This window comes from Moschus berezovskii, chromosome 4 (assembly GCF_049115385.1).
Source record: "Moschus berezovskii isolate FMDL1 chromosome 4, NW_MosBer_1.0, whole genome shotgun sequence".
NCBI classification, from domain to species: Eukaryota; Metazoa; Chordata; class Mammalia; order Artiodactyla; family Moschidae; genus Moschus; species Moschus berezovskii.
The window spans coordinates 61,537,242-61,825,599 of NC_142463.1; positions in this window are offsets into that span (position 1 = coordinate 61,537,242).

Sequence of the window (288,358 nt, forward strand, 5' to 3'; positions counted from 1 at the left end):
TTGAGTAACATTATTTTTAAAAAGATACTAATGCAGAGAACAAGGCAGTAAGTCAACCTAACCTGGAAACGTGTTTGTATGGAACTGAATTTTTATATATGCCAGTGAAATATCTGTTGTAAGTCTCTATTAGAGATGATTTCCATTCTTCAACTTTTCCATATATGCACAAAACAACTGACAAGTGTATTCATTATTTTTTTTTACAAATGCAGATACTTAATGAAAACTTAATAGTTAGACATTCATCAGCTGTGAACAACTAATAATGGATCACTGTCTTTAGTCTCTATATCATCTTTAAAAAAATTAAAGTCCATGGCAAAATTGAAGGGAAGGTACAGAGATTACCCGTATGCGCCCTTCCGTTATCTTTTATAGCCTTTCGCATTATCAACATCACTCTCCAGAGTGGCACGCTTGTTACTAGACGACCCTAGATGAACACATCATAATTACCCAGAGGCCATAGTTCACGTTATGGTTCACTCTTAGTGCTGCCATCTGATGGCTTTGGACAAACGTGTAACGACATGGGGTCATCTCTATGATAGCGCACAGAGTAGCTTCACTGTCCCCCAGATCCTCTGTGCTTCACCTGCTAACCCATCCCCTTTCCAACTCCTGGCAACCATTAATCTTTTTATGGCCTCTATCATTTTGCCTTTTTCAGAATGTTTAGTTAGAATCATACAGCTGATAGCCTTTTCAGATGGACTTCTTTCACTTAGTAATATCTTTAATGTTCCCTCATGTCTTTTCATGGCTTGATACCTCATTTATTTTTGGTGTTCAGTAATTTTCCATTTTCTGGATGGAGCACAATTTATTTATCTGTTCACCTACTGAAGGATATTTTTATTGTTTCCAAGCTTTGTCAATTAAAAATAAAGCTGCTACAAGCCTCTGTATGCAGGTTTTTGTGTGGACATAAGTTTTCAGCTCCCTTGGGTAAACACCAAGGGATGTGATTGCTGGATCATATGTTAAGAGTATATTTTAGTAAGAAATTGTTAAAATGTATTCCAAAGTGGCTGTACCCTCCATACCATCTGCATCCCTCACTGGAGATAGGTAGCAGCTCATCCTAAGCCACTGATATCAACCATGACTGGACTGTCAGCTGTAATCCAAAGTACCTTTCTCTCAACATTCTGTCTCCTTCCAATTAAGGGTGCTATGAATAGATGTTTTGCTTTTTTCTCATTACGTACAATTAAACAAATCTTCTTGTGCAAACGTTCTTAAAAATACTTGAATTCTATTTCAGAAGTTCTGTAAAATATCTCAGGGCTTCCCTGGAGATCTGGTGGTTAAGACTATGTGCTTCCACTGTCGGGGAAATAGGTTCAATCCCTACTCAGGGAACTAAGATCCTGTAGACCACATGGCAAACTATCTCAACTGTACCTTCCTTCTTCTTTAATTAAGAAGGCTTTTTATTAAGCTATACAAATTCAAAATAAATAAAACACTGTTTTATCCAATCGTATTCATATTGTTATACTATTGTTTTTTCCCTCATTACACACAAACTCTTAAACAATATCATGTGTTAATTAGGCTTTAGAAGTTAGTGTAAAAATCAAAGTAAAATTGTTAAACAACTGATTTACTAGGAAACTTCTAGAAAGTAGCTAATTTCAAAATTGGGGGCTTATAATTGCATTAAATGACAAATCTCAAATCCAGTTTTTAAACTATTTGATTTCAGGGTCAAGATACTTCGTATTTTTGCTAAGCTACTTTCCATGGTCAAGGTGTATCTAATAGCTATGTCAAAATAGAACACATCTGAAGACAAAGACAAAAATTAAACCCCAAACATGAAACAGAACAAAAAGAAAATATCTCTGAGAAATAAAAGCCTCCTTATAAGTCTAAAGTAAATGTAGAAAAAAGATTTCACAGAAATACTGCTTATGAAATAAAATCAGTTGCAAAAAATAAGGAGCAATTTGAAAGAACCATTTATGAGATTAATGGAAATATTTCTCTCACTTTATCCCTCATACCACTTTATCTCTAGGTGCCACATTCAGCATAATAAATGAGACTGAAGATCATTGCTGTTGTTTTTATTTTATTCTGGTCAATAGGGCTCAGTTCAGTTCAGTCTCTCAGTCGTGTCCGACTCTTTGCGACCTCATGAATCACAGCACGCCAGGCCTCCCTGTCCATCACCAACTCCCAGAGTTCACTCAAACTCATGTCCATCGAGTCCGTGATGCCATCCAGCTATCTCATTCTCTGTTATCCCTGTCTCCTCCACCCCCATCTTTCCCAGCACCAGAGTCTTTCCCAGTGAGTCAACTCGCCGCATGAGGTGGCCAAAGTATTGGAGTTTCAGCTTTAGCATCAGTCCTTCCAATGAACATCCAGGATTGATCTCCTTTAGAATGGACTGGTTGGATCCCCTTACAGTCCAAGGGACTCTCAAGAGTCTTCTCCAGCACCACAGTTCAAAAGCATCAATTGTTCGGCGATCAGCTTTCTTCACAGTCCAACTCTCACATCCATACGTGACCACGGGAAAAACCATAACCTTGACTAGACAGACCTTTGTTGGCAAAGTAATGTCTCTGCTTTTTAATATGCTATCTAGGTTGGTCATAACTTTCCTTCCAAGGAGTAAGCGTCTTTTAATTTCCTGGCTGCAATCAGCAACTACAGTGATTTTAGATAATCACGATGGCGTGATCACTCACCTGGAACCAGACATCTTGGAATGTGAAGTCAAGTGGGCCTTAGAGAGCATCACTATGAACAAAGCTAGTGGAGGTGATGGAATTCCAATTGAGCTATTTCAAATCCTGAAAGATGATGCTGTGAATGTGCTGCACTCAATATGCCAGCAAATTTGGAAAACTCAGCAGTGACCACAGGACTGGAAAAGGTCAGTCTTCATTCCAATCCCAAAGAAAGGCAATGCCAAAGAATGCTCAAACTATCACACAGTTGCACTCATCTCACACGCTAGTAAAGTCATGCTCAAAATTCTCCAAGCCAGGCTTCAGCAATATGTGAACCGTGAACTTCCAGATGTTCAAGCAGGTTTTAGAAAAGGCAGAGGCACCAGAGATCAAATTGCCAACATCCACTGGATCATGGAGAAAGCAAGAGAGTCAATAGGGCTAAAGGGAAATATAAAAAGCAGAAGACCCAAATGAAGTACAGGTGAATTAAGTATGGCTGCTGGTATAACTCATAGTTAATATAAATTGAATGGCCTCTTGGTGTAACAAAATTTTTCACCATAGAAATAGGCCCCAACTCACATTCATCATGTATTTGCAAGAATGAATCACTTCCAGAACCCATCCCATTAATAAGACAATTGACCTCTGGTACCCAATTCAGAATATCTACAGCAGGTTGGCAAGCAGGTTTCAACTGTGAAACAAAATCCTACTGATTAGCTATGGAGGCCCAGAGTGCTATATTAAGGATTCTGAGGTCACTTCTGTGATGGATGACAAAGAAGGCTGTCAACAGAAGTTAATGGCTGACCCAGGACTCTTCAGATATTAAAATTCGTAATAGCAAATAAATGACACTCATGTTACACCATCTCCTTCTCTGGTTACAGCAGGTGGCAGGTGTAATCTCTATGAGCAGGGAAGAAGATTATGTAACATGAGTATCTTTATCTACTATCCCAGAAAATTTTTGAAAAATATTTTCTGTTACTCAGAAATACAGAGGTTCTTTACTTATGAGTTGTCATGTTTATACTGTGTGAACTCCTTTATATACTGTCCCATGGAGATTCTGTCTCAATTTCACTAGGCAATGTGCTACCACTACTGGCATGGGAAAATATAATTTGTACCTAGAGTTAGGCTGAAAATCATTTTTCCATAGAAATAAGACTATACATGACAATTACATATAATTGTTCAGTAAACATCAAGAAAATACAATATAGTCATGACTAATATATACATATGTGTGCATGCTAAGTTTTTTCAAAATATATACATACTTATTATATATAATTGTTTAAATAAGCTTTATGACAGTTTCAGCCTTAACACTAAACTTGAACAAAATTCTCTCATGGGTAATACAGAAACACCATGGATTTTTTATGTCAAAGGACTTCTAACTTCCTAGAACATGGTAGCTTCCCAAGTATGCTGATATCCCACTTTCCCCCTTGGAATCTACATGTTTTCAAAATTTCAAAGGAAAACTTCAGGAAGATATCTGTGACAAACCAAATAAGATATAGGAATGTTTTATAGGCTGTAAAAATGCTATCAAATACAAGGCATCCCAATCTGTGTGTTACCTTTTCTTTCTCCTGCCTACCCATATTGCTTTCTTATCCTCGATTGTGTTTAAAGCCCGTACAAATAGTCCAGAGTGACTCCCCAAATGCTTGGCTTCCTGTTTGAAAGTTTCAAATAAGGCTTTTGGGTGTGCATCTTTTCTTCTGAGGACAGGCTCAGGGCAAGAGAGAAGGTGATTTAAGTGGACTGGTTGCCTGGGTGACACTTAGCTGGGTATTGCTTTTAGAGAGTCATACAGAGAAATAAAAAAAAAAAAACAGCAATAAAAATCATTTTAGCTTGGCTGCTGGATGCAGCGGAGGGGATTCTGATAAAGGAACTGTTGAGAAATGTCAGAGCTGCTTAGAAAATTAAAATTTTAATAAAAAGATACTATTTTAAAATGAGGGGATGAACTTATCCTAATCCATGTTTTATTCAAAGAATAACAGATAAAGTAAATGCATTTCAGAGTAAACCACAATTCTTTGTAGTTTGTAATTTGTAATCATCGCCCATAATTTCAGTTAGCAGGGCATGAGAGGGACAGTTACAAATACCAGAAAGGGTATATATGATGATACTTCAAGTCAAAGTGAGCACTGCTTACAGGAATATAGGAAGTAAGTGCTGCAAATCATAGGGAGAAAAGTATCTATTTTACTTGTTATTAAGAAATTGGAGTGATTTTCTTATCTAGATCAACAAACTAGACTCACAAGCTGGCTTATTTTTATAAATACAGTTTTACTGGAACACAGCCATGCTCACTCATTTACTATAATATCTTCTAAGGCCGCCTTTATATTACAAGAACAAGGTTGAGGAGTTATGATAAATCAAATAGCCTGAAAAGCCTATAGATATTTAGTATCTAGTCCTTTTAAAAAAGTTTACCAACTTCATTTGCACTGTAACTCTTAGAGGGATAATAATTAAGAATTGGAAGCTAGAAGGATAATTTAGTAATTCCATTCAGTTTTCACATGTATTACCATCATTTCATTCAATCAGCAAATAACTGCCAGAATTTCCCATGTGCTAGACATGATGGATGATGCAAAAGCACATTAGAGTAAGTGTCCTGCTCTAGCTTGGTATTATAGAGACCTGAGTCTGAAACCCAAAGTCATGAATTATGTGACTTCGGGAAGGTTACTCAAATTCTCCTTCAAGCTCAATTTTGTGATCTGTCAAATGGTAATAATCATGATCATCTTTTTCCCTTCCTCAGGTTAATATGGAGATAGTTGCAGTCATCAAAGGGTGTGGATACTATTTAACATCTGGATTTAGAATTTCTGACAAGTTTATCTACACAAACAATCTTTGCATGGTGGAGCCTAATGTACTGTAAGCATGCAAAATCTTTTAGTACTATTATTATTTATATGATTTTCCAATCAATTTCATCTTTTGTATTTTTATTTTCAAAATGTGTTTACTTTTATGACCTCAAAAAAAATTAATCATTTATGCAATAGGAACTAAGTTATATATTCAGAGTTCTGCCATGGGAGCTGTGATACAAAACATGTTGACTTTTTTCTGGGGCAGGGGAGAAAGTCACCATATTAACTGAATTAATCATTTGCTTCTGCACCATGTAGACTCAGACACAGATAAGACAAACTAACTTTTATAAAAAGCCCTGCAAACCAATCATTACAAACATTAACTGGGTCAATTTTGCCTGGAGGCAGGATTATTCTTTCCCACACTGCTTTTGTATTTCTCAGACTAACACAATTTTTTTTTTTGCAAGTGTCATATTAACAACATATTCAAATGTCTAAATATGCTTATAAGCTGCTTTGAAAAACATTAAAAATGAAAACAAGGTTCTAGGGCTTCAAGAGTAAGGAGCATGAATGAGGTTCATTAAATAAAACATAAGACACTAACTCTTGAGGCAAAAGGATTAACTCAACAGTAACATCATCAACTGCATTTCAGGAAAGAGGAGAAAACAGGAAATGGCAGGGACACTCCACAAATGAGTACTCAGTCTTTGGTTTAGACTCTTTGCTGGAAGATACTACTGTTACTTCTTTTACTTTGTTCCTTTCTCTGGAGCTTAAAAAAATCATGTTACCCAGGACTAGCTGTTTCTGTGACTCTTCATGCAATCTGATTGGCATATAACGATATTGCTATAGGTCTCCGGGTACTTCAGTTTCTACTGCCTGAAATATGCTCCCAAAATGAGAAAACATGAGCTTAACTTTTATAACGGCTGAAGAAGAATTTACAACCTTCAGAAACATAGCTCTATAATTGTTAATTAATTCAAAAACCGTTTTAAAAATTCCCTTTCCCCAACCTCCCTTCTTCCAACAAATAACATTTTCCCAAGGGAAGATTTTGTAAGAGCTTTTTAACAGAGAAAACTCTTAGGGGAGAAATGGAAAATTATAACCATGCCAATGCAACCTAGAAATCAGGCAAAATATATAGAAAGGAAAGGGACTTTCTTTCTCTAGATTTACACATTCACATTTTAACAGATGAAAGATGCCCTCACAGAGGTTTAGATGCCCTCTGACCTGTTTATTTACCTGCTTTCTTATCTTTATAACACATTGTCACTATGTTGCTTTTACATCATTACTGACTCTTCTGCATCATCTATTTGAAAGAAACTATGAGATCAGGGCCCCTTCTCTATTTAGCTCAGTACTTGATACACAGTAGACATTGAATAATATGTGCTGAATAAATAAATGAATAAGATGCTCTGTGACAGTGTTTATCTACCACCTCTGGTTGGCTTTCATCCCTAGTATCTATCAAGAAATAAACACATTTCCTATTAATACACCTGGAAATCAGTTTGAAAACTCTAGTGCACTAGACAAAAAATATATATATATCTAAGACACTAGACAAATATAAAACTTTTGATTATTGAATAGCTTTATTTAATGGTCAGAATAGTCCTTAGATATTATCTAAACCATAGCCCTTTATACATCAGTGGAGAAATTAATTTTTCTAGACTTAGCTTGAGTTGGTATGAAATGACATGTCTTCCAACTCCTAGCCTGGTGCTCATTTGACTTTACCCAAGTAAGCATCATCATTGCTGAGCAAAGAAAGGAATACTGACTGAGTACCTATGATGTTATCAACAACTTTGTTAGATGTTTGTGGTAAATAGTGTGGGTTGCTGAATAAACATTTCTTGTTTTTTATAGGACCTCCAATTTTTCAACACATATTATTCAATATCTATTGTGCATCTATCTATCTAAATAGAGAAGGGGGCCTGTTTCTTCAAACAAGTGATACAGAAGAGTCAGTAATGATGTAAAAACAACATAGTGACAATGTGTTATAAAGATAAGAATGCAGGTAAATATGATAAGAAATTTCACAGTCAATATTTACTCCAGAGTGGAATTCTGTTTAGTCCAAAGCCATTCATGCTTAATGGAACTCCCAACAACAGTAATTGGTCCAGGGGTGACTGTGTGATCTAATTTGGTGCATTCAGACTGAAGGGACAGACAGTGACGTACTTAGGCAACACAGTTCTCTTTCTCTCTCTTTCTTGTCATTGCTAGCACCCATTTGTGGACATGAAGGAATCCGTCCCTAGAATGAAATTACTGCTAAGAACAGTAGTGTCACTGTTTAGTGAAGGAGAGACAGCTTGTCTGCAAAGGGCCAGACAGTAGCTTAGCTGACTTGATGGTCCACAGTCTCTGTGAAAATTCTCAGCCACTGTACTGCAAAAGTCATCAAAGTGGTGTGTCTATGATTCAACAAAGTTTTATTTTCAGAAACAGCCATTGGCCTGTTTATATCATTGAGTCATTTTGACATAGTTAAGCCATAGATTATATAATTTCTGGAGCTCATCCTACATATTACTTTCCACTTATTTGAGATGATAAGTTTTCTCATTATTTAAATCAATTTTAGTAAAAAGATTTTTAAAAATAATATCATAACCAAGTCAAACTAGTTCATCACTTTATAAACATTATTTTATAATATTCACAAACCCTGTAATGTTGGTATTCTGAGATTCATTTTTAAGATGAAAAATAGAGCCAAAGTTTCAGAGTTACCTGCAAAACCTGGACTTGTACCCAAATATGCCTGATCTTCCACACTAAGATAACCCAGTTCTCTGTTATCTACTTCTCAGCACTTACAAATGAGAGAACAGTTATTGCTTCAGTCAAGTTCCAAAACCACTGAGAACATATCGCAGAAACTGATTTCAATCAAGGACCTGTGTGCTTAGACAAAATTTTTGGAAGGGCTGGAAGAACAGACTGCTTTTAAACTTTCAATTTTAAGGTCATGCCACCGTATATGAAACCTAAATGACAGGCAGCAGCTACTGCTCCTGATTCTAGTCACTGCAGTGACCACAGCCCTTCCCATTCAGAACACTGACAGCTAGAACCCAGAATGCTGAGTGGCACCACTAGGACCCCTCACAACTGTCAGAACTTATCTGCCAGCTGCAACACCTGCAAGAAAACGGCCCCTGCCTCACCCGTGGTTTCTGGATCTCATCTAAGAGTGTCTAAGGGACAGAACCTAGCTGCAAAGGAGTCTAGGAATTGCACTTTTTAACTTGCCAATTACTCACATATGAAGGTTAAACGGTGATTAAGTCAGATGTCTCCTCAGAAGGTTGAATGAGATTTCTCTTCAGAATGGCTTGTGAGTACAACTCCCACACCTGTGAGAGAATGAACACTTAAGATAGTTTAAAAAAAAAAAAATTTTTTTTTTGAAAGAACTATTTCCTCACCCAGTTCCATCATCTGAGCCACTGTAATGACTTCATAGTAATTTTTCACTGATGATTTTGAACTGTGGTGCTGGAGAAGACTCTTGAGAGTCCCTTGGACTGCAAGGAGATCCAACCAGTCCATTCTAAAGGAGATCAATCCTGGGTGTTCATTGGAAGGACTGATGCTAAAGCTGAAACTGCAATACTTTGGCCACCTCATGTGACGAGTTGACTCACTGGAAAAGACTCTGATGCTGGGAAGGATTGGGGGCAGGAGGAGAAGGGGACGACAGAGGATGAGATGGCTGGATGGCATCACCGACTCAATGGACATGAGTTTGAGTGAACTCCGGGAGTTGGTGATGGACAGGGAGGCCTGGCGTGCTGTGATTCATGGGGTCGCAAAGAGTCGGACACGACTGAGCGACTGAACTGAACTGAACTGAATGAATTCATTATTTGAATAAAAGTGGTTCATGTATATAAATCTTGCCCCTGGCAAAATAAATTATCAAAGCTCATGCCAATGGTAAAGATGGCAGGGCCATGATACTAACAGTCAAATTCCATAAATCCATAAAGGAAGCAGCTTTCTTTTAACCAAAATAATTTACATTTCCTGGATGAGAATTGGTGAGGTATTAATCTCCCAGATGAGACACTGTGGCTATGGTAAATAAATTAGGTAAGTGTTCGATTGGCCTAAATATATACATACACTCAATTATTTAAAGCATGGGGTACTTTATACAGAAACACATCCCAGCAAAGCTAAGGGGAAGAACAGAACTGCCAGGACAGAGAGCACTCAGGGAATTCATTCCAGAGATTTTTACTTAGTATAGTGCAGGTTTGGGAGTAAGTAATTCCACTACTCTCTATCCTCTCTACCTCAATTTCCACATCCCTGAAATTTAGGGGTAATAGCATAGGAAGATAATGAGAAAATGTGTGTGGAAATGATTTGTGCTTCTTGAAGAGCACTGTACTATGTATGCAGGAATATTGTTATTTATGATGAGATGGTGTCATAAGCATAAATTTGGGTACTTTGAATTATTGTCATAGAGGAAAACAGCAAATCTAGGTCAATGGAGACCTTTTTCTCAGACTGTCTCTACTATAAATAAAACACAAAAGAAACTTTTCTAACTTTCTTGGAAAAAATTGTCAACTTCTACAATTATTTCAATAAATAATCTTCCAGAAGGATACAATTCTAAGGTAGGTGCAGTATCATTTTAAAAAGGGGTTTGTAGGTCTCACTTTCTTACATTTCTAAGCTATCCTCTGAGAATAAGAGCTGTATATATGTTGTATTAAACAAGCCCCGAGACTGTGGACAGAATTCTTTCCTGGGTATCTTATTTTAATCTGATTGTACCAAACTTCCCATAAACTTAAAAAAACAAAACTCATCCATAAATTTCAAATCCAATGAGATTTCCACCATCCCTGGGAATTAGAGAACTGAACCGAGTTTTGTATAAAATCTGACAGCAAAATAAAAGTCTTAACTCAGAATCATATTGAATCATCTCATGGAAGCAACCTAGATGTCCATCTTCAGATAAATGGATAAGAAAGCTTTGGTACATATACACAATAGAGTATTTTTCAGCCATCAAAAAGAATGCATTTGAATCAGTTTTAATGAGGTGGATGAAATTGGAGCCTATTATACAGAGTGAAGTAAGCCAGAAAGAAAAACATCAATAGAGTATACTAACACATATATATGGAATTTAAAAAGATGGTAACCTTAACCCTGTATACGAGACTGCAAAAGAGACATAGGTATATAGAACAGTCTTTGGGACTCTGTGGGAGAGGGTGAAGGTGGGATGATTGGGAAGAATGGCATTGTAGCATGTATATTATCATATGTGACCAGTCCAGGTTCGACGCATGATACAGGATGCTTGGGGCTGGTGCATGGGGATGACCTGGAGGGAGGATATTGGGAAGAGGGAGGTGGGAGGGGGGTTCAAGAAAGGGAACACATGTACACCCGGGGCGGATTCGTGTCAGTGTATGGCAAAACCAACCAATATATTAATGTAAGGTAATCTGCCTCCAATAAAATAAATTTTAAAAAAAAATGAAAGTACTACATCTCTGCAACCTGGATGATGGACAAAATATAATTTTATTTAAACTTTAGTAAAAACACTTGAGCGTTATTATAAAGTAGCTATGTTTACTGTGTATGACCTGTTGATCTATGTAATGAAGCCATAACAGTAAATTATATTTTCAAAACATGCTATTTCTACATACTTGCTTTTATCAAATATAGCTCTAATAAACTCTTTCAAAACACAAACTCCAACTGATAAAATATAGCTAACATGAATTTTGGAAATCTACCTCTTTGATAATGTCAGGGGATAATGATTTCCTGCTGCTGCTGCTGCTGCTAAATCGCTTCAGTCTTGTCCGACCTTGTGCGACCCCATAGGTGGCAGCCCACCAGGCTCCGCAGTCCCTGGGATTCTCCAGGTAAGAACACTGGAGTGGGTTGCCATTTCCTTCTCCAATGCAGGAAAGTCAAAAGTGAAACTGAAGTCACTCAGTCGTGTCCGACTCTGCGACCCCATGGACTGCAGCCTACCAGGCTCCTCCATCCATGGGATTCTCCAGGCAAGAGTACTGGAGTGGGTTGCCATTGCCCTCTGAAAATGATTTGCTAGCAGATTTGATTTATAAAAGTGATGTGGATTCTGGATCAATGGGTTTTGAGACATTATAATATCAACTTTAAAGTGTCACTTTCCTTTCCAGGGTAGATTAAGTAAAACAACACATTTGCTCCATCTTGTAAAGAATCTAAGCATAGAAGGGGGAAGAATCTGGGCTGCTTCCTGATATATTTTCTTTTCAGAAATGCTTGTGTTCATAGTGGAAGAATGCATTCACCATAGTCTACCAGGCACCAGCTGAGATATTGCCAATATCACGCTAAAAACTTAAATATAAGAAAGTAGGGAATCAGAGTGGAGCAGAAACTCAAGTGTTACCTGCAGCAGAACACATGAGCCATCCTGCCTACCCTTCCCTGAAAATGTGGACTAGGCATCACCCCCTTGACAATGGACATAGATTGTTGAGTAACTGTTCTGTAGAAGGATCTCTACGTTTGGATGGTGTGGGCAAGGAGATAAAAAGTCATCTTAGATATAAATGGAAATGCTTAGAATCTAGTCAGAGAGCCACCACTTAAAATAGCAATCCCCCAAAGCATAACCAGTAAATGGCATTCTGGAAGGTGTCACTGGAAATGTGGTCTGGGTGTTGGTGGTGGCTCAGATGGTAAAGAATCTGCCTGCAATGCAGGACACCCGGGTTCAATCCCTGGGTTGGGAAGATCCCCTGGAGAAGGGCATGGTGACCCACTCCAGTATACTGGCCTGGAGAATCCCATGGACAGAAGGAAGCCTGGAGGGCTGCAGTCCATAGGGTTGCAAAATGTTGGATATAACTGAAGCAACTTAGAACCCATGCACACACATGAGTTCAGAGAAAAGAGATTTCTGGGTCTGAAGAGGTAGTGAAGACTTTGTGGAGAAGGCAAAACTTAGCTGGTCTTTGAAAAAACAGGCATCTACAAAGTGAACGAGGAAATCTGAGAGAGCGTGGTGGGAAGGGTACCAATAAATCTTAAACTGAGCAAAGAGTTCAGACAAATCCCCAGTGTTCTTCATAATGCTCGAGAGAATGCTTATCCATGATTTGCACATAAAATATTGAATTTGGAAAAGTCTTATATTGAATTCCCTCACCATTTGTTGAATGCAGCGTGGCACACTAATGTTGCAGAGAGGACATAAAGCAAACAAATAAACAAACTCTACACAAATACTCAGGAGAGAAAATGAACAACCTCACAGAATTTCCAAAAGAAAAAAAAACTATGTCTCTTGAAATGTATGCAAACATTTATTTGCTGAGCATGGCCAGATTACAAACAGGCAGAGTATAAGATTTGGGAAACAATGGAAAGGGGTACTTTCCTACCACCCACAGCACACAAACCAGCTCATCACCAGGCAAAATAATAAAACAACTTTACAGTTATGTATTTATTCTTTTGGCTTAAATATTATCTTCTCTTAAAAAGCAAATAACTCCAAGAAAAATTATGTAGTAAACCTTATAAGACATTTATGCTTTAAAGAGAATAAATTCAATATATCTCCCTAATGTTAGAAAATAATGAATATATTCTTAATTTGGATTATATACTTCTATGTTTAGTAAATAAATGTTGCTCATTGTATCTTTTAAGTCTTCTGTACTCCATTAGTTAGTGTCCAATATTAAAGAGCAATGCAAAGAACATGTGCCCACAAGAAAATACCTCAATATATAAATGCTAAAACCAACTTTTGAAACACCATCTATAGGTCTTTGCTCATATCTGACTCTCTCAAGGGACAGGCTTGAATATCATATTTAAAATTGCAACACTTTCTACTATACATACAATAACTTCTCACCCTCCTTATTCTGCTTTGCTTTTCCACAGCATTTAAACACATTCTACAATATTAAATGGCATCATTTTACATTATATGTATCATTTAATTGCCTGTTTTCTCCACTAGGATGTAAGCCCTACACACCCAGTGACCTCAGCTTGTCTTTGCTACTGATGTACCCGAGTACCTGGTCCATAATGGGTGTTTAATAGATACATATTGAAAAAATGTGTCTGTATATTATTATAATTCATGTAAATACAAAATCTCTACTTTGGTAGTACATAATATGCAAATGCTTAGAAAAAGGTCCATAAGTACCCTCACAGAATTGTTAATTGTTTAATTCTAGGAAAGGATTAAAACATTAAAGAGGCTGTTTAATCTGATAACCTTCTACATGTGATAATTTTTATAATCAAAAACATGTATTATGTAAGAAATCATAATGTCAAAAGTATATTTGAAATAATAAACAGCTCAGAACAAATAAAAGGTTTTGATAAAGAGTAATAGATGAGGATTCTCCTTACCATATATGAAAATATAAGGTTCCTAGGTAGAATGGTAGTGATAAAAGTATAGACCTACAAATCATGGAACCTGGAAGACATCTGATATAGATTACTTAGCATAAATGAGAAAATACTATGTAAGAAAGGCCTTTCAAATCAGGGAGGAATAGAAAAATGTGGAAATAATAATTGAGCTCTTGGGAGTAGGGGTAAAACAATGTGAATTTTGATCTTACATCAAAAAGGAAAATATAAATAGATTTATGAATATAGAAACATTGCACTAATCACCATAGAAAATATCATAAATAGAGTTAAAAGTTCAATACTACCTTGGAAAGAAATTTTGAGCAAATATAGAAAATATTGGATGGAGATCCTTATTAAACCAAGGTTTCATGAAACCAAAAGAAAATCACTAAAACTCTGGTAAGTGAGCAAATCTCTTAGACATCCAGTACTGAATCAGTCATAAGCCACTAGTTTGGTTTTCTGCCTTAATGGACAAATACAGCATTTACAGATAATTACTTTATACAGAGTGAGCCTAAGAGTAGTCTGAAATCTACAGTCTATTTGCCAAATTTTTAAAAAGGTTTTAAGATCATAGGAGTACAGGGCTGTGCATAAACCGAGACTTCCTACATTTATTTTTATTTCAGTTTAAACACAAATCAAGGATGCTGGTTCAATGACAGCCCTGTGCAAAATAATCTAGGACAAAAGGTTATTTAATTGCCCAGAACAGGGAAAATCTGTCTCTCCACCATTCCTGTCAATAATAATTAGCCCTTTCTGAAAAGAGTGTTGTAGATACACAGTCAAAATGATCCTTAAAGGGAGGATATAATTTGGCTTACAGAAATCCATTACCAACAAATAACCACTCATGGAGGAAAAATACAACAAGGCACCACACTTGGAAGTGATGATCACAGTAAATAGCACCCCAAGCGAAGACTTAGTCTGCTATAAGAAACTATCATGTTGTCAATTAAGTATTTTCTCAGTGATGACACTTTGAAATGGAGAAATACAAAATACGCTTTGAAATGAAATGAAAAGGAGTCACTCTCAGTACCTCTCTGTCCCCCTCCCCTGCACCCTAAATAAACCTACACAAGAGAAAATCCAACAGTCCTATAAAATTTATTTTCCTGGCTCAGTTTCATAAGAGACCAGGAAATAATATAGCATCAGTTTAGAAACCAGACAGGGCTTGGCCCACTGTGTCCCCATAGAGAATCAATCCAGGGGTCCCAACCCTGCTTGGTGGCCTTTAGGCTGCTTCAGAAATCGATCCCGGAAAATAAGAAAAGGGCAGCGCCACAAGACTCGGGAACACACACTTCAAATTGACAGATGATTCCTCCAGGGACGTTGCAACTTGAGTTCTAACTGTGGATTTGTGGACGAGGACTCTCCCGGCCAAGCACGCATGCTTTGGTGAGGTGATGCCATCTTTTTTTTTCCAGATTGATATTTTTGAGTACTTCGTGGGTTACTTACTAAGCTCAAGGTTTACATGAATTATCTAATTTTGCCTCCATATTAGCTCTTTGACATAGATGCTATTATAATTCCCTTTTACAGAAAGGAATAAAGATACTTAAAGTAAGTCAGTTGGCTAAGGTACTGATCTGGTAAGTGAAGTCAGTCATTTTTACTTTAAGTATTTAGAAAAAAGAATCTTTTCCTGGCATTTTTGTATCATTTGTCTGGATGGCCAAAGCAAAGTACCACAGACTGGGTGGCTTAAACAACAAAGATTTATTGCCTCATAGTTCTGGAGGCTGGAAGTGCAAGATCACGGTGTTGGCAGAGCTCATGTCTTCTGAGGCCTCTGTCCTTGGTTATAAATAGCCATATAAACCTTGTGTTTTCACATGCTCTCCCTTTCATGTTTCTCTGTCTCCTAAATTTCTCTTCTAAGAACACCAGTCATTCTGAATTAGAACCTATCCTAATGACTTCATATAATTAATTAACTCTTTCAAGGTTCTATGTCCAAATATACGCACATTCTGAGGTATTGAGTTAGGACTTTTAACATGAATGTTCGTGGGAGGATGCCCATAAGAATATTTATTACTGTAATTTTTATAGACTTGGCAGTTAATGTTTTAGAAAACAATGACCATAACCTGTAAGTCCAAATCTTTGCCTATTCCATGAAAAAAAAAATCTCATTTTGGCTGGAGAAAAACCTACCATACAATAGCTGACTGGTCTCACTTTGCATGTTCTTGACATTCAAGATAGTTAGGGTGACTCAAAAATCATGCAGTGGCTCTGAAATGTCAGCGTACATCAGAATCTCTGGAAGACTTGCTAAGTTCACCCATAGAAGAAGGTTTGGAAGTGGGTCTGAAATAAGTCTTGAGAATTTGCATTTCCGACAAGTTTCCAGGTGATGTGAATACTGCTGGCCTGAGGATCACCCTTGGAAAATCACTGTTCTAGTTCATTCCTAGTCCATGCTCTTAGAAGACTCTTCCTCACATACTTTTTAAAACCACTGACATGCCCATTTCCACTCTCAGCCCGTGATTTCTCTCCTTCATTGACAAAGGCAAAGCAATCAAAAGAGAACTTGCTTAGACTCCACCACTGCCTTTCCTCACCCATCACTGGCATTCATACTCAGTCTACCTTCCTGGCTGTTTTGAAAGACATATTTTCTGTGGTCTTTCTTGAGCCAATCTCCCCACCTCTGTACTAGACCCCAAGCCCTGTTGCATTCTCTAAGGCATGGGTACATATCTTTTTCCCATCTCTTTTACATTGTCAGCCTTTTCTCCTCACTAACTCATCCCCATCAGCATGTAAGCATTCTATTAATTCTCCCATCTTAAAAATCAAAATCTAAACCAAAAAACACACCATTTAGTGGACTTGGTCTTCATATTAGCTATTACACTGATTCTTCTAGTCTCTGTAACAGCACCTGGAAGGGGTGGTCTATACTCAGTCTATTCAATTTCCTCCTAATCTCTCATAAATCCACTATAACCAGGCCTTCACACCCACTCTTTCACCAAAACTGCTCTTGTGAAGGTCATAGATAACGACCAGGTTGGTAAATCTTATGACCCAACTGCAGGCCTCTCATATTTCATGCCATTTGACAAATATTCCTTATTCATACACTTCTTTTGGCTTCCTGGGTATCACATTTAACTTGTAATGGGCTAATTATTTTTATTTTAAATATATTAGCAATTAAAATTTCAAAAGTCCTCAGTTTTTTGATAATATGGTAAATATAAATAGCTATGATCCACATTTTAAAAAGTCTCTGGAGTGTTTCATAATTTTTTAAGACTGTAAAGAGTTCCTGATACAAAACATTTGAGAAGCACTTCAATCCTGATTGGGATTCCGAAGTCACTCAGTGGTAAAGAATCTGTCTGCCAATGCAGGAGACAGTAGATGTAGGTTCTATCCCTGGGTTGGGAAGATCTCCTGGAGGAAGAAACAGCAACCCACTCCAGTATTCTTGCCTGTAAAAGTCCATGTACAGAGGAGCCTGATGGGCTACGATCCATGGGTTTGCAAAGAGTTGGACACAACTGAGCACATACACACATACACACACACACACACACACACACACACACACACACACACACACACACTGAATGCCCCTGGTTTCTGAGATGTCCATAGTTCAGGGCCTTCCATGTCATTGTATCTCTAGTGTCTATGCAAAGTTTTGTAAAACGTGGGTTATATATTGTCACATGGTTGATGAAGATGTGATTCTCAGAAAGCACCGCCATTCCCCCCAAATACAAATATCTTTAATGTGGCTAAGCTTTAAATTTTTATCTTCATAGAGGAAGGGCAGACACAGATAAGGGACCAAGCTTTGAGGGCCTTAAACCCTCTATAATTTCCCCAGTTGCCAAGGGCAAGATCCCATCTGGTTCTTGAGAAGTGTTCCTTTGCCAGTGTAAACTGTTTAGGGACTTCATTATGGCTGTGCTTGCTCACCAAAGGCAAAAAACCAGCAACCTGCTGGAGGATTTAATGAAAGTGTGGGTAAATCAGAGTTTCAGTTGCCTTGTGAATGATTCCCTTGGCAGGCCTGATCTTTAAGCCTAAAGATCTGTTATTACAAATAGAAACTCTATAAATACTTATTGACTAATTTGATTGACTGAAGAAATTACAAAAATTATAAATCAAGAAGTGATACATGTCAAATTGTCACAGCTGTGCAAATATCCTGAAAGAGATCATTTGGGTTTGAGTGAAGTTTGTAAGCATATGCAATATTAGGAATGAATAACAGTATAAATTTTAGTCACAAAACCTTTTTAAAAACTATTACCACAATGGTAAAAACTTTGAAATTATGTCATTCACATTGACCGATATCCCATATCTCTTGAATTATTATAAACCAGGACTCAAAAAGCTGTGAAGTTCAGAAAGATGAATGATTCAAAAATGGTATTATTTCAATTACACACATAAAGACTCACGAGAACTATCGGCAAACTGAGAAATTTGATACTCTATCCCGACAAGACTCTATATGCCCTCTAGTTGGGGAAAATAAGAAACAAAATTACTGATAGGTAAATTATATTGAAATAATGCAAAAAAAAGAAGAAGGAAAAAGGAGGGAGGGAGGGAAGAAAGAAATAATTAGATATTAGAACGTGAATAAATGTGGGGGTTTTTTGTGTATTTTTCTTGAGTTTCAAAACACAGTTGAGCCACTGATTCATTTCTAGGAAGCCTCTTCACGGCTCTTACATCTCCTGCATTAGCAGGCAGATTCTTTACCACTAGTGCCACCTGGGAAGCCCAAAACATACAATGATTAAAGCTAAACAAGTGAAGAAAAATATATCATTCTAATACTAATCAAAAGAAAGAAGTAGCTAGATTAATTACAGACACAGTTTTTAAAGAATGTTATCAGGGATAAGGAAGGGCATTCAGTTCAGTTCAGTTCAGTCGTTCAGTCGTGTCCAACTCTTTGTGACCCCATGAATCACAGACACCAGGCCTTCCTGTCCATCACCAACTCCCAGAGTTCAATCAAACTCATGTCCATCGAGTCGGTGACACCATCCAGCCATCTCATTCTCTGTTGTCCCCTTCTCCTCCCGCCCCCAATCCCTCCCAGCATCATAGTCTTTTCCAGTGAGTCAACTCTTCGCATGAGGTGGCCAAAGTATTGGAGATTCAACTTTAGCATCAGTCCTTCCAATAAACACCCAGAACTGATCTCCTTTAGAATGGACTGGTTGGATCTCCTTGCAGTCCAAGGGACTCTCAAGAGTCTTCTCCAGCACCACAGTTCAAAAGCATCCATTCTTCGGCGCTCAGCTTTCTTCACAGTCCAACTCTCACATCCATACATGACCACTGGAAAAACCATAGCCTTGACTAGACGGACCTTTGTTGGCAAAGTAATGTCTCTGCTTTTTAATATGCTATGTAGGTTGGTCATAACTTTCCTTCCAAGTTTGTCTTTTAATTTCTTGGCTGCAATCAGCATCTGCAGTGATTTTGGAGCCAAAAAAATAAAGTCTGACACTGTTTCCACTGTTTCTCCATCTATTTCCCATGAAGTGATGGGACCAGATGCCGTGATCTTAGTTTTCTGAATGTTGAACTTCAAGCCAACTTTTTCACTCTCCTCTTTCACTTTCATCAAGAGGCCTTTGAGTTCCTCTTCACTTTCTGCCATAAGGGTGGTGTCATCTGCATATCTGAGGTTATTGATATTTCTCCCGGCAATCTTGATTCCAGTTTGTGCATTTGATGTGATAAAGACAAAAATATATAATAGTTCTTGACATATAAGCACCTAACAACAGAATGTCAAACTATATAAGGCAAAAATTGATAGAACTACAAGCAGAAATACATGAATGCATTGGCATAGTTGAAGAATTCAATATCCTTCTTTCAGAAATGGATAGATCCAGTAGACAGAAAATCAGTAAGAAAATATTTGAACTCAAAACCACCACCAATAAACTGGATATGATAAACACCATCAAATAACAGCAGAATATACATTTTCCTGAAATTAACGTGGAACATACACAAAAATATACCTAATTCTGAGCCATAAACACACTTTAACAAATATAAAAGAATAGAAATCATACAATGACTACTTTTATACCACAATAGAATTAAACTAGAAATCAATAACAGAAAGATAACTAGAAAATTCCAAAATATAGGAATATTAAACAATGTGCTCATGAACATAACACATAGGTCAAATAAGAAATATCAAGAAAAAAATTAAAATATTTTGTACTAAATGAAAATACAATTTATAATATCTAGGATCCAGTACTCTTGCCTAGAAAATCCCATGGATGGAGGAGCCTGGTAGGCTGCAGTCCGTGGGGTCGCTAAGGGTCGGACACGACTGAGCGACTTCACTTTCACTTTTCACTTTCACACATTGGAGAAGGAAATGGCAACCCACTCCAGTGTTCTTGCCTGGAGAATCCCAGGGACGGGGGAGCCTGGTGGGCTTCCATCTATGGGGTCACACAGAGTCGGACACGACTGAAGTGACTTAGCAGCAGCAGTAGCAGCAGCAGCAGGATACAGTGAAAGTGGTGCTTAGAGGAAAATTTATAGCATTGAATGTATATATTAGGAAAGGAGACATATTTAAAATCAATAATCTAAACTTCTGTGCAATAAAGAAGAAAAAATTAAATCCAAACTACATAGAAGAAAATAAATAATAGGAATTAGCACAAAAATCAATGAAACTGAAAACATGAAATAAAGGAAAACAACAAATCCTTCCCTTAGAGAAAGAAATGGCAATCCACTGGTTCTTTGAAAAGATTAATAAAACCAATAAGCCTCTATCTAGGTTAACTAAGAAAAAGAGGACACATATTACCAATATCAGAAAGGAAAGAGGGGATTGACAGATCCCCTTGACATTAAAAGCATAATAAAGGAAAACTATAAATATCAAAAGTTCTTCCCTCTAGCTCAAAGGATGAAAAGTTTGCCTGTAATGCTGGAGACTGGGGTTCAATCACTGGGTTGGGAAGATCCTCTGGAGAAGGTAATGACAATCTACTCCAGTATTCTTGCCTGGAGAATCCCCTGGACAGAGGAGACTGGTGGATTACAGTCCATGGGGTCACAAAGAGTCAGACATGACTAAGCAACTAACACTACTACTATGAAAAGCAAAATACCCACAGATTTGGTAACAGTTGGTCTACACACTGCAGACCTGCAAGCCTCAAGAAAGAAGAAAGAGCCTGGAGTCAGCGACAAAGAAATCAATGCTTTAAGAGATGGAGAATCCTACACTTGGAAAACAGGAGGATCCTGGAAAAACTCTGCACCATAGTTAGCAGATGACAGGCAGGACATGGGAGTAATCTTCTTCTACCAGAAGAAGAGGGAAATTACCAGTTATGGGGGGAATTAATATCAGGTTGGCTCATTGTTTACCAGAGAAACCAACTAGGAGCAGGCCCTTCACTGATCCTTTGATAAATTATCACAGTGGAGACATTCTGATATAACTATTAGAACAGTCACTAGGTGGATCCAGGGGCAAGTACATAGGCAATTACTGAGAGGGAAGTCAGTCTTGTGAACAGAGTGCAGGTGAAGCAGGGACTGGTTGAACAGGATATGCACAGAAACCAAGAGAACAGCCATCTTGGATGGCCTGATCATACAGTTCAGTTCAGTTCAGTCGCTCAGTCGTGTCCGACTCTCCGCGACCCCATGAATCACAGCACGCCAGGCCTCCCTGTCCATCACCAACTCCCGGAGTTCACTCAAACTCATGTCCACAGTCGGTGATGCCATCCAGCCATCTCATTCTCTGTTGTTCCCTTCTCCTCCCGCCCAAACCTTTCCCAGCATCAGAGTCTTTTCCAGTGAGTCAACTCGTCGCATGAGGTGGCCAAAGTATTGCAGTTTCAGTTTTAGCATCAGTCCTTCCAATGAACACCCAGGATTGATCTCCTTTAGAATGGACTGGTTGGATCTCCTTGCAGTACAAGGGACTCTCAAGAGTCTTCTCCAGCACCACAGTTCAAAAACATCAATTCTTCAGCGATCAGCAATGAAATGGACCTATTCTTTGAAAGACACAACTTACCAAAATCTTCTTCTCCACAGAAGAAGAAATAGGCCACTTAAATGAACTTATATCTATTAAAGAAATGGAATCCATGATGAATAGCCTTCCAAAACAGAAAGCACCAGGCCCAGATAGGTTTGCTGGTAAATTCTATGAAAAATTTAAGAAAGAAATTATATTAGGTGTCTACAATTTTTCTCAGAAGACTGAAACAGAGGAATTGTTCCCTAACTCATCCTATGAGGCCAACAGTACTACCTAATATCAAAACCAGACAAAGATATTACAAGAAAAGAAAACTACAGGCCAATATTTCTCATGAACACAGATACAGTGTTCTCACACCACAAGACAAGTTGTATGCAATCACTTTATTGTTTGAAGATGTCCCCAGAAAACACCATAAACACTCAGGAAAGGTGAGACGGGGAAAAAAAGAACCAGTTAGATATGCATTATAAAACAGTTTTTAAAATAGGCAGTCTCACTGGAGAATCCTGGAATACCATGAGAAACACTCCTCCCTATAAGCCAATGCCCAATCCCACCTGCTTCCAAGAGGTATCTTGCTGCCGGATGCTTTCACTCTCTAGTAATTTTAGCCTGTCCCACACATGAACAGATACAATGTCTTCAGCAGAGTTATGGGTGCTTCCGATAGAATGCATGTTACTGGATTGCTGAATGCCAATCATGGATAAATGTGCACTGATTCAGGACAATTTTAGTGCACATATCATGATCACTGACCTAGAGCCAGACATCTTGGAATGTGAAGTCAAGTGGGCCTTAGAAAGCATCACTACTAACAAAGCTAGTGGAGGTGATGGAATTCCAGTTGAGCTATTACAAGTCTTGAAAGATGATGCTGTGAAAGTGCTGCACTCAATATGCCAGCAGATTTGGAAAACTCAGCAGTGGCCACAGGACTGGAAGAGGTCATTCTTCATTCCAATCCGAAAGAAAGGCAATGCCAAAGAATGCTCAAACTACCGGACAATTGCCCTCATCTCACATGCTAGCAAAGTCATGCTCAAAATTCTCCAAGCCAGGCTTCAGCAATATGTAAACCGTGAACTCCCAGATGTTCAAGCAGGTTTTAGAAAAGGCAGAGGCACCAGAGACCAAATTGCCAACATCCGCTGGATCATGGAGAAAGCAAGAGAGTTTCAGAAAAACATCTATTTCTGCTTCATTGACTATGCCAAAGCCTTTGACTGTGTGGATCGCAATAAACTGTGGAACATTCTGAAAGAGATGGGAATCCCAGACCACCTGACCTGCCTCTTGAGAAACCTGTATGCAGGTCAGGAAGCAACAGTTAGAACTGGACATGGAACAACAGACTGGTTCCAAATAGGAAAAGGTGTATGTCAAGGTTGTATATTGTCACCTTGCTTATTTAACTTATATGCAGAGTACATCATGAGGAATGCTGGGCTGGAAGAAGCACAAGCTGGAATCAAGATTGCTGGGAGAAATATCAATAACCTCAGATATGCAGATGACACTACCCTTATGGCAGAAAGTGAAGAGGAACTCAAAAGCCTCTTGATGAAAGTGAAAGAGGAGAGTGAAAAGGTTGGTTTGAAGCTCAACATTCAGAAAACAAAGATCATGGCATCTGGTCCCATCACTTCATGGGAAATAGATGGAAAAACAGTGGAAACAGTGTCAGACTTTGTTTTTTTGGGCTCCAAAATCACTGCAGATGCTGATTGCAGCCATGAAATTAAAAGACGCTTGCTCCTTGGAAGGAAAGTTATGACCAACCTTGATAGTATATTAAAAAGCAGAGACATTACTTTGCCAACCAAGGTCCGTCTAGTCAAGGCAATGGTTTTTCCCGTGGTCATGTATGGTTGTGAGAGTTGGACTGTGAAGAAGGCTGATCGCCGAAGAATCGATGCTTTTGAACTGTGGTGTTGGAGAAGACTCTTGAGAGTCCCTTATACTGCAAGGAGATCCAACCAGTCCATTCTAAAGGAGATCAATCCTAGATGTTCATTGGAGGGACTGATGCTAAAGCTGAAACTGCAATACTTTGGCCACCTCATGCGACGAGTTGACTCACTGGAAAAGACTCTGATGCTGGGAAAGGTTGGGGGCGGGAGGAGAAGGGGACGACGGAGAATGAGATGGCTGGATGGCATCACCGACTCTGTGGACATGAGTTTGAGTGTACTCCGGGAGTTGGTGATGGACAGGGAGGCCTGGCGTGCTGTGATTCATGGGGTCGCGGAGAGTCGGACACGACTGAGCGGCTGAACTGAACTGAACTGATCACATGGTCTCACTTATACCTCTGTTGCTTTGCTTAATCTGTTGTTTGTGTGAAAACTGCCTCTTTTCATTGTTTTGATTATGGTTGTGGTTGCCAGTGAAATTCTAGTCAACGTTTAATCCCAAGGTCAATTGTCACTTACTCTAATTCTGTCCCTGGGGAAGAATTAATGATTCCTCCTCTGTACTTCCACCATACTTCCTTGGAGATCTCTACATCACCACGCAATACTATTATGTCTATTTCACAAACACAGAAGCAGTCAGAAAGATCATGCCCCAAATTATCTGACTTCTAAAAATTGAAGCCCAGTCTCCAATCTAATATTCTTAACCCAAAATCTTTACTTGGCTCAAAAAACCAAACAACCTTAAAATGAACTCAATTTCTATCTACTATATGAAGTAATTGAAGGCCAGCTGGCCCAAATAGATCCTCTGATATTCAGAAAATCAGTACTGCAGTGTGAAACAGATTTCTCTGAAGACAACCACTTTGTGAGAATTATTTCTACATGAATTGCTTCACAAAATCTGAGCACAGATACAAACATATTTCCAATCAATAGCTCAAGCATTGTCTTATAAAAATAAACCCAGTTTCTTCTTCTTGGTGTTCCACAGCCCTCCCTAGTTTGGTCACAATCATGGCAGTTTGCACAAACTAAAAAGATTTTACAGACTTTCAAACCCAAGCATACAGAAATCCAATGTCTCTAATAACCACCTTCCTTGCATCCTGATGCAGCACAGTGGATGATGAAGATTGGCCCCACACAGTTTACTCGTCAATGCTGATCTCCTGCTGTGATTGTTTCACTGGTCTAAATATCACCCAGCTGACTTTCAAAGAACTGTCCTGATCTTGTACCCTCAGGGCTACATTTCACCTTCCAATACTAACTGAAGCAATTAGTGCTCAATCCTTTCAGTCTCCTACCTACTCAACTCAAGGTGTTTGCTGACTGCAGAGCATCAGGAGAGGATGGTTCAGGTACCTGCCACATCATATGGGTCCTTTTCTGTTTTGCCTTCTCAACTCCACTCCCTGTATCATCACTCCAATATTAGAGTCTTTGTTCTTTCTGATCCTGTTGAAAGTGTGAGACACAACCCACAAATCCAATTGATCAAGGAATAGAGAATCCCATGTATTATAAAATTCAATTTTTTTTATTTTGAGACTCACTTTTACCACAGAGATGATGGAAAACTTAAGTTCAGTACAACTTGTAAGTTTCTGTCTCCTTTTGGGGGCTTAATTCTGAGTTAGAACCTGGTCTTCTGTTTCTAAAAATACCACTTTACTATAAAAGACTTAAGTATTTCTAGATAAAGAAAACATTTCAGTTCAGTTCAGTCGCTCAGTCGTGTCTGACTCTTTGCGACCCCCTCTTGTGCAAACAGGGAGAGATGATTTTGTGAGTGTTTGTTCTTATATTTTAACAAGCAGCATCTTATAGAACAAAAGGAAGGATCAGAAAAATGCTAGAAAACAAATCTGCTATTTAGACATAAGATCATAGTCATCCTTTTTATGAGACATTCTGAAGATGCTGTTCAAAGGCTGCTTAGGAGAAAAAAACAAAAATGCAACTGTTAGATCTCAGTTAAATAACTGTGTTTATTGCAATTTAAGCTAATAGTTATTCATTATTCAGTCAACTATTTGGTACAAACAAGTAAATATTCTCCCACATGTTAGTCCCTGGGGGCTTTCTTAATCCTATCTGGATTTACTTTCCCTGAATTTCTGAGTAATCAGAAGTTATAGGTTGGATACATCTTGTGCAAGGGACACCCACGGTGTAACTGCTTCATTTTTTCTTTTCATTTCAAAGGAAATGGTCCATCCAAAGTGAAAATTGTTGTGGTTTTTTTTGGTGGCAAAGTATATTTTCCTCTTTGTCGGTGTTGTTATTGTTGCTGTTGTTTTAATCAGATAGTTATTTCAAACAGAAGCAATCAAGTTTCTTTTTTCATTGCCACCTCCCTCCACCCTTCCCACTCAATCCATGCTGTTAAGAAAATACCCTTGTTAGTAGAGTGATTCATCTATCTTCCTTTGTGCATCTGAAGCAGCTGGAAAGATCATCATAAAGGAATCTTTTCAGATCGTCTGTATAAGTTAAATGTCGTTGGAAATATGGCAATGCCACAGGGTCACAGTTTTCTGAGGCCTAACATGTCTTCCAAAGGAAGAAAAGTAAATTTCTACGCCTCAGGGTGCAAAAGAAGACACAATTCTAAGGTCTACAGTCTGAAAATGGCTCATGTACCTCTGTCTGTCCCTAAAACTGGAAGCCATGGCCAGATTCTTTTCTTTTCATTCATACATCAGCTGGAGACAAGTACTTTACTTTCTCTATAGACAAACAGAAGATGTACTTCTCTCTGTTTAAGTAGAACATAAAATTCCCACTGTGAATGCTGTGACTCTGGGTTTTCAGATGGATAGCTTACATGTTTACATGCTTCCAATGGGTAAGATGATTTTGTTTACAGATTGAATTCCATTACTCCACTGAGAGCAAAACTCTGAGAGACTGGGATAAAAAAACGGTAAAATATGACTGCAGGAAGGCTGAACAAGACCTAAAGAAAGACTTGCTATCTGGAGAATTCAGAGTCAACAAAGAGTAGAGTGAAGGGAGCAAACAACCATCAGTTCAGTTCAGTTCAGTTCAGTTCAGATCAGTTCAGTTCACTCGCTCAGTCGTGTCCGACTCTCTGCGACCCCATGAACCACAGCACGCCAGGCCTCCCTGTCCATCACCAACTCCCGGAGTTCACTCAAACGCATGTCCACAGAGTTGGTGATGCCATCCAGCCATCTCATTCTCTGTCGTCCCCTTCTCCTCCTGCCCCCAACCTTTCCCAGCATAAGAGTCTTTTCCAGTGAGTCAACTCGTCGCATGAGGTGGCCAAAGTATTGGAGTTTCAGCTTTAGCATAAGTCCTTCCAATGAACACCCAGGATTGATCTCGTTTAGAATGGACTGGTTGGATCTCCTTGCAGTCCAAGGGACTCTCAAGAGTCTTCTCCAGCACCACAGTTCAAAAGCATCAATTCTTCGGCGCTCAGCTTTCTTCACAGTCCAACTCTCACATCCATACATGACCACGGGAAAAACCATAGCCTTGACTAGACGGACCTTTGTCGGCAAAGTAATGTCTCTGCTTTTCAATATACTATCTAGGTTTTTCATAACTTTCCTTCCAAGGAGTAAGCATCTTTTAATTTCATGGCTGCAGTCAGCATCCGCAGTGATTTTGGAGCCCAAAACTTATTCAAATCTGCACTAAAAATGTGTCCTCAAATGATATTCAGAGTGTCTCCTTTCTACACAAAGGATGTATAGATTGTAAATATTCATTGTTCCTGATGGTAGCTAAACAACTTACTGAAAAAACAGTAGGTTTTTCCAATGTATTATTGAAATTAAATGTTGCAGTCAGAAAAATTACAAAGAAAAAGATTATTTAATGTTTTCTTAAATATGACAAGTTTCCTGTTTTTAATCAAGGTTAATGCAGTCTAAGGGATAATTAGATCTGATTTTTAGATATTTCTTCATTGTCTTGCTTTAATCAAATGGAAAAAATAGCTCTAAGGAAAGGTCTCCAAAGAAGAGATATTATGCTTCTTTCTCAGCATTTCTAGTTTAGTTGAGCTGAGTCAGAAAAGAGATGATTATTGAGATATAGTCAAAATTAATATGGGTGATTTGAACTTGTCAAAAGTTGCAACCAGAGTTTTCTATTCATATGTTCTCCAGCTCACACATCCAGAGTTCATTATGAGAGTGTTGGCTAACTGGCCTAAAGTTTCTGAATTCACTTACCCTTGAGAAGTATAAACAATTTATCAATCAGAATAGATGCTGGTGGTAACCAATGTGTGTGTGTGTGTGTGTGAGAGAGAGAGAGAGAGAGAGAGAGAGCATGTGAGTATAAAGCAGAGAGGACAATAAGACATAAAAACAAATGGATCTGTCCACAATGCCCTAAAGTAGAAAAGGAAACTTCAGGGAGTTCAGAAGCAGTGTCGTATTCATGTACTCAGGCTTTTATCCTTCCACAGCAATATCTGAGTGTCCGTGATATGCCAGACACCAAGGATCAAGGGGCATTATGACAAACAAGTCAGTTAGGAAGCAGTCCAGTGGCAGAAGAGGAAAGACTTGATAGCAGTGCCCCGAGATCTGGCACCACTTCAAGCCCTTAACCTTTGTAATCTTATCATCTGTTACACAGTCATCCTTTCCTATCCTTCCAAATACCTAAACTACTTGAAAATTTTCACCAGTATGCCCATTCACACGGTTGCTCCCCAACCCCATTCCCGTTTCACCTTGATGACATAATGACCCCTTTCACTAACTCCACCTATCAAATGCCCACTGATCTTTCAGGACATAACACCAAAATGTCAGACTTTGGAAAGTTTTCCACCAACTCTTTAGGCAGAAGGGCCTTTCCTTCTTGAGAGTATGTTTCACCAGACATGGAGCATTGCTCTATTTGATGATCTGTGCTAGAGACATCTCTAAGGCAGGGATTATAATCTCCTTGTTTTAGTATCCTCCGCACATAGCACAGCTTCTGGAACAAATAGTATCAGGACTTCTGAGAATAAATCTGATAGCAAGAGCAAACTCCAAGCAAAAAAAAATGCCACCTTCCTTAACTCTGAGAATTTTAAAATGTGAAAATGCCTCAAATATTTGAAACCCCACTCAATTATTAACAAACAAGTACATACTTTGTGCCAACACAGACTAAGCACAGAATGGGTGTTGTTAGGTACAGCCAAGGTTATATGGTGTGTGCTTCTTGTGACTTTATTAAAAGGCTTTCCAGAAAATAAAGTAATCCTGTCTCCTAATTTTAAATATATTTCCCAGGAGACTTCAAGTTCCCTGGAATTTCTATTAATAATTCCATTTATCCCAGTAATATAATATGTGTCAAACATCACAATGTCTATGAGAGATTAATAAGTTTGTCTTGACACTCGAAGTGAAAAGACTGATGAAAATTTCTGGAAAGAGATTTTGATGTCAAATTAAGATTTCAAGGTAAGTTGATAAAGAGCAACTTCAGAATTGGCATGTTGCCCTTTGAAGTTCTTTTCAGGCACTGCCTCCCACGCACCATATGGTCTAGATTCACCTTGTGTCCTAACCCTTCAGTACCTGATTTCTGATTTGGGCTCCTATACACTCTCCTCACATGTACAAGGTCTGTGTTTCTTCCATTGCTCTAGACTTTTAAATATATTCTTCTTTCCCGTTTTTTCTCATACTTCTGCCAGTTGAGATTTGAGTCGTGTCTTCTTATAGATGTAATTTTATTCAAATTAGTTTTCCTCATACTACTTTAGGTAAATCACCAGCTTGGGACCCCCTGCCTTCAGGATTTATCTTTTGCTCAGTTGAAACCTGGAAATTTATGAAATGTGACATAAGGTGTCATCATAGTGTCCATAGCTTATTGAGGGCACTCAACAAATATATGCTAAAAACATTAATTATATATTCATTTCTTACATAGCTACTGTCACACTGAGCCAGAAACAATATGAAAATCAATGGAATGAGGTTTGAAGCCAAGATAAGCCACCCCCCCGATAAAAAAAAAAAAGCCAGAATAAAGTATAAAAGCAAACCAGTGGGACAAGAAAGGACAAAAGGAACAACAGTACTAAGAGGCATATTTGGGAGAAAACTAATGAAAATTAAATCTTAGGGCTCCTCATTTCCATAGGTGTTTCCAAGGCCATGTACCTAGTTTTGCATGTATAATTTTATACTCTATATCTTAAAAAAGGCACTAAATTTTAGGACTAAGCACTTATTCCTTGAAAGAAAAGTTATGACCAACCTAGACGGCATATTAAAAAGAGACATTACTTTGCAAACAAAGGTCCATCTAGTCAAAGCTATGGTTTTTCCAGTGGTCATGTATGGATGTGAGAGTTGGACTATAAAGAAAGTTGAGCACAGAAGTATTGATGCTTTTGAACTGTGGTGTTGGAGAAAACTTTCAAGAGTCCCTTGGACTGCAAGGAGATTCAACTAGTCCATCCTAAAGATCAGTCCTGAGTGTTGTAAGGACAGATGTTGAAATTGAAGCTCCAATACTTTGGGCACCTAATGTGAAGAACCAACTCATTTGAAAAGACCTTGATGCTGGGAAAGATTGAAGGTGGAAAGAGAAAGGGATGACAGAGGATGAGATGGTTACAGGGCATCACAAACTCAATGGACATGAGTTTGTCGGGAGTTGGTGATGGACAGGGAGTCCTGGAGTGCTGCAGTCCATGGGGTTGCAAAGAGTTGGACAAAACTAGGCGACTGAACTGAACTGCACTGAAAATTGAACACAAAAATAACAAAGAGACAACCAACAAAAGCCAAACCTGGTTATTTGAGAAAAAAAAAATATGAACTACAAAAACAGATACGCAGGTCACAAATAAGTTTATGAAAAGACAATCTGTTAATACATCATATGTCATCAGAGATATGCAAATTAAAACAATAGTGAAATGCTACTACATACCTATTCCTAAATCTAGAATACTGAAAATATCAAATACTGACAAACATGTGAAGCTACAGAACTCTCATGCATTGCTTGTAGGAATGTAAAATGATATGGTCACTTTTGAAGACAGTTTGAAGGTTCTAATAAAGCTCTGCTTAGTCTTCCCATATATTCCTAGTGATCGTGCTCCTTGATATTTACCCAAAGAAGTTAAAAACTTAGTAACCACCAAAACCTGCACACAAATATTTAAAGCAGTTCTGTGAGTACTGCCAAAATTTGGAGGCAATCAAGATGTCTTTCATTAGGCAAATGGATAAACTAGTACATCCAGTCAGTGTGAGATTATTCAGGACTAAAAGAAAATGAGCTACTGAGCATGAAAAGACACAGAGGAAACAGGTGGATATTGCTAAGGGAAAGAAGGCAATCTGAACTGTTTGATTCCAACTCTATGATATTTTAGAAAAGGCTAAGTTCTGAAGACAATAAAAGGTCAGTGGTTGCCAGGATCAGAGTTGGAAAACAGATGAATAGGTGGAGTACAGAGGATTTTTAGGGAGGTGAAAACACTTTGAGTGATAGTATAGTGATGGATACATGTCCTTGTAAATTTGTCCAATAATTTACACTGTCAAGTCTAAACTCCAATGAAAACTACAGAGTTCAGGCAATTATGATTTGTCAATGAAGGTTCATCAACTGTAACAAATATACCACCCTGGTGAGTGATGTTAATAATGGGGGAGGCTATGCATGTGTGAGGGCAGAGGATATATGAAGAAAATCTCTCTTACTCTCAATTTTGCTGTACACCTAAAACTGCTCTAAACATTGTTTTAACAAATCAGGAAAACTTGGTATTCAGTATTTAAATAGAAGAGGAAGATAGAGAAGACACATAAACTATGTTATGAACGAGAAAAGGAAGACTACAGTTTAGGAGATATTGGCCCTTTGCCCAGATACCCTACTGGCCACTGCTGTGAGCCTCACAATGGCCGTCTCCTTTGTGTTACATGAGCCATTGTTCTCAACGTAAAGTTGTGGGTGATTCAATAAACTATGTACCTTATCATAGGACTGAGGGAAGAAGAAGCAGTGAAGTTTGGGAATGAATGTTTGAGAATGAACTAGTATGGCAAATGGGAAGTTGAATTCACGAGGCCATAAAAAGTCCTGTATAAGAGCTCCAGACTGTGTCCAGACTCTGTCCTGTTATTTTGACACAAAGGTTATGGCTCTTTCTCCAGGAGTACTCCCTTACATACATTCCTGACTAATGGCCCCATTCCTGACTGTGTATCTGTTCTCCTTGCTGACACAAAGCCCAAACTGTGTCTTCTCACGACACTTACGATACTGTATTATCACTCTTTGTAGTTACCTCTTACCTCTGCCAGATAATCATTTCCATTAGAGACTATATCTTGTTCATCATTGTACTCTCAGCATTTATTACCTAGTATATAATAAGAATGAAGTAAATATCTGTCACATGATTGAAAAATCGGACCAAAAACTGGAGATAAGAATAGGCAAGACTTAGTTCCTTCAGCAAGAGTATTTCAGTGTGGCCAAGGAAATACATGAGGGTAGCAAGAGTGTCGCCAAATCCTTGCAGGGGCAATTCTGAATCTAAAGTTCCTTGCCGAGTGAAAGTCAACCAGAGGACGACAGAATGACAAAGCCAAGTGCACAATGGAAACTTGGCAGGTCTGAATCCATCCTTATAGGTCCAGCCACTTGGACCAAGGATTGTTTTAGAGAAATAGACATCCTTCTGCTTAGCTGAAAAGCGTAGTTCTATGAGTTTGCCATCTACAAGAGGATTCATGATGGTTTTGATCTAAGATTTATTTGGTAGAGGATGCCCTCTCCCTAGCTGGGAAATACACTTTGAAATACATACTTTTTTTCCTTTCCCCTAATGTTCTGGGCACAGAGACGTTTCATGATGAAATAGACTGATGGGTACAATAAATCCTGAGAAAGCAAGCAATAGCTTCTTTTCATTGCTTTCATGCCACCTATCTGAGACAGGCGTTGTATATAATTAGAGCATTCCTTTTGTATGAAAAACCCCCCTTTGTACATCATGTGTGAATCCAAATATTTTGAGCTATGCCCTAGTGTGAATACATAAAAAGCATAATTATAAAGGAATTTAATGTTCATGTAGCCAAGAATCATGGCACACGAACACTTATGTCATAAAAAAGAGTACATTGCAGTCTTGGTAATATGTAAAATAAACTAATTTTTCCTCATTTTCCTTGGGTGACTCCCAGTCTATAAGAAGCAGGCTTCATGGCCATTGACAATGTCATGTGCAAGGTTTATTTGATTGGGGCTGTGGCAATAATTATGCAATGAAAATTGATATTTGTATATCTGTGCAAGATGGATGTGAATGACACAGCCCACAATAGGGTTGTCTCAGTCAGGTGAGCTGTGCTTGGCTGATGTGTGAGAATGTTACATGAGTCCCTTCTCCTTAGAGTGGTAGATTCCAAGTCAAAGTTGAAGACTCCGTGGACCTGTTTACATAGGATTACCAGATGCTGAGGTTTGACTTCTCTGGTTGTTGAAAATAATAGGTTGGCTGATAATTTATTTGGATTTACTTTCTACCCCTCTACTCAATTGATCTGTTTGACTCAAATGTATAGGTTACACAGATGTCTTATAAACCTGCATATATTAATTTCAAAACAATGAACAACTTGAGCCTGTTTAGCCTAGGTTCAGAAATTAATAAGAGGGAGTAAATTTACCAATTTACCATCTAATTCAATACTTACTCCAATCTCCTTGTGCAGACAAATGTGAAGCTGGTGGAAAAGGTGGCTTCAAGAGTAATTATTTGGCTCAGACAGAAGGGACATCTAAGAAGTCAGAAGACCTATAGCCTCTCCTGGCTGTCCTGGAAGAGTACCTCCTGCTGCTGGCCATAAAGTATAGTGGATCTCTAAGAAAAGTAAGCCCCAGACACTTTTAAACTTTAAGTATCTGGATTAGAAAAGCTGTGATTTTGCATTTCTATTGCTGCCTTGTGCTACTATATGTTTGCACTACAAAGATAAAAATAACATGTCACAGAGTCTCTGTAAATTGAACTGCAAGGTGGCAGAGAGGTGGCTATTGGAACACAAGAAGAATAAATTATCTTAGTTTATTTATTAAAAATATGTATAGCCATGTGGAAAACTTACCTTTTTCTCCACACCAGTGGGCTTTTTCATCTCAGGTTCACTTGCTACATGAGAGAGGCACTTTCAACTTCGTTTTTTACAAAACTCAGCTCCTTCTCTCACATATTACCATTTTGAACATTTTTTGAAACAATAGACGGTGTTGGCTTCTAACAAGACAACAGCTTTTGGCTCCAAACTAGACATTTTTTTCCCTCAATTTAAAGTTCTTCTTGTTACTAGCGGCCTCCATTTCAAACATGCTCATTACCTTGACTATACTATGGAATGTAGTACATCACAATGCTGAGATTATCGTTCTTTGCCTTCAGAAAGCAAAATGCATCAACGATTTCATATTTTACAGGCTGCAGTGCACAAGGTGGTCCTGTCCCAGTGCCAAAGTAAAAGCCTTGTAAAGCATTTAAGAAGTTTATTCTTCCCAAGATATAAAAATATAACACACCCTAGCTTTCATTTGAGTTATGCACACTCAGTGAATGGAAGTTAGACCTCCCCCAAGTGAATAAATCTCTTTGAAAGGGGGATATTGGCTTGCCTAAACACATGCACTATACATAAAAATATAAAACATATATTTGTGGAGTTTAAGGCAGGTGAGAGGAATTGAGTGGTGGCCAAGATTCTGAATAAGAGGTGTACAATGTGTGAAGAACATATGGTAATGTGTGAAAATGTAAGCTTGTATTGGAAGACCTGATCTGTATGTTTATGATGTGCTCAGAAGGTAATTTATTTCTATTTCAATAGCTTTTTAATCCATATCAAGGGGTCCCTTGAGTCAAGGTCTTGCAAAAAGGAAACTCATTCTCATTGAGTGAGTTCTTTACTGAGTAAAGCTAATGGAAATTCTTTATGCTAGGTGGCTACACTGAGGGCCACTAATTAATGTGGCTAGTTTATAATTAGTATTACAAAACAATTATCAATATGTAAGAAGAACAAAGGTAAAAAGGAAAGATATAAGCATCTGAATGCAGAGTTCCAAAGAATAGCAAGGAGAAATAAGAAAGCCTTCCTCAGTGATCAATTCAAAGAAATAGAGGAAAATAACAGAATAGGAAAGACAAGAGATCTCTTCAAGAAAATTAGAGATTCCAAGGGAACATTTCATGCAAAGATGGGCTCGACAAAGGACAGAAATGGTATGGACCTAACAGAAGCAGAAGATATTAAGAAGAGGTGGCAAGAATACACAGAAGAACTGTACAAAAAAGATCTTCACGACCAAGATAGTCATGATAACGTGACCTAGAGCCAGACATCTTGGAATGTGAAGTCAAGTGGGCCTTAGAAAGCATCACTACGAACAAAGCTAGTGGAGCAGATGGAATTCCAGTTGAGCTATTTCAAATCTTGAAAGATGATGCTATGAAAGTGCTGCACTCAATATGCCAGCAAATTTGGAAAACTCAGCAGTGGCCACAAGACTGGAAAAGGTCAGTCTCCATTCCAATCCCAAAGAAAGGCAATGCCAAAGAATGCTCAAACTACCACACAATTGCACTCATCTCACACGCTAGTAAAGTCATGCTCAAAATTCGACAAGCCAGGCTTCAGCAGTATGTGAACTGTGAACTTCCAGATGTTCAAGCAGGTTTTAGAAAAGGCAGAGGCACCAGAGATCAAATTGCCAACATCCGCTGGATCATGGAGAAAGCAAGAGAGTTCCAGAAAAACATCTATTTCTGCTTCACTGACTATGTCAAAGCCTTTGACTGTGTGGATCACAATAGACTGTGGAAAATTCTGAAAGAGATGGGAATACCAGACCACCTGACCTGCCTCTTGAGAAACCTGTATGCAGGTCAGGAAGCAACAGTCAGAACTGGACATAGAACAACAGACTGGTTCCAATTAGGAAAAGGAGTACGTCAAGGCTGTATATTGTCACCCTGCTTATTTAACTTATATGCAGAGTACATCATGAGGAATGCTGGGCTGGAAGAAGCACAAGCTGGAATCAAGATTGCTGGGAGAAATATGAATAACCTCAGATATGCAGATGACACCACCCTTATGGCAGAAAGTGAAGAGGAACTAACAAGCCTCTTGATGAAAGTGAAAGAGGAGAGTGAAAATGTTGGCTTGAAGCTCAACATTCAGAAAACAAAGATCATGGCATCTGGTCCCATCACTTCATGGGAAATAGATGGAAAAACAGTGGAAACAGTGTCAGACTTTATTTTTTGGGGCTCCAAAATCACTGCGGATGCTGATTGCAGCCATGAAATTAAAAGACGCTTGCTCCTTGGAAGGAAAGTTATGACCAACCTAGATAGTACATTAAAAAGCAGAGACATTATTTTGCCAACCAAGGTCCGTCTAGTCAAGGCTATGGTTTTTCCTGTGGTCATGTATGGATAGGAGAGTTGGACTGTGAAGAAAGCTGATCGCCGAAGAATTGATGCTTTTGAACTGTGGTGTTGGGGAAGACTCTTGAGAGTCCCTTGGACTGCAAGGAGATCCAACCAGTTCATTCTAAAGGAGATCAATCCTGGGTGTTCATTGGAGGGACAGATGCAAAAGCTGAAACTGCAGTACTTTGGCCACCTCATGCTAAGAGTTGACTCACTGGAAAAGACTCTGATGCTGGGAAAGATTGGGGGTGCGAGAAGACGGGGATGACAGAGAATGAGATGCCTGGATGGCATCACCAACTCGATGGACATGAGTTTGAGTGAACTCCGGTAGTTGGTGATGGACAGGGAGGCCTGGCATGCTGTGACTCATGGGGTCGCAAAGAGTCGGACACGACTAAGCAACTGAACTGAACTTAACCTAACTGAAGATCAACAAGTTCACCTTTCAGGCCCAGTTTATGAATTTGTGCATAAAGATTAATTTACAACTCATTTCACACTATTGACCCCCTGTACACACATCTCATCCCACCTCCTCTGACCACACAGTCTCATGTATTGATACATTATGTCAAAACTCTGAGTATGGTCTCCTTAAAGAGAACCTCAGTTCATGCCTCTGAAAATCCATCAAGACAAGTTGTCTGCCATGTTGTATGGCTGGAAACATATCTGTTGCTGTAATCTACACAGTGAGTGCAGTAAGCTGGTGAAGTGCTGAATCATTCATGCTAAACCTGTCCCAAAGAAAGAAGAGAGGTGAAACTGAAGTAAGACCTAAAGAGAAGTGATTTGGACAAACCTATAAGAGTCCTCCAAACCAAAATTCATCCACGAAGATGCTCTTTTTGTTCTCATAATCAGAAAAGGATATTAATTCCACCTACTATAAAGAAGGCTTCCAGAAACATTCACAAAGTGTACAGGAGAGTCAGGTTCCCTGGACATAAATTTTTATGGCAACAAAAGGGAAAAGAAAAAGAAACAATATTATAAATTTATTTGCTGAAGTGAGACTTCCAGGGAATACATATAGTGAAAAGAGAAGCTCTAGGCAAGAACCCCAAGAAATATCAATACAGCATCAAACAAGACAGAAAAAGAGTTATACAAGGGAGAATAAGAAAAGCAATCCACAGGAAAATCAGGAGAATATATAGTTACAAAAGTCAGGGCAAGAGAGTTCTTTAAGAAGAGAGGGCCCAAATGACACTAAGAAATCAAGGAACCTAGGGACAAGGACAAGTTCAATTAGAAGGTCAAAATAACGATTAGAAGGTCAAATGAAAGAGACCTTGGGGAAAGTAGAGTTGTGGCCACAAGGAAGGAGGTGAAGACATAGAGACTATGAGTAGAAAGTTTAGCTCTGGATGGAAGTAAAGAGATATAGACAAGAGAAGAAAAGGTTTGAATATCTATTTGTCTATTTGCTGGAGAAAGATCTAGAAGAAGAAAGATCCCTTGAGCATGTTTTTTTTTTTTTTTTTTTTTTTTTTGGAACAAAGGAAAATTTATGCGTTGAACCTGGACTGGTCACTTATGATAATATACATGCTACAATTCCATTCTCCCCAATCATTCCACCTTCACCCTCTCCCACAGAGTCCCAAAGACTGTTCTAAATGCCTATGTCTCTTTTGCAGTCTCTTATACAGGGTTCAGGTTACCATTTTTCTAAATTCCATATATATGCGTTAATATACAGTATTGATGTTCTTCTTTCTGGCTTACTTCACTCTGCATAATTGGCTCCAATTTCATCCACCTCATTAAAACTGATTCAAATGCATTCTTTTTGATGGCTGAGAAATACTCCATTGTGTATATGTACCAAAGCTTTCCTATCCATTCATCTGCAGATGGACATCTAGGTTGCTTCCATGTCCTGGCTATTATAAACAGTGCTGCAATGAACATTGGAGTACATGTGTCTCTTTCAATTCTGGTTTCCTCGGTGTGTATGCCCAGGAGTGCGATCGCTGGATCATATGGCAGTTCTATTTCCAGTTTTCTGAGGAATCTCCACACTGTTCTCCATAGTGGCTGTACTAGTTTGCATTCCCACCAACAGTGTAAGAGGGTTCCCTTCTCTCCACACCCTCTCCAGCATTTATTGCATGTAGACTTTTGGATAGCAGCCATTCTGACTGGTGTGAAATGGTATCTCATTGTGGTTTTGATTTGCATTTCTCTGATGATGAGGGATGTTGAGCATTTTTTCATGTGTTTGTTAGCCATCTTTATGTCTTCTTTGGAGAAATGTCTGTTTAGTTCTTTGGCCCATTTTTTGATTGGGTCACTTAGTTTTCTGGAATTAAGCTGCAGGAGCTGCTTGTATAATTTGGAGATTAATCCTTTATCAGTTGCTTCATTTGCTATTATTTTCTCCCATTCTGAAGGCTGTCTTTGAGCATGTTTTAATGCTGATGCTTTCTAATCAAGTAGCAATTGGAGAGTATTAATATTAGAAAAGAATGAAAATAGGAGAAAAAGAATTGGATGTGTTCAAGTTAGTTTGGTGGAATAAAACTGAGAAAGTTCCTTTTTATAAGTTCTGTTTTCTGGGTGTGGTCGACAGCAGAGTCATTGCCCACAGTAAGGGAAAATGACAGGGTTAGAAGTCTGAGCAGAGTAGAAAAGTTTTGAAGTCACTGCTAAGAAGGGGAGAGAGATAATGGGAGAAAGTTCTGGACTGCTACCAGGTGTGAACATCCACAGAGCTTAGACAGAAAGAGTTAATGTTTTCAAATCTTCTAGGCTCATGTTTGGCAGACTGTGTGTCCAGTAAGGATGAGTTTTGTTGCCTCTTTTGTCATTTGAGATCCTTGGACAGAAGTTGTTACCATCAATAGCATTATACAAATTTTCAGACACAGTAGCCCAGCAACAATTTTTTACAATCTCTGTTGAATTACTCCCAGTGTAAGCTTAGAGGATGCCAGATTGAAGAAGAAAATGGTTTGCACAAAATTATTTTAAGAAGATAAATGGAAGAGAGGGTCTTCTGTGTTTACAGAAAACAATCACAATCATTTCCCAGCAATCTTATGGAATGTTAACAAATAGTCTGTTTCTGTTTCGAATTTGTATGACCTCAGCAGCCTTACTTCAGATTGTGTGTTCTCAGCCATCTGCCTCCTGCCTTTCTTCCATCACCAGAGAAAAGGGCTCAAAAATTCCTGGGTGAAAAAAATACTTACAAATCAAATTTGTTGGGGTAAACTTAATACAATGTAAGTATCCCCCAAAATAGTAATTGCTTTCTAACAGATGCTGGTTTTAATGGACAGTGTGTTAACTGCCAAAACTGTAAAGGAACATGAAAGAAACATGCCTAAGTGGCCTTTGGGCAACAATTATCTTGTTTTAGTCTACATCTTTAGTCTACATCTAAGCCCAAGAATGTTTTGTTATTAACTGTTACGTATGTTATTCTATTGCCTGGACTTGTTGTAGTCTCTCTTATCTCTTATGTACCTTTTTCTTGTCATCTGGCCCCACCATCGTTGCCAAAGGATGAGATGTTGTAGCAGAGGAGTTTGTAATAGCCATGGTGTATCTCTCTTAAGTTTAAGTAAAGTTACATGGTAAAAAAAAAAAAAAGTAACAGGAGAAGTGAAAGAGTTACATCATTGGATCTTCTGTTTTGCCTTTTGCTGAGTACCATGCAATATTTTGAGCCTGAACTATTAATAAGTTATTAATAATTTGATGAAGACTTTGATTTATACTTAGAGTAAGGTGAGATACCAAGGAGTAGAATAACAATGCTACTTCAGCATTAAGATAAATAGCTCAGAATGCAAGCATAGAGCAGTCAAGATACACTGAAGTAATCCAGGGGGGTGGGGTAGGGGAGAAATGGCCGGACCAGGATGATAGTGGTGAAAGTGATGAGAAATGGTCTGAGTCTGTATTTTGAAGGTATTTTTGAGGGATTAAATAAGGGTTTGAGGGAAAAAAAATAAGAACAAATATGAATGTGAAGTGATGAGCCTAAGAACCCAGAATTGGGAGTTGCACTTCATAGAAAAAAACAGTGACAGAACCACTTTTGCAAGAAAGATCAGGAGTCTGGTTTAGAGCATATTTAGTTGAGATTGTAATTAGACAATCAAATGGAAAAAGTTTAGTTGGCAGGAGGAGAGATAAGTCTGAAGTTCAAGGAAGAAGTCCTGGTTGAGAATATAAATATGAGAATTGTGAGGATATAAGCAAGCAGTACTTATAGCCATGAGAACAGATGAGTTTACAATGAAATGAGTACAACTAGAGAAGAGACTTCTGGCAACTGTACCCTGGGATTACAGTCTTTAAATATTGGGCTGATGAGAAGGAATTAACAATTGGAAAATGGAGGAGGAAAACTAAAAAGTTTACGAAGCTGAGAGAGAAAGTTGATGCAGGAGAAGGGAATTAGCTGCTGCTGCTAATGCTCATGCTGCCAATATGTCCAGTTAGGGGAAGGCGAGATTCATTAGTGGTTAAGCCACAGGGAGGTCCTAGGTATTCTTGAATACCTAGCAGTTCCAGTGAACAGTAGGGGTGATAGTGTGGTGTGGATCAAATTCAAGAAAGGACAGAGAGAAATGAATTCAAGACAATGACTATATATAATTCTTTTAGGTAATTTCTGTGAAGAAAAGAGAAAAATGGGTAATATCTAGAGTGGAATGTGATATCAAAAGAAGATATTTTTAAGGGTAGGAAATTTTAAAGCATTTTCTATAATCATAGGAACAATTTTAGTAATGAGAAAGAATCTACTATAAAAGTTGCATTGCCCATCTTAGGGAGATTAGAGCCTTTTGGTGAAGAGGAAATTCATGTGCCAATTGAAGTGAGGAATTATTTGAGCATATTCAGTTCAGTTTAGTCGCTCACTCGTGTCTGACTCTTTTTGACACCATGAATTGCAGCACGCCAGACCTCCCTGTCCATCACCAACACCTGGAGTTCACTCAAACACATGTGCCTTGAGTCAGTGATGCCAACCAATCATCTCATCCTCTGTTGTCCCTTTTGTCTCCCTCCTTCACTCTTGCCCAGCACCAGGGTCTTTTCAGATGAGTCACTTCTTCACATCAGGTGCCCAAAGTATTGGAGCTTCAGCTTCAACATCAGTCCTTCCAATGAATATTCAGGACTCATTTCCTTTAGGATTCACAGGTTTGATATTTTTGCAGTCCAAGTGACTCTCAAGAATCTTCCCCAACACCACAATTCGAAAGCATCAATTCTTCGGCACTCAGGTTTCTTTATGGTCCACTTTGCACATCCATACATGACTCCTGGAAAAACCATAGCTTTAACTAGATGGACTTTATTTGCAAAGTAATGTCTCTGCTTTTAAATCTGCTATCTAGGTTGGTCACAGCTTTTCTTCCAAGGAGCTAGTGTCATTTAATTTCATTGCTGCAATCACCATCTGCAGTGATTTTGGAGCCGAAGAAAATAAAGTTTGCTACTGTTTCCATTGTTTCCCCATCTATTTGCCATGAAGTGATGGGACCAGATGCCATGATCTTAGTTTACTGAATGTTGAGCTTTAAGCCAACTTTTTCACTCTCCTCTTTCACTTTCATCAAGAGTCTCTTTAGATCCTCTTCACTTTCTGCCATAAGGGTGGTATCATCTGCATATCTGAGGTTATTCATATTTCTCCCAACAATCTTGATTCCAGCTTGTGCTTCATCCAGTACATGATGTACTCTGCATATAAGTTAAGTAAGCAGGGTGACAATATGCAGCCTTGATGTACTCCTTTTCTTATTTGGAACCAGTCTGTTGTTCCATGGCCAGTTCTAAATGTTGCTTCTTGACCTACATACAGATTTCCTAGGAGGCAGGTCAGGTAGTCTGATATTCCCATGTCTTGAAGAATTTTCCACAGTTTATTGTGATCCACACAGTCAAAGGCTTTGGCATAGTCAATGAAAGCATAAGTAGATGATTTTCTGGAATCCTCTTGCTTTTTCAATGATCCAACCGTTGTTGGCAACTTGATCTCTGGGTTTTCTGCCTTTTCTAAATTCAACTTGAACAACTGGAAGTTCATTGTTCATATACTGTTGAAGCCTGGCTTGGAGAATTTTGAGCATTACTTTACTAGCATGTGAGATGAAAGCAATTATGTGGTAATTTGAGCATTGTTTGGCATTGCCTTTCTTTGGGATTTGGATGAAGACTGAAGTTTTCCAGTCCTGTGGCCACTGCTGAGTTTTCCAAATTTGCTGGCATATTGAGTGCAGCACTTTCACAGCATCATCTTTCAGGATTTGAAATTTCCAGCTCAACTGGAATTCCATCACTTCCACTAGCTTTGTTCGTAGTGATGCTTCCTAAGACCCACTTGACTTTCATTCCAGGATGTCTGGCTCTAGGTGAATGATAACACCATCATGGTTATCTGAGTCATGATGATTTTTCTTGTATAGTTCGTCTGTGTATTCGTGCCAAATCTTCTTCTTAATATCTTCTGCTTCTGTTAGGTCCATACCATTTCTATCCTTTATTGTGCCCTGAAGAATTGATGCTTTTGAACTGTGGTGCTGGAGAAGACTCTTGAGAGTCCCTTGGACTGCAAGGAAATCCAACCAGTCCATTCTAAAGGAGATTAATCCTGGGTGTTTATTGGAAGGACTGATGCTAAAGCTGAAACTCCAATACTTTGGCCACCTCATGCAACGAGTTGACTCACTGGAAAAGAGTCTGATGCTAAGAGGGATTGGGGGTAGGAGGAGACAGGGATGACAGAGAATGAGATGGCTGGATGGCATCACCGACTCGATGGACATGAGTTTGAGTGAACTCCAGGAGTTGGTGATGGACAGGGAGGCCTGGCGTGCTGTGGTTCATGGGGTTGCAAAGAGTTGGACACGACTAAGCGACTGAACTGAACTGAACTGAACTGAACTTGCATGAAATGCTCCCTTAGTATCTCTAATTTTCCTGAAGAGATCTCTAGTCTTTCCCATTCTATTGTTTTACTCAATTTCTTTGCATTGATCACTGAGGAAGGCTTTCTTATCTCTCCTTGCTATTCTTTGGAACTCTGCATTCAAATGGGTATATCTTTCTTTTTCTCCTTTGCCTCTAGTTTCTCTTCTTTTCTCCGCTATTTGTAAGGCCTTGTCAGACAACCATTTTGCCTTTTTGCATTTCTTTTTCTTGGGGATGGTCTTGATGACTGTCTCTTGTACAGTATCACAAACCTCTGTCTACAGTTCTTCAGGCACTCTGTCTATCAGATATAATCCCTTGAATCTATTTGTCACTTCCACTGTATAATCGTAAGGAATTTGAATTAGGTCATACCTGAATGGTCTAGTGGTTTTTGCCACTTTCTTCAATTTCAGTCTTAATTTGGCAAGAAAGAGTTCATGATCTGAGCCACAGTCAGCTCCCATTCTTGTTTTTGCTGACTGTATATAGCTTCTCCATCTTTGGCTGCAAAGAATACAATCTGATTTCAGTAAAGACTATCTGGTGATATCCATGTGTCTCTCCCATCAGGAAGCTTCCATAAGCCTCTTAACTTTCTCTATCAGAGAGCAGACAGGCTGACAACTACAAACACAGAAAACTAACCAATATGATCACATGGACCACAGCCTTGTCTATCTCAATGAAACTATGAGCCATGCCATGTAGGGCCTCCCAAGACGGCCAGGTCATGGTGAAGAATTCTGACAAAATGTGGTCCACTGGAGAAGGGAATGGCAAACTACTTCAGTATTCTTGCCTTGAGAACCTCATGAACAGAATGAAAAGGCAAAAAGATAGGACACTGAAAGATGAACTCACAGGTCGGTAGGTGCCCAATATGCTACTGGAGAACACTGGAGAAATAACTTCAGAAAGGATGAAGAGATGGAGCCAAAGCAAAAATAACACATAATTGTTGATGTGACTGTGGATGGAAGTAAAGTCCAATGCTGTAAAGAACAATATTGCACAGGAGCCTGGAATGTTAGGTCCATGAATCAAGGCAAATTGACAGTGGTCAAACAAGAGATTGTAAGATTGAGCATGAATATTTTAGGAATTAGCAAACTAAAATGGACTGGAATGGGTGAATTAATTCAGATGACCATTATATCTACTACTGTGGGCAAGAATCCCTTAGAAGAAATGGAGTAGCCATCATGTCCAACAAAAGAGTCTGAAGTACAGTACTTGGATGAAATCTCAAAAATGACAGAATCTCTGTTTGTTTCCAAGGCAAACCATGAAATATCATAGTAATCCAAGTCTTTGACCTAACCAGTAATGCTGAAGAAGCTGAAGTTCAACAGTTCTGTGAAGACTTACAAGACTTTCTAGAACTAACACCCCAAAAAGATGTCCTTTTCATTATAGGCGACTGGAATGCAAAAGTTGGAAGTCAAGAGAGACCTGGAGTAACAGGGAATTTGGCCTTGGAGTGCAGAATGAAGCAGGGCAAAGGCTAATAGAGTTTTGCCAAGAGAACGCACTGGTCATATCAAACACCCTCTTCCAACAACACAAGAGCAGACTACACATGGACATCACCAGATGTTCAATACCAAAATCAGATTGAGTGTATTAGAAACTCCATTTAACAAACTATTACTTTAAAATGGTAGAGTGAACTGTACCAGAATTTTTCTGAAAGCCACATTCTCAGGAGTATAATGGCCACAGGGTGTTGGCAGAAAATTTGAATACCTACAGGATTGTATGACTGATGGAAAGACACCAATAACATAGTTAAAGGGTATAAAGTTTCATGTACTATAACTTTTCTAAATGTTTTATGTAAACTAAACTGTGGAAAATTCTGAAAGAGATAGGAATACCAGACCACCTGACCTGCCTCTTGAGAAACCTGTATGCAGGTCAGGAAGCAACAGTTAGAACTGGACATGGAACAACAGACTGGTTCCAAATAGGAAAAGGAGTGCGTCAAGGCTGTATATTGTCACCTTGCTCATTTAACTTATATGCAGAGTACATCATGAGGAACGCTGGGCTGGAAGAAGCACAAGCTGGAATCAAGATTGCCGGGAGAAATATGAATAACCTCAGATAGGCAGATCACACTACCCTTATGGCATAAAGTGCAGAGGAACTCAAAAGCCTCTTGGTGAAAGTGAAAGAGGAGAGTGAAAAGGTTGGCTTGAAGCTCAACATTCAGAAAACAAAGATCATGGCATCTGGTCCCATCACTTCATGGGAAATAGTTGGGGAAACAATGGAAACAGTGACAAACTTTATTTTTTTGGGCTCCAGAATCACTGCAGATGCTGATTGCAGCCATGAAATTAAAAGACGCTTACTCCTTGGAAGGAAAATTATGAGCAACCTAGATAGCATATTAAAAAGCAGAGATATTACTTTGTCAACAGAAGTCTGTCTAGTCAAGGCTATGGTTCTTCCAGTGGTCATGTGTGAATGTGAGAGTTGGACTGTGAAGAAAGTTGAGCGCCGAAGAATTGATGCTTTTGAACTATGGTGCTGGAGAAGACTCTTGAGAGTCCCTTGGACTGCAAGGAGATCCAACCAGTCCATTCCAAAGGAGATCAATCCTGGGTGTTCATTGGAAGGACTGATGCTAAAGCTGAAACTCCAATACTTTGGCCACCTCATGCAACGAGTTGACTCACTGGAAAAGACTCTGATGCTGGGAGGGATTGGGGGCGGGAGGAGACAGGGACGACAGAGAATGAGATGGCTGGATGGCATCATCGACTAGATGGACATGAGTTTGAGTGAACTCCTGGTGTTGGTGATGAACAGGGAGGCCTGGCGTGCTGTGATTCATGGGGTCTCAAAGAGTCAGACACGACTGAGTAACTGAACTGAACTGAATCCTTTAAATCATTACCACAGCAACCTATGAAGATTGTTACTAATATCTGCATTTTAAATGTAATGTCCTTAAGGAATAATTAATTTCCGTGACTTGCTAGTTAATAAATAAGTCCCATATTCTGGACACAGTACAGAATAACCAGTGACCTATTCTGAAGCTTATAGAGATATTTATACAAAGCAAGAGACAAATAATTGGCCTTCTGATGGTAGTAAGGACTTTGCAGAAGGACTCCCTACATTCATGGAGTGTCTACCTACTCATGGTACATAGAAGAGCATAGAAGAGCATCTTCCAGAAGTGGGGAACATTTGGATCCATTTCAGCTCACTTTCTCCAAAAATTAAGTTTAATCAGTCTCCCAGCAAAGATATCACTCTCATCATTCACAGCAGCAGCACCTTACCGATATTTGTCTCCACTATTTTTATTTCCTCCTCTTTCATTGAACACATATCAAAGCTTCTTCCTTCAGTGGGAAGAACAACCATTTTTCTTGACCTTGTCATATTCTATTGCCAAACGCTATCCTTACTTTTACAGAAAAAAGTTTCAAAAACGGTCTCTTCTTTTACCATACCTCAACCTTAGATTTATTTTAACTCATTCTCTTTTTAAGCTCCTTCAGTCTGTCCCCTCAACACTGTACTGAAAAATATATTTTCACAATGTATTGGTGGCTTTTGAATCACCATCACCTTCTTGACACTCATTCATTTCTTGGCAGACTTTGGCATAGTCAAGAAAGAGAGGAGGCAAAAGTTATATGAACTTCATACATAACTGGGCAAAAATAGAAAATCATAATCCATATTTACGCTCCCTCTTCCAATATCTAGCATAGAGCTTTGTATATAAAAAGTAAATAATTGATGATTGAGTGAATCAAGAAATGATGTTAAATAAATGGCATGAGGCCCTGTTCAACTCCATTGAAGAGCTTTTGTGTTTCTTTTGGTATTCCCAGAGTTCATCGTAGAATGACTGCTTTATAAAGCATCAAAACTAGCATAATGACCTCCCACAATGTTGCATAAATTAGTGAAAATTTTCAGGTTAGTAGTATGCTTAATTTTTGTAGCCCAGACCTAAGAGGCTTAAGGTCAAATATAAACCATTCATCTGAAATGATTAGTAGTTTCTTTTTTTTTATGCTGAGCAATCAATAGAGAACATTCACTTTCATTTGCAAAAGCAAAATTACTTTGTCTTTCATGTTTTGAAACTAACAACAGTTAGTGTATATACACACACACACATTTGTTGCTCTTCTGTCGCGCAGTCATGTCCAACTCTTTGCGAGCCCATAAATTGTAGCACACCAGGCCTCCATGTCCATCACCATCTCCCAGAGTTTGCCCAAATTCATATTAACTGCATCAGTGATGCCATCCACCCATCTCATCTTCTGAGGCCCTCTTCTCCTTCTGCTCTCAGTCCTTCCCAGCATCAACGACTTTTCCAGTGAGTCAGTTGTTCACATCAAATGACCAAAATACTGGAGCTTCAGCTTCAGCATCAGTCCTTCCAGTGAATATTCAGGGTTCATTTCTCTTAAGATTGACTGGTTTGATCTCCTTGCTCTTCTAGGGACTTTCAGGAGCCTTCAGCAACACAGTTGGAAGGCATCAATTCTTTGGCATCCTTCCTTCTTTATGGTCCAGATCTCACAACCGTGTGTGACTACTGGGAAGACCTTTGTGGGCAGAGTAATGTCTCTGCTTTTCAACACACTGTCTAGGTTTGTCATCACTTTCCTGCCAAGAAACAATCATCTTCTGATTTCATGGCTGCAGTCACCATCCACAGTGATTTTGGAGCCCAAGAGGACAAAATCTATCACTACTTCCATTTTTTCCCCTTCTATTAGCCATGCAGTAATAGGGGCAGATGTTATGATCTTAGTTTTTTTAAAATATTTATTGTTAAGTCAGCTCTTTCACATTCCTCCTTCACCCTCATCCAAAGGTTCTTTAGTTCCTCTTTGCTTTCTGCCATTAGAGTGGTATCATCCGCATATCTGAGGTTGTTGGAAATAACAACACACAAACATGCACTAGTTTAAAGTAACAGCTAAATTTATTTTATGATTTCTATTTTCAAAGTGAATTCATGGAGTTAAGAATATGCCCAAGAGTTAAAAATGATTTGAAATAGCAGAGCACCTGAATATTCCTCTAAAAGTTTAGTAATCTTACCTTCTATTCCTGTTTATTAATTTCCTGTTAAAGAACATAATTGTGCGTGCATAGTAGAGTTATTGGATACCGGCATTGACTTTGCAATAAATTTTGTAAAAACAAATCCTAAAGATGCTAAAGCACTATTTCTAAAGGAATAATGGGTTATTTGCCTTTCCAGATTGAATACAGAAGGATCCCTTTTAATGGCCACTGAAGAGCTTTTGGGTGTTTTTGTTTGTTTGTTTTTATTTTTAGTTGTGTGCTTTTAACAGAGATCTTAAGAACTGGAATTCTTTCTAAAACATCATGTGGAACACTTGCCTTGCATCTTGTGGTCTGGGAGCAAGGGGAAGGTACCTCCGATCTGTTTTTCATTATTGCTTGACTGACTCATCCAGTCTCCTTTAAAGACAAAACAACAACAAAAACAACAAATACCAACAGAAGTCATGCAAGGGGAGAGAGGGGGGAAAAGTTTTCTGCGTTAATTTTAGAAACAACTGTCCAAGTGCTAAGCACTAGATAAGAGAAGCATAATTCTATTTCTTGTTCGTTGCTCTTCATCTTTTTAATTTGAACAAATTATAAAGTTATGTCATTAAAGGAGATAAATGTGCTTCTTAAGATATAACCTGGAGATCTTTTTTCATGAGAATGTTTACTTGACTAATTCACAAGATTGGTTGCAATTCCTTTCAAAGTGGAGACAAAATAATCTAGGTTTATAACAGTAAATGGAAATAAACTTTTAAATATAAAGGAAAGGAAGCAGCATAGTGTCTCCCAAACCATCACTAGATAGCTAAGCATAAAGAAACTGGGAATTCAAACATTTTGTGTTCAGAAAACAATGTTTAAGTAAGCTGAGGGAATATCCTCAAGGCATAAAAATGTTATCCTTTTTAAAAGCATGCCCCTGGAGATTTATACCTTGATTTTCTGATATAGAAAGAGAAATACATATTCCATCTTTTAAAAGTTTATGAAATTATTTCATTATCATTACTACAAATGCCTGAAGTGTTTACTTACTTACTCAGGTAACAGTTGCTTTTCTAGGGTGACTGAAAATTCATTCAGCCATTATTTGATTAGCATGTTGAATACATTAGTAACACTTCGTTCCTTTTGTGTGTAAAAATTTTCCTATCAAGTAAAATAATCTTTTCACCTATTTTCTATATTTGAGAATCCCCAACATCCTTTTAATGAACATTCTTGCAGAAATCTTACAACAATTATATGATAAATTTTCTATCAAATGATTCGACAAGAGAGAATGTTCAAGATAGTGTGCAGAATACACTCAATAACCAGTTGGGTAGCACATTTCAGAGACCATGGATTGTTTGTGTGCTAGAAGAACATTTACTACAGGAGTAATGTAGATGAAGTTCTCTCATAGAGATCATGACAAGGGGCTTATCCAGTCAAGGATTAATAGTATTCAACCAACATGGGCTTGATGTTGGGCAACATTTCAAAATGGAGATCTATCAGTGAATGGAATAGTCTCCCAAAGGTACTAATGGGAGTATAATTGCCTTTCTCATTTAAAACTGAGCCAGACAAAGCCTTTCTGGAAAGAACCATGATATTATGCCAGGGTGATGAACTGCACAACTCATGAGGTCTCTTCCGTCTCTAACTTTATGACATGAAAAATAAAGAAACACATTAAAATTCATGCATTTTAGCACATATCCATCGATCACCCCAAAATAATTCATAGCTGAAAGAAAGGAACAAATAACAATTTCTAAAATCCATTACTAATCATATGCTAGCGCTAGTCATTGGAAATATTCTTGAAGAAGACACTACTACCTTTAGTGACTATAGTTAACAGTACTGTATTATATACTTGAAATTTGATAACAGAATGGATCTTAAAAATTTTTTACCATACATACACAAAAGGTAACTATATGAGATGATGTATATGTTAACTAGTTTGTTGTGATGATCATTTTGAGATGTGTAATTATGTCAAAACATCAAGTTGTGTACCTTACATATATATAACCTCTGTGTGTCGATAATAACCTAATATGGCTAAAAAGAAAGAAAAAGAAAAGCTGTCACCTAACTTTTAGCACCTGCAGCTAGCAGTTGAGGAAACTGCCATACAGCAATTCCACAGCTGGTATATCCTACAAGACTCTACATCATAATGATGTAGTTAATGTTCTTTTAGAAGAAAAGAAATTCCAGCTTTTCACAAGCACTCACCATTGTTGTTGCTTCATTTTTTGTTATCCTAACAATATTTCATATAAAATATGACTCAGATATTGTTGGATGTCAAATATAGTCAGTGGTTTTCTAAGCAGAGTCCAGCAAATGCTGAGTCTCAAAACATTTTCAGGATGTCCCTGAGGTCAAAATTTTTTATAAAGATACAAAAACATTTGCATTTTTTTTTTTTTTGCTCTCAGCCTCTAAGGATAGGCTATGTGATATGCTCACAAAAATCAGAAAAATGCATATTAAAATGCATATATGTATGATGTCTGATTTTCTTCATATACTTAACCAAAACAGCATATCACAATAGATTGAATGCAGTGACAGATATGAGAATCCATCTTTTTTCTATTAAGCCAAATATTAAATAAACAGATTTGCAAAATACAATATGTTAACATGGGATAGGTTATTATTTGAGTAAATTAATAAATATATTAAATATTTCAACATTTTAATTTTTAACACAGTAAATAACAGTAATCGTAATGTATACCATTAGAGTTAAAGGCATTCTAAAATCTGAACGTTTAAGAACCACTGACCTAGAAACTTCAAAAACTAGATTGATTCTTTGTCTCTCAGTAGGTTTCTCCACTTGGCTTTTTTTTAAGAAAAATTTCTAGAATTTTGTCAATATTTGGTGTCTCCAACTCTTCACCTACAAATCTTTCTTTAATTTACTCCAGTCAGAGTTTTTCCATCAAAATTTCAAAAAACCACTCTTACAAAGCTACCAGTGACCTCCATTTTATCCATTTAGAGGTCAATTCCCACTTCTAATAACAATCAGCCTGTCAGTACCATCCAAGACTTGATCTCTCTTTTTTTTTTTAAACTTAACTTCCAATTCACCATAATTTCTTGGTTCTCCTGCCTCAGAGGTTATTTTACAATTCATATTCCAACTTATATATCTTTTTAGAGCTCTTCTCTGACCATCCTATCAAAAATATCACCTATTACTTTGTCTGTTTCTCCTTTATTTTTTTCATACTTCTTATCACTATCTGAAAATATATATTCATCTATTTCCTTATTCACTGTCTTTCTAGTTATTTATTTTGTCTATTATATGCAGAGTACATCGTGAGGAACGCTGGGCTGGAAGAAGCACAAGCTGGAATCAAGATTGCCGGGAGAAATATGAATAACCTCAGATATGCAGATGACACTACCCTTATGGCAGAAAGTGAAAAGGAACTCAAAAGCCTCTTGATGAAAGTGAAAGAGCAGAGTGAAAAGGTTGGTTTGAAGCTCAACATTCAGAAAACAAAGATCATGGCATCTGGTCCCATCACTTCATGGGAAATAGATGGAAAAACAGTGGAAACAGTGTCAGACTTTGTTTTTTTGGGCTCCAAAATCACTGCAGATGCTGATTGCAGCCATGAAATTAAAAGATGCTTGCTCCTTGGAAGGAAATTTATGACCAGCCTTGATAGTATATTAAAAAGCAGAGACATCACTTTGCCAACCAAGGTCCGTCTAGTCAAGGCAATGGTTTTTCCCGTGGTCATGTATGGATGTGAGAGTTGGACTGTGAAGAATGCTGATCACCAAAGAATCGATGCTTTTGAACTGTGGTGTTGGAGAAGACTCTTGAGAGTCCCTTATACTGCAAGGAGATCCAACCAGTCCATTCTAAAGGAGATCAATCCTGGATGTTCATTGGAGGGACTGATGCTAAAGCTGAAACTTCAATACTTTGGCCACCTCATGCGACGAGTTGACTCACTGGAAAAGACTCTGATGCTGGGAAAGGTTGGGGGCGGGAGAAGAAGGGGACGACAGAGAATGAGATGGCTGGATGGCATCACCGACTCTGTGGACATGAGTTTGGGTGTACTCCGGGAGTTGGTGATGGACAGGGAGGCCTGGCGTGCTGTGATTCATGGGGTCGCGGAGAGTCGGACACGACTGAGCGACTGAACTGAACTGAACTTATTTTTAGTTGCACTGGGTCTTCTTTGCTGAACACAGGCTACTCTCTAGCTGTGGTGCAGAGGTTCCTCTTGTTGCGGAGCAGATTCTAGAAAGCACGGACTTCAGCAGTTTTGACACATGAGCTCTAGAGCATGAGCTCCATAGTTGTGTCCCACAGTCTTGGTTGCTCTGCAGCATGTGGGATCTTCCCTGAACAGGGATGGAACCCGGGTCCCATGCATTGGCCAGCAAATTCTTAACCACTGGATCACCATGGAAGTCCTATTTATTGCTTTTCTAAATTGAAAATGTACAGAGAATTTGGCTTCTTCAACGCTTTGTCCTTCCGCCAGGTGGGTGGTGGTGGTTTAGTTGCTAAGTTAAGTCCCACTCTTGTGACCCCATGGAATGCAGCCTGCCAGACTCCTCTGCCCATGGGATTTTTCCAGGCAAGAATACTGGAGCAGGCTGCTAATTCCTTCTAAAGGGGATCTTCCTGACCCAAGGATCAAACCTGCATATCCTGAAGGTTTAAGCCACCAAGGAAGCCTACTTAGGCAGGGACCAAAGCCTAATTCATAGTGACATGTCATGAATCACAATGATCATGATGGTGATGATGATGATACACAACACCTGCTTCAAGAAAATGTGTCTTCATGGCAAAACTGTGTCTTATTCATTTTTATAGGCAGCATTGAACACTGTGCTTGGAATGTAATATATATTAAATAAGTGATAATTAAAAGAAGTAACAAATGTTAATGTAATGCTTAATGTTTACAAAGCACTGTTATATCCACTACCCTACCTGAAAAACCACAGTAACTCCAAACAATAGATAAAATTTCTTTCTCTATTTTTTATTTGCAAATACTTGCACTGTATACTACATCCCACACTCTTTTCCTTAGAAATAATGTAAGAAATGAGCAGATGAACTTTTTAAAAGTTAAAAAAAATAAAAAATAAGCAAACAGAGCTGGAAATGTGCTTTTTTTCTGTTAATTATCTAGTCTATATTCCAGTAAGATAAGAATTTTTATACCATTTGACTGTACTCCAGAATTACTAAATAGTAATAAAGAACTGGAGAAAAGTGCCAAAATTGAGAAACAAATAATTTTAAACTTTCAGTTCCGTTCAATCGCTCAGTCGTGTCCCACTCTTTGCAACCCCATGAATCACAGCACGCCAGGCCTCCCTGTCCATCACCAACTCCCGGAGTTCACTCAAACTCATGTCCATCGGTTGGTGATGCCATCCAGCCATCTCATTCTCTGTCATCCCCTTCTCCTTCTGCCCCCAATCCCTCCAAGCATCAGATTCTTTTCCAGTGAGTCAACTCTTCACATAAGGTGGCCAGAGTATTGGAGTTTCAGCTTTAGCATCAGTCCTTCCAATGAACACCCAGGACTGATCTCCTTTAGAATGGACTGGTTGGATCTCCTTGCAGTCCAAGGGACTCTCGAGAATCTTCTCCATCACCACAGTTCAAAAGCATCAATTTTAAACTTTACTGCATTTATATTCATCACTGAGAGGACTCATGTGGTTTAATTGAGAAAATTAATATTATTAAAATTATTAGTTCTTCGCCATGAGATATGGCAATAAGGAGTTCATGATCTGAGCCACAGTCAGCTCCTGGTCTTGTTTTTGCTAACTGTATACAGCTTCTCCATCTTTGGCTGCAAAGAATATAATCAATCTGATTTCGGTGTTGACCATCTGGTGATGTCCATGGGTAGAGTCTTCTCTTGTGTTGTTGGAAGAGGGTGTTTGCTATGACCAGTGCGTTCTCTTGACAAAACTCTATTGGCCTTTGCCCTGCTTCATTCCGTGCTCCAAGGCCAAATTTGCCTGTTACTCCAGGTATTTCTTGAATTCCTACTTTTGCATTCCAGTCCCCTATAATGAAAAGGACATCTTTTTTGGGTGTTAGTTCTAAAAGGTCTTGTAGGTCTTCATAGAACTGTTCAACTTCAGCTTCTTCAGCATTACTAGTTGGGGCATAGGCCTGGATTACTGTAATATTGAATGGTTTGCCTTGGAAACGAACAGAAATCATTCTGTCATTTTTAAGATTGCATCCAAGTACTGCATTTCGGACTCTTTTGTTGACCATGATGGCTACTCCATTTCTTCTAAGGGATTCCTGCCCACAGTAGTAGATATAATGGTCATCTGAGTTAAATTCACCCATTCCAGTCCATTTTAGTTCCCTGATTCCTAGAATGTCTATGTTCACTCTTGCCATCTCCTGTTTGACCACTTCCAATTTGCCTTGATTCATGGACCTAACATTTCAGGTTCCTATGCAATATTGCTCTTTACAGCATCGGACCTTGCTTCTATCATCAGTCACATCCACAACTGGGTATTGGTTTTGCTTTGGCTCCATCCCTTCATTCCTTCTAGAGTTACTTCTCCACTGAGCTCCAGTAGCATACTGGGCACCTACCGACCTGGGGAATTCCTCATTCAGTATCCTATCATTTTGCCCTTTGTTACTGTTCATGAGGTTCTCAAGGCAAGTATACTGAAGTGGTTTGCCATTCCCTTCTCCAGTGGACCACATTCGGCTGTGGTCCATGTGATCAGATCAACTAGTTTCCTGTGATTATGATTTCAGTGTGTCTGCCCTCTGATGCCCCCTCCCAATACCTGCCGTCTTATTTGGGTTTCTCTTACCTCGGTCATGGAAAATCTCTTCACAGCCACTCCAGCAAAGTGCAGCCGCTATACCTTACCTTGGATGAGGGGTACCTCCTCAAGGCCGCCCCTCCTGACCTTGAACGTGGAGTAGCTCCTCTCGGCCCTCCTGAGCCCGCGCTGCCACCGCCTCTTGGAAGTGGGGCAGCTCCTCTCGGCCACTGGCCCTGGGTTCAGGCGTAGGGTAGCTCCTCTCCGCCGCGCCTCTTTGCCTGGTCGGTTGTGCCGAGGCAGCGTCTCTCGCGTCTGCGCCGCCGGGGCCGGGGTCTCTCGCGTCATGAAATCCTTATTGCCAAATTCAGACTTAAATTGAAGAAAGTAGGGAAAACCACTAGACCATTCAGGTATGACCTAAATCAAATTCTTATGATTATACAGTGGAAGTGAGGAATAGATTTAAGGGACTAGATCTGATAGATAGAGTGCCTGATGAACTCTGGACGGAGGTTCATGACATTGTACAGGAGACAGGGACCAAGACCATCCCCATGGAAAAGAAATGCAAAAAAGAAAAATGGCTGTCTGAGGAGGCCTTACAAATAGCTGTGAAAAGAAGAGAAGCGAAAAGCAAAGGAGAAAAGGAAAGATATAAGTATCTGAATGCAGAGTTCCAAAGAATAGCAAGGAGAGATAAGAAAGCCTTCCTCAGTGATCAATGCAAAGAAATAGAGGAAAACAACAGAATAGGAAAAACAAGAGATCTCTTCAAAAAAATTAGAGATTCCAAGGGAACATTTCATGCAAAGATGGGCTCAATAAAGGACAGAAATGGTATGGACCTAACAGAAGCAGAAGATATTAAGAAGAGGTGGCAAGAATACACAGAAGAACTGTACAAAAAAGATCTTCACGACCAAGATAGTCATGATAACGTGACCTAGAGCCAGACATCTTGGAATGTGAAGTCAAGTGGGCCTTAGAGAGCATCACTACGAACAAAGCTAGTGGAGGTGATGGAATTCCAGTGGAGCTATTTCAAATCTTGAAAGATGATGCTGTGAAAGTGCTGCACTCAATATGCCAGCAGATTTGGAAAACTCAGCAGTGGACACAGGACTGGAAAAGGTCAGTCTTCATTCCAATCCCAAAGAAAGGCCATGCCAAAGAATGCTCAAACTACCGCACAATTGTACTCATCTCACACGCTAGTAAAGTCATGCTCAAAATTCGACAAGCCAGGCTTCAGCGATATGTGAACCGTGAACTCCCAGATGTTCAAGCGGATTTTAGAAAAGGCAGAGGCACCAGAGATCAAATTGCCAACATCCGCTGGATCATGGAGAAAGCAAGAGAATTTCAGAAAAACATCTATTTCTGCTTCATTGACTATGCCAAAACCTTTGACTGTGTGGATCACAGTAAACTGTGGAACATTCTGAAAGAGATGGGAATACCAGACCACCTGACCTGCCTCTTGAGAAACCTGTATGCAGGTCAGGAAGCAACAGTCAGAACTGGACATGGAACAACAGACTGGTTCCAAATAGGAAAAGGAGTGCGTCAAGGCTGTATATTGTCACCTTGCTTATTTAACTTATATGCAGAGTACATCATGAGGAACGCTGGGCTGGAAGAAGCACAGGCTGGAATCAAGGTTGCTGGGAAAAATATCAATAATCTCAGGTATGCAGATGACACTACCCTTATGGCAGAAAGTGAAAAGGAACTCAAAAGCCTCTTGATGAAAGTAAAAGAGGAGAGTGAAAAGGTTGGCTTGAAGCTCAACATTCAGAAAACAAAGATCATGGCATCTGGTCCCATCACTTCATGGGAAATAGATGGAAAAACAGTGGAAACAGTGTCAGACTTTGTTTTTTTGGGCTCCAAAATCACTGCAGATGCTGATTGCAGCCATGAAATTAAAAGATGCTTACTCCTTGGAAGGAAAGTTATGACCAACCTTGATAGTATGTTAAAAAACAGAGACATTACTTTGCCAACAAAGGTCCATCTAGTCAAGGCTATGGTTTTTCCCGTGGTCATGTATGGATGTGAGAGATGGACTGTGAAGAAAGCTGATCGCCGAAGAATTGATGCTTTTGAACTGTGGTGTTGGAGAAGACTCTTGAGAGTCCCTTGTACGCAAGGAGATCCAACCAGTCCATTCTAAGGGAGATCGATCCTGGGTGTTCATTGGAAGGACTGATGCTAAAGCTGAAACTGCAATACTTTGGCCACCTCATGCGACGAGTTGACTCACTGGAAAAGACTCTGATGCTGGGAAGGGTTGGGGGCGGGAGGAGAAGGGGATGACCGAGAATGAGATGGCTGGATGGCATCACTGACTCTGTGGACATGAGTTTGAGTGAACTCCGGGAGTTGGTAATGGACAGGGAGGCCTGGCGTGCTGTGATTCATGGGGTCGCAGAGAGTCGGACATAACTGAGCGACTGAACTGAACAGAACTGATGAGATATGGACTGCCTGAAATCTAATTTAGTCATAAAGGGCTTCATAGAATCTGTCCAAAGGTAACCAGGCATTTTTCAAGTTTATGCAGAATCTGAAATATCTGAAAAAAATCAGAATCGAGTTTGAGTGAACTCCGGGAGTTGGTGATGGACAGGGAGGCTGGCGTGCTGTTATTCATGGGGTCATGGAGAGTTGGACACAACTGAGCAAGTGAACTGAACTGAGCTAACTGATAGACTACTCTCTTATAGAGAGTTTTGTCATTGATGAAATCACAGCCACATCCCTGTTGGAGGGTGGGGGCATTTGGTTTTGCTTATATCAAAGAAGGCATATGTGGATGATCTAGCAGATATAAGGGGCTTTCTGCCAACTAGGCATTCAGATAAAAATGACCTGAGATTGAGCCTGAAAGACAGAGTTACTATGCTAAGTGTGTTGCTATCATTTTACATTTCTATTTTTGTGACAACTTTCCAAAAACCCAGATTTAGTTCCAGTGTGCTCACTTTTGGGGAAATGGAAATAAGATTAAATCTCTTGGGCCTGGCTTCATGAATTGTGGACAAACTTCTGGCTTGAGTTTTACTCTAGCATTTGTCCTTTGAGCTAAGGAACCCTAAAGCATTTGGTGCAGTTGAACAAGTAAATAATTTAACTTCATCATCTTGTTACTTAGATTCTTTAATAGGAAGCTTATGGTTTTTAAAGAAAAAAGCATTGGTGATCAAATTTAAGAGATGGTATGCATCTCCATAGACTCAGAAATAGGATTTGAAATGATTATGGAGATCATTCATGTGCTTTCCTTGATGTCTTTGCAGTGCCAAAGAAGAGAAATAGCAGCAGGCTATTCCTTTCCATGGTGTGCACTAAGTTACATTTTATGGAATATTTTTATAAATTTTAACTTGAAAATAACCTGTGAGTCTATGTTACTTCTTATTAACAAATTTTCAAAGGATATCTACAATTAGTAAGACACTGCTATGAAACACCAAGCAGAACTGGGAAGACGAGAAGCTCTGACTTCAAAGCTTGCCACTTCCCTTCCCCTAAACCCCCAGCTCCACCCAAAAGCTTGTCTCTTTTTAACCTCTGAAATTTCATGCAAGCCTGAAATCTGGCTCTGACTACCAGGCAGGAAACAGCCCATATGCAGCATCCAAAGAAGAGCAAAAGCAGAAAAAAAGCAGGGGGGGGGAGGCTGGGGAGGGTGGGGGGGGGGAATCACTAAAGTTTTTTTTTAATCTGATACTTTACTAAGTTTATTTAGAAGAAGGGTTGGATTGTGGTTTTGTTTGTTTTGTTTTAAAACTGCCTGTTCCCAAGAGGACAATGAGTATTGAGTTGAGGTGAGGACAAGCTGGCTTTCAGCCTGCAGGCTCTTCCTTGTTACACCCAAAGGGAATTTCAGAAGGATTTGGAATTCTTCAGATCTTTAGTTTGGAGACTATGGTTGGAGCCCAGACACACAGCATTCAGCTGACGGTTGATAAATAAATGCTTGCCTGATAAATAAATGCTTGCCGAGTGACCTCAACTGGCCAGACTGTTTCACAGGGGAGGAAACAAGACCCCATGAGATAAATAGGGGAGGAAGGAGTGGGAAATCTGAAAAAGTTTGCTGGAAACTGGAGATGCTGCCATGGAACACATATGTCTCTGAAGGAAGGATGTTAGCCAACCTGGAAATCTGGGTCAAGGAAAGCATCCTTTAAGTCTATCCATAGTAGACAGACAGAATTGAGAATATCAAAACAGTTCTCCTAAATTAACGAGCCACAGTCAAGTAAATAAAGTCAGACTGTTGAGACTTTTACTCGGTAGTTACAAAAGTTCTCAAACTAATGAGTTTGATTTAGTTCTCATTCAGTCTCCCAGTCTTGTTTGACTCTTTGCGACCCCATGAACTGCAGGCCATGGGCCTACCAGGCCTCCCTCTCCCTCACCATCTCCCAGAGTTTTCCCAGATTAATGTCCGTTGCATCGGTGATGCCATCCAGCTATTTCATCCTCTGATCCCCTCTTCTCCTTCTGCCGTCAATATTTCCCAGCATCAGGGACTTTTCTAATGAATCAGCTGTTTGCATCAGGTATCCTTCCATAGAGTATTCAGAGTTGATTTCCTTTGACTGGTTTGATGTCTTTGCTGTTCAAGGGACTGTCAGGAGTCTTTTCCAGCACAACAGTTTGAAGGCACCAATTCTTTGACGCTCTGCCTTTTTTATGATCCAGCTCTCACAACCACAACCATACATGACCACTGGAAAGACCATAGCCTTGACTGTACAGACCTTTATCAGCAGAGGGATGTCTCTGCTTCTCAACACAAGGTTTAGGTTTGTCATAGCTTTCCTGCCAAGAAGCAATCACCTTTTGATTTCATGGCTACAGTCACTATCCACCGTGATTTTAGAGTCCAAGAAGAGGAAATCTGTCACGCTCCCACATTTTCTTCTTCACTTTTCATGAAGTAATGGGGCCAGATGCCAAGATCTTAGTTTTTTTTTTTAACGTTTAGTTTTAAGTCAGCTTTTTCACTCTGCTCCTTCACCCTCATCAAGAGATTTTTTAGTTCCTCTTCGCTTTCTGCTAGTAGAGTAGTATTGTCTGCATATCTGAGGTTGCTGATTTTTCTCCCGCCAACCTTATTCCAGCTTGTAACTCATCTAGTCCCGTGTTTCTCATGATGTGCTCAGCATGTAGGTTAAATGAACAGGATGACAACAGAGAGTCCTGTCATACTCCTTTCTCAATCCTGAACTAATCAGTTGTTCCATACAGGGTTCTAACTGCTGCTTCTTGACCGACATACAGGTTTCTAAGGAGACAAGTAAGATGGTCAAGTATTTCCATCTCTTTAAGAGCTTTCCAGTTTGTTATGATCCACACAGTCAAAGCCTTTAATGTAGTCAATGAAAGAGAGGTAGATGTTTTTCTGGAATGCCCTTGTTTATTCTATGACCCAGCGAATGTTGACAATTTGATCTCTGGTTCCTCTGCCTTCTCTAAACCCAGATCGGACATCTGGAAGTTCTTAGTTGACATAATGCTGATTTTTTTTAAATTTTATTTTCCTTTAAATTGAAGCATGTGTAAACATTAGGTCTAATCTCTCCACAGTTGGAGAAAACATAATCCCTCTTTAGCTGATTCAGTTCCTATTTAAACTAGAGTAATTATTATTAATAGCACTCCCTTATATTCTCAAAAGACTCACAATTTGGATGATAAATTATATATATGTGTGTGTGTGTATGTTTGTGTGTGTGTATGTAATTAGTCACTCATCCTGTCACCAAGGACTTACAATACTTCAAATGATTGCTGGTAATATAGTGTGAAGTTTAGGGAGAATCTGCCTGCAATGTGCAAGACACAGGTTCGGTCCCTGGGTTAGGAAGATCCCCTGGAGAAGGGAATGGCTACTCACTCCAGTATTCTTGTCTAGGAAATACCATGAACAGAGGAGCCTGGCGGGCTACAGTCCATGGGGTTGCAAAGAATCAGACACAACTGAGCCAATAACACTTTCACTTTCACACTGACAAACTTAGTAAGCCTAATTGTGTCAAAAACTTCTTAAGGAGACAAGTGAAGAATCCAACAGCGCTTTGGCAATTAGCCTTAGTTAAAGTACAACCTCAAATGTAATTCATGCTGTCATGAGGCTGCCAAAACAAGTTAATAACTTATCTTAAATTGCATAAATTGAAGTCTCATGTCCAAAACCAGGGAAGGTATTGGTATTTCTTTTCTGTGCTTTCAGACTGCATTTAAAGAGTAGTGTTTGTTTCTAAGCATACCTCTTGGGAAGGATTAATAAACTAAAGCATCTTCAGAAAACAGCAACAGGATAGACACACTTTAAAAGTTTTGACATAAGCGGTATGGTTAAAAAACACTAACAAAAGGTAACCAAAGGGAAAGAAACTGTCAATGCCTGCCAGACGTCCTCAAATATTTTGTGTTCTTGCTCATTCTCTCAGTCATGTGTGACTCTTTATGACTCCCATGGGCTGTTGCCCTCAAAGCTCCTTTGTTCATGGGGTTACCCAAGGAAGAATAATAGAATGGGTTGCCATTTCCTCCTCCAGGTGGAGCTTCAGGAATTGAACCCACATCTGCTATTTCTCCTGCTTTAGCAGGCAGATTATTTACCACTGAGCCACCTGGGAAGACCCCTCAAATACTTTAACATATATCATATGGAAGAAAGTTGTCATGTTCTGTAAATCTTTAGGCTATATACAAAGTTCAGCAGCAATAGAAATCTGTTCAGTATGAGGGAAACTTTCTAATTAATAAAATCTTCTGCAAAGAGATATCTTTGGAAATATTGATCAAGGTAGTCAGGGAAAAGCAAAGGTATATACTCACAGGGGCAAAAGAGGGTAAATTAATGTACCACATGGAAGTCAGGACTAAAAGATCCTAAACTCATCTGAACTTTATATATTGTACTATCTTTCTGATGAAATAAACGTGGACAATTCAGGAAAATCCTCTACCACGGCACTGTTACCATCACTCTGTCCATGTTTTGAAGGGTTTTAAATTTGTCACACTCTCCTTTCTATATAATGAGTACAATAGTTTTGGGCAATTATTCTTTCCCATTACCAGATATAAATACTATTGTCCAGATCTGGGGAGATGATTAGAAATGAGCTGATCTTGCCAAACTCCAAGTGTATTTCACCAAAATCTCTGGGAATGTGCCTAAGAAGCTATAGGAAATACATATTCTGAAATAATCTGTAATCTGAATCTGACACCCGTTTTTAGCATGCACTGGAAAACTTGGAAACATTCTTAAGTCCTTTATCTTTGAAACCTAGAAACAAATAACCCTGTATCAAAGACTATTATTAATATTACTTGTTGGAAAACTGCATTTGGATCCTTTAGGATACATATGACAAGAGCCTAACGAAAAAAGGAAAATTATGGGCTCAAAAAATTGAAAAGCTGATGCTGATTCAAGTATTATTCAGAGAGTTGGCTGTCATCAGAGTCTTGTTTCTTTTTCCTCTCCTCTAATTTCTTCATTCTATTTGACTCCTTTCTCTAAATGGCTCTCTTCATGTAGCAGCAAGATGGCCACAATAGTCTTACATTTCAAGTTTACCGGAAAAAAAAAGAGAGAGAGAATTTTCTTTATATCAAAAGTTCAGAGAAATTCCAGGGAAAATTCTGATTGACCCTGGGTTCCGTACCCAACCCTGGAGACTGGCATGAGGATACCAGTCCCATTCTGCAGAAATATTATCACAGGATGACTGGATAACTATGCCTCTCCTTGTTGTTTAGTTGCTAAGTCTTGTCCAACTCTTGGCAACCCCATGAACTGCAGCATGCCAGGCTTCCCTGTTCTTCACTATCTCCCGGAGTTTACTCAAACTCATGTCCCCTGAATCAGTGATGCTATCTAACCATCTTATCCTCTCCTGCTCCCTTATCCTCCTGCCTTCAATCTTTCTCAGCATCAGGGTCTTTTCCAATGAATTAGCTCATCACATCAGGTGGCCAAAATATTGGAGACTCAGCTTCACCGTTGGTCCTTCTAATGCATATTCAGGGTTGATTTCCTTTAGGATTGACTGGTTTGATCTCCTTGCAGTCCAAGAAACTCTCATGAGTCTTCTCCAGCACAATTCAAAAGCATCGATTCTTCAGTGCTCAATCATCTTTATGGTCCAACTCTCACGTCCCTACAAGACTACTGGAAAAACCATAGCTTTGATGATATGGACGTATGTCAGCAAAGTGATGTCTGTACTTTTTAATATGCTGTCCACTTTGGTCATAGCTTTTATGCCAAGGAACAAGTGTCTTTTAATTTTGTGGCTGCAGTCAACATCTGCAGTGATTTTTGGAGCCCAAGAAGAAAAGGAAATCTGTCGCTGTTTCCACTTTTTCCCTATCTATTTGCCATGAAGTGATGGGACTGAATGCCTTGATCTTACTTTTTTGAATGTTAAGTTTGAAGCCAGCTTTTCCATTCTCCTCTTTCACTCTCATCAAGAGGCTCTTTAGTTCCTCTTCACCTTCTGCCGTTAGAGTGCTATCATCTGCATATCTGCATCCCCTAGAAAGGGTGATAAATGAAACTAAAGAATAGATATATATTTTGTTCTCCAACAAGATGGCTATTTCTTGATAATATTTGATAGTAACAGTCCCCAGCTCAGAGAGTAGTTGTCCCCAGCTGGGGACAGTTACTATCAAATATTATCAAGAAATAGCCATCTTGTTGGAGAACAAAATATATATCTATTCTTTTGTGGACATGAGTTTGAGTGTACTCCGGGAGTTGGTGATGGACAGGGAGGCTTGGCGTGCTGTGATTCATGGGGTCGCGGAGAGTCGGACACGACTGAGCGACTGAACTGAACTGAACTGTCCCCAGCTATGGTGAAATACTATAAATTTATAATCTCTGCCAGCTGCTATCACAGTACATTAGGAAAATCCACACTCTGTGAATACAATCCTCTGGGCTTCTGTGGATTTGTATTATAAGAATGCGGCGATTCATTATGTATAACTCATCACTGGATCATACTATTCATGACCCTAACTTGGAAAGTTCCCGATAGGAGAGTCCTGTTATCCTGTAGGATTCTGGGCTCTCTTCCAACTGGTTCATTAACAAGGTTGAATTGTTGATCTAGATTACAGTGTTTCTTCTATAAAAGACAACAAAAGAAGTCGACAGACAGTGAAAATATTAAGGTATGAATCACACATAATTGAGGTGAAAAGGACTTTTCTAACCCTTAAGTTTGGGATTTACTTCCCTGGTAGAAAGCCAACAGGAGCTGAGTACATAATTCTTTATTATAAAATCCTCAAAAACTAAGGTCAGATTCAATTCAAATGAAATTATCACTTCTTAGAAGTTCAGTAGATTTTATTTAATTCACTTTCTTGATTTTCACATAACTGATTAATTCCCTTTTCAGTTGCTTTTCTGGTTTCCCATGCCTGCCACCTTTTTATAAATTCCTTTGATTGGTTCATTAAGTTAACAACTACTTCTTGCCCTGAACATCAGACTTTTAGGAGAACCTTGGTTACCTTTTCCCTCCAACAACTTAATTGGAGACAAGGGAATTCTGAGCTACTCTCATTTCAGGGACCTTTAAAACCCCAAAGAAAAAAATATTTTAATAGGCTAACTACCTGCTATCAAAGAGAAGTTAGACACCTCTGCCCCTCATAAGAGAAATATCACAAGTGTGTTTAAACTTCCACACATTCACTGCAAAACAGAGTAGTTTGTCATTAACAACCTGGAGAGCAAAAATTTGTCTTTATTCTGCAAAGGAATAAAGAAATGGAGAGAAAAAGAGGAAAGGAAAGAAATGATCAAAGTGAACTAATGAATATTTTCAAGATAAATGCTTAAAAATGGAATATTTGGCAATATGATTATCTTCAGCAGAAATCGTTAGCAAGAGAATTTATACTGTTATATTTTGTATAATCAGAAAGTCTTCCATTAGATTTTCATGGAATACCTTACCATAATCACCTAAATAGAAAGTAATAAATTATCTTACCAAATGACTTAATAAAAGCTTTGAAGCCCTTTGATGTCATTAATGGATTTGCCAAATAATTACTCATACTAGATAACTGATCTTGTTGAAAATTGTTGGAGCTGCCAGGGGAAATGGTTTCCTGTGTATGTGGAATGTACTAATACTAATATCTTTCCCTGCTGCCACCTGCAGTTCCCAAGGGATCAGGCTTCCAAAGAGAATCCTTTTATGCAGGTTGTGAATGTCTTTTTTCCCTTAATTGTTTGGAGAGAGTCGAAGTCAAAGAAGGGGAGTTTTTTTCCCATCAATCCATTTCCTGTGTTTAATCATTTGACACAGTTGACTCATGACTGTGTAATTATCTCTTGGCGTGTTTAACATTAATGTAAAATGGTACTGTATTTCCAAGCCAAATGGAATTTTTATGAGGCCATACAACCTTCTTGGCTTTACTTTTTGTTTAATGGTCATGCTGTAACAAACAGCAGTGTGCAATATGAACAGTTAAACTATTCACTTAATTATTGCATCTGGTTTACCATATCCTGCCCATCTAGTATGTTTTAATTGAAGGGCAGAAAAGATCTCTGGTTGATCATTGATGGTTTTAAATTGGCACATAATGATAATACTGAGTTCTGGAGGGAGTTCTTCCTAAATCTCAGCATATGTCTTTATGTTAAACAATTAAACCACATCTGGAAAGAGAAAGCAGATCAGTACATTCCTCAGTGGACTCTATGAGAAAACTGATTCAGTGGGCTAAATACTTGTTACCAAAAGAGAGAGAGAGGCTGAGAGAAAGATAACCTTGAGCTAGAGAAAATTTGCAGAATTTTTTTTAAAAAAGGAACAGGTGTTTGAAGGAAAATTCCCACAATGAAATAAATAGTTTTATATCGGCAAGGGCATTTAAGCAATAATGAGGAGATTTCATGCATTTTATGCAAGGCCCTAGGGGGGATTAATAACAGAAGAATATAAAGATCTTATTTCAAGAAAGTATATTATTATTAGGATTTGCCAAATCTCTTGTACAAGTTAACTGGACAAGGACTTACTTAGCATTTAAAAAAGAATTCAGAATGTTTAGAAAGGGTTAATATGCTGTTCACATTGCCTGAAGCAAATCAGACTGAAAGTTACACTTGGGCACATATTTCCAGGTGAGAGTGAAGAGGAATTGTCACAGATCCCTATCTCCTCCTTGGTAGACCAGGGCCAATGCTGCCAATCCCCAAGTCTCCCATCTCTCACCTTGACTTCCTTCTAGCACATTCCTCTGGGATGCTCAAAGAGAAGTCTTCCCCACATAGGTTTTTATCACATTACTTTTCTGCTGAAATGTCATCAATGCCTTCCCATCTTTTGCCTTTAAGAAGAAATCCAAATTAACGCATCTGACAGTCAAATTCTCCATTCTCTGTCCCTACACTATTTTCCTTAGCTTGTTTTTCAACAACTCTCCATAGGAATCCTCTATTCTAGCCTATCTGATCTACTGTTACTCCCCAAATATCTTTTGTACTTTTTTATTTTAGTGACAAAATTTCCCTTGCCTGGACTATCTTCTCTTAGCTCCTATCTCAAATCTCTTCTGATTTTGAGACCCAACACAAATGTCAACTCTCTAGCAAAAAGATTCCAGCCTTTCCAGTTTAAGCAGTGCTCCCCACTTCCTGATTATCTCCAGAATATCCATGTTGATGCTATTTATTCACCATTTCTGAATTCAGTCTATTTTTTGTTTTTTGTGCAGATGGCTTAAGTAAAAGTGACTGTAGACATCATGCATTCCAGAATCTTTTCTTGTATTTGGGAATACTCACTTTCACAAGACTACTCTATATTCTTTCACATAATAATTGCACATTTTGAATAAGTAGCGATTCCAAAATAAATGTATTTACTTTTCAAGTTAAAATCCAGTTCTAAAATGAAAAATCAATGTGAACTATGTCCTATATTAGTTGACTTGGGCTGCCATAACAAAATACCACCGACAAGGTGGCTTAAACAGCAGAAATTTATTTTCTCAAATTTTTGGAAGCTGGAAGTCCAAATGTTAGATTCCTCTGAGGTCTCTCTCTTTGGCTTGCTGATGGCTACACCTTACCTGTGTCCTCAAATTTCCTTTTCTCTTTTCATAACACATCTCTGGAGTCTCTTTTTGTGTCACAATTTCCTCTCCTTATAAGGACACTAGTCAGATTGAATTAGGGTCACCCTAAACTGCAATACTTTGGCCACCTCATGTGACGAGTTGACTCACTGGAAAAGACTCTGATGCTGGAAAAGGTTGGGGGTGGGAGGAGAAGGGGATGACAGAGAATGAGATGGCTGGATGGCATCACCGACTCTGTGGACATGAGTTTGAGTGAACTCCAGGAGTTGGTGATGGACAGGGAGGCCTGGCGTGCTGTGATTCATGGAGTCGCGGAGAGTTGGACACAACTGAGTGACTGAACTGAACTGAACTGAACTGAATGGCCTCATTTTAACTTAACTGCTTCTTTAAACACTATGCCTCCAAATACAATCTCATTGTGAGATATAGAGGTTTACATCTTCCATCTATAAATTTGGGGAGACACAATTTAGCTTAATGGACTTCCCTGGTAGCTCAGTGGTAAAGAACCCATCTGCCAGTGCAGGAGATATGTGTTCAATCCCTGGGTCAGGAAGATCCCCTAGAGAAGAAAACGGCAACCCACTCCAGTATTCTTGCCTAGGAAATCCCGTGGACAGAGAAACATCATGGGCTACAGTCTATAAGGTCACAAATAAGTAGGATATAACTTAGCGACTAAACAACAAAATATATATATATATTATAAAATACATATATTGTATGTATATATATATAAGTATATATATAAAACACTCTTTTGTGTTTATTCTTTTATGCCTTCTGCTACATCGCCAAATAGTTGCACTTGTCAGAAGTTACAAGTAGAAAGATTAAATTTAATGGGTTCCAACAATTGGAGAAGGGCATGGCAACCCACTCCAGTATTCTTGCCTGGAGAATCTCATGGACAGAGGAGCCTGATGGGCTACAGTCCATGGGGTTGCAAAGAGTCAGACATGACTGAAACGACTTGAATTTAAAGTGTTAGACTTTGAGTTTTAAACCTGAATTTCTGGCATTTTCATTCTCTTTCCCTTTCTATTCACTGGATTTATTCCCATGTTTGCTCACACCTTCATTGCCATCATGACTTTTCCTTCAATTCCCCAACATCAAATCTTGCTTTCAGAAAAGAACCAATGAAAATTAGAATGTAAATAATCAATGCCAACTAAGAGTCTTCTAGATGCAACCAACAATAATCCAAACTAAATTTTCTTCTGCATCAAGAGAATTTTCAGATTCACATAATTTAAAAATAAAAAGGATAGTGGAACCTTAGGTTTGGCTCAATCCGGTAGTTCAAAGTAGCACCAGGACCTGGTTTCTTTCTTCCTGTAACTTTCTTCTTCTGAGTTGGCTCCATTCTCTAATATCACTCATCTTGTACCAAAAATAGTGGTTCTAGTATCTTAGCATATGTCCTTTCAAGCTCAATTTTGTTTTCTGATAGCTATTTCCAAGACTAGAGAGTTTTTCTTACTAGGACAACTCAGGATGTATCTACCAGTCTCTATGGTGAAGGAGTGTTTTAACAGACAGATTTGCATTGCATGTCTCACCCCTGGAGAGGAGCATGTAGCAACCTCCACCCCCAGTAATGCACACAAATTAAGGAGTTTGTTTGTTTGTGGGAGAAGAAGTAATTCTCCAAAAGGAAATTAGAGTTTTGTTCTTTAAAAAAAGGAGGTAGGGGACAGAAACAGGCAGTCAAAATCTAGCAAAATTGCACAGCAACATATAACTTCTTTCCATTACTTCTTTTGATAGTGGGGGTAAGATAGTAGCAGAGAAATAAGAACTCAATTAACCATAAAGGCAATGAACATTTTTAAATAAAGTTCCTCCTTTGTACCCCTTAAATTGTACCACATAAGAGTCAACCTTGTTTAACTGTCCCTGATTTGGTTCACTTGTAAGAACATATTTATTCTCTGGTGCCCCAGTTTTCTCAATATGTCTCTAAAAGCCAGAGTCAGGATTAGGTCTGGAATTCAAGTTATCGAGGATTGCCTAATAAAAGGACAAAGCAATTTGAAAATGGAAAGCCACATTCAAACTCTTATTAATAATTGTGTCTCTGCTGAGCACATGTAGAGACAGATAATTAGATTCACATAAAGAGGGGTCTCTAATTGGATCCAGATGTGAAGAAGTCGACAGACATCCACTAAAGGGAAACTGTACAAAATAACCAAAAAACAAATGGAATTGCAACGCGGAAGTTTATGAAGAATGATGGGCTGAATGACTACAAAGGCTTTCAGGCAGCTTTTAGTCACACACTTGAAGAAGTTTATTGTTGCGCTGAGCATTATTATAGAGCGGCATTGTCAAAAACCAGTGGTGTTCCCTGCAGAAAGAATACAATATGGAACACAGAGTCCTCAGGAAGGGCATTATAAAGATTTTAACTATTCTAGAGATGCCACCATTTTTATTCATCGGCTGTGTTTAATATTAATTCCACGTATTAGAAAATAAATGCCATCATTTTTGCATCTCCAGTTTTTGCATGTGCTAAGTGAGGAGACTCTGGAAACACTGCTAAAAAACTACAAGTCTCCACTTAATAGAGGAGATGTAACTAGCTGTTTGTCCTACTTGACTTGAATCCAAATGGGTATATTCAACCCACAAGTAACCATAACCAAGTGTTAGAAGGAGACAGCAGTCAGCATCAAAACTGCCCACATATGGCATCAGGATCAATAAATGCAAATACACGCACTCCTCCTATCTGAGGTAAAAAGGAATTATGTAGGTCTTGTGAAGCATTTAAAATCTGAAGTCTATCTTCTCCATATCCATTTATTAGCCATTTTGTAAGTAGAAGAAAGAATACTCCAAATAGAGAAAATAGTGTATGCAAAGTCCCTGAGCCAGAAAAGACTCATGAGTATGAGGAAGTGGGAATAAACTAGGATGGTTGGATATAAAGAGAACTAGGAGAGTGAGGGACTGGGAACCAGACAGAGTCATAATTATAAAATTATGTGTATGGTTTTCTGGCTTGCCAAAGTGAACTATAATATAATTTTCTAAGATAGAAATAACTGGGAAAGAAAGAACAGATTTTATAGTTAAGGGGGTTTGGGACATGTCAGGTTTGAGATGTCTCTGAACCACCCAACTAAAGTGTTGAGTAGGATATAAAAGTCTAGAGATCAGGAGAAAAGCCCAGGTTAAAAATGTAAATATATTTAAAAATCACCACTATAAAGATGGCATTTAAATGCAGAGGTGTCATATATTGAGAGAGTGCATAAATAGAGAATATAGTTCCAAATGAGGTAGAAATCACAAAGAAGGCTGTGAGTGCCCTGTGGGGTGGAAAAAATGTGGCAACAGAAGACAAATGAAGCAAAAAAATAAGTTGGGGGAGATGGGAAAATGCTATCTTCATGATGATAAAGTTGAGGCCCTTTGGTTGAACCCATTGTGCTCTGGACTTAGCAACATGGCCGTCATTGACAAGAACCATTATGACAGAGAAGTAAGTCCACTTTTAGGGAGTCAACGTGGAAAGTGTATGTGAAGTACAGAGTACAGTGGCACTCTGACACACAAGATCCGTGATGGGACTTTATATTCGGTGCTTTTTCAGTTCTCCTACGTCTAAAATATTACCTGGCATAGATGAAAGGTGCTGAATAAACAACTGCTGAATGTTGAAAGAAATGTAAATTATACATTTAAATGTAAAATGTTCTATTTAGCTGTGAAACTTTTCTAGGGAAGCTACCCTCATGTATTGGCATCAAGGCAGCTGATGGGTAAGTTCATCCAGTGTTGGAGTTTTGTCAGGAGAACGAGGAAGAGGACGAGAAGGCCATGGAGACCACTTCCTGTGGGCAGTCACTGTGATGGGATCTGGAAACGTGGGAAAGGTTGGGGGCGGGAGGAGAAGGGACGACAGAGGATGAGCTGGCTGGATGGCATCACCGACTCTGTGGACATGAGTTTGAGTGAACTCCGGGAGTTGGTGATGGACAGGGAGGCCTGGCGTGCTGTGATTCATGGGGTCGCGGAGAGTCGGACACGACTGAGCGACTGAACTGAACTGAAAGAGGAGACCAACAAATAGAAAAAACAAAATGATGGGAAACTACAGATTAGACATCTCAATCCTGCCAGAGAATAGTGGCATTAGGCGAAGTTGAAAATGTGATGGGGAAAATGAAAAGTTTATCAGAGGTCGGGGTGTTTGAAATCAACATTTCAAAACTGAGTTGCTTTCAGATGTGGCCCACGCCAGCTACCCAGCTAGGCTGAGACCGTGTGTGGGCGGATCAAAGAACAGAGGGTATCAGGTAGAGTATCTGTAGGGATGCTCAAGTCTCCAAGAGTAATCACAGGATCTGGAGAAGAGAGAAATAGTTTGAGTCAGAAACTAAGACTTTGATACATAAAGTAAATGGGGGTCAGTAGATGAAAGCAATGAGTCTCAGAAGAGGATGATCTAACCAAAGCATCTCAGCAGAGCAACCTGTGTGTGTGTGTGTGTGTGTATGTGGTATGTGTTTGAGTGAGAGAGAGAGAAACAGAGACAGACAGGCCATAATGGCCTGAAAACAACAGTGGGGAGTGAGATAGCACTATCATCGCTTCCTGTCTGGGAAGTATATGAGCAATGAGAGACGAAACTAGTCTTCCCCCCTGCAGGCTACAGGAAAGTAGGGACCTCGAGAGCAATCCAGTTTAGTTATAGCTTCAGTTACAGCAAAGTGAAAAAACAAAGATAGCTCAAGGAAAAATTTGAGGATAGAGAAGAGTTGAAAAAAACAGTCCAAAAAGTCAGAGTAGTAGGGTTTGGGAAGGAGGAAAGAGCAAGGTACTTGGATCAGAGCAGAAGAGGGGTATGTTTTTGCTAATGACAGGTGACCAGGGAAGACAGACACATAGCAGTGACTGAAAAAATAAGGATGCAAGGCAATGTCCCGAGCATCCATGAATAAAATTGTGAGCTGTGGCTCCGTTCATTTTTCTTTCTGCCTATGACACAGGTCAAATGCCCCATGAGGGCTGGCAGGTGCTTCTGAGGCAGCTGAGTATGATGATGTGGCACTTCAGTGCAATAAAGTATTCCTTGGAATAATATTTTGATAGCACTTCATGAAGTTGTGCTTTACAGTCTCTGCAAGTAAAGAATCCGGGAGGGATGTTCTGGTTCAGAGCATCTTCTGAGTGCAAACAAGCTGCTAGTCAGGGCCGCTGTCATGTGACATCCAGACTGGAGAACAACCCACTTCTATGCTTTCGTGTTGTTATTGGGAGGTATCAATTCCTTGCTGATTGTTGGCCAGATTCTCAGTTCTTCATCATGTGGGCCTCTCTACAGCCTGTCTGATTGTTCTCCTGGACATTCTCTTTTTTATGAAATGCAATGAATTAAAGATCCAAGTATTATTAATGTGTTCCTTTCATTGATCACAAAATTCCAACCTATGGATGTACACAGATTGTTTATCTATTCAATAATTGAAAAATATTTGGGTACTTTCCATTTTTTGAAAATCATGGATAAAGCCCTTATAATTTGTATATAGGTTTCTGTGTGGATTTAAATTTCCATCCCACTTGGATAAATATCTAGGGTTGGGCTTGATGGGTCATGTATATGTTTAACTTTGAAAAAGAAAAATTGCTATGCCCTTTGTCTAAGTGGCATTCTGCATTCTCACTAACAAAATTTTAGAGTTCAAGTTGCTCCAGTTATTTTCATTCTCTGAGTTTTATTAGTAGTATTAATAGTACTTGTTACTGTTACTATTTTTACCATTCTAGTAGGTAACGAGTGCTAGGTCCTTATTATTTAATTTGTAATTCCTTAATGACTAAGGATATTTAGTACCTTTTCATGTGACCCCTTGGATTTTAAGCTCCTCTAGCACAGAGTTTACATGTTAATGCTAACCATTGAATTCTAAGCCCTTAATGCTCAGTAAACTGATTTTCAGTAAGTGCTTGTTAAACAAAAGAATAGCCTCAAAATTTAGAGAACCCAGTCTTTATTTCAAGTCTTGCTATCTAAGTCTCTATAGAAGTTGGAGAAAATAAAGAGACAAGAAATAGAAAGAATGTCTAAAGTATATTATTTTCTTGGGCTCCAAAATCATTGCAGACGATGACTACAGCCATGAAATTAAAAGACACTTGCTCCTTGGAAGTAAAGCCATAACAAACCTAGACAGCATATTAAAAAGCAGAGACATTACTTTCTGATAAAGGTCCATCTAGTCAAAGCTATGGTTTTTCCAGTAGTCATGTATGGGTGTAAGATTTGGACTATAAAGAAAGCTAAGTGCTGAAGAATTGATGCTTTTGAACTGTGGTGTTGGAGGAGACTCTTGAGAGTCCCTTGGACTGTGAGGAGATCCAACCAGTCCATCCTAAAGGAAATCAGTCCTGAGGATTGGAAGGACTAATGCTGAAGCTGAGATTCCAATACTTTGGCCACCTGATGCGAAGATCTAACTCATTGGAAAAGACCCTGATGCTGGGAAACATTAAAGGCAGGAGGAGAAGGGGATGACAGAGGATGAGACGGCTGGATGGCAAGAGTCTGAGCAGGTTCCAGGAGTTTGTGACGGACGGGGAGCCTAGCATACTGCAGTCCATGGGGTCGCATAGAGTAGGACATGACTAAGAGACTAAACTGAAAGTATGTGGTTTCCTTGCTGCAAGGCAGAGTCAGGACAAGAATGGAAAGGTGGAGGCAGTCCATGGGCACTGCTGCCAAACCAGAATACACCAGTCTGAGCTGGAGATAAGCAGCAAGACTCAGCAGTACATCCCAAGCAAGGAGATGCACATTAGAACCAAGTTCACTTTAGCAGCAGCAACACAACTCTCTCAAAGACCAGTCAAGTACAAAGCCCACCTCATCCTCCTTCTTCTCCATTTCCTCCTTCTCTTTCTCATCATCATCACATTTTGGGGGCAACTATGATGTGCCAGCCCTGTACCTGAAGTACTTTGGTAGAGTATGTCATCAAGTCTTCAAAACTCCAAGAATCATGTACTATTATTATTTAATTTCCCAAGGTCAGAACTGACCTTCACAATTAGTTTCTCACCTAAGCCTCAAAGTCTACCTTGTCAAATACTAAACCCCTGCTACTCAACTCTACACAGCTACCTGCTCAGTGAGATTTCTTTGCTGGTCTGGTCTAATACATTTCATTCTACTGTCATCTATTTCTGGTTTGCCTGTTTCCTTGGACATGAGGACCTAAGGCCAGCCTACTACATACATGAATCAAGCGATATGATTTCAGGGACACTGGGAAGGCCCAGATGTGCTAAATTCTCTCTGACCCAAAGATTGATGCATATTTCATTCTTCAAGTTGAAATTTTGTATTGCAAGTTTGCCAAAGAAAGGTAGCATCTTAGTTGCTTATAAAGTTAGTTTGAGTAAAAGAAAAAAAAAAACCTAAGAGAAGGTTTTGATGGTAGCAGAGGAAAAAACAAAACAAAACATGAGAACAGTGAGTTTTAGAGAAGATAAAGATATAGGATAAAAAGATACAAAATAGAAAGACGACAGTCATTAAAGATATAGTATTTGATATGTGTTTAGAGAAGAAGTAAGTAAATAAAAGATAACCTTGAGCCATTTCTCAAGTTCAGCCCACTGGGGACTCTGAGTTTTCTTGTGCTCAACATTCTTCCTGGCAGAGTGACAGGTTAAGGAGTTTCTCTGCCATCAGCACTGTCCTTCAACTTAATCAAGTGGGAAACACTGATGAATGATGACTCTTATCCACTATGAAAGCTAAGGAAATAATTGCCAGATGATCCTCTACTTGCATCATCTTTGATTTCACTAAGTTGAACATCACATTGCTCAAAGAGATCATCAAATGATTTCTGAGAAGCTTGAAGTACAACAAAGTACAACACATTTTTCCTCCAGCACTTTCCTCTTAGTTTTTGTGATTAAATATTTCAAAGTAAAACTCATTTGTGGACCATATTAAAAGAGAGACATGAAGACACAGAGCAACTGGCTGGATCAAGTTCCTCACCCACCACAGTTCAAAGGGTTTAAGACTCCTGAGGGTAAAGCCCAGATACCAGGAAGCACAGACACACTGTCTATATAACACGAAGATGGTGATGATAGTGGGTTATGGATTTGATCAGTAATAAGATCAGGAAATAGATGGGGAAACAGTGGGAACAGTGTCAGACTTTATTTTGGGGGGCTCCAAAATCACTGCAGATGCTGATTTCAGCCATGAAATTAAAAGACGCTTACTCCTTGGAAGGAAAGTTATGACCAACTTAGATAGCATATTAAAAAGCAGAGATATTACTTTGCCAACCAAGTCTAGTCAAGGCTATGGTTTTTCCAGTGGTCATGTATGGATGTGAGAGTTGGACTGTGAAGAAAGTGAGCACCGAAGAATTGATGCTTTTGAACTGTGGTGCTGGAGAAGACTCTTGAGAGTCCCTTGGACTGCAAGGAGATCAGTCTTGGGTGTTCATTGGAAGGACTGATGCTAAAGCTGAAACTCCAATACTTTGGCCACCTCATGCAAAGAGTTGACTCACTGGAAAAGACTGATGCTGGGAGGGGTTGGGGGCAGGAGGAGAAGGGGACGACAGAGAATGAGATGGATGGATGGCGTCACCAACTCAATGGACATGAGTTTGAGTGAACTCCGGGAGTTGGTGATGGACAGGGAGGCCTGGCGTGCTGTGATTCATGGGGTCGCAAAGAGTCGGGCACGACTGAGCGACTGAACTGAACTGAAGATCAGGAAACTTTGGGAGTAGATTAGAGACAAACTAGGAGCACCCACATCTCCTGCTCCTAATGCCTTCTACATGAGAATTTAAAACCTACTCTCCCAGACTCATTTTCGTGCATGTATGACATCTACTTCTTATATTTACGAATGCATGATGTGAATTTTTAGTCAAACATTCACATGAAGATGTTCATTGAAGACATAGTCTAGAAACTTTAAAAAGTACTTATGGCTGGACATAGAGATTTGAGCATTATCAGCATATAAATTACAATTGAGATCCCTCTAGTATGACTCTGACTCAAGAACTAGTCAGTCTTACTGAATTTGCCAGACATTGGACTTGATTATGCTCCACTTCCTACATCTGGATGCCTGCCCTATTCATGGGTCCTCAGCTCTAATTTGGGTCCCGAATCTCATTATCCTAAGACTCAGATACTCTCCTTTGCTCCTTTTTTCCCTTTCCAGCTACCTCCTAACCCAGCCCAGCGTGACATCAGGATTGACCCTCAATCTGTGACTAGTATTTCTATCCATCACGACAGGCATTGGCTGGCTCCTGCTCCAGAGGAGAGTTTCCCTGATTGCCACACCTCATGCAGAGATCACATTGCCCATCTGGGCACCAGTGCTACATCCACTTGTGAGACCATCCCAAAGACCCATCCCTGTAGCTGTCTGACTTCCAATTCTATGCTCACCAAGCTGCCATATAAGGAACACATTATCTTATAAAGACTATAAAGACTACCCACAGTACCTCAACCAGGTATGAGCATTATATAACAAGATAATATGGTGACACAGGCTTACCCTCTCTGATCTATCTCATCTAGTTTTTTTTTTTTTTTTTCCTTCTGAGTCTCTAAATCACTCTCTTTAGCATCCAGTCAAATTTGATTCTCATTGTCTTTTCTCCAACTCTACTACCCTCTTCCTTTATAATTGTAAAGCTGCTCCTTTTCCTTGAGGCTTCTGATAAGCCTCTTTAGTTCTCTGGTGTATGCCTACAGCTCTAGGTTGGTATTCCCAGGAAACAGACTCTCAGCTGGAGATTTGCAGACAAGAGGTTTATTAGGGGCACTGTATGGAATAGTACTTGAAAGGAGTAGGATTGGCTGGACAAAGGGAGAAGCTGAACTCTGTGGCTTTTGCACTAAGGGCATCAGCCAGTCCTACAGGAGCCCTGAATCTGAATGGCACATCAAAGTTATCTTGAACTGGGGCAAAAGGACTAGGCCTTCAAGATGCCTCCATTAACCAGTCATTGGACAGAGGCTACTTCCAGGAACACTAAAATATCTTGGGCAAAGCAATTCCTCTCAGCTAAGAGTACATCATGAGGAACACTGGGCTGGAAGAAGCACAAGCTGAAATCAAGATTGCTGGGAGAAATATCAATAATCTCAGATATGCTGATGACACTACCCTTATGGCAGAAAGTGAAGAGGAACTCAAAAGCCTCTTGATGAAAGTGAAAGAGGAGAGTGAAAAGGTTGGCTTGAAGCTCAACATTCAGAAAACAAAGATCATGGCATCTGGTCCCATCACTTCATGGGAAATAGATGGAAAAAACTGTGGAAACAGTGTCAGACTTTATTTTTTTGGGCTCCAAAATCACTGCAGGTGCTGATTGCAGCCATGAAATTAAAAGACGCTTACTCCTTGGAAGGAAAGTTATGACCAACCTTGATAGTATATTAAAAAGCAGAGACATTACTTTGCCAACAAAGGTCCGTCTAGTCAAGGCTATGGTTTTTCCCGTGGTCATGTATGGATGTGAGAGATGGACTGTGAAGAAAGCTGATCGCCGAAGAATTGATGCTTTTGAAATGTGGTGTTGGAGAAGACTCTTGAGAGTCCCTTGGACTGCAAGGAGATCCAACCAGTCCATTATAAGGGAGATCGATCCTGGGTGTTCATTGGAAGGACTGATGCTAAAGCTGAAACTGCAATACTTTGGCCACCTCATGCGACGAGTTGACTCACTGGAAAAGACTCTGATGCTGGGAAGGGTTGGGGACGGGAGGAGAAGGGGACTCTGATGCTGGATGGCATCACCAACTCTGTGGACATGAGTTTGAGTGAACTCCGGGAGTTGGTGATGGACAGGGAGGCCTGGCCTGCTGTGATTCATGGGGTCGCGGAGAGTCGGACACGACTGAGCGACTGAACTGAACTGAACTGAACTGAAGAGTCATTGTAGGGTGAAGAAATTTCCCATCACGAGAGAGAAGTCCTGGCACCAGGTCTCCTGTGCTCAGTCCTGGAGAGGTATCTGGACACACTTCTTCAATTACCACAACTGTCATTGACTGGATGAACCCAGCTGCATTCCTCCTTGGCTTGAAACAACTCCAGACCATCTTCACATTAAAAATAAAAGTTTTCCTGCCCTTTTTTCTCCTCAAGTACTGCCCTACTTAATGTGTAGATGTCACCAGCTGTATGTGGTGGCCCTCATGACAATTATGTTCAAAAGAAGACCTAAAGTACTATGAATTCCATGGACATAAAATCAATAAGCTATTAAACTATTAGGGTTACTTTATCCTAAAGTCTATTAGGAACTTGAGGAGCAATTAACATAAAAATGTATAACAGGTACATCAAACCCATTTACATACAATGTTCATATATGGTTAATATACTAAAAAAAAACTTTAGGGATCGTGAAACTCTTTGAATCTTGAGACATTCTTACTGGTGCATTAACTAAATTTGAAGCTGTGAAATGTATATATATCACATCTCTCTCTATAGATAGATAGATAGACATACATATGGTCTTCCCAGGTGTCTCAGTGGGTAAAGAATTAGCCTCTAATGCAGGAGACATGGGTTTGATCCCTGGGTTGGGAAAATCCCCTGGAGTAGGAAATGGCAACCCACCTCATTATTCTTGCCTGTAGAATCCCATGGACAGAAGTGCCTGGTGGGCTACAGTCCATGAGGTAGCAAAGAATCAGACACAACTGAGTGATTAACACATACATCTATATATATGTATGTAAATATACATATACAGAATGGAACATTACTTAGACATTAAATAAATGAAATAATGCCACTTGCAGCAACATGGATGGACATAGAGATTATCATAGTAAGTGAAGTTAAGTCAGAAAGGGAAAGACAAATGCCATACGATATCATTTACCTGTGGAATCTAAAATATGACACAAATGAACACATGTATGAAACAAAACAGACTCACAGATACAGAGAACAGACGTCCTGTTGCCAAGCAGAAGGGGGCTTAAAGGGAGGGATAGATGGGAGAGTCTGAGATTAGCAGATGAAATCTATTATATACGGGATGGATAAATAAGTTTCTACTGTATAGTACAGGGAACAATATTCAATATCCTGTGACAAACAATAATGGAAAATAATTTGAAATATATATATATGTATAACTGAGTCACTTTGAGTTTCAGTCAATTTGCTGTTCAGTCATTCTGCTATAAACTATACTTCAATATAGCTTTTTTTAACGGTTTTAAATTAACTAACTTTTCAATATGAAAACAATAATTATGTTCTCTGAAACAACTACTTATCCAAATTTTTAAGTAAGAAATAGTGTGCCTTAAATGTGCAATATGGTTACCAGGAAAAAAAATATACTAAGTTTATCCTCAGAAAACCTAGATTTGAGATCAAACTAAACATACTTACTAGCTGTGTGAAATTATGTAAGATAAAACCCTCTGAACCTAAATTTTTCTCCTCTGTAAAATGGTAATGATAGTAATAATGAAATGTACCTCATACAGTTAACCAAATTGAATAGCATCAACAGAAACAAATAATAATATTGATTAATTACTGCTTGCTAGTGCCACTCCAGTACTCTTGCCTAGAAAATCCCATGGATGGAGGAGACTGGTAGGCTGCAGTCCGTGGGGTCGCTAAGGGTCGGACACGACTGAGCGACTTCACTTTCACTTTTCACTTTCCACTTTCACACATTGGAGAAGGAAATGGCAACCCACTCCAGTGTTCTTGCCTGGAGAATCCCAGGGACGGGGGAGCCTGGTGGGCTTCTGTCTATGGGGTCACACAGAGTCGGACACGACTGAAGTGACTTAGCAGCAGCAGCAACAGCAGTTATTCTAATAATCACATGTATTTGCATATTTTAAGCCTTAGTATAACTTTAAAGAAGTAGGTCCTATTATTCTTTCTACTTTAAGGAATTTGAAGTGAAAATTGCAAAGATTAAAGAGCTTCCCCAAAGGCCAAACAGCTAGTAAACCTCAGGTCCAACTGCAGAGATTATAATTTAATTCTCTTCTACATTTTCTCGCAAAACATACCTGAAAGTATTTTAAAGCTAGTAAAGCTTCGTTTTAAATGCTCTTTTGTATTGTCCTTTGTCATTTTTGAGCTGCTTTTGTCCCTGAGGCTGCTTCACCATGTGGTCCATTACTTTGTCTGGACATCCTTGAACTTTATTTTGGTAAGAGGCAAAAGGTGGTGACAACATTCATTGGCACCAAAAGGACATGAAAGTTGAACTCACATTTCCTGGCACAATCTGATGGCAAAGTCATTCCCAAAGCCTAGTGAATCAACTGCAAACACAAGTTTTAGCACCATTTAGTAATTCTTACAAGACTGTGGACACATAGCATATTTTAAGAGATAGTTCTCAGTGATTTATTCCTACATTGGTGAACATCTAATGATATTAACATTTTACCCATTTGTAAATTCAGACAGGCACGACTCTCTAAATGCACTTTATTATTCCAGTGATGTAACGGAGAAGCTCAGCCTAGTTCCTATTTTAATTACTCTATTTCACCATGCCAAAAAAAATCTGTTTCAAAGTATATCAGAACTCAGTCCAAAATATAAGCTATTCACCTGTAAAGATAGGGTTGGGGGATTTTAGAAAAATGCAATTACATTTTTTTAAGACACACAAAAAACTTTAATTGCTCACTTTATTTTTCCAAGGTCTCTGAAAACTCAAAAAGAGGGTCTAAACAGATTCTGGACTTTATAAAAGAAATTAACTTCCCAGCTTAATATATTGTTTGCCAAGTTTCAGTTTAGAGTGAATTTTTACAAGCAAGTTATAAAACTCCTGAAAAGACCATGGGGACTAAAAATGGAAAAGCTCAGAGAACTCCAATATATCTGATGATAACCTAAGAGCCAAAAACACATGGTGAGATTGCTATCCCAAATGGTGAAAAAGGGACAAAGTCAGTTCATATGGTAAAATAAATGATATATTTTATGGTGTTCATATATTTTGAAAGGTATGCCATAGGATATTCTGTAAAACTTTATTTGGATCTGTGGGAGACTGAATGACTCATTGGCTAGTAATGGGATACAGAGCTCTCTGCTTCAGGGCCACCAATACAAATCTTCTTTGGAAACAGAGTACGATATAAAATTGTTACAATGGATCAACTTTTGCTTAATCCCCACTCACCACCCACCCCTGCACTCCACACTCTCCATGCCTTCTCCACGCCTCCAATCTTTTGCAGCTGAAAGATACCATTTATAATTGAAAGATACATACATGTTTAATGAAGTAAAAATTGATGATTCTCATTCATTTTATCTCAGTCAGTCAATAAATAATTTGTGGAAACTTTAACAGAGACATCAAGAAACTAATCTCACATATGACAGTTTATTAGCAAATGTCCAATGGACCTCCTTGGTGCTTAAAAATCAGCACAAGCTACAAGGGAAGTATCCATCTAATGAAAACTATTATCAGGAATTATCAAGAAATGAAACAAATAATAATGAACAGGAAAGAACTGCAGGCAGAGAAGTTTTCTTTTATTGAATATCATATATATATATATATATATACATATAAATCTTCCCTGGTGGCTCAGATGGATAAGAATCTGCCTGCAATGCAGGAGACCCAGGTTCAATCCCTGATTTGGGAAGATCTCCTGGAGAAGGCAATGGCAACCCACTCTAGTATTCTTGCCTGGAGAATCCCATGGACAGAGGAGCCTGGTGGTTATAGTCCATGGGGTAACAGAGTTGGACAAGACTGAGTGACTAACACTTTCACTCTTTCATATATATGTGTGTGTGTGTGTATGCAAATTATGTAGGCAGTTGCCTATAACTAATAAGTAGATTTTAATAAAACTGAATTATCTATAAAAAGTACAACTTAGCACCAGTGTGACACTGTAGTTTTAATTTGTTCTTTAGATTTAAAATAACATAAAATATATTACTTTGAATTTTAAAGCTGTTATTCAATTATAGTAGAATACTTCACATACAAACAATTTGCACCTCCAGTGAAAAATTTTGTAATTCACATTTTATATTTTAAGCACAAATTTAAAATCCAAATGGTCACACAGGATGATAGAATTAAAGTAATTCAAGTTCTAGCTCTCACTTTCTACAAACACTTTATTGACCATTTGTTTTAAATTCACTGTTTAAATCACAGGAACATGTAGTTCGGTAGGAGTTGAAGACACAAATAGTGCCTTAACATTAGAATCCTTAACTAACTTCTCAAAACAAGCCCTGATAGCTGAGTCCATATGTGTTGGAGAACCAACTGTATCACTGGAAGTTCTCCAAGTTAACTTCCACATAGAAAACAGTTTTTATTAAAGTCCAAGCTACAAAAATGTGCTAATTTGAAGCTTACATATGTATTATTTAAGTTCATCATTGCAATTGTTCAGAACTTAAGCCAACAGTTTTTTGGTGTTTTTTTTTTCAGAGAGAAGTATTTTGTTAATGACTGTCTAGAATGTCTAGCATATGGTCATAATGAAAACCATCTTACTTTCAATGAGTCTATTATTGTTAAACTCCCCGCTATTCTGGACCCAGGACAGATCACTCACTGGCCACAGGCTTGGGGTGCCACTCGCTGATGTTCAACACTGACTCACCAAAGATGTCTGCATTGGGATGAAATTTCCTCTATGGCATGGGACATTTAACTCTTCTACCATGAAGAATTGATTCTTTTGAATTGTGGTGCTGGAGAAGACTCTTGAGGGTCCCTTGGGCAGCAAGGAAATCCCACCAATTCCAAAGGAAATTGACCCTGAATATTCACTGGAAGGACTAATGCTGAATCTCAAGCTCCAATACTTTGACCACCTGATGCAAGGAGCTAACTCATTGGAAAAGACCCTGATGCTGGGAAAGATGGAGGGCAGGAGAAGAGGATGACAGAGGATGAGATGGTTGGATGGCATCACTGGCTCAGTGCACATGAGTTTCAGCAAACTCCAGCAGATAGTGGAGGACAGGGAAGCCTGGTGTGCTGCAGTCCATGGAATCACAGAGTCGGACAAACTTAGTGACTGGACAAAAACAACGACAAAATACAAGCAACCTCTTCTTGGGAATCTTTCTTCATGGGGAAAATACCTTTTTTACTGACACTATGTGTCACTTCTCTCAAGTGCTTATTTGAAACTAATGCCCTTAATCACCACTCCCATAATAAAATGTGGAAACATGGCTGCTTTTGGGTTTTTAGCTATCTTTCTCCTATGTCCAAATTACAACCAAGAGAATATAGCTGTATCATAGCATGAACAGAGTAACAAACATCAGATGACCTGGCTAGTCACATGCCATAAGAACAGCTTAAGAAATTGTCCATCTGTTACAGGATGGTAGAAGTCCAAGTCCTTCTATTAATATTAATATTTCTTTAGAAATGTTAATTTCTAACTTTAGACAAAGCTTATACCTTAATGTGGACCTGTCTGTTAGCTATTCTGCAGGAAATCAACAGCACAATCAAAAATAGATTTAGGGGATATACAAAGTCTGTCAGTTTTATTCCATAATCTGCAAAACACAGTCATGTGTTCATCATCAAGATCAATCCTGATGATGACCAGAAGGTGCAAAGACAAAACAGAGACGGTAAAGAAAATTATAATACAACGTGAAAACCTATGATCAGGAAGCAGGAGATGGAAAATTAGCAATAGTCAGTGAAAAACAAAATCCAACTAAATTTGTTCAATACTATGTTTCTTACACTTAGCATTTAAATACCACACAGGAGCTGGTTTTTGTTTTATTACATAAGAAAAGCACAGCTTTATACCTAACCTTGTTTACAAAATTACCCTATATAATATCCTACTTACAAAACATACACACACACAATGGCAGCAACAGTAAAAACCATAGCGTGAGTTAAAATGCACTTCACTCTGACAAAAATTCTCTGTAGCATAATCTGGTGATATTTGTTATAATAATTTGATTTTAATTTAAGCTAACAATAACTTCAGATATGCAGATGACACCACCCTTATGGCAGAAAATGAAGAGGAACTAAAAAGCCTCTTGATGAAAGTGAAAGAGGAGAGTGAAAAGGCTGGCTTGAATCTCAACATTCAGAAAACAAAGATCATGGCAGTTGGTCCCATCACTTCATGGGAAATAGATGGGGAAACAAGGAAACAGTGTCAGACTTTATTTTTTTGGGCTCCAAAATCACTGCAGATGCTGATTGCAGCCAGGAAATTAAAAGACGCTTACTCCTTGGAAGGAAAGTTAGGACCAACCTAGATAGCATATTAAAAAGCAGACGTTACTTTGCCAACAAAGGTCCATCTAGTCAAGGCTATGGTTTTTCCTGTGGTCATATATGGATGTGAGAGTTGAACTGTAAAGAAAGCTGATTGCCGAAGAATTGATGCTTTTGAACTGTGGTTCTGGAGAAGACTCTTGAGAGTCCCTTGGACTGCAAGGAGATCCAACCAGTCCATTCTAAAGGAGATCAATCCTGGGTGTTCATTGGAAGGACTGATGTTAAAGCTGAAACTGCAATACTTTGGCCACCTCATGCCATGAGCTGACTCACTGGAAAAGACTCTGATGCTGGGAGTGATTGGGGGCAGGAGGAGACGGGGACGACAGAGAATGAGATGGCAGGATGGCATCACCAACTCGATGGACATGAGTTTGAGTAAACTCCGGGAGTTGGTGATGAACAGGGAGGCCTGGCAGGCTGCGATTCATGGGGTCGCAAAGAGTCGGACACGACTGAGCAACTGAACTGAACTGAACTGATTAGTCAGGACTTTCTGAATGGTTCTTAGTTAAATCCCATTCAGTTCAGTTCAGTTCATAGCCTTGACTAGACAGACCTTGGTTGGCAAAGTAATGTCTCTGCTTTTTAATATGCTATCTAGGTTGGTCATAACTTTCCTTCCAAGGAGTAAGCGTCTTTTAATTTCATGGCTGCAATCAGCATCTGCAGTGATTTTGGAGCCCAAAAAAATAAAGTCTGACACTGTGTCCACTGTTTCCCCATTTATTTCCCATGAAGTGATGGGGCCAGCTGCCATGATCTTTGTTCTCTGAATCACTCTCCTCTTTCACTTTCATCAAGAGGCCTTTGAGTTCCTTTTCACTTTCTGCCATAAGGGTAGTGTCATCTGCATATCTGAGGTTATTGATATTTCTCCCGGCAATCTTGATTCCAGCTTGTGCTTCTTCCAGCCCAGCGTTCCTCATGATGTACTCTGCATATATATTAAATAAGCAGGGTGACAATATACAACCTTGACGTACTCCTTTTCCTATTTGGAACCAATCTGTTGTTCCATGTACAGTTCTAACTGTTGCTTCCTGACCTGCATACAGGATTCTCAAGAGACAGGTCAGGTGGTCTGGTTTTCCCACCTCTTTCAGAATGTTCCACATTTTATTGTGATCCACACAGTCAAAGGCTTTGGCATAGTCAATGAAGCAGAAATAGATGTTTTTCTGGAACTCTCTTGCTTTCTCCATGATCCAGCGGATGTTGGCAATTTGATCTCTGGTTCCTCTGCCTTTTCTAAAACCTGCTTGAACATCTGGAAGTTCACATATTGCTGAAGCCTGGCTTGTCGAATTTTGAGCACGAGTTTACTAGCGTGTGAGATGAGTGCAATTGTGCGGTAGTTTGAGCATTCTTTGGCATTGCCTTAAATCCCTTAGTGATTCTTTATTCTTGACCTGGGTTCTTATTTAGTTTCCATAGACTGCTATGTTATGAGAATAAATGCCTCTCCATAAATGCCTCTCTGAATGGTGTCTTCACCTTCACCTTGCACTATAAAATCTGAAACCTCTGGAAGACATTGCTACCTCGGCAATGTTTTCAAGAGTGGCCATTTTTCCTCCTCCAGTGCACTTACCACTACACCTGAAAATGGCATATATACTTAGTGCTCTTCATTGCTTTTCCTAGTCATTATTTCCTCCACATCCCTGAGTGCCCTGTTCCTCTGAAGCACTTGCGACTGGCCTCTACTCCCCTGCCACGTTGCAGTCATCTAACATCCTTCTGTACCCAGTCTTCTGATCTGAAAGTCTTCTGGTCACTTTCTCCTTCAATGACTATTTGATTACCTGGTTTACTGCCCATCTCTCTACCACTTCTCTTGTCATCCTTCTCTAAAAACCTCTAGCTCAATGGAAATTCAATTCCTAGAAGTTCACTTCCTTGATATATTTACTTCTAATCATCGTGTCTCCTTCTTATATCAGGTCTCCCACTGCATGTTTACAGCATCAATAAGTACATCACCTCAAAGATGTCAACTATATGGTTATGCAAATTTTTGACCCTCTCCAGCAAGGAAGTAAAAAATATTAACCAAATCACCATTTCACTATATTATCCTGTCATATCTGAACTTCTTTTTTCATACAACTTGAATCTCATTCTATGGACCATTCTTATAACTGTGTACAACCTGGGATCCCCTATCTGTCTCCTGCTGCAATTACTTAGCAAAACCATATGCAGGACTAAATAGGAAAACTATCTCCCTTTATTCAGGCGTCTCAGTATACAGAGTAACTTTATATTACTATAAATTTGGGTCCACACACCTCAAAACTTAAGCATTGCTTAACAATCCAACTGCAATATCCTAACCATTGTTTTCCTACTCTAAGACAACTACTTTACACTTTGTCTTATATCATCAAAACACTAACATGTTCTGCCCCTTTATTGTTCTCAGCTATTGATCATTTTTTGTCAGTTTAAGAAGCAACAAGAAGAAAATGTCCTTCTCCTTTTACTAAATTTGTTGATTCTCTTGCATCTTTGCTTATACACTCTTTTTTTTCTTCACGTCCCATGCATTAATTATTGTCCATACTTCTTTTAAAGGCAAACCCCTCCATATTTACATTGGGTTTTATCCCCCACCAACTCAATGACTTCATTCCTATGGGTTTTGCTTCTTTGCATCACCGACTCTGTGGACATGAGTTTGAGTGAACTCCGGGAGTTGGTGATGGACAGGGAGGCCTGGTGTGCTGTGATTCATGGGGTCGCGGAGAGTCAGACACGACTGAGCGACTGAACTGAACTGTCCTGCATTATTTTCATCAACTAAAATTATGCATAACTATCATTAAAAATAAGTAAGAACTGCTCTCTTAATAAGACATCTCTGGTTACTGCTCCATTTTTCTGATGCCCTTTAAAGAAAATCCTTTGAAAATATAACTATACTAGCTGTTTCACAGTCTCTTATTTTCTCCTGAATAAACACCAATCAAGTTGCTATCCCTATCATTCTATTGTCTTATGTTGATCACTAATGACTCCATGCAGTCAGTTCAATGGTCAGTACACCACTGTAATCTTACTTGACTTCTCAGGAGAATTTGACACAGGTGAGCACTGTTTTTCATGAAAACCTTTCTTTACTGAACCTCTTTACATCCCACTTTTGGATTTTCTCCTGTCTCACTTGACTCTCCTTTCAGTCTCCCTTGCTGAACCCTCCTCCTCTTGATTTCCAAATGTTAGAGGGCTTCAAGAGTCAGTCTTCTGTTCTCTTTTCTTCCCTACTACTTTTATTTTCTAAATAATCCTATCTAATCACACAACTTTCAGTATCACCTAATAGTATTTACTTTATATCTCTAGCCCAAACTCTCTACTACTGAGCATTCAACTGATAATATAATTGTGTACATAATATTTTCCCTTGACTATCAAATAAGCATCTCAGACTGGTTGTTGTTCAGTCACTCAGTTGTGTCTGACTCTGTGATCCCCACAGACGGCAGCATACCAGGCTCCCTGTCCTTCACTATCTCTTAGAATTTACTCAAACTCTATGCCCATTGAGTCAGTGATGATATCCAACCATCTCGGCCTCTGTCACCCCCTTCTCCTTCTGCCTTCAATCTTTCGCAGCATCAGGATCTTTTCCATTGAGTCGGTTCTTTGCATCAGGTGGCTGAAGTATTGGAGCTTCAGCATTTGTCCTTCCAGTGAATATTCAGGGTTGATTTCATATAGGATTGACTGATTTGATCTCCTTGCGGTCCAACGGAATCTTAAGAGTCTTCTCCAACACCACAGACCAAAACATTAGTTCTTCAGTTCTCAGCCTTATTTATGGTCCAAATTTTTCATTCATACATGACTACTGGAAAAATCATAGCTTTGACTATACGGACCTTTGTCAGCAAAGTAATCTCTCTGCTTTTTAATACGCTGTCTAGAATCTCAAATACAATGCCATATATATTCTGCTCCTCCAACAGTTTTCTCATCTTGGTAATAGATAAATTGTTCAACCACTTATACAGCTGTTCTTGAAGTCTCACATATAAGCCAGCAGCAAAGTCAGAGAGTTGAACATCAAATGTATCTCAAGTCCAACAACTTCTTATTTTGAACCATCATTATTCCTGCAGGGAATACCACTACAATGACATTCTACCTGGTTTGGACTCCTGACACCGATAGTTCATTCTCTGCAGATTAGTCAGAGCTGTCCTTTAAAAATATGTCAGATCACATTACTTTCCTATTCAAATCTCTCCAGTGGCTTTTCACCACACTGACAAGAAAACTAAAATTTCCTGCTATGATCTCCTATATGGCCTATCTCTGGCTACTGTTTTAGTATCAAGTGCTTTTACTGACCTCTTAAACATTTAACTTCTACTCCATGGTATCCTAGCACTTTCTCAAATAGGCTGAGACTGTGTCTGCCTTAGGCCTTTGCCTTTGCTATTCTACCTACCTGGGATGTTCTTTTACTTAATCTTTGCATGGCTTGCCTCTGTGTCCAGATTAAGTCTCTGCCCAAGTGTCAACTCATCAGTCAAATCTTTACTTAGTATTATATTTGAAATAATAGGTCCTCACACTGCTTTTCTCTTCTTACAGCATTTATCACCGACTGTAATTTTTATATATATTAAGTATTATGAACCTAGGATACTCCTATGAAGATGGACATTTGAATCTAGAGCTCATGTGAGAGCTTATTCAGTTATCCTTATCCAATTTGCTATGGCCTAATAAGACAGATTGTAAGAAATTAAGAACTAGCATTAAACCCCAAACCCTAAAACTAGAAGAGGGAAATGTGGGGATATAAATCCAGTTGTTAAAGAGTCACGTGCTGCAGCAACAAAGGGGCGTTGAACATTTAGGCAGAAAGAGTTATCAAGCATTCTAACATGTCTAAACACCAATAAATAATTAAAGTCGTTATGTATCTCCAATGACTAGACTGCTGTCTTAAGTCTCTTCAACTGTCTTGGTCTATTTACCTGCTCTATATCCTATTCGCATTTCCTATTCTCTATTTCTAATACTACTACTTTTTGGCTGCAACTTAATATTTGTCTTTGGGTTTCACCCACCCAAAGCCAGAAGAAGACTTAGGTTAATGGCTAAAGTTTCTGTGAGCAACCACGTAAAGCTAAGTTAAGGAGTAATGAATTTTCTATTATCTTTCCAATTGTTTCTATCATCAGACAGGCATAATCTTAAAAATATCTTTCATACCCTCATATCATGAATCATTTTATTGTCAATTGTTTATGTTTCCATCTTCTCCATTAATTTATAAAGCAACATTAATAATCTCCCAAAGCTTGTCACTATGGCTGGTTTACTCATCTGACTTTTTTAAAAAATTGAATACTATCCCAGGTATCCTGATTATGTGATTACCAATCCTTCCAGGGCTTCCACGTAGATCTTTATGGGGAGGAAATGTACATATGATTAATATTAGGTTCTGCCAACTGCATCAGATAGATTTCAGTCAGATTTCACTGTATCAATTATCTAAATAGAGAGAGTTTGATGTAAATCTGTTAACCAGGTATCAGAGAACTGAAAAGGCAAACCAGAACACCTGGTATCACAGAGATTTGAATAACATGCAGCAACTAGCACTCCCAGGACTGGAAAATAAAGGGAAGAGATTCAAAGTATTAAAACTTAGAATCTTAAATGAGAGGGCAAACAGAGACGGCATTCGGTAGTCTGAGGAGAGACACTGATGCTAGGAGATGAGGCTTCTTCTGGGAGTACTGGAGAAATTGAAAATCAGAATCATGAGGCTACTGACTGCTGCCAACCTCAAGAAGCTAGGCTCATCCTTTTCTTAAAACTTTTTAAATTTTATATTGGGATGTAGCTGATTAACAATGTTGTGATAGTTTCAGGGAGACAGCAAAGGGACTCAACCATACATACACATATATCCATTTTCCCTGACACTCCCCTCCCATCCAAGCTGCCACATAACATTGAGCAGAATTCAATATGCTATACAATAGGTTCTTATTCAAAAAGCTAAGATCATGGCATCTGGTCCCATCACTTCATGGCAAATAGATGGGGAAACAATGGAAACAGTGACAAACTTTATTTGGGGGGGCTCCAAAATCACTGCAGATGGTGACTGCAGCCATGAAATTAAAAGACACTAGCTCCTTGGAAGAAAAGCTGTGACCAACCTAGACAGCACATTTAAAAGCAGAGACATTACTTTGCTGATAAAGGTCCACCTAGTCAAAGCTATGGTTTTTCCAGGAGTCATGTATGGACGTGCAAGGTGGACCATAAAGAAACCTGAGTGCTGAGGAGAAGGAACAAGATGGCGGAGGAATAGGATGGCGAGACCACTCTCTCCCCCACAAATTCATTAAAAGAACATTTGAACGTGGAGTAAAGTCCACAAAACAACTTCTGAAAGATGGCAGAGGACATCAGGCACCCAGAATAGCAGCCCATTGTCTTCGAAAGGAGGTAGGAAAAAACATAAAAGATAAAAAGAGAGACAGAAGTAAGGACGGATCTCCATCCTGGGAAGGGAGGCTTTAAAAAGAGAGAAGTTTCCAAACACCATGAAACACTCTCACTGGCGAATCTGTGGTGAGCCTTGGAAGCTCAGAGGGCCACATAACTGGGAGGAAAAAGAAAGAAATAATTAAAACCCACGGATTACCCGACAAAGGGTAACTCCCAGCGGAGAAGCAGCACAGACGCCTGCATTTGCCATTAGCAAGCGGGGGCTGGGCAGGGAGGAGCCAGGTGAACTGCTTAGAGAGAGGACTAGGCTTGAATGCTTCGAGGGCAATCTGAGAGAACTGGGGATAGCAAAGCAGACTGGGATAGCTTCCCCACAAAAAGGCGGAAAGCTCTAACCTAAGACTCCACCAGCTCCGCTCACAGAACAAAGGGCTGAGCAGAGTGAGCCGGCTGCGGTCATCCCACCCCCCATCCCCTGCCGAGACAGGCAGGGGAGCGCAGCCAGAGTCGGAGGGGGCAACCACGGCCCCAGAAAGGCATCAGATACAAACTGCAGGCAGGCTTGTTGCTAATCAAGACTTCTTGGGCTCCAGCCGGGTGATATCTGCCTAAGAAGGTGCGTCAGTTGTACAGCCAGAAAACCGAGTGACAGGGACTGGGGAGGCGATAAGTCACAGCGACCATGACCGCCAAACACCTGGTCACCTGAGCTGCTCATACCGGGGAAGGCACAAAACGCAGGCCCAACGAAGTCTGCGCCTTTGTGGAGTACCCGAGAACCTGAACTTGAGCCGCTCAGATCTGGGAAGTGCATACAACCCATCGCCAGCCTCGGACAGTTCCTGGCAGAGCAACCTAGAGCCTGTGCAGTGTAGACTGGGACAACACATGCGCTGTGAGCGGGGGCAAACCCAGTGTGGCCGAGATGCTGAGAGCACTCCCCACAGACGCCAGAGATATTTGTCTGCAGTGTTCCTCCCTTCCCAGAACAGGACTGAACAACTGAGCCTTAAAAAGTGTCCACCCGCACCATAGTGTCAGGGTGGAAATTAGACACTGAAGAGACCAGCAAACAGAAGCTAAAACAGAGGGAACCACCTTGGAAATGACAGATGGAGTAGTCTAGAGGCTACTCCAAGAATAAGACTGAAAACCAGAGGCAAGAGGCTTAAGCCTGAATCCTGAGAACACCAGAGAACTCCTGACTCCAGGGAACATTAATCGATAGGAGCTCATCAAACGCCTCCATACCTACACTAAAACCAAGCACCACCCAAGGGTCAACAAGTTTCAGAGCAAGACATACCACACAAATTCTCCAGCAACACAGGAAAATAGCCCTGAGCTTCAATATACAGGCTGCCCAAAGTCACTCCAAACCCACTGACATCTCATAACTCATTACTGGACACTTCATTGCACTCCAGAGAGAAGAAATCCAGCTCCACCCACCAGAACACCGACACATGCTTCCCTAACCAGGGAACCTTGAAAAGTCACTCGTCCAACCCCACACACAGCGAGGAAACTACATAATAAAGAGAACTCCACAAACGGCCAGAAAAGGGAAAGGCCACCCCAAGCACAGCAATATAAGCAAGATGAAGAGGCAGAGAAATACCCAGCAAGTAAAGGAACAAGATAAATGCCCACCAACACAAACAAAAGAGGAAGATATAGGTAATCTACCTGATAAAGAATTTCGAATTTTGATGGTGAAAATGATTCAAAATCTTGAAAGCAAAATGGAGGTACAGATAAATAACCTGGAGAAAAGGATTGACAAGATGGAAGAAAGGTTTAATAAGGAGTTAGAGGAAATAAAAAAGAGTCAATATACAATGAATAATGCAATAGATGAGATCAGAAACACTCTGGAGGGAACAAACAGTAGAATAACAGAGGCAGAAGACAGGATAAGTGAGCTAGAAGATAGAATTGTAGAAATAAATGAAACAGAGAGGAAAAAAGATAAACGAATTAAAAGAAATAAGAACAATATTAGAGACCTCTGGGACAATGTTAAACGCTCCAACATTCGAATCATAGGAATCCCAGAAGAAGAAGACAAAAAGAAAGACCATGAGAGAATACTTGAGGAGATAATAGTTGAAAACTTCCCTAAAATGGGGAAAGAAATAATCACCCAAGTCCAAGAAACCCAGAGAGTCCCCAACAGGATAAACCCAAGGCGAAATACTCCAAGACACATATTAATCAAACTAACAAAGATCAAACACAAAGAACAAATATTAAAAGCAGCAAGGGAAAAGCAGCAAATAACACACAAGGGGATTCCCATAAGGATAACAGCTGATCTTTCAACAGAAACTCTTCAGGCCAGGAGGGAATGGCAAGACATACTTAAAGTGATGAAAGAAAATAACCTACAGCCCAGCTTACTGTACCCAGCAAGGATCTCATTCAAGTATGAAGGAGAAATCACAAGCTTTACAGACAAGCAAAAACTGAGAGAATTCAGCATCACCAAACCAGCTCTCCAACAAATGCTAAAGGATCTTCTCTAGACAGGAAACACAGAAAGTGTATATAAACTCGAACCCAAAGCAATAAAGAAAATGGCTACGGGATCATACTTATCAATAATTACCTTAAACGTAAATGGGTTGAATGCCCCAACCAAGAGACAAAAGCTGGCTGAATGGATTGGATACAAAAACAAGACCCCCATATATGTTGTCTACAAGAGACCCACCTCAAAACGAGGGACACATACAGACTGAAAGTGAAGGGCTGAAAAAAGATATTCCATGCAAATAGAGACCAAAAGAAAGCAGGGGTAGCAATACTCATATCAGATAAAATAGATTTTAAAACAAAGGCTGTGAAAAGAGACAAAGAAGGAAACTACATAATGATCAAAGGATCAATCCTAGAAGATATAACAATTATAAATATTTATGCACCCAACATAGGAGCACCGCAATATGTAAGACAATTACTAACAAGTATGAAAGGGGAAATTAACAACAATGCAATAATAGTAGGATATTTTAATACCCCACTTACATAGATCAACTAAACAGAAAATTAACAAGGAAACACAAACTTTAAATGATACAATAGACCAGTTAGACCTAATAGATCTCTATAGGACATTTCACCCCAAAACAATGAATTTCACCTTTTTCTCAAGCACACACGGAACCTTTTCCAGGATAGATCACATCCTGGGCCATAAATCTAGCCTTGGTAAATTCAAAAAAATTGAAATCATTCCAAGCATCTTTTCTGACCACAATGCAATAAGATTAGCTCTCAATTACGGGAGAAAAACTATTAAAAATGCCAACATATGGAGGCTGAACAACACACTGCTGAATAATGAACAAATCATGGAATAAATCAAAATATACATAGAAATGAATGAAAATGAAAACACAACAACCCAAAACCTCAGACACTGTAAAAGCAGTGCTAAGGGGGAAGTTCATAGCAATACAGGCACACCTCAAGAAACAAGAAAAAAGTCAACGAAATAGCCTAACTCTACATCTAAAGCAACTAGAAAAGGAAGAAATGAAGAACCCCAGGGTCAGTAGAAGGAAAGAAATCATAAAAATTAAGGCAGAGATAAATGCAAAAGAAACAAAAGAGACCATAGCAAAAATCAACAAAGCCAAAAGATGGTTCTTTGAGAAGGTAAAAAAAATTGACAAACCACTAGCCTGACTCATCAAGAAACAAAGGGAGAAGAACCAAATCAATAAAATTAGAAAGGAAAATGGAGAGATCACAACCAACAACACAGAAATACAAAGGATCATTAGAGAATACTATCAGCAATTATATGGCAATAAAATGAATAACCTGGAAGAAATGGACAAATTCCTAGAAAAGTACACCTTTCCAAAACTGAACCAGGAAGAAATAGAAAATCTGAACAGACCCATCACAAGCACGGAACTAAAGGCTGTAATCAGAAATCTTCCAGCAAACAAAAGCCCAGGTCCAGACGGCTTCACAGCTGAATTCTACCAACAATTTAGAGAAGAGCTAACACCTATTCTACTCAAACTCTTCCAGAAAATTGCTGAGGAAGGGAAACTTCCAAACTCATTCTATGAGGCCACCATCACCCTAATCCCAAAACCTGGTAAAGATCCCACAAAAAAAGAAAACTACAGGCCAATATCACTGATGAACATAGATGCAAAAATCCTTCACAAAATTTTAGCAATCAGAATCCAACAACACATTAAGAAGATCATACATCATGACCAAGTGGGCTTTATCCCAGGAATGCAAGGATTCTTCAATATCCGCAAATCAATCAACGTAATACACCACATTAACAAACTGAAAGATAAAAATCATATGATTATCTCAATAGATGCAGAGAAAGCCTTCGACAAAATTCAACATCCATTTATGATAAAAAACCCTCCAGAAAGTGGGAATAGAAGGGACATATCTCAACATAATAAAAGCTATATATGACAAACCCACAGCAAACATTATCCTCAACGGTGAAAAACTGAAAGCATTTCCCCTAAAGTCAGGAACAAGTCTAGGGTGCCCACTTTCACCACTACTATTCAACATAGTTCTTGCAGTTTTGGCTATAGCAATCAGAGCAGAAAAAGACATAAAAGGAATCCAAATTGGAAAAGAAGAAGTAAAACTTTCACTGTTTGCTGATGACATGATCCTCTACACAGAAAACCCTAAAGACTCTACCAGAAAACTACTAGAGCTAATCAATGAATACAGTAAAGTTGCAGGATATAAAATCAACACACAGAAATCCCTTGCATTCCTATACACTAATAATGAGAAAATAGAAAGAGAAATTAAGGAAACTATTCCATTCACTGTTGCAACGAAAAGAATTAAATACTTAGGAATATATCTACCTAAGGAAACAAAAGACTTGTACATAGAAAACTATAAAACACTAGTAAAAGTAATCAAAGAGGACACTAATAGATGGAGAAATATACCGTGTTCGTGGATTGGAAGAATAAATATTGTAAAAATGAGTATACTACCCAAAGTAATTTATACATTCAATGCAATCCCTATCAAGCTACCAATGATATTTTTCACAGAGCTAGAACAAATAATCTCACAATTTGTATGGAAATACAAAAAACCTTGAATAGCCAAAGCAATCCTGAGGAAGAATGGAACTGGGGAATTAACCTCCCGGACTTCAGGCTCTACTACAAAGCCACAGTCATCAAGACAGTATGGTACTGGCATAAAGACAGAAATATAGATCAATGGAACAAAATAGAAAGCCCAGAGATAAATCCACGCACCTATGGACACGTTATCTTTTACAAAGGAGACAAGAATATAAAATGGAGAAAAGACAGTCTCTTTAACAAGTGGTGCTGGGAAAACTGGTCAGCCACTTGTAAAAGAATGAAACTAGAACACTTCCTAACACCATACACAAAAATAAACTCAAAATGGATTAGAGAGCTAAATGTAAGACCAGAAACTATAAAACTCCTAGAGGAGAATGTAGGCAAAACACTCTCCGACATAAATCACAGCAGGATCCTCCAAGACCCACCTCCAGGAATATTGGAAATAAAAGCAAAAATAAACAAATGGGACCTAATTAAAATCAAAAGCTTCTGCACAGCAAAGGAAACTATAAGCAATGTGAAAAGACAGCCTTCAGAATGGGAGAAAATAATAGCAAATGAAGCAACTGATAAAGGATTAATCTCCAAAATATACAAGCAGCTCCTGCAGCTCAATTCCAGAAAAATAAATGACCCAATAAAAAAATGGGCCAAAGAACTAAACAGACATTTCTCCAAAGAAGACATAAAGATGGCTAACAAACACATGAAAAAATGCTCAACATCCCTCATAATCAGAGAAATGCAAATCAAAACCACAATGAGACACCATGTCACACCTGTCAGAATGGCTGCTATCCAAAAGTCTACATGCAATAAATGCTGGAGAGGGTGTGGAGAGAAGGGAACCCTCTTACACTGTTGGTGGGAATGAAAACTAGTACAGCCACTATGGAGGACAGTGTGGAGATTCCTTAAAAAACTGGAAATAGAGCTGCCATATGATCCCGCAATCGCACTCCTGGGCATACACACCGAGGAAACCAGAATTGAAAGAGACTCATGTACTCCAATGTTCATTGCAGCACTGTTTATAATAGCCAGGACATGGAAGCAACCTAGATGTCCATCTGCAGACGAATGGATAAGAAAGCCTTGGTACATATACACAATGGAGTATTACTCAGCCATTAAAAAGAATGCATTTGAATCAGTCCTAATGAGGTGGATGAAACTGGAACCTATTATACAGAGTGAAGTAAGCCAGAAAGAAAAACACCAATACAGTATACTAACGCATATATATGGAATTTAGAAAGATGCAAATGATAACCCTGTATACGAGACAGCAAAAGAGACACAGATGTATATAACATTCTTTGGGACTCTGTGGGAGAGGGTGAGGGTGGGATGATTTGGGAGAATGGCATTGAAACATGTATGTTGTCATATGTGAAACAAATAACCAGTTCAGAGTCGGTGCATGTTACAGGATGCTCAGGGCTGGTGTGCGGGGATGAGCCAGAGGGAGGATAATGGGAGGAGGGAGGTGGGAGGGGGGTTCAGGAAGGGGAACTCATGTACACCCAGGGCGAATTCATGTCAATGTATGGCAAAACTAACCAATATAATATTGTAAAATAATTAGCCTCCAATAAAAAAAAGAAAAAAAATTGATGATTAAAAAAAATTTTTTAAATGTAATTGATAATAAAAAATATTAGCAAGGATGTAAAAAAATAAAATAAAATTCACAGTCCAAAAAAAAAAGAAAGAAAGAAACCTGAGTGCTGAAGAACTGATGCTTTTAAACTGTAGTGTTGGAGAAGATTCTTGGACTGCAACAATATCAAACCAATCAACCCTAAAGGAAATGAGTCCTGAATATTCATTGGAAAGACTGATGTTGAAGATGAAGCTCCAACACTTTGGGCACCTGATGTGAAGAACTGACTCACTGGAAAAGACTCTGATATTGGGAAAGATTAAAGGCAGGAGGAAAAGGGGAAGACAGAGGATGAGATCGTTGGATGGTATCACCGACTCAATGGACATGAGTTTAAGCAAGCTCTAGGAGTTGGTGATGAACAGGGAAGCCTGGCATGCTGCAATCCATGGGGTCGGAAAGAGTAGGACACTACTGAGGGACTGAATTGAACTGAAGTCCTTGTAGGATATCCATTTTAACTATAGAAGTGTGCGCATGTCCATTCCAAACTCCCTAAATGTACCTTCACTCCATCCTTCCCCCTGCAACCACAAGTCCATCTTCTAAGTCTGTGAGTATGCTCCTGTTTTGTAAATAAGTTAATTTGTATCATTTCTTTTTAGATTCTGCATATAAGGGCTGTCATACAACATTATTCCTTCTCTGTCAACTTAATTCAGTATGAAAATCTCTAGGTCCATCCTTGTTCCTGCAAATGGCATTATTTTATTCTTTGTAATGGCTGAATAATATTATACTGTATATGTGTACCACATTTCTTTATTCATTCCTCTGCCAATGGACATTTAGTTTGCTTCCATGTGTTGGCTATTGTAAACAGTGCTGCAATAAACAATGGGGTGCATGTATTTTTTTGGATCATGTTTTTCTCTAGATACATGCCAAGGAATCAGATTGCAGGGTCTATATGGTAGCTCTCTTTTTAATGAATCTCCATACTGTTCTCTATAGTGGACAAGAACAGGAACTAACAGAAAGGAGCAAATCCCTTCTCTTCATTCCAGCCTTCCAGGGTCCATCTAGGAATTTATAATATTTATATAATTATTTATTTATTATGTGTCCTCCTCATAAGCCTTTGAGTTGTATTCAGTTCAGTTCAGTCGCTCAGTCGTGTCCGACCTTTGCGACCCCATGAATCTCTTTGGTTAACCATTAAATCTTTACGTCTGGCACACAATAAGGATGAATTTACAAATAAACTAATAGCATCCTTTCATTTAATCAACCTTCTAGGAGTTGGAAAATTGATTGGACAATAAGAAAAGATTTCACTGGAAGAGGTAAAAGTTTTAGGATAAATGTCTTCTCAATGATCTTCGCAATGGAGCATTAATAATTATGAGCTGATGGGATGACCCTGAGGGATGGGATGGGGAGGGAGGTGGGAGGGGGGTTCAGGATGGGGAACACATGTACATCCATGGCTGATTCATGTCAATGTATGGCAAAAATCATTACAATATTGTTAAGTAATTAGTCTCCAATTAAAATAAATAATTTTAAAAAATAAAATAATAATAATTATGAGCTGGTTAATACTGCAATAATTTTATTATGGTAGATGGGTAGATTCCTTTTTAACCTAAAAGCAAGATTGTTTCCATATTTTCTCAGGTTTGTTTGAAGTTCTCTGGTGAGCACAAAACTAAACTTTTTAAAAATTCCACGAGATCAAAGCATATTGTTGTGTGCATAATACACTTTGAGTACTTCCTTTTAAGATTTATAAATTTTGTGAGTGAGTTTCAGTTCAGTTCAGTTCAGTCGCTCAGTTGTGTCTGACTCTTTGCGACCCCATGAATCACAGCATGCCAGGTCTCCCTGTCCATCACCAACTCCCGGAGTTCCCTCAAACTCATGTCCATCGAGTCGGTGATGCCATCCAGCCATCTCATTCTCAGTCGTCCCCGTCTCCTCCCACCCCCAATCCCTCCTAGCATCAGACTCTTTTCCAGTGAGTCAACTCGTTTGCTTTCAGGTAATGTTCCCCCATTGTTAATCGCAGTCCAGGAGAACACAGGTTATATATACCTCCTGGTTTATTTCTAATACCCTTATGTTAAAATTTCATCAGAAATTTTAACTCTAACTGCTTGTCAAAAGAACTCGTTACTTTTTAACTCATCGCACAATCACATCTATGTCTTAATTGATAACATTCTGAAATCAGATGGGATCCAAAGAGAACAGCATTTCCTCTTTCTTTCACTGAACTTTATTTCATACAAAAGGATATGTTGGTCCCAAAGACAGGACCAAGGACAGAATCAAAGGATGCCAGGTAGTGAATCATTTCCACGGGAAGAAGGAGCTTAACATATGTGCACATTGTGTCTTATTATCTATCACCTTCTCCCTTTAAGCCTATTATACAAAAGAAAAAGGAAATGTTTGAGGCCAAGTAACACAATGCAACTGGAAAATGTCTGACTCAGATATCATCTAAATATATAACACAGGAGGATATTGATAAGGTTCAAAATAATGGTAGGAAAAGATTATTTAAAAATATATGACACACTTTGAAAAACACTGCTGGTCAGATTTCCAAATGACCCACGTTACTTCTACTTCTCTGTTTTCCCCAAATTCCAGTTTCCTTGAATAAGTGGATTCCACGTGATAAGCTTTAAAAAAAAAAAAAAAGACTTGTGATATGTACAAGAGCATTAAACATAATTTGAAATTTAAATTGTGTTCCAAATAAACTGTAGTGCATTAGATTGTGTTCAACATTTACTGCTGCTATTTAGTCTATCTACATATAGCAATGAAAGACAGTTAAACCATTAAATTGCATGACTTTCTCAAAATTGCTCTTCAATTATGGTAAAATTAAGCTTTTGTGTACTATTTATAAACATAGATAAGTAGCCAATACATTGCAGTTACCATTGTACTATAATCAAGTTTAATTTTCAATAGTTTCCTCAGGGCTTTCATCATTTACTGATATTGGCCAATAAATTTGTGTATTTATGTGCATGTCTGTAAGCTATGTCAAAATTATCTTTAAAGAGAAACTATATAGCTCCTTGAAAAATACAAGGTGTAGAATAACAAAACAGCTGTGCAAAATACAAATCAGTTTTAAGGAAATCGAAAGTTGAAATTAACCACAAGGAAATTGTAGAAGAGAATTTTCAGCAAAGAGTATTGGTTTTCCCTAGATAAGGGTGCTTTTGTTTTTAGATTACAAAATTTATAACTCATGAAAGATCTTAATTCTCAATGATTTTTAAAAATATTAAGATCATGTTTAAACCTCAAAAAACCTGAAATTCTTGTTCTAAGACAATGTTGTGTGATGAGAAGACAGAATTTTTTGTAATTGCTCCAAGATGACTTCTTGGCTGGTATGTCTGCCCGGTTATGCTATATGGATCCACTAGGATAAACAGTAATCTCTACGCTACTCAGGCTACAATTTCATTGGAGTAACTTCTGTTAATGCCAAATGACTTTCTTGATGAATTAAGAAGTCCAGAAAGTAAAGAAGGATCAATAAAGATGAAATCAATTTGCAACTTGTAATATTTACTAAGATGGGTAAAACAAAGAGAAAACCAATAATGCGAATCTTGTAGGGTTACTTCTTTCACTCTTTTGATTTAGTTACTTTACTTCTACGTCTACCCAGCACACATAGAGTGTTGGCAACATTCTGGTGAAACTGTAAAGAGTGTATTGTTTGTTGGAAGAACTCAGGCCAAAATAGTGCCACGTGTTCAGTCAGGAATCCTGAGGTAATCCTGGCTAAAGCAAGTTTGTGGCTTTAGTGGAGACAAAAAGATGATTGACTGGGTCTGTGATTATTACCAGTGAGACACAAGTGCATTTTAATTTATGGTTCTTATCTGTGGGATTTGAACCAAGAGCTGTGGCCCACATGGAGATGTACATCTGGTTTGTCCAACAAAGATCTGTTCATTCCTTCCATGGAGAGGCTGGCACAGGGGAGAGGAGACCCTCCATTGAAGCTTTGGACACTGCCATCAGCACCTGTTTCCAGTTGAAATCTGCTGAACCAATTTCTGTTTGCAAAATTAACTGAGAAAGTGAAGATGTTCTGCAGCAGATTAAGAAACAGAATCTCCCTGTCCTGCCCAAGGGGAAGTAGGGTACTGGGCCTTGTGAAAATGCCATTTCAAGGGAGGAATAGCCATCTGCTGCTGTGGCAGTCAGATTTTCTGTTGTTCTTGTCCGACTCTACAATCCCATGAAGGGCTGCCCACCTTGCTTTCCTGTCCACTGTCGCCCGAAGTTTGCTCAAGCTCATATCCATGGAGTTGGTAATGCCATCCAACCATCTCATCCTCTGTAACCCCTTTCTCCTCCTGTCTTTAACCTTTCCCAGAATCAGGGTCTTTTCCAGTGAGTAGACTGTTCACATCAGATGCTTGCTGTGGCATCTGCTGCAGTGGCAGTCAGATGCTTGCAACCAAAATTCCATCATTACCACAACTTGCAGTCTATCCCCTGATCAGATGGGGAACTTGATATTTCTGAAGGAATGGCCCCCTAGAGGCACAGTCCAGTTGGCCTATAGCCCATCTGACTCCTCCTTCCATAGGATTTTCCAGGCAAGAATACTGAAGTGGGTTGCCATTTCCTTCTCCAGGGGATCTTTCTGACCCAAGGATCAAACCTGGGTCTCCTGCATTGCAGGCAGACTCTTTTATTATCTGAGCTACCAGGGAAGCCCACAAGGAAGCCAAGTTATGGCAAAATAAAGGAAATGCAGTGCCATTGACTCTCATTGGCTCTCAGTCACAGCACCAATCTTAATGGGACAGCAGAGCTGTCCTAACTGATGCTGAAACACACTGAGAATTTTTCTTAATTGAAGAATAATTCCTTTGCAATATTGTGTTGGTTTCTGCCACACATCAACGTGAATTAGCCATAGGTATGCATACCTCCAGGTACGTTCAAGAGGAAAGTACAGACTTTTTTAACAAAAGTGACAAAATGTCCAGATGGGCAATTTGATTGCCTAAATCCAATCTCAGGCTCCCTTCTCTTCTGACTTTAGATAAAGATCTTTGTTTCTCCCTCCTCCTTGTCTGATTTGGGGAAAGATTTCTCATTTTCTGGCCCTCCATTATTTTGACTGATGATCCAAATTGTGTCTACATGCAAAGCAGTTCTACTATAGCTTTTGGTTTAACTAAAAACTGCCGTTTTATGCAACTATTGACAGTTACTGTACTAACCATGATATAAACCACCCATTTAGAGTAAGAGGGAATCTAGATTGTAGTTTTGTACCAACTGAGTTTTAATGCTTCCTTTTAGATGGATTAACTAGATTTATCTTGCAGTTTGAGAGCGAGTACACAATATGCAGCAGTTACCAAACTTCACTGCATGTTGGATTCGTAGAACTTTGAAAAATAACTGATGCCTGGCTCCATACTTGAACATTTGGATTTAATTGATGTGGTCTGTAATCTGCATATTGGGATTTGTGAAAACTCCCTAAGTAATTTTAATATGAGGGTGGACTTCCCAGGTGATGCTAGTGGTAAAGAATCTGCATGCCAGTGCAGGAGACACAAGAGATATGGGTTCAATCTCTGGGTCAGGAAGATTCCCTGGAATAAGAAATGTCAACCCACTCCAGTATTCTTGCCTGGAAAATCCCATGGACAGAGGAGACTGGCAGGCTACAATTCATGGGGTGGTAGAGGTTGGACATGACTGAGCAACTTAGCACACACACACAAGTCTGGGAGCAACCATCATAGAGACTAAACAATGAATTCTGCAGCGTCCAAGTTAAAACTCAGCTTCTCCATTTGCCAAGTGTGAGATTTTGGAAATATTACATCCCTGACTAACATCAATGACTTCGGTTATTGTGAGGTTTTAATGTAAAAACAAAGAAAACTGCCTAGTACATAGTAAATGCTTAATAAATGTTAGTTTAAGTGAAGCACTTATGAAAATCATGCTTGTGTTTCAGCCCAAATAAGCCTATTTGTATGATTTCCTTATGAATGTCTTAGGCTAATTTTGTTCATTCAAAATGTATTTACTAAAAAAACTGCATTTATTTTCCACGGTTGCCATAACAAATGACCAAGAGCTTAGTGATTTCAGACAACACAAATGTATTGTCTTAGAGTTTTGTAGGTCAGAAGTCCAACACAAATCTCACTGGGCTAAAACCAAAATGTTGGCAGGGCTACATTTGCTTCTGGAGGCCCTGAAGGAGAATCTGTTTCCTCACTTTCTCCAGCTTATTGTGAGGCCTCCCACTCTCCTTGGCTCCTGACTCCCCTCCTCTGTTTTCAGGGCCAGTGATGTTGCATCTCTTTGACCCTTTTTCCATAGTCACATCTCCTGCTGACTAACCCCATCTGGAAATGGTTCTCTGATTTTAAAGATTCGTGTGATTAGATTGGGTCCCCCTGGAAATATATAGGCTAACCTCCTTGTCAAGATCTGTTGTCTCAGCCACATCTCTTAAGTTCTTTGTGCAGTGTGAGCTAAAAGATTCAGAGGTTCCAAGAATTAGGGTGTGGGCATCTTTGGGGAACCATCATTCCATCATTTTTACTACCACAGAATTACTGTGGCCTTGTATCATGTTCTCTTTATGTGTCCTCTTGGATAAATAAAATCCCTCCATTCCTTGAAATAGAGAAAACTGCTTGTTTTGAAAAGTACACTTCCATTCAAGTCTTACAGAAATTATTATAAAATGTTAACCAATCATGTCCATCCATGTCATCTAATAATTGACAAATGTAATAAGCAGTCAACCAAATCAATCCCAAGAAGAGATAATAATGATTCTCTGCTAATTTTTTAAACTTTCTGCCTGTCCTTTCTTCTTTGGATTTAGCCACAAATCTTTACCCAATTTCCCTCAGAACTTTAGTAGGTTTTTAAAAAGTTGTTAGTGCCCCTTCCCATTATAATAGCACTTTACCTCTGTAGATTCCAAACACCGCAAAAACCCCTTCTCCAGCCAAAAAGCTACTGGAGCAAAAATAAGTAACGAGAACCTACCAGAGCTGGTCATGTTTCTTGACACTATTCACACCTCCCTGGATAATCCATCATTTCTCTGCAGCACCAATTGACCCTGAAAATTCTGGGCAAGTTCCCAGAAACCTGTGTGCTGGCCCCACACATTTTATCCCAGGGAGTTACTGCTACAACCTGGTAAGATTTGTCTGAACAAATGTCCTCCTTCCAGGCAAAGCCTCACCTTGAAAATGAACACACTGAAAGTTCAACTTGGCACTACCGCCTGCACTTGTGGCTCAGAAAGACTAGCTCGACCACACCATCAAGTTCAAGGGAGCCACGTACTTACATTCCAGCCTTTCTTTATCTAAGGCAGCTGTGACTCATTAGAATGGCTCACATTCTCCTTTCTCCTCCCTCACCCCCTTGTTTCTCTCCTCTTCTGTCTATAAAGTGATTGATAACAGTCCATCTTTCCCCCACTCTTGGAGGTGAAGACTGGGGAGTCAAAGCCCACATAGTCTTATCATGATGGAGGGCACACAGGTAGATAAGGTGAAGTAGGTACAGCAGGGCCAGATAATGGAAGGCTCTGGATGCTAGACTGAGAGATTTGGGCTTGATTCATTAAATGATAGGGAAGCATCCTGAACTCCTGGTTAGAAGAGTGACATGAAGATAGTGGTATTTCAAAACAACAATCTGAGAGTGCCATGTGTGATAACTTAGAAGCAGAGAGAAAATAGAAGAGATGCCAGTTAGGAGACTGTCACACAAACCAATTCCAAGTTGATCAGAGCCTGCAACAGTATGATGAGATACATAAAGCAGGAGGTAGGATAAGTCCAAGAGGCTTCAAGAAGGGAGAATCTACTGGGCTTAGTGACTAATTTTATACAGGTGATTCATTTGAGAGAGACTTCCAAGATGGCTCTAAAATATCAAACTAAAGCCATAGGAAAATGGTGGTGCTGCTGACACAGGTATGGGGACTGGGAAGGAAATTTGGTTTGAAAGTGTGGATTGAATTAAGTCATTAACAAGCTTATGTTATTCTTTGATTAAAATCCATCAATACTTTCTTATCACAGTTGATATAAATTCCAAAACTTAACATCACCCACAAGGCTCTGCTTTAAGTCGCTGTAATTTTCTCTCTCACAATTCTTCTGATAGTAAATTTCTTTCAGTATATTGCCATGATCAAATCAGAGTTGGGCCCATGTCTGGCCAAACATAGAACTCCAATATTGTGATTATTGCAAGGAAGTGGGGTATCACTTATGGATGCCAGTTTAAAAAAAAAAAAAAAACAGTGGGAGAAGACTCTCCCATTCGCTGGTATAGGAGCAATAAAGATAATATAGCCGTGTGATTTATAGTAGACAGCTTGCCACCAAATGGAGGAAGTCTCTATAAGGAGACCAAGCAGCAACAAGCAGAACTATAGATGGACAGAGAGACAGGAACGTGAGCCCTCATGTAAATTCTAGGATCCAGCCAAATACACTGGGTCACATCTTAGCCTTCCCAGTTATATGTACTAATCAATTTCCCTTTTTAGCCAAAACTTAGGCCTCTGTCACTTTAAGTCCAAAATTCTGATTATTCTATTACCCCAAGGCTGCTCATCTCTATGGAATGCTTTTCTCTCTACTCTTTGGGTAGCTAATTCCCACTTGTTTTCAGAATTTGGTTTAAATATTACCTTCTCAGAGGGCCATATGCCAAAGTGTCAATCCAAATTTGGTCCTTCTTTCCTGTTCTCTCAAATTAGCTTATTATTTTTCTTTATAGTTTCTCATATAGTTTGTAGTGACATATTTATATGTGTTTATTTGTTGAAGATCTGTCTTCTTAATATTACCCTACACATTACCCTTTGCGCCCTCTGGAAGTCCCACTAGCTGATAATAACAGAAAATTTTAAGACATAAATCCAATTTTTAAAAAAGTACAACAAAATTTTGGCAGCTAGAAAGCAGATGAGTAGCAATTGACCAAGAAAACCCAAGAAAACTGTGTCTGAAACCTGGGCACAGCTTAGATGTAGCCTCATCTACACCAGAGAAGTACTAAAAGATTTGGGAATTCTTAGCATAAGATTCCTGTGAATGTAGGAGGCGGGCATCAAGCAAATCCATTTTAGAAACAGATCATCAGAAACCCTCCCCTTCCCAGTGTATGGTGTTCCTCCCTCACTCAACAGAAGACTGGAGATATCTCTGAGTAGAAATGAAATTTCTCTGGACTAGAAGATGCTAGTCTACAAGACTAGAAGATTCTCTGGACTAGAAGATGCTAGTCTAGAAGACTAGAAGATTCTCTGCACTAGAGCTGGGTGCAGGACTACAGCCAGTTGATTAAGTGTAAGTTTTCAAATTAAATTTGCAAATAGGTTTCCATCTGGAAAGAGGGATTATACTCCAAGGGCAGAAAATTCAGTCCCTCTTTGTGGAATCTGATCAGCCCTGGATAAGACCTACAGATATTGACCTCAGGACTTGCCTAAATTAATGGCCCAGCTTAAATCACGCTTTAGAAAAGTGCCATCCTCAGGCATAGACTTTGCAATCTGATTCTCATTATCTCCCTCTTAAACAAAGGTCAACATCCAAATATCACTAGATCTTTAAAGAAAACTCCAACATGAAAGATAGATGTCAAACCATATAGAAATTTTTAAAACTTGAAGAGATAATACAGAGATAGGAAAACTTTTAAAGTAATTATTATTAAAATCCTCAAATAAAAAGAGAGGATTCATTCATGAAGGAAAAGAAAGAACCTTAATGGGAATAAAAGAACACTTGGAGACCCAAAAAAAAATGTCTTGTAAATTAAAAATAAAATAGTAGAATAAAAAACTCAGTAGGTGGATTGGAATAAAATGTGACCAGTTTTAAAGAGCTGGGCAAAAGGACATAAAGATGAAAAGTCAGAGAGGAAAAGTATAAAATTTAAAGGACCATGCCACATCCAAAGAATAGGAATTCCAGTAAGAAACAGAGAAAATGGAGAAGAAATCACCAGAGAAATAATTCCAAAGAATTTCCCCAAATGCTCAGAAGGATAGATGCACACAGATCCATGTGAAAGCACATCATGATGAAATTCCTTAACACCAGAAATTATAGGAATGTTCTAAAAGTTTCCAGAAAAAAAGAAATGGATATATACAAAATATCAAAATTATAACAGCATAGACCTCTTCAACAGCAACAAGAAAACTAAAGACAATGAGGTGATGTCTTCAAAAGTCTGAGAAAACATGGTTCCAACTTAGAACTCTATCAGTTCAGTTCAGTCGCTCAGTCGTGTCCGACTCTCCGCGACCCCGTGAATCACAGCACGCCAGGCCTCCCTGTCCATCACCAACTCCCGGAGTTCACTCAAACTCATGTCCACAGAGTCGGGGATGCCATCCAGCCATCTCATTCTCGGTCGTCCCCTTCTTCTCCCGCCCCCAACCTTTCCTAACATCAGAGTCTTTTCCAGTGAGTCAACTCGTCGCATGAGGTGGCCAAAGTATTGCAGTTTCAGCTTTAGCATCAGTCCTTCCAATGAATACCAAGGATTGATCTCCTCTAGAATGGACTGGTTGGATCTCCTTGCAGTCCAAGGGACTCTCAAGAGTCTTCTCCAACACCACAGTTCAAAAGCATCAATTCTTCAGCGATCAGCTTTCTTCACAGTCCAACTCTAGCATCCATACATGACCACGGGAAAAACCATAGCCTTGACTAGACGGACCTTGGTTGGCAAAGTAATGTCTCTGCTTTTCAATATACTATCAGGTTGGTCATAACTTTCCTTCCAAGGAGTAAGCGTCTTTTAATTTCATGGCTGCCATCAACATCCGCAGTGATTTTGGAGCCCAAACATAAAGTTTGACACTGTTTCCACTGTCTTTCCATCTATTTCCCATGAAGTGATGGGACCAGATGCCATGATCTTTGTTTTCTGAATGTTGAGCTTCAAGCCAACCTTTTCACTCTCCTCTTTCACTTTCATCAAGAGGCTTTTGAGTTCCTCTTCACTTTCTGCCATAAGGGTAGTGTCATCTGCATATCTGAGGTTATTGATATTTCTCCCAGCAATCTTGATTCCAGCTTGTGCTTCTTCCAGCCCAGCGTTCCTCATGATGTACTCTGCATATAAGTTAAATAAGCAAGGTGACAATATACAGCCTTGATGCACTCCTTTTCCTATTTGGAACCAGTCTGTTGTTCCATGTCCAGTTCTGACTGTTGCTTCCTGACCTGCATACAGGTTTCTCAAGAGGCAGGTCAGGTGGTCTGGTATTCCCATCTCTTTCAGAATGTTCCACAGTTTATTGTGATCCATACAGTCAAAGGCTTTGGCATAGTCAATGAAGCAGAAATAGATGTTTTTCTGGAACTCTCTTGTTTCTGCATGATCCAGCGGATGTTGGCAATTTGATCTCTGGTGCCTCTGCCTTTTCTAAAACCTGCTTGAACATCTGGGAGTTCACGGTTCACATATTGCTGAAGCCTGGCTTGGAGAATTTTGAGCATGACTTTACTAGCGTGTGAGATGAGTGCAATTGTGCGGTAGTTTGAGCTTTCTTTGGCATTGCCTTTCTTTGGGATTGGAATGAAGACTGACCTTTTCCAGTCCTGTGGCCACTGCTGAGTTTTCCAAATTTGCTGGCATATTGAGTGCAGCACTTTCACAGCATCATCTTTCAAGATTTGAAATAGCTCAATTGGAATTCCATCAGCTCCACTAGCTTTGTTCGTAGTGATGCTTTCTAAGGCCCACTTGACTTCACATTCCAAGATGTCTGGCTCTAGGTCAGTGATCACGTTATTGTGAATATCTTGGTCGTGAAGATCTTCTTTGTACAGTTCTTCTGTGTATTCTTGCCACCTCTTCTCAATATCTTCTTCTTCTGTTAGGTCCATACCATTTCTGTCCTTTATCGAGCCCATCTTTGCATGAAATTTTCCCTTGGAATCTCTAATTTTCTTGAAGAGACGCCAGACCAGGCAGCGCAGACGAGAGGGACGCTGACCCCGGCGCAACCGACCTCGCAAAGAGGCGCGGCCGTGAGGAGCTACCCCACGCCTGAGGCCAGGGCCAGCGTCCGAGAGGAGGTACCCTACGTCCAATAGGCCGTAGCAGCGCGGGCGCAGGAGGGCCTAGAGGAGCTACTCCACGTTCAAGGTCAGGAGGGGCGGCCTTGAGGAGATACCCCTCGTCCAAGGTAAGGTGCAGCGGCTGTGCTTTCTTGGAGCAGCTGTGAAGAGATACCCCACGCCCAAGGTAAGAGAAACCCAACTAAGACGGTAGGTATTGGGAGGGGGCATCAAAGGGCAGACACACTGAATTCATAATCACAGGAAACTAGTCGATCTGATCACATGGATCACAGCTGAATGTGGTCCACTGGAGAAGGGAATGGCAAACCACTTCAGTATACTTGCCTTGAGAACCCCATGAACAGTATCAAAAGGCAAAATGATAGGATACTCAATGAGGAATTCCCCAGGTCGGTAGGTGCCCAGTATGCTACTGGAGATCAGTGGAGAAGTAACTCTAGAAGGAATAAAGGGACGGAGCCAAAGCAAAATCAATACCCAGTTGTGGATGTGACCGATGATAGAAGCAAGGTCCAGTGCTGTAAAGAGCAATATTGCATAGAAACCTGGAATGTTAGGTCCATGAATCAAGGCAAATTGGAAGTGGTCAAACAGGAGATGGCAAGAGTGAACATAGACATTCTAGGAATCAGTGAACTAAAATGGACAGGAATGGGTGAATTTAACTCAGATGACCATTATATCTACTACTGTGGGCAGGAATCCCTTAGAAGAAATGGAGTAGCCATCATGGTCAACAAAAGAGTCCGAAACGCAGCCCTTGGATGCAATCTTAAAAACGACAGAATGATTTCTGTTCGTTTCCAAGGCAAACCATTCAATATTACAGTAATCCAGGCCTATGCCCCAACCAGTAACGCTGAAGAAGCCAAAGTTGAACAGTTCTCTGAAGACCTACAAGACCTTTTATAACTAACAACCAAAAAAGATGTCCTTTTCATTATAGGGGACTGGAATGCAAAAGTAGGAAGTCAAGAAACACCTGGAGTAACAGGCAAATTTGGCCTTGGAGCATGGAATGAAGCAGGGCAAAGGCCAATAGAGTTTTGTCAAGAGAACGCACTGGTCATAGCAAACACCCTCTTCCAACAACACAAGAGAACACTCTACACATGGACATCACCAGATGGTCAACACCGAAATCAGATTGATTATATTCTTTGCAACCAAAGATGGAGAAGCTGTATACAGTTAGCAAAAACAAGACCAGGAGCTGACTGTGGCTCAGATCATGAACTCCTTATTGCCAAATTCAGACTTAAATTGAAGAAAGTAGGAAAAATCACTAGACCATTCAGATATGACCTAAATCAAATCCCTTATGATTATACAGTGGAAGTGAGGAATAGATTTAAGGGACTAGATCTGATCGATAGAGTGCCTGATGAACTCTGGATGGAGGTTCGTGACATTGTATAGGAGACAGGGTCCAAGACCATCTCCATGGAAAAGAAATGCAAAAAAGCAAAATGGCTGTCTGAGGAGGCCTTACACATAGCTGTGGAAAGAAGAGAAGTGAAAAGCAAAGGAGAAAAGGAAAGATATAAGCATCTGAATGCAGAGTTCCAAAGAATAGCAAGGAGAGATAAGAAAGCCTTCCTCAGTGATCAATGCAAAGAAATAGAACTCTATAGCTAGTCATAAATGTGAAGATAGAGCAGAGACAGTTTTAGAGATGCAGAATATCAAAAAAAAAGTAAACCTGTGGCCAATTCATGTTGATGCATGGCAAAAACCATCAAAATGTTGTAAAGTAAGTATCCTCCAATTAAAATAAATAAATTTAAGAAAAAAAAGAAAAGTAAAGGGACTCTTTAGGACAATAACGAAGAGAAAGTGAGAGATGAATGCCTCCATGGTGTGACAGTCACCCAGAGGTAACTAGAACAGATTCAAAGACTCTGGGAAAGACTTCATAAAAATGCAGTTATTATCTCAACAATTATATTTAATATAATTGAAAAGAGATTGCCTGGGGGAAAATTTGGAATAAATTAACTATTTAAGTACATGGAAAACTATACAAATAAAAGTGGAAATTATTAGTATGTTACTATTATTAATCTCAGAAAAAATTAAAAGTTGCACAAAGAAAATAAAAACAAAACTTCTAACACTTTAGTGTTTAGATGACATGCATTGTTCTACTCTTCTTTATTTTTTTATTAAGATATAATGTCTTTACAATATTGTGTTAATTTCTGCTATACAATGAAATAAATAAGCCTCAGTGGCATCCCACTCCAGTACTCTTGCCTAGAAAATCCCATGGATGAAGGACCCTGGTAGACTGCAGTCCGTGGGGTTGCTAAGGGTCGGACACGACTGAGTGACTTCACTTTCACACATTGGAGAAGGAAATGGCAACCCACTCCAGTGTTCTTGCCTGGAGAATCCCAGGGACGGGGGAGCCTGGTGGGCTGCCATCTATGGGGTCACACAGAGTCGGACACGAATGAAGCAACTTAGCAGCAGCAGGAGCAGCAGGTCTATCCACAACCCTACAAATGACCCTATTTTCCCTTTTAGTGGCTGAGTAATATTCCATTATGTAATATTCCATATGTACCACATTTTCCTTATCAATTCATCTGCTGTTGGACATTTAGGTTGTTTCCAAGTCCTGTCTATTGTAAATAGTGCTGAAATGAACACTGGGATACATGTGGCCTTTTGAATTGATGGGTCATATGATAGTCCTATGTTTAGTGTTTTAAGAAACCTCTGTAGCTTTCTCTACAATGGCTGAATCAATTTACATTCCCATCAACAGTTCAAGAGGGTTCCTTTTACTCCATATCCTTTCTAAAGGAGATCAGTCCTGGGTGTTCATTGGAAGGACTGATGCTAAAGCTGAAACTCCAATACCTTGGCCACCTCATGCGAAGAGTTGACTCACTGGAAAAGAGTCTGATGCTGGGAGGGATTGGGGGCAGGAGGGGAAGGGGACAACAGAGAATGAGATGGCTGGATGGCATCACCGACTCTGTGGACAAGAGTTTGAGTGAACTCCAGGAGTTGGTGATAGACAGGGAGGCTTGGCATGCTGTGATTCATGGGGTCACAAAGAGTCGGACACGACTGAGTGACTGAACTGAACTGAACTGAACTGTACCTTTCTCTACAATGGCTGAATCAATTTACATTCCCATTAATAGTTCAAGAGGGTTCCTTTTTCTCCATATCCTTTCTAGCATTTATTGTTTATAGATTTTTTGACAATGGCCATTCTGACCAGTGTGAGGTGATACCTCATTGTAGTTCTGATTTGCATTTCTCTAATAATTAGTGATGTTGAGCATCTTTTCTTGTGTCTCTTGACCATGTGTATGTCTTCTTTGGAGAAATGTATGTTTGGGTCTTACACCCATATTTTGATTAGGTTGTTTTCTTGTTATCGAGTTTCATGAGCTATTTGTATATTTTGGAGATTAATCCTTTGTCCACTACTTCATTTTCAAATATTTTCTCCCATTCTGAGGGTTGTATTTTCTTCTTATTTATAGTTTCCTTTGCTATGTAAAAACCTTTAAGTTTAATCAAGTCCCACTGGTTTATTTTTGTTTTAATTTTCGTCATTCTAGGGATTGGGTCAAAAAAGATCTTGCTGTGGTTTATGTCAGAGAATTTTTCCTATGTTTTCCTCTAAGAGTTTTATAGTATCTGGTCTTACATTTATGCCCTTAATCCACTGTAACTCTTTTTGTATTTGCTAACTTATTAACTTTTAATCACCAAAACAACCCAATGTTGTAGGTACTATGATTACCTCATTCCACAGTTGAAGAAACTGAAACACAGATATTAAGGACCTTACTCAAATTCAATCTAATGGTGAGTACTGTCAATGATTTTGAATCCAGGCAGTTGGACTCTTGATACCGGTCTAATAAATTACATTGCCTCTCAAAATAGCCATAGGATATTACTTTTCTCCACTGTAAGCAGCATTTTCATAGTCAAATAGAAACAGTGATTATTCACTTACCCCAAATTATAATATGACCACTTTGGAAGACTAAAATAAGTATATAGGTATGATGTGGTATATAGGAAAGGAAACTCAACATCAGTGTCTGTTGGAAGTCAACAGCGAAGACCTTTAAAAAATATAATGCAATAGAAAAGTAAGCATCATTTATAGAGATTCAGAGACAAGTGCTCCACCAAATCAGTTAAAAGAATTTAATGCGGTTTCCACAAGTACGAAATGGCGTAATATGAGGGATTTCCTTTAGGGAACTAATTCTATCAAGACTTGTAGAAATATTTTACTCTTTAAACTATGTGCTTGTATAACTTTAATGTTTTTCAGCCACTGTTAAAGGTTTAAGTATCACTAAATTGTATTTAAAGCTGTGAGAATGGGTGACCTCTCAGCTTGAGCAGAGAGGAAAGGTCGCAAGGACAGAATGCTTAAAGGCTTACATCGCCCAAGACAGGAGGCCAGAGGAATAAGAGGGACAGAGGCAAGGAAATGCTAAAGAGTAAAGTCAAAGGGCTCAAAGGAGTCCAATGACCTTGAAAGCAAAGGCAGAGAGAACACTGGGAAGGAGGGAGCCTGCACAGAGATGCAAAGAAGGGGAAGATAGTGAGAATAGCAACAGAGCCCAAACTGTATTTCAGTTTGAGAAATAGTTGGGGAGTAAAGAGGATGTATGGATGTGAGAGTTGGACTGTGAAGAAAGCTGATCACCGAAGAATTGATGCTTTTGACCTGTGGTGTTGGAGAAGACTTCTGAGAGTCCCTTGGACTGCAAGGAGATCCAACCAGTCCATTCTAAATGAGATCAGTCCTGGGTGTTCACTGGAAGGATTGATGCTAAAGCTGAAACTCCAGTACTTTGGCCACCTCATGCGAAGAGCTGACTCACTGGAAAAGACTCTGATGCTGGGAGGGATTGGGGGCGGGAGAAGAAGGGGACGACAGAGAATGAGATGGCTGGATGGCATTACCAACTCGATGGACATGAGTTTGAGTGAACTCCCGGAGTTGGTGATGGACGGGGAGGCCTGGCGTGCTGTGATTCATGGGGTCGCAGAGAGTCAGACACGACTGAGTGACTGAACTGAACTGAACTGAAAGAGGTTGAAAGGGTTTATAGGGGGAGCTGTTGATAAGACATCAAAGGAGTGAGTCCAGTCATAACTATTAGTGTAGCAGGGAATCCTAAAGAAGTCATTTCCCCTGGCATACGCACTCCCTACCTCATGGGCTCCCCAGCTGATTTGATTTTTTTTTTCCCCTCAAGTATGCTGCCAGTGGAGAAGTGGTCTCTTCAGAAACTGGAAAGCAATGACAGGAAATCATTACTGGCAAAGAGCTTGTTGACATGAGGAAAATGACATGGTTTGTTTCTGGTGATGGTGGCAGGCCATGTTTAGCGATGCCAAAGCAAAGAAATCATAATATCTAGAAGAGAATATTTCCATGTCCACCATACAAATTCCAGCCAAATGTTGCCCCAAGGCAAGTGAGCTCCTTTGGCTCTGATGACAAGTACTAGAGAGCAAAGGCCTCCTTCCCACTCTTGATGAGCCCCCAATTGTTGGTTACATGAATCAGGAGACAAGCTTTGGGGCAGGATCACAGTGAGCCCAGCATCAGACCTGAAGATAAGTGAGAAGTCACTGTTTAATTTCAAGGAAAGCACCAAGTACATGCTGAAGAAGAGAGAAGCCACCTGGCAGCATTAAAGTAGAGCCTCTAGAATGTGATTGTGTTCCAGGGGCAGGCAGGTGAGAGCATGCTCTTGGCTCTAACAAAGTAGGTGTGTGACAGGGGGAGATGAAAGCATTCTCAACACCTCCTCCCACAACTATAGGAGGTGTCCTCTCCTTTTCAGTTGCCATGTGACCTGTCAGTTACCAGCAAGGGATGTCTGTAGATCTACGCCACTCTGAAATGTTTTAGGCACGTTTCAGAGTGTTGTTTCCTTCAGGTGGAGGATATCAGAAAAGTGTACATTGGTCTCTAGCTGTCAATTGATATGTAAGATTCAATTGTTCATTGAAGTTGCAGATTGCTTCCTTTTACTGAGGGACAGTTCCAGAGAATGATGGTTCTTTAAATACATAAATTCTACCTGCAGATAAGAGAGTACCAAGGTTCATGGAAAATTCACATTGCTCTTGAGAGCTACACTCAAGTGAAAAATAGTTTGGATGAATCATGTATCCATTCTTTCTGTATTTTCATACCATTCAGAGGCAAAGCCAACACACACACACAAAAGTACACACATGACACAGGGGATTGAGGCTCACATAAAACCTATGCGTTCAGTTACTCAGTTCAACTCTCACCCTCCCACACCCTCAGTACCTAAATGCTCCTGTTTAGTCACTAAGTTGTGTACAAGTCTTTGCAGCCCCATGGACTCTAGCCCACCAGGCTCCTCTGTCAATGGGATTTCCCAGGCAAGAATATTGGAGTGGATTGAGTACTGGTATGGATTGCCATTTCCTCCTCCGGGGGCTCTTACTGACCCAGGAATGAAAACCATGTCTCCTGTTTGGCAGGTGGATTCTTTACTACTGAGCCACCTTGGAAGCCCCAGAGAGGGATAGTAAATAAGTGGAAAGAGGGAAGGTGTAGGTATGGGGATGTAGTCAGATATCCTGGAGGAAGGATCAAGGACCACTTGCCTACTCACTTCCCCCATCCTGACCCTCCCTCCACACTGCTCCAGAGGAAAGAAAATGGGAGGCTGTCAATCTTCTCTAGCATATCCTAGAATATAGATGACTCCAACAGAACAGCAGGCAGTGATCCAAAAAGAGATGCCAGGCTAGGGAATAGCCAACCCTGGGCCTCTCCTCACCAATGTACCATCCCACCTGCACCTCTGAGAAAAAACAGGCTTCTGAAAAATGAGAATATATGTCCTGTGGGAGACCGTGTCTCATGCCAAGTCTGGGCTTGAGCTCACCCTTGACGAGGCGGCAAAGACTCTGTGCTATTAGAGGTACAATGAAGAAGTGAAACAGGTCAGCAGCGGGGCCAGCTCATTTAGTCTACATCTCAGATGTCCATTTAGGTTTCCCTGATAGCTCAGTTGGTAAAGAACTTATGTGCAATTCAAGAGACCCTGGGTTGATTCCTGAGTCAGGAAGATCCACTGGAGAAAGGATAGTCTACCTACTCTAGTATTCTTGGGCTTCCCTTGTGGCTCATCTGGTAAAGAATCCACCTGCAATGCGGAAGACCTGGATTTGATCCCTGGATTGAGAAGATCCCTTGGAGAAGGTAAAGGCTACCCACTCCAGTATTCTGGCCTGGAAATTCCATGGACTGTATAGTCCATGGGGTCACAAAGAGTCAGACACAACTGAGCGACTTTCACTCACTCAGATGTCCATTTACCAGCTGTGTAACATCAGGCAAGTTATTTAACCTCTCTGTGTCTCTGTTTCCTCAACTCTAAAACGGAATTAATGATAATATTTATTTCATAGGATTATTTTGTTGGAATTAAATAAGTTAATTCATTTAACAGAATCTCCTTAAATGCTAGCTATTATTTTGTGTATTAATAAGGTCTCTAGACCCCAAAGTGCCTTTCCCATCAAGTTGTTATGGACCTGAAATTCTACTTTTGGAAAATTATTCTTTGGATAAAGAATTAAGGGTCTAGAACAGTCTCCAGCCTTATTGGAAAGCAAAATCTTCCTATGATGCAAAAAAAATTACCTCCGAATATCATATTTTTGAAACAGTTTTTCTAATTTCTTCCAAGGTCACACTCAAGAGAAAGGTCCCCTTAAAAATAAAAAACGCCCCAAAGTTTTTGCCTTTTTTCTTTAACCTGCTTCCATTCATGGCTTGTCTTAAAGGACTCCTGGTGTTCTCTGGTGACGTGAGTTTCCCTTAAACCTCCTCCCCAATCTACTTTCCTATGTTCAAGGTCAGGAGAAGCTAGTGTTTCCTACAACTTGACTGGCACTCCCACAATTTTTCTCCTAACACTTCAATGTGTCTTAATTCCTCTGACTCACTTTCCCCCAGTACCTACTGTATATCTGTCTGCAACAATCCCTCTGACATCTCAAATCCACCACATCAGAATCATTTCTCACACTGCACTTCTCCTACACAAAATACCTCCGCCGTGGCAGTTCTTCACTCTGCTTCTGCCAAAGGAATTGCACATTTCGCAGACTAGCCACCTAGAATTAACTCTGACTGATTCTTCTAACCTTGCACGAATACATTCAGTCACTAAAATGTTTGAAGTCTACATATAAAGTATGTCTCAAACACTCTCAGTGCCCATGCCCTCTCTCATCAGCCCTTATACTTTGCACTTGCACTTTTGCAATAAGCTCCTAACTGGTTTTCCCACATCCTATCTATTTCCTTTCCCATCTAATGAGCACACTGCCTCAGGCTCTGAGCAAACACTTTCTTATTCAAAATAATGTAGTGACTCCCCAAAATCTGGTGAAATAAACTCAGTACTTCTGCTCTAAACTCCCTTTTCAGCCCCCAATCCTATTCTTTTCTGTATCTACCCAACATTCCAGTTAAACTGAATTACTCTGGAATATCACGATCCCCTCATACAAGCCATTCTTACTCCACATTTTTCCCTGAGCTCTGTGTATCTAAGATGACCTTATATCCTCACTCCACATAGACCGCATTAGTATAAATACTTTGCCTTGTTTAATCTCTGGGGGGTTGAACAAGATAGTTAATCCTGGACTCAGAAGTAACTCTGGAGATTGTAAAATTGTAAGATGATGTTGGGAGAGTTAAGAGAAAGACTATAATATAAAGAAGTTGCCACTCATCAAACAGAACCTATCTTTAAGGCTTAGCTCAAGTGGAATCCCCTATAGGAACTTCCCCTGGTTGCCCCAATAAAATAGTCCTTCATTCTTTTTTTCCTCCCTCCTTCCCTTTCTTCCTTCCTTTCTTCCTTCCTTTTGTCATTTCAGGTCACAAGCATTCATGGAGCAAATGCTCCATGTCAGATGCCAGGTTGATCTTGGACACCTACACAAGAGAAATGTGGTTGTGACCCTACAGCCTAGAGGAAAAGAAGGTGTGTATAGAAATGGGAGTACATAAGGGGCTTCCCTCATAGCTCAGTCAGTAAAGAATCCACCTGCAATGCAAGGGTTCACCTGCAATGTAGGAGTCCGCCTGCCATGCAGGAGACCAAGATTTGATCTGTGGGTCAGGAATATCCTCTGGAGAAGAAAATGGCAACCCACTCCAGTATTCTTGCCTGGGAAATTCCATGGACAGATGAGCTTGGCAGGCTACAATCCATGGGATCACAAGAGTCGGACACAGGTTAGCAGCTAAACCACCATCACCAATAGGCGTCACAAATGCATACAAGATGAATGAGAGAATAAAACTGCCAGATCAGTCCAGGGAGAGCTAGTTGGTGATGGCAAATTGAGAACTGAGTTGGAAGTGATGAGAAGCTGCTTCCCAGGCCACCATGTGTGGAGGAGTCTCCTGAGCAGAGGGCGACCAGGTACAATGGCTGAGAATCACCGGGGAGCAAGGTTCCTCTAGGGGTGCTTATAGAAACATGGTGTGAACACTGAAGCAAAATCACCTCAGGCACTCTTACAAATTCAGAACCCACTTCAAAGTCACTGAATAAAAATACTTGTGATTAGGACCTAAGAGAATAAACTTCAGACAAGTGCCAGAGATGATTCTTCTATGTATTACGAGAATGATGCTTCCTTTGGGGTCACAGAGACCCACCATATGGCTTCAGACAAAGAAACTGAATGAAAACAGATGAGGTAATAAAGGCAATGGATGTGTAAAAATGCATTCTTCTTGAATTTTGGAATTTCAGAATTTATTTAAAGTAAATCAGAACAGTAAGCAGCCATTTAAAATAATGTTGTAAAATGTTTTTATATTGAACTATGTTCCTGCAAGAAAAGAAAAAATGCATATTCAAGTTGTAAAAGTTTATATATAGATTAATAGATATAACCCCATTTTTATAAGAAAAGTAAGTTGTTGTATATATGTGCAGAAAAATATGTTTCAAAATATTAGTGATCTAAGCAGAGGAAGTTTGTGTAATTTGGGAGGAGACTTTATGATTTTCCTAAATGAATATATACTTTATGTTTAATTTTTCAAAGCAGTAAGTTCCTTCGTTTCAAGGCAAATAGCCAGAACTAAATTGGAATTCTAATTGAGTGACCTGAAGACATGAGAACAAGGAAGGTTTGACCCCAGGACGGGTGGTAGTGACACAGCCCAGACTCTTCACAGGGTGTTGGACCTTCGTCTGGCCTGGACTAACTTCTAGCAGCAGGGCCTGCAAGGAGAAAGAGCCTGAGGTGAGGCCTGTCCAGCCTTGGTCAAAGATCCAGCTGTGAGGTCATGGAACACAGAGGAGAGGAAATAAAGCCAAGGCAGGCAGCCCTCACTGGAGGTCTGGCACTGGCCAAAAGATTCTAAGTATTTTCACCATGAACTTCTTTGCCTTAAACAACTTTGCCATAAACATTTTTGCAGCATCATTAATTGACTGTAAGTCCATTTTTCTGCAAAAGTCAAAATAACCGAAAATTAAAGGAGGACATGGAAAAAGACAGAATGAAACATGAGAAATGAACACAATTTTAAGAGTTTTATTGTGAAATACAAAATATTAGAATACACTTGAAATGTGTGGAAATTCAATATTGCATATATAGCTGATTTTACTTTGTGGGTTGTACCAAACATTTGTCTTCCAAATCTTTCATTTATAGTGTTTTATACTTTTGGCTTCTTTTTTTCTTTTTTGGTTTGTTGAGTCCTATCCTCGTTCACTTTTTTCTTTTTCACTAAAATTTCATCCTTCATTAAGAGAGGTATCAGGTTCCAAACACCAGGGTGCACATTTGTAACTAAGTTTTGTGTGGCATTGTGAAAGCCTCTTCTCTGTTCTTTGCTCTCGGCATGTTGTCACTTGCCATTGACAGACGTTCCAACATTCTATGGAAAATGTGGTTGCAACTCTGCAGCTTCTAAGCCCTCAGTCTCAGCCTGTTTCTCGTCCAATGTAGTGGGTTTCAAAATAAGAAACTAACTTTTGGGGCAAATTGCTGTCATCTATCGTGACTTTTGTATTTTATGTCAGACCAAACTGTCAACCAGTCATTTCATCTTTTATGGCAAAATTGCCTCACGGCCAATTAGTTATGCTGCTAACATGTTTGTGGCAATAATGCTTGTGGCAAAGATATCTACAGCAGAGATATTTACAGCAAAAATACCAGATGTGAGCCAGATCCAAAACATGCCCTGTGACCACCAGAATTGTGCTGGAAGCAGTCATCCTCCCCTCCTAGTATGGTAATTTCTAGAAATCAGAGCTTGAATCAAGGCTCCCCATAATCCAGGAAGAGATTCACAGACCAATGTTATAGAAAAGATTTCTAAAGCATTGAACTCTAAGGAGCCCAAATCATTCCCCAAACCTGTGATCCCTTAAATTACTGTATTCGATTTGTAAAACAAGACATGCTATGTCACAACTGTAAAATTATATTTTTCTATGTCTTGTTTCTAAAGTTAACATAATTGAAGGAGTAGTCTCATACCCAGTGTTTAGAATCTGTGCTCCATATTCTGTACCCTAGACTACACTATCATCCTGTGCCATGCAGTCATTTAGTGAAAGTCATTATGAATAAATAATGATGTATGGAAAGCTACTTTTTTACATAAAATTTCATGTATAATGCAGCTGATACTGGAGATGGAAAAACTTTTCACTGGTCCTATATCATAGCCTGTAAACCATGAACATTGAATTAACCCAATAAAAGTGACAATTCTGACCCTGGGCTATACCTATTACTCTATGGGTACAGCTTGCAAGCCAACTCAAATTGTTCTCAATGTGGTACTTAACTGAAATACTTATCATCTGGAAATCGTATGTAGTATATATTCTTAATAAATAATAACACATTTTATTTTGGTTTACTGAAAATTAACAGGGCATTTGGAAAATTGCTGCTCTTGTGGGAGCCTGTTTTACATTTGCCTTGGCAGTACAATAGCTATCTAAGTGGAAAACAGGAGAGTCAGTGGCTCTTAAGGGTGGATTTTTTTTTCCCCCTCTGCTGTTGGTATTCAGAGGAGCCAGGCAGCTGGTAACATTAATGACATGCCATATACTCAGAAGAGATGAAAGAAGTCCAGCAAAATCGTTATAGGCTTAACCATATGAAATTGTCATTCTGAGTTGATTAGTTTTGCATTCAGACACAATAAATCCATTTCTCTGCAACTATATTCCAATCCGTAGTCCAAATGGTCTTCAAAGCTTCAAGGCTCTTTAGAGATTGTCTAAGACAGCTTTGTGAACAAGCTGAGTAGGAAGGCAGAAAGCAACGAGCTCTGGGGACTAGACCTACGACAAGTTGCTGAGTGATTATGTATTATTCTCTGATAGTCCCAATCCCTCTCCACCCCATTTCAGAAGCAACCCCAATAAGGCTTTCCAGGCTCCTAACACAATTAAAGAATCAGCGCCAAGGTGACTAGTTTCAGTTGGAGAAAATACTTATGAGTAACTAGAGAGAGTACAATAATGAGGGGATCCAAGTAGGGGAGAGCTGAGACTAAGAAGACCAACAAAAGCAGCAATTTTTCAACGGTCTCACTTGGTGCTTTTTCTTCTTTCTCTTGCCAGTCCTACGAAGTAATAACTGTGGGTAAGTAGGGGCCAGGCTGCAAGCAACCAATGGATTTAAGACAGGCGGGGAACTGGGACTTTTTGCTGCAGTGCTGCAGTGCCTGCACAAAACACAAAGAAATTAAACTGAACTAAAAATCACTGTGTGCATGTGCAGTTGGGGCAATTTATGGACAAGAAGATACAAAACCAAACAAAGAAACAAAAAGCCCAACTGCTACTTCTAGAGAGCCAGGAGCAAAAACAGGGGGTGAGAGAAAGGGAACTGCACATGCCACCTGACTCAACTGCTCCAAAGGGGTGTGCAAAACATCTAAACCACCTCCCCCAACCCGACACCTGGACACACATCCCTACCCTCACCCCATGTAAGGAACAGCTAGCTACTCCCCAGCTTCCCACCTCAGGAGCAATCAAGGGAACCTGTTCTTTTTCTCCCTCCTGAGGCTGTTTTTCTATTCTAAGTCACTTCAGTCAATTCTTTGCCACCCTATGGACCACAGCCCACCAGGCTCCTCTGTCCATGGGATTTTTCAGGCAAGAATACTGGAGTGGGTTGCCATTTAAAAACTTGACTGAGTTTCTTACTGGCCTCTTATCAATTTCTATTGATTGGGGAAGGCCAAGAACCTTGATTCGTATCAGTGTTACTGTCCCTCAGCCTTGCATCAGAACTGCCAGCCCTCCCAATCCCTCCTCACCCTATTTGCTACCCCTGCCTCTTGCTGTGATAAATATATCCAACACAAATTGGATATTTTCATGGTAAGAGGGATAATTTTCCAAATAAATTCCTCTATTTCTGTTGACATTTATTCTCCATTATAATGTAAAATATACATTCTAGTTGATTCATTTGTATCAATTCTGTGGGTGTTTCCATGGGGGTTTGAACTGGTACATTGAGAAACCATGTGATTACTCTTATCTAACAATGCATTTTATACTTTCTGGATTTAGAAGAATTTTCCTTTTCTTCCTTAACCTCCCTTTTTCCACATCACTGATTCTTGAACATTAATGGTTTTACCATCTATTCAGACACCCAAGTTGGAAACCAAAGTGGCCTTTACCTTCATTCTCCTGCTTCCCCTCCCCACCACACCACAATGATGCCTCCAAACTGACCCTCAAAAACTTACCCACCATGACATCCATGTCCCTTATCATTTTTTCCTGGGTTATTATACCCATGTAAGCAACATATCTGCCTTCAGTCTCACCCCTTCCGCTCCAAATCATCCTATGGTGCCACAAACGCACACACAAAAAAATTATTTTGACAATTCAAAACAAAAAAAAAATCACATCCCAGATCAGTGAGCAGAATACCATTTTTGCAGGACTGGATCCACATTTCCAAAGGAGCCAAGCAAGATGTTTAAACAAGGACTCCAGAGCCAAGTTGTCAAGATTCCAATCCCAGCTATGCCAATTATTAACTTGATGACTTGAGAGACACCTCAGTTTCTCATTCTATAAAATGAGATAAAGATAGTACCTATCTCAAGTGTTGTGAGGATTGAGTTAAAACCAGTCAGTGGCATAGAATAGTGACACATAGTGAAGTCTGCACACCTTTTGCTACATCAGTGAAATGATGCCCTTACATAAGGCACTGAGGCCCTTCTCTGCTCACTTTCCTAATATTTTCACCTCAAATTCCATCACTCCTGACCACACTCTTCACACCTTCCCTCATCAGGCCACTTGCCACATATGTTTGCAGATATTCATTTTTTCACTTCAAATATCCTTCTCATCTGTTTCTCCATTTGGGAAAATTCTACTCAACCAGCATTTTATCTGGAGAAGGAAATGGCACCCCACTCCAGTACTCTTACCTGGAAATCCCATGGACAGAGGAGCCTGGTGGGCTGCAGTCCATGGGGTCGCTAAGAGTCAGACACAACTGAGTGACTTCACTTTCACTTTTCACTTTCACACATTGGAGAAGGAAATGGCAACCCACTCCAGTGTTCTTACGTGGAGAATCCCAGGGACGGGGGAGCCTGGTGGGCTGCCGTCTATGGGGTTGCACAGAGTCGGACACGACTGAAGCAACTTAGCAGCAGCAGCAGCAGTATTTTATCACTCAGAATTTTATAATAGTATGTAACCTATTGTTATGGGCTTCCTGGGTGGCACTTGTGGTAAAGAACCCACCTGCTAATGCAGGAGACATGAGACTCGGGTTCAATCCTTGGGTCAGGAAGATCCCCTGGAAGAGGGCATGGCAAGCCACTCCAGTATTCTTGCCTGGAGAATCCCATGGACAGAGGAATTTGGTGGGCTACACAGTCCATAGTGTTGTAAAGAGTCAGACACAACTGAAGCGACTTAATATGCAACATGCAAGAATCTTATTGTTACATAATTTAGTGTTCTCAAGGATCTTAAGAATTTAAAATCTTTGAGTTTCAAGGAGTCTCTTTGCATTCACATCTGATAACTCCATATCTAGAATCATGTATAATAGGTATTTACTAAATACTCAATGAATGGTTGCTGTTGGAAAGGAGGGAGACAAAGAAAGAAAATAAGAGTACTTAATAATTTTTTCTGTACCAGGCAAAATGCTAAATAATTGACATGGATAATTCAGTCCTAACAACAGCCCTATAAAAGACACTATTACTGTCCCCATTTTATGCACAAGGAAAAATACTGAGGTACAGAGCTTAGGTGACTCTTTCAACATCAACCTGATCCTAGAATCTGTCCAAACAAACTTCTCGTGAAGCTGCTTCCCATTGGTCCCAAAGATGACTCTCTGTCTCCCCCGAATTGTCAGCCAACACAGACACAGGAAAAAGTAGCTTACAGTCACTTGGGTGGCAGGGAGGCAGGGCGGGAAGGTCAGCAGCTGCCAAGCATTAGTGTGAATCCCAAGTCTAAGTCCCACCAAGACTTCCCTTGAGCAAGTCCCTTAACATCACAGATGTTCAGTTTCCTTAACTACAAAATATGCAGAACAGTGCCTACCTCCCACCTTCTAGAATTATTTTAAAGATAAAGGTGATAAAGTATCTACATGTAAAGCTACAGCTTCAGTGCTTTACACACAGTGCTAAGTCCTGCTTAAGTAGTGTTTGACTCTTTTCGACCTTATGGACCATAGGCCACCAGGCTCCTCTGTCATGGGATTCCCCATGTGAGAATGTTGGAGTGGGTTGCCATTTCCTCCTTTAGGGGATCTTCCTGACCCAAAGATAGAACCCATGTCTGTCATATCTCCTGGATTGGCAGGCGGGTTAGGCACAAATATGTATCACTTATAAAGATTAGCTAGTCCTACTGGCTTCTTGGCCAGGGGAAAAATTAATTCTAATTTCCATCTCTGATAGCTTTAAAGACAGGCTTTAATATTTCTTTTAATATACCAGTTAAACCTTGCTTCAAAGAAAACACAATCCACCATTAAGGTAAGAGTGAAATGCTGTCATTTATATCACACAGATGGAACAAGTCTCCTTCCAGAATCAAAGAACACTTTCCAGAGTTCCAGAGTTTCGTCTCCGAAATTGAGAAAAGGCAACTTGAATAAACTCAACAATTTTTTATTGTACACAGGTATAGAAAACCAAAAGGAAACCTAGAAACTGAATAGAAGGGTTGGAAGAATTTCATGTTAATCTTAATTTAATTTTAAATACCTAATCAATTTGTAACTGAAGAAGCCAAGAACTCAGGAAAAATGAAACTTGGTAAAATTAAACCTTTGTTTGACAGGCTTTCACATTGTCTATTTTTCTCATGGTTTTTGACATTTTTGCAGTATATGATCAAAGACCAGCCCAAGCCTTTTACCCCTGAAATTTAGAACCAGTTACAAGAAGCAACTTAATTTATGACTGTAAAGACCAAGTACATTTTTCACATGGCATAATTAAAACTAGGTCAGTGAAAGAAAGGAATGAGAGACGGGAGAGGCTGTCTAAATATTACGCTGATAAATGACAAATCCACCTTGAAACAATTCTTCTGCCATTTCTCTCTTTATTTAGCCATGTCTTCCATTTTTGCATTTAAAGAATACTCAGCTTCCAAGATACCAGATTTCCCAGCCATCCCCTGTGTTAGTGTGCCAAATGTTGCAGATGGAGCTAAAAAGATCCATGGTAATTGACTGTTCTTACACAGTCAAAAGGCAAACTTCTCCCCTGCCTGTACAGTAGCCCTCTAGAACATGCTCTGCACTTTATTCTCTGGGCAGAGTTCCCACTGTTAACTTGAGACAGCCCATTCGTGGAATGCATGTACAGAAATCTCCATTCTGCAGATCAGAGAGGAGAATTCAATCCAAGCCCAGCTGGGCATTCCAGAGAGAGAAAAAGAAATAAGCAAGCATAATATCAACAATCAGCGGAAATGCTATGACTCTGCAAGTTTAGGATTTTCAAGTCTTACAGGAATTGTAGAAAATAGTTTCTAATATACTATGTGGTGGATGAAGCAAGGCAGAGTAACAACTAAGGGAATAGGGGTCCACAAAAAATAAAATAAAAGAAGAAAAAGAAGTCAAGGAAATTATAGACGCATCTGATTCGGTTCCATAAAGTCACTCTTGTGAAACTCATAGAAAATTAAGAGCAATGTTTTGTGTGCTTAGCTACATGGGGGGAATGAGGAACTAATTTCTTAGACTCTACCAAGTGTCTGGCAGCCTGGTGTTTTTTTTTCTTTCCCCCTTGTCCTTCCCACACTCAACCCTGCCTATAGCCACAGTTTCAAACGCCAGCCTTTTTCTCACGTCCTTTGAGCTCCTCTCTGGAGTGGAGAATGACATTCATGCTGAGTGTGACAACCTGGCAAAAACATCCAGGCTTCACCATAATTAATACTGTTCCCATCAACACTCTTAGTCACTGGTGAAGCTTGTTCTGAGGTGTAGGCCTGAATCCCTGTCAAAGGAGTATAACTGCTAACACCTACTAGATGGATGTACCCCCAATGAACCAAGTTCTCTAGCAGATCATTTATCAGTTCCAACCATTTCTTAGCTGACAAGTAAAGAAAGACATTTCTAAGTGAATGATTTAGTTATACATGTCTTTCAGCAAGTTGCATTTTGCATGGTCTCTTTTGGTAGAGTTGATATGGCATGTGATGGCCTTAAAACCACAAACACATGAAGTATTTTCCTTTGAAATAGCATAGGCACTTTTTTCCTGATAGGGTGCAGAAAGTACAATTACAAAACATGCCTAAGGGACAGATCCTTTTAGGCATATAAAAATGACTACTCCTGGACAAAATCACCTCTTTCACATTCTCCATCTAGCCTTGGGAAGCAATGCTTTAGGCTGTGATAATCATTGGAGTTTGAAGGTCTACTGATTTGTTTACCCACCACTAGAGTTCTTCCATAATACTCTAATTTATTTTTCTCGTTTACAATCCTTCTTGAGTTCTTAGACTCAATCAGACATTTCTGAACACAACCTTGGGAGTCTGAGCTGATGTATGCCTGTCTTTCTCATTGCCAGCTAAACTCTGCCACGCTGGCCTCATTCCAGGATCTCGAAATAGCCAAGGTCTCTTCTGTTGTTAAGCCCTCACACTGACCGTTGCCACTGCCTAGATGAATCTCCCCAATTTCAACTTCCACCATTTTTGAACTTACAGTTGAGATCAAGAAAAACACTTCTTGCAGACTTTTCCTAACTTCTAAAATAAGTTATATCCCTTCCGTGAATTCTCCACAGGTAACTCTATTTATGTTCTCATAATATATATTATACTTAACCTTCCACTGGAAAGAAATCCCTTGAGGACAGGAACTGTACAAATTATGTTGCGTTTTATCCTTAACACCTAACCCAGTGCCTGGCACCTAGTAATCAGGTCCTGTGTTAGTATACTTGGGCTGCAGTACAAAATATCATAGACTAGGTGACTTAAACAAGAGAAATGTATTTCTCACAGTTCTGGAGTCTTCAGTTCAGTTCAGTTCAGTCCAGTCATTCAGTCGTGTCTGACTCTTTGCCACCCCATGAATCGCAGCACACCAGGCCTCCCTGTCCATCACCAACTCCCGGAGTTCACTCAAACTCATGTCCATCGAGTTGGTGATGCCATCCAGCCATCTCATCCTCTGTCGTCCCCTCTTCCTTCTGCCCCCAATCCCTGCCAGCATCAGATTCTTTTCCAATGAGTCATCTCTTCACATGAGGTGGCCAAAGTACTGGAGTTTCAGCTTTAGCATCAGTCCTTGCAATGAACACCCAGGACTGATCTTTAGAATGGACTGGTTGGCTCTCCTTGCAGTCCAACGGACTCTCAAGAGTCTTCTCCTAGAAACCCAAAATCAATATGCTATCAGCATTTTTCTGGTGAGCCCTCTCTTCTTGGCTTGAGAAAGACAGCTTGCTTTCCTTCTGTCCTCATATGGCCTGTTTTCTCTGCTCATGATCAGCATGAAAGAGAAAGCTCTTTGGCGTCTCTTCCTATTCTTACAAGGGCACCTATCCTAAGGGAGTAAAGTTCTATTCTTACAATTTCATTTAACTTTACCTCCTTAAGGGTTCAATCTTCAAATACAGTCACACTGAAGGTGAGAGCATCAACATATGAATTTTGCAGGGGACATACTTCAGTCCATAACAAGCACTCAATACATACTTGTTGAGTGAATGGTTAAATGAATGAATGGTTTCTCATTCCAAGCTCTTTTCTTACTGAAGAGATTGCTGGCTCAGAAAGGTATGAACCATGTCTTTCTTTTCCCCAGCATTCATCATGGTATCTGGGCGCAAAGCACACATTCAATATATATTTACTAAATTGAATTTTTATACTCAACCTTCAAGGTAAAGGTGACCTGTGAGGATTGAGGTGTGTGTAAATATGTCTGTGTGTATGTGTGTTTATTAAAAACAAAATGTAACTCAATAACTTTCTATAATCATACAGGAGGCTAGTTTTAATTTTCTAGGCAGAAAGCTCCCAAGTAAGCGCCAGCTCAAAAATCAATTAAAGAATGGAAGCAAATGAGCAACTTGCATATTCATTGCTGCTTTATTCCTTTCCTCCTTATGATGACAGCTCTTTCTCTATGAAGTAATTTTCTCTTGGTAAAAGGAGACCAGGTCCCCTGACCTCAGAAAGAAATGAATTAGTGATTTCCCTGCCTGAGAGTTGACAAACAGCCCTAACATCTTGCTCTCCTGATTTCCAGCCAGAAAACAAATAGACTCTGGAAACAATCTTTTTTAAGAGGTTGAGAATCATAGAATTCCTGTAGAGTCAGACCTCTGACTAATTCTTCATCTTGCTTTTCTTCCTATTGTCCATGCAAAACTCATCCCTACAACCTCTAGCACATGACTTTGTCAGCCAGCCAGTCAGACTTGGTAGTAGAATGGGTACAACACGTCCAGGGGCCCTCCCCCACATAGCCCTCTCCTCTGTCACCTGCCATTGTCATCAACAATTTTTCCCAGTCTGTGAGACTTCTGCTCAAATTTAACACTTCTGACTCTAGCCTAGTAAGAAGTTAGGTGTCGTGAGAAGGTATTGTCCTTCACCTAATCTGAATGTACTTATTTTTACATTCAGAAAGTGAGTGAAGGTTGAACCTATGTGATTCTATCAAATCAACCAAATCAAAAAATTCAATTAGGTTCTCTCCTTTCACCACCCCAGCCCTTCCTTGAAAAGTTTCTTTAAAGTAGATTAGTTCTCATGGATGTCATGAAACATAACTCCTAGTGTGGTTGGTATCAGCTTCAGAATTCTTGGATTCTTGCTGGTGTGTACCTGTATGGTTTTGCCTTGCTTAACTTGTTACTTATTTTTCTCAAGAAAATGTGCATCAAAGAATTGTAGTTAGCCTATATTTGTAAAATATCTAACTGAATGAAAGGAACACATGAATAAAGTATGAATTATAATAACAATAAAAATAAGTCAAAGCATTATAAAACTATATTATATGACCATTTTTAAACAATAATTTCTAAGACAGTGTTTATGAAAGGCTGGACAGGAACAGCAAGGACCTAGTTCAGCTTTTGAGGTCTATGTATATTTATAGAAGGAGCTTCATTCCACATAACCCACACCCTGAAACTATTAACTTTATCAGGAAACCTAAGACATAGTGTCAGAAGCCTATTGTACTGTACTTCACTTCTCTGGTCTTACCTCCGATTTCCACTATAACTGTGGTAGAGTTTTATGAGAATTTTTATGTCAGTGTGTCACCTCAAGTGCATGCTGGGTGCCTTTAACTTTCTGCCCCGAGAATCTCCAATTCTAAGAATTTCCAGACTCACTTTATAGAATAACACTGGTGTAATACAGGTGTCTGCTTGCCATCTGCCCACGTGCCACCAGATAGCGTGAGACACTCAACATCCCCATCACTGGTAAGCCTCCATCAATGGGAAATGGAAACCAGTGGAGACATGTTCCTTAGACATTCCTGGGTAGGCAATTTCTGCAACTCAGAAGGATCTAGCAGGATCAAACTCTAGGCACCCAAAGACATGACCCACTAATAACGGGCCCTTACGCTGTCTTTTCCTCCTTCCCTGCTTCATCTCCCTGTGCGCCTCTTTCTTGCTCCCAGGTCAGTATCTTTGTTTTCCCATGTATTAGACATGTGGCTTTGGTCAAGATACTTAACTTCTTTGTACCTCAGTTTCCTTATCTATAAGATGGGGATAATATTAGCCCTAAAATATGAAGTTTAATGAATTAATACCTGTAAAGTATTTATAAGTACCAGCTATAATAATAAGTGCTCAAGATCTAAAAGTAAAGGACATTCAAGTGAAAACAAGAGGCTGTGGGAAATCACAGCATGTAGAAACCTGTAGGTAACTCACCACGGGCGGAGCTTAGAGTCCAATTGGGGGAGCAAGTATGGTTGGAAACATAGCCAGGGGCTCAGTCAGGAACTGATCATTGGAGGTCTTGCAGACAATGCTAAGGAATTCAGTCCCTCTCTTGAAGGCAAGGCAAATACATTGAAAATTTTTGAACAGAAAAGTGGTATAATCAGATTTCTGGTCTCAGAAGATCATTCTGGAAAGGGTGAGGTGAAATATATTATTATAAATAAAATAAAGCTAAATGATACCCCTACATACTAGGCACTTGAGCACTTGAGTAAGGATGCAAAGTTCAGTTCATTCCTACCAGTTCTATTTCTCCTGCATTCAGTAGACTGCCTTTAAAGGAGAAGGCTGATGGAGGTTTTTCCTTCTTTCATTTACTCCAGTCTCTATTATCAAACAAGGAAATGATGGTCTTGGGATATGCATTGGCTTCCTATTGGTGTTGTAACAAATTGTCACAATATCAGTGGCTTAAAAACACACAGATTTGCAGTTTGGGGGGTCAGAAGTTTGAAATGGATTCCATTGGGCTAAAATCAAGATGTGGGTAGGTTCATTCTGGAGGCTTTAAAGGAGAACTCATTCCTTGCCTTTTCCAGCTTAGGAATATAGGCTGGTAAATCTTCAAGTCTCTCTCTGAGTCCGACATGCACTCTTCCACCCCAACTCTGTCACTTATAAGGACCCTAAAGGTTTGTTTGGGCCCACCCAGATAACCCGGGATAATCTCCCATCTCAAGATAAAGTCCTTTTGCCATGTAAGGTAGTAATACTCCCAGGTCCCGGGAATAAGGACATGAACATCTTGGGGGATGGGAGGGCATCAATCTCCCTGCCACTGGACATGAGTGGTATACCCGTGTGTTCAGGGAGTTCTTACAAGTGACTCTGATGCACATGTATATTACAGGTCAAATCCACCCAAGCAGGCTTCAGGCTTGTGCAAAGGAGAGCAAGAGCCCCCAAGTCAGTTTAGTCTGTGAAGACAGAGGACTGGTCAGGGTGGGAAAGAAAATGTAAGGGAGAAATAAACTTCTATTACTATTCCTAAATCCCATTCCTGTAAAAAAATTTGCTGTTTTTACATTGCCCACAGGGCACCTGCCACATCCCTTTCCATTTCACAGGTGGAAAAAATATGCTGAGAGAACCCAAAGAGCTTAAAGAGCTTGGGTATGTTACACATGGGGCCACTGAGGTCACAGCACTTCCATGGCTAAGCAGGAAAATGAATCCATCCCATCAGTGGCCCCATTTGTAACATATCCAGAGCACATCTGCTCCTATCAGGGCTTACTTCGTAAGTGTTTGAATTTATCCAGACCCTGTAGTGATGTTTTCAGAATACAGTCCCACATCAGGAAAAAATAAAAGTTTCACTTTAATTAAAATGAGCTTATTGTAACTACCATAATTTTCTTCCTGCTATTTATGAGTCATTTAATAAAAACTTCCTAGACTCTCAGCAGTCTTTGCCTTGCTCCAGGCCCCTCACTCCCCCAGTTCATCATTTCATGGCTGGGAAAGATCTTGAAACAGATCATTATAGTTGAAATATCTGGGGGCTTAAAAACCCCACTTTTGCATATCTGTATTGTTGCCAGAATGTATATAAAATATGTGAGTTTCCTGAGACATTAGATGCAAACAGCTTGCCTCCTCACTTTATTTCTTTGCACTTTTTTTTCTCTCACTCTCATTTCTAGCACAGAACTTGAAGTTTTCCACTATTATAAGCTAAGAGAGCTCCTGAATCTCCATGCCCCTTCTTGTTGCATTCACAAATCCATTTTCATCAATGGGACACACTCCTGCACCCACCACCACTTCTTTGATATCTAAGTAGAAGTTTTGCCCTGGAGCACATGTCTCAGTGTGAATTCCCACCCGAGGCAAAGCCAGGCTTCAGAAGAATAGCAGAGATTGTAGAAGGTGCCATTCTGGACATTTGGAGAGAAAGAATGTCAAGGCTATATCAGTTTGACACTAGCTTCCATCGTGCAGAGAATCAAGAGATAGGGCAAATCAACCAGTTTCTAAAAAGGGTGTTGTTCTGACAAAAGCTCTTCAAAGGTTGATTTCTTTTTTTTTTTTTTTGCCTTTCAGTTTGTTGTAATGTTTGTCCAACTGGAAAGTGAACTCTAAGAATTTAGCCAAGTTGAAACAAACGAAGTGGCTTTTGTGGTCCTCTTCTGGCTCTCTATGGGGAGCCGGGACACTTAGGAGGTGATCAAATGTACTGAGTGCCAGGGAAAGTGTGTGCTTAAGACTGAAAGAATTCTGTTGACTAGAGGGGAAAACATATCAACCAATTTTTCTTTATAAAAAGAAAAGATAATGGATGTCTTCCCCATATCCCTCAGGGATCATAGAGAAATAGAACCAAAAAAATGGCACGGTAGGAGAAACAGAAAAAAAGAAAGACTTCTTGACTTTGTTGGAGATCAGAGTCTGAGAATTATTCTTCTTATAACACTGAGTGTCCAGAATGTTGCCAATGATCATGAAATGTTAGTTTAGTGGGACTGAAATAAATTTTATTGAATTACAGTGGTTGGAACAACAGGCAGTTCTACATGGCAATGGCATTGCTGAAATATACTTTAAGGTTAATCTTATGTATCTGGTTTTTGATGTTGGACTCCCATGTTCAGCTCCACCAGTGTTGAATTCCATGAGTACATGGGTCTTGAGAACCATAGACCCCACCCAGAGCAACCAGATAACACTGGGTCCAAGAAAAAAGAATGACAGTGGAAATAGTGTCAGACTTTAATTTTTCGGGCTCCAAAATCATTGTGGATGCTGATTGCAGCCATGAAATTAAAAGACGCTTACTCCTTGGAAGGAAAGTTATGAGCAACCTACATAGTATATTAAAAAGCAGAGACATTACTCTGCCAACAAAGGTCCATCCAGTCAAGGCTATGGTTTTTCCCATGGTCAGGTATGGATGTGAGAGTTGGACTGTGAAGAAAGCTGAGCGCCGAAGAATTGATGCTTTTGAACTGTGGTGCTGGAGAAGACTCTTGAGAGTCCCTTGGACTGCAAGGAGATCCAACCAGTCCATTCTAAAGGAGATCAGTCCTGGGTGTTCATTGGAAGGACTGATGCTTAAGCTGAAACTCCAATACTTTGGCCACCTCATGCGATGGGTTGACTCACTGGAAAAGACTCTGATGCTGGGAAGGATTGGGGGCAGGAGGAGATGGGGACGACGGAGAATGAGATGGCTGGATGGCATCACCAACTCTGTGGACATGAGTTTGAGTGAACTCCGGGAGTTGGTGATGGACAGGGAGGCCTGGCGTGCTGTGATTCATGGGGTTGCGGAGAGTCGGACACGACTGAGCGACTGAACTGACTGAGGGTAACCATCTCTACAATACACCTGATACCTCTCCTGCCTGCACTCTGACAGTTAATCTCCCACTAGCTTCCATGATATTTTCAAACAAATATTTTTTAAATGCTTCAAACTCTTAAAAATTCAGAGAACTAGAGGGTAAAACTTACACAAATACACACACACGCACACACATACACATACACACACCATTACTGCTGCTACTCTGTGCAAAGGTAGAAGAGCCAGAGCTAAATTCTGTTTTCTTACAGGATCCAAGTTTTATGATGTGCCATTTTGACTGTATGACATTTTCCAGGCACAACCTTTCCTTGGGTCCAGTGTACTTGGACAAATAAAATCAGATGGATCAATCACTTTTGATCTCCTCTATTTTTTTTTTTTTTTAGTCAGAATATTAAGCAATGGCAAATTCCTCAGGAATATGACCCAAGATTTACTGAGTGCTGTGTGCAAGAGCCATTCTTTGCCCTGTTGAAAAGTTATTAAAGACCCTGAAGAGAAATTCTCTGCCCTGAAGTATCCCTGGGTAGATGGAGCACTGAACTTGAAGTTAGAACATCTGAGTTATCTGTTAAATCATTTTAAATCAATGTTATTTGAAACTAATTCTTGTTCCACTAAACTTGCATATAAAATTTGTGAAAAATATCAAATTACGTAGGAAATAAAGTTTGAAAGTACATTGCAAACTGTGAAGTAAATGTGAAAGTCCACGTTTCCCACGGACATGTAGACACAGCAGGGAAGAAGGATGCAGAGTGAATTGAGAGAGTAGCGCTGACATCTATACACTACCATATGCAAAATAGCTAGCTAGCGGGAAGCTGCTGTACAGCACAGGGAGCCCAGCCTGGTGCTCTGTGACAGTCTAGATGAGTGGGATGGGAAGCGGGGGAGGGAGGCTCCAGAGGGAGGGCATATGTGTCTACATATACCTGATTCATTTTGTTGTACAGTGGAAACCAACACAACCTTATAAAGCAATTATCCTCCAATTAAAAATAAAAAGTAAAATAAACTCACATAGGGAGACAATCCAACTGTACCAGTCTTGAGCATTGGGTGTAGGGATGGCGTCACATCTCCTGACATGTCTCAGTGTGTAATACCCTTGCTTTCACATAGAAGCCACCTAAAAGGATTTGATGAGAAAAAAATGGATGAATGAGTGTTTTGATGAATGAATGGTATAAGGATGGTTACAAACGTATGGACAAATGAAGAATAACAGTGCAAACGGCGACTCTGTATCAAGAGACACGAAGGCAAGCTCTTGAAGATGGTTCTTGAAGGGGAAAAACAGGAACAAGAAGTGGAAAAGAAAAAGTGATGGCAGAAGAAGGAAGAAAGGAAAATACAGATGGGAAAATGGAACAAAGAGAGCTTGCAAAGAATTAAATGTCACTGGAGAAGTGTGACAGACAGGCTTCCCTGAAGTGAAGAGGCAGATTCCAGAGTAATGAAAGATGACATTTTCATAACTGTGAGAGTAGGAGACGGAGGGGGGGGGGGATAGTTGATGGAGAGAAATGCCAGGGTCAAGTGTTCTCCATCCTTTGTTGGGCTGGATGTCCAGGGAGATCAGTAATGAACAGTAAAGTATGTCATGGACCTCATGATCTAGCAGAGACAAATGCTCAAGTGACTTACCAGCCAGGAGGAGGTGATATAAGCTGACTTAGTGACTCTAGATGGGCTCTTATAAAGAAGGTGGCTCCTGAGCATGAGTGGGAAGCATAATGTCACAGGCCTCTACCTGTGACACAGGGAGCATGACTGATGTGGAGGCAAGAAAACCATAGTGAGTTTGGATGAAGAAAATAAGGCTTTTGAGGAGGACAATTGTACAACTTAACTTTTACTTCATTGGCCAAATTCCTACAAATTCGGTCCACATTGAACTCTTCCTCACAAAATAGTATAGTCAATTGACACTGTCTGCCCTCTGTCCCTGCTGGATTCCATTTATTTTAGCCTGTCTGCTACAAGCAGACAGTGATTTTTTAAGTCCTTCCCTTGTACCTCTAAAGTCATGGCTGCCACAAACCTGTGTGAGCAGAAAGTACCCACACCCGTAACTCCGCAGCTTCCCATATGGTGAGCAGCTCATGCCCATCAGTTTGCAGCAATGTCCCTAGACTTCTGCTCTTATTCCGAGCCTGCTGCAACTTGGCACCAGCCCCATCTGGTCCTGTCTCTTAGCTGTATCCAGCCTCTCCATCTTTTTCCTCCCCTGTGGAGTTCACATGTACATACTGACCCACTAGTCCCTGACCTTTGGCTTCTGCCCCAGGACTTTGTCGATCCTTCCACCTACCACCCCAGCTTAAGGCTGTCCTGGGTGTTCATCCACTCCCACCCATCAGTCTCACACAGCGCATCTCCTAGCCCTGACCTACCAACCATCTAAACCTGAGGAAGAGTAAATCAATCAGTAGCTCAGCTAGCACCAGGCCACAGAATAGCATCTTAATAAATATAATTAAATAATAAATGAATGAATTAAAAAAATTTTTTTTCCTTCTGGCAGCTATGTAACTTTCTACAGACTAGGGATCTAATGCATACCTACCAGCAGTCTCAAGCATAGACATCACACACCCCCGTACTGAGACCTATCTTCAGATTCAAAGAATGATTCCTTTGACCTCTGCGAAGGCAGCTTACTTTGAGGGGCCCATGCACGAAGGACAGAACTGTAGATGTGTGATGCATCTTAAGCATAGGGCATGGTGAGAACTCTGTGTAACTTCCCTGTGAGTTAGACAAGTACTTACAATGAAAGGTTTGTGAGTTCACAAAGCTCCGGGGTATTTGAAAAGACAGTTCAGCTTCCTGTCTGGGAAGAAAATGACAGCTCTCCTCACTAGGATTAAGCTTCAGATATTCAAGAGGAAAAAAGAAAACTTCTGAATAACGCATTGGACCCACTGCAGAAAACTTGGTGTCTCATGAGCATTACCCCTGCAAAATCAGATGCCTTAAGTATTGACAGTGAACAGAGATATTGGGCATCATTTCAGGAAAGGACAATGCCTTTCTCACTCCAAGGATGACCACAAAGGTTGAATCTACTCCCTCTCATGGATGGATGACAGGATAGGCAATCCACTTCCCTTCCACAAATGAGAGTATTTCCTCAAGTTTTTTCAAATGGGTCCCTTTCTTTCCAGCTCTACCACCTCTACTGGAGTTTCAGCCATCCTCACACACTCCATTTAAACAGCTGCAGCCACCTTCCAAACTATTTCCCTGCCCGTGAACTCACTCCCCTCAAATGTGTTTCTCTCACAACCCAGAAAGTGACCTGAAACATATATTTATTTCCTCCTCTGCTCAAAATTGTTTCACAGTTCTCTGTTGTCCGTAGAATAAAAACCAAGCTCCTTTGCAAGGCATAAAATGTTTGCTATGAGCTGGTTTCTGTCCACCTCCGGAGCTGTATCTCCCCACCATCCATACTCCCACTCCTGCCTTCTTTTCACTCTTCTGTGTGCATGCTCAGTCACTAGGTGTGTCCAACTCTTTGTGACCCTAGACTGTAGCCTCCTCTATCCATGGCAAGAATCCTGGAGTGGGTTGCCATGCCCTCCTCCAGAGGATCTTCCTGACCCAGGGATCGTCTCCCGTGTCTCCTGAATTACCAGGTGGATACTTTACCACTGAGCACCAGAGAAGCCCTTCTTTTCACTCCAGTGGTGTTGAATTGTTTCTAATTCCAACTATACTATGATATCTGAAAACACACTCCTGACTTAAGCTGTTTTCTCTGCCCGTTATACTTTTCCATTCCTTCGTTACTTGGAGAACATTTCTTTCTCTTCAGGTTGTAGCTTAGACATCAGATCCTCCAGAAGAAGCCCACTGGCCTTCAGCAGGCTTGGTTAGCCGGCATGTCTTTGTGCCTGCTTGCCAACCTAGAGGTCCCACTCTCTGAGCATCCCCTTGTCTCCATGCTTGTTGTCGCCACTTCACAGGTAATCCCTAATGCCACACTCTGCTTTCAGTCCCTCAAAAGAGTGTCATGAGTGTGGGCAGCCTTGAATAAGATCCTCTAAAGCCATATCGTTTCCAAGGTATTAGGCCTGATGGTGGATCCAGAATAAAGTAAGAAAAGAACACAGAAGCCTTTTGATTATATAACAAAGCTGGGTTGATATTTAAGGGAGAGTGTGTTTATGAGTGTGAGTACCTAAAAGGGAGAGAAATGACTAGAAGAAAAGTTTAAGGTTCAGCATTGACAGTATTTAGCTGCATTTGTTCTGTAAGGTCAGTGGTAAAAAAATGTGCAAAAAAGGCAAAGAAGATCAGCCTCTCCCTTCTCTTACTTAAGGCACTCTTGAGTCGTTAATTGTCACTAATGATATCTGCATTAAGTATTCCAATAGACCCACTTACTTAGAATCACCTTTTTACTACAGGGCATAGTACCACAATGTACTGAAAGGGACGTGAAAAGATGTGTACTTTCCAGTATAGAAGGGTATTGTCAACAGAAGCCAGTTTAATGAAATAGACAAGAGAGATACAAGAGAGTGCCAGGAATGTTCAGGGCTGAACATGAGGCGAGGCTGAACATGAAAGGACCTGAGCAGCTGGCACTCACTCTATGACCGTCTACACTGCAGTTTTTCTGACAGTGCCAGCAAGGCACAGGCAGAAGTGCAGACCCACGGGAGTGAAAATCTACTTTCCAACCTACATCTTTCCTATCATACTTGGTCTGATGGAAGAAAACTTCCAGATACAACCAGTTTGTCAGCTCAGAAGCATTCATGATAAAAAGGTCAAAACTTGCTCCATGATGGCAGAGCTGGCTTTTGTCCTTGGTTAAAATGCCAATGGAAAGAGCCGAGGCAACGTAAGGAGTCCATTTAGAAAGAGGGTCCATTATTTCTAGCCTTGTGCAAAACTGCTACTAAGATTGTATAAACTTGTATTTATCACTTCTTTTAATTCACAAGATTCCTTTTCTAACTCAGTAACTTCGGAAGAGTTACATATCCTGCAGTGATCATGCAGCTTTAACATCCTGGTCAGTTCAATCCAGGAATGGACACAGATGAAAACAGGGTTGAGAGCTGGAATCATGGTGTCCACGGACAGAGATCTAGAACTTAGAAAAAGTATGTAGATCATCACTAAGTTCATTTAACAACATTCATCTTTACTTACAACCTCAGGTATTTCATCAGCAGTATCAGTGCTGAGAAGTGTTACATTATTCCTCCCCACACTGAAATTCTGTCAATGTGTCAGAAGTTCCCCAAAAAAGAAAGTAAAAAAAGGAATTAAGATTTTTTTTTAATTCTTTCTGGCTATGGACAAACTCAGCATATAACCAGTGTGGAATCAAATAATTGCCAGGGAATACAATTTGCGTGTTGGTTATGAGTTTCAGACAAATTCATCATAAGAATCCCTGAAGTGGAAAACTTGGTAGCAATTTCCAAACTTTGCTGGATTATGCTCAACTTGGTCAGCCAAGAGAAATTCCTTGGGTACACATCCCAGGCTTCACTGGGAACTGCAGGAAAACAAAGAAGTTCCAAGAATGAATGGCTTCTTAGAAGAAATGTACTAGGCAAACCCCAAAGCTAAGCAACATCACTGAGAAGATGAACCCATGCCTTCATTTAATGAACATGTATCAAGCACCTACCTCATGTACAAAGTGCTCTGAGATCCTAGATGAAAAGAATAACTGTAAGGGAATCCAGGAAAACTTCACATGTAAATCATCTTTAGAGTAAGCCTTAAAGGATGAATAGACATTTGATGGGTAGACAGGCAAGGCAAGACATTCCAGATAATGAACATCATAAAAATACAAAGAAATGTGGAAAAGAAAAAGCAAGGTAATTTGGGAAACACAAAAAGTTTAATATCGCTGAACAGAGACAATAGTGTAGAAAAGAACATGTGACGTGATCAGATAGTAGTTATATGAAACCGAGCAATTCATCTTCCTGAAGAATACTTTTCAAGAACAACAGTAACATTATATTTACTTTACAGGGTTGCTGTGAGGATTAAAAGAAGGGGAAAAAGGAAACTACAGTATATGGAAGCAGACAGCACAGAGTAAATTCTCAATAAGATTATTTTTTTATTATATCAGTGCAAATAACTGAGGGCATCCCAGGTAGCTCAGTGACAAAAAATCCTCCTGCTAGTGCAGGAGAAATGGGTTCGATCCCTGTTTGGGAAGATCCCCTGAAGAAGGAAATGGCAACCCACTCCAGTATTCTTGCCTGGAAAATCCCATGGACAGAGAATCCAGGTGGGCTACAGTCCATGGGGTCACAAAAGATCTGGACACAACTTAGCAACTAAACAACAACAACAAATAACTTACATAATTTTGAAGCAAAATGAAACTTTATTGTTGTCAACAAAAGAGTTACTATATAATTTCCTTCATTATCAATCATATAAAGGGTGCTGTGTTGCCTGACTCAGGTATTTCCTTCAAACTGAGGCATTCATTAAGCTAGTTGCTAGGTGTGTTGGCTATTGATGGCTAAGTTCGGCATCCCAATCCAAGAATTACTCAATGCCAAAGGGAGTGAGTCCAAGTTTACATTCTCTCCCCAAGAGAAGCTTGTTTCCAACAACTAGTAAATGGGAAGATACACAGTTCCCACCATCAAGCCTCAATTTATAGCAACTCTATAGGACCACCCCCCAAATTCAGGGCTTCCCAAGGGATGAACTAAGGCTCTGTTACAACTGCATCTCAGCTCAACTTCTCCCTCCGCCCATTCCTACTCCCCTTACTTTCCAATTGGTGCTGTGCCTGACAGTGTTCCCAAATAAGCCTCTTGGATACAAATCTTCCATCTCAGTGTCTGTTTCCAAGGAATCCAACCTAAGACAGTCATACTCTTGTAAATTCACTGCAACACTAAGAATCTCAATGGAGTTCAGACTGATTCATTCATAATATCACCTTAAAACTCATTGACTAGGGCCTAAGGCACAACTGCTTTGCCCTGGGCTGAATTCCACCCTTGAGTAGAGTTGTCATTGGCCTCTGTGCTCTTACGCTCTATGCTCTTTAGTATTCCCCCTAAAGAGCCAACATACAGTGCAAAAACTCTAAGCCCTAGAGACTCAAACAAGAAACAACGATTGACCATTCCATACCCTCCAAATCTATTATATGACACCAAACAAAGGCAGAAGAAAACAGATTTCATAACACAAAAACCTAAGTATTTTTTATTCAGCACTATGAGAAAAGTTTGCCAGTCCTCAATCATTTCTGGGTTAGCATAAATGCACACCCTAAAATAGCTTAAGGCAGTAATCCTAAATGAAAGCACTAATGTCAATTACCTGAGAGTGCTTTCTTTTATGGGGACTGGGAGGCCACATTTGGAATATTTGGTCCTCTAGAAAATGTATTAGAAACAAGAAGTGAAAAAGCCTAGAGAAGCATCCTTCCCTTCCAGGTGAGAGGTAAGAGAAGTCTTGAACAAGACAGCTGCCAGGAATCCCAGAAAGGCTGGCTGAATCTCACACACATCAAGCAAGTTTGTACTGATAAAGTAGCCAAAGCTGTACTTGACAATGTTTCTTGATTCTGTAAACAGATAGAGACAAATTCACAGGAGTGAGAATAACTCTCTCACATACTTTACCATACTTTACACTTTGTTGAGAACTCAGCAGAGAACTTCATACTTCATTGAAAATCCATTAAAACAATTACCAGGTCATTAGCACGGACTTTTAAGCACTAGCTTTCAAACTCCCTCTTACTAAAGAAAACTCTGATAGACCCTCAGCTCCCGCAGCTAGCACAGTCTGAGGGAGCTTTAGTAGACATCCAAAGCATACAGAGCTACATTTAAAATAAAAAATTCCTACCGAAAAAGATAGGATGTGTCATGTGCAAATCACTTGCATAAAAACATTGTTTGTTACATAATATATGCACATGCATCACTATTTTATCAATTGTATTGAGCAGATTGTAGTAGGTGGTTGGTAAATGGTGGATGAATCAGGAAAAAGGTTCCCAAGGCAATTACAAATGTCCTCTGAATGCCTTCCAAGGCTTTAAGGATTATTTGTGTGTCAGAGACTCCCACATTTGTCTCTGGCCCAGACCTCTCCCTTGAACTCTAGATTTGTATTTTCTACTGCTGCTTTGGAATCTTATTTGGATGTCTAATAAACTCTTATATATAACATGCCCAAAATTGAATTCTTGGTCCTCGCTGCAAAGCTGCTCCACCCATAAGCATCTCCCTCACAGTTCAAGGCAACTCTATTCCTCTAATAGCTTAAGCCAAAGTCTGAGGGTTTTGGTGTTTGTTTTTTGTTGTTTTTTTTTTTTTTCACTTTACTAATTCCTCTTTCAATTTAACCTCTTTTTGGACTGTGCAGAAAGCTGATCACCGAAGAATTGATGCTTTTGAACCGTGGTGCTGGAGAAGACTCTTGAGAGTCCCTTGTACTGCAAGGAGATCCAACCAGTCCATTCTAAAGGAGATCAATCCTGGGTGTTCATTGGAAGGACTGATGCTAAAGCTGAAACTGCAATACTTTGGTCACCTCATGCGACGAGTTGACTCACTGGAAAAGACTCTGATGCTGGGAAAGGTTGGGGGCGGGAGGAGAAGGGGACGACAGAGAATGAGATGGCTGGATGGCATCTCCGACTCTGTGGACATGAGTTTGTGTGTACTCCGGGAGTTGGTGATGGACAAGGAGGCCTGGCGTGCTGTGATTCATGGGGTCACGGATAGTCGGATACAACTGAGCGACTGAACTGAACTGAACTGAACCATAAGGAGTTGCTGTTTGTTGGCATAAAGTTTTACTTATGGAAAAATAATAAATTCTAGATATCTGCTCTACTGCCTTGTGCCTACAGTTAGCAATACCATAGTGTATACTTTAAAATTTTCTAAGAGGGTAGATCTTGTATTAGTGCTCTTCAGTTCAGTTCAGTCGCTCAGTTGTGTCCAACTCTTTGCGTCCCCATGAATCACAGCACGCCAGGCCTCCCTGTCCATCACCAACTCCTGGAGTTCACTCAAACTCATGTCCATCGAGTCGGTGAGCCATCCAGCCATCTCATCCTCTGTCGTTTCCTTCTCCTCCCGCCCCTAATCCCTCCCAGCATCAGAGTCTTTTCCAGTGAATCAACTCGTCGCATGAGGTGGCCAAAGTATTGGAGTTTCAGCTTCAACATCAATCCTTCCAATGAACACCCAGGACTGATCTCCTTTGGGATGGACTGGTTGGATTCCCTTGCAGTCCAAGGGACTCTCAAGAGTCTTCTCCAACACCAGAGTTCAAAAACATCAATTCTTCGGCGCTCAGCTTTCTTCACTGTCCAACTCTCACATCCATACATGACCACTGGAAAAACCATAGCCTTGACTAGACGGACCTTTGTTGGCAAAGTAATGTTTCTGCTTTTTAATATGCTATCTAGGTTGGTCATAATTTTCCTTCCAAGGAGTAAGCATCTTTTAATTTCATGGCTGAAATCAGCATCTGCAGTGATTTTGGAGCCCAAAAAAATAAAGTCTGACACTGTTTCCACTGTTTCCCCATCTATTTCCCATGAAGTGATGGGACAAGATGCCATGATCTTAGTTTTCTGAAAGTTGAGCTTCTTGCCACAATACAATTAATAAATCTGGTCTGTTATTCTATCTTGTTTAGAAGTGGAAATCCACAAGCCAAAATGTTAACATTATGTTTTTCTTTCACTCCCACACCTACTCTATCAGAAATATCTATTGAGTTCACCATTAAAATGTGTCTACTGCTGCTGCTGCTGCTAAGTCGCCTCAGTCGTGTCCGACTCTGTGCGACCCCATAGACAGCAGCCCACCAGGCTCCACGTCCCTGGGATTCTCCAGGCAAGAACACTGGAGTGGGTTACCATTTCCTTCTCCAAAATGCATCTAGAATCTAGCTATTATTCATGATCTCTATGGCTATCAAATCATGACTGGTGCTAACCATCATTTTCTCTTATAAAGATTATTTCAATAGCCTTGTAACTGACTTGCTTTCCTCCACCTTCAACCTATTTTTGTACAATTCTAACATAGCAAGTAGAGTGATTCTATTAAACTGTGAGCCTGATCATGTTTGTCACTCCATGCTCAAATCCTGCAATGTCTTCCTATTTTTTAACAGAGCTAGACTCTTTAAAGTAACCTACAAGGTTTGAAGTGGTACATCCCAATTAGAATCCAGCTCCTACTATTCTCTCCTTAACTCTCCATTCCAACCCCTCTGACTCTATTATTCCTAAAAAGTGTCAAGTGTGTACATACCATTGGCATTTGTATTCACTGATCCCCCTGCCCAGAATTCTTTCCCATATAGGCACATAAATAAATTCAAGGCAACAAACTTTGCATTAAGTACTCAAGATATACTCCATTTATTTATTCATCCATTCACTCATTAAACAAATATTATTCACTACAATTATGAATAAAATGCACCTACTAATGTCCCTCATAAAATCTATAGACCAGATATAGTAAGAAAGACAGCCATTTAGTCATCTGTTAATACAACAGCAGACATTTATTGGGCATCTATTAATAATATATGCCAAGCTTCGTACTGGCTTATGAGAAAACAACAGTGAAGAAAGCAATGTTTTAAAACTCTGCCCTTACAGAGCTTCCATTCCAGTGGAAGCTCCCAAGAATAAATAAATAAGTACATATATCTATCACACAGAGAAAAATGGGAACATGTATAGTGCCAGAGGGAGGATCAGGGTAGGTCTGACTCTTTTTCATGGGTCATTGAAGAACAGTTCCCTGGTATATCAATATTTAGCATCGATCCGAAGAAAGCATTAGAGGAAGCCCTGTGGCTAAGTAAGCAGTGTTTCCCAGAGAGAGGACATAGCAAGAGGTAATGTCTCAAGGCAGGAGTAGCTTTGAATACTTGAAAAAGAGCAGGAAACCAATTCCACCTGTGAATGATGGGAGAAGTTCACAAGTGAGGTGATTTTTTGGTTCAGTCCATCAGAAGATAAGAAATGAAGTATTATGGAGGAAAGGAGCCACCTGCCAAAGGTTCAGAGCTATGCCAGAGGCTGCAATTCATTTGACGGGAGCTTGAATTGTGGGAACTCCAGCTAGAGATAAGTTTGGCAAGTTTAGCATCTTCAAAATCATTATAAGAAGTTTGTATTATATACTCTGGAAACAGGAAGATAAGTTTTAATCAAGAGACTATGATGAGAGTCGGACGTGACTGAGCGACTTTCACTTTCACTTTCAAGGAGATCAAAGTGGACTTCCCAGGTGGTGCGTTGGTAAAGGATCCGCCTGCCCGCCAGTGCAGGAGACACAAGAGACATAGGTTCATTCCCTGAGTCAAGAAGATCCCCTGGAGTAGGAAATCGCAACCCTCTCCAGTATTTCTTGCCTGGAAAATTTCTTGGACAGAGAAGCCTAATGGGCCACAGTTCATGGAGTTGCAAAGAGTCAGACATGACTAAGCACACACACGCATGCACGCACGCACGCAGGCACACACATACCCAAGGAGACCAAAGGGTGGAAACTGGGTAGAAACTGGTAGGAGATGGATGAGAAAACAGGGTAGGACCAGGAACTTGATCACATAGGACTTTTGAATCTGTGGTAAGACTTTGGCTTTCATTCTGAGTGATATGAAAGTCCTTGGAATGTTTTGAGAAAAAGGGTAGACTTATGTTTTGATAAAACAGATCTAAGTTGTGAAGAGACTGAGGGGAACAAGGATTAGAATCAAGGAGTCCTGGCAGAAAGTATAAGACGTTCCAGTGGCTCAGACCGGAATGACAGCAGAGAGGTGGTGAGAAGTGGTCTAATTCTGGATTTCTTTTGCATATTGAGCTAATAGTTTTTGCTAATGAATCTGATGCTGGTGATTTGCATGTTCAATGTGGAGTTTCACATGGAGAGACCACCCTTCATATGAACTGCATGACTGTGCTTAGCAGGAAGAGCTATAAGCAAATCGAACTTAGAAATATACCTTTCCAGAAAAAAATGAAACATTTAAATTAAATCACTCTCTTAAGCATATGGTTATATATTTCTTTCTAGTAGCTAAAGAGATAGGGAGTCTGAGGTTTACCAACAAGGATCCTTACAGGCTTCCTTTAAAAGGATTCAAATTTAATCTCATTAATAAAGCATCACTTCACCTAAAGCATAATATGGTCATTGAAATGCTGAATAAACTGTTTTTAGTTTGGAGGTCGGGGTGATTAAGGAAAAAAGATAGCAATATTTGGCTTACCCACTACACACTCATTCCTTCTTTCTCTTTAACAACACCGTGCAAAGCTCAATTTTAGAGCCCTTGCTTCTTCTGGTATAAGTGTCCCTTAGCTCCTCATTCGACCTTGACATAAAATCAAGTCCATGTGCGGGAGGTCCACATTCCACGCAGCAGCAACGCCCCCCCCCCGCCCTCCCCCCCCCCATCCCCACCCCCCCCTACCCCCCCGTGTCCCAGAGATGAAGCAGCCGTACAGCCCTTTCACTGGAGTTTCAGTTCACTCTGAATTTCTTTCAACTGCTCCATTTGCAGGAAGTTTGGAAACCAAATAAGAGTGGGGAGTGAGATTCCTGCCTTTTTCCTTCCTGAACATGCACCTTATCTTTGCCTCTTTTGAGAAAATAAAATATCATTAGGTTTCCAAAAATATTTATCTTGGATCTCTGGGAGAATTCCTAGTTGGTGAGAGAGTGCTATTTCAAAGAAGGCAGGGAATAAATCTCCCGATGATACTGACATCCCAGGCAATTGCACGACTCCGGTTGCCAAAGGCAGGCCCAGACCTTCTGTGGCCTCCTTGTTTAGTTGGGGTCCTTCAGGAAAAGGTCTAACTTGGTCGTATTCCAAGAGGAAGCTGATTAAAGTCCAGTGGGAGATGCAATGTCTTAATTTCAATTACCAATGAAATCAGTATCAGTGGCCATGCCAGAAGGGCTGGAGAAGTGGCAAATTAATATTTCTTCCTGTCAAATATGTAAAGATGCCCCCACTCTTGAAGGAACATTTGAAACCTGGTGATCCATAGACAATTTGGAGAGTCCAGATTTTCAGCTTAATTCACCTACCCCTATCCCATGCTTGTGGCTACCCAGAGAACAAGTAAATCTCAGCAAGTTGAGACTGCCAAGATCCAAATTCCAGAGCTCCAGTTCCTTGGCTGAAGAATGCAAATGGGACTTCTCAGACCTGATAATGTGTTGGTACATTTTTCTCTTTTCTTCTGTCTGTTCATATTGCAGTGAGCATTGCCCTTGAATTTGCTGTTATGAGAAAGTTAATGGGTTTCCCTCTACTACAGACTTTGGAGGCAAAATCCACAGGCCACCTGTAACACTAACTCTAGTTGCTACAACCTGACTCTGAATAATGTGACCTGTGTAGGTACTGGAGCTCCCAGTGTTTAGTTATGGTTAATTTATAACTAAACACACTAGCATTTAGTGGAACAAAAAAGGTCATTAGTGTCTTACTAGGAAGCAATTAAATTAACAACTCAAAGCCATTCATCAAATCACAAAACAGATGCTAAACTTTTCTGTAGGAAATCAGATTCTGTAACGAAGGAAAAGAACTAAAACACAGAGAAACACACCCACCTCCCTCAGCTGCTCTCAAAACAAAAATCCACCTTTTCATCTGCAGCCAGAGTCCCAGGGCTCTTTACATTTCAGAGAGAGGCCCAGAAAAACACTGAAGAATTCAGCCAGAACAACTCCCCAAGCTGACACACAGAGTCACCTCCTCTCTCCCCTACCACCAACTAACAGCATTTCCTCAACTGTGTGCTATTCTTGGGTAGTCAATGAGGAGTATAATTAGGATCATATAGTAAAACAAAATGTTCAAATTATGTGATGTGAAATATAATACCAAAAATAACCTTTAAGTTTGCATTATATTTGATAGCAATTTTAAGAACATGTATTTGAGTATATTTTATATATTTGAAATGAAATGGTGCTAGAAACTAAGATTAATAAACCATGGTTCTGACTTTGTGGAATATGATCGAGAGGATGCAACAGAAGCGCATCAGCATGGTGTATCAGAATGACCAGGGGCTCTGGAGCCACAACAGTGGGATTTCAGTCTTGTCATTGTCATTGACTGGTCGACTGACTTAGGGAAATTAGCTTAACTACCTAAGCCTCAGTAGCATCATATGCTAAATGGAAGTAATACTTAGCCCATGGAGCTGTTGTTAAGATGAAATGATGAGAAGAGAATGATGAATCAGCAAGAATTACAGGGCACACTATTCAGATTAGGATAATTTGAGAAGAGTTGAATAACGGTACATTTTTCAAAAGTGGGAGCAAAGTATCAGAAGACCACAAGAGAAAAAGCAGTAGTCCATGACTGGATTAGTGGGTCACAGCCAAGGAGGTAAGGGCAGTTGACAGAATGCTGAAGTGTGGAGGGTGGTTTGGGACTTCCCCAGTGGCTCAGTGGTAAAGAATCAGCCTACAGTACAAGAGACCCAGGAGATGCTGGTTCGATCCCTGAGCTGGAAAGATCCCCTGGAGGAGGAATGGCAACCCAGTCCAGTATTCTTGCCTGGAGAATTCCGTAGACAGTGGAGCCTGGCGGGCTACAGTCCATGCGGTTGCAAAGAGTCAGACATGACTGAACAACTGAACACAGACAGCAGTGTAGAGACGGCAGCTTGACAGAACTTGGAGCTCTTGGTGGACTTCACAGTGAATATACATGTTCTCTGCTTTCTTTCCCCAATTCTCTGCCAGGGCGCCCCATTGGCTTAACCTAAGGGTGCCCACTGAGGTGGTACATATGGCTCCTTCTCCAAGTGCAGAGAGTAGCGTAGAGGCTGGTGAAAGAGTCCAGAAGGGCCAACAAATAATATTTGGCCCAAATGATTTATCAAATCTAGGGTACATATTAGTATGTGCATGCTAAGTTACTTCAGTTGTGTCCAACTCTTTGCAACCCAATGGACTGTAGCCCACCAGGCGCCTCTGTCCATGAGGATTCTCCAGGAAAGAATGCTGGAGTGGGTTGCCATGCCCTCCTCCAGGGGATCTTTCTGGCTCAGGGACTGAACTGGGATCTCTTGTCTCCTGCATTGGCAGGTGGGTTCTTTACCACTAGCAACACCTGGGAAGCCCACATATTAGTACAATTGATCCTAATACTATTGAGTTCTTCCTATACATGAACTGTGCTAAATACAATATATACACTTCATTATTTTTTCTATAAGAAATGTACAATTATTACTTTTGTACTCTATATGAAGAATCTGAGGCAAAGCAGTGTTAAATGAAGGTATGTGCTCAGTTGTGTCAACTCTTTGCAACCCCATGGATCTAGCTATGATGTACCCTCTCCCATTCAGTGGATAAGTACTGATTAATTGATGCAGTTAAGATTTTCCACAACATTTAATCTTTACTCTTAACTTCAAAAGGTCTCTAGTTTCTCTTGCAATACAACCTAAGTTCATCACCTTCAGGTCTGGGTGGTCTTTTATTCTCCTGGCTAAGTACCAAAGGAGGCAATTAATTCAAACCACTTGTGCTGTGAATGTCCTTTTAAAAAGCAGTAAGAGAAGATAAGACTGGAGTTATTGTTACAGGCAAACTATCATATCAAGACTGTCACATTCCCCACTCTGCTATCAGCTCAATATGACTGTAGACAAGCTAGTCAGTCCTTCAGCTTATTTCCTCACCAGTAAATTGGCAAAGCCAAGAAAAAGGGGCCATTTCAGTGAGGTGATCTTTAGGTCCCCACTCTAAGATTTCTGTGTATTTACTATGTTTTACAAAGTCTGACATTTAATGATTTATTATAACGAGCTTCCTCTGTTGATGCATTCAGAATAGAATTTAGCACTGATGAGATTATATGTAACTGATTTTATTTTTTCCTGATGCTTCCCTTTCCAAGACTATCCCAGTATCCACGATACACCATCATAAATAGCAGAAGCCTTGGGGACTTTCCTGGTGGTCCAGTACTAAGACCCCATGTCCCCGATTCAGGGAGCCTTGGTTTGGTTCCTGATTAGAGAACTAAATCCCACATGCAGCAACTAAGAATTCACACGCTGCAACTAAAGATTCTGCATGCCCCAACTAGAAGATCCGGTGTGCAGCCAAGTAAACACATCATTTAAAAAGAAAAGAAAGCAGACACCTTATATATAACCCAAAGATGAAAAGATATATGTAGAATGAGAATAAAGACTTTAACTTTTGTTAAGTATTGTACTGAGTGCTGTATGGGTTTTAGGTAATTTAATACAGCAATGTCTATAAAGAGTTAGGACCCAATTGTCTTTACTAACTGACCGATGTTGACAGACAATTCTGCATAGATCTCTAGTATTTCTTCATGTCTTACGAGTATTGGTATCTTTCAAGTATATTGCACAACACAGAATGACAGAGATAGTGACTCTTCTGGATCAGAGGTTAGGTTTGCTTGTTATAAAAGATTCAACTCCTTAAGCTTAGGGCTCCTCAGCTGTGACACAAACCCACTCTGTAAACATAAAACATTCCCTTGGGCAAACTCCACATCACACCAATGAGGCTGGAAGTAAGGGGAGAGGACAAGGAGAAATGAGGCAAATGTGATGTTCATGAAGATTGCTTTGCCATGAAAATGCAGTTCTTTTGTTTCTGACTCAGGAGTCTTGTGTCTCTCCAGCATCCATGAAACTATAGAAGGGTAACTTGCTAGCTTGCCAGTAGGTAAAACCTCAGGCACCTCCAGCTCACCATGTGACCTTAAACTGTTCTTTTTTTTTCTCTCTTTCAGCTTTCTTTTATCTATAAAATGAACTCTCATATCTTATGCCTCCTGTTTCTTTGCTTTTAAATATTTAGAAATATTTCAAATGGACTTTTCAAGAAATTCCACAGTGTCTATGGATAAGCACTAAATTACAAACAAACAGTGTGTTTGTAATTAAAGTGTGAATGAAGGTTCAGTGGGAATAGCAAATATGTACTTGGCACTCTGTTCCAGGCACTGTTCTAGGGGTTGGGGAAGGCAACAATTAACAAATGAACATAAATATAAACTGAGGTAGTGATTAAATATCAAGAAGAAAAAATAGAGACAAGATAGAGTGGCAGGGATTGCTACTTTTGATAGGATGGTCAAGAAAGGACTCTCTGAAGGGACAAGATTTGAGCAGAGATCTGAATGAAGTAAGGATGGACCATGTGACCATCTGATATCAGCTTTTTCCAGGCCAGGGAAGAAGAGTGACTGCTAACATCTGACATGGGACAGGTTCAGTGCTGATGTCTTATTATCATCTGGACGGCTCTTGTTTTTCCTGAAACTCCCAAATATGACTTTCCTCTCTACACAAACATAAGTCTCCTAATATTTCAAGTTTGTTTTTCCTCTCTGCCTGCAGTAAAATCCAGAGAAGAGATAGGTATTAAACTCCCTGTAATTCCTAGGTTACCATACCGTGTGTAATTTTTGACAATTCCACCTATAGCAGAAATTTAATTATTAGCCTTGATACTTCTTAATTTTCTTGAAGATTAATCCAAATGATAACTCTTTATAAAGGAATAAAAAGTGGAAAACTGAAGAGAAAGTCTTGCTTTGAGTTTATTATTTGTACCTTGGAAACTGACTTTTGTCTCAACTTCCAGAAGCCTAAGTGAGAATGTTTTTGTTTCCGCTCATTCATTTTGGTGTACTTAAGGATGTAGTTTTTGAAAGTTTGGAATCTATGTAAAACTCATGGATCTAAATTTATTTACTCTTGGAGTGCATAATAAGAGCAGTTTTTAATGTTATAGAAAAATCTTTATTTCCACAAAACCATTTGGAAATAAATATATTTTACTACACCAAATATTGTTGATTGATTAGGAACAAATGATTAAACTTTGTGCCAGTTAATGGCCTCTTAAAAAAAAAAAAAGTGGGCTAAGAAGTGAAGGAAACAAAGTCTTGGTAGAGCATATAAAAAATAGAAAAACCTCTGGAAACGTTTGGTGAATGCCATTTGTGGTTGGATTCAAGCTTCCATGTACAACGTTAGGGTTCTTGATAATATAATAAATCATATTTTCTCGGTACTGTAATCAAAATAGCAAACATAATGATACATGTAGCTAAGATATCTCTTTTGGAGGGTAGATCAGAAACCATGCTAAGAAAGGTCAATATTTGTCATTTAAAAATGCCTGTGTGTTTAAAGAAACACATCATTCTGTTGAATGACTGGTTTGAAATGACCTAACCATCATCACTACTCAGATTTTTTTTCCTACCAAATGGTGGCCATTAAAACTCAATGACTTCAGCTTTCTGCAGGAAGCAAGAGCCCAAACTGTGTCAAGCATCAGTTACAGCCTCTTAAGTAATTCTGAGAGGAAACCTTGCAAAGCACCAGTGTCCAAACTCTGCTGAGAACTTGGCCACAGGAATGTCACCCAAGAACGTGGTCATTGATCCCAGCCTAGCAGCTTCGGAAAAACTGCTCACATCATTCAAGATATTCTTTTCTGCCACTCCCTGAACTTCTCGAAAGCCCAGTTCATATTTCTCAGTTTAAGAAGCCAGTCTGCCTAAAGATATTAAGAGCCTGATATTATATTATATTAAAAGCCTGGTACTGTAAATCAGAGATGGAAATGGTTAAAAAAGGAAAAAAATCATCAGCAAGTCAAGTGCCCTAAGAGGTCAAGGAAGATACAAACTACAAGTATCCATTGGACTTATTGATGAGAAGAGATTTTAGACAGACGTATTCAGTAGGTTTAAGGGGACTGGAGCCATGTAATAATGACTTAAAAATTGAGTGGGAGGTGTGAAGAAGGACAATTCTTTCCAGAGCTTACAAAAAATCATGCAATGAATAATCCTTATACATCAATCTCTTCCACAGCTTAAAATGTCAACAGAAAACATACTCAGAATTTCTAGGTCAACAGACATATTTTAACAACTTTTGAAAGAGAATGCCAAATTGTCCTGCTGGCTTTTAACTTCTAAAGCAAGTTTATCCTGCAGTTATTGATTTAACCCAATCTCTTCCACTGGTTACATCCATAGCAAAATCTCACCTCTGTGCAACGCACAAACAGGATGACACTCAGGAATTACAAGAGCATAAATCAGTGAAAAAATTGAAATACGTCATCCATTTTTTCAGCAAACATTTATTGAAAGCCTAATAAGTTCCAGGGGCTTCCCAGGTAGCTCTTTGGTAAAGGATCCACCTGCCAATGCAAGTGATTCAGGAGACACAGGTTCAATCCCTAGGTTAGGAATATTCCCTGGAGAAGGAAATGGCAACTTGCTCCAGTATTCTTGCCTGGAAAACTCCAAGGACAGAAGAGCGTGGCGGGCTACAGTCCATGGGGTCGCTAAGAGTTGGACATGACTGAGCACACAAGCACAGTAATAGGTTCCAGAGGGTGAGAAGATATTTTGCGGAACACAGAAAGCTAGTGCTTACAGTGGACAAGAAAAATATTTATCTCATAACTACACAAAAAACCATATTGCAATTGTGCTATTATTAATAAAAGTGCTATGACAGAGGGACACAATCTTACCTAGGGATTAGGCAACAGTTCATGAACATGAAGGATGTGTAGTGGGTTATCTGTAGTCAACTCAACTTAATCATCCAGTGTTCTATTGTCATCTTGCAGCAGATTAGAAGAACTGAGAAGGACATTTCCCAGTATCTTCTCTCCTTGATTATTCCTGGTTAGTGTCTGACAATAAACAGAAGGCAGGAAAGAAGAGAAGGAGGGGAAGGTGTCATTCTCTAGTAGCAGATGCCAAGATGCATAGTCAGACTGCAGCGAGGAGGTTGGCAAGAGGGTTTGGAGTGAGCTCCTGCCAGTTATTTGCATCAGTGCTATATAGGTGGCTGCAAAAGTAGCGACAACTTCCTAGAGGTTAGTTCTGCAGTCTGGGCTTGGTAAGGCTGAGCCCCAGCCCTCCAAGAGTTGTGTGAGCTCCTGATACCTTGTAGGGGAGGAAATGCAATTCAGGAAGGAAGAATAACATATTGGAATGTCCTCAAGTGGGAAGACACTTGGCATTTTTAGATGAGCCACTGTAAGTGGAGTACAATTAGAGGGAGAGGTGGGAGAAGAAGCTGGACATTGGAGTCAGGTTATTCAGGGGGCAATGAAAACTCTCAGGGTTTTATCAAGTATAGTAGTAATTCGAACAAACACAACTTCAAAAGATTTGTGAAAATCTTTTGACCATTTAAGATAGCTTTTCTTTAACCAAAAAATTGTATCAGCCAGAAAATCCCATTACCCAAACCCTGGATTTGTAATGGATTCTTTACTACAGAAATGATAGCTGGTTTTTTACCACATAATAATTTTGAGATTTTGAAGACCACATGGAGGGGTCCTAAAGATATTTAACAATTGCTTAAAGACATTTTACTACCTCCTTTAGTTCATATCTGGCCTTCCTCTCTCTAATAAATATATTAGCAAATATTTACTGAGATTCGTCTCTGTACAAAGCAAGAGTTAAACAGTGGGGAATCACACCTTATAGAAGATAAAGGGGAAAAAAATCATTAGCTGGTTGAAAACCAATGCAACAGTATCCAGTTCATGTCTTCAGTTTAAAGAATGCCTCTTTCAATAATTTATGTATCCATTAAATTTGTATGAACAAGGTGAGCAAGTAGAGAGTGATTGCCACATGCTAGGTCCTCAGCCTGGAGTGCTGTGCTCCCTCTTTGTTTGTAAAACTGCTAGGCTTTCAACATACAACTCAACTGTCACTCCTGCAATCTTGCCTGACTTGCCCAGGCTGTTTTATCTCCCTGCTCTATACTCACAGAGCCATTTGGACTTATCTTGACTACAGTACTCAGCACGCTGTCTTATAACTGTGTGTGCAACCTACGCATTTCTATCCAACAGGAACAGAATAACGCTTCTCATTTTGCCTTCGGTGCCTCTGGTCGCCTAACAGACACTTAATAAATGTTTTCATGAATGAATTAATCTGGTGAGAGAATTCCAGACTCACTTGGCAAGAACATACTCCCTTACAAATATAATATGTCTTTCGGGGGTACTACAGACTTTCTTTCCCAGAAAGCTTTAACTGATTTTGTTTCTCTTGAGGATTTTGGCATTTTCTGTTTCAGTCAGATCTCCTGAATTATTTTGTTGTCTTCATGGGAGCTTACTCCTTTTGCTTATTGACTGCCATCTTGTATTTCTGGCCCATGATTGACAGAGCAACTGGAATCTACGAGCAGAAAATCAATAATGCAAGGCCTTCAGACAAGCCACCGATGCTCTTGAAGAAACTGGTTTCCTGGTCTCAGTGGCAGTCACTGATCAGAAAATGTAAAACTAGCGAGCCATGAATAGAAACAATGTAAAGTCAGCCGCACTATTTCTTTGCATGAGAGGGTTTTTATATTGGTTTCCTGTGTTTAAATTCTGTGATGTTTCTCAAACCCTGGAGGGGGCATGAAAAACCGGTGGATGGAAAAGAAAGGGAGAGGGAAGGGGCAAACAAGTGAAAATTGTAAAGTGTGCAAATCTGTATTCATTTGTTTTCTCATTGCCATGCTAACCTTCACCAGTCCTTAAGCTTTAGGGATCCTAAATGTAAATTTGTTCTTTAACATAACATTTTCCTTGTTCAAGTATAAGTGACACTCGAGTAGACATGAAAGATTCGAGACTTATTACTTGCAAGTTACCATTTTACTGCTAATGTAGCCTGCCACCCTTTACCTCCTAGTTTTATGGTTGCCTAATTATAGCCTGCAGGCCTAGGGTGGTCCTTTGCTACTTCAACTGGAATGTAGCTTCCAGTGAATTCTCCCCATTAGGACCTCCCACTGCGTTATTGATTATTAAGGTAATGCACTTTTAGTGTTGTATCTTTAACATGGAAATGTAAAAATGAATGGCTTGCTGTTGGAGGATTGCAAAAAGAAGAAAGAAACTTCCCTAATGCAGAGTCCTCTGTGCTATTTAGGTTACCTTTAATTTCCAGCATTGTCAGAAAAGCATAGTTTACCTGTCAAGTGATTATATGAATGGCATTTTATTACCATATATTTTAATTTCTAAAGGAAGACAATTTGACATAGAAAAGCTGGCAATTTTTGTCTTAAAAAGAAAGGAGAAGAAGGGAGAGGGAGAGAGGGAGCGAGAGATGGAGAGAAGTCGTGGCGAGGGAGGAGAGGAGGATGGATGGGAGGGGGAGGGTGGAAAGGAGGGAAGGAACCTGCTTAAATTCACCGGACTTTTTCTTTTTAAGTAAAGAGAGTATAAAGATGGCCCCTATCTGGGCAACCTTCATATTAATGAAATGTTCTGAAAATGGACATCTTATCTAGGCAGTAGGAAACAAAAAAAGAAAGGGAGGTGAAGCCTCTTTATTATTTAGATGGAAAAAAATATGACTCTGGATTATAACAGAACAATCCTTTATGAGGAACCTCCCTGGGAGCCCACACACAAAATAAATACCTGCAAACGGCACACAGGAAATGGACTTTGTTAGATAAATTGTCTGGAGGTGAGCCTTTGGTTGATAGAGGTTTCTCTTCCCTCTGCACACAGAAGACACTTTCATTTGCAGAGCTGCTCTTCAGGGCTGATGCCCACGATTTAAGCTGCAGGAGCAGCACTGTTGGGCAAGTAATAAGGAAAAGAGGATGAATTGGGTGGGTGCCCCTTGAATCCGAGCTTCAGTGCCCAGACCAGCACCTTATTTTAGGTGAACACAGAAATCAGAAGCTGATAAATTCACTTGACTCTTGGAAAGGAAACTGAATCATCGATCACTTTTTTAACTGCAAAATCTATTGAAAATAGACCCAACAGTGAGTCTCAGAGGTGTTCGTGATTAGTTTTTGAGAATTCAGGAATCCTGCTGTCTTTGCATGCCTGCAAATGATAAAATACTGTTTGCTTGCAAGTTACATAATGTATTATCTGAAAGCATGCTGAAAATACAAAATGCTATCCAAATGTTAGTAGTAGCATTTCATTGTCATATTTTCTTTCTTGATGAAAGTAGTGCCAATTTGCAAATTTAAGTGCAGAAGACAAATCCAAACTTCAGGGCCTGACTGCCTTTCATGCAATGATTTGGATGGAGAGACTTGAATCATAAATGGTCCCCAAAAGGGCCAATTATCATTCACTGACTATTATAAGCACTGATATTATTTGTCAGCCAGGTTAATCTGTAGATCTTAAAAACTTTGCTAAATAAGTGCCATTACCCAGACCCCTCTAAATGGTGTCTCAGAAGGACTCAGAAGACACAGAGACTCAGCTTCAGATGTAGAATAAATTGAGAGTCAGGGATGAGCATCAAACAAAGCCACTGACCTACCAAGTAGAATCTGCTTTGTCTCAGAAGCTTAGTACCCAAGAGACCCTTGAAAGCAAATAAAATGCTAACAGCCAGTAATTAATTTAAGGGTGGGTCCTAGTTTAATAGGAAGGTGCTGACTTTTTTATTAGTGGAAGGAATGTTTTTAACTGGATTTGTTAATAACACCCTCTGAGCCGTATATACACTGGAACAGCTCTTAGACTATAAATTTAAACTTTCAGACTTGAGTTGCCAGAGAGAAAGTACAATAATACTCTTTTCCCTCAAGGGAAGGGCTAGACTAAAATAAAAGGGAATCCTGGAGACAGTCATCAGAGGAGCTAAGAGTTGGGTAGGAACCTAGGGTTGGGGATAATTTGCTCAGAGGCCAAGTGGAGTCACAGTCAGTCCCCTCCCCTACCCCCACACAAGGGTCAGACTCACGCTTGATGAGTTGCAAATGTTGTATAAAGCTTTTTTTTTTCCTTTAGGATAAGTTTCCTGTCTCATTAAAAAAAAAAAAAAGTCCCTACAAACTTTCAGCTCTCTTTTAAGCAAACTGCTGTCTGTATGCTGTAATTAAGTTTCATTTTTTTTGCATTGACTCTGCCGGATGGAGGGTGCCATAAATCATATGAACAAATGTTCGAGCTAAAATCCTCTCTGTGAGCACCATAATTTAAGTGAATTCATTCTCAGTTCATCTCTTGGAGACATGATCTCATAGCATCTGTTCTGGACAAAGATAGCCGTCTTCATTACCTGGGAAAGCAGCAGTGAGTTTATTACAGGTTACTCTAGATGGACCTTTTCTTCATTTATTCATTCATTCAAATATTTAGTGTTTCCATTTCTGCAAAAGACTTATATGTATATTTGTGTGTGTGTCATAAAGGAATAAAAAAAAAGCAACAGTGTGAGTCAGTTATTACTGTTTTGCTGAGAAGTCATCCTTCTGTACATGTATCTGGACACTGGCTAGTCGGTGACACATAAACAGATAGGTCAGCCCTTTCTCTGGGCTGCATTTGCCCCCAGCAGTATACAGAAAGGAGTTTGGACTATGGCCTCAAGGGTGTTCTTTCTTGCAATCTCCTTGTCCTTGTTGGGCAGAATTTCAGCAAGGTCTGTGTTCTCCTGGGAGAGGAGATTTGTTTGATGATTTTATTGTGCCCTATTTTGATTAGTTTGTATGGTGAGCACTATCTTAAGATGAAAAATAGACTGCACTTTGTTGCGGCTTGAGCTGTCAAGAGCAGCAGGAGCTGTTTAGTCTTAGTTTGGTTTAAACACTACTGCAATGTGACACCTTGAAAACAGAGTAGCTTCTACCCACCACTTCCCAAGGGTCACTGGCCATTGTTGGTTAGAGTCCTTGTCATTCATATTCTTTTTTTTTTTCTTAATTAAAGTATAATTGCTTTATAATGTGTTAGCTTTTGCTGTACAATGAAGTGAATCAGCTCTATGTATTATTCAGATTCTTAATTAACATGAACTGAAACATACTATGGTTGACCACAAGCCCCACCACTCCCTAGTACCTATCTCTTCACCCTTGCAGGTGATGAGCCTTCAGCACCTATTAACTTAGACAATGGCAGATCTCTTTAGGTCAGAGTATAGGGCTGCTATCGGAGAAGGCGATGGCAAGCCACTCCAGTACTCTTGCCTAGAAAATCCCATGGATGGAGGAGCCTGGTAGGCTGCAGTCCGTGGGGTCGCTAAGGGTCAGACACGACTGAGCGACTTCACTTTCACTTTTCACTTTCATACAGTGGAGAAGGAAATGGCAACCCACTCCAGTGTTCTTGCCTGGAGAATCTCAGCGAAGGGGGAGCCTGGTGGGCTTCCGTCTATGGGGTCACACAGAGTCGGACACGACTGAAGTGACTTAGCAGCAGCATAGGGCTGCTATAGCATTTTACAAGGTGCAAAATTGGTATGTAGGCCAAATCGTCATCCGAGATTAGTTAGATTGAAATACTGAATCAGGATCATCAAAATCTTTGAGAGGCCGGAATGTTGGCCTTAGTAACAAGATAGATTTTTAACAGGGAGAAATATGAAGTCCTTCACTTACGCTCAATAGACCAGCTGCATAAATACAGAACGAAGGAGAATGGTTCAAAATAATCATGCCTGTGTTTAAACGATGTAGGCATTTTCATTGACAGCAGGCTCAACAGAAGTCAATCATAGAAGATGTGACTGCAAAAAAAAAGTTTCTTAACAATTTGTGGTGACAACTTTAGAAGTGTGGAAGCCAGATCAAGGGAAGGATGTGTCTGTGAGCTGCACCGTTTACACTTCACACAAAGACATTAAGCAATTGGATGTCATTTGAGAAGTAAGCTGAATGGGGGGGAATTGAAAGCCATTTCCTGTAAGTAACAGCTGAAGAAACATGAAATGTTACCCTAATGAGGAAGGGACTTGAAGAATCTATGATTGCTTTTTTTGCAAATATTTCAAAAGCTCCTGTATGGAAGAGGTACTATATTGTTCTCTCCTGGCTAAGAAAGAGAATCATACTCAGTCGATAGAATCTGTGCAGAAGTTTAAACCTGGTTTTTCATTTGTACTTATTTAAATGAATGAATCAGGAATAGAAATCCACGATCATTTGTTTCATCTAAGGACAGTCTTTTCACTGCTCAATTTGAGAAATATGAGAACTGCATTATCCTACTTTCTGGAGGCAGGGCAGGAATAAAGAGGGCAGCATTACTGATCCAAAGTGCTACTTGGGTAGGGATGCTTTGAGAGAAAGATAGAGAGGCAGGTAGGGGTCCAAATGCAGACAGCCTAAAATGCAGCACTCTCAGGTCGAACTTCATTTTTCAGGTGATGCATATCACAATAGCCCATAAGCAAGGAGGACTTTATTAGACCATATGGATGGAGAATATCCACTTAGAACACCCAAGAACTGATGTGGGTGGCATTTCTAGGCCAATTCAACCAGGAATTCAATCTATGCATTTCTCATTTTACAATAATCTACTATTAGTGGAACACTTGACAAGGGACTGGAGAAGAAGTCCACAAAGTAGGCTGGCTATGTCTCCACAGCCCCCAGATTTAGTGAATTTGATTAATTATTTCTTGGGCATGGATTGAAACAAATGCTTTCAACTTGTTATCTGGATACCATGGAACATAAAAGGAGCCAATGGGGATAGAATTGACACTCTTTCCAAAACTCTGGCTCCCTTGACCTTGGACATACATTTAAAATATATTTAATTTGCATATTTTCTCTTCCTATTGAGGTGAGAAGAATTTACATGTCTACCACTAGTTCCTCAGAATCACATGAAATCCCATAGATAACAGATGGACTGGGATGTAGTAGTACTTTTGCTCTTCTCTGTCTTCCAGACTTTACAAATGAGGAGCTCCTCCTTAGCCATCCATGCCTCAATAATCAGTGCTCTGTTTTTCATGCCAGGCTTCACCCTAAAGTTCTTCTGGGTGGTGGTGAAAATTTAAGACATATTTATAACATATACTTACACAGCATAGGTTATTATGACTACAATCGCTACTATTTTTATGATTCCTGATCCTATGGTAATCCAGGGGGCAGCTAATAACTCCCTTGGTGCAAACTGTTTACCCATAAACACTTTCATGAAGGCTGAGTGGCAATTAAGGTAACGGTCCTGGTGTAGGTAAAGGTAAATGACCTCGTTAAGGCCTCGGCAGGAATGGTACCCTGGTGACCTGAGAATGTTAGTAAGCAGCAGTTTACTCACACTGAGTATTTTATTCGCCATATTTCAAGGCCTCTGTCATTATTGTTGTTTGCGTCCCATCCATTACAGCATGACACAAGGATGCTGGATTTGGGTTGAGACCATGTGTACATGTATGCATGACCAGCAGATCTGAACTGCTGGCTAGAAGCCTGCACATCTTGAAGTGCAAGTTCACTTCTGTGGGTGATAGTCAGCTCCTTCCTTCTCAGGAATTAGTGGCATTAATCTTGGCTTAACCATACTCAAATCCTGTAATCACTCATCAACTGATTTGTTTCAGCCAATGTCATAAATCCATCTAAATCCTTTACCTATGGAGAGAAAGAGAGAGTGAACCCCACAAAGAATTATTCACTTGACTAGCCTGCTGGTGCTATCATAAAACGCTGCTTAATTATTACTAACACTACAACATTTAATGGATCTCCATTATGGGACTGCTAATCCTTTATTCTCTGTGTGTGGTGGGCTCTTTAAAGAGAGCATGGCATCGTCTAAGATGCCCAGGTTGTTATCACTTTCTCACCAACAAAGTGGCCACTGCCACACAGGGTCCTGCCTGTAAAGCCTTAGGGCTTCAAGCTGCCAAGCACAGCCAGAGCCAAGTCTGAGCCAGGATTTACTTACTGGGAGCACAAGGTCAGTCTTGATCCTTTAAAGGGCTGAATGGACCATTTTCATAGTCCTACCTCAATCAAGAGAGAGAGAGAATGAGAAGACTGAAGTTCTACCATGTTGTTCACATAGACATTCTATAAATGTCAAAGGGTCAAGATATTCAATAATAGCATCTTAAACAATATAACAGGGCTCACCAGAAATTAACAACTAAACAGACCGTAGTCTACATAATGATACAATCCACTGAGCCTAAAATGTAAGCAAGTTTTTAGTGTTACCTCTGCCACTTCTAGGTGCAAGACTATGAATTATTGATTTTACCACTCCTCACAGGGCAGAGTTTAACCTGGTAGGGCAGAGTGAGTGGGAAGAGGCTCTGGGTTGACCCCATCTGGTCAGAGGGAGGACAGCAATTCTGTCCATAGGTTCCAGCAGGTGTAACCACAGAGGCATGGACCATAGTGTGTGTGTGTGTGTGTGTGTGTGTGTGTGTGTGTGTGTGTGTCCACATCCACATATGTATCCACATATGCATTTCATCAGGCTTCCTAGAGCAAAGGGCTCTGTCTATCAAAGAGCTGGCTGAGTGTATTCCTGCCTCATGAAAGTCACGATGATGGCCAGCTATCGTGGGCTGGAAACCAGGTGTCTGAGCAGCCCACCCATTCTCCCAGTCTTTCACGGAAACCACTGTCATTCTTACAATGCAAACAAAGCATGAGCTCTCCTATCATACTCCAACACTGTGACAAATTGTCCCATCTTCCTTCTGACCTAGGACTTGAAGGCTTCCACTGATTCAGAAAGCAATCTGGCAGCCAAAGAGAAATTTCTCAGGGACTTCCCCTCCAGCAAAAATTTTGCAATGTCATAATTCTTCAAAGAGCCAACAAGTTTAAGTGAGAAAAGCATACATTTTCAATTAAGATTCAGATTATGCTTAATATCACTCTTTAGGCATCAAAATAGGAATGGATAACCAAAACCATACCAAAATCAGAAGAAAGAAAAAACACAGATTCCAGCAGCCATTGTGTCTGGTCCAGATGGCATACTCTGAGTCTGAAAATTTATTCACAGATCGAGAGGGTTGTGCTTTGTTTCGTTTTTAAGACTCCGCGCAGGTGGCTTGGTTTGTCTGTACACAAAAGGATTACAACCACTGAGTCAGGGAAGGACTCAGCTGTCAATGCACTGTCCGTGCCACCTGTCTGGCAGCTTCCTGAACTAGAGACCAGCACGTCAGAGGTTCAGAGAAATCTGAGGTTTGCAGAGGCCATGGCACGAAGGATATAACACTCCTGTCCCCTCAGGATATAGCACTCCCCTAGCCCTTAATACTGCCAGCTGGATTGAGCACTCCCAGCATGGAGAGGCCCAACTGGTCTTTCCTATTTTCTATGACACTGTTGTTTCCTTAATCCTCCTCTTGGAGTAGCTAATCCTCACTTAACCACTAGTTAAGGATGTCGTTCCCACCTGGAAGGCAGAGGCAAGCAAAGCACAGGGCACTGGATACAGTTCAAGGCAGCTAGAGACTAATCTAGGAAGACTACCTTTAGAGCAGAAAAAAGTCCACATGCGGGAAAGGATGGCCAAATAAGCTAACATTTCTATGATGCAGTACATATTCATGTGTAAATATTTTCTCTGGAAAACATAGAAAGCAGAAAGAGATGTTTTACTCTGGAAGCCAAGAAGGGGAAAAAACAAAAAACAACACTCAGCAGAGCAGCCTGGCCAGGATGAATTATGCCATTGAGGAAAGTTAGTGAAGGTGTTTCCTGAACGGCTCACTTCACAAGACCAGGCACACTCAGGTAACAGCTGATGCCCGGACATCAAGTACCGGAGCCAGAACATGGCAGGAAGCAGATGGTGTCATATTTCCTGGGTCTCATTGTCCAGTTGAGTTCAGCGCCTGCCAAGTACAAAATGAAATGTCTCTCCTCTCACAGAGTATTGTGTATGCGGCAGACTGGGGTGGCGATTGCAGCCGTCCCCGGCCAGTTCAAGAGAAAGCAGAGGACACCCAGGTCCAGGTGCTTTTCCACAGTGGGAGGTCACCCTCTCTTTTCATCCATTTAACAGACGGAGCAGAGTGGTTTGCAAGTCAGATGCTGAGAAAAGCTGTGGAAATTCAGTCACAGCAAAAAATGAGAAACAGCCAGGCGAACTCTGAGGTGGCCAGATGGACAGTGAGTTCACAGGTCATCAAATCAGTCACACAGTGCCACATGAAGCAGCAGGCTTGTGCTAACAGGGAAGACCCACCTGGCAGGCTGGCAGACAGGCATGCAGAACATAACACAGCCACCCAAGAAGAGGCTGAGCAGAGAGAGGCAAAGAAACGGGGCTTCCCTCCAAACCCTACTGGCCTGGCCTGCATTAGCATCCCTCCTGTGGGTTAAGTAAATGTCTGCAAAGAGAAAGTATGTATCCCTCCTGAGTTACATTGTGACCACTTCCTGAGCAGCAACTCTCTACAAATTATGTGTGTCTTTGCTCATCAGCATGCTACACAGGTAATTAGCGAGCCATTTCCACCTATGAGCAAGGTCCTGGGGCCCAGTTGTTAAGACCCAAGTATGTTGATGGAGGCTGATCGCCGAAGAATCGATGCTTTTGAACTGTGGTGTTGGAGAAGACTCTTGAGAGTCCCTTATACTGCAAGGAGATCCAACCAGTCCATTCTAAAGGAGATCAATCCTGGATGTTCATTGGAGGGACTGATGCTAAAGCTGAAACTGCAATACTTTGGCCACCTCATGCGACGAGTTGACTCACTGGAAAAGACTCTGATGCTGGGAAAGGTTGGGGGCGGGAGGAGAAGGGGACGACGGAGAATGAGATGGCTGGATGGCATCACCGACTCTGTGGACATGAGTTTGAGTGTACTCCGGGAGTTGGTGATGGACAGGGAGGCCTGGCGTGCTGTGATTCATGGGGTCGCGGAGAGTCGGACACGACTGAGCGACTGATCTGATCTGATCTGATGTTGATGGGAGTAGAGAAAGGGACAGGGATAAAGCTACAGGCTGCAAAGTGGAAAGGAAGCCTAAGGAGGACAAAGGGGGTCAGGGAGAACTCAGGGATCAACCTCACCAGCAGGGAGAAGGAGGGGGACGAACTGGCAGAGAGGAAAACGACTGCCATTCAGTCCAATCAGGTTTTCAGCTTGCCCAGGTTTGTGGTTTTGGGCAAGAGACTCACTTTTCTAAAGCTGGGTGTTCCCACTTGTGAAATGAAAAGAAGGTGTTAGGGTCCGGAGTCGCCCTTCCCTCAAAGGAACAGAGGACACTCACGATAATGCAAGACACACAGCGAGGTTTATTTCCAGCTAGCTGGGGTCCAAGTGTCTGCCCGACGCAGCGGGTTTCAACAAGGACCCCGAGCACTCAGAGCCAAGGGGTTATATAGAATTTTCAAATCATGATATTTCTAAATTACCTAACTCACAGGAATTTTCCACACACACACACACAGCTGTGCATATCTCTATCCTGGTGTCTTAACGAGATAAACTTATCAGACCTGTTTACCTAATTTTCAGTGTCACAGCCGCCCACATTCTTGGTACTTAAGATTAACTTGTCTCCCAGGTTTTATCTAGTTCTTCTTCGCTCAAGTCACATACTCAGTAAAAATAGTTTTTCCGGCCTCTAAGATGGCCGTTCTTATGCTAACCCATTCTTACAAAGGATCTCCACTGTGAGGAGCTGTGTGACCTGGATTCACAGTGGGAACCTTCCCAGATAATGATTTATTGAAATTTAACTTAAGGGGAACCTTAACCTCCAGAATCAGAATTAGTGCTTTAGGACACTTCATGTCACAAATATTAACACTAGATGGTCAACCAAGAAGCTTAAGCAGAACAGAGAGTGTGCATTGACTCATTTACTAGGGCGTCTAGTGACTTAGCAGCAGCAGCAGCTAGGGGCATAGGTACTTTCGGTACAGAGTCTCACTGACACCACCAGAGCTGTTCCCCTTCCTTCTTCCCTTGGCTCTGCTTCTCTTTGAGTATCTGTACCCAAACTATTGCCTTCTTTTGTATGACCAAGGAAGGTGGTGACAAAAAGTCATGGTTTTCACTGTCCTGAGCACCTGTTGTGTCGGAGCCATTTCTGGCCAATACAGACATCTTCACCCTGCCGACCACCTTGGTCTCTAGCCCCAGGGACAGGTATGGGTACAGCAGGCCCTGCAAGCTGTGGTTTTTCTCTATCCACCTCCTGGCTGGTTTTCTCTTTAGCCATGCTCCGGATGGCAGCAAACCTGGTAGTCCAAGCCCTGATATCTTGCCTACCTCATATCAGCTCCACTCTGGACTGTGCCTCAGAGGAGCTGTGCTACTGATCATTGGTACACCCAGAAACGCTTTGCATTCCAGAACACAGCATCTCTGCTCTGATAGTTTTCTACCTCTCTTTTTTCCCCCCTAATATGCTCCTTTCCTTCTCTTGCCCAGATTTCCAGATGCTTTGAATCTAGAATCTATGCTCACTGTTCCTTTTCTCTGTCCCTTTCTTCCTTTACAAAATCCTCAGGAGGAGATCTGCTCTTCACCTATGGCTTGGCTGTCCCACCTGTAGACACCCAGAGCCTCCTGGAATAAATTTCTACTGCCTTGAGAACTTTAACATCTGAGACATCTGGGGTTTGCCCTCTGTGGTGGGAGCATTGACCACCATGCTACTTGTGTAGAAAGACCATCCATTCATAATTTAAAATATTAGAGGAAATGGCCCAACTATTTAGAAGCCCTCCTACTCCATGAGAGCCCCAGAAAAGATACCAAAGCAATATTTAGACCCATAGAGAAAAAGCAGAACTGCTGGCAAGCACTGGTAACTTGTTCCAACTTTAGTTTCCTATCTCCCCCCACCCCTTATGCTTGCACTAGGCAGACCAGAGGCATAAAAGGGATTAATGTTTAACAAGTTGAATAACTAATTGTCTACTAATGAGTCCCCCCTTAGGCTCTTACTGAAGTGGGTGTCATCTGTAAAAGCAGTATTTTGTGGAGGCTTGAAGGCCTCTAATGACACATTATAAATATTCTTTGAAAAATTAAAAGACACAGTAACACTGATCTCTTTTTGACTTTTTAAGGACTCTTCAGTCTCTAGGCACCCAAGGCTCAGAGGATCATTGTAAGTACTAGCTAGACTCTAAACTTCAGACCATTTGCAAAGTCTGCATTCTCTTTGGGAAGGGAACACCCAATTCTGCCTTAGTCCCACATACACACTGCGGCTTCCCCAGTGGCTCAGTGGTAAAGAATCTGCCTGCCCATGCAGGAGACAGGTTCAATCCCTGGGTCAGGAAGATGCCCTAGAGAAGGAAATGACAACCACTCCAGTATTCTTGCTTAGATAAACCCATGGACAGAGGAGCCTGGGGAGCTATAGTCCCTGGGGTCGCAAAAAGAGTCGGAAGGACTTAGCAACTAAAACAAACAGATACAACCCACCTATGAACACAAGTACAGGTGGATTCACTGTACATGAGGTAACAGAAAGAACCCCAGATTGTCAGAAAGAACACGGTCTTACTAAATCTTAATTTCTACTTGGCCACCAACAGAGTTGAGAGAACATGGGCAAATCACATACCCTCCTTGATGCACAGATTTCCCATCTAACAATTAGGAGGTTGGAATAAATCATGGCTTCAATTAGCGAGCTTTACTGTGTGGAAACAGACAAGTGTAACGACATGAGAATATAATAGAAGTTTACACAGCCTGCTGGATCAGTCCAAATTGTAGACCAAAATGACAATAACTACAGAGACAAAAGGATCCTGTTTTCATTATATCTATTCCCAATACATACAATCTGGCACATAGAACATGCTTGTAAATAAAAATTGGATGGATGGATGTGTGGGTGGATGTTAGAGGGACATTTAGATGAATTCATGGTTAGATGTGTGAATGGAAAATTTAAGAGATGTGTGGAGAGATAGATGGATATATATGTATACAAGGGTAAGAAGATGAAGGCTGGGTTAATAGATGTGAACGACTACGGAAGAATATTCAGATAATTTATTACTATTAAGTAGTATGGAAGCCAGAAAGAAACTGAAGACAAGACCTACATTGTCACAAGGATCATGGGTAAACCACAAGGTGTTTGAGGCACTTCTTTAGCTCTTGCTGAAGGCAAAGGGAGTGAATTGTATGCACAAAGAGTGAAATTTTACCCATAGTAAATTGGCTGGTATGACAAACCTTACAATGAACTGTTTCAGACAAACATTTCTGTGTTACACTAAGTCTAGAGACAGGTTCATATCTATTCTTTTGTCTCAAGGCCATGATCTTCTCTAAAATTTGGGAGTTCACTTTTTATTCAAGTATAGCTGATTTCTCTCAAAATTTTTTGAAAGCATGAGATGAGTCCCTTCAAAGTCACACTATCAAATACAATGTGATTTTGAATGGAGTTCACTTAAATAACCTCTCTGTATACGTTTTAAAACAAATGCCAGTTTATCAAGTAAGCCCTGAAAAGAGCACTGGGCTTTGAGTCAATGTCCCCAGCCCACACCTCTTTCATTTATTCACTCATGTATTAAGTTTTTGACAAATAAGAATGAAGCCCCTACTGTGTTCTGGGCACTGTGTAGTAGGGAAGGGAAAATACAACGGCAGCACAGCACACTCTGAACCCACGGTCCTTCCCCTGCACTTAGTCCACAATGCTTTATTCTCACATCACTGCTTTTCTTGGCTTTTCCCAGAGAGATGGAGAAGAGAGAGAGTTGTGATTACCCACCTCGCTTCTCTCTCCTCACTTCTGAGAGGTATTTTGCTCACCTGTGCTTTTGAAAGACACTAACGCACACACAAAGCTAGATTTTATTTTCCAGATCTTTTCCAGTCCCCATTACCTTTCCTCCCCTACTATAGTTAGGAAAGTCCTCGTGCCTTAATTATGTAGCCCCCCTGGCAGACACTAGCTCAGCACCACACTGAGCAAGTTAATGTTCCTGGGCATCGCTACCCTCCCGCTTCTTGCCCAATGACTTTTCTTCCAGGTGAACTGAATGGATTGGCTCTTAATGTGCAGTTTCCCTGAAATCTCACATCACCATGGGTCCCTATTGTGTCACGCCATAGAGACAATGGTAACCAGCTCAAAACACAAGTTTCATGGATTCTGAGCCTAATGATGAGCCAGGATATCCGATCCTTGGGAACTTACCAGAGACTCTGCTGTAACAAAAATAGAGCAGAAGTTAAGAATATCTTAATATCCAGCATCTCAGAGGATTTCTTCTAAAGCTGTGCTGTTTACCCGCTTAATACCGCTGGCAATTCAAAATCAATGTAATACAAGCATTCACTACAAACATACCAAATGCCCAACAGGATATAAGTCTGGTCTGTGACACCTTCACTAATAAGGGATGACAGTGAACAAGCAATAAAACAGGCTTCAGGATTTTTCAACACCCTCGCCCCTAATGTGCGTGGCATTCCCTGCTCAGAGAGGGTGCCACATTATTACCATGGGAGAACCACAGGACAATAAAGATCATTCCAAGGCATTCTTCCAGATGAGCAACCTAGAATAACACTGCTCAGCTGAGAATTAAAACGGGGAGTTGGCAAGGTCTTCCAGGGATGTGTCACCCAGGATTTTAATCACCAATGACTGCTGGCAAAATTAGCTTTAGGAACAGAGGAAAGTAGTCCTTCTCTATGTGGGGTCCGAAATATCTACTCATTTGCTGATTACCCTCTCTGACCTTCCTCCTCTCTATGAATTAGCAAGAATACACATCCAAAACTTAACACATTAGGACTCAGTGGGCATTCACACTGGCCATTCCCTCAGCCCAGAAGGCTTTTCCTCCAAAAAATCCGTGGCTAACTCCTTCAAATCTCTTCTCCTGGAGACTTTCTCTGGGCACTCTTATAAGAATAATCTCTGTCACCCATACCCTGTTGTACTTCTCTTTATGCTCTTAGTGACTGGTTTATTATCTATCTCCCCAGCTAGGAGGTATGCTTCCATAAAGCAGGTACTTTTTTCTATATTGTTCAGCACTAATTCCAAAGACAACACAGTGGGTGGCACATACGGGTGTTCAATAACTATTGTTGAGTGAGTGAATAGATTTTTTTTAAAAAATTGTAAATGAGCCCATTCTCTTTTCTGTGACAAAGAACAGCAAAGTAAAAATCAGGAGAAGGTGAAAACAAGATCAACTTTCCCGTTAACTAGCTTCGTGATTCTGGCAGAGTAAAACTTAAGACAGTGATGGGGGAGGACCCTATCTCTTCTATCCGTTAGGTTTCCATTTGATTTTTCCTCAAATGTTTCCAGTCTCCTGCAGCAACCCGCTGGATGGTAGTGTAACTCAGAGTGATGGATGAGGTAGGCTGAGAAACCAGATGTGGCCAGTTCAGCCCCTTCCCCCTCATTGTGTTTAGGTGTTGGCCAGCCTGTGGAAAGTATATCTCATCTACTCTGAGCCATCCAGTAATCTTGTGATTGAATTAGTGGTCCCCTTAAAGGAAAGAGAGGGTTGTAGTGGTCCTGTATTGTCTGTGGCTGAAGGCTGACAGTCAATTTAATTCTGGGCTGTTAGCATTTGTATACCTCTCATGGCTCTTGTCTACACTATATTCTCTAACTTACCCTTTGTCAGAAATAAAAGGGTACTCAGATTCCATCCACCTATTCTGTTGTTGATTTCAACTGGTTAAGAACACATACATATGGAGAAGGAAATGGCAACCCACTCCAGTATTCTTGCCTGGAGAATTCCATGGACAGGGTATCCTGGTGGGCTATGGTCCGTGGGATGGAAAAGAGTCGGACGAAACTGAGCACACAGCACACATAAATATGTGTGTGTGCTAAGTCGCTTCAGTCATGACCAACTCTGCAACCCAATGGACTGTACCCCCCAGGCCCCTGTGTCCATGGAATTCTCCAGGCAAGAATACTAGAGTGGGTTGCTGTGCCCTGCTCCAAGGGATCTTGCCCACCCAGGGATCAAACCAGTGTCTCTTGTGTCTTCTACATTAGCAGGCAGGTTCTTTATCACTAGCGCCACCTGGGAAACCCCATACACACACACACACACATATATAACTTTTCCACGGCCCTAAGTATAAATAAATATGTAACTGTGAACATTATGCTTTCTCTATGAACTATGTATATTAATAAAGTATGGATATGTGTTTTTCACTGTGAACATGAGTTTTCTATTTTTTCAAGAAGTATAAAGAGAATAAGGTATATATTTATAAAATACTTACATATAGAAGTATGTATATAAGTACATATACATAATAATGTTTCTATTACAAACATACATATACTCAGAGATAAAGGAAGAAGACTTAAATTATATGTGTGTGAACATTTCTATCCATATAAATAGGGAAGGATGGTTATAAAATTTGAGAGTACACTTTTAGAAAAATAGGAACTAACCTAAAAAAAGGAAGGAATGATTGGCATGAATGGTCATCCAAAATATTTGAGTAATAAGAGCATGTTGTAAGAAATGGGTCAGCTAAAATTTTAAGGGCTCTCTATATGTAAACTCTACTCCTATCCCCAGCATCACCCCAGATGACTATGCTAACTACAGCAGGATAGTTCTGAAACACAGTGAGAAGAACAGAAAACTAAGGTCAGGTACAGGGGAACTGTGATGACGGGGGCAATCCCTGAGAGGGACTAGAGATGGGAAAGAGATGGAGAGAAAGCAGAGCGGCTGAGTCAGTGCATAGGATAAAAGACAGAACCCCCTTGCCTGTATTTGGTGTCATGTCCATCTTGAACTGCTCACAAAATGTCCAAGGAGGGCCTTCCCAGTGACTCTGTGGTAAAGAATCCGCCTGCCAATGCAGAATACACAGGTTTTATTCCTGGTCCAGGAGGATCCCACATGCCACAGAGCAACTAAGCCCATGAGCAACAATCATTGAATCCATATTCTAGATCCACAGAGCTGCAACTACTAAAGCCCACGTGCCTGATGCCCATACTCCACAACAAGAGGTGTCACTGCTATGAGAAGCCTGCTCACCTCAACTATAGAGTAGTCCCCCCATTCCACAACTAGAGAAAAACCCACCCAACAATGAAGACCCCAAACAGACATAAATAAATACAGTATGCTTGTAAATTTGTTTTTTAAAAGTTCAAGGAAGAACTCTCAAAGGGAATAAAATGACATACATATTTCTTTCACTCTGAGTTTTACATTTTTTTCACACTTTAACATTTCTGAACTTGGAATGCATCTTAGAAATGATAATGCATCCTAATTTTGTTGGAAGCCTTTTTTTCCTCAGTGGTGTGTAATGTAATGGTGCATCTTATAACTGATGGAATCTTCAGTTTGGGGAATACAGTGATTCTTGTTCAGTTTTCTATAATGAATTATAGGGAAAGCATCCAGAAATGTAGTTTAGAGTACTGTGTACCTTGTTCACAAACAATAACTTGAAATGTGCTCTGGTATGCCACATCAAATATATGAAAGGAACAATCTCACTCCAATGCAATATGGGAATATATACCAAGAATTCATAAAGTTTGTATCCTTATTTGCATAAATTCTATTTTATAAAATATATCTTTAATGAAAAATGAGAAACCCATAAAAGTCTGTGTATAAACTTTTAAACTTCATTTGTACTAAATCAAAATTACCACAAAATATTCAAAATAAGAACTGAATAAATTATGGCACTACACAGTGGAATATTATATACTCATTAAAAGTGAAATTGTAGCCAGTATTTATGGATGTGGAAAATACTAATAAAATAATATTAAGTAGAAAACAAAATAACTGCATTTTGGATATTTTCCTAATTTTGTAAAATTCTACATACACAGGAAAAATTGGGGGCTTATCAAATGCAACAAAGTTCTAACAGCTATTATCTCTCTTGCTGGTAGATATTTGGATGATTTTACTTCTATATAGAAGTAAAACCTATATAGAAGCAAATCTATAATAACCCTTCTCTCATTCCCCTAGTTCTACAATGAGTATGAATTACCTTTTGGCTAGAAGCAACTCTTCTCCTTTCCAAAGGCAGTTTGTTTTCTCCCCTCACTTCCTGTTTTTGGACACAAACTAGCTCCCCCTAAAAGTTATAGCCATCCTCTCAGAATAGAGATCAAGAGCCATAAAAATGCCCTTTATCCTAGATGATAAATCACGTTAGTCGAAGAAGGGCTCTTAGATTTTCTGGGCATCCAAGTCTAGAAATAAATTGCTGACTACTCACTTTCTGAAGTTCTATATCCTGAAGAGATCTTGTCCTTTATAGTGAAATGGCCCCTGGATTTCTTATAACAGAAGATAATTACCAGTGCCAGAACTGAGGCTTACAAAAATCATTTATTGTCTTTACACTTGACCTTGGCCCATCCCTGGGTCCAGGAAAAATTTTATGGTTCCATGTAATTCATATAACCTTATGAAGAAAACAGACTATTCTTCCTTTTTTCTTTTTTCTTTTTTTTTAATGTTTTATGTGGGATGGAGGGCATAAATTATATTTCCCATTTGGAATTGGGCTTCCCAGGTGATTCAGTGGTAAAGAATTCACCAGCAATGCAGGAGACCCAGGTTTAACCCCTGGGTCAGGAAGATCCCCTGGAGAAGGGAATGGCAACCCACTCCAGTATTCTTGCCTGAAGAATCCCATGGACAGAGGAGCCTGGGGGCTACAGTCCATGGGGTTGGGAAAGAATTGAACATGACTTAGCAACTAAACAACAACAACAGCAAGCTGATGCTCAGAGATAACTAATGACTTGCCCAAGATCACACAGCTAAAAAGCAGCAGAATAATTTTAGGCTCTGAAACCGATGCTTTTTCAGTCACCCACATACCCTGGAAAATGTTCTTCTCATGGCCAAGTTCACCATCCTGAGAAAGCCCAGTGCCTCCTCCACCACTCTTTCTACAGCTGTCTGGATGGATGGTAAGGAGAGGAGGACAGAGTGCAAAGAAGGGAGAATACATCACGTGCCATGAAGTTCTGCCTACGGGAAGTTCACAAAGGTGTGTGAAGGTAGCTCAAAAGGCAAAAGCGGAGAGGGAGACTAAGAGAGCCTAAATCAAAACAAATAATGGGTAATAAGAAATTGGAGAAGACTTCATGCAAAACAAGTAGATAATATAGGGTTCTTTAAGTTCACCCATGGAAATTAGGTATGTGGAAAAAAGAATTTTCTCAGTACAGCTGTGCAAAGTAAAACTGGAGAAGCAAGGCCAGGCTGTAAAGGGGAACTAAACACTGCCAAGTCAATTTCATTCATATCTCATGCTTCTGAAAAGCTGCTTTTGAAAATTAAGGCGGAATATGATTGTTAATTCCTGTGTAGTTGTAAGTTTCAGCCATTTCCCAGCTCTGTTTCTTTCATAAATGGTTTGCAAATACCTCTTTTGTTCCTTCTCCTGACCTATAATTGCCAACGATGGGACTGAACTCAGAACAGGTAAATCAGGATCCCAAGGAGAAGGGCCCACACACCTGTGTTTCTTAAAAGTCCCTGAAGAGATTTTAATGTACTGCCAGGGTAGCAGAACACTGACTGAGAATATCCATTGTGGAGAAATAAGCAGGGGAAGAATCAAACACTTAACATAAGAAGGGTAAGCACCATTTTACTATTCATACACAGGTTTAGTCTTGATCAAAGAAAGAAAGAAAAACTAGAATTTGAACAGAAAATTATACACTAGCTTTCCATACATCCTCCCACCTACAATTTCACATAATCCACATAACTGTGAAGAAAACAAAGTATTCTTTCTTTTTTTTTTTTCAAGGCAAAGTATTCTTTCTTATTTTTATTTTTTTATTTTTGTAAATTGTATTTCCTGGTTAAAGACAGGCAACTGATGCTCAGAGCTGCCCAGAGACTTGCCGAAAGTCACACAGCTAGAAAGCAGCAAAACACTTTTAGGCTCTGAAGCCCATGCTTTTTTAGTCACATAAACACCTTTGAAAATACTGTTTTCATGGCCCAGTGCACCATTTTGAGGAAGCTCAGTGTCATCTCCATTACTGCCAGTCCTTTTAACAGACTCCCTCTGTAATCAAGGGTAGTAGTTGACTATTTTTTTTTTTTAAGTATTTGCTGGCATACCTCAATACAAATGAGCAATGATATGTAGAGAAAGTGAAAATCAATGCCACTGATTAAGAAACTGTCCTATAATTTGCCTGCCTGACACTCAGCTTTAAAAGATACATGAGAGGAGACTCTGTATATGGCTTGATTGCTTAGGAAGAAAATCCCTTTAAATGTGGACATTTCTTTGAAACTGTCAAGATAATAATGTGAATATTTGCTACACTTTACTCTGCTAACCAGGCAAATTCTCTTTATTTTTAAAATAACTCTACAAGAGATATAGGTACTGTTCTTATATCTGTTTTACATGTAAGGGAATAATAGCATAGAGAGCATAGAAATTTTACCCCAAATCATACTAGCTCCTAATATTTGAACTTAAAGAACCCTATATTATCTACTTGTTTTGCATGAAGTCTTCTCCAATTTCTTATTACCCATTATTTGTTTTGATTTAGACTCTCTTCGTCTCCCTCTCCGCTTTTGCCTTTTGGGCTACCTTCATGCACCTTTGTGAACTTCCCGTAGGCAGAACTTCATGGCACGTGATGTATTCTCCCTTCTTTGCACTCTGTCCTCCTCTCCTTACCATCCTGTAGAAAGAGTGGTGGAGGAGGCACTGGGCTTTCTCAGGAGAGAACTAACTATACTATCTCCATCTCTCTCCCAAAGTATCTTATATACTAACTACATACTATCTTATATACTAATTATACTACCTCCATCTCTCTCCCAAAGTATCTTATATACTAACTACATACTATCTTATATACTAATTATACTACCTCCATCTCTCTCTCTTCCAAACTTCCAGCAAAATGAAAAGTCCATTCCTATTAGAATTCAACAGTATTTTATATATATATATATATATATAACTGGAAATTGAGAAAAGTTTACTGGTTGTTCTTGTTAAGAAACTTGTCTGATCTCACTTAAGCCTTTGGCAAAACTCACACTTTTGAAAATCCTGCTATTACACTGTGACCCGATTTCCCATCCATCAATTCTCAAATTGTAATTGTTGGTATATCTCTCCCAATTACTGTAAACTTCCTGAAGGAATGTCATAGTTTTTTATTATCATCTTTTTATTCTAGTGCCTCTCGTTGTGTCCATTTAAAGACAGGGAAAAATTAAATTTCAAATCAAAGGACAGATATGAAATATAGATAGTGCACTAAGCTAAAGTTTTGACACTACTTCCATAATCGAATTGTATTAATGACAAGATGGTCTAATGAGAAAAAATATACCCATATAGTCATTAAGTAAATTTGAGATGGAGGACTTGATAACTCATCAGGGTCTACTGACAAACAGGAAAATAATTAAAAATTATTTTAAATATTCTGCTAATAATTTCAACATTTTGATAATTATCTAGAGAGGAAATACAGAAAATCATGGACTCTTCAAGTAATCGACTCTTTAAGTATTACTTTTCAATATTACTCAAATTATTTTTTTATTCCCCAGCTTTTGCTTTGAAAAAAGCAAATAGTATGGGAATGCATAAAAATTTTAATTGCTTTTTAAATTAAGAGCTAAGGACATACCTTTAAAGTCAATAAATTTAATAAAATAATATGTGTAATGGGAAAGGAGAGAGAAAAAAAAGCTAGGAATTGTGGAGAAATTAGAAAATAGGAAAAGAAAAAAACAAAACAGTGCAGTGGGGTTATGCAGAGGTCACCAGCAGAGCAAGGGATGGGGCAATGAAAAAAAGTTTCACATTTCTTAACCCCTTAATCATTTCCAATCTCAGTAGCCCCCTCCATAGAATTTAAAATTTAGAACCACATAAAATTTCATCCACTACAGTGCTTGATTGGTGAACATTTCCCTTCTCAAGATATAAGAATATATCTTATTTTTCCCAGTTTCTTGTACTCCTCAGCTCTCAACCTCAGGACTTCAAAACTTATTTACAATTATTTACAATTAAGCGTAATTATTTACACACTCTCTCTCATCTCTATCTCTTTCATTCTCTGTTAAGAGAATATCTGTGTAATAGACCATTTTCCTGTAAAATAGGGACCTGAGTTGTACAGTAAGAGGCTTTCTTTAATAGATGCATAGTTCAGTTTTCTTATAGAAAGGAAAATATGTATTTTAGAAAATTTTTTCACCTTTGGATGAAATTTAGTCAAAGACTAGATCTAGTCTCTTGGCTAGAGGTCTGTATTTCTGAAGTAAATGAAAGGAATAAGAAAATGAACCTCTATGTGCTGTAGTGAGTTCTCCTAGAAAGCAAAGCAAAGCTACATGATTTGTGGGGCCCAAGACAAAATGAAAATGCAAGGCCCCTTGTTCAAAAACTTTCAAGTTGGTGACAGCAGGAGCATTCAACTAAGCTTGGGGCCCTTCTTAAGATTATGCCCTATCCAACTACACAGATGACAAGCCCATGAAGAAGAGAGCTTTATCCGGTGAGGACAGCTGGCACTCACTCTGGAACCAGTGAGGAGTAGTCAGAGTGATGTGATAATGAGTGACTGTCTCAAGCTGCTGGTGGTGACTGAGTTTGCTATTAGAGATAGAAGAGTATAGACAAGAAAGATGAAGAAAAGGAAGAAGGAAGATTAACAATGTGACTTTATACTTTGCCAGCCAACATTCAGCCAGGGGTCATGCCCAGAGACCACAGAGTGTCAATTCTTATTTAGAAACGTCTCTTTCTTTTAATCAAAACTGAATAGCCACAATTGCTGAACTATACTTTGCAACAAGAACTTCTCTAAGTATTAGTAGTTTTGTTGCATGAATGATAGTATTAAAGAGCCTTGGAGATTAAAAGGCAAAATGAAAATATCATGGATAGCAAAAGATCTATTTGGTCTTCAGCTGAGCATAATTCTCTTCTAATTTAGCCATTAATTGAAAAGAAACACAGGAAACAATATGCCTAACCTCTCCTAGGGTCTTCCCAGGTGGTTCAGTGTAAAGAAACCACCTGCAATGCAGGAGACTTGAGTTTGATCCCTGGGTTGGGAAGATCCCCTGGAGAAGGAAGTGTCAACCCACTCCAGTATTCTTGCCTGAGAAATTCCATGGACAGAGGAGCCTGACAGACTACAGTTCATGAGGTCTCCAAAAAGTTGGACTTGACTGAACAATGACAACAAACCTCCCTTAGAGGGCCATTATGAGGATTACTGATAAAAGGATCTGTATTAGGACCTGATTTCAAACAGGTTTTAGAATAAGGCAGAGGAACCAGAGGTCAAATTGCCAACATCCGCGGGATCATGGAGAAAGCAAGAGAGTACCAGAAAACAATCTATTTCTGCTTCATTGACTATGCCAAAGCCTTTGACTGTGTTGATCACAATCAACTGTGGAAAATTCTGAAAGAAATGGGAATCCCAGACCACCTGACCTGCCTCTTAAGAAACCTGTATGCAGGTCAGGAAGCAACAGTTAGAACTGTACATGGAACGACAGACCGGTTTCAAATAGGAAAAGGAGTACATCAAGGTTGTATATTGTTACCCTGTTTATTTAACTTATATGTAGAGTACATCATGAGGAACGCTAGGCTGGAAGAAGCACGAGCTGGAATCAAGACTGCACAGAGAAATATCAATAACCTCAGATATGCAGATGACACCACCCTTATGGCAGAAAGTGAAGAGGAACTCAAAGGCCTCTTGATGAAAGTGAAAGAGGAGAGTGAAAAGGTTGGCGTGAAGCTCAACATTCAGAAAACAAAGATCATGGCATCTGGTCCCATCACTTCATGGGAAAGAGATGGAAAAACAGTGGAAACAGTGTCAGACTTTATTTTGGGGGGCTCCAAAATCACTGCAGATGCTGATTGCAGCCATGAAATTAAAAGACACTTACTCCTTGGAAGGAAAGTTATGACCAACCTAGGTAGCATATTAAAAAGCAGAGACATTACTTTGCCAACCAAGGTCCGTCTAGTCAAGGCTATGGTTTTTCCCATGGTCATGTATGGATGTGAGAGTTGGACTGGGAAGAAAGCTGAGCGCCGAAGAATTGATGCTTTTGAACTGTGGTGCTGGAGAAGACTCTTGAGAGTCCCTTGGACTGCAAGGAGATCCAACCAGTCCATTCTAAAGGAGATCAATCCTGGGTGTTCTTTGGAAGGACTGATGCTAAAGCTGAAACTCCAATAATTTGGCCACCTCATGTGACGAGCTGACTCACTGGAAAAGACTCTGATGCTGGGAAGGATTGGGAGCAGGAGGAGAAGGGGACAACAGAGAATGAGATGGCTGGATGGCATCATTGACTTGATGGACATGAGTTTGAGTGAACTACGGGATTTGGTGATGGACAGGAAGGCCTGGCATGCTGTGATTCATGGGGTCGCAAAGAGTCGGACACGACTGAGCGGCTGAACTGAACTGAACTGAAGATGTAACTTCTACTGCAGTGAGAGGCTGCCATTAAGGAGAGAAAGTTCTGGAGCCAGAATGCAAAGACTGGCATCTATTAACAATTTCATAACTTAAACTACCTGTGACCTTGATCAACTCAAATTCCCTCTGAGCCTCAGTTTCCTCACCTATAAAATAGAAATAACACCTTTCTATTTAATCCCAATTGGGATAGTACATATTAAGATTTCATTAAACTGTAAAATATTGCACAAATTTAGGGCATTATCATAAAAACAACTTGGCACTGTCAAGGTCACCTCTGAGGCTAAAGAATTAAAGCTTAGAGCCATAAAACTCCAATCTCTCAGAGATTAACAACATAAGATGAAGTTGTATTTCAGCTCTGTGTAAGGAAAGATCTATGCCTATAATTACAGAGGTAAATGGCAACATAAATAAAGCATTTCCTTGAGTGCTTTTGTTTATCCCCCTGTGTTTGATCCAGATGGTCATCCACACTTTATCAGCAGGAGTACATGCAAAAGGTAAAGGAAACCTCACATGGGAAAGGCAGCCAACCTGTGTTTTCTCTCATGGTGCCTCACATAGGTAAGACCTGGTTAAGCACAGTAAGCTTCTTCTTTCCTACTCCTGGCAAATAAGCTGAGCTGCAATCTTCAGAAGTCTTCTTAGACTCAATATTTATCCTTAAGATAATTTCAAGACCTCTCTCCACCTTCTCACACCGTACCCTCTTAACTATCTCTCTCATCAACACTCCCTCTGCACCTGCACTCAAGCTTTATCAAGGAACAGTTATGATGTAGGCTGAGAACAAAATGGACCACTGTGTTAGGGGCTAGAAATTTCATGGGAAGAACGAATAAGCTGCCAATAAATAGGAGCAATATAACAAGACATGTATGGAACAAATTCCTATTTTCCAAGAAGGGGCCACAATCAAGGAAGGTTAGGTGATCTGTTTATCTCTTCTTCCCATCTTAAATAAGAAAGCAGAGAATTATTAATATTAACAGTAATCCAATTCACGGGGTCAGAGAAGGCAATGGCAACCCACTCCAGCACTCTTGTCTGGAAAATCCCATGGGCGGAGGAGCCTGGTAGGCTGCGGTCCATGGGGTTGCTAAGGGTCAGACACGACTGAGCAACTTCACTTTCACTTTTCACTTTCATTCATTGGAGAAGGAAATGGCAACCCACTCCAGTGTTCTTACCTGGAGAATCTCAGGGACGGTGGAGCCTGGTAGGCTGCCATCTATGGGGTCACACAGAGTCGGACACGGCTGAAGCGACTTAGCAGCAGCAGCAATTCATGGGGTAAGAAACCAAGCCAAAATTTGACGACGCTGTCCTTGCTATAAAAGCATGTGTGCATTTTTTCCAAAGTGATGTCTGGATGTGTATCTCCCTTAAGGACATGGTTGTAACTGTGGGTTGAATCTTGGCTGTCCTCCTTTAGAGAAATAAAACAGTCCCAGACAGGATGCTGATACCAGCAAAAAGATCCCTGCGTGTTTAAGTTCTAGACCTTTTAAGTAACAAGATGATACCTGCGACCAGATTTGTGCCAGTTGCCTTCAGAATTCCAGGTGCAGTGTCTGCGCTGGTCTTACACAGAGAGGGTGGAGCTGAAATTTCAGAGTCACTGGAGAGGAATGCCTGAAATTCCTTTAACAAGGAACAAAGCCTGTCATTCGACAGCTACCAGAGAAAATGCACACTTATATTTGAAAATCTACTATTAGAAAGAAAGACTTGGCTTGACAGCAGTCAGATCTCTGCTCAGTACTGCTTCCTTGGCAAAGGTACCCAGAAGTCAATCACCGTGTGCCCTCTCGCTCCTGCACCTTCTTCAACGGTCTATCACTGTGCGTTGTGTCTCATTTTGATTGTTTGTTTACGTGACCGGATCTCTATTACAGACTCTTCACGGACAAGGACTAGGTCTTGTTCATTATTGTCTCTCCAGGGCCATGCCCGATGCCAAACAGATCTAAAACGGGTTAAGTAAAAGAAGACCAGAGCATCCAGGAGACCTCATTAAGGAAAGTGTTGATAGCAAATTACAAGTCACATGTAGTCCCTCTGTCAATTAGGGAATCTTGGAACGTCATGTTCAGTCTTGGATACCATATTTTAGAGCATGGGGAAATTAGACTTTGCTCACTGCTGGTGATCAAGATGGGTGGTGGAAAGGGGAAATGCTTGGCAGAATCTGGAAACCATGTCAAATGGGGAACAAATGAAAAACCTGGAAATGATTAACCTGACTAAAAGAAGGCAAAGCGAAGACATGGTTACTCTCCTCAGATATTTGAAAAGCTGTCAAGTGGAACAGGTAGTTCGATTTGGTCTGTATTACTATCAGAGGGCAAATTAAGGTCAATGATTAAAAAGTAGAGAGAAACAGATTTTACCCACACACAAAAAAAGAAAAAAAAAACAATCAGAACTCATCAGCAATGGCAGGAAAAGAGTGAACTCTCTACTTTCTGACATTTAAGAACCAAAAGCAGGATGGCATAATCAGGCCGCTAGGATCTCTCCCAGAGTTGAGTTTCTAATTCTCTACATAGTAAATGAAATAGCCCTGGAATCCTGGATATGGAATCACACTGGGGAATAATGCTAGCTGCTTTCCTGGGGCTTCCCAGATGGCACTAAGTGGTAAAGAACCCACATGCCAATGCAGGAGACATAAGTGACACAGGTTTGATCCCTGGGTCAGGAAGATCCTAACCATGGCAACCCACTCCAGTATTCTTGACTATAAAGAATCCCATGGACAGAGGAGCCGGGAGGGCTACGATCCATAGGGTCGCACAGAGTTGGACATGACTGAAGCGACTTAGTGTGTGCACACGCGCGCACGCGCACACACACACACTTTCCTAGGTATTAGCTTTCATAGTTGGAAAAATGCAATAGACAGCACAGAACTCTTGAAGATGGAGGCAGAGGGAGGCAAGAAAGTGTCCAAGAGGTGAGAGAAGACCGGTGGTTCTGAAGATGAATTTTCATGGTGTCATTTTGGCTACTGCCTCTCCTAGTCACAGAAAGAAGCTAACTGGAATGAGAAGCATAGATTTTAAAAATTATTTGGAATTTTGGGGAAAGGCACATCTTTTTGAAAGTTAATACTCAAAAGAGCTGCAATCATGTATCTGTTTTCTTGTTTGGTTTACAACTGAATGGGAACAGAGAATGCCATGAAATTGAATGACACTTCACATTGATAAGCATTTCTGAAACAATATGGTAGCAATTTGAGAAGCACATTATACTCTGAAGCTGCATAAAGAAAGAGCAAAGAATATACTCTTTAACACTTAATTTTAATAATGATCTTACTTGTTACAAATACAGCATTTCACAATGAAAGCCTAAATATGTTTCAGTCCAGTAATAGGATAAGACACAGCTTGTAAAAATGAGAATTGAGTTTAACTATGTTCTTGTGTTTTTAGTTTCCATTTATCATGTGAATTGCTTCTAAATAAGATTGTCTTACTTCATTAATTTGCATAATTACCGAAATATAGCATGGGATTCCAAATAACAAACTCCTGATAATATCATTTCAGATTTACTGTGACATTGTTTTCAAAATGACAAAAATTGATACACAATTAAAAGTAAAAGTATATAAGCTAATTATGTTGCCTTTGAGTCTTCAAAATATACAGAGATTATTTGGGGCAAAACAATGAATTTTTATATTCAGATGCTGAATAGCTTGAAAACCAAAGAACAAGTAAGAAATAAGTGCTGTAGTATTTTAGAGTAACAATAAGTCTGGCTTTAACCAAGTAGGAGCCAGGGGGAGCGCTGTCTTGATTTTTATTTTTTAATTGAATCAAGACCCTTGAATAAAAATGAAAAATTCTTCAATCAAGATCTAAAAATATCTGTTCAGATGTAGTTTGAGTTTTCTAATAGTACCCTAGCAAATTAGCTTGACAGAGTCTGGTCCCAGTTAGAAAATCCTGAAGCCTTGTTTGAGTTCAGACCTTCAGCAAACGCAAACATTTCTCTCAGCTCATCTCCCAAATGTGGGCAAGGTAGAAAATGTGGACATGACTAAAAAGCTGCAAGTGGTTAGTTAGCTATCAGACATGGTTGCAAGAGCCGAGAAGTAAAAGCTCCGCTTGGGAATGGAGGCTGCTAAAAGCCAATGAGTCTCCCTGACAGAAGACATCATGTGGTCTGTCTGGGGCCAGCTGATCAACAGGGACCTCAACTCATTAGGTGTCCTTCCTAACATCATAGAGACAACAGCAAGTACAACAGCAGAGACTGAAAAAGACACCTCTTTCTCCCGCCTCCCATATCCTCTTATTAATCACTTTAAACTGAAAGCTTGGTAACAACATTCCTGCCGAAAATGTTGCTTGTTTCCCTAAGATAACATCCTTGCAGCTGAAAGTGGCACTTCACCCTTCTGCTGTCCCTTCCTCTCCGTCGTGATTTGAGTAAATCTGTGACTTTCACGGTAAATCTGTGAAAGGAGCATGATGTCTGAGAGAGAAAACAGAAAATACAAATGTTTGTATTTTATGTGGAATCTCGGTAAATAAATCTTATTTTTTATTCTGGTAAGGAACCAACTGACATTGATTCTCCGAAAAGAAAGATCTCACTGTTGTTTCACACACCTTGACCCCAAGTCCCCAACCAGATGAAGAATCTTATTTGTCTGTTATTGGGTTAAAATACATTCCTCCCAGGTGTTGGGAATCTTGTTGCCTGGGTAAAATCACCTAGTACATTTCACAGGAGCTATGAAGGAAGACAGGCTGTATGTGTATTGGAAGGCACGAGGCCAACAGCTGGTTGGAGATGGCAGGCTGTGGGCCAGCTGAAACTCTCTACTTTCAAGTTTTGCATGTTGTGCACACACACACACACTCACGTGCACGCACGGACACAACCATCTTGGGAATGTTAAACGGCTCCAGATTTATTTTTTAATATCAACTGAAGTGTCTAGAGTGGCCTAGAGGTTTGGCAGACCCAGGCGAGCCTGCTCTTTCCTGCCACGGGCTGGAGGCATCCAACCCAGGCCTCAAACCTGCTGGGGTTCCACAGAAAGGAAGGGCCTCTTAGGCATGCCAGGCTCCTTAGCCAGCTGACTGGAAAGGAAGAGAAATAAATGAAGCAACCTGGGCTATCCCAACCTCTGAGTGATTACCTCATCAAGCTCCCCTTTAAACAAAAAAAATAAAAAAAAAAAAACTGCAGCCCTAAGAACACAGTGAATCAAAGACAGAACCAGGGTCAGGACTTATCTTTTCAAATGAGGACAAGATAAAGGTCTTCAGAGATTCTAGTAACCTCTAAAGAGATTATGGTGGCAGCCTATATATCACTCAATATAAATATATTAAGCAAAGTATAATGAGGTACTGTGATGCTCTGATTTTTCCCAGGAGGATTCATTTTAAAATGTCTTTTTAGCAATACTTCCTATCAAATGCTTTCAGAGGTATTTTCTTCTAACATTAGATTTCCCTTGCCTTTTGGTGCTCTGAGCCTAAGCTTATCCTGCCTACTGGGAATTCAGCTCTGCTGTGACCCCACGCCTATGCATTTCCATGCCACCATAATCCTCTTCATCCACCACCCTTGAATCATGGACCACTGGGGCTGCCAGGCCCCCTCTTCCAGCCTGCAGCCATGGGGGGTTCCCAGCCTCTATCTGAAAGCTTAGGTGAGGACAAAACCTCATCCCCTAGAATGGTTTGTTCCTTTTCTGAAAAATAGCTACGAATATAGACAATTCTTTCTTGTGTTAATTTCGAATTTGTCTTGCCATCAGTTCAGTCAGTTCAGCTCAGTTGGTGAGTCACGTCCGACTCTTTGTGACCCCATGGACTGCAGCACACCAGGCTTTCCTGTCCATCACCAACTCCCAGAGTTTACTCAAACTCGTTACCATTGAGTTGGTGATGCCATCCAACAGTCTAATCCTCTGTCATCCCTTTTTCCTCCCATCTTCAATTTTTTCCAGCAGCAAGGTCTTTTCCAATAAGTCAGTTCTTCACATAAGGTAGCCAAAGTATGAGTTTTAGCTTCAACATCAGTTCTTCCAATGAATATTCAAGACTCATTTCCTTTAGGATTGACTGGTTGGATCTCCTTACAGTCCAAGGAACTCTCAAGAGTCTTCTCCAACACCACAGTTCAAAAGCAACAGTTCTTCAGCACTCAGATTTCTTTATAGTCCAACTCTCACATCCATACATGACCACTGGAAAAACCATAGCCTTGACTAGATGGACCTTTGTTGGCAAAGTAATGTCTCTGCTATTTAATATGCTCTCTAGTTTGGTCATAACTTTTCATCCAAGGAGTAAGCGTCTTTTAATTACATGGCTGCAGTCACCATCTGCAGTGATTTTGCAGCTCAAAAAAATAAAGTCTGCCTCTGTTTCCATTGTTTCCCCATCTATTTGCCATGAAGTGATGGAGTCCACGACCTTAGTTTTCTGAATGTTGAACTTTAAGCCACTTTTTTACTCTCCCCTTTCACTTTCATCAAGAGGTTCCTTAGTTCTCCAATTTCTGCCATAAGGGTGGTGTCATCTGCATACCTAAGGTTATTGATATTTCTCTCAGCTATCTTGATTCCAGTTTGTGCTTTCTCCAGCCCAGCATTTCATTTGATGTGCTCTGCATATAAGTTAAATAAGCAGGATGACAATATACAGCCTGTACTCCTTCCCCAATTTGGAATCAGTCTGCTATTCCATGTCTGGATCTAACTGTTGCTTCCTACAGATTTCTCAAGAGGCAGGTCAGGTGGTCTGGTGTTCCCATCTGTTTAAGAATTTTCCACAGTTTGTGGTGATCCACACAGTCAAAGGCTTTGGCATAGTCAATAAAGCAGAAATAGATGTTTTTCTAGAACTCTCTTGCTTTTTTGAATATCCAACAGATATTGGCAATTTGATCTCTGGTTCCTCTGCCTTTTCTAAATCCAGCTTGAACATCCAAAAGTTCACAATTCAAGTATTGTTGAAGCCTGGCTTGGAGAATTTTGAATATTATTTTACTAGCATGTGAGATGAGTACAATTGTGCGGTAGTTTGAGCATTCTTTGCCATTGCCTTTCTTTGGGATTGGAATGAAGACTGACCTTTTCCCATCCTGTGGCCACTGCTGAGTTTTCCAAATTTGCTGGCATATTGAGTGCAGCACTTTCACAGCATCATCTTTCAGGATTTGAAATAGCTCAACTGAAATTCCATCACTTCCACTAGTTTTGTTCATAGTGGTGCTTCCTAAGGCCTACTTGACTTCACATTCCAGGATGTCTGGCTCTAGGTGAGTGATCACACCATTGTGGTTATCTGGGTCATGAAGATTTTTTTTGTTTAGTTCTGTGTATTCTTGTCACCTCTTCTTAATATTTTCTGCTTCTGCTGGGTCCATACCATTTCTGTCCTTTATTGAGCCCATCTGCATGAAATGTTCCCTTGGTATCTCTAATATTCTTGAAGAGATCTCTAGTCTTTCCCATTCTATTGTTTTCCTCTATTTCTCTGCACTGATCACCGAGGAAGGCTTTCTTATCTCTCCTTGCTATTCTCTGAAACTCTGCTTTCAAATGGGTATATCTTTTCTCCTTTGCTTTTTGCTTCTCTTCTTTTTCACAGCTATTTGTAAGGCCTTTTCAGACAGCCATTTTGCTTTTTTTCATTTCTTTTTTCTAAGGATGGTCTCGATCCCTGTCTCCTGTATAGTGTCACGAATTTCTGTCCATAGTTCATCAAGAACTCTATCAGATCTAGTCCCCTAAATCTATTTCTCACTTCCACCATATAATTATAAGGGATTTGATTTAGGTCATACCTGAATGGTCTAGTGGTTTTCCCTACTTTCTTCAATTTAAGTCTGAATTTGGCAATAAGGAGTTCATGATCTGAGCCATAGTCAGCTCCCGGTCTTGTTTTTGCTGACTGTATAGGGCTTCTCCACCTTTGTCTGCAAAGAATATAATCAATCCGATTTCGGTGTTGGGCATCTGGTGATGTCCATGTATAGAGTCTTCTCTTGTGTTGTTGGAAGAGGGTGTTTGTTATGACCCATGCGTTCTCTTGGCAAAATTCTATTAGCCTTTGCCCTGCTTCATTTTGCACTCCAATGCCAAATTTGCCTGTTACTCCAGATGTTTCTTGACTTCCTACTTTTGCATTCCAGCCCCATATAATGAAAAGGACATCTTTTTTGGGTGTTAGTTCTAAAATGTCTTGTAGGTCTTCATAGAACTGTTCAACTTCAGCTTCTTCAGCATTACTGGTCAGGGCATAAACTTGGATTACTGTGATATTCAATGGGTTGCCTTGTAAAGGAACACAGATCATTCTGTCATTTTTGAGATTGCATCCAAGTACTGCATTTTGGACTCTTTTGTTGACTATGATAGCTGCTCCATTTCTTCTAAGGGATTCCTGCCCACAGTAGTAGATATAATGTCATCTGAGTTATATTCACCCATTCCAGTCCATTTTAGCTCACTGATTCCTAAACTGTCGATATTCACTCTTACCACTTCCTTTTAGACCAGTTCCAATTTGCCTTCATTCATGGACCTAACATTCCAGGTTCCTATGCAATATTGCTCTTTACAGCATCAGACTTTGCTTCTATCACCAGTCACATCCACAACTGGGTGCTGTTTTTGCTTTGGCTCCATCTCTTCATTCTTTCTGGAGTTATTTCTCCACTGATCTCCAGTAGCACATTGGGCACCTACCGACCTGGGGAGTTCATCTTTCAGTGTCCTATCTTTTTGCCTTTTCATACTGTTAAGAACCCATGGGGTTCTGAACCCCATGAACAGAACCTCATGTCCTCAATGCCTCCATGTAGGACATTGAGCCTTGAAACTGATGTACAGAACTTTATTCACATTAATGAATTTTGTTTATTATTAAAACCACAAAGATAGTTGTATATCTTATTTACCATATGTACCATTCCTCCCAACTTTGATCCAGCCACCATTATACCTATCTCTCCATTATCATGTCATTTCTCACTAAAAACAGGTTCAATACAGTTCAGTTCAGTTCAGTCGCTCAGTCGTGTCTGACTCTTTGCAACCCCATGAATCACAGCACGCCAGGCCTCCCTATCCATCACCAACTCCCGGAGTTCACTCAGACTGATGTCCATCGAGTTGGTGATGCCATCCAGCCATCTCATTCTCTGTCGTCCTCTTCTCCTCCTGCCCCCAATCCCTCCCAGCATCAGAGTCTTTTCCAGTGAGTCAGCTCGTCGCATGAGGTGGACAAAGTATTGGAGTTTCAACTTTAGCATCAGTCCTTCCAATGAACACCCAGGATTGATCTCCTTTAGAATGGACTGGTTGGATCTCCTTGCAGTCCAAGGGACTCTCAAGAGTCTTCTCCAACACCACAGTTCAAAAGCATCAATTCTTCGGCGCTCAGCTTTCTTCACAGTCCAACTCTCACATCCATACCTGACCACTGGAAAAACCATAGCCTTGACTAGACGGACCTTGGTTGGCAGAGTAATGTCTCTGCTTTTTAATATGCTACCTAGGTTGGTCATAACTTTCCTTCCAAGGAATAAGCGTCTTTTAATTTAATGGCTGCAATCAGCATCCGCAGTGATTTAGGAGCCTAAAGAAATAAAGTCTGACACCATTTCCACTGTTTCCCCATCTATTTCCCATGAAGTGATGGGACCAGATGCCATGATCTTTGTTTTCTGAATGTTGAGCTTCACGCCAACCTTTTCACTCTCCTCTTTCACTTTCATCAAGAGGCTTTTGAGTTCCTCTTCACTTTCTGCCATAAGGGTGGTGTCATCTGCATATCTGAGGTTATTGATATTTCTCCCAGCAATCTTGATTCCAGCTTGTGCTTCTTCCAGCCCAGCGTTCCTAATGTCTCAGTGAATATCACTTTAAATATATCTTTAGGTAGACACTAATCTGTTAATCACCAGCCCTTGAGTAAAGTTTTCCGTAAGTCATGAAGGTTTCCATCACATATCTTTTTGAAAACTGTTCAGATGTGGCCGTCCCACAAGAATTAAAATTTATAAGGCTAAAATCAGTTACCTTTGTACAGTGCCTGGCCCATAGAATATCTTCCATAAATGACTATGAACCACCAGATATTCTGAGGGGTTCCTGTGCTGGTTACCAGTAACCACTTTTCCTTTATCTCTAAGGACATAAAACCTAATACCTCCACAATCTAGTCTGAAAGCTGCCTGTAACACTCAGTAATACACAGTTTGAGACCAATTAACTTTTTGTCCTTTAAAAATGATAACTCTTTTTGCCTCCATTTGCTTCTTCTTATTGTATGTGGTGTAAGACACCATTGTAAAGATTTTCTGAAGATAACAAAATGTAACTTACCAAGCCAAACTCACTCAGAACAGTCTGTTCTATCAGCTTTAACAGCCATGTTTAAAGCTTATTCTGTATGGAGTCTCTGTCTCCAAGAAGCTTATAGTCCATGGAGGAGAAACAGACAGTTTCAATACAATGTAGAAGGAACATCACAAGAGGACGATGGAGGCACAGGGGAGGGACACTTAGTCTGGGCTGGGGTGACAGCCAGATACACTTAGAGGAGATAGTACACGAGCCTTAGCAGAGGGATGAACAGAAGGCCACTACACAAAAGTGCAGTGCAAGGTTATCTTAAAAGAGGGTGGCTAATCTAAAGCCATAGCTCCACCCTTGTATAACCATTCAAAAATATAAGTGGTTAAGATAATATTATATGGATAACAACTCTGAATTTTCTCTTTTAAAAAATGTAAATTATTTCCAAATGTCAGTACTATAACCATTATTAGTAACAATTTACTTGCACTATACCTTTCAACCACATCACGCTCCAAGGCCAAGAAGAATTGACATAGCATGTATTTGGCCTAAAATGGGCAGCTTTGAACATGCACTCCATCATCAGAGAGAGAATTCTGTGTATTTTAAAAGCAATAAGATGTAAACAAGATGAGGCACCTCACTACTTCACTTCTGCTGTTTTGTCAATAGATATTGAACTACTGTCTGTGTAAAGAACCACTGTGTTCATCTCCAGGCTAGAAGGGGAAATGACGGGCAAAACTCTATCAAGTAGTTCAAGCTTAGGGAACCAAAAAGCACATAAATATATTCGAAAGTAGAGTAAACCCAAAGTCATATTAATTTGACTTTGAATTCATTCACGTGTGTACATAGGAGGAAGGGCTAGTGGGATTTGAAAAAAGATTTTGGCACAGATGAAAGCAAGTGAGAGCTCCCTGGGATTTAAAGGCCAAGGGTTCTAGGGGAGTAGAGTTTTGAAGCAGTGTTCTGGAATTATGGAAAGACATGCATTTAAAAAGGAAAGCAGATGGCATTTGGGACAGTGCCATGCTTGGTCAGGGGCTCAGAGGTGAAAATGAGAATCAGGAAGCAGCAGTCTGGGCGAAAGATAACTAAATGGAAGGTAAGGTGACCTAAGCCTAAATCGAAGTCTCTTAGTAACCAGCCTTCTGACTCAGCCAATCTTAGCCTGCCTTTATCTGAAATAAAGGGAGTAAATGAGATGGTCTTTTCCAAAACTCTGTAATTTTGTAATTTGCTTTTAGAGAAGAAGCAAGTTACCTTGACAAGCCAGAGTGTTGAGTTATAATGAAAATTAAATTGGGAAGATGGGCTGAGTGACTGATAATAGGTGAAGATGTTTGTATCAGATTTCAGGATCAATGGGGAGCCACTGTGGGTCCTTGAGCAAAAGTGACAAGCTTAAAAATATCTGTGGAACTCAATCAAAGAAAATTGCCCAAGAGAACTTTCAAAATAACCATAGTGAATTCTAAACTTTTTTAAAAAGACACAAAATTTTTTAAAAAGACTCACACATTTCTGTCTACCCAAATGAGGGTGGTGGCAATTAACATATCAATTAAACTATTTCTTCTATACTTGTTGAAAGATTGGAAGTGTTAGCTGCCTTCAAAGTACAATAGAAGTGTTTGAGAGACAAATTATTAACAGATGAAGTAGATGAATCTTCTGTATTACTTAGGGGAATTTTTAATCTGGGGTACTTAAAAGTAGCTGGTTGCCATATACATCTCAATAGTAAGTTGTTGGCATTGTTCTTAACAGTTATGAGCAAGAATTTCAGTCCTGTTTTTTTAAATTCTATGTGTCGACAGCCAATTCAATATATAAATGCATCTGTTCATTCTGTCCTGGGCTTCCCCGGTGGCTTAGCAGGTAAAGAATTCACCCGCCAGTGCAAGAGACACAGGAGACTCGGTTCGATTCCTGGGTCAGGAAGATCTCCTGGAGGAGGAAACGGCAACCCACTCCAGTATTCTTGCCTGGAGAATCCTGGGAACAGAGAAGCCTGGTGGGCTACCATCCATAGAGTCGCAAAGAGTTAGACATGACTGAGCATGCAGGTATGCATTCTGTTCCACTGTCTCATCTTCAACCTTGCATCTTTCCACAGACAGTCACCTCCTTGAAGACATCAGAACTGCTCTAGTTACCCCCTTTTCCTAATCAATCATGGCTGTTTTGTTTAGAAGTCTGAAAACGCACTGAAGTGTGACGATCCCTTTGGAAGCTTTCCTAATGCCTTGAAAAGAAATAGAAAGGGCCAGGTGATACCTTGAGCCTAATAGTATTTATCCTTGAAGAGCCTGGAACTCCCTGGAAATGCCAAGCAGTCCAGGCTGCCCTTAGTCATCTGAGGCCCTCACCCAAAGCCCAGTAGCCTTCTTGAAGATTCTTTGGAAGCAAAAGCACCACAGAGACTCCTGAAATCCATTTGTGGCATCTTTACAGCTAAGATAAACAAACATTTAGCATGTACCTTCAATGAGCCAGGTTCTTTCATAATATTATTTTTTGAGACATAATTAACATATAACTTTATATTAGTTTCAGGTATACAACATGATTCAGTTTTTGTACACACTGCAAAATGATCATCACAGTAAGTCTATCCATCACAGTATATAGTTAGAATTTTCTTTTTCTTGTGATGAGAGCTTTTAAGCTTTACTCTTTTAGCAACTTTCGAATATACAATTCAGTATTAACTATAGCCACCATTCTGTACATTATATCCATATGACTTTTTTATTTTATAACTAATTTTGTACTATTTGACCATCTTCACCCTTTTTACCCTCCTCCAACCCCTATCCTCTGGTAACCATCAAACTATGCTCTGGTGCTTCCCTGGTAACTCAGCTAGTAAAGAATCCAGATGCAATGCAGGAGGCCCCTGTTTGATTCCTGGGTCAGGAACATCCCTTGGAGAAGGGATAGGCTACCCACTCCAGTATTCTTGGACTTCCCTGGTGGTTCAGCTGGTAAAGAATCTGCCTGCAATGTGGGAGACCTGGATTTGATCCCTGGGTTGGGAAGATCCCCTGGAGAAGGGAATGACTACCCACTCCAGTATTCTGTCCTGGAGAGTCTCATGGACTGTATAGTCCATGGGGTCACCAAGAGTCAGACACAACTGAGTGACTTTCACTTTCAAACTGCTCTGTACCTAACAGTTCATTTGTTGTGGTTGATTGGTTTTTAGACTCCATCGGTTCAGTTCAGTCACTAAGTCATATCCAGTTCTTTGCAAACCTTGGACTGCAGCATGCCAGGCTTCCCTGTCCATCACCAACTCCCAGAATTTACTCAAACTCATGTCCATTGAGTCGGTGATGCCATCCAACCATCTCATCCTCTGTCATCCCCTTCTCCTCCCACCTTCAACCTTTCCCAGCTCTTCGCATCAGGTGGCCAAAGTATTGGAGTTTTAGCTTCAACATCAGTCCTTCCAATGAACATTCAGGACTGATTTCCTTTAGGATAGACTGGTTGGATCTCCTTGCCATCCAAGGAACTCTCAAGAATCTTCTCCAACACCAAAGTTCAAAAGCACCAATTCTTTAGCACTCAGTTTTCTTTATAATCCAACTCTCACACCCATCCATACATGACTGCTGGAAAAACCATAGCTTTGACTAGAAGGACCTTTGTTGGCAAAGTAGTGTCTCTGCTTTTTAATATGATGTCTAAGTTGGTCATAACTTATCTTCCAAGAAGCAGACGTCTTTTAATTTCATGGCTGAAGTCACCATTTGCAGTGATTTTGGAGTCCAAAATAATAAAGTCTGTCACTGTTTCCATTGCTTCCCCATCTATTTGCCATGAAGTGATGGGACCAGATGTCATGATCTCAATTTTCTGAATGTTAAGTTTCAATTAGGTGCATACGCAAGTTAATTTTTAAAGCATTTCTTTGTCATGTTTCCCTTAGCATAATACTCTCAAAGTCCTTCCATGGTGTTGCAAATAGCAAGATTTTCTTCTTTTCTGTGGCCTGAATGATATTCGATTGTATCTTTTTCTTTATCTATTCATCATCTATGGATATTCAAGTACTTTCCATATTCATGATATTACATTAATTGTCACATTAAAGCTAATTTCTTATCCCATTTTACCTATGATGAAGAACAAGATAAGCATCCGAAGATTTGAGACAAATATCTGAGATATAATATTAAATCAAAGATATAGAGTGAGGTTAAAGAGGTTTAAAGGATTTAAAGAATACATGTTAGTGAGGTTTGCTCTAGTATTTAAGATATTAGTATGATTTCTTTCAAAAGAAATCTTCTCCAGTCTCTACAAGCTCATATTCAAACTTCATATACAGTAAAATATACTTTGTTCCAGTTACAGGGTGCCTGTGTTTTCCCCATGAATACAGAGCTCAGATTAGTGTTATTTGTGGATTAAAAGTAGCTTCAACGCTCCTCAAATCTGGTGGGATTTTTCTGGACCAGAGATTGAAACCAACAATAGTTATCTGTGAAATCAAAATGGCTATTCAGAATTTTCTCAAGCCTCAATTGCACTGATAACTTCCAGAACAAGGAGGAGATGGGGAGCATTATTAAAGGGAGTGAGGAGAATGAAGGACAAGTTTCATCAGCCATGATTTCTCTCTAAAAAGCAGATCAGATTTTTCTTTATTTCCCTGAGTCCCAAATCAGCCCTTCAAATGAGCCACTTGAAAAGCTAGAGCTGGAGCTAGTAGTCTTCACTAGATGATATCCTGATATCTCTCCATGAGGTTTTTCTGGTGAAGTTATACTTCTGGCCTTAACAGTTTTGTGTTTGTTTGTTTTTATTGGTTTTAGAGAGCAATGAGTTTTTAGAAGAAAGTCCCTCTAAAAAGCATACTTTTAGGTAAAACTTAGAACCATGACCAGAGGAAGAATAGCCTCCTGGAATGCAAAACAAGTTGGTTCCCATGGAGTGTTAGAGATGAGAGCCTGATTGGAAATGCTTAAAGACAAAGCAGGAGTTAAGCAAGTAGAGATGTTGAAGCAATTTTGAGGAGTTTTACCATAAAAGGGAACAGGAAAAGAGGGTCAGAATCAAAAAGGGGTTATAACATCAAGGGAGGGGTAGTCAGTTTCTAGGATCAGAGATCTGTACAGTTGGGGACTAGAAAGCTAATGAGGCGTTGTTTGGTTTTAAGCTATTGCATTTCAGTCTCAAATCTATGCTTCTATACTCTGCTTTTTAAATTTGGGAACTAAGACTTCACAAACTGTATCTTTCCATTTCTGACGGCATCATGTTCTGCCAGTAGGGGACTCTCGCTTGAGTCTGGAAGATTGGAGGAGGGAAAAGGCCCAGATGCCTTCCTGTTTCCTGCTGTTCCCATCAGCACCAGCTCAGCAATGCTTCTCACCCTGGCAGTAGTTGGTCCCAATAGCAGCAATTAGTTCTACTGTCTGTTTTTTACCTTCACTTTTAAAACCACTGCTTACAATATCAGAGCCACGCAGGTGGCCTTCCCTCCTCTATGGTCTGAGCTCCTGTTTTCAGGGCACCAATTGACAGTTCCTTCCTCTGAAGTCTGGAAGTGCCCCTCCTTCGAACTTCTAAGCTGTAAAACATCAGGCTCTTACCTTTGTTCCCAGGCCCAAGGGCCTGGAGCTGCTTCCTGCAGCTTTGTGTTTCCTCCCTCTTCCTTTTACTCTTTTCCATCTTTCCATAATACTTAACAGCTTCTCTAAAGTAAATTATCTCTGTCAATTAACTTGGCAGTTCACACTTTCTCAGCTGAAACCTGACACAGATTCCAACTGAGGATTATAAGTCAAGACTAACAGAGGTCAAAGCCCACACCCTCCTCATTATACCCTGTTGCCTTTCCTGGAGAAATGTCCACAATTTAATCTTTAAAAAAAACGCTATAACAAAAGCATAAGTGATGGCTTACTTTGCATAAAATGAAAGAAGCTTTCCAATCCATCTACTAACAAGATTCCAGCCCCTTTCTTCCGCCTATACTCCTTCAGCCCTTTCATTACCAGACTCCATTGTTCCTGATGCCCGTTTTCTCTTATAATGTCATCTCCTCCTAGAGTTGGCTTTCCCAGGTCACACTTCTCTTTCTCTTCCCATTGTTCTTTGTAGTTCAGGTCCCATTCTCTATGCTCCATGTTCTATGCTTGACGTGAGGATATAGAAGGTTCCAACTAATTTGCAAACACTTGTCTAAATTCACATTATTGCAAAGAGCACTGAATTGAGTGTTGAAAGAGTATAATCAAGTCCCAGCTTAGCAGTAGACTCAATCACATCTAGAACTAATACTATCTTTCTGGCCTCGGTTTCCTTGACCTCAGAGTGACACCATCATAAGAGATGATTTCTGAGACCTTTCCAGCATCAGCATGTTACAAGGCCAAAACCCTTACATATATGAGGCTTCCAGAACTTGCCCTGTCTTCTAACTTTCTTCTTGATCCTGGGCTTTGCAGCTAATGGACTGTTACTCAATTTCCTAGAATAATATAAAATTCTATTGAATTGGTAACAGTCCTTTGATTTACTCTAAAGCTTTTCCAGCCCTTAGAAACCTTGCAATCGAATCACTTCCATTCTAACCACCTTGATTCCTCCCTGAAAAGTCTTTAAATTGTATCTTTAGCTCACTGAACTCTAATTAGTTTCCTCCTTTTCTTCATCGTTGCTTAACGTTTTTTATCCTTGGTTTCTCTTTTTGACTCCTCCAATGCTCTTTAGAGAGCCACTTTTTTCTTCTTTGATTTCTTACATTCATCCAAACACATTACATAGGTTTCTCCAAAGTCTTAGACTGTAGTCATTAATTCATGTAATGCTACTGGGCCTTCCTCTTGAGAAAGACTGCTTAACGAGGACGTGAGGTGAATGTCTATGGACATGAGGTAGCTGCGAAGAACCCACACCAAAAGCCAGAGGGGTGAACTCAAATCCCAACTTCTTCACTCACTAGACGGCTGCAAGGACTTGGAAGAAAGACTTAATGTCCTTGGTCTAGACTCTCCTTATCTACACAGGGTAATATATATATACCACAGCCATCTGTTCAAACAACATTTGCGAAATAATGGTATACAAAAAGGTGTCAGTTAAAACTTTTATCCCCTCCTTAACACAGTCCTTCGCGCATGCTCTTGTGTGCCAGCCTCTGGCTGTCAGGTCTTTGCGATGGTGTTCCCTTCTATTCTACCCCACTTTGTGTCATCTATCCCTCCTCCCCGCCTTCCACTTCCACAATGTGCCCTTCAATACTTATTCAATTCTCTTCCTTAACAGGCAACTCAGCATATCTCTGAAAACACATCCTCTTTGTTCTCCCACCCCAAAACCAGGCTAAGTGGTCCCTGCCTCATGCTTTCACAGCCCTTTAGGGATGCCCATCCTTTCTGTGTGTCTCTTTACTTAGTAGTCTTCTGCACTCAACTCACGTTCTTGTGGACATAAACTGATTTAACTATCAGTTCAGTTCAGTTCAGTCGCTCAGTCGTGTCCGATTCTTTGCCACCCCATGAATCACAGCAAGCCAGGCCTCCCTGTCTATCACCAACTCCCAGAGTTCACTCAAACTCATGTCCATTGAGTCGGTGACGCCATCCAGCCATCTCATTCTCTGTCGTCCCCTTCTCCTCCCACCCTCAATCCCTCCTAGCATCAGACTCTTTTCCAGTGAGGCAACTCGTCGCATGAGGTGGCCAAAGTATTGCAGTTTCAGCTTTAGCATCAGTCCTTCCAATGAACACTCAGGATTGATCTCCTTTAGAATGGACTGGTTGGATCTCCTTGCAGTCCAAGGGACTCTCAACAGTCTTCTCCAGCATCACAGTTCAAAAGCATCAATTCTTCGGTGATCAGCTTTCTTCACAGTCCAACTCTCACATCCATACATGACCACGGGAAAACCATAGCCTTGACTAGATGGACCTTGGTTGGCAAAGTAATGTCTCTGCTTTTTAATATGCTATCTAGGTTGGTCATAACTTTCCTTACACCCTCAAATTTTAGAATAGCATATAGTAGGCTGTCAATAAATACTACAGAAAGAAAATAACATTTCTCCATAGTGCATAATTTAAGCCTCAGTATTTTCTTTCCTTCTTCTTTAAAGATTCTTATTTTGGCACTCAAGACTCAAAGTGCAGGACCGTTGTAGGTACAAAAAGCACATTCAGCCAGAAGAGAAACACTGAGGAAGAACATATATCATTGTATCTCATGAAGCAGAAAATATCCTAAGGGGAATGTTCAGTTCAGTTCAGTCACTCAGTCGTGTCCGACTCTTTGCAACCCCATGAGTCACAGCACGCCAGGCCTCCCTGTCCATCACCAACCCCCGGAGTTCACTCAAACTCATGTCCATGAGGTCGGTGATGCCATCCAGCCATCTTATTCTCTGTCGTCTCCTTCTCCTCCTGCCCCCAATCCCTCCTAGCATCAGACTCTTTTCCAGTGAGGCAACTCGTTGCATGAGGTGGCCAAAGTATTGGAGTTTCAGCTTTAGCATCAGTCCTTCCAATGAACACCCAGGATTGATCTCCTTTAGAATGGAATGTTGGATCTCCTTGCAGTCCAAGGGACTCTCAAGAGTCTTCTCCAGCACCACAGTTCAAAAGCATCAATTCTTCGGTGATCAGCTTTCTTCACAGTCCAACTCTCATATCCATACATGACCACGAGAAAAACCATAGCCTTGACTAGACGGACCTTGGTTGGCAAAGTAATGTCTCTGCTTTTTAATATGCTACCTAGGTTGGTCATAACTTTCCTTCCAAGGAGTAAGTGTCTTTAATATTCATGGTTGCAATCAGCATCTGCAGTGATTTTGGAGCCCAAAAAAATAAAGTCTGACACCATTTCCACTGTTTCCCCATCTATTTCCCATGAAATGATGGGACCAGATGTCATGATCTTCATTTTCTGAATGTTGAGCTTCAAGCCAAACTTTTCCCTCTCCTCTTTCACTTTCATCAAGAGGCCTTTGAGTTCCTCATCACTTTCTGCCATAAGGGTGGTGTCATCTGCATATCTGAGGTTATTGATATTTCTCCTGGCAATCTTGATTCCAGCTTGTGCTTCTTCCAGCCCAGCATTCCTTATGATATACTCTGCATATAAGTTAAATAAACAGGGTGACAATATACAACCTTGACGTACTCCTTTTCCTATTTGGAATCAGTCTGTTGTTCCATGTAGGAGAGAAAGAACTGCATCATGAAGGCAGAGAGGAGTCCCTAAAAGAAGCTTTTGTTATTATTGTTATTATAATTAATGGAAAGGAATTTGGCAGAACCCCCCAATTTCAAGGGACAAGGGAATACCATGGAGCCACTAGTAGCAGCGATCTTCACCTCCATTTCCACCGCACTGCTCAGCCAGCCAGTAAAAAAGCACATCAAATATAGGCACCATGGGGATCCCGAAACCAACTTGTGGTTAATGAATTCTACAGAAAAACCTGGAATCTGGATTAAAAGGTCAAAGGAGTAATCTCGAAATTGAGAGAAGCAGCAGTAGATCTTTCTTCTATTCTTTCCTGTGGAAAAGAAAACAGTCTCAAGTTTCAGAATCTTCCATTGTTCTTTGGGGGTTGAAAAACAGTGACCAGGAGTTCTCACGAGATTCGGACCCAGGGATCAGTTGTGTCAGGTGTGGGATGTGCTAGGAGAAGGAGGGCACCTGCGGACTGAGAAAAAAGCATCAAAAAACAAATGAGTCTATTCAGAAGGAATTTTCAGTTATATGCACACACAGGTGTACCAGGTTCTTTCAGGATCATGGTGTAACTTGAGGCCTTCATGCTGGGGGGTGGGGTGGTGAGGACTTTGCTGCAGACTAGAAACAGAAAGAAAATCAGGTAACAGAGCCTGGGCTGATTCATGCACATCACAGAACTCTGCCATGTGGACAGCAGACCTGTTGGCCACCCTGAGAAGTTCTGCTGCTTGGGAAAGCAATCCCAGGTGAAGGATGCCAAGCCTGGCAAAGTAAAACCAAGGTGTGCAAAACAGAGCCAGTGAAAGGAAAGCGACATTAAAACCTGTAATAGGGTATGGACTGAAATGTGTGAATCGCAACAGGCCAGAAGTTATCTGACTTGGGGCAAGTCTCGACCCCTTCAGTGACCTCCTCTCACACTACCCAGGTTCCAGCCATGACAAACTTCTCACCATTCTTCTTTGAATATACACTTGACCCACAGGTCCGTTTTCGCTTGCTTGGTTTGTCTTTTCCTGCTTTGTCTTCTAGTGAAACATCAGTCTCTGCTGACTCCCTCAGGCTCCCATAGAATTCTCAGCACAATTGCAGTGTTTACCATATTTATTGTAATTTTATGTTTATGAGCCTACCCCACCCACTAGGCACAGAAATCCTAGAACAGTGATGCATTGTTTCATTCCTGCATCCTGGCACTTAGCACTGTGTCTGAAACATTGGTTCTCATTAAATATTTTGCTGAATAAATGAATTTCATTTAATTATGCCTCCGTTTCTTCAAAAGCAAAATGTAAAGGTGAGATTACCCTGTTTCCAGGGCTTCTCCCAGCCTTGATAGCTGCCGCAAATATTAGGGAGACAAAGAACCTAGGGTTTATAAACCAAAACAGACACACATGCTTACTAAGTAAAAGCTGTTTAACGGGTAAAAGCAGACAACTATTTGCCACTGATCCACACAGTTCTGCTTCCTGTGACATTCCCATAAGGGAATTTTCCCTGGGAATTCCTGGCTTTCCTCAGGACTGCATCTCTCTCACGAACTATCCTGAATAAAGGACTATCCTGCATCTGGCTGCCAGCCAGCAGCCAGCTTCTTAGAAAATAGCAGAGACGAGAGGGTTATCTGGTGAAAACTGGCGTGGTCAGCATGTGGCCGTGACACGTCACAGACCCCTGTGCCGTGCCAGCATCATGATATCACAGTGGTGTGGATGAGGAGGTCCCTGATGGGAATCAAGGAAACAGAAGGTCAAGGAAGGACTTTGGAGCCAAACAGATGGACAAGATTTGGTCACACAGCTTGCTTACAGTGTAGCTTTTGTCAAACTGCTCAACCTCCTTAAACATCCTCAGAACGATGGGCATACTTACAACCCTCTCACCTGTTGTCTGTGAGGAGGGCATGAAATAATGTAGACCAAGTTCTTAGCCCAGCACAGAGCTTCTTCGCACATTGTGGGGACTCAATACGTGATATCTATGTTTTCACAATCTCCTTGCTGTAAGCATAAGGAATCTGAGGAGCAGAAATACACAGAAACTTGTGCAAGCTCACATAACTCACAAAAGGGCATAGCTGGATCCAAATTTCCACACCAGGCTTTTCACTAGTCCTTAGGGTACCAGGAAAGTTCTACGCAGGTTAAGATTTCCATCAGCAAGACAGCCCCAAGAGTCACTTTTTGTGGTGTGCTTTTGAAGCACTTTGTCCAGTGGTGCACACAAAGGCAAGGAGATGGACCATGTGCCATTCATCCTCTGGGCTCTCTTGAAGAATCAGCACAGCTTAAAGGCACTTGCTCAGTATTTCTAGTCCCTTGTCTGCTTCTGGACAGGCTCATGACCTATCTTAAATTCTCTGAATTTCAACTTCTTGACTGTGAAATGAAGATGACGATGCATATCTTCTCTTCAGTTCAGTTCAGTTCAGTCGTTCATTCGTATCCAACTCTTTGCGACCCCATGAATCACAGCACGCCAGGCCTCCCTGTCCATCACCAACTATATCTGCTCTTACTACCCCTGAAAGATTTACTCAATATTGTGGTGTCCCCACAGATATCAGGTCCCAATTCCTAGAGCCTGTAAGTATTACCTTTTTTGGAGAAAGGGTTTTTGCAGATGTGACTAAATTAAGGATCTTGAGATGGAGACTTACCTGGATTATCTCGGTGGGCCCTGAAAGCAGTCACATATTTATATATCCTTATAAGAGTCAGACAGAGAGAGATGAGCCACACATATGGAACACTGGGTGATCTAAAGACAGAGAAACTTAAAGATGTGGGGCCTTATGGGATAGACTGATGTAGCCACAAGCTGAGAAATGTGGGTAGTCATCAGAAGCTAGAAGAGGCAAGGAATAGATTGTCCTCTACAGCCTTCAAGGTAGTGTGACCTTTAAGTTCACAGATAGTCATCAGAAGCCAGAGAGGCAAGGAATAGATTCTCCTCTACAGCCTTCAAGGGAGTGTGACCTTTAAGTTCACACAACTCTAACACCTTGATTTCAGGTCAGTGACACTAATGTTAGACTTCTGGCTCCAGGCTGTGGCAGACCATGTTTCCGTTTTATTTTGTTTTTAATTTTTTTAATATTTACTTATTTAATTTTTGGCTACACTGGGTCTTCATTGCTGAGCAAGGGAATTACTCTCTTGTTGTGGAACATGGGCTCTAGGGTGCATGGGCTTCAGTAGTTGCAGTATATGGGCTTAGTGGCCCCATGGCATTTGAAATCCTCCCAGACCAGGAATTGAGCCCATGTCCCCTGTATTGGTAGGATTCTCAACCACTGGACCACCCAGGGAAGTCCCATTTCCATTTATTTAAGTCAACAAGTTTATGGTAATTATTCTAGCAGCCACAGGTTTGTTAACACAAATATCAAGTTTTAAAGTATCTGAAAGTTCTTTGTAAATTATAAACAGATGGTGGGAGAAGAGATATCTGGGGTAAATTCTGATAATAGTACACCTATATGTACCACTAGATACCACATTTGGCCTCTGCAATGACAAATTCAGAATCACATCTGAGTCCTACTGGACACTAAAGGGCAGTATACTAGACACTAAACATCATTCAGTAACACAGCAAGTTTATTAATAGCAGCACTGAAGGAGTATTTCTCACATCCCTACTTCTTTGTCACTACAGGTATAGGGAGCTCTGTTAGGTCTCCCATGCTGATTCAACATTCCTTCCATTGACCAGGTCAGACCCATGACCCCATCCAACCACAAGGTGGACAGAACATTCAGCCTGGTCTGTGTCAAACAAAGAAGGATTGTGGAACTGGGCACACACGAGTGACTGTCACGCTGAAGTCAAGTGTACTTAGGGAATATGTAATCAACAAAAGTAGGAAATTTATAGGTGGTACTTGTGAGATAGGCAGACTTTGAGAATGTGGCTCTGGTGAGTTAGAAAGGCAGAATAAGATGGCAGAATAAGTTCTCACTCAAACAAGGTGGTATTTATTTGCAAGGTGACAATGTGTTCTGGTTTGCCAGGGCAGTCCTGCTTTACACTTGTATTCTTAGCATAATTATTAATAGTAATTCTTTATACTCTCCAAAGTCTGGATGGAAAATTTTATGATCACGCTATCTTATCTAGAGCTTCCCTGGTGGCTCAGTGGTAAAAGATCTGCCTGCCAATGCAGGAGATGCAGGTTCGATCCCTGCATGGGAAGATCCCCTGGAGAGGAAAATGGCAACCTACCCCAGTATTCTTGCCTGGGAAATCCCATGAACAGAGTCACTTGGGGGCTACAGTCCATAGGGTGGCAAAAGAGTCAGATACGACTTAGTGACTAAACAACAACAACTTCTTATCTAGTGTGCAAATAATTGAAGCTCTGACCTTTACGAATGGCCTTAAAAGGAAAGTTAGGACCAACCTAGATAGCATATTAAAAAGCAGAGACATTACTTTGCCAACAAAGGTCCATCTAGTCAAGGCTATGGTTTTTCCAGTGGTCATGTATGGATGTGAGAGTTGGACTGTGAAGAAAGCTGAGCACCGAAGAATTGATGCTTTTGAACTGTGGTGTTGGAGAAGACTCTTGAGAGTCCCTTGGACTGCAAGGAGATCCAACCAGTCCATTCTAAAGGAATCGATCTTAGGTGTTCATTGGAAGGACTGATGTTAAAGCTGAAACTGCAATACTTTGGCCACCTCATGCGAAGAGTTGACTCACTGGAAGAGACTCTGATGCTAGGAGGGATTGGGGGTGGGAGGAGAAGGGGACAACAGAGAATGAGATGGCTGGATGGCATCACCGACTCGATGGACATGAGTTTGAGTGAATTCCGGGAGTTGGTAATGGACAGGGAGGCCTGGCGTACTGTGATTCATGGGGTTGCAAAGAGTCGGTCACAACAGAGCGACTGAACTGAACTGAACTGAACTGAACGCATGAATGGCTTCCCTGGTGGCTCAGATGGTAAAACTTCTGCCAGCAATGCGGGAGACCCAGGTTCACTCCCGGGTTGGGACAATCCCCTGGAGAAAGAAATGGCAACCCACTCCAGTACTCTTGTCTGGAAAATCCCATGGACAGAGGAGCCTGGTAGGCTACAGTCCATGGTGTCACAAAGAATCAGACACGACTGAGTGACTTCAATTTCATTTTTTCTTTGCAATGCATGAATATGTATAAAAATCATCCAGAGAGTTTTGCTCAAAGGACAGATTCCTGGGTCATATCTCCAAAAGACTTGCTCCAGTAGCTGGAATGAGGCCCCTAGAAATGGTGCGCAGAGTTATTATTTATAGAGCTGGTACGTAGATCACACTTTAAAGAATTCTACAAAAGTCTCCCTTCACATTCAGCAAAGCTAATCAGATTTTTGCTCATGGGCATTTCTAAATAAGACATCTCCTAGGAAGGTAGATCATAACTTTTATGATGGTAAGCATACAAACACATGACTTTTGATTGTCCTGACTTCATTGTATTATTTATTTGAAATAGTAAAGATTTTGCATTCTGTTTCATGTGTTTACTTTTCTTGTAGAAATTACTTAGGCATTTATCAAGTGATTCCTCATGATTTAAGTCTCAGACTTACTGCAAAGACCAAGAAGAAGGAGGCTTAGGAGTTAGAGGGTAAGGAATTTCTGGAAGCAGTCTAGAATCTTTGCATACTCTAATTTTAAAGAAATCTCCCTTCTTAAAATAAGATTTTGGGGGCCAATTCCCCTTTTTGAAAGAGGAAAGGAACCTTTGTGTTTGAAGCCTCATTCATACCCCCATAGACTTTCCTGGTGGCTCAGATTGTAAAGAATCTGCCAGCAATGCAGGAGACCCGGGTTCGATCCCCAGACAAGAAGATCCCCTGGAGAAGGGAATGGCTTCTCATTCCAGTATTCTTGCCTGGAAAATCACATGGACAGTGGAGTCTGGTGGGCTACAGTCCTTGGGGTTGCAACGAAGTGAATACAACTGAGTGACTAACACTTCATTTCATACCTCTATGTGAATTTATCAGCTATTTTGGCATACTTAAAGAATGGCAGCTTGGATTAGAGGAGGCTGAAGGAGTAGAAATTTCAGCAACCTAAAGAGCAGTCCTTGAAAGGAGTCAAGACTTTAGTGTCTAAGACTCTGAAGGAAAGAGGGAGGGAGCAATAAAAGGACACCTACATCCATGAACCGATAACCAAGAGTAAATGTTCCTACTTTACGACTGCGCCTAGGATCCTAGAGGCTACCTGGAAGCCACTGACTATCACTGCCCTTAGAGATCCTCTCTGAGTTGACATCAGTGCCAAAAAAGTTAATCCTTCTTTGTTCTAGGCCTGGAGACAGACAGCTGAAGACAAAGCTATCACTGCATAAACAGATGTTTACAACAGCATTATTCATAATAGCCAAAGGGTGGAAACAACCCAATTGTTTATCAGCAGACAAAAAGAACAAAAAGAGACATATCCATATGACAGAATATTATTCAGCCATAAAAAGGGAACAAGCTACTGATATATGCTTAACATGGATGAACCTTAAAAGCATCACACTCAGTGAAAGAAACCAATCACAAAAGACTATATAGCATAAGATTTCATTCATATGAATTCCATAATAGAGAAATTCATAGAGACAGAAAATAGATTAGTGGTTGCTCAGAACTGGAGGGGAGTGGGGTTAAGGAAGTGATAGCTAAAGAATGGACTTCCCTGGTGCTCGGGCAGTAATGAATCCACCTGCAATGTGAGAGACCTGGGTTCAATCCCTGGGTGGGGAAGATTCCCCTGGAGTAGGAAATGGCAACCCACTCCCGTATTCTTGCCTGGAGAATTCCATGGACAGAGGAGTCTGACAGGCTACAGTCCATGGGATCACAAAGAGTAAAGAATTTCTTCTTGAGGTAATGAAAATGCTTTAAAATTTACAGTAGTAATTGTTACCCATCTCTGTGAATATAATAAAGCCTATAGAATTGTGTGCTTTAAATGTGTGAATTGTATAGCATGTGAATTAAACCTTAATAAAGCTATTTTAAAAAATAAAGCCAACAGTTACAGTCATCAGGGAATTCCCACAGCCTCCCCTGTGGTAGAGAATAAGTCACAATTACCTGAGTGTAGCTCCAGGTCTTTTGCAACCAAGCCTTGATCTTCTCTAGAAAAGAAGAAACTGGTGAAGAAGCAGGGGATGGGACAGTAGTTTGTCAAAGAGATGCTTTTGCTCATCACTGCCACCCCAGCTTGTTTGTTTTTATAATTCTTAGCCACATAGATTATCACAGGGACTGTCCAAATATATTTTCCATGAATTCTAAGGGCCCGGTAAATATAGTTTGTCACTATAAAGGAATACTAGCGAAAGAAACTCAGCTTTTTATGATTATTGAATGCCATTGCACCCACATAGACATTAAGCTGAGAGTTTGTCTATGCTTGTCTACAATGCATCTCACTCTCTGTAAAACAGCAGAAAATGAGGATTGATTTCCTACTACATTTAACCCAACACAACCAGAAATGAACTTATCATCTTCTCTTGCAAACCAGTGTTCCTCACCCTATAATCTTTATCTGCACTGGCTCAGTTAGTTGCCCAAGCAAGAAACTAGGCATCGTCCTGGATCCTATCCTCTCTCACCACCCTCATCCAAACGGTCATCATGTCTTATCAACTATCAAACCGTTCCATCTATGTCCATCATCTTTGCCACTGAGTATCCTCCAGGTGACAGGAGGGCATCTGTCACCTGGATTGCTGCAAAGCCTCCCACGTGGTTCTATTTGCTCCCATTCATTCTTCCCCTGGTGGCTCAGATGGTAAAGAATCCGCCTGAAATGCAGAAGATGTGGGTTCAATCCCTGGGTCTGGAAGATCCCCTGGAGAAGGGGATGGCAACCCACTCCAGTATTCTCGCCTAGAGAATCCCATGGACAGAGGAGCTCAGGAGGCTACAGTCCATGGGGTTGCAAAGAATTGGACATGACTGAGCAACCATGTGATGACTATATAATGATGATGATTCTTCTCCAGGAGCCAATTATAAAACACAGACTGAATCATTTTTCTTTCTACCTCACTTCCCTTCACTTGTCTCTAGACTCAAGTCCAGTTATCTGAACATGGCTTCCAAGGCTCTTCCTGATTTCTCAAGCCTCAACCTTCACCAGTCCTCTAAGTTTTCCATTATCTTCATTCCCACATTTCTGACTGCCGAGTTTGTCCAATACCTCATGCCCTCTCTAGTCTGTAGGTCTTTCCCAGAAACCATTCACATTCTCCCGAAGACACATGCCTCCTTCCATCCTGCACCTTCCAATCTCTGCACTCTAGTCTAAGTTCAAATTATTCTTCCCTCAGCTTAATGTCACCTACTCTTACAAGCCTTCTCAGAATCCCCTCCTCACCCAGACCCCAGGCTACATTTGATGACTTTGTTATATGTTTAGGAAAATGTCAATTATTACACAGTATTACAATTGATTGCTCACTTATCTCTCTTCACCTGTAATCAGTTCAGTTCAGTCGCTCAATTGTGTCCAACTCTTTGCAAACCCATGGACTACAGAACACCAGGCCTTCCTGCCCCTCAACAACTCCCAGAACTTACTCAAACTTATGTCCATCGAGTAGGTGATGCCACCCAACTGTCTCATCCTCTGTCGTCCCCTTCTTCTCCCCCCTTCAATCTTTCCCAGCATCAGGGTCTTTTCCAATGAGTCAGTTCTTCCCATCAGGTCACCAAAGTACTGGAGTTTCAGCTTCAGCACCAGTCTTTCCAATGAACATTTAGGACTGATTTCCTTTAGGATAGACTAGCTGGATCTTCTTGCAGTCTAAGGGATTCTCAAGAGTCTTCTCCAACACTGCAGTTCAAAAGCATCAATTCTTCAGCTATCAGGTTTTTTTTATTGTCCAACTTTCACATCCATACATGACTGCCAGAAAAACCATCGTCCGTTCCGTTCCGTCGCTCAGTCGTGTCCGACTCTATGCGACCCCGTGGACTGTAGCCTACCAGGCTTCTCCGTCCATGGGATTCTCCAGGCAAGAATACTGGAGTGGGTTACCGTTTCCTTCTCCAGGGGATCTTCCCGACCCAGGGATCGAACCCGGGTCTCCCGCATTGGAGGCAGACGCTTTAACCTCTGAGCCGCCAGAAAAACCATAGCTTTCACTAAATGGACCTTTGTTAGCAAAATAATGTCTCTTCTTTTTAATATGCTATCTAGGCTGGTCATAGCTTTTCTTCCAAGGAGTAAGCACCTTTAATTTCATGGCTGCAGTCAACACCTGCAGTGCTTTTGGAGCTCAAGAAAATAAAGTCTCTCTGTTTCCATTGTTTCCCCATTTATTTGCCATGAAGTGATGGGACCAGATGCTATGATCTTAGGTTTCTGAATGTTGAGTTTTAAGCCAACTTTTTCACTTTCTTCTTTCACTTTCATCAAGAGGCTCGTTAGTTCTTCTCCACTTTCTGCCATAAGGTTGGTCTCATCTGCATACCTGAGGTCATTGATATTTCTCCCAGCAATCTTGATTCCAGCTTGTGCTTCATCCAGACTCGCATTTCACCTGATATAATCTGCATATAAGTTAAATAAGCAGGGTGACAATACACAGCCTTGAAATACTCCTTTCCAGAGTTGGAACCAGTCTATTATCCTATGTCCAGTTCTAACTATTGCTTATTGACCTTCATACAGATTTCTCAGGAGGCAGGTCAAGTTAGGTGGTCTGGTATTCCAATCTCTTTAAGAATTTTCCACAGTTTGTGATGATCCACACAGTCAAAGGCTTCAGCATAGTTAATAAAGCAGAAGTAGATATTTTTCTGGAACTCTATTTCTTTTTTGATGATCCAAGGGACACTGGCAATTTTGATCCCTTGTTTCTCTGAGTCTTCTAAATCCAGATGGAATATTTGGAAGTTCACAGTTCACATACTGTTGGAGCCTGGCTTGCAGAATTTTAAGCATTACTTTGCTAGCGTGTGAGATGTGTGAAACTGAGTGGTAGTTTGAGGATTCTTTGGCATTGCCTTTCTTTGGGACTGGAATGAAAACTAACCTTTTTCAGTCCTGTGGCCACTGCTGAGTTTTGCAAATTTGCTGGCATATTGAGTGCAACAACACTCTCACAACATCATCTTTTAGGGTTTGAAACAGCTCTACTTGAATTCCATCACCTACACTAGGTTTGTTCATAGTGATGCTTCCTAAGGCCCACTTGACTTTGCATTCCAGGATGTCTGGCTCTAGGTGAGTGATCACACAATTGTGATTATCTGGGTCATGAAGATCTTTTTTTGCACAATTCTTCTGTGTATTCTTGCCACCTCTTCTTAATATCTTCTGCTTCTGTTAGGTCCATACTGTTTCTGTCCTTTATTGTGCCCATCTTTGCATGAAATGTTCTCTTGGTATCTCTAATTTTCTTGAAGAGATTTCTAGTCTTTCCTATTTTGCTCTTTTCTTCTATTTTTTTGCACTGATTGCTGAGGAAGGCTTTCTTATCTCTCCTTGCTATTCTTTGGAACTCTGCATTCAAATGGGTATATCTTTCCTTTTCCCCTTTATCTTTAGCTTCTCTTTTCTCAGCTATTTGTAAGGCCTCCTCAGACAACCATTTTGCCTTTACGCATTTATTTTTCTTGAAGATGGTCTTGATCACTGCCTCCCGTACAATGTCATGAACCTCTGTCCATAGTTCTTCAGGCACTCTGTCTATCAGATCTAATCTTTTCAATCTATTTCTCTCTTCCACTGTATAATCATAAGGGATTTGAGTAAGGTCATACCTGAATGGTCTATTGGTTTTCCCTGCTTTCTTCAATTTAAGTCTGAATTTGGCAATAAGGAGTTCATGATCTGAGCCACAGTCAGCTCCTGATCTCATTTTTGCTAACTGTATAGAGCTTCTCCATCTTTGGCTGCAAAGAATATAATCAAGCTGATTTTGGTATTGACCATCTGGTGATGTCCATGTGCATAGTCTTCTCTTGTGTTGTTGGAACAGGGTGCTTGCTATGACCAGTGTGCTTTTGTTTTGTTTTGTTTTTTTTAATTTATTTTAACCATTGTGTTCTCTTGGCAAAACTGTTAGCCTTTGCCCTGCTTCATTCTGTCCTCCAAGGCTAAATTTGCCTGTTATTCCAGGTATCTCTTGACTTCCTACTTTTGCATTCCAGGCCCCTATAATGAAAAGGACATCTTTTGGTGGTATTAATTCTAGAAGGTCTTGTAGGTCTTCATAGAACCATTCAGCTTCAGCTTCTTCAGCATTACTGGTTGGGGCATAGACTTGGATTATTGTGATACTGAATGGTTTGCCTTGGAAAGGAACAGAGCTCATTCTGTCCTTTCTGAGATTGCATCCAAGTACTGCATTTCAGACTCTTGTTGACTATGATAGCTGCTCCATTTCTTCTAAGGGATTCTTGCCCACAGTAGTAGTAAATATAATTGTCATCTGAGCTAAATTCACCCATTCCAGTCCATTTTAGTTTGCTGATTCCTAAAATGTTGATGTTCACTCTTGCCATCTCCTTTTTGGCCACTTCCAATTTGCCTTGATTCATGGACCTAACATTCCAGATTCCTATGCAATATTGCTCTTTACAGCATTGGACTTTACTTCCATCACCAGTCACATCCACAACTGGGTGTTATTTTTGCTTTGGATCTGTCTCTTCATTCTTTCTGGAGTTATAGCTCCACTCTTCTTCAGTGGCATATTGGGCACCTACTGACCTGGGGAGTTCATCTTTCAGTGTCTTATATTTTTGCCTTTTCATACTTTTCATGGAGTTCTCAGGGCAAGAATGCTGAAGTGGTTTGCCATTCCATTCTCCAGTGGACCATGTTTTGTTCAAACTCTCTACCATGACCCATCTGTCTTGGGTGGCCTACATGGCATGGCTGTGATCCATGTGATCAGATTGGTTAGTTTTTGTGATTGTGGTTTTCATTCTATCTGCTCTCTGATGGATCAGGATAAGAGGCTTAGGGAAGCTTCCTAATGGGAGAGACTGACTGAGGGGGAAACTGGGTCTTGTTTTGATGGGTGGGGCCATGTTCAATAAATCTTCAGTTCAATTTTCTGTTGATAGGCAGGGGTGTGTTCCCTCCCTGTTGTTTGACCTGAGGCCAAATTATGGTGGAGGTAATGAAGATAATGGCGACCTCCTTCAAAAGATCCCATCCACGCACTGCTACACTCAGTGCCCCCAAACCTGCAACAGGTCACCTCTGACCCACGCCTCTGTTGGAGACTCCTGGACACTCACGGGCAAGTCTGGGTCAGTCTATTCGGTCAATGCTCCTTTCGCCTGGGTCCTGGTGCACACAAGGTTTTGTTCGTGCCCTCCAAGATTCTGTTTCCCCAGTGCTGTTTAGGTTCTGGCAGCTCTATGGTGGGGTTAATGGCAACTTCCTCCAAGAGAGCTTATGCCATACCCAGGTCTCCTGCATCCAGAACCCCTGCCCCTGCAGCAGGTCACTGCTGACCCACACCTCCACAGGAGACACTCCAGCACAGTTCTGGCTGTCTCTGTGGGGTCGCTGGCTCCTGGTGCACACAAGGTGTGTTTGAGCCCTCTGAGTGTCTCTGGTGGGTATGGCATTTGACTCTAAATGTGATTCTGCCCCTCCTACCTCTAATATATAATCAAAACAAGGAAATGAATTGACTTAAGAACCTCGCATATCATAGGCACTCCATAAAAAATAAGGCTATCAAGAGTCTTGATTAAGGTAGGTTGGTGCATGTCCATACAATGCTATAAAATGCAGCATGTCTATTACACTGGACACATTCACAATCACCACTAACACAATGACTGGCTAACAGATGAAATATTTTGTACAGAGAGAAATAGTCCATTTTAATTTAATTTTTATTGAGGTGTAATTGACATATATCATTAATTAGTTTAAAACATAATAATGTATATATTGCAAAATGATCACCATAATAAGTTTAGTTAACATCTGTCATCATACACAGTTACTGATTCCTATGTGTGTATGTGATGAGAAATCTTAATATTTACTCTCTTAGCAACTTTCATATATACAATACAGTATTATTAATTATAGTAGCCATGCTTTACAATAGATCCTCATGAAAGTGAAAGTGGCTTCCTAGGTGGCACTAGTGGTAAAGAATCAGCCTAACACACCACAAACCTTTCAGGCAGATTCTTTACCATCTGAGCCACCAGGGAACTTATTTACTTTATAACCGGAAGTTTGTACATTTTGATCACCTCCACCCATTTTGTCCACACACCTACACCCCACTTCAGGCAATCTGTTGGCTGTATGTATGAAAATTTTTTGTTTGTTTTAGATTCCACATTTAAGTTGAGATCATATGGTATCTTTCCTTGTCTGACTTATTTCACTTAGCAGAATACCCTCAAGGTCCATCCATGTCACTGCAAATGGCAAGATTTCATTCTTTTATATTCTTGTAAATTTTAGTTACATGTATGTGATTATAAACCTCTCTCACAAAAATGCATATTCTGAATGTACTCAATATCCATTTTACAATAAAAGCATCCAGGGTTGTTAAGTAGTCCCATAGAGTTTTTGCCTTGATAATATCATCAAGACTGTGTGGCAAACTTCAAGGAGGGAAAAATCCTCTCATTGATTTGTTTTATGTGTATATTTTAAAATGCAGGACTGACTGACACTGAAGGGCAGTGCATTAACATTTTTTGGTGAACAATAAGGGATCTTTCCCAGACACAGTACTGAGTTACTTATTACTGTATTGAGTTTCCAAGCACATTGCTCCTTGGTGATTTCTGGCTCTTAACGTATTGACTTTCTGCTTGAGCCAGGGTTTTCAGAATTCCTCTTCGCCTAGCACCATACCAGATTACTTTATTTTATACAATTCTACCTTCTATAATACTTCCAATGAGAGGACAACCCGGCCACTGTGCACCTTCTGAGAGACCCTATCTCCTGGACAGTGTGTTCTTTGCAAAGACAAACAAGCATACGGAGACATCCAGTCAGTCTAAAATCTATACTAAACAATTGGCACTGTACATTTTCTGAAAGCTGAGTTAGTTCGTTTATTGCCCCCCTTTTGGACAAGGATAGCAGGCAGATAGATGACATAGGGGGAAAGCCAGCATCTCTGAATTGCACAGATGTGTGGGTTCAGAGCTGGCTCTTTTCCTTGTTAGCTGTTTGCACTTGCACAGATGATGCTCTGAGTCTCAGTTTCCTTGTCTCCAAAATGACTACAACAATATGATTTTCTACTAATTTTAAAACTTAGCTTCGGTGAAAATATCTAGCAAGAGTGAGAGTCTACTGATATTCATGAAAAGTTATCTGTGTGCATCCTCCACCTCTCCCAAACACTCAAATAAGGGGAAATTAAATGGACATACAACATGCATGTCTGAATGTACTAAATGGCTTTTCTGCTGTTCACTCTCTTTTCTCAGTTCCCAACTATGCATTATTACAGTGAACAGGTCAAGTTTCCTAAAACCACGATGTGCCTATGCCTGTGTGCTAAGTCGCTAAAGTCATGTCCGACTTTGTGACCCTACAGTAGCCCACCAGCCTCCTCTCTCTCCACGGAATTCTCCAGGCAAGAATACTGAAGTGGGTAGCCATTCCCTTCTCCAGGAGATCTTCCCGACCCAGGGATCAAACCCATGTCTTCTACATCTTTTGCACTGGCAGGCAAATTCTTTACCCCTAATGCCACTTTGGAAGCACCCACCCGTAATGTGGTAAATAAACAGTGACTTAAAGCGCTGTCCCACCACCCATCTGATAAACTGCAGGTAATAAGAGGAGCATTCAGATAAGTTTTGGCTTAATTTAAGCAGAAAGCAACAGACAGATCTTGTAAATGGATGCCGTATTTAAAGGAAACTATAAAAGTTCAGGAAAATGAACCTCAGGAAATCCTTCTAAGATATTAGATGTTTATGAGGTACAATTATCGAAATCACACAGAAAATGTGACATTCTACTACTTAAGTACATGTATTTCAGCCCTCAAATTTTTTAAAACCAAAATAAAATATGCCTTTATTTTAGAGTTATCCAGACATAAACTGTTTGTACAGACATAAACAGACACACACAAAAAGCAGTAAAGATAGTTTTCTAATTTGTTTTAATGCTTTGGATTCAAGTTACAGGTTAGACATTTTGAATTGCTAATTGACTGGTTTTCTTGGCAATGTGCCTTAGTATTATTGTTCAGGCTTTAGTCATATCAGTGGTATTTAATTTTCCTTTTTTTTCCCCCTTTGCTTTATCTGTGGAGTGAAAAGTTCATCTATTAGAATTTCCCTTTAAGTCCTGGTAAGTCAAACCATTGTTTTAGGAAAGTATGAGTGCTGTTGAATCTCTCTCTCATGTGGCAATGTTAAGTAAGCTTCCATCTTTTACAGATACTTAACCCTTTGAAAACTGAAAGTTTCAGTCATTCAGTCGTGTCTAATTCTTTGTGACCCCATGGGATTGCCAGGCTCTTCTTGCCCATGGAATTCTCCAGGCAAGAATACTGGAATGGGTTGCCATTCCCTACTTCAGGGATTTTCCGCACCCATGGATCATACCTGGGAGTCCCACATTACAGGCAGATTCTTTACTATCTAAGCCACTGGGAAGCCCCTTATTTTATGTTAAGGGGTTTTGTAAAAAATCAAAAAAGACTGGAATCAACCAAAAATCTCTCACTGACCAAAGAAGGAATGATAGAGAATTTTGCAACCTCTAATGAAAATAATGAATGAAAATAAGGCAATGGCAAGCCACTCCAGTACGCTTGCCTGGAAAATCCCATGGACGGAGGAGCCTGGTAGGCTGCAGTCCATGGGGTTGCTACGAGTCAGACATGACTGAGTGACTTCACTTTCACTTTTCACTTTCACACATTGGAGAAGGAAATGGCAACCCACTCCAGTGTTCTTGCCTGGAGAATCCCAGGGACAGGGGAGCCTGGTGGGCTGCCATCTATGGGGTCACACAGAGTCGGACACGACTGAAGTGACTTAGCAGCAGCAATGAAAATAAAAGCTAGATCTAAGTGATGATCCTCTATAGCTGAATGGGAAATTTGACAATAATGGACTAGTCCAACAACATCTAAATCCATTGATCTATCTTAACATCACTCAAAAAGAAGCAAGTGAACAGTATGTGTCTCCTGCCATGATATAATAGAATGTTCCCCTATGAAGTGTTCCTGCCAAAAAAAAAACTAACCCAAATCTCCTTTGGATTATTTTGAATCAAATTCCAGATTTACAGAAATATAAACTGTGGGTATATAACAGAGAAATATGTTATGTGACATTATAGGACTCAATCAGCACATCATTAATATGAGTAGCTCTATGGTATAAAATGGGCTTCCCTGGTAGCTCAGCTGGTAAATGAGCTGAGCAATGCAGGAGATCCCGGTCCAATTCCTGGATCAGTAAGATTCCCTGGAGAAGGGATAGGCTACCTACTCCAGTATTCTTGGGCTTCCCTGGTGGCTCAGACAGTAAAGAATCCACCTGCAATGCAGGAGACCTGAGTTCAATCCCTGGGTTGGTAAGATCCCCTGGAGAAGGGAATGTCTACCCACTCCAGTGTTCTGGCCTGGAGAATTCCATGGGGGTCACAAAGGGCCAAACACAACTGAGCGACTTTTACTTTGATTTATGAGACAAACGATCCTGTCACTTCAACATGTAAACTGAAATGTTAAAAAAGTAAGAGGTTAGATTTAAATTTACTAAAGAAATATCAATTACATGTGTTGTCTGGACCTAGTTTGGATTCTGATTTGAACAAATGATATAATTAAGTAAATTTTAGTATTGACTGAATAGTTAGTGATAATAAGAAATTGTGTTTTAAGTATGTTGATGGAATCATAGTCACATTATAAAATGAGTATGTACCTTTCAGGGATATACATATTGAAGTGACCTCAGATGAAATGATGCACCCAGAATTTGATTCAAAATAATCCAAAGGAGTTTGGGGGAGGGAGGTAGAGGTGAAGCAAGCTTGTCATTTGTTAATGATAGTTGAAGCCAGATGACAGGTACATGAGGTGCTTTATACTCTTATCTGTACTTTCCTACATGTTTGAAATTCCCATAATAAAATGGGTGACAGAATAGAAAGAAGCCATTACCTAGGAATATAAGAAATGGTTTTCCTCTTACTCTCTGTCCCTCTCCAAAGAATCCCAAGTCTCGAAATCCAAACACCCACATAATTATAACATATTGTTTAGCTAAAATCACTAAGACAGACCTGAAATGAAATTGGAGTCCTGTCATTTATAGAAATATTTCTTATTCTCTAGTGCTCCCCTCCAATACTTCCCCATATTCCATAAGGAGATAAGTGGATCATACACAAGATGTCAAAAAAAAAAGTTGCCTTCCTTTGCAATGACTTCCAACTTCCACTCAGAACAAAAATCCAAGTGAGTGCTAAAAGGGAAATGTCTTGTGACAAGGTCAAACAAGACTGATAAGAAATATGGCTTGTGATGAAAAACGAACAGGTGCATGTTTTATTGGCATGATAAATGTGGCAAAACCAGATGTGGAATCCCATATAACATTATACTAAATGCTTTTAAAGTATATCTTTCTCCAAAGAAGCTTTTTTTTTTTTTTTTTGCCTCGCTCCTATTCTCATCATTCTGATGGCAACTTCTGCAAGTCTCTTGGGGACCAGGACAAAACAGTTTGCAGAAATTCAGTATTTTTTTTTTCAGGAAATGTATAGAACCCTGTATCATAACACTTGTTCAAGTGAGGAAGTCTGTGTGTTGGGAGTGAAGAGGCAAAAGTTGGACAGACACCACCCTAGGCTTCTCTGTAGGACTCAGGAGCTTGTGACCAACTGGCTAAGAGAATCACAAAGCTGGCTCCACCCTCACCAGAAACATGGACCCAGAGCATAATTGTGTTTGCTTTAGCTTTGCTTGGTGTTATTTTTATTTTTTTGCCATGCATATCTGTCCTCACTTCCAGGAAATGCCTGAGTGACGTGAAGAATGGACTAAAATATATGAGGTGGCTCTCAGTCTTACCTGCAAAGCTGCAGTGCAGAGCAATGAATAGATTGAGAGACCATCTCAGGAAAACATCATCCTTTATATCCTCAGTTCCTAGCAGAGTACCTGGCATCATTTAGTCACTAAGTCATGTCCAACTCTTTGCAACACCATGGACCATAGCCTGACAGGCTCCTCTGTTCATGGGATTTTCCAGGCAAGAATACTGGAGTGGGTTGTCATGCCCTTCTCCAGGGGATCTTCCTAACCCAGGTATCGAACCCAGGTCTCCTATATTGCAGGCAGATTCTTTACCATGAGCCATCTGGCATATTGTTACCCAATAAATGATAGAAAAAGTGAACTCAGAAGGAAGTGAGTAGGAGTGCTGGACCACATCTATGAATAAATTGGCAGGACCATGTTTGTCCTAGGTATCCATGCCCCAGATGTTCAGACTGTGCATCAAATTGCTCAGTGAGTCCACCCAATCAAATTCTACTACCATTCTTTCTCTTCTCTCACTTCTCACCTGAGGATAAAATTTCATTGGCTTTTGTGATGATTAATTTTGTGTGTCAATGTGGCAAAGCTATGGTAGCCAGTTGTTGGATTGAAGACGAATCTGGGTGTTGCAGTGAAGGTACTTTTTAGATGATACTAACATTTCTATCAGTTCAGTTCAGTTCAGTCACTCTGTCATGTCCGACTCTTTGCAGCACACCAGGCTTCCCTGTCCATCACCAACTTCCAGAGCTTGCTCAAACTCATGTCCATCAAGTCAGTGATGCCATTCAACCATCTCATCCTCTGTCATCCCGTTCTCCTCCTGCCTTCAATTTTTTCCAGCATCAGGGTCTTTCCAATAAGTCAGTTCCTTCCATCAGGTGGCCAAAGTATTGGAGCTTCAGCATCAGTTCTTCAAATGAATATTCAGGACGGATTTCCTTTAGGAATGACTGGTTTGATATCTCTGCAGTCTAAGGGATTTTCAAGAGCCTTCTTCAACACCACAATTCAAAAGCATCAATTCTTTGGTGCTCAGCTTTCTTTATGGTCCAACTCTCATATCCATACATGACTACTGGAAAAACCAAAGCTTTAACTAGACGGACATTTGTTGGCAAAGTAATATCTCTGCTTTTTAATCTGCTGTCTAGGTTTGTCATAGCTTTTCTTCCAAGGAGCACGCGTCTTTTAATTTCATGGCTGCAGTCACCATCTAGCAGTATGTTTTGATAAACAGAATAACTTCCATAGTGTCAGTGGACTTCATAAAATCAGTTGAAGGTCTTAAGACTGAGGTTCCCCAGAAAGAAGGAACTTTGCCTCCAGACTGCATTTGGATTTAAGCAGCAACGTCAACTCTTCTCTAAATCTCCAGCTTGCTGGTTTACCCTCCACACACATGTGCTCGTGCACACACACACACACACACACACACACATGTGCATACACACACACACATGCACGCGTGCGCACACACACACACACACACACACACACATACATCTATTGGTCTGTTTCTTTGGAGAACCTAATATAGCCCTCATTGTTCTCCTGCTCTAGGCCCCTTCCTCTTTCTGTTTCACTCCATCATTCCCACAATCCAAAGTGAGCTCTATAAATCCAATCTGATAACACTGTTGCCCCAGGAAGTACCCATCAGTGGCCCTCTATCTACTCCACAGGTTACACCATCCTTCCCTATGTAAACCAAATGTCATTCCTTTTTCTAAGGTCCCAAACAGGCCTTACATGAGTCAAGTTCAGCACTTATCACCCAGGATTGTGACATTGTAGTTGCAGACTTGAGCACCCTTTTCCTCACCACATCTCCATATGTTACAGATGATCTCTGCAAAGCAAAGCTCACAGGAAAAACTAAGAGAGAGACTACTTGAATATAGGCTCAGATTATTCATCAGCAAATGAGCGTAACACAAATGCCCTCAGTGTTTGAGAATATTAGATTGTTATCTTTAAGGAGAAAAAAGAAAATTAAGCTGACTGAAGTAATACTGAGGAAATCTTGCAATATTAAATTTTAAAAAGATCCTGCTAGGATTCATTTTAATCCAGACCTACCAGCCATGTGTTCAAGCTTGTGTCCTTGTCATGTTTGTCAGTACTGATAGATTTAGAATCTATCAGCAAGTAAATTTGCCTGGATGTTCAGAGCAGCTCTTCAAGACTCTGAGACAAAGTCCATGGCATAGCCATATTTCAGGCAGAGACAGGCTTGCTCCGGTTCACAGCCCAGGAATGGATACATTCAAAGAGTAGAGATCTGAGACACAGCCTTTCACTGAAGCTAATCAAAGTTCAATAGACAGAGCAGGCCCCAAATGGTCCCAGCTGTGGATAAAGGGATGATAGAAATGTTTAAGAATTAACCAGCAGAATATTGTCATTACTCTCCAATACAATAATACACAAAATCTCCAGAATCTTCTTACTCTAATCTTTTCTTCAAACTGTTACAGAGAAATTGCTTATCACAGCAAGCTACTTACCTACACACATACCTTTAATGTATTACTGCTAATTACATAATAAACTTCATAGTTTTCAACCTGATATTTTAGACTGCACACTTTTTTTTTCTCTTCTCATTAGATTTATCCAAATTTATTTCCTCAGCCCTGATTAAAGCTCTTCTTTAAGATCTACCACTGCAAAATGAAGTTCTTCCACTTCTCCAGCCAGTGCTACTTGGCCTTTTCTTTGAAAATGTTGCATTCTTTTTGCAATGGTGCATAAACACATGCTGCTGGGCAGTGTTTCACTGCTTAGTGTATGCACAGCAAGCCTTAAATAATATCTCAACCCTAAACTCCTTGAGGGCAATGATCTTAAGTAAAAAGAAGATTGCCTTAGTCATCTATCTGCCAGTTACTGGTGTTGTTGTCTTGAACAATTTATTTTTCTTTTCTGAAATATTTTAGTCATGTGGAAATGACATGCCTATGCTGAATACCTTTCAGAGTTATTGAAAATAAGATTTTTTTAAGTGCTAAAGTACTTTATTAATAAAAAAAATACTATGTACTTTTGTGAGATATCAGTATTAGCAACATGTGCATGCATGTATTGGAATAGGACATGGCAACCCACTTCAGTATTCTTGCCTGGATAATCCCATGGACAGAGGATCCTGGTGCGCTACAGTGTCTGAGGTTGCAGAGTGAATGAGCACATACATAAATGTATTTTTGTATACACTTATACATACATTTATTTATGCACAACATGCTAGTATTACTATGTGGCAAACTACCTGGAAGCTAATATTAGACTTAGCTTAGACTTATTGTTCTATTTTTTCAGTTTAATAGCTTGGGAACATCAGTAGCTAAAGGTTGGAGTATGAGAAAGTCAGAGGCTTACACTTGACCTGCCAAAAACAGTTCTACATATGTTTGATGAATAAAGCAATACAAATGAAAAGGAGTTTAATTTATTACAGTTATCCATAATATCCTGAAACCATAAATATCACCAGCAAACTGGTAAGTTCTAAACCACACTGCAGACTACACAAAGTACTGTGGTCTAATTATCTAAGAAACTAACATCATGTACCACTTAGCACAAACACCCACTGTTAGCTGTTAGAAGTAGAGAAGTGAAATTACTACAGCTCTTACTTTCTTGAGAGAACAATGACAGATTATGTGTTAGATTCAAAGTGGAAAATTGTATCAGTAGATCAGGTTGTCCTTTGGGAGAAAGGCTGACAAAGCATAGTGTTGACATGGCTTTCACCTCCAGACTCAGATTAAAGGTCAGTCACATAGAAGTTGTGTTCAACATCATCTATGGCAGTGGGACTGGACGCTGCCACACACGACACATATAGCTTCTTCAACATCTCATCAGAATCCCCCCTTGTGCCATAATTCACTTCAAATAAAAAGTTGAAAATGGCAGCAACATGGCCCTAGAGTCACACAGTCTGATCTCATTTAAGTCACTGTAACTAGAAATGAGACCCATTGTCCTAGACATATGTAGGAAGATGGATGCACACTGGAGAACCTCAAACAATTCTAAAGAGAAAGTAAGGGAAGTCAGAAGTCCTGATGTCTCCCAGATAACCCCTACCCCATGAAATAAAAATTTGTTGAAGGCCTACTGTTTAACAGGTAATAGGCTAAATGTTGGGGAAAAAAGTAATTCAGATATAGTCATGTCTTTGAGAAGATCTCAGTCTAGAAAGATAGACATAAATGTTAGCCAAAAATTTTTTATTTAAAAACTAAATATTAGATAGATAGAGGGATTCCCAGAAATGCAGAAGGCTGAGTTAGGACACATAGCAGTGGTAACCCAGAGGTGGTGTTTCAGACTGCTGTTGTTTAGTGGTTTAATCATGTCCGACTCTTATGGACTGTAGCCCATCAGGCACCTCTGTCCATGGGATTTCCCATGAAAGAAGACTGGAGCGGGTTGTCATTTTCTTCTCCAGGGTATCTTCCAAACCCAGGGCTTGAACCTGCATCTCCTGTATTGCAGGCAGATTCTGTACTACTGAGCCACCAGGGAAGCCCTGCTATCTCAGACTGGCCAAGGGCAAAACAGCAGCAGGAACTTGAAGCCTTCCTGAGAATAGCAGCTTCCAAGGTCTCCATGAGCCTCCCTAGGGGGATACCACAATCAGAGAGCCACGTAATTTATAACCACCTGGTTACACATAGGCTTTACAGTTGAATTTAGTGAGCATCTACTAATGCCAAGCACCACGCTGGCCATGTATGTTAATATTTGTCTGCCTTTTCTAGTTTACAGACTCAATTGCCAAGGTTAAGGATCAGTCATGGAAAATGACTGTGAATAAATAACTAGGTAAAATAAATGATTATGGTAAAATATAATGGATTTAATACTCACACCAACACTCAGGGAATCGAAATTATTAATTCCACTCTCGAGAAGAGAAAACCGTAGCTCACTGGGTAAAGTGATTGACTAAAGCCATTCAGTTAATAGCAGAGCTAGAACTTTGTTCAGTAGGTCTACTGGCTCAAGTTCAATGTTTCAAGAGTACCGTGGTGCACAGCAAACATGTCAGCAACTCCTTTTGTGCTTTCTCCCTGAAACTGTACTAATGTTGGTATATTTGTCAATTCAAGCTGCCATAACAAAATAGCATAGGCTGTGTGCCTTAAACAGCAGACATTTATTTTTTATTGTACTGGAGAATGAGAAATCCAAGATCAAGGTGCCAGCCTATACAGATTCTGGTGAGAGTACTCTCCCTGACTTACAGATGGTCACCTTCTCTCTGTATTCTCACATGATGCAGTGAAAAATCTTTTTGTCTTCATATAAGGTCACAGTCCTATCAGATTAGGGTCCTACTGATATGACCTAATTTAACTTTAATTACTCCCTGAAACCCTATCTCCAGATTCAGTGGCACTGGGGATCAGAGCTTAAACATGATTTGGAGTGGGGGGCCACAAGTCAGTTCATAGTAATTGGCTCCTTGGGAATCATGAAGCTCCTTTAAAACCAGCTTGCCCTTCTCGGGGACAGTCTTTCTTCAGTTCTGACTTTCTCTCTCTTTTCCATCAAAGCTCCTCTCCCAGGATAATTCTGTCATGCTTCTGTACTTATAAAGCCCACCCTTGGACTACCATCTTCTAAAAATATTTATGAGAATTTGATGGCAAGCTGAGCAGATATATTTTTGTCTTACAGCTACTGAAATCCCAAATACACTTATGGTCAAGGAAAAAATAACAAAAGTGGGAGGCCATAAGATGAGAGATTTTCAAATGTCTTGGAAGCTGAAAACTTTGAAACAAAGTGGAGGAAGCCGTAATTCCTTGATGTGAAGGTACAGCAAAGAGGCAGCCAAACTGCCCAGCCAAATCCTCTGAGACTTGATTCACAGAGGTGGATATTTTTGTGGGGGGTGGGGAGGAAGCAGGAGGAAGAAGAAGGGTGGTGAATGGGAGTTAATTTGGAATGGAACCACCCTGAACTCACCTCCTCACCCAAAATGATTCAAAGTCATATAATAAAACTGGAGGGATACTCTCTAAATAAATTGAACAAGTAATTTGAAAAGCCTTAGGGTGGGGACATGAGCTCCAGTGCCCCAAACAGAATTCTTGGTCATCCTGGAACTCAGGCTTTCTCCCTTAGATGGCTGGCCAGTTGACAATCTCTGACCACACAGTCTCCAGTCAGCCTCTCTGAAGCCTTATTCTTAAATACGAATGGAAAGCCAAGATATTTGAGAAAAGCCAAAATTTGACAGAGAAATAACAACATAATAAGAATAGAAGAAAATAAAAAGAGCAAGCAGAGATAATTTGGAATTAAAAAGAGATTTCATTATACCTTAGTTTTTATCCTTAGAGATTTGCCATCATGATATTCAAGAATACATTACATTTGTACACAAAAATAGATAACTTTGAAAAAAAGTATGAGGATAAGCTGATTATCAAAATAAAACAGTCCATAGAATAATGGATAAGGAAATCTTAGTTGATGAAACAAAAAGACTCAAACACTGCTTTATTTTCTCTATATAGTGACATTTTTTCTGAAATCAGACTATTTATTTGTCTATTTCTCTATTTTCTGTGTTACTCTATTTTCTGGGTGAAAATATAAAGTGCCCAATGAGCATTTCTGGAGTTAAATGAAAAACCAAGGAGACAATATGATAAAATATAAGAGATGTAAGATTCATGGTATATTTAATATGCAAATTAATAAGAATTCCACAAAGAGATACAAGAGAAAGAAGAGGGCAAGAAATTCTCAATGAAAAAAAGTAAAACGCATTTCTCAGAGTAAGAAATATGAATCTTCCAATTTAAAAGACTTAGTGATAATGACCAATGTGAATGACAAAGAGACCCATTCTTAGACAATGTATTGTAAAATTTCAGAATACTAACAATAAAGAGACTATCCTAAGCAACCATAGGACTGGAGTGGAGATCAGAGGAGAAAGTACATTGATAAAGAAGCACCAATCTGGGTGACATCTGACTTTTCATCAGCAATATTGGATTTAGAGGACAAGTGAAGAGTAAAGACATCTTGGCCATTGAACAGTAGCCCAAACAGCTGACATATGAACACTGACTCTGGAACCAGCTGCTGTGATCAAATTTGACTATTATTAATAACTGTGTGGTCTTGGGCAAGACTTAGCCTTTCTGTGCCTCAGTTTTAGTTCCTGTAAAAAAAAATCATAATAGTTTTCTAGTTCATTGTTACTATTAGGACAAAAGGAATGAATCACAGAGCACGGCTGCCTTATTTAGTGGGGAATAAACACACAGACATAATAGCACAAATGCAGCTGATTTTCAACAGAGTCATCCCATAGTTTAAACACAAAATTCATTCTAGTTATAAGACAGAATATAATTGTTATCAACTTTGACAATGTAAAAGAGAAGGATTTGAGTGAAAGAGAGAAGCCAGGTAAAGAAAGATGTGAAGGTGCTAATATCTTTACTTTATAAACTAAAAAGTCAAGGGAAATGATCTATAATTAATGGAACAAGAAATAGAGTTACAGAGGTAATCAGCAAAGGAACTAAAGAGCAATGTTCTTATTCAAAGGAAGTGAGGAAAAGAGATAGGGCTATGTGTGAGCTAAATACTTAATCATGATAGCAGGAAGTCAATGGGAAATGTCTAAATTAGATACAGTATCAAGAAATAAGGACAGAACCATAAATTTTAAAACATGGAGGCTACTGCTGGAAAACAAACACGGAGAGCATCAGAGGTGGCAGCTTCTGGGTACATACAGTGATGAAATTTGACATTCAGATCAAGATATTTTGGAGTAAAACAATATTAATAATTTAAACAAGTTGTAAGATATAAATCAGGGCTGTCCAGGATGTGTAGCCACCCTAGTTTCAGGGGAAGAGTTTCCAGAGCTTTTTATTTAGTAGAACCAATAAGACTGTCTTAGGAAAACATGGCAGAGAGGGGCTAAAGGACTTTCTTAGTATTGATATTTTTAATGATCTGTAGACAATATTTTGGTAAATACAAAAATTATTTTAGAAAATAAAAGTAGAATTAGGTTAAGGTGTTAAGGGTTTACTCCGTTACCTTGTCCAGAAGCTTCACATTTTATAAGGATACACAGCAAGACATGGTATTTTAGACAGAAACGATGCTAACTCTAAGTCAAGCTGTAGCTGTCAGGGGCAGACCGATCACAAAGTAAGCATGACACAGATGTTGACCCATGGTTTTTATTCAAAAATAGCAGAAAATTACATTCTTTTCACAATAAAACAAATGTAGATACATTATACATGAAAAGTTTCATAAGAAGTTTTGAAATGAAATACTGGGTTTTGGAAAAATTCTTATCAGACACAGCCACTCCTTCTTCTCTACATTTGGGTGCACACTCATGGGAAAATCTGGGAAGCCCTGAGTGTGGCAAGATGTTACAAACAGACTTCAAGATGGGAGAGGAGAGCAGGCAAACATTCTATGCCCCTAGATCCCTCCATGAAGTTTCCCACTCTGCCTGTTCCTCTGCTCACAGAACGATCCTGCCTGTCCCAGGGTGAGCACATGTGGAGACGTTTGTTGCCCTAAAAATAGGGTCAATAATAGAACCTCTGTCACCACAGGGTTGTTAGGATGATGATATGAGATGAACTAGCTTAAACACTGTGCTGACCACAAAGTGTTCAAGAAACAGCTATTATTGGGCTTCCCTGGTAGCTCAGCTGGTAAAGAATCTGCCTGCAATGCGGGAGATCCTAATTCAATTCCTAGGTTAGGATGATCCCCTGGAAGAGGGCATGGCAACCCACTCTAGTATTCTTGCCTGGAGAATCCCCATAGACAGAACAGCCAGCCGGACTACAGTGCATGGGGTTACAAAGAGTCAGACAGAACTAAGCATAGCGCAGTACATAATTTATTAAGTTGAAACGTGCCTCTCTTGAACTTCTACTTACTGAGCCATATTCCATTCTCTGCAGCAATGCAGAGTGGATCTGCTTCCTTTGCATGACAGCTCCTCAAAGATTTGAACCCAGATTCCTTCTCTATTCAAAACATCTGCCAAATATAAGATAACATGGCAGTCGACAGAGTAGCCTTGATCTAAGGGCTTGAGGTCTAATCTTCAAGCAGTCATTCACTAGTTAGAGGCCCTCAGACAAGTGCTTGCTTCCTCTGAAATTCAGATTCTCATCTGGGTCCCCAAAATAATTATACACATCACAAGAGGCTATAGTAAGAATAGAAGGAGAAAATACTAGCAGTGTCCCAGTATTGGAGTGGACCCTTAATAAATAACACTTTATTTTTTTGCAAGGAGTAAAAGAACCATGACTCAGTGTTTGATTGTGGTGGACAGTGATTGCTGGATGCGTTAGGAATCTATGAAGACAGGAGCAGAGCATTCAAACTCTCTTATCATCTGTGAAGTATGCCCACCCTTTGTCCCCTCCTTTTCTCTGTGGAGAGCATGCTCATGATGGCAGAGTTGATATATTCTCACTCCAGTTAACATTATTGCATTTTAACCAGGATGTATAATGGTAGCTATGGTTTTTCCAGTAGTCATGTATGGATGTGAGAGTTGGACTACAAAGAAAGCTGAGCACCAAAGAATTGATGCTTTTGAACTGTGGTGTTGGAGAAGACTCTTGAGAGTCCCTTGGACTGCAGGGAGATCCAACCAGTCCATCCTAATGGAGATCAGTCCCGAGTGTTCATTGGAAAGACTGATGTTGAAGCTGAAACTCCAATACTTTGGCCACTTGATGTGAAGAACCGACTCATTTGAAAAGACCCTGATGCTGGGAAAGATTGATGATGGGAGGAGAAGGGGATGACAGAGGATGAGATGGTTGGATGGCATTACTGACACGATGCACATGAGCTTGAGTAGGCTTCAGGAGTTGGTGATGGACAGGGAAGCCTGGTGTGCTGCAGTCGTCGGGGTCGCAAAGAGTTGGGCACGACTGAGCAACTGAACTGAACTGATGATGGTAGCTATTGCCAGGACTGGAGAAGAATATTGGGGAAGGTAGAGGACAGAACCTTGGGACAAAAAGAACCAAATTTGTTGCATATAAGTCTGTGGATTGCAAACTTTCTTGTGCATCAGGACCATCTGGATTCAGTAAGTATGAGTAGACTCTTCCCCAGTGATGAAAATGGCAACCAAAACTTGAAAATTAACTTTCAAACTGATTTTCAGTGAGTAAGTCTCAAATATAGTTGTCCATTGGAGTCATCTGTAAAGCTTAAAATATTTAAACCCAGGCCTTACTTGGAGAGATAACTCCTGTTGGCTGGAGTGAAACCTGGGTATAGATGTTTTTTAAGTTCCCCAGGAGATTCTAATATTCAGCCAAAGTTGAAAATCATCTGTGGGTGTTTTTTTGCACCCAACAAGGCTGAGATGAATGATCGGTGAGGATGAAGAAATACAATCCTCCCAAATAGCTGGACCCACCTGTCAAAGCCAAACTCCCTTTTGAAAGAATTCCACCTCTCTGTTGTAAGTGGCATATTTATGGCCATATCCTCTGTTCATTGCCAGGCCTGAGACATAGACATGAGTGCTATGGAATAGCTGTTATGCTTCCCTACAGGTGGGTAAAATGATTCTGAAATATAATTTTCAGAGCACAAGAAGGCAGAATGCATTATATAGGCATAAATTAGTACTAGTCATAATAATAATGAGGTTTCAGAAAGCACTTACTAAAAATGGTCTGACTTTCAAAAAGGCCAAAATAGTTTAATTTAAGGGTATATTACCACTCTTGTGTCAAGATCTGTTCGTGTGGTTTCTATTGGTGATAATTTTAGTTGAGAACTCTTATTCAGTAGGCGTGGTAATCAAATACTACATTTAAAGGGTGACTTAATAGTGGCCCACATGTCAGTTGGGCAACATTCTACTTCCAAGGGTTATTCACCCATATTTCAAAGTTAAAAAACGAAAATCAAGTCATTTCAGACTTTTCTAAATCCAAATCAAGGATGTTTGTCCTTGTTCTTCCTTCTTCTGAAATTTCCAAGGGAGCAAGACAGAAGAATGACGTTTTGTTGTTTTTATTTTTTTTAAGTTGAATGTCCTCTGTAAATGGGGCTCATTAGAACACAAGAAACAAATGCTCAAGGTAGCTTAAGTGCTGTGGGTGAGGTGGGGGCAGAACCTCAGGTATTTTTGTGATAATAGAGCAAGAATCTCAGTTGGGTAGCCTGGTCTCAAAAAACAAGAATAAAAACAGAAAGGTGAACAAGCAGGGGTCAGAAGAGAAGGCGTAATGAAGCTGGCTCTGATGAGCCAAGCTTATTTGGGGACTGGATAGTTACTTAGTACGCAGTACTGTTCTGCAAGTTGTGTAATCTCTTCAGGTCGAATTCAGTCTGTGGTCATGTTCTTGGAAATCTCTTGGAAGAAGAGGCTCCTTACACCACCTTCAGCAAAGGGGCTCTAAGGGCACTGTCTATCCTAGATCTGTATGTGGACTGGGAGAGAAATGCCAGCTCAAAGTGAACCTACCTAGGAGTCAGCTTCACTGACTTGTTCTCTTTCCTGTGAATATCTGCTTTTCCTTCATGTCTATTCTATTCTCCTCTCATTACAGACTTGCCAACCCATTTGAAAATAAACTGGTCTGACTGGTTTGGCTACACTGGTTACAGGGTTGAGACATTCACACCAGTGATTTCATGGATTACCTGCTAGCCTGCAGATGGGTTCCTTGGTCTAATTCTATGGCTCTCTTTGAACAAAGACCACCAGCCCTGCATTCTGAAGCTGGAAGCTGTGGATGAGGCAGAATCATCTAAAAAGGGAAGTTGGATCTAGCAGGTACCATCTTGACATATCCTTAAAACTCTTAATACTCTTTTACTAATCCTGCTACTGTTAACCATGATCACTACATCCTGTCTATGCTTTCAGCTTCTCATTACACGTGAACTTACTGTCTGCCTTCTTTTTCTGTAAGTCTTTCATATTTTTTTTAGTCAACTGACTTCTTAATATTTGCAGTTGAAACTCTTGACAAAGAGGTTGAGTATGTAATTATTGATCCTATTTGGAAAAAGTCTCTTTAAGGTCACCTCTTAGGCTACTGGGCTTCCATGGTGGCTCAGGTGGTAAAAGCATCTGCCTACAATGCGGGAGACCTGGGTTCAATCCCTGGGTCAGGAAAATGCCATGGAGAAGGAAATGGCAACCCATTCCAATACTCTTGCCTGAAAAATCCCATGGACGGAGGAGCCTAGTATGCTATAATCCATGGGGTCGCAAAGAGTTGGACACGACTGAGTGACTTCACTTTCTTTCTTAGGTTACTAGTCAACCAATCAATTTGCCCTTTTGGGTCAGGTACTCTTCCTTGATCTGGTCAGTTGCATCCAATGCAGGATGGGGTGTCACATGATCACCCATATGTATCTTAAGATTTCTTCACTTACCTGGCACCACGTAGAAGGAACACTCAGAAGAGAACTATAATAACCAGTGTTCTTATTTATGGACAAAAATGTCCACTTAATTTAAGGTTGAAAAATGTTATAGTCAAAGGTACTAGACAACTTACAAAATCTCAAGTAGAATCAGAAAACCAGGGTTAGATGATTCACACTCAGGAACAGAGCAACCTGGAAAAATGTCCAATCACTGAGGACTGGTCTGTAGAAAGACCATTGCTGACAACTGCTCAGCACCAAAGCCATTTGGTAGTAACCCCAGAAATTCCACCCTGGCTTCCCTAAAGAACCAGGTGCCTCTGTCACTGAATTTACCTGGTGATCAAGTCTCACCTCTGGTGTTGCTGACTCATGGAGTTCATCTCCACTTGCAAGTCTCACAAGAGGGCATCAATTCAGCAGAAGTCAGATCATGTGTAAAGTCCGAGATACAGAGGATTTGTGGAATTGTTAAGTTTTAGTTTTCCAAACCTCTGTGATTTAAGAATCAAATGAGGTCACTGTTCAGAATGGGTGCTGAAAAAGCCAAAATACAGAGTCCTCCACAGTAGAATTCTGAGTGTCAACATTCCAATGTCTATCATTCAGTTTACAGAGATCACTATAAAGAATATCTTATTGGGCAAGCAGTTGTCCTTATTTGGGTAATGATCAGGGAAGTACTCTCTTTCCTTTTAAAAATGTAGGCTCTCCCCACTAGCCAACCCACACTTCCTTATTCACTCATACGTTTTTTAATGCCTTTGTTGAAATCGTTCCTCCATCCTTGGGGAACGCTTCTATTCCTCACCACAACTATGTGTGCAACCCCAAATTCCAAGAACCAGCGTATACCTCACTTCCCTAAGCAATATGATCATATTGTGATCACCCCTTCAATCCAAAACCTCTCAGTCTTCCCTTTCAGTGAGTGATACTGATTTACAAGAATTTACTGTTTTTCATGTACATAGTACATTGTTCTTACAACCCTACTCTCACAATGGAGTGACATGTAGAACTCATACAGTCGATATTTATCAAATAAATACTGATGATTTCAAACACAAATAAGAGGAAGAAGAAAATTCCTTTTTAGAGCTAACAGGAGACTAGAACATTTCAATTTGCCTGGAATCAAATTTATTCAATCCACATTAAAATCTTTCATATGTCTTAGAAACTTAGGAAAACACAAATTCAAGACAATTAACAGATACACAGTAAAGTAGCCTGCCTTTTCAGAGGTTCCTGACATCATCCAGGAAATTGGGAAAGGGGATTGAATGAGGATGAGAAAGGGATGTGGGGAAGGGAACAGGATAGTGACATTCATGAGTCTGGGTAGATTTGGAAAGTGGTCCCATTCGTGATAATACAACTGAGTCCTTAAACATGACAGTACACCTGAGAAATGTCAGTATGCTGAACTCTTTTGTCAGACTCTTTCCAGGATTCAATACTGCAGAAGAAGAAAAAAAAAAAAAAATATATATATATATATATATACATACATGTATGGAGGAACAAAGTGGGTCAATTCAACAAAGTAAAGACAACGAGTCTACCTGCAATGCCGGAGACCTGAGTTCGATCCCTGGGTTGGGAAGATCCCCTGGAGGAGGGCATGGCAACCCACTCCAGTATTCTTGAGAGTATCCAGGAGAATCCCCATGAACAGAGAAGCCTGGCAGGCTATAGTCCATGGGATTGCAGAGTCAGACATGACTGAGCGACTAAGTTCAGCACAGCAAAAGGACAATGAGAGGGGCTTCCCTGGTGGCTCAATGTTAAAGAATCTGCCTGCAATGCAGGAAACCCAGGTTCTACCTCTGGGTTGGGAAGATCCCCTGGAGAAGGGAATATCTACCCACTCCAGTGTTCTTGCCTGGAAAATTCCATGGAAAGAGGAGCCTGGAGGGCTACAGTCCATAGGGTTGCAAAGAGTCAGACATGACTGAGTGACTAACACACACGACGATGAGAACATGGACAGTAGCATCTATTAATATATTCTGTCCACAGCACCTAGCATTGAGACATATACCAGCAGATTAGTGCATATTGATTAGGTCATACACATAAAATGTGTTCTTTTTGTTCAGCAAGTGGAAAATGTTCTCCATAAACTAGGCTGAGCAGTAGAAAGTCATCCAATATGATCTGTTCATGCCTCCCTCATGCATATGCATCCTCACTAAACTCTTCCTGCTGTCACTGCTAAACCAGGCGCCCCACTCCCACTCCACCTTCTCCAAGCCAGGCGCACCTGCTACCCCAGGCACTCACTACGTCTTGCTGCGTAATGCCATTGTCAACCTCCCTGCCTGGCGTGCCATGCCATTCTCCTTCACTGGAGGAAGGAATGTTTAATTATTTTTAATCAGTGGACATGGCATCTTGCTAGACAGTGACACTTGGGGGATCCAACACCATCTGCCTTCCACCAGGCGCCAGCTGCTCTGGTGGATGTCAGCAGAACACCTTAGGACATGGCCTTCCGCTGCCAGGCGCCCGCGAGCGGCTGCCACTCGGCATGGTCTCCACCGGAGAGGCTGCCACTTGGGCTCATTCCCTGTCATGGTTCGCCTGTCACCCCTGCCACCCTCCCAGGGAGGCACTCCGCAGCCCCAGCTCCCAGAACATTTCCCAAGCAACCGGGGCGCCTGCCAGTAATCACAGGGTGTCCAAATATAAATGTCACCTTAACCCAATGGCCACGGAGCCTTCCATCACCATTAGTCAACCTAATGGATCTGCTGACTTCAGTTCCGCCGAGAACCGCTACTGACTTCGCAGCAGGCCAGCCCCTGGCGAGCAAGGGTCAGCCGGCTGCCTTGAGAACAGTGGGAACGAAGGGAGTCATCACGGAGCTGTCCAGGGTGAGCCATGCCCTCGCCAACGGCGCTCCCGATGGTCTGCGCTCTTCAAGCTCCTGTCACAGACCTGTCCCTTCCACCACCTCCCCAAGACAGCTTCCGCAGCTCTCACTGCGGCGCCAGCGCTTTCACTCCTGCACCGCACGCTTCGTCGTCGGCCGCAGATGCTGCAGCAGCCCCAGCGCGGCCTCTATCGGGAGCGCAGGCCACCTCCTACCGAAAAAGCCGGCTCCGCTCGCTGCTTAATTCCTCCACTGCGAACCGCAGCACCGGGTCCTTTTCACCCCTACCCCTACCTACGAAGTGTTAAGGAGCCAAAAGTCACGGCTCCAACCTCGGTCTTATTTTCATGCAAAGTGAAAGAGCGCAGCCGCCGGGTACTTACTGAAGGGGAGATAAAAGCCCCAGCTGTGCCTTCTCCCGGAGTCAGTTTCACCTCCAGCAGGAAAGCAAACTGTTCTGGTACCTGGGGGACATGACGGAGCCTCACACTTTCATCCAGAGAGGGACAAAGGGGAGATCAGGTGCTGCACCTGCCAGAACGAGGGACGTGTGAAATGTGATTAACCCGGGAAGGGGCCAGACAGAGCCCGGCTAGGGCCGATCCTGTCCCTGGGTGTTTCCCAGGGTCAGAAACAGGAGGAAGAGTAAACAAAAGCATCAAATAAATATTTTTCCATTTAACCCATGTGTTAATACAGATTTTCACAACCTCGACAGCACTGACTAAATCGATAGCGCAGCATCAGCCTAAATAATGAAGGAAGTGGTGTACATCTGGTGAATTCCCTACTTTTGTGAAAAGACAGGAGGCTTGTGGGAGCCAGGTGGGGAATGGACGTGAGAAGGGGAAGAGGTTCCAGAAGGAGCAAGCTAGTCACACTGTACCCGCTGTCCATCCACGCAGGGGAAACTTTCCCGGGCTCATCAGATAAACTTGCCTAATGTTATTTCTCAGGCTAAATACAAACCACTGGTGCCTGTAGAATTAAAGTCATCAATAGCTGAGCTTGCCTGCATTTACAGGAAGACACAAATAAAATCCCTACTGATATGCCTGTCAGAGTAGGAAGTTTTCTGTCCCTTTGCAGACAGACTCTCTGTAAGAGCTCTGTGTGGTAAATAGAGCTGCAAGTACATTTGTGTCTTTGTCTAAATAAGTAATGCCAAATTCATTTTCAAACAGTGTGCTTTGGGCTGCATTCATTACTGTTAGGGTTTTGTTTCCAACCCAGCCCCCCTGCTTGGACAACTTGTCTCTGGTTAGAGGATAGATGCTGAAAACAGACACTGTTTGAAATTGACTGCAGATGTATTAAATAATCACAAGAGAAATTCCAGTAAAAATAGAGTCAATTATCAAAAGATTAACACTTTCCTTTGTTCTGTTTGGAAAAAAAGGAAAACAAGGAGGGGAAGCAATTTTCAAGACAGGCACTGATGCTTTAAAAGGATTCTTCATAGGTGAATTATTTAATCCTTTGTGACTAAGGAAATCTTTATGTGCACTGCGGGAGGGGGGAGTGAAAGGGAAAAAAATATACAATATTGAAAAGTAAAAATACAATATGTGGCACACTGAGAACATGTAAGTTAGAAGGCCTGTCGGGTGGTTGATACCTGAATCAATCTTGATTACTCTCCTATAGGAAGAATCTGCAGATATTTTCTCAAATATCCCTAAAGGATTAACATAATCAGCTATCAAGTGCCACTGCAGCTACTTCACAAAAATGCAGTTAAGGCGGCACTTATCTGGCAGTGGGAAACTCTGAGAGAAGGCACTTCATATATTAAGGTTTTAAATAGTATTTTTAGGGCCCTCTTGACTAAGCAAGAGCTGCTCTGGAGGTCGGAAGGGGTCTAGTATCTGCCCGTGATGTTCAGTGTGCTGTGGGGGAGAAGGATATGTGTCTGAGCAGATCGAGTGTTGAGGGATAAGGAGAAATTTGCCTCCAAGGAAGTTCCCTGGAGGGAGGAGTGGTTGACATGAACAGAGTCAGGCTTCCAGAAAAGCCAGCTCAAACAGGATTACCTTAGTTAGCAGACAGCTAAGAAAGTGGTTAATATTGACCTTCAAAATCAAGTGCCTGTGTCTCCCTGGGAAGCTTCCCCATGCAAGCTAAGCCTGATTTCTCTTGATCAATAACCCTCTCTTTCTGTATGACTCAACTCCAGCCACAGAGACTCTAAGAGGCCTTTGCACTAGGCAGAGCTCTCTCACGCAGGGGAATCAATTGATTTGACTTAGAAGCACAGGCTGAAAGGGCCAATTCGCACAAGAAGGGTCTCTTGGATGTGCTGATGGTCCACAAGTGTGGCAGAAAAAGAACAGTCAGAGGGTCTTGGCTAAGCTGGGTTGGTCTGAAGTAGAGAGAAGCATGCCCTCAGGAGCAGAGGTTTACACTTGAACTACTTTCAAAGTTTGCCTACCTTCACCTACTCTTTTTCGTTCTACTCATTTTATGAGCAATATATATTCTGAGTGATCATCATACATATTCTGTAATTTTTCACTGAGAAAAATAGCTTTTGCATTTCATACAGCTTCTAATTCCAAAATTAGTTCAACATCTCGTAGTGAATATAGAAATATATACCCCGTTCGGAAACATACTTAGGGCTGCTATTGATTTATGCTATATCATGATTTTAGTCTTATGGGATAATCACCTTGTCAAGGCTATATTTATTGTTGTGGCTATTAAATCACATTAATTCCTCGGCAATTACACAGAAGTAAAGCATCCGCAAACTGCAGCAGTGACAGAATTCAGTTTTCATCCCTAAATAAACTCAATACAAAGATAGCCATGTCCTACTTTTTCAATGGCATTCCAACATTTTTTTTTTTCTTTTTGCATATCTTACAGGAGCATTGAACTTGGAGTGCAGCCAGAGCTCTGCCATAGATTTGAACTCTGGTGGAAAAGCCCCTTGAGGGAGGAGCAGCGCGTTGGAGACAAGTGCTAATGGCAGCCTAGCACAGAAGCAAATTGCCCATCAAATGGGACAACTTAGTGTCGCAGAGCATTTGCAGGGGAAAAAAAGGAGAAAGCAGAAATCATATAATACTGGCTGCCCTTGATTTAGGTTGCTTTCAGTAAACTAGTGTGGGAATGTGATTCTCTCCAGTGCTCAGGGAGTTTGTAACAACACTGTCCAGACCCAGCTTGCCTTAAAACTCCTGTGGGTTTTAGCACTATGAAAGTGAGAAAATGAGAGCTATGCAGTGAAGGGGTTTCTTTCACTGGGATGTGAGTTGACAGGATCCTTTGGAAGATATGCACAAAGTTCACACCACATTCACACTGGATGCAAAAGTTGACCTCAAGACAGGGGACCAGGTGGCCCTGCAGAGCCTGCACATGACTGGTACCTGGATCAGGCACCCCTGAGGGAGAAAATGCTTCCCCTGCTAACCCTCAGGGCCCCTCATTCTATTATATTTACAAAGGCAACATTACCTGCTGCTGCTACTGCTGCTAAGTCACTTCCGACTCTGTGCGACCCCATAGACGGCAGCCTACCAGGCTCCCCTGTCCCTGGAATTCTCCAGGCAAGAACACTGGAGTGTGTTGCCATTTCCTTCTCCAATGTGTGAAAGTTAAAAGTGAAAGTGAAGTTGCTCAGTCATGTCCGACTCATAGCGATCCCATGGACTGCAGCCTACCAGGCTCCTCCATCCATGGGATTTTCTAGGCAAGAGTACTGGATTGGCTTGCCATTGCCTTCTCCGAACATTACCTAGTACCTAAGAATTCTGCCTCTAACAGGAAATATCTGGCTTGAAGGTTGCCAACTCAGATCACTTGAAAGGACTCAGCTTGCTTTGTATTTTTAATAAAGTTTTCAGATAGGATTTCATCTAAACTGGCTCATCATCCTTCTGCTTTACATATTGATTTTGTCATTAATTTGGGACAGGCTTTAGCTTGATTGAAGCCCACATAACCAAAAGACTTGTTTATATGCCTCTGATGTTCTTCATTTTTATGAATGCTAAACACCTTTCACCTATAACCTGTATCTTAGCTGAAGTTGCCAAGCCAACAATAAGGAAAGAATGATGGGGAACAGGTGTGGTGCACGAGGGTTGCTCTGGACTCTAATTAGTATTGGTTCATTTTAGTCCAGTGAACTGAATCACGCTTAACAATGCGCTAAACTTTGACTCCAGAAGAAATGACAATATGCTGTGCTTAGTCACTCACTTGTGTCTGACTCTTTGAGACCTCATTGACTATAGGCCGGCAGGCTCCTCTGTCCATGGGATTCTCCAGGCAGGAATACTGGAGCTTGTTGCCATGCCCTCCTCCAGGAGATCTTCCCAACCCAGGGATCAAACCCAGGTCTCCAGCATTGCAGGCAGATTATTTACTGTCTGAGCCACCAGGGAAACCCAAGAATACTGGAGTGGGTAGCCTATCCCTTCTCCAAGGGATCTTCTGACCCAGGAATTGAAACAGGGTCTCCTCCATTGCGGGCAGATTCTTTACCAGCTGAGCTACCAGGGAAACCCCAGAAATGACAATAAGTAAGTTTTAAAATGTAGATTCTGATAATGTAAAACATAGTAAAATAGTCTCAGAAATCTGGGGGAGGGGAGCCCTCGCTGGACCATCATGGGTTTTGTTAAAGAGAAAATGAATAACTACTTACCTCATGTAGCCAGATCCTAATATAATTGGTTCCTACATTTTTCTTTTCTTTTCTATTGTTTTGAAAAGAAGCATGGAACACCTGAACTGTAGGATGCATGCTTTTGCTCTGCCTTCTATAACACTGAAAGATGTCACAGAACTATTTTTATTTGTCACAGAACCCACAGAATGGGTTTGTATTTCCTTAAGTGGATCTACCTTGATGGTAAGTGCTTTTCCTTCAACACCACCTGACATACCCACACCACACTCACCACCCCGCTACTCTGCTACACCCAGACGTTTCTCCTAAGTCAACTTTCCTTTTCCACATCTCACCTCTTTGGACTTTTATTATGCATATTTTTCAGGGTGCCCTAAATCCAAGGGCCTTTCTTCCCTCCTTGATGTTATGATAGATATATCACTGAACTGTCTTACTAGAAAGATGCTAAAACAGACTTCCCCACCAATGTGCCTCATAGAGTCAATGTAGCTGTTTATACTTATTATTCTCACCTATGTCATCATGTTAGAGGAATAGCTCTGAGCCAGTCTCCCCAAATGTTATACTGTTCCTCATGTTCTCCAAAACTTCTTTCAAATCACTGACCTTAGAGACGGTGGGTAGGGTTTGTCAGTTTCCTTTCTCTGCCTCCCCCATCTGCCTCTGTCTCTGGAATCTGACCCTTGTCGCTTTCCCCCTAACCTCTCTTTGTCCTGCTCTCTTGGGGGTGATGTGGTCCTTCCTCTGCTTAATAACTTCCTCCCCACTTCGGCAGAAAGCAGATTGTAACGCACTGCTCTGGCATGCCATGTCTCTTATTCCTTCTCTCACCTACTTTTACATTTTTCCCACCTGTTTTTCTTGGTACTCAAGTTTTCCAGGAATTCCATGAAACTTTTCCTCAAGCTGTTCGAGCATGTATTCCTTCAGCCTGCCAAAAGACCCTCTCTAGGTGGGTTTTCCTCAAATCTCCAAGTACTTTTGCTAAACGAAACTGCTGAACAGCAGCTAATTTATCACTCTGTTATCACTATATTAGGGCAGGAGAGAGCCATAGCTAGAATGAATTATGGATCGTGCCGGTGTCCCATGCATCCTGTACGTCAAGGTAAGCAAATGCTGCCTTGTGTTAACTGTCAGCCTCTGAAACAGCTGACATTTGTTATTTTAATTAATAGTTTACTTTGCTGAAATAAGCTTCTGTGAGAAGCTATGACTTTTTATTAAATCTTCACTGCAGCATTGTTTTCCCCCAGATTGGGAGACAAAAGCTAATTTTCAAAACTGCTTTACCCTGCAAGGTCATAGCCAACAGCTTGTGGGCACATGTCAGAGAAACATCTGCTTCTGCACCACAGATAGAAGGAAAATTTGCTTTATTTTAAAATTTAAATTTACTTTTACTTGGAGGAAAATGATGAGTCAGTCATTAAAGAGCGATTAAGTGATGTTGATTAGGAAAGACTTTTTTAACCAGTCATTTTGTCTCACAACTGACGCTGAAATTTCTCCAACCTCAGCATTCCGCTTAGATGTTGCGGGGAACTGTGGTCACTGGCACATCTGTATCTGGACCAACTTGTCTTTTCATTAATGCAAATCATTATTATGTAATTACTCAGCCTGCAATGTAGAGATCATTGATTTCTTTTGCCCAGTAGCAATATTTTTAAGTCGCTGATGACAAAGAGAACTTGCAGGACAATCCAAACTGTACAAATTAGCTCCAGTTCAAGAAAGGCAAACTGACTTAAAAGATTACAACACTAACGTAGTGCTGAGATTTTCTCTTTGCTTGGAATAAATTAACCAAGGGAGGTTGATTCCTTCATGTTGTATTAAGGAGCTTTGAAAACGCCTTTTGTTCATCAGATCTCAAAGACAAGAACACTTTAGTGTTCCCTCCCCAGATTGGCTTGTGTTCTGCCCTTCAATCCTTAGGTCACATAAAAGCAGTAGTGATGACCTTGGGAAAAGGAGTCCCAGGTCCTAGACTGATAGCTGTTTTTTATTCCCTGTGGGATTCTAAGGTCTCGGGTCACTTAGAGCCTTTTTCAGAGGCTTCCTAGGTAGCACAATGGTAAAGAATCTGACCTGCCAATGCAGGAGACACTAAAGACCTGGGTTCAATCCCTAGATCAGGAAGATTCTCTGGAGTATGAAATGGTACCCCATGCCAGCAAGATGCCCAGAGGGAAAGCCCCAAGAGGACTCAGGGAGAAGGCGGTCATCTGTAATCCAAGGAAAGAGGCCTCAGGAGAAGCCAAATCTGCCGACACCTTGACCTGTCCTTCCAGCCACCAGAACTGTGAGGGAACAAATATCTGTTGCAAGGCTTTCCACTTGCTTTATGGCAGCCTGAGCAGCCCAACAGAGAGACTGGCAGAAGAGAGGCAGAGAAGGACTCCTTCTTCCCTTGCTTGCTCTTCCCATCAGTGTCACCCTAGCAGGGCACCACCACCCCACAGCAGGTTTCTCCCAGGCTCCAGCCCTTTCGCTGGAGCCCCCAGGACCAGCTGCCTCGTGGCTCGGGATAGCTCCCTGTCCTGAAGATTTGAGTTTCACCTGCCCAGGGCCCCTCTTCCAAACTTCTAGTTTCTGGTAACTCCAACCCCTTTCTTCCCTGTGTTCTACCAGCCTCAGGAGTGGTAGGTTTTCCTGCAGTGACCATCTTTGTTTGCTTCTTCCATCCTTCATCCTTCAACAGGTCTGCCAGCTCCCACCCCTTGCCCCAGCATAAATCAGCACTGATCTGGCTAGATGGTCTAAAGCTAGAGATGCTGAAACAAGGACGCTGAGCGAAGATATTTGCTATGAGAAGGTCTGCAGGCATCTTCTGTTGCTACTGTAATACCACAGATTTGGTGGTTCAAAACAATGCAAATCAATTATCTTACAGCCCGTAAAACTGAAATCAGACCCAGGTCTCCGGGCTAAAATCAAGATGTGAGCAGGCTGTGTCCTTTCTCGAGGCTCTAGGGGAGAATTTCTTTCCTCACCATTTCCATCTTCTAGAGGTTGATTCCTTCCTCCATCTTCAAAGCCAGCAAAGTCACATCTCTCCCACCTGCTGCCTTTTCTCTGGTTCTGTACAGTCTGTAAATGTTCTGTTTGTCATGCCTTACATGATCAGAATGAGTCCTCCTATATAATCTGTGATAGTTTCATCTCAAGGTCCTTAACCTTAATTATATTTGCAAAGCCCTTTGCCACATTAAGGGACTGGCTCAGACGGTAAAGAATCTACCTGCAATGCAGGATTCTCAGGTTTGATCCCTGGGTCGGGAAGATCCCCTGAAGAGAATGGCTACCCACTCCAGTATTGTTGCCTGGAGAACCGCATAGACAGAGGAGCCTGGGAGGCTATAGTCCATGGGGTCGCAAAGAGTCAGACACAACTGAGCAACTAACAGTAGCTAACTTGCCACATAAGGTAATATAGTCACAGGTTCCTAATATTAGGGTGTGCATATCTTTGCAGGCCACTCTTCTGTCTTACTAGGGTCTTTCTAGCTTCTATCTAATCTCCTTCTTTCTTTTAGACATAACTCCCACAACTGAAAGTTTGAACACTTAGAAGCCTGTCTATGTGCTATGAGGGGTCAGGGGAAACACCAGTTCCTGTGATCTGGTTCCTATTTGTGATAATAATGGTGTGGTGATTTTATGCCAGTTGAGGTGCTTCCACTGGACCTCAGTTTTCTTACTTAAAAAATGGAAAGATTGATCCTAAAGATACCAGCTGGCTCTAAAATATTAGAATTTCAAGGAAAGAGTATGAGAGACAGACACTGTCATGACCCTAAGAAAGAGGAGTTTAGAAAACAAAGTTGGCTGGCGAGTAGCAGACACTGACGTGAGGGGTATGGATGTCAGTAATTTCTTGCCCCCGCTCCACTGGAGGCACTGACCAAGGGCTTTCCACTCAAGCTTTCTCCCTTCTGCTCTGACTGGCTTCTGAGCAAAGGTGACCCACTGCCCATCCAGTTCTTGCAGTGGAAAGACAGAGGCCCCTTCTCCTGCAAGGCTGTGTTTGTATTTGTCAGCAACTACAGGAAGGCTTCTAAGACTGAAATCCTCTTCTTGGGCTCAGGAGTTAAATTGAAGCACCTCCTCAGAGGCCACTCTTACAAAGTAAGGACTCAGAACAGGGGACAGAGGGACAGAGTGGCGGGTCCAGGAGTCAGCTAGTCAGCCTTTATTTTTTTTTGAAATAACAGTGAAAATATAACTAATTCCATGAAAGATTTTTGGAGTCATTCCAAAACTCAATACCACTCCCTCTTTACTTATGAAATTAAGTGCTTTCTCTAAATGTTATGCCAAGTATACTTTTATCTCTGGACTTTTGAAGAACTGTTTGGCCTTGAAACTTGGTGAGGGCATTTCAAAGCCCATGATGTTGGATTTCCTGGGGGAAGGCAAAGCCTTACCACTTGGGAGTTGTTCACACCGGGGCTTTTTCGTCACCAAAAGGTAGCTAGATGCAAGGATCTTTGCAGTTTATGTCTCAGTATCCCTCGAGTGTGTATGGATGTGGAAGACGTTAAGTACTGGAAGAAAAAGAAAAACATGCTTTTCTCCCTGAACTATGGTAGGTTTTGCACATATTTCCATTTTTTTTTTCGTAGGGATTTGTATTTTTTAGTGTCAGGTTTCATTTCGGAAGGCATTGGGGCTGGCTCTGTGATGATTTATTTGTGTGGAAGAGGGAGGTTATTGGTTTTTCCTCATTGATATGTAGGGCCCCTTGCAGAGAAATATTTTTAGAAACATTTTTATTTCTCTTCATATTTTTTCCAGTTATGGTGCATTTGCTTCCTTTGGGGGTCGGCTGCCTATATCCCTTTGGTGTGCAAAGTGAGAAAAGAAATATTTAAACCATAGAAAGCTTTGTAAATCCCTGTCACAACATCGTGTTTGTAGGTGTTATCTGATGGGTTCTGGAGGGGTCCGGGGCTTCTCTGTGAGGCAGTGCAGCTTCTGTGGACAGTGAGGCTGACCTGTGAGGCTGGAGAACACACTCCTGTTCTCTTGTACCCGTACACGTTCATGGATGAGCCACACTGTTGACAGGTCTGATTTCCTTTCTGCCACAGTCAGCTCTATTATCCTGCCTCAGGCTTGAACCTGCAGCAGATAAATCTTGTATTTGCTCTGCCTGAGGCCTTAACCTGCTGCTCTTCCCTTCATCCTTTATTTGTTCCTTCCTCGTGCCACCTGTTTGTCTCATCTGGGACTGTAAGAAGGAGTTCCTCCACCTCCTTATCCCCCCCTCCTCGTATAAAAAAAAAGATCCCAGGTGGCTGCCTCTCACCTTGTGTGTGCTTGAATCTGCCCCAGCAGCTGTCGAGACGAGTTTTCTTCAGACACATGAATTCCAAAGCTGATTTCCATTTGTTCTGAGAGAACAAACCTGGCTGCAAGACGTCAAAAGGCACTAGAGTACTCCGTACACACTTAAAAGAAAAATTAGCAGACAGAAACGGTGATGTGTCCAACACCAATGACACTAAAAGACAAAGGCCCTGGTAAAAATCTCCTTTTAAGCAGAGACTTGAAGAAGAACTCATATCGAGGCCAACAAACACCATCCTGCCACTCAGAATACTTTCTCAAAGTAGAGCCCACATCTCTTGCTATAGGATTGTGTCATACAATCTGGTAGCCACTTGCCATGTGAAGCTATGAAGCACTTGAAATGTAGCTGGTCCAAGCTGAGCTGTGCTGTAATCACAAAACTCATGCCAGATTGTGAAGTCTATGTATGGAAAGAGATGGATGCGAACTATCTCACTGATTTTTTTTTATATTTGATTACATGTGAAATGAAAATATTTGATTCTGTTGGGTTAAATAGAATGTGCTTCTTAAAATTAATTACATTTTTCAGTGCAGCAAATAGAGACTTAAAATTACATGGTCCCTATTCGGTTTCTATTGGGTACTGCTCTTCTAGAACTTGGTTGAGGAATGACACTTGAGATTTTTGTTTTTCTGACACTCTGGAAAGAAATTTTAAAACGCCAAAACTAAAGTGTATTCTTATTATTTAGTTTCTCTTTAAGACGTGACATGGAAATAGTTTTTGTAAAATTTAGATATATTATTTTTCATGAACTTAGCCTCTGTAAATAAGGTTGCTTTCCATTTTTATACACTGGCTTTTTCTGAATCAAATATTTTGTTTTTTCCCTTCATACACTGCCTATTTATCCGATGAGCTCAGTCTGTTTTGAAATGAGTTTAACATTTATGAGTTGCTCCCAGCGTGTATAAGAACTTATAAAATAGTGTCCTTCCTGCCCTTGAGGAGAATATACTCCTAATGAAAAAAATAAAAAAACTGGCAAAGTCAAACTCATTTATAGAACTTTAACAGACCAAGTTTTAAGTGTTAAAAGGGAGCAAGGAGTGTGGTATAGATTACATTTTCATCATGTTTTATATGCTTTTTGAGAGTGATTTTTGTAACAAAATTTAACTGAAAGGAATACAATGGCTTCATTGCTGTGTGATGAAACCCCACTGGCACAAATCACAGATTTGTGAGCTCCCATAAGATATTCTCCAGGATTTGAAAAATATTAATAGTGGGCATTTATTAAGTACTTAATATATTACCAGGTACTAGTAAATGCTTTACATTTGAGATCTCATATAATATTGACAAGAATTCTTTGAAGCAGAAACAAAATTAACGCTCATGCTACAGATGGGGAAACTGAGGCATGGTTAAATTATACAAGGTCACACAGGTAATGAACACGAAGAAAAGATTAACCAACACAGGCATGCTGGCTGCTAAGGCTGGCTTTGAACTCTGGGCTGCACTGTCATTGCTATGACATAGATAATTCATAGTGATAACTCCATTCTGGTTTTATCTGCTACACTTCAAAGGCCACCTTGAAACTGAGGGACTATCTCTCTAAGTTTTGCTTTCATCTTGATTTTATCCCACCACACTTTTAACCAGGTATTAATAAGTGACAAAACTATGTGCCTTAGTTTCACCTTATTTTTCTTTGCATTGATACTAACTGACCCTAAAATAACTAAAACACACGATACCAGGGTACAAAGATGTGACCTACATAATCCATCAAGTATCTAGCATTTTCTGAAAATTTTCTGAAAGTACTTTCTTTGCAACTTTTCGTGAACACAGGGCAAATTTTACCCTTGTTCATGGATTTCTATAGAGAACCCATTTGCATATCTGAAGAAGGAATGTGGCTTTTAATGATCTTAATGGAAACTAGAAATATATCATTTTCCTGATAAGTTGTCATTTTGGATGTTCATCTTTCTGGCACCAGAATACAAGCATGTAAATCTATGAACTGCCGCCTGTCATTAACGAAACTGATGTGACATTCCCCGCTTTTGCAGCCTGTTCCCACACCTGATTTTTGTACTACATGCTGATTTGAGCTCATTTTTTCCTCTCTGGATTTTTTTTTATCTTAAAAGCTGATTTTCAACGTTAGCCCATAATAATTCATGTACCTCTCAATACAAAAGCACATTATTTACAGATTACACTCTCTAGTTGATCCAAGGATTCTTTCCAAACAAGCTTTTGAACTACCTTGTGAAATCTTCAGCAATATTCCTGGAACCTTCTGACATTATGCTTAATTAAGGTTTACATATTAATATTGAACAATAAAATGAGGACAGCATAATAACACAGAAAAAATAGAACCGAAGTAATTAGAAGCGATGATACTTGTTCATTGAATTGTGTCATTGCACATGTGTGTCCTTGCCAATTTATAATTTTTTCAAGTTATTAATTATAGCTTCTGAAGCAATATATTTAAAATACCTCAGGAACCATCTCCTAAACGTCCCTAGATTTAATGAAAAGCTAAGGCAATGATTATTGCCTTAAATAGCAGCAGAGATGCTTCCCAACCTTTGAGAAATCAGTTCATCTCTAATTTCTCTTGTTTATGAACAGCAACTATTACTTCTCACTTTTTAAATGAAGTTCATTACCAATAAATAATATAATTTTGCTTTGTTTACATATTCCTTACAACTCAGATGGGATTTTTCCTTGTCTCCAGACTGCTTCTTCTTTTTTTTTTTTTAATGAGGAAAACAGTACCATATTTTGCACAATTAAACTATTAATATAAAACCTGAATGATATATTAAAAACAGGCAAGTTGTTTTAAAAAAATGTGCTTGCAAGTGGGGAAAAAAAAACAAGGTGTGTGAGAGACATAAAAATTACTTTACACATGTCCTTCAAAAAAGTTTAATACATAGTCAGGTCACATTACTGCACATCAAATTCTCTAGGTCTCTGGCTGCCAGTAGCAATTATCTGTAAAAGAACATGTTTTCCCCGGTGACTCGCTATCGGGAATTTTTGAGTATACCTAAGCATAGCCTTGAGCAAAACTCCTACGGGGCATATTTGGAATACAGGATTTCATTTGGATGCAATATCAAGGTTTCAGTGCAATATGTCTATCTATATATTTTTACATCTGTTTTAACATATTGATGTGTTTATCTGTTGGCTTTAATTACATGATATAAGTATATATAAATGTAAATAGTACTCCTGAGCTTCCACTCAACTTTTGTCATGAGGTACACAAAAATATTTCCCTTGATGCCTGGATGATTTTGTATTATAATGATGTCTCCTGCATTTTTGTGATTACTTTGCCAAGAAGGTGCTGCATATTTGCAGATGGCTGAGGCATCGGGTCTCATTCTATCTGACCAGGCTGCCTCTCACTCTGCCCCAGTGATCAGTGGGGTCTCAGCTGGTAAAATCTTTTGTGCCCATCCCAATCCTCTTCCAATTAATGATTACATCACCTTTTAAAGGCAGTTTAAAGTATGAGCTCAAATGCTTCAAAACATTGCCAGGCTGTTTTGTAGAACCACCAAGAACTGAGAAAATGAATGTTTTCAATTGAGAAGCATTGAGGACTCATCAAACAAATTCAAATCTTCCAAAGTTTAAGTGTAATGCTACTGTCCTAAGAGTTTCATGCATTAAGTGTGCACACTGTGGTTTGGACCAGGATGCTTTCCTAGTGAGATGATTGCTCCCAGAAATATGATATTCTGACACAAGCAAGTCAATACTGGAATGCCTACTGGCTTTGAAGCTAGAAAGGATCAAACAGGTATCATTGGCTCCAAACAGGCAGGCAAAAACAGGGCTTTTTCTAAAAATTAGCTTCAGTGATCAGCCTAATCTTAGCAAGCTTTTTTCATTTCCTTTATTTTTTTTGAGTAGTGTGTGGCAAGCCCTGCTCTACATTTGAGGAACTGAGCTAACTGAAATGAAATAATTCACTTTACATCTGTTTTCAAATGAGAATATCTGTCCTTCCTCTGAGTCTCTGCCAGCTCATTCAAAGTTGCCTCAAGAGACCACAGTCCCCTCCAAGAATGGTGATGAATGTGTTGTCAGGTTACTAAGGCAGTTCATTTGTAAATAGATCACTGATGCATCCTGACATTGGAGAGACAGACCTGGGTCGGACGAGCAAGTAGGGTTGCTTTACATCCTGACCCTGGTGAGGTAGATCTGGCTCAGGTGAGCAAGTAGGATTGCTTTAAGTTTGGAATCAGGCCACCTGTCCATCCAACTTAGTTGATGGGAAATTAAAAAGGATCTATCAACTCTTCAACATAGGGACTTTCCCAGGAGATTGATGAAGGGTGAGAATCTGGTATGTATGTTTATGGGCAGCCTGGGGTTTATCGAGCATATACTACCTGAGAACTTCAGGTGATCCTTTACTTAAAAAAAAAAAAAAATTAGAGCCTGAGTGCTTCCTGAAAGTCAGCCCACATTATTAAGGGAATGCTGGAGAACATCAGTTTTTACCTTAATACATTAGGTTTAATGTTTGCTAGGGCCATGTAAACCATTTGGGATTTTTATAGAGCCATATGCACTTCTATTACTGCAAAAGACAACACTGTTACAGTCATGATAAATAAAATTATGCACAGGTCTTTGCAGCCTGGGCAACTCAGTGGTACTGCATTTTAACTTCTGTGGCCACAAAATGTAAATGAAGTTGAAACAGCAGAAATTTTCATCTTTTCTACTTGTAATAATTCTCACAGAATCATGAATGCCTTTATTCCTCCTTCCTGGATCTCTCCAAATAGATCCCATTTATCTGATTGGATTTCTGTCCCATCCTTCTACATATTACAGCTAATTAGTACCCCCTGATGAGAAACAGTCCACTGATGGAAAAAGCAGTTAGATAAGATCTGCATTAACAAATGTAGTTCATTTAATATCATTTGTGCTGCTGCATTATTAATAATACATAATTACCCTGCACAGGCTGGAAGGGGAGAATAAAACTGTTCTTTAATTTCTTGGCCTTTGCAGAGAAACAGTATATTAGAGAGAATAAAACAGTATTGGACTATCGGTCGCCATTCGTCATAGAGCTGCATGTGTCACACAATTTTATTAACTTTGGTTCTAGCTAGAATTTCTATATTTCAACACAATCGCAGACTATCCATAGACAACCATTTTGTGGAACTTTGAAAGGCCAGCTTCTCGTTTCAGAATGTTAAATTGGGAGACCGAACTGACGATTAGCAGAACGTTGAGATTTCCAGCTGGTCGTTGAGAGTATTTCACTGCAGTAGATGACCACAGTAGTAGTTACTGTGGTCAATAACTAACACTCACAAAGTTTAACACAAAGGAAGAAATGGACTTCATTCTCCCCATTCTCCGAATCAGGGTGAGCTGGCTAGATAGGGATGCTGGCAGAAAGCCTGTGGTAAAATAATAAAACAAGCAGTGGTGACAGCATCAGAAGAAGAATGTCCTGCATTGATCAAATGCCTGCTTTATGCCAAGTTTTACGCTAAACCTTTACATTCCCATAGCCATCCCATGCTGGGGTTACTCATTTTATGGCAGAAGTCATCCAAATCTGGCAAGACTTCACATGCCACGTTGAAATAAAAGGCTCCAGAAGAGAGGCCATGCTTTCTGCAATTTTGTTTGCTGTTGCATCCTACCTTGTGAAGCCGAGCCTCTCAGAACACAGTTTGCCAGATGGGGCAGTGTAAACACAAGCAGAGCCGCTGTAAGTATGTTTGTTTGCACAGGTGAGGTGGGCCAGGGATGCAGGCCTACCAGCTGGCTCGGGAAACCGTGGATGCTCACATTCCAGGTCTGTACCAAAAACAAGGAGGGAGTAGGGAAAGGATGGATACAGCACTGAACATTTGGGCATGCTTATTTTTTTCAATTAAAGTGACATGTAAAGTGGTCTGTTTCACCCATCAGGCCATATATTCATTCATCAAATATTTTCTGAGTTCCTACTATACCAGACACTTGAAAAAGGAATAATTCCTTAAAAGAGGAATTCAAAATATTAAATGATGAATAACAACACCTCTGTGGTCACGGACGCCTCACATGCTTATTGTGAAAACAGGCACACACAAAACATCATGGCAATTTGATGTGTTCCAGTAAAAACATGCTCACAAAGAAGGGAATGATCAACTTGACCCAAGTAGGTCAGGGAAGGTTTGCCAAGGAAACAGTAAGCTGATTCTTGAAGAATGAAACCTGTTTTCCAGGTAAAACTGGTGGAAACTTGTTTTGTCTCTTAATGGTGATATTATCATTTTAAGCAATAAACTACAAATACTGTGCCACCTAATAGCTGAGTGAATGGAAACTCTGTTGCTTATTAGAATAAAGTATCTTTCTTCTGAGCTTCATAGTTATCCATCATTTCAATATTACTTTGAAATGCTTTTAAACAGAAGCATAGAGAAAAGGTCAGTGTGTATGCCAATAATTCTGATACAGAGAGAAGTAGGTGGGATGTGGATTGGTAATAGGACTAATAACATAACTAGTGAAAATATTAATTTTCTATATATATTTAGAATACTATGGATACTGTACTGATAAATGCTATAATAGTATTGTCTTATAGAAATACTATAAATACTGTACTACTATAGAACCTTAATTCATAGTGGATTTTTCCCCAAGTAGATTCACAGATGTAACACAGTTCTGACATACAAATGATTTTCTTTTTCCCCTCCAAAGATTTTAATGTCTACAAAATGCAGGACAGAAAAGTCCCCTGAGAGTTAAGATAGCATCTATAATGGCATAGCAATTAGTTCAGAGTTCAATGCATCAAAATCATCTATCTGTGATTTCCTGTGTGGTTCTTTCACTTTCTCTGCTAAAAAGCGGGTACCTGACTCTCCATAGTGTGAAGACTGCCAAGCAGTCATCTAAACTGCTTCTTGGCAGAGAGGTGGACTGTATTTTCACTCTTCCCTGAAGTTAGATGGGGCATGTTACTCAATTCCAGCAAAGGGATATGAGCAACAGAGGTGGGCTCCATTCCAAGGCCAAAACTGTAAAGCCTACTGTAGATCACGCTTCATTCTCTTTCTCTGTCTTCTGCCTTGAAGGAAAGTGGAGACTTCTGAGGAGAGTGAAGGCTCAGTATGGGAGGAACCTGGGTCAAGTCGCTGCTGAGAGGAGAACAGTTAAGGAGGGCACAACGCCAGGAACCCCTATTTCACTCAGCCTTCACTGATGCATAAACAGGAAATCAGCTTCTACACTGACAAACTTTAGCTGGTTTGCTCCGTCATTTTCCCTACCTTTGCGCTTCCCAGGTGGCGCTAGTGATAAAGAACTTGCCTGCCAATTCAGGAGACATAAGAGATGTGGGTTCAATCCCTGGGTCTGGAAGATCCCCTGGAGAAGAAAAGGGCAACCCACTCCAGTATTCTTGCCTGGAGAACCCCCATGGACAGAGAAGCCTCATGGACTACAGTCCACAGCCTTGCAAAGAGTCGCTTCATGTATATTGAAGCGACTTAGCATGCATGTAAGGCACAAGAGTTCTTCTTTCAGATGACTAAAATAAACCAAATTTGAGGGTGAGTAGGGAGGGTGGTATCTGACATGCAGAAGGAGGTGTTGAGGGGGGCATTAATCCCCAATATCATGTGAGGTAGGGGCAGGTAGCATTGACCACCACTCTCCTGTGGGCTGTGAGGGGGCACTGAACACTACCATCACGTTGGACAACTAGAAATTTCTCAATTTGTCATTGTCTCCTGCAAGCCCTCCCTAATCCTACCGTTCAAATTGGATCTCCTGCTACATGCTACCTTAGAATACTGTCTGTTTCCTGTGTGGCACTTTACACACATAATCAAATAACTGATTTTGTTGTTGAATGACCATCTCCTTCCCTGTACTAGAAAGGACCAAGACTGCTTCACTCATCACTGTCTCCCCTGGTCAAGAACTGTGTCCAGTGTTCAGTGGGTGCTTATCGAATATCCATTCACTGGCCAGGCCAGGCCTCACCTTGGGGATATTTATTCCACTTTAGTCTCTCTCTTTCCCAACAGACAAGAGATTTCTATTTTGGAAGTGCTGGTCAATGACCTGCAAAGCTGTCTCTAATTATAAGAGGTTATGATTTTATGTTTTCATTCCTTATAAACATCCACTCATGCTCACACAGAAAATGAACACACATACATAGACTACCAATACCAGAGATGGACAGAAAATCCTAACAAAAAATTCTCCCAAACACTCACCAAGAGCTATCCCCCTACTGCCTGGATGCCACAGAGTTGCCTGCAAAGACACACTGAAGACAGCCACAGATACCCAACACATGAACACACCTCCAAAGACACCTGTCCACTGCTGACAAGTGCTCAGACAAACACACTCGGCAAAAACATTTAACACCTGTCATTTGGGTGACATTTATTCTACGCTTTCCTACCTCATCCAATAAAAGAGAAATGCACCAACCTGAAATTAAAATAACATTCTCACCTCGATTATCTATTCTGTTTTGGGAGCTGCTTTCCTTAAATCCATGTCCTCTGTGGGAAGAGGTACACGGGGCACAGAGGGGAATGAATGTCTCTCCCAAACCTTCCATTATTCTATCATTTACATTGCAAATGTCATCAAAAATGCAAATATATGTCACATCTCTAATTGTTTCCAGATCTTATGCTGTGATAAACATTAGCTTGGTTAAATCCTATTTCCAAGAATAAAAGAGATGGTTTTGTTGTGGTGGTTCTCTATATTTAGAAGGGCTTAAAGAACACCACAATAATACCATTTTTCAAAGTTACCTCTCCAGACTAATACATTTAGCACCTCAAGGGAGACAATATTTTGGATTCAAGAGTATGATTGACAAAGTCATAAGTCAGATGGGGATGTATGAGAATTATCCACAGACATTTAGCCCTATGCTGAGAAGGAAGGAACAACAAGATACAAAGAATAATAATAATTGAGTCACTACAAGGTATCATCCAGGAGACCTCAGGACATGTAATCAGTTCTGTTTTTCTCTTTCCATCTGTAAGTTTCCAGACATGGCCTCCCCACCTCAAAATAGAAATTATTGCTCCTCTACTTCCCTGATTAGCCCCTGAGGCCCGGTCACAGACAGAATAATATTTAGGAGAGTGTGGTCAATCACTTTCAGATGCTGAGTGGGCAGCTCTTGGCAACAGGAGGATCCAGCAGCCAATTGTGCCTGGTTTTTGCCCCAGACATAGAGTCTTTCTTTTTTCCAGTGGCTCTCATCCATGCACATCATGTAGTTCCTAGGATGGAGGCCAAAGTCAGCGTGAATAAGACGAGAAAGGAATCACACTGCTGTTCTTCTCACCATTCACTGTTGCTGCAGATCAACTTTCTCATGCAAGAAGATCAGGCTATACTGAGCACTGAAGCAGGGGGCATCTGGAAGACAGGTGGCAGTCCCACCCTTCTGGTGGTTAGAGTTTGGTTATATAAAAGGCTCAGTACTTTATGTGAGCATTAATTTCTAAAGCCATTTTCTCTCCACCTTCTGTGTATTTTCATGACCACCTAGCATTCTCCCCTGCTTAGAACTGTACCCTCTGGTTGACCTGAGAAAACATAGTTTAGAGCAAAGTTGTGCTGTGCTGTGCTTAGTCACTCAATTGTGTCCAACTATTCGCAACCCCATGGACTGTAGCCCGCCAGGCTCCTTCATCCATGGGGATTCTCCAGGCAAGAATACTAGAGTGAGTTGCCATGACCTCCTCCAGGGGATTTTGCCAACACGGGGATCAAAACCAGGCATCTGGCATTGCAAGTGGGTTATTTACCATCTGAGTCTCATACGCTAGTAAAGTAATGCTCAAAATACTCCAAACCAGGCTTCAACAAGCCAGGCATGAACCGTGACCTTCCAGATGTTCAAGCTGGTTTTAGAAAAGGCAGAGGAACCAGAGATCAAATTGCCAACATCCGCTGGATCATTGAAAAAGCAAGAGAGTTCCAGAAAAACATCTATTTCTGCTTTATTGACTATGCCACAGCCTTTGACTGTGTATATCACCACAAACTGTGGAAAATTCTGGGATGGGAATACCAGACCACCTGACCTGCCTCTTGAGAAATCTGAATGCAGGCCAGGAACAGTTAGAACTGGACATGGAACAACAGATTGGTTCCAAATAGAAAAAGGAGTACGTCAAGGCTGTATATTGTCACCCTGCTTATTTAACTTATATGCAGAGTACATCATGAGAAATGCCTACCTGGATGAAGCACAAGCTGGAATCAATATTTCCAGGAGAAATATCAATAACCTCAGATATGCAGATGACACCACCCTTATGGCAGAAAGCGAAGAAGAACGTAAGAGCCTCTTGATGAAAGTGAAAGAGGAGAGTGAAAAAGTTGGCTTAAAGCTCAACATTCAGAAAACAAAGATCATGGCATCTTGTTCCATCACTTCATGGCAAATAGATGGGGAAACAGTGGAAACAGTGACAGACTTTATTTTCTTGGGCTTCAAAATCACTGCAGATGATGACAGTAGCCACGAAATTAAAAGACGCTTGCATCTTGGAAGAAAAGTTATGACCAACCTAGACAGCACATTAAAAAGCAGAGACATTGGTCCGTCTAGTCAAGGCTATGGTTTTTCCAGCAGTCATGAATGGATGTGAGAGTTGGACTATAAAGAAAGCTGAGCACCAAAGAATTGATGCTTTTGAACTGTGGTGTTGGAGAATACTCTTGAGAGTCCCATGGAGTGCAAGAAGATCCAACCAGTCCATCCTAAAGAAGATCAGTCCTGAATATTCATTGGACAGACTGATGTTGAAGCTGAAACTCCAATACTTTGGCCACTTTATGCGAAGAGCTGACTCATTTGAAAAGACCGTGATGCTGGGAAAGATTGAAGGCAGGAGAAGAAGGGGATGACAGAGAATGTGATAACTGGAAGGTATCACCGACTCAATGGACATGAGTTTGGGTAAACTCCGGGAGTTGGTGGTGAACAGGGAGGCCTGGCGTGCTGCAGTCCATGGGGTTGCAAAGAGTCGGACATGACTGAGCAACTGAAGTGAACTGAACTGAGCCACCATTAATGCCAAAGGAAGTTATCCGTAAACACTCAGGACTTCCCAGGTGGAGCTAGTGATAAAGAACCCTCCTGCCAAGGAGATGTGAGAGATGCGGGTTCGATCCCTGAGTCGGGAAGATCCCCTCGAGGAGGAAAATGGCAACCCACTCCAGTATTCTTGCCTGGAGAATCCCATGGACAGAGGATCATGGTGGGCTGCAGTCTGTAGGGTAGCAAAGAGTCAGACATGACTGAAGTGACTTAGCACACATGCATACAAACTCTCAAGGGAAATCATCTCTGCCATTGGCACGGCTTCCTGAGAATCTGATGGAAGTTATAGATTCTCTCTCCTGAGAAAAAGGAAAATATACATATGAACACAAGCATAATATTGCATTAAACTTCAGAGTGTCAGTCCTTACATTCCAGAACACAAATCTCTGGAATCTTTGTCAACCTGCTGCAAACATTAAGCTCATTGCTACACCTCCTGCAAAGAGCATGGGCTTCAGAGCTAGACCGACTCCCCTACATCAACTAAGTTACTTACCTTTTCTGACACTTTCATTCCTTCATTCTGTAAATAAAGTAATCATAATCCCCCCACATAGAGCTATGGTTAGTTCCATGAGAATACGTCTTTTTCACCACTGCATTTCTAGAAACTTATAGACCATGTTGGCCACATAACAGGCTGAATGAATCATTCTGACTGACTGTATATATGCAAATCCCCAAGTATATTGCCTGACACTGAACTGGTACTCAATATTATTTTCCACTTCTTTTTCAATACAATTATATATATACATATATAATTTATTTTTGGTTGTGCTGGGTCTTCATTGCTGTATGGGCTTTTCTCTAGTTGTGGTGAGTGAGGGCTACTCTTCACTGTGGGACACAGGCTTCTCATTGCAGTGGCTTCTCTTTTTGTGGAGCATTGGCTCGGGCACACAGACTTCAGGAGCTGTGGCATGTGGGCTCAGCAGTTATGGGTCCCAGGCTCTAGAGCACAGGCTCAATAGCTGTGGTATACACAGGTCTAGCTTCCCCATAGCATGTGAGGTTTTCCGAAACTAGGGTTCAAATCCATGTCTCCTGCACTGACAGGCAGACTCTTTATCACTGAGCCACCAGGGAAACCCCTATTTTCCATTCCTTTATTGCAGAAGCAGGAAATAAATCCTGAATCTCAGATGCTCTGTGATTATAAAATGTATTCCTCTCCCTGGTCAGCTGCTCTAGGGCACATTTCCCAAGAGGTGACCCTGCAGCAGCTAGAAAGAAGGTGGCAAAGGGATCCTTAAATGATATCATTGTCTGTCTTACTGGGATATTTAAAAAAATTTTTCATATATATTTCTATCTCCCATACACCCCCTTGTCTTGTGAATTCCACTCATTGAATTAGTGGTATTTATCCATTTGAGGGTCATCATTTCAATGCTGATTTCTATTTGAGTCAACAGGCTGGAAATAGACTTGAGCATCACATTTCTATGGACAGAAAAAGGAATCCTAATTGTATGAAGCTTCCATTAACTAACAAACAGAATCAGACATGAGTGATTTGATAATGGAGTTTTATATAAGGGAGGTGCCATCCAGAAAGAAAGTGAAGAGGCGCGCTTGTGCCTCTGGTTGGCATAGAAGGGAAACAGGAGGCAGAGAGAGGAAGCTATCCATGGAAAGGTGTGCCTGCAGGTGAAGTGTGGAAGAAGAGCGACATGACAGCATGTTGAAGGGAAAGCTGAATTCTGGCAGATAAGGGGCTTTTATCCCATTCTTAAGGGATATCCCAACCAGCCACCTGGACAGCAGCAGCCTTGGCAGAGAGGGAATCTGATTTGGCACTCCTGGCTTCCCAGGGCTGACCTGGGAACAGCAACACAATAACAATAATGATAAGGGCTTATTTTGTACCAAACTATGTTCTAATTCCTTTACATATTCAGTCATTTAATTTTCATAAGAAATCTGTGAAGGGGTTATTATCATGTTCTTTATTTTACATATGGGACTACTTAGGCATAGAGAGGTTAAATAACATGCCACATGTGATTTTCTAGTTTTCTACTGGCTAACACTAACCAAGCATGTTCTCTGTGCTTGTGAAAGTGAAAGTGAAGTTGTACAGTCATGTCCAAATCCTTGCGACCCCATGGACTGTAGCTAACCAGACTCTTCTGTCCATGGAATTCTCCAGGAAACAATACTGGAGTGAGTAGTTATGACCTTCTCCAGGGGGTCTTCCTGACCCAGGGATTGAACCAGGGTCTCTCACATTACAGATAGATACCATCTGAGTCATGTCCTTGCTTACCAAGCACAACTCCAAGCGATTTACATGTATTAACTCATGTAACCCTCACAAGGACCCTACCTAGGGGTTATCCCTGATTGCATTTTAAATGAGCCCAACTGGGTACCCATTATGCTAAGCAACTTTCTGAACTTACTCAGCTGGTAAGTGGCAGAGTTGGATATCAAACCTGGGAAGTTTGGTTTAAGTCCATGCTCTTAAGCAGAAGTTCCTTCAATTCCCCTTAGAGGAAATCAAGAACTTGGCTGAATATCTGGCTGGGGATTGAACAACAGGTACCTAGTGACCCTGGGGCCCTAAAAGTCAGGAAGGGTCCCCAAAGTCAGGGAGGCAGAGCAAGACCTTAGTAGACCCACAGAGCCAGGGTGGAGTGAGGTGAGTCCATGCTGGGGTTTTAACTGTGCAGAAGAAGAAGAACCAACGTTGAGCTCCATCATCCACAAACTTCAATGTGGACAAAACAAAGGGTGGACCAGAACTACCATACCTCCACAGACTGTCCCCAGGCATACTTACTGAACTGGGCACCTCCAGCCACCACCACAGTGGAGACCAGTTCAAGGACCAGCATGAGGTCAGCAGGATCGGTGCCCTTCAACCCCAAACCCACCAGGTCATAGAACCTACCCAGGTGCCATCTTGAAGAACAGTTGGGGAGGAAAGCAAATCTGAAAGGCTCACCCCCACTAGTCTGAGCTCAAAACAAAACCACTGAAACTCACAAAAATATATCTTGCACTGGAAAGTTTAAAATAAAGCTATTTTTACCTGCAAAACACTGAGGTGGGAGGCTCACGAGGAAGATTAGATCAGTTATTGGAAATAAAGAACTTACATTCTCTTTAAACATCTGAGTGTCATGTGAATACATGTGAGCTTACAACTCTGAAGGACTCCAAGAGCCTGGCTAATGAAACACCTGCAGTATATTTATTAACAATTAGGATGAGGAAATGGACAGCATACTGATCAAATCTGTGGTTGAAACAAAGCTAAGAGTCATAGTGAATACATCAAGTGGCAGAATTAGGATCTGAGAATCTAGCCATAGATAGATTTTCTAGCCACTGGGCCAGTAAGCCACATTCAGACCGAACAGATTTGATCTGGATGAAATTAACTAAAGTAAGGCTCAAAGGACCAACTGTACAAGAAAAGCGGCTGAAAAATGTGTCCAAATATTTGAAAGTTCACTCCAGGGAAGATGGATTAGACTATGTGGTTTGAAGAAAGAAGAATAATAACCATTTAAGGAGCACTTACTATGTGCCAGGCATACACACCACCTCATTTAATCCTATGAAGAGTGTGTAGCAGTATTTCTATCCAATTATGTAAGGAAATTGGGGTTCAAAGCCCAAAGGCCACACAGCTAGTAACTGGCAGAATCACTACTCAAACTGACATCTGATTCAAAGCCCAAGTTCTTCACACAATGCTAAATTGCCTCCCCAACATACAGCATTTGCCTTAAGGAAAACAATTCTTATAGTTAGAACCCTTTTCAAAATTTAGCTCATCTTCCAGTCCTAGAGACAGAGAGTGACCATCTCCAGGTGGGATGGTGGAGATACAAGAAATCCAAGCAAGACCATTCCAGTTCCAAGATTTTATTCAATCTCTGAAAACTTGCAGAAGCTGTGGGCCCTGTGGTCGGTGGCTGTTGCCACAGGAGAATTCAACCCCAAATCTTAGTGTCTTAGAGCAACAGACATTTCTTTCTCACTTGCAGGTCTCAGGGCCAGCTGTGGCCAGGTCAGGGTCCAGCTTGCCTCATTTTGCTTCTCATGCTGGGATGTGAGTTCGTGGAGCAGCTGCTAGCTGGGTGTGTTGTTCACACACAAGGGCAGAAGCTCAAAAGCACAAGTAAAGCCTCTGTTCCAACGTGAGAACCGTCGCATTTACTCCCACTCTGCTCTCGGCCAGGACAGGCTCTGTACCCATTCAATAGCCTGCATTTGAACCATAGCAGATGTCAACTGTTCCCTTGTTAGAGAAGAAAGTCAGTTCTTAAGAATTCTCCATTGCCCTGTGGGTGGTACTACTCCACTGAGATTTGATTTCCTTTTACGTTTTGCTTGTTTATTTTATTTTGCTTCTGTTCTACCTTCTAAAGAAACTGACAGAAGCAATGGCAACCCCAAATCAATCTGAAATGAAGGGATGAGTGTAATGAGGTGAATAACAATTTTCCAAATCTTCCCATAGCGTCTATGCTACGATGCAAGGTGAAGGCAGTTATGTGATTGCATCTTTAGCTCATGATGGTGCTCAGCCACTCAGTCATGTCCAACCGCATGGACTGTAGCCCGCCAGGGAAGCTTATTATTTATTTATTTAAACTTCAGATACATCCCTCACACATAAGCCTCAGGGCACATTTACAAGCATTGTTGGAAAAAGAAGGCTGAGAAAGCTGTGTTGTCTATTTATTTCAGGGGAGATCTACTTCATTTATTTATTTGTTGATTTATTTATTTATTTGATTTATACAGCTGGGTCCAGCAGAAGCCCTGGGACACCCTCACATCATTAAAACCACAGATAGAAGCAGAATGCTGAATATAAACAAAATCAACAATTAATGGGCTATCCCCAACTGTAAAGCACTTAAGCAAAGCCTTCAAATCATTTCTCCCCACTAATCCCCTTGGGCAGAAGACTGGGTTAACAGATGGTTAAACAATGTTGAAAGAAGAGAATACAACATTATTACCATAGATGGAGGCTAGAAGAAAGACTGTGCAAAAGCTACTGAATAATTCATCAGTAGAGCTATAGATTGAATTCATGGACATGGGGCTGGAGTCAGATGTAGCAGCAATCTGGTGGAGGTGAAGAGACCCCCAGTTCTAATGATGGAGTGAAAAGAGGCTCAGGATAGGTGAGTAAGAGGCAGACACTAAGTAAAATTATGTTCACTGTAGCACCCTACCCTCTGGATTTACTAGGAATCGGAACAACATGAATAATCTGGTCTGGACTATTATTTCACTACAGCTACAATCATGTTTTTGACTAAGCTCCACATTGGTTTTCCTTAATCACATGTTACTGCCCTGAGTATATAGATGCTATATATGGGTGAGGTATCTCTAAATGGGAATTAGGAGAAGGCAGGAAATTTTGGTCTTTGATATTGCGTATAAGTGAAAATTTGTAATATGAGATTAAGAAAAACCACAATTTTTGTTACTGTTGTTGAGGTATAATGTATTTACAATAAAGACTAAAAATCTTCAATAACTGGTCAATCAATGTTTACATATACATCATGTAATCACCACCAAGATGAGAATATAGACTATTTCCAGCGTCACCAAAGCCTCCCTCGTGCCCTTTCCTTTCTGCCCCTAGAGATATATCACAATTCTGATTTCTGTCAACAGAAGCTAAGTTTGCCTGTTCTGAACTTCATATAAATGATACAAAATATGCATTCTTTTGTATCTGGCTTCTTTCGCTCAACATCTTATATGTGTTACTTATCCTTCTGTTGCAGGTACCAATAGAGCATATTTTTTTTATTATTATGCCTGTTCTCTTATATGAATATGATACAATTTATTTATCCATTTAATTGTTGATAGACTTTGGGACTGTTTTCTGTATTGATGATGATGATTTACAGAGCTGCAATGAAATAGGTAGGATATCACTTATAGAATATGTACTGTATTACACTGTAGTCTTTCAGCATTTAACTAGGAATAAAATTGTTGAGTCATATACTTAGCCTCAATATAGATTGCCAAAAAATTTCCTGAATGGTTGTACCAACTTACATCCCTGTTAAAAATATGAATGTTCCAGCTACACTGTATCTTTGTCAACACTTGATATCATCAGTCTGTTTAACTGTAACACTGGTAATAGGTAGTGGCATCTCATGGTTTTGGTTTGTATTTTCCAGATGATATTGCCTGATTTTTTATAACCCTGTTCGATATTTTAATTTGTGATGTGCCTATTGGAGTCCTATGCCCATATCTTCATTGGGTTGTTTGTACCTTGATTTTAATTGAATATGTAGGAATTTATACCATGAATATAAGTTCTAGTGGAGTGCATGCATTGTTGATCTCTTCTCTGTGATTTGCATTTTCACTGTCAATGATGTTTTTGATTAAATGAAGTTTAACTTTATTAAAGTCCAATTTATCAACCTTTCATTTTTATGATTACTGCTTTTCGTGTCCCCTTTAAGATATCACTGCTTATCCCAAGATTGTGAGACCTTCCTGTGTTTTCTTCTAGGAACTTTACTGTCTTCCTTTCATATTTAAGTCTATCCATCTCAAAAATTATTTTTTTCATATAGATATCTCATTGCACCCTTTATTGAAAAGATGATCCCTCCACTTCCGAATTGCAGTAGTGCCCTTGTTGTGGATTAGGTGGCTCTATAAGTGTGGGTATACGTGGAATTCTTTACTCAGTTCCATTGGTCTATTTGTCTCTCCTTACACAAACACCACAGCCAAGTCTTGATACTATTAACATAACTTAAACTCTTCTAATTTTAATAATTATATATGACTTATGGGGAGCTAGAGAACACTTAGCTTCCCTAAGTGAGATCTCTAAGAAAGATAACTCCAGGCTAGAAACATCGACCAAAGGTCAAGGTCTCCATTCTGGGAGGTCCCTGAAAACAGCTTTGCCTTGCAGGACCACTGACATCAATCAAAGGCCTTTTCTTTGAACAAGCTGAGCCAGCACTCTGCTAAGTTACCGAAAGGAGGAAGAAAATGTGCCTCTAGACCATCTAGGTTTGTCTATCATCACTCCCCACTCCTGACACTCATTTTTTTAATTAAATGATGCCACTGTACCAATATTTCTTGAATGCCTACTGCACAGTTGATCCTCCATCAAACCTTCTAGATATAAAGTTACACTGTATGGTTACTGCCATAAAAGAGTTCACATTTTTACCCACAAGTATAGGGTCGAGAGATCTAAATGTGGTAATAAGCAAGTGCTACTGGGACTCTCCTATCTTCCAAGTACAGCTCAAAACTCAACTCTAAAAGTTTAGATGTATTTCAGACTTTCACACCTATAAAGAACAATAGGAGTGAGTCATGTTTTAATTATTTGTAGCATTATATTAATGTCTGCTTTTTCAAAGCTATAGATGGTGGCCAATCCCAAAGAAAGGCAATGCCAAAGAATGCTCAAACTACCACACAATTGCACTCATCTCACAAGCTAGTAAAGTCATGCTCAAAATTCTCCAAGCCAGGCTTCAGCAATATGTGAACCGTGAACTCCCAGATGTTCAAGCAGGTTTTAGAAAAGGCAGAGGCACCAGAGATCAAATTGCCAACATCCACTGGATCATGGAGAAAGCAAGAGAGTTCCAGAAAACCAACTATTTCTGTTTCATTGACTATGCCAAAGCCTTTGACTGTTCACAATAAACTGTGGAACATTCTGAAAGAGATGGGAATAACAGACCACCTGACCTGCCTCTTGAGAAATCTGTATGCAGGTCAGGAAGCAACAGTCAGAACTGTACATGGAACAACAGACTGGTTCCAAATAGGAAAAGGAGTACGTCAAGGCTGTATATTGTCACCTTGCTTATTGAACTTATATGCAGAGTACATCATGAGGAACGCTGGGCTGGAAGAAGCACAAGCTGGAATCAAGATTGTTGGGAGAAATATCAATAACCTCAGATATGCAGATGACACTACCCTTATGGCAGAAAGTGAAGAGGAACTCAAAAGCCTCTTGATGAAAGTGAAAGAGGAGAGTGAAAAGGTTGGCTTGAAGCTCAACATTCAGAAAACAAAGATCATGGCATCTGGTCCCATCACTTCATGGGAAATAGATGGAAAAACAGTGGAAACAGTGTCAGACTTTATTTTTGGGGGCTCCAAAATCACTGCAGATGCTGATTGCAGCCATGAAATTAAAAGATACTTACTCCTTGGAAGGAAAGTTATGACCAACCTTTATAGTATATTAAAAAGCAGAGACATTACTTTGCCAACCAAGGTCCGTCTAGTCAAGGCTATGGTTTTTCCCGTGGTCATGTATGGATGTGAGAGTTGAACTGTGAAGAAAGCTGATCACCGAAGAATTGATGCTTTTGAACTGTGGTGTTGGAGAAGACTCTTGAGAGTCCCTTGTACTGCAAGGAGATCCAACCGGTCCATTCTAAGGGAGATCAATCCTGGGTGTTCATTGGAAGGACTGATGCTAAAACTGAAACTGCAATACTTTGGCCACCTCATGTGACGAGTTGACTCACTGGAAAAGACTCTGATGCTGGGAAAGGTTGGGGGCAGGAGGAGAAGGGGACGACCGAGAATGAGATGGCTGGATGGCATCACCGACTCTGTGGACATGAGTTTGAGTGAACTCCGGGAGTTGGTGATGGACAGGGAGGCCTGGCGTGCTGTGATTCATGGGGTCGCGGAGAGTCGGACACGACTGAGCGACTGAATTGAACTGAACTGAACTGATAGATGGTGGCTGCAGCCATGAAATTAACAGACTATTGCTCCTTGGAAGAAAAGCTATGACAAACCTAGACAGCAGATTAAAAAGCAGAGACATTACTTTACCGACAGAGGGCCATATAGTCAAAGCTATGGTTTTTCTAGTAGTTATGCATGGGTGTAAGAGTTGGAGCATAAAGAAAGCTTAACGCTGAAGAACTTATGCTTTTGAACTGTGGTGTTGGAGAAGACTCCTGAGAGTCCCTTGGACTGCAAGGAGATCCAACCAGTCCATCCTAAAGGAAATCAGTCCTGAATATTCATTGGAAGGACTGAAGCTGAAGCGAAGCTCCAATACCTTGGCCACCTGATATGAAGAACTGACTCCTAGGAAGACCCTGATTGAAGGCAAGAGGAGAAGGGGACAAAAGAGGATGAGATGGTTGGATGGCATCACCAACTTGATGGACATGAGTTTGACCAAGTTCTTGGAGTTAGTAATGGACAGGGAAGCCTGGCATGCGGCAGGTCATGGGGTTGCAAAGAGTCGGACATAACTGAGTGACTGAACTGAATTGAACTGAATTTTCAAAGCAAGTGAATCTCTCACTGCAAAATTTATAAACATTCTAAATATCCAGTAGGAAAAGAACAGTTAAATAAATTATAGTAAATTAATGAGCTAGAATATTAATGTAGCATTAAAAGTGATCATTGCAAAGACCAAGCAGCAAAACAGAAAATGATCCAAATCGAGTGCATGCAAAAATACAAATATTTATAGACAAAACAGAGTGAAAATGCTTCCATGATAAAATTTTGGTGAACCACAGTTGTTTTCTCTAAAAATGTCCTTTACTTTTATTGTATTCATAATAAATATATATCTAGGAGAAAAAATAGAAGCCAATTTTTTTCTTCTCCCCATATATATTTCCACTGCATATTGATATATATGTATATAAGCATTTATTGTGACTTTTGTGACTATATGTGTGCCAGTTCTCCTCCAGTGAAAACAGTTCCTATCAAAATGAACACAGGAGCAGTTCTACTAAGAAGCAAAGGAATTCACCCTGGAGCTTTGGACTTAGGCACTGAAAATTCTCTTTGTTTCTGTGTTTTCCATTCCTAAGAGCACAGAAGGTAATTCCATCATTTCTTTTGAATACATCTACAACAGAGGCAGGTGTCAAAAGGACATCAGCTACCCCGTAGTGAGGGCCTCCCATGCAAGCCAGAACTCTGACCTCTCCTACTCCTGAAACCAGAAGTTGCGCTCTATGTTTGTGCGGTAGGAGATGAGAAGTAGAGAACTTCTGCCTACTCCTGGTATTCCCATCAGTGCAGAGAGCACTCCTAGGGTAGCTGTTCTGGCCTCTTTCTGCAGCCTCAGTCCTCTCAGTAAGGAGCCTTGCAAGGTCTCTTAAGGAGCAAGAGAAATGCAGGACCTGGGCATGTGTAGCCCTGCCCCCTCCTCCTCCTCTCTGCCCGCCCACCCCATATATTTATAAGCTTTGTCTCTTTGGGATCCATTTTCTCCATCCTAGTGTTTTTAGGGAGGTAAATGGATCTAAATCTATTATTCAGGATGAAGCAGCATAGTACATATTTATTTGCCACATTTTCCAATATCAGCTTTATCAGTGATAATGGATATTTTGGTTTCCAGTCTTATGGTTTTGTTCTATTTTGGGGGTTTGCTCACAATCATGCAGGGGAGAGAGACATTTTTTATTGAGCCCCTCTGAATCCTCTTTCCAGTCAGTGTCTCTGACAAGTTGACACTGATATAGAGCCCACTGTGCAAGAGGTTGATTTGAATGCTGTTTGAATGTCATCTATGGTGGAAGAAAAGGAAGCAGGGTTGGGCAAAGCGAGGGTATAGGCAGCCAACCAATTGTGTTAAGCATAAAAGCCTCAGTCAACTGTGTGAGGAGATCTAGCTCTCAGATGATCCCTCGTTGTGGTCCTAAGTTAGGGCAAGGAATTGGTTTCTAAACCCTGGCATCCCAAGGGGAGTAAGCTTGATCCAGACACCTCTCTTCAGCCAAGGACACCTAACAGAGAGGGCTGATGCCTAAGGGTCATCAGCAGATCTCCCAGAAGCTGAGGGATAGTTCTTCAGTCATGAAATAAGGGTCTGGGTTAAGCAGAATGTCCTCTACAAACCCAAACATATTCCATGGGCTGTAGGTTCTTTCAACTAGCCTAGTTTTGGACATGGAAATGGCAACCCACTCCAGTGTTCTTGCCTGGAGAATCCCAGGGACGGCGGAGCCTGGTGGGCTGCCGTCTATGGGGTCCCACAGAGTCGGACATGACTGAAGTGACTTAGCAGCAGCAGCAGTTTTGGACAAACAGCTTTTCTGGGGAGAAGTTCAAAAATATTTTCAAGATCATGTAGCAGGTATGTATGTGTATTTATTAAGTTCTTTCTATATATGTAAGTATACACACAAACACGTACACATTTTATTTCAGTATTCTAAAACCTTCAAACTGTTAGAATGAGTTGGCAGATTTTAAATTCTAATAAGGTCCTCAAATTGCCACTGTTAGCGTACAGTACATTTAGTCATTCATTTGTTCCATGTGTTTTTGCCAAATGATGACTAGGTACTATGTATGGAGATAAACAGGGACATACACAAATCCTGCCTCCATCAAGGGTTTAGGCTCTCAGCTTAAATATTTGCCTTAAAGGAGGCCTTCATAAAGCTTCAAACTATATTACTCTTCCGATACATGTTCCCATATGGAATGTTCAGTTCAGTTCAGTCGCTCAGTTGTGTCCGACTCTCCGCGACCCCATGAATTACAGCATGCCAGGCCTCCCTGTCCATCACCAACTCCCGGAGTACACTCAAACTCATGTCCACAGAGTCAGTGATGCCATCCAGCAATCTCATTCTCCGTCATCCCCTTCTCCTCCCGCCCCCAACCTTTCCCAGCATCAGAGTCTTTTCCAGTGAGTCAACTCGTCGCATGAGGTGGCCAAAGTATTGCAGTTTCAGCTTTAGCATCAGTCCCTCCAATGAACATCCAGGATTGATCTCCTTTAGAATGGACTGGTTGGATCTCCTTGCAGTATAAGGGACTCTCAAGAGTCTTCTCCAGCACCACAGTTCAAAAGCATCGATTCTTCGGCGATCAGCCTTCCTCACAGTCCAACTCTCACATCCATACATGACCACGGGAAAAACCATTGCCTTGACTAGACGGACCTTGGTTGGCAAAGTAATGTCTCTGCTTTTTAATATACTATCTAGGTTGGTCATAACTTTCCTTCCAAGGAGCAAGCGTCTTTTAATTTCCTGGCTGCAATCAGCATCTGCAGTGATTTTGGAGCCCAAAAAATAAAGTCTGACACTGTTTCCACAGTTTTTCCATCTATTTCCCATGAAGTGATGGGACCAGATGCCATGATCTTTGTTTTCTGAATGTTGAGCTTCAAACCAACCTTTTCACTCTCCTCTTTCACTTTCATCAAGAGGCTTTTGAGTTCCTCTTCACTTTCTGCCATAAGGGTAGTGTCATCTGCATATCTGAGGTTATTGATATTTCTCCCAGCAATCTTGATTCCAGTTTGTGCTTCTTCCAGCCCAGCGTTCCTCATGATGTACTCGGCATATAAGTTCAATAAGCAAGGTGACAATATACAACCCTGACATACACCTTTTCCTATATGGAACCAGTCTGCTGTTCCATGTACAGTTCTAACTGTTGCTTCCTGACCTGCATACAGGTTTCTCCAGAGGCAGGTCAGGTGGTCTGGGATTCCCATCTCTTTCAGAATGTTCCACAGTTTATTGTGATCCACACAGTCAAAGGCTTTGGCATAGTCAATGAAGCAGAAATAGATGTTTTTCTGAAACTCTCTTGCTTTCTCCATGATCCAGCGGATATTGGCAATTTGATCTCTGGTGCCTCTGCCTTTTCTAAAACCTGCTTGAACATCTGGGAGTTGACAGTTTACATACTGCTGAAGCCTGGCTTGGAGAATTTTGAGCATGACTTTACTAGCGTGTGAGATGAGTGCAATTGTGCGGTAGTTTGAGCATTCTTTGGCATTGCCTTTCTTTGGGATTGGAATGAAGACTGACCTCTTCCAGCCCTGTGGCCACTGCTGAGTTTTCCAAATCTGCTGGCATATTGAGTGCAGCACTTTCACAGCATCATCTTTCAAGACTTGAAATAGCTCAACTGGAATTCCATCACCTCCTCTAGCTTTGTTCATAGTGATGCTCTCTAAGGCCCACTTGACTTCACATTCCAAGATGTCTGGCTCTAGGTCAGTGATCACGTTATCGTGACTATCTTGGTCGTGAAGATCTTTTTTGTACAGTTCTTCTGTGTATTCCTGCCACCTCTTCTTAATATCTTCTGCTTCTGTTAGGTCCATACCATTTCTGTCCTTTATCGAGCCCATCTTTGCATGAAATGTTCCCTTGGAATCTCTAATTTTCTTGAAGAGGTCTCTTGTTTTTCCTATTCTGTTGTTTTCCTCTATTTCTTTGCATTGATCACTGAGGAAGGCTTTCTTATCTCTCCTTGCTACTCTTTGGAACTCTGCATTCAGATGCTTATATCTTTCCTTTTCTCCTTTGCTTTTCGCCTCTCTTCTTTTCACAGCTATTTGTAAGGCCTCCTCAGACAGCCATTTCGCTCTTCTGCATTTCTTTTCCATGGGGATGGTCTTGGTCCCTGTCTCCTGCACAATGTTACGAACCTCCATCCAGAGTTCATCAGGCACTCTCTCAATCAGATCTAGTCCCTTAAATCTATTTCTCACTTCCACTGTATAATCATAAGGGATTTGATTGAGGTCATATCTGAATGGTCTAGTGGTTTTCCCTACTTTCTTCAATTTAAGTCTGAATTTCGCAATAAGGATTTCATGATCTGAGCCACAGTCAGCTCCTGGTCTTGTTTTCGCTAACTGTATACAGCTTCTCCATCTTTGTTTGCAAAGAATATAATCTATCTGATTTCGGTGTTGACCACCTGGTGATGTCCATGTGTAGAGTCTTCTCTTGTGTTGTTGGAAGAGGGTGTTTGCTATGACCAGTGCATTCTCTTGACAAAACTCTATTGGCCTTTGCCCTGCTTCATTTCGTGCTCCAAGGCCAAATTTGCCAGTTACTCCAGGTGTTTCTTAACTTCTTACTTTTGCATTCCAGTCCCCTATAATGAAAAGGACATCTTTTTTGGGTGTTAGTTCTAAAAGGTCTTGTAGGTCTTCATAGAACCGATTAACTTCGGCTTCTTCAGCATTACTGGTTGGGGCATAGGCCTGGATTACTGTAATATTGAGTGGTTTGCTTGGAAACGAACAGAAATCATTCTGTCATTTTTAAGATTGCATCCAAGTACTGCATTTCGGACTGTTTTGTTGACCATGATGGCTACTCCATTTCTTCTAAGGGATTCCTGCCCACAGTAGTAGATATAATGGTCATCCGAGTTAAATTCACCCATTCCAGTCCATTTTAATTCACTGATTCCTAGAATGTCGACATTCACTCTTGCCGTCTCCTGTTTGACCACTTCCAACTTGCCTTGATTCATGGACCTAACATTCCAGGTTCCTATGCAATATTGCTCTTTACAGCACCAGACCTTGCTTCTATCACTGGTCACATCCACAGCTGGGTATTGGTTTTGCTTTTGCTCCATCCCTTCATTCCTTCTAGAGTTATTTCTCCACTGATCTCCAGTAGCATACTGGGCACCTACCGACCTGGGGAATTCCTCATTCAGTATCCTATCATTTTGCCCTTTGTTACTGTTCATGGGGTTCTCAAGGCAAGTATACTGAAGTGGTTTGCCATTCCCTTCTCCAGTGGACCACATTCGGCTGTGGTCCATGTGATCAGATCGACTCGTTTCCTGTGATTATGATTTCAGTGTGTCTGCCCTCTGATGCCCCCTAGCAATACCCACCGAATGTACTGCTCCAGAAAAAAATCTTTTGTCCCTGTGATAGTCATAGCTACTGAAGGCCATATCTGCTTTATTTACCACTCTACATCAAGGCCTTAGTGTGATTGGCATATATTAGATGATTAATAAAACTTGTTGACACATGAATGAACAAACAAAAAAATGTGTCCTACATTATAATAGATCAAAATATGAATGATTTTACAGCAAAGGAAACCATAAACAAGATGAAAGTCAATGTATGGACTATAAGAATATATTTGCAAATGATGCAACTGACTCAGGCTTCATTTCCAAAATATACAAATAGCTCTTGCAACTCAACAACAACAACAACAAAAATCCAACTGGAAAATAGGCAGAAGAGCTAAACAGACATTCCTCCAAAGAAAACATACAAATGGCCAACAGGCATATGAAAAGATACTCAACATCACTAATGATTAAAGAAATGCAAATCAAAACTACAGTGAAGTTTCACCTCACACTGGACAGAATGGCCATCACTAAAAAAATCCACAAAAAAACAAAGGCTGGGAAAGGTATGGAAAAAAGGGAACTCTCGTATACTGTTGGTGAAAATGTAAATTGGTGCAGTTGTTATGGAAGACAGTATGGAAGATCCATATAGAACGTAGAAAAATTACTATATGATACAGCAATCCCATTCCTGGGCATATATCAAGACAAAACTATAATTCAAAAAGATATATGCCCCCCCTACGCTCATTGCAGCACTATTCACAATAGCCAAGACATGGAAACAGCCTCAATGTGATACATATATACATTAAAATAATTCTTAGCCATTAAAAAGAATGAAATAATGTCACTTGCAGCAATATGGATGGAATTAGAAATTATCATACTAAATAAAGTCAGAAAGAGAAAGACAAGTACCATATGATATTGTTTATATATAGAATCTACAATATGACACAAATGAACTTACGTATGCAACAGAAACAGACTCACAGACATAAAGAACAGATTTGTGGTTGCTAAGGGGAGGGGATGATGGGGGAACAATGGGCTGGGAGTTTAGGATTAGCAGATGCAAATTACTACATAGAATGAACAAACAGTAACATCCTACTGTATAGCAGAGAGAAATATATTCAATATCCTGTGATAAACCATAATGGAAAAGAACATGAAAAAGAATATATACATAAAACTGAATCAATTTGCTATATAGCAAAAAGTAACACAATATTGTAAATAAATTATACTTCAATGAAATAATTTTTTGAAAGGTGAATGGGTACTGCCCAAGGAATTCAGCAAAGCTTCCCAAAGGAAGAAACATTTGAATAGGCTCTTGGCAGTCATATAGTCCAGTGGGGCCTGGTGCAGGGTATTTGAGGAAGGGAGTGAGTACTCGAGGCTGCACAATTATGTCAAGACCTAGTAGGCTTAGTGATCAGCTTTTAATTCAGTGTGGCCAGTGTATTGGGTGATGAGGCAGCAGATATAGGTTAGGGTCATGAGTTGCATGAATTAAACATTTCAGGGGAGACAATTGGGAGTTAAATGAATAAGATCACAGGCAGAGGCAGAGCCAGAGAAGTGAAATACACAAAAGCTGGAAGAGCACAGGGTTCATCGCTGATGCTGAAGCCCTCATTTCATGCAAGGAAAACCTCAGAATACATGAGGCATCAGTTCAGAACAAAGGGCAGAATGACAATCTCAGAAACAACAAAATAGAATGGCCTGGCTCTGATGCCCAGCAGCAGCACCCACATACATTTCCTTGCCAAGGAAGGAATCCAACCATCATCTCCATGAAGATTCCTCTTGCATATACCACAAAATTTTTTTGCTTGAGCTGAAATTATTTTCTAAATAAACAACTTCAAGAGGTACTGAGCAGAAAGTTTGGAGACAACCAGGTAACACAAGGACTTGACATGATCCAACCTCTGCACAAGCAGATTCAGCAGAAAGCAAGAATCTGGCAGGTCACCTAATGCCCCGGGAGAATTCTCTGCATCAGGAACCAAAGAAAAATCAAACAGGCCACAGCTTACCAGAAACAAGGGGCAGCAGCCCCATATCTGAGAGGCCATCTTTAAATCTTAGCCACGCATACAAGGCAAAGGACTGGGGAAATCAAAGGAGAAAACTCGGAGCATCTAAGGGAATGGGCCAAAGCTCATAATGTTCTAGCCATCGATATTGACAGGTAAAACTTATTTCTCAAAAGTATTTGGCTGAATGACTTTCAGATTATAATTGGTTAAGTTTAGGATGCTGCTGCTGCTGCTGCTAAGTCGCTTCAGTCGATCCTGGTTAAATATTAAAAAAAATTTTAATGTAACACTGTAATTAGATAGTTGTATATATGGTAGTGGTCCAGAGAGAATTAGCTCCAGTTATCACAACTTAGTCAAAATAAAACAACATTTAGCAAAGCTATCGTCCTTGGTCATCATCCTCCAAATATAATTTTTAAAAAGACATTTTTCACTGTCATTTTCAGAAACCCCAATCAATTTCCAGCTCTAGACTTCTAGGGTTTCTTGTAGATCTGGATTCCCTCTTTCCTCTTACCTTATATACCCTAGCTTTTTTTTTTTTTTAACAGTAATACTTGTATTTAAGTTTTTAATATATTTTTATTTAAGCCTCCATCTGAATCATTCAATATTCTTATTTTTGGAATTACAACCAATGAAATGGCATGGAGAAGATGCTAGTTTTGGAATACCTTAGCAGAACTCCCTTTAAAGATTAAATCATGCATTGTCACTGCATTTACAGAACAAAAAGCAGAGTGAATTTCTTGGTTGAAAGTGAGACCCAGGGTGAAGAGAAGTGGGGCATGCAGGAGCCATGTTTGCTCAGGGTCCTCTCTCACTCCAAAAATGCTTTTGTATCCCTTGGAATCATCAGATCATTATCCAGAAACCACTGAGGTAACAGAGAGGCCTGAACTGAGAATTAGAAACATCTGGTTGCACCCATGATTATGTCACTAAGAAACAGAACTTAATCAGAGTTTTAGCACCTCTGAGCCTCAATCTTCCCCCTATGAAATAACCTAAGTAGCAATCTAGACATTTCAGTCTAACAAAACAAATCTTAGTATTATGAGAACCAAAGTTCATTTATTAGGATAAATTATGCACTTTATACTAAAAACATTCATGAAAATATGGGCTTGTCAGAAATTTTCTGTTCTCATATTTATCCTTAGTTTCATTAATAAAGTCTCCCCCTTTTCATTGCACTTTAAGATTATTTGAAACTGCATAGTTACAATTCACAATAGCCAAAGTATGGGAATAACCTAAGAGTCTATCAACTGATGAACTGGTGAAGAAAATGTGAGATGAATAGATGATAGATAGGTGGATAGATAAATAAAAAGTGAAAGTGATATTCACTCAGTCATGTCAACTCTTTGCAACCCCATGGATTGTAGCCTGCAAGCCTTCTCTGTCCATGGAATTCTCCAGGCAAAAATGCTGGAGTGGGTAGCCACTCGTTTCAAAGGGGACCTTCCTGACTCAGGGATTGAACCCAGGTCTCCCACATTGCAGGCAGATTCTTTACCATCTGAGCCACCAAGGAAGCCCATATATAGAATATTATTCCGCCAAAACCAAGAAGGAAATCCTGTTCATCTACAACAACATGGATGACCCTGGAGGGCATCATGCTAAGTGAAATAAGCTAGATTGCTTATTGTTGTTTAGAGAAAGACACTGGGGCTTCCCTGGTAGCTCAGCTCATAAAGAATACACCTGCAATGGAGGAGACCCTGTTTCAATTCCTGGGTTAGGAAGATTTTCTAGAGGAGGGCATGGCAACCCACTCCAGTATCCTATCCTGGAGAGTCCCCAGGCACAGAGGGGCCTGGTGGGCTACAGTCCATTGGGTTGCAAAGAGTTGGACATTAATGAGGGACTCAGCACAGCACAGTACAGAGAAAGACAGAGGAATTAAAGAGCCTCTTGAAGGTGAAAGAAGAGAGTGCAAAAGCTGGTTTAAAACTCAACATTCAAAAAAACAAAGATCATGGCATCTGATCCCATCACTTCATGGCAAATAGATGGGGAAACAATGGAAACAGTGAAGGCTTTATTTTCTTGGGCTCCAAAATCACTGCGGACAGTGATTGCAGCCATGAAATTAAAAGATGCTTACCCCTGGAAGTAATTCATGGGGTCGCGGAGAGTCGGACACGACTGAGCGACTGAACTGAACTGAACTGACCCCTGGAAGAAAAGCAATGACAAACCTAGATAGCATATTAAAAGGCAGAGACATTACTTTGCTTACAAAAGTCCATGTAGTCAAAGCTATGGTTTTTCCAGTAGTCACATATGGATGTGAGAGCTGGACAACAAAAAAAAAAGACTGAGCACCGAAGAATTGATGCTTTCAAACTGTCATCCTGGAGAAGACTCTTGAGAGTCCCTTGGACAGCAAGAAGATCAAACCAGTCAGTCCTAAAGGAAATCTACCATGAATATTCATTGGAAAGACTGACGCTTAAGCTGAAGCTCCAATACTTTGGCCACCTGATGCGAAGAGCCAACTCATTGGAAAAGACCCTGATGCTGGGAAAGATTGAGGGCAGGAGGAGAAGAGTTCAACAGAGGATGAGAGGGTTGGATGGCATCAATGATTCAATGGACATGAGTTTGAGCAAACTCTGGGAGATAGTGAAGGACAGGGGAGATTGGTGTGCTGCAGTCCATGGGGTTGCAGAGTCAGACACGACTGAGCAACTGAGCAATAAAGAGAAAGACAAATAAGCATAGTACCATTTACCATGTGGACTCAAAAAAAGCAAACTCAAAGAAACAGAGAAGAGAAAAGTAGTTACCAGGGTGGGAGAAATAGGGAAAGGCTGGTAAAAGGGTACAAACTTTCAATTGCAAGATGAATAACGCATGTGAATCCATTGTATAATATGATGACTTTAGCTGATAACACTGTTTTGTATAATTGAAATATATTAAGAGAGCAGAACGTAAATGTTCTCATCCCCTCCAAAAGGTGAAGAAGTGAGGTGACAGATGTGTCAATTAACTCAATGGAGGGAGTCTTTCACAATGTATACAACATTGTACATTTTAAACATCTTACAATTTTTTCAATAATATCTCAATAAAGGTGGTGGGGGAAAATAAGGAACTATACAGTTAGAATCCTATTCATGAATGTTTTCCAGTTCTCTTAAACTTACTTCCCTTTCAAAATGTTGCTATGGAATTCTGCCTATCTGTTCTCTTCTTTAAAATGTCAGTCTTCCTGAAATCCAGCCCCAACCTCTTGGTTATCACTTTAGGGTGACATGGCATGGACACTCTCCCCACTTAGTTTCAATCATTTCTACTTCACCAACCAATTTCCCCTTGTCGTGCAGAATTAAGGCCAGACTAACAGTTTTCCCATTGGCTTTTTCTTCCCTCTAGGAGAAGAAATTATTAGAAATTGTGGCCTTCTTAAGTCATGTGGGCAGCGAAGGCAAAACCAGTAATCTCCTGGGGTTTAAAGTGTCTCACTGACCACCCCTTATCAGTTGACTGGGAATGAAAATTGGCCAATTTCTGAATTCTCATCAGGACAAACCCATTAAAAGCATTAGCATATAGAGTGGGGCTTGTAGGAGTCACTCAGCTGCTGTCCCCTTGCCCTCAAGAACGCACTGACATTTGTCATGTGATGGTCTGCAGGACTGCCTTTAGTAGGTACCCCTTGTGCAAAGTCTATGAGGCTTAGCATATTTTTTTCCTCCTAAATACAGGTGAATATGGGCAGATAAATATGTGACATTTAGGAGAGATCCTCGGGTAAGAAAGATGGTGATGATTTTTCACTGTGTCTGATTTCTCATCAGCTCCCCATGGTTCCAAATGGAATGAACACTTGGGTGTCCCAGGACACTTCAAATATTTGATGTACAAAATCAATGCTGCTAATACCTTCCTACCAAAGCAGTTTACTCTCCCAAACTCCATTTATGTTCTCTCCACCTTTCTGGCTAGAAAGTATGGAGCCACCCAAGACTTTTTTCTCCTCTATGATCTGGTAAAAACTCATTTATTTGGTGGTGATAGACAGGGAGGCCTGGCGTGCTATGATTCATGGGGTTGCAGAGAGTCGGACACGACTGAGCGACTGAACTGAACCGAACCGAACTGAATAGGTCATAGGAAAATCCATGATTTTAAATCATCCTTTAATTATGATTTTAAATTTTAAAAATATTTAAAGTGAAGTGAAAGCTAGAGAAGGTTTCAGGGACTAGTGTGCATTTTAAGTGCTTATTTAGCTCCTCATGAGTTCCAACATTATCTGAGGGTTAAAGAATTATACTTACAGAGGTTGCATGATAAAATGGCTTCTCAGGGAAACATTTTTGAGTGCCCATTTGTTACCTTTTCTTTCCCTGTGCAAAATGCATTAAGCGTTTGTCATAGTTTAAATATAACGTAATTAGGTAGACATTCAAGAGAAAAGTAAACATTGTGGAAGTTTTGACCCCAGTTTTCTTAGAAATTATTATTACTAATAATTTTCTCAAAATTTATATTCCTAACATGCTGTGCAAACCACAGGGACTGTCTGGCATCTGGTCAGATTGGGGGACTTATAAAGGAAATAGCACAGGGGCCGGGATCCCAGTTAAGCTTCATGGTGCTCAAGTAAATCTGTGAGAACCTCCAGCTATATCTTTCTAATGGAATGCTGAATTATTCTAAATCTCACACTGTGAGAGGTTTACAGTATAAAGAAGATAAAAAAAAAAAAGCAGCCCAGGAGAGGCAGGTAGAGATGGCTGTTGAGAAAGAAACCACACAATGGGCCCAAGCCTTTCTCGTACTGCTTGGCATCACCGGGAGAAGCTTTTGGAAGAGCAAATGCTCCTTTGGTTACTAAGCCCAAATTCAGATGCAGAGCCATGTGCTCCACGGGAGGCAATGCAGATTTACTGAAGTAAACTGAGGTGTCCAGGGCTGGAGTAAAAAAGTCAACTCTGTTGTGAGAATGATGGGAGTGAAAACAAGGGCCATTTGAAATAGCAGAGACCTGATGGAATCCTAATTGCTGGGCTCAGACTAAGATTAGAAACAGCAAAATTACTTTCAAGGCCCAAGGGGAGAATGTGTTTAGGATCCATCACACACAGCCAGACCCTGCGCTGCTGGGCAGATTGTGTGTTAATTCCAGAGCTGTGCCACTGCACCCAACAGACAATTTGGTGCCAGATAGATCTTTAAGAAAAATCTCCATTTATATGAGCCTTTATTGGTTTATTGGTTTGTTTCAATGTTATCTGTAGGGTAAATGATTTGGAAGGTTTTTTCAGGGTGTGAGGGGGATTAATTTTTGGATTTGGTTCTTTCCTTTGTAATTATGGCTATTTTGAGGCAAAATCAGAAACTGCAGTATCTGCTCTTCAAAACCTTGGAAATGATCTGATGATCTATGGCACTTTTTCCTCAACAGTGATTGCATTCCTCTGAGAGACAAGCCACACCATTAGAAGTGATTCATTTGTTTGTACATTAAATCTGTATAATAAATTTTTATTAGAATAGGGGTCAATATGGACATTAGGTTAAGTAAAGCTCTGTGGGAGGAACTTGAAAAAATTTATGACCTAACAAAAGAAGCTAGACTTTAGAGGAAGAAGATCAGTTCTTTGCCTCCTATTATCTGGGTTTTCTATTTTATTTTCTTGGGTTGTCTTGCTTATTTGTTGGTTGTTTTTATTCTTCTCTGTCTCCCTAAATGATAGTGGTAATCACTGCTGCTGGTGCTATGCCCAGATTCCCTTTACTGAGTCAGTCCACCCATCACAAGTTGCTGTGGTTTTTGTCTCCTAGTGATTCACAGCTGCCTCTATCCCCTTTCCAGGGATTGTCCTTAGCAGAAAAGAGCCAAGTGCTGCTTTCTTCTCTGTCCCATTGTAAATTCAATCATCTCTAAAAGTAGGCAAATCACTTTATGAGGATGATTGTTAACTATTTAAGGGCTTCCTTATATGTCAAATCACTGCTTTAGGTCTTATAGAAAAGCACTGTAAGAGGCAGTTCAGGGCCACAGGGCATTAACATTTGTTAGGAAAATATAACAGGGAATAAACAAATCAAATGGTAAAATTTAAATAACTGATGATGACACAAGCTATGTCAATATGCACAGTTCTTGATTAATCACCAAATGCACTGGGAAGACAATTGCCACAAAAATCATTCCCACCATGAAAAGTCAAAGTATTAGTCACTCACTCATGTCGGACTCTTTGTGGCCCTATGGACTGTAGCCAGCCAGACTCCTCTGTCCATGGAGTTCTCCAGGCAAGAACACTGGAATGGGCTGTCATTCCCTTCTCCAGGGAATCTTCCTGACCCAGGGATCAAACCCAGGTGACCCACATTGGCTCAGATGGCAGATTCTTTACCATCTGAGCCACTCGTCAGACAAATTTGGTCCCATTTCATTTCCATTTCTTGCTGACTATGGAAACAGACACAAGTTAATTGATCCTCTGGACCTCAGTTTTATCAATGAAATGAAGGTTAAGGACTAGATAATTCCATGGGCTTCCCTGGTGGTCTAGTGATTAAGAATCTGCCTGGCAACGCAGGGGACACAGGTTCAAACCCTGCTTGGGGAATTAAAACCCCACATGCCTCAAAGCAACTAAGCCTGCATGCCACAACTATTGAGCCCAAGAGCCACAACTAGGGAGTTTGTGTATCTCAACAATCCCGCATAATGCCATGAAGATTCCCCATGCTGCAACTAAGACCTAGGGCAGCCAAACAAAATAAATGAATATCTTTTTTTCAAGAAAGGACTAGATTATTCCAAAGGTTCTTCTCAGTTTTCAACTCCCTGCAGCTGAGGGAGGCAAGCTGAGGATGCTGAGGTGGTTGTTCTGAGAAAAGGACAGAATGTTTTCCAGATAGAGTGAGAACATGTACAAAAGAGTAGAATTAGGCAAATAAACCCATAAGGATGTTAGGTATTGGAGTATTTTGGGGGAGTATCATGGGAGATGGTGCTCTAAGGAGCCAAATGGTAAAGTATTTCATGCAGAGATCAAGAAATGCAGAGACCCTATCCTATCGAATAAAATGCAGTCTCATTGGCATGACAAAGATGGCACCCAGGCCCTTCTTTTCCTGTTGTGGACACCGTCTACCTTTTCACAACTCACAGGGTACCTGCACTTACTCTGTGCAGCCATAATGAATTATCTGTAGTTTCTAGAAAGTACCAAGGCCAATTACACCGTAAGGCCCTTGCACATGCCATCCATTTGCCAAGAGCAAAGCCCCTCACTACTCCTCGGATTAAATGAGGTTAATCCATCTCATTTCTCAAAGCCTAGTATAACTGTCATGTGCTACGACACACACCGTTCCCAGCAGGCAGAGCTGGTCACTGCCTCCTCAGTCCTTCCCTTGTATCTCATCTGTGTCAATAATATCATTTAACATATTGTAATCAATTCATACACTTCATTTACTAGGATTTCATGTGTTCCTTGAAGGCAAAAGTTGTGTCTTTTATCCCATCCACCATTTTACCCCACTTTTCCTCACCACCTATATATCTGTTCTAGAGTAGGGATAACAAACAGCAATGAGCTCACTAAATCCTATTAGAAGGAGTAAATCTGAAAAACATTACATCTTGCGTGGGTCCTGGGCACTATTGGCTTTGTGGGCTACTTTCCCCATTTAAAAAGGATTTTTTTAAATTATATTTTATAATTGCATTGGTATAAAAATGAATATAGCAATATTATATATTGAAACTTTTTTTTAACCTAAAAGTTCATTGTTTTTTCTTTCTGCTTTTAAAATAAAACATTTCGGTGTGCTCCTAAATATATGGCAGACCCCACACTACTTAGTATATAGTACCCCTATGCCTACTGAGCCTAATTGATAATCCAGCTCTAGAGTGAATGGACAAATGTATTCATCAATGAAACTTTTTACAAATATTTATCTGTACTTACATAAGCTGATTTAGGTTTATTTCATCTGTCATGAGTAAGATATAAAATATTTGATTATATATTTCTTTGGCTTTATTTTTTTTCTACCACAGTAGTTATTTTTTAATCATAAGTAGCATGGGAAATGTAATAGAAATGTTCATGTGAAACACTACTCAGTCTGTTTTGAATAGCAATTTAAAATGACTGGTCAAAATTATCAACAGGAGGGCACCCTACTGAACAAGAGAAACGTATTAAAAATCAAAAGGGAAAACTAATTTCATAGTATAACATAAGGAATGATGATTTCAAACAGCACTGTGCATTATTAGTTCATAACTACTATCTACAAAATGTCATGAAAATTAGATTTCAGATGGTAGATGAGGTTTGTCTCCCTGAAAAAAAGGTTTTAATAAATATTAAGCACAGAAGTATTTGGAGATGATGAAGATTCAGTAATTAAGTATTGAACACGCAGTAATCCATTTGACACCAAAGGATTAAAGACAGAAAAAATTTCTTAACTAAATGCAAATTTTGAGAGAGCTGAACCCACTATTTTTGTGCTCTCAAGAATGATAATTCATCCAGTAGGAAATCTTTCTTCACCATTTAGGATTTGTTAGAAATACTGCATATAGGGATGAAACAGGATTTTCAAGACACGAATTCGTAGAAATGAGGCAAGTCCTTAGTGATCCATTTTCTTTTCTGTAAAGAAAGATTGTCTTCAGCAACCCCGGAAAATAGTAAATACCTATGGCTGTGATAGTCTCAGAGATGGGTAACTCACTAGTTCACAAAGCAGTCTGTTCTGCTGTTGCATAATTCTTATTTTAAAAAGATATCCTGTTCATGCCAAGCAAAAAATGTACTCTGCTCTTTGCCAAAAAGTACACAAAGATTAATATTTCACCAGTACTTGGGGAAATGACAGGTAGAACAGAAATGATTTGGTACCCAAATTAGTAAACTATGCTCTTAGACACTAAAACACTTTTTTTGTTGTTAAACCTTAAGCAGATTTTGATAGGCATCTTTCATGTTGTGTAGAATAGTGGACAGAAGGGACGTTTTCAATTAGAAATATCTGAACTTGAATTCTGGATCATTTATTGGCACCTGTGTGACCGTAAGGAAGTGGTTTAAACTTTGCGAGTCTCATTTTTCTCACTCCAAAACCTTGAGGGCTGAGAGGATTAGAGATAATGTATGTAAAGCACCTACATCTACTTGGTTCTTGCTAAAAAGTAAATACTCAAAATATGCCAGCCACAATTAGTTTTTCTCCTTAAAGGTGCTGATCCTATTTTGACATTTTACTGATTTTGGAGTGATAGTTCTCAGCATTAATTATTGTGAAGTGCTTTGAAACAGGTCACAATGTCTACCTTCACTTTAAGTGTCCGAAAGCTGCTTTCTCTGGTTCCATGGTTTCTTTTTAATTTCTTCCTTATCCATCCTTGCTGTCAGATTATTCTGTCAGCTTGGCTGCCTCTCCTCAGTTAGTCTGCTCTGGTCTTGGGAACAAAAGAACAAAATCAAACCTGTTAGCATTCTGTTTAAAACAAGTGTCCATAGGTTCTGCATAGAAAGTCTGAGAAACTCTTAAAAACTTAAGTATTACCATTTTACAGCTAAGATTTTAGTATATATGTCTTTGGGAGTTATTTTAGCCAATGTTAAGAACTTTTTGCCTTACTTCCAGCCTCACAGACTATCTTCTAGAGGGTTGTGATTATCAGACAGGAGATAGATGGATGGGTGGGTGGATGAATGGATAGATAGATAGACAGATACCTGTTTTATGAGGTATGACCTAAAATTTCCAAACTATTGCAATGAAAGATGTTTTAGTCAATCTGCATCCCCAAGGTGATAGAGCAAAATCTCTATTTTCATCTGTAAAATGAAGAAAAAATCATTTAGGCTGACCTGTTTCACAACTGAACTGTGAAACAGGATATTACAGATATGAAAGATATAAAGAACAAACATGGAAGTGCTCTATAAATATAACTTGTCACTGCTATTATATATTTTGAACTCTATCTTTTCAAAAGTAGATGTATCTATTTGCATTTTTCTCTGCTAGAGGAAAAATTAAATATATTTCTGTTCAGTTGTACAGCTCTTCCTTTCCTGAGATTCCATTATTATGCTTTCTTCCAACAACCTTTTAGACAGCCAAAGTTCTGTGCATACATCTCATTTATGAGCCTTGATCCTAAGTTGTGTTGTGATTTATTATTGTGGTATTCAAAGTGATTTTCAGTAATACTATGCCATACTTGACTCTTTCGCCAGTAGGCAAAAATAAAATATTTTTGCTTATTTTTTATTTTATTAAGTCTAACAGTATTTCACCCAATGATTCTACTAAGAAAAAGAAACAGTATCAAGTCATCCTCTGATTATAATGTCTCTTCTGTTTTTTTTCAAATGGTAGAGAAGTGACACACAAGTGCAAAGACCTTCATAAAAATAAAATGTAGTTTCCCATTAGACTGTTAAAATAATTAAGTTGAATGAAATGCAAATATATATGTTATTAGACAGAAACCTGTCCCAAGTTGGGTAAAGTTCTTATTTATTTGTTGTTGTTAGTCACTAAGTTGTGTCCTACAGTTTGTGATCCTATGGACTACAGCATGCCAGACTCCTCTGTCCTCCACTATCTCCCATAGTTTGCTCAGATTCAAGTCCATTGAGACAGTGATGCTACCTATCTCATCCTCTGCCACCCCTTTCTCTTTTTGCCTTCAATCTTTCCCAGCCTCATGATCTTTTTCAATGAGTTGGCTCTTCACATCAGGTGGCCAGAGTATTAGAGCTTCAGCTTCAACATCAGTCCTTCCAATGAATATTCATGGTTGATGTCTTTTAGGACTGACTGCTTTGATTTCCTTACAGTCCAAGAGACTCTAAAGAGTCTTCTTCAGCACCACAATTCAAAGGATCAATTCTTTGGTGCTCAGCCTTCTTTATGGTTCAATTCTCACATCTGTACATGACTTTTTAAATGAACAATGCAAAGAAATAGAAAAAAACAACAGAATAGGAATGAGTAAAGATCTCTTCAAGAAAACTGGAGATATCAAGGGAACATTTCATGCAAGGATGGGCATGATAAAGAACAGAAACAGAAAGGACCTAATGGAAGCAGAAGAGATTAAGAAAACATGGAAAGAATATACAGAAGAACTATACAAAAAAGGTCTTAATGATCCAGATAACCATGATGGTGTGGTCACTCACCTGGAGCTATACATCCAGGAGTGAAGTCAAATGGGCCACCTTTGGAAGCTTTACTACAAAGAAAACTAGTGGAGGTGATGGAATTTTAGCTGAGCTATTTCAAATCCTAAAAGATGATGCTGTTAAAGTGCTGCACTCAATATGTCAGCAAATTTGGAAAACTCAGCAGAGGCCACAGGATTGAAAAAGGTCAGTTTTTGTTCTAATCCCAAAGAAGGGCAATGACAAGAATGTTCAAACTACTATATAATTGTACTCATTTCACATGCTTGCAAGGTTATGCTCAGAATCCCTCAAGCTAGGCTTTAGTAGTACATGACCTGAGAACTTCCAAATGTACAAGGTGGGCTTTGAAGAGGCAGAGGAACCAGAGATCAAATTGCCAACATTCACTGGATCATGGAAAAATCAAGAGAATTTCAGAAAAATATCTACTTCTGTTTCATTGACTACGCTAAAGCCTTTGACTGTGTGGATCACAACAAACTTATTTATTGCTGTGTGTCAAATTACCCTGCAAATTTATCAGATTAAAAGAATAAACATTTATTATCTCCAGGTTTCCATGGGTCAGGAAGCTGGATGTATCTTAAAAGAGCACCTCTAGTTCAAGATATATTCAAGCTGTTCTGGAGCTGCAGTCATGTTAAGATTAAACAGGCACTGGAGAATCTGTTCCCAAGACTGCACAAGGTTTACAAGGTGTGCTTCCATGTCATGCTGTTTTTCAGTGTATGAACCTGTCCATGGCTGCCTGGGTAACCTCCCAACGAATCAAGACAAGTCTCAGAAGTGTCATCCTATCACTGTTACTACATTAGACTCATTAGAAAGGAATCATTAAATCCAATCCACATTCAAAAGAGGCAGGAATTAAACAAGAGTGTGAATACCAGGGGGCTCCCCAGTGGCTCATCAGTAAGAACGCACCTGCAATGCAGGAGCTGCAGGAGACATAGGTTCAAGCCCTGAGTCAGGAAGATCACATGGAGGAAAGCATGGCAACCCACTCCAGTATTCTTGCCGAGAGAATTCCACGGACAGAGGAACCTGGTGGGCTACAGTCCACGGGGTCCCAAAGAGTTGGACACGACAGAAGCAACTTAGCACACATGCATGCATGTGAAAGGAGGAGGCGGAGCTCGCTGAGGGACACTGAGGTTGCAATAGCAATAGGATAAAATGTCTAAGTTTACAGTCACTCAATTTCTTTTAAGTTGATAGTTTGGACATAGCATCAGTTCAGTTCAGTTCAGTTCAGTCGCTCAGTCGTGTCTGACTCTGCAACCCCATGAACCACAGCACGCCAGGCCTCCCTGTCCATCACCAACTCCCGGAGTTCACTCAAATTCATGTCCATCGAGTCAGTGATGCCATCCAGCCATCTCATTCTCTGCCATCCCCGTCTCCTCCTACCCCCAATCCTTCCTAGCATCAGACTCTTTTCCAGTGAGTCAACTCATCGCATGAGGTGGCCAAAGTATTGAGTTTCAGCTTTAGCATCAGTCCTTCCAATGAACACCCAGGATTGATCTGTTTTAGAATGGACTGGTTGGATTTCCTTGCAGTCCAAGGGACTTTCAAGAGTCTTCTCCAGCACCACAGTTCAAAAGCATCAATGCTTTGGCGATCATCTTTCTTCACAGTCTAACTCTCACATCCATACATGACCACAGGAAAAACCATCGCCTTGACTAGACGGACCTTTGTTGGCAAAGTAATGTCTCTGCTTTTTAATATGCTATCTAGGCTGGTCATAACTTTCCTTCCAAAGAGCAAGCATCTTTTAATTTCATAGCTGCAATCATTTCTATAATTTTAATTTTTTTAGCTTTCAGTTCAGTTCAGTCACTCAGTCATATCTAACTCTTCGCGAGCCCATGAATTGCAGCACACCTGGCCTCCCTGTCCATCACCAACTCCCAGAGTCCACAGAAACCTATGTCCATTGTGTCAGTGATACCATCCAACAATCTCGTCCTCTGTCGTCCCCTTCTCCTCCTGCCCTCAATCTTTCCCAGCATCAGGGTCTTTTCAATGAGTCAGTTCTCTGCATCACATGGCCAAAGTATTGGAGGTTCAGCTTCAACATCAGTCCCGACAATGAACACCCAGGACTGATCTCCTTTAGAATGGACTGGTTGGATCTCCTTGCAGTCCAAGGGACTCTCAAGAGTCTTCTCCAACACCACAGTTCAAAAGTTCAGCACTCGGCTTTCTTTATAGTTCAACTCACATCCGTACATGACTACTGGAAAAATCATAGCCTTGACTAGATGGACCTTTGTTAGCAAAGTAATATCTCTGCTTTTTAATATGCTGTCTAGGTTGGTCATAACTTTCCTTCCAAGGAGTAAGCGTCTTTTAATTTCATGGCTGCAATCAGCATCCGCAGTGATTTTGGAGCCCAGAAAAAAAAAAATCAGCCACTGTTTCCACCGTTTCCCCATCTATTTGCCGTGAAGTGATGGGACCAGATATCATGATCTTAGTTTTCTGAATGTTGAGCTTCAAGCCAACCTTTTCACTCTCCTCTTTCACTTTCATCAAGAGGCTTTTGAATTCCTCTTCACTTTCTGCCATAAGGGTGGTGTCATCTGCATATCTGAGTTTATTGATATTTTTTCCAGCAATCATGATTTCAGCTTGTGCTTCCTCCAGTCCAGTGTTTCTCATTATTTACTCTGCATATAAGTTAAATAAACAGGGTGACAATATACAGCCTTGAGGTACTCCTTCTTCAATTTGGAACCAGTCTGTTGTTCCATGTTCAGTTTTAACTTTTGCTTCCTGACCTGTATACAGGTTTCTCAAGAGGCAAGTCAGGTGGTCTGGTATTCCCATCTCTTTCAGAATTTTCCACAGTTTATTGTGATCTACGCAGTAAAAAGCTTTGGCTTTTTAAAGCAAAAAGCAAAAATAGATGTTTTTCTGTACCTCTCTTGCTTTTTCGATGATCCAGGGGATGTTAGTAATTTGATCTCTGCTTCCTCTGCCTTTTCTAAACCAGCTTGAACATCTGAAAGTTCATGGTTCACATGTTGCTGAAGCCTGGCTTGGAGAATTTTGAACATGACTTTACTAGCGTGTAAGATGAGTGCAATTGTGCAGTAGTTTGAACATTCTTTGTCTTTACCTTTCTTTGGGATTGGAATGAAAACTGACCTTTTGTAGTCCTGTGGCCACTGCTGAGTTTTCCAAAGTGGCTGGCATATTGAGTGCAGCACTTTCACAGCGTCATCTTCCAGCATTTGAAATAGCTCAACTGGAATTTCATCACCTCCACTAGCTTTGTTCGTAGTGACGCTTCCTAAGGCCCACCTTATATCACAATTCAGGATGTCCGGCTCTAGATGAGTGTGAGTGATCACACCTTCCTGATTATCTGGGTCATGAAGATCTTTTTTTTACAGTTCTTCTGTGTATTCTTGCCACTTCTTCTTAATATCTTCTGCTTCTGTAAGGTCCATACCATTTCTGTCCTTTATTGAGCCCATCGTTGCATGAAATATTCCCTTGGTATCTCTAATTTTCTTGAAGAGATCTCTAGTCTTTCCCATTCTGTTGGTTTCCTCTATTTCTTTGCATTGATCGCTGAGGAAGGCTTTCTTATCTCTCCTTGCTATTCTTTGGAACTCTGCATTCAGATGGGTATATCTTTCCTTTTCTCCTTTGCTTTTCACTTCTCTTCTTTTCACAGCTATTTGTAAGGCCTCTTCAGACAGCCATTTTGCTTTTTTGCAGTTCTTTTTCTTGGGAATGGTCTTGCTCCCTGCTTATCTAATTATATTTCTATTGAATTTTGAACTAGGTGCCTAGTGTATTTATTATAGAAACATCCTGATTAGCCTAATACAAGAGAAAAAGAAAAAATAACACTGAAGCAAACAGTCTTTTGTTATATACAGCCAGCCCTCCTGACACATATCAAGTCCTATTGGAATTATCTGTGTGGATGTCTTAGTCTATTTGAGGGAGCATGGCCCTGAGAGCTCGCTCAGGGCAGTGATGGAAAGGAGAGCTAACATTTCTGAGCTCCTACAAATGGACAGGCCCTATACTAGACGGGTTCACATGGATTATTTTTAAACTTAAACCTGCCAGGAAGACCATTTCATCTGCAAATTACAGATGAAAAGACTGAAGTTAAGTAACAAGCCTATGACCACACAGGTGGGAAATGATGATGGAATCAGCATCAAAACCAATGTTACAGGGATTTAAACCCCATGCCATGTCCATCGTACTTATACTTCTGTCATTGTGCCAGGGCCTTAGTTTTTCTAAGGAACTGGTTAATAGATAATACTATATTTTTTAAATTCAAAGGAGGCAATTGGATGTACCATCTATTTCTAAAAGGCCTATAAACAAATAAATAAATAATATATAAATATTTGCATATACGTATGTGTGTGTATGTTATCAGTTCAGTTCAGTTCAGTCGCTCAGTCGTGTTCGACTCTTTGTGACCCCATGAATCACAGCACTCCAGGCCTTCCTGTCTATCGGTTAAATAATATCCCCTCAAACTTTGTACATTGAAGCTCTAACCTCCAGTATCTCAGAAATTGACTGTATTTGGAAATAGGAACTTTACAATTGAGATTAAGTTAAAATGAGACTATTAGGCCAGCCCTAGTCTAATCTGATAGGTTTCCTTATAACAAGAGAAAATTTAGACACACAAACAGACACAAGCGTTCATGCACACAGAGGAAAGACCATGTGAGGATCCAAAGAGAAGGCAGCCAACTACAAACCAAAGTGAGAGGCCCCAGTAGAAACTAAAATAGCTGACAAAATAAATGCCTGTTGTCTAAGCCACCCAGTCTGTGATACTCTGCTATGGCAGCCCTAGCAATCTAATGCAACACACACACACACTCATACATACATACAACTATATGGTAACATATAAAAGGACATATACAATAGACTATGTATGTATATATGAGAACCCTTGAAATAAAATAAAAATTTATATTACATACTAAATAATATTTTCCCATACTAAGAGTTCGAACTTAGTTAGCAGGTATGCTTAATGCCTTCACCTGTCATTTCCTAAGAACTTATGAGGCTCTTTGGTGACTGGAAGGGAAGTAGTTAAGATAGGAGTAAACAGAATTAGACTCATACTCAAAGAAACTGGCTTTAAGCTTTAGCTCTGTCATTCATTTCCATCTATGTGACCTTGGGCTAAATATTTAACCTTTCCAAGCCTGTGTTTCCTTATTTTTCCACTTCAGCTATCATTTCTTGAGTATCTACGACAGGCCAGACTGCACACTGATCGCTTTTGCATAAATTATCTCAATTTGTAAAATGTGATAGCAATGCCACCTAGCAGGGCTGCTGTGATGATCAAGTGGGATGATACACAGGCAAGGGCTCCGTGTTTGTACAAACAGCACAGACTTGTACAAATATTAGGGGTGTGTCATTTTCTGTTTTCTACATCAGTGCTTCTAAATGATCAAACTGTAATTATGACCTTAGAAACAGCCACTCATCTAGTTTTATTCTCTAGCTAAATGATCCAGAGGTAATCTAAGAGTTATATTAATCTTCCCCAAGCTCAGCTTTAAACCTAGTGCTCTCCTGCTGAATAAACAAATAAACTTGAAAAACCTGGAAAATATCCAAAACATTTGCATGATGCATGAATTTAAGGGTTTCCACAATCCAGCCTCAAATAACCTTACCAACTTCTCCCAAAGTAACTTAGCATGCCCCCACACATGTATTCTGCATCAGGTTTTCAACAAAGCAAAATAACTAATCAGCCTCCTTTCCAAACTTTGGACT